Here is a 205865-nt window from a genome sequence, read left to right on the forward strand (position 1 = left end):
CTATGTCTAACTTGACATAGTTGCTGGCACTAAATGTTGTGCTTCATATATTTATTAGAATTCAGCTTGCTGCTTTTTAGCACAATCAGAGTTTCTGTCATACCTCATTAGATACTTATTTTATCTACTATTCACTGAGCTCTTTAAAGAAAGTGTCATAAGAAGGATGAACAGGTATTTAAGGGAGCAGATTCTGCCCTTTGTACAGATGATGCTGATGTTTGAGGATCACCAGCTTATCTAGGCTCAGCCGTGTAGTACATTGTATTTCTACAACACATCCACCTACACGTGCATCTATTTTGGAACGAAATATATACTTCAAATTCAGCTGTCAGTTACTATTATCAAACCTGTGCAATGTAGGTTTGTGATTGTTATGCATAAAGATTAAGATGCTATTAACTGTAGTAGGTTTACTTGTCAAATTCCATAGAGCCCTGAAAAATGAAAATCTCTGCATGCTGAGTATGACACAGAAAATTCTGGCTTAAAGGTTGTCCTCATTTCACTGTGCACTTTTATAGCTGATCTGTCACATTGCAGGATTTTCTCCACTTTTTTATTAAATTGCCATAATTTTTCTTGGTGAGGAATACTGAAGAGGACCTGAGTCTGCAAGCAAGTTTCAGTAAAAAATGTGTATCCTTTTTTCTTAACAAGTGGATAGGTTCCATGGACTCAAAAGAGTCTTGGTGTCATTACAGATACATACATTTAGATATACATATATATATATGTATGCACAGTGTGGGGAAACATGCAAGGTTTGGGGTTCAGTGTATGACTTCATGAGCTGACCATTCTATAGCTCCCAAATAGAAACTAGAAATTTGAGTGTAAAAATAACTTGGTTTTCAGACTTTGATGAATTTCTAATACCTTATTGACAAACCTTCAAGAAATCCTGAAAAATGACAATAACATGCTTCTCTGCCTGTGCTTTGTTAGGCAGTTTTTTTGACATAGTAGTACCAGAGATGGTGTAAAATATGATACTGCTGATGCTGTCGAGTACAAAGGAAGCTTTCTCCCTTTTATTTATTTTTTTTAAACTTTATTGACTTTTCTGTGTATGCATTAGAAATGATGGGATAAACTGTGATTTCTGCTGCTGACAAACCCAGAAACATCATTCTGAAGTTACTTTGGAGAAACCTCTCATTTTAATCTAGAATAATTGATGAATTCAGGAAGAAGCAAATTCCATTGGAAAGAGATACATGAGCAAAGTGTTCCATATGAGGCTTGCTCTGCACACTTACACTGCTGTAGGTGATGTTTATAGATAACAGATCTACTGCTGGGTACAAAGTTTGTTCTTATCCAGAGTTACTCAGATTGGCCAAGGGAAATAAGAATTTAAAGATGCCTTCTCTTTGACTTGAATTTTTCTGCTGAATATTTCTGCTGTTGTGCCAGTCCAGATTGTGGTCCAAGCCATGAAGATACTCAAGCACTCTAGGGGCCTTAGAGCAGATTTCAATGGAGGAAAGGGAAAAAAAATGTGTGAGGGAAGTAGTGATGATGGAGGTTGGAACAATGTTTTGAATATGAGTTCAACCTTCAGTACGACTGGCCTTTGGTGCCATGGAGCCTTAAACTTCTCCTTCCACCCCTTTGTTACATCATCCCAGATTCTGCTTCCACATGAGGTACCTCAGTCTGGAGCACCCTCTGCTTCCTTAGGTGTGAGCTTTTCCAAATGGCATAGATTCTTTTGCCAATGTCCTCTTCTTTTGGTGTCTCAGTTACAGGCTGGTAGTTAGGTGAGCCACATGCTGGCTGCTGAGACCAGCTGCTGCCAGATGTGAAATGTGGTCATTCAGCTTTCTGAGGAAAGCATCTTTTAGCTTTAGTCCATAAAAATGAAATCAAAAGCTGCATTTGTGCTTAAAAAAGTAAGAAAATGGCTCACTGAGTTTCCTGCAGATGCAACACTGGTACGTAGTAGGGTAAAAGAAGTGAAGCGTTGCTATAAGAAAAAGCAGGTGCTGAATGTGATTTGAGGTATTTATGTGTCATTGTAAAAGACTAGAATGTCCTGTCACCTGGTTAGAATTGAATAATGGGATCAGAGAAGTTCCATTAAAGTGTCTCACACAGATATGATGGCATAAAGCAGCAGTTCAGAGACACTGTGACTGAGTCCTCTCTCTCCTCTCTCCCCTCCTCTCTTCTTTCAGGAAAACAGGTTGCAAGGGATGCCAGGGGCCAGCCTCCTGCCCAAAGCAGGGCTTAGCACCAGCCCAGGAGCAGAGCAGTGGTTTTTGCTTTTTGGAAGCCACTTCCTTTGCAGTTCCCACTGGTCCATTGCCAGTGTGAGGGTCACGAGTGTAGACAAGGCTTCCCTGTGTCAGCTGACACTTCAAGCACTGTCACAATTAATTTTTTTACTTTTTTGAAGAAAACATGACATTTGAGACAAAAAAAAAATCCTCACAACCCCAAATAAAGTTCTAGTCTCAGCTGGCAGTCCTTCAGTAGTGTGAACTTCTTTCAGCACAACCCCCTGGTTTTGTTGCTTCAGACTGTGGCCAAGCCTCCTGTCTGTCCATGTGAAGCAGCTCACACTCCTTTGAGTCTGCTTTCTCTGGGACTACAGGCTCTCTACTTTTCACATGTAGTGAATAGACTACTTCTTTTCTACAGTTGATTTAAGACAAAAATAAAGAATTTTATTTCCTGAATGCACAGTAATTTTTGCATAGGTTCAGGTTTAATCTGGCTTTTGAACGTACACCTGACCAAGGAGATCAATATACCTTCCTATTGCAAGGAGCAGTAAGTGACACAGTGAGGGAGGAAAGCAATAAATATCCCCGTGACAATACCTTTGAAGCAATGCAGTTGCTTGCCTTTCATTGGAAGTTTAATTTCTTCACGTTTTTAGTTAAAAGCTTTTAATAATTTTAACTGCAGCAAATACACTCCTGTACTCTGCTATTCAAATAAATCCTTTTCCAGCTCCAAGTCCTTGGAGTTTGAATCCTGTCCAGCCATATTCTGCTATCTGCCAATTCCTTGCTAAGTGCAAACCTGACACACTTGCCAATAAATCCACCTCTGTGCCATTTAAAGTCATCTGCTCTCTTTTCTTTGGAGCTAATCAAAGTTTGCAAGAAGACATTTTTTAAGGAGAACCAGCTCTAGGATTCAACAGATTTAAATTGCAAGGTAATTAAAAGAAATTGCAGTGAGCTATAAAATAGAGAAATGGTATAGACTGTTTGAAAGCTCACTTATTTTTATTCTCCTTAATGAAGATTTGGAGACAAAAGTTTTCCAGGGTAGAATCTAGGGGGTTTATGCTGTTTTACAAGCTACTCTCCTAATCCACTTTTTAGACTCCCAGGCCCAGTACAGCAGAGCCCAGCCCTGCTTCTTAAGTTGATTGCAGCCTGTTAAACTGAAAGCACCATTTTATTTTTACCTTGTGAGACAGCTGGGCTGATAAATGGATGGGATACCAGTGCTCCAGGAGACAACTGCAGTGTCTGCACAGGTTAATAGTTTTGTGCCTTTCAAGAGCAGTGTTTCCAGTGTCTTCTTATAGGCATGCACATACAGTCACACACAAGGATTAAGTCTCTGGAGCATTTATAACTTGTGTGTTAATGCCACACTAGACAGTATGGTCAAATTACTTTTATAAAAATGCAGTAACAATGTTGTTATATTGCTAATATATGTATGACTGATCTGAACCCTGAAATATACAGAGGTCACACGAGCATCGTTGGAATCTCTTTTTAAAAAAACTTGCCACTCTTGCTGGTTAAGCCCACTTGTAAGGTTGAAATTATGTTTCTGAGAGTGATTTACTGGTCCAGCAAAAAAGTCTGGTGATAAACCTTTCCACTGGGATTTGCTTATATTAGGAAGCAATGCAGGTGGCAGTGTATTTCAACACAGAATGGATTTTTTCCCCTTTCTTTCTGATAAATGAAGTGCTTATGTAAGGTGAGAGATTGAAAGAAATAAGAAAAACCTGCAGGCCTTAGAGGACCCATCTGAGAGCTCCACATGCAGGCAGAGGATGCAGGGAAACTGCTGCAGTTTCTGTACCTGCTCCCCCCATGTGTGATGGGAGCCCTGGGTGAGGCTTGGCCACTCTGGAAATGCTGCTCAACAAAAGTTCCTCATTGCAGCCCAGGGTTTGAGTTTGGAAATATGAGCATCATGTGCAGCACAAGAGGGTTTGCTGACACCAAACTCATTTCATCCATCACTTGGTAATAAATTGTTCCCACACCTTCATGGTAGGAACCCTTTATCTTTTGAGCCTTTGTCTTGTGTTCATGTTGTGCATAATAAATAGAATCTGGGTTTGAGTTTCTGCTCAGAAAACTCTCTTTTCTGAAACTTCATTTTATGCCAGACTGCTCCCTTTGGTTCCTGCTGATACGGACCATCGTCCAAATGATTCATTTGGTGTCAGTGACAAACATTTGATGGTTTTTACTGTCAAATATCATATGCAGATCTCCTAACAGCATCATAGTCTTAAATTATTGTAGCATTTGATCAAATTAGCCCTTTTAAAAGGGATCTGGGTACACTAATAGTGGTTGCTCTAGTACACATCTCTAGAGAAAACTTGAGATCTGACTTCAATAGTCAGAACCAATTAGGCTCATCCTTTTTTCTGCCTTCCCTCTGCAGTGTTCAGATGAATTGCATTTTTCAGCTGCTTTTCAGACAGTTCAAGAAGACTGTCAGGTCTCTGGGGCTCTCTGACTCCTGGGCTCTGCATTCCCACTGTCAGCTGTGAAAAATAATTCCACTTTTGCAGTTGTGTCCAAGGAAAGTAAGATGATAAATCAACTGGTTAGATTTAAGAGGGGAAGTACATTATTGTTTACTCAGCACTGAATAAGATTTTGTTCTAGGAGATATGGTTGATATGCGGAATAGGGAAGTGTTCTGTTTTAAAGCTTTCCAGCTCATGAAGTTTTTTAGGATTCATTCTCACTCGAAAGAAGATTTAGGGGTTTGTTACTCAATATCTTTTAGAGTCACTGAAATGTGGCAGTGATTTTGAAAAACACCAGGCTGAAAAAAATAAAACAGGAAAAGTAAACTGTAAGCAGAGAGAAACAGCTTTGAGAAAAACTCAACAAAAATCCCCAGTGCACGCAGGATTTCTGAGTGCAGATAACTGCTTTCTGATAAAATTCATAGTAGAGTGGTCCTGCTGTTCAGCTGCTCTCATGAAACTGCAATATAATTGAGAACAACTTTTGAACTGAAAGAAAACATTAGATCTCTTTGTTTTGAGGGGAACTGAGGCGTTCTCCCTGAGGCAAGGAAGAGGTGCAGGTATGAAGTTGGAACCATCGTTCAGTTCTCTGTGCAGCATCTCCTTGCAACATTCCTTTCTTTGCCATAATGCCATAGTAGTACTTCTCCATGGAGAATAGATTGTAGAACTTTAATCACTGCTAAGTCTGCAAATCGATTGAACCTTCAAGCTGAGTGTTTGGCAACAGGAGCCTTCAGTAAAAGAAAAGGCATTATAATGAAGCCCCAAGTCTCTCATCATTCACCTTTTTGCCTGTTATATCACTGTTAGATTTGATACATGAGTATCAGCTCAGCACAGTCACCCAGCATCCTGCTTTGAACAGGCAAATCCTATTCTAATAAACCTCTAAATGTATCCCAGTGCTTCTGAAGACTCAGACAACGCAGCAGATAGTGCCTTGCTTGTGTCAAGTGGAAGTGATTAGTTTATTTCTAAACACCAAGTTTCTGAGAAATTAAGCAGTGTGGAAAATGCAACCCCCTTCCTTCTTTAACTTGGCTTTAGTAACCTGCTCCACTAATGGCCAGAATTGAAATGGGTGGGAGAATTTTGAGTTGCTCCTTTTCACAGCCACAAAGGCAGATGTGTCCCAAGAGCGAGATTCATTCAGGCAGGGCCAAGGTCACCGTGCCTCGGCCTGCCAGCCCCCAGGTGAGCCAGGCACAGCCCGTGCTGTTCCCCACAGTGCCCAGTGCCAGCCTTGGCACAGCTGCTGTGGCTGCCCAGGGCTGCGGCCACTGCGCTCTTCAGCTGGCAGAGACTGGTGCTGCCTCCAGCCAGAGCTGCCTGCCGAGGGCAGCCCTGCAGTGGGGGCCTGGGAGGCCATTTCAGAAGGTCCTGCAAACACTTAAAATGAGATATTTTGGGAATTTCTGTGGCAGCTAATAGTATTCTAACTGCAAGCCTCTGCAGGATGGACGCTGGTGATGTGACGTGTGGCAACCAGCCCCTTCTGGCTCGTGTTGTTGCCTGCTGGCCAACAGCCACAGCACTGGGCAAGTTTATGGGAGGATATGATGAGAAGGGAGAATTAAGTGAATTATGGAGCAACGTATCTTATCTCTTCTAATTAATTTATGAGAAAATTATGTGTGTACCAATAAAAGTCCTGCTCCTTGTGCTGATTACAGCAATCAAAACAAGAAGACAAGAAATCTCAGTGCAAGAATCTTAGCTGGATTTCAGTGAATGTCCTCCCTGGTAGGTCATAAGTAATTATGGGATGAAAAGTGAGTCTGACAGGAAGTCTAGAATGAGACAGAGGAAATCCAAGGAATAGTTTTATTTACTTGGTTATGGACAAAGATGTTAATTGCTGTACACAATTGCTATATAAATTGGAATAGACTGGTCTGAACTCACCCACCAAATTGCATTTTGCAGAAGGTACCAAACCAGGGCAATAAAAGCATTAGAAGACCTGAAGAAATTTAAAAAATATTTCCAGAGCTGTATATTTATATATATGGATATTTATTAACAGTGAAGGCAAGATAACTAAAAAATTTAGGGGGTTGTTACTCAATATCTTTTCAGAGTCCCTGAAATGTGGCAGTGATTTTGAAAAACAACAGGCTGAAAAATTTTTTAAAATATATTTTTAAAATCACTGCAAGAGATTAAAAGGAAAAGAGTATTTTAAAAGGAAATTAAAAGGAACATGTTATCAGGTTAAAGTCAGCAAGGAGCTTTTCCTTCCTTCCTGTGTTCTCTTTCAGACATGGCACCATCCCCATCCCAAGACCCTGTGCAGGTTCACTGTGCTCCCTGGGCTCCTGTCGACTGCAGTGGGGGTTGGCTGCTCAGGCAGAAAGCAGAAAAATTTCCTTACTGTCATTTGTGTAAAAAATCTCAGTCTGAAAAGAGCAGCAGCATGTAATATCAAATAGAAATTGATAAGTGAAAACTGACTAGCCAAGGGTTGCCACAGTGATTTCTTTGAAACTCAATTCCACATGGTTTGCTTTAGTTTTTTCCTCCCTCACGCAGAGTTTCTCATCTGTAGCATTGATTATTGATTGATGTTTTATAGACAGCGTAAGAAAATTCATTAAGACAAGCAGGTCTGGAGGTGCTTTCAGGGATTTAGAGTAAGATTGTAATGTACTTTCAGAAATAGCCATGAAAATGGAATAGCAGTTTGGTATTCTCAGGTGTGCTCTGGTAAATGGTATTTTTTGTTGTCCTTCTGTCTGTACCTTCCTCTTCTTTGCATATTGAAGTCCTTTCCAGCAAAATGCCTTTTAGTCATTCATTGTGTAAGAAACTTTCAAAAAGTATTAGAAATTAACAAAAACCTATATATTTTTTTACTAGGTGGTGAGCATCACAGGTGACTGAAGTGCACCCCTGGACATACAGTGGAATCCCTTTTCCTTAGGGGGATGTGTGTCCAGGGAAGGGGAGAGGTAGAAGCACACCGAGCCTCTCGCTCCCATTTCAGCACTTCCCATCACAGGCTCCCATCAGTGCCCAAATAAGAAAAACATGACTCACTGCTGGAAACAGAATATTTTTGTCCCACACGAAATGCTTTGCTAGTGAAATCTGGTACAGGCTTCATGTTAAAATAATCAAAGTGAAGTTCAGCTTGGTGCATTATGATACCTCAAGCTTCAGGCACTATGGTTAAGGAGGAGGAGTGAGGAGCACACAGATCTCTCCTTCTCCACTGAGCCCTGGGCCACCTGCAGCAGAGGAGGAAGGATTCTGGAGATGCTGGCATGCTAGGAAGAGCAGAGCATCTCTTTCACTGCCCAGCAAGGATGGCTTACAGTCTTGGCCAAGTTTTGGAGACAGTACAAGGGTTCACATGATTCTTTTGTCTCTTGTTCATCACGTTAGGTGTGAGCGCCCTGAACTGGTGCTCAAGTAGAGACTGGCTGCCCCTGCAAACAACCCTGGGAGGGCTATGGCAGCTCTCACAGGAGCTGCAGGCAGCAGGGAACTATGAGGCTCTTCCAGCCCCTTGTAGAAGAAAGCATGAGTGGCTGTGCATGAAGCTCAGAGCAGTAGGAATGAACTTCTCAGGTTCTAGAGTTTGATCTCCTTCCATGCTGCCTCACTGTGCTGGTAGCTCGTTATCCTCTTGTGAGCTACAGATCTCCACTTTTAATGTCAAACCAGGTAAGTCCCCATGTGAAGCTACAGTTCCACTTAGGGGTCTCCAGATGTGTGATGAACAGTTGGTGTGGTCTAGTTTAATCTGTTTCTAATATTCAAACCCACAAAGTTATCTAGGTCTCATGTATGTCTCATGTATTCCAATCAGCCTTATTAAACCAATAAACTTCTGTCAGATCCACAGATTTCATTAGGATTCTCCCACCTCATTAATAAAAGGTATTAAATAAAGTAATTTGAAATCTTGATCCTTCAAAACTGGTGGTACCTTGTCTTTCCTGATGGCTCTTCTCTCAGCACAGCCCAAGGTTGTCTTCCTCTTGGCCTGTTTCTGCCCACAACAGAAGTGCTTGGTTAAGTACCAGGTTCTGTATGGCATCTCTTCACTGAGGTGAAGGTTATTCACACCCAGTGCACCCCACTCGCAAAAGATCTTGTCTTACTGAGGAATGGTGGGAGATGAAGTTGTGGGGTGACAGCTTTGGGGTGTATACATCAACCTTCCTGTCTTTTCCTTTTGACTTCATAAATGCTTCCAAATCATAGTTCAATACTGAGAATGGACTAAACCTAAAGCTGTAATTGTTGAGATTGCTTGGGTTTCCCTCTGTATGATGTAGTTCTGGCTCACATATCGATGTTCTTCGTTTGATAGATGTTTGGCAGCAGAAACAAGCGGGTCATTCCCTGTTTCTGTGCATCAAAAACATTTTCAGATGGTTTTTCAGGCACTTTCAGTTTTGCATTGCCATTCCCGTTTCTCAGTTTTCATTCCCCAGCTTTTGTGTTTGTTCACATTCCTACACTTTTTTTCCTGTATGAGTGAACTTTGCATTTTCGATCAGTTTGTTTTTCAGTAACTCATTCAGTGTTTATTCCTGCTGAGGTGACAGGACGAAGCATTTTCCTTACAAGTTTCTTCTCCTTGTTTGGGTTGCTGGTTTTTAAACACTATTTTTATGGTTATGGCAAGAAATATTATGCTTGTCCCACACAAGTTCTTCAGTTCAGCTGATGCCATTAAACTGTTCCACCGCTATCTTAAAACCTGGCATTAGAAACTGAAAATCTGATTTAAATACTTACCTCAATTGCTTTTTTTCCCCTGTCTGATTTAAAATAAATCATATTGTAAGGAAGTGGCTTCAATGTCTTATCTAGCCAGGCATCAGCTCAGACAATTTAGCTCCATTCCACAGCAGTTTTTGGCATATGGAGCAAAGCTCTTCCAGGCTCAGTATCAGGTGGGTGCAGAGATCCCACTGTGGGCAGTGAAACCACAGAGCAGAAGGAAAACATTAAATGTTTTGAAACAGTTGTGAGAGAGCCTGCAGAATTTATGGCCTTTGGGGGCCTGTGAGAGGTTTATGAGGCTGGGAGGTTTCTGGGGAGCACTTTTGTGTGGGCTTTTGCAGGTGGCTCCCCGAGATCACACAGCCCTGTTGGCAGAATTAACGCGCTGCTGGAACCGGTGCTGCTTTGGGTCTCTGAATGGCAACTCACGTCTTTCTGGGGAATTGGGCAGCTCTGCTGCAGAGCAGCAATCATGTTCTGTGATCCTCTGCATCACCAGAGCACGGGCAGGCCCCTGGCATGCAGTATCAGTATCACTGAAGATCAATACACTGTTTTGGAAAACAACTGTTTGTAAAATGTCTGTGCAAGGCCAGAAGGAAAAAACCCCTTTTATTCTGGTCAGCCTTAACTGAACAAATTTATTCCTCCAGGTGGTTTCATTTTTCAGTGGGGCTACTTGCAGCAGTACAGAAGGCAGTGAGTGATGTGCTGCAAAAATAGTTCCATGTGCGATCTCTTTGACTCTTCATGAGAGGCCTATTGGATGTTTTCTGATGAGCAATTGTTACAAATGTTTAAATACCAACAACATAATTTTCAGTGGTTTATTCAGCACAAGGCACTAAGATTGTAATGAGCCAGAAAGCTCTGCAGGAATGGTGGCCATGTCAGAGCCTCCTTTCCTGAGATGATCATTCCAGTCCTTAGGAGCTTGCTAGAGCTATTGAGCACAGCTGGAAACAAGTGTCCTTGCCAATATTTTGTGTGCTTTTCATCCATTGCCCACAAAGGCTGCATTTGCCCATCTGCCCTGGCTCTCCCTGTGATTCCAGTGGGAAACCAGTGCATGAGCCTGCAGCTCCACATTTTCTGTCACCAGGGGACTGCAGAGCTTCCCCCAGTGTGTGACCTGTGCCACAGGAGAAAATGCAGCCGCACAGGTACCTGGCTGCTGTAAAAAATTTATGACAAATCAATTCTTCTCACAGGCTGCTGGGTCTCCCACTCACAGGATTGGAGGCAGCACTTCCCGGAAGAGCAAAGCTCCTGGCGTCTCCCCCGGCCTGTCTTGGCAGCGCCAGGTCCCAGTGCTTTGTCCCAGCCCATGCTGGAGAAGTTGGGAAATTCCCACTCTGGTTCTGGAGGATGGAGGTTGCTCTGATATCCCCAGGCTTGCCTCACTGGCCACCCCTGCCTCTCGGACATGTTGGTCTTCTGTCTTTCTTGTCTATATTTAATATGTATTAGCTTAAAACACATTTTTTATAGCTTTGGCTGCAAAGGAAAATGATGGAGAGGGAAGCCTCAGCTGATATGCTACAGGCCATGGAGGGTTCCCTAATGCTTCTCAGACGAGAGCATCTCCTAGTGCATGTCCCACCTGCAAGGTGCATGATGGTGAGGTGAGGCCAAACATTTTCTCTGCTTCCAAAAAATCCCTGCTGAGGCTGAGTCATAAGGATCTATAGTATTCCACTGAATCCTTTATTTACACAATTGGTGCAAGTATAAGGGAAAGATTGTTGTAGAGGGGTGGATGAGGATTTTCGGAAGTGGATTTCAGAAAGAATATAGGAATTGATAATTCAGCTTTCTGAATCAAAGAAAAACCTGGCACCTAAAACTTAAACAAGGAGCTATTTGGTCACTTGTAGCATAACCTGCTCTCCCTTTAAAGGAGGGTTAATATCCCTAAATATCCATCCTAGGAGAGGTTGTGCTACCTGTGTTTAAAAGGATATAACAGAATGTGGTTATTTATTGGGTTTTGTTCCTCATGTAGTGTTAGCAGCTGGAGAGCATGATTTATGATCATATTTTGGTCTTATTTTTAATTCATTTCCCCCACCTTAAAGTATTTATCAGCTGCTGTAACCTGTTGTTTCAGACAGCTGCTAGATCCTAGCCGATGGAGTTCATTGATTTCTGACTCTGATCTTACAAATCTTATTTCAAATTCCTCACCTGACAGAGCCGTGCTGGAAGCCTGAGCTGAGGAGCAGCACGTTTTGGATCAGGGAGTTCCCCATGGGCTTTCCAGAGCCACCTGCTGTAAGGGCCCTCTGTGTGCCCCGCTCTGGAGCAGCCCTCCCTAATGCTCGGAGAGCATCCCAGGGCAGTCTGAGAGCAAACCCTGGTCCTGGCTGTGCCTGACACCTCGGGGTGCCTCACTGCCCCAGGGAAGAGGAGCCATGAGGGGCTGTGCACAGCAGATGTCAGGCAGTGTGTTGGTGGCCCAGCTTGATAGGTGGCAAGTCCCCCTGGTCCCAGCCCACCTCCAGCCCTGCTCTCCTCACACACAAATTATGATCCCGTCCTCTCCACTGCAAGGGAGAGCCTGAAAACCCGAACCAGATGCACGGCTTCACCTGAGTTTACAGACAGCTGGAAGCAATAACTCTGGGAGGTATAAACTGCGCCTTTCATCCTAATAAGATGTTAATGGGGGGAAAGCCCTGCTGCACCAGGCAGTCCTCTATTAACGCTGCCGCAGCAGCTGGGAAAAAGGGATCTTCTGTGTTGGTTTCAGCAATGCCCACACCTGTGCACCCTCATGCCCATTGCTCGGGGCCTTTCAGATGTCTCCACGAAGTGGTCCCCATCCCAGAGGCAGAGGGTGTCTGCTCTTGTCCTCCCATCCAGCTCAGGGTCCCCCAGGGCCCAAGGTATTTGGTGAGGGCTGCGGGCAGCAGCACGCAGGGCTCCTCAGAGGGCTCAGCTAAACATCTGTTTGCCATTGCTTTGAGTTGTTTATAGAATTTTGATGCTCTCTTCTGCAACATTCTATTTTAAAGGGCCTTGTGATACTCCCATGCAGAGTGCATTGGAAGTGCAGCTTGCTCCTGGTTTATGCATTTCAGTTTAGGCCATTTATAACTGGGGATGTTCCCTCTGATGCAAAACCATGTTCAAGAGCATCACTCACAGCTCATAAACTGGGATCCTCTGCTCTTCCCCTTGTTTTCCATGGGAAGGAATGTTGGGGCCAAACCAAACTTCCCCATCTTTGATTTAAAGTAACAAATGACTTTGGAAGTCAGGCTGCAACATGCAGCATGGGATTAAAAGAACAAATCCAGGCAGTGGCACCCTCTGCAGTGCTCTGTACCTGGTTTTCCATCATGGGAAGTCCACACACACAGGACACAGGGCCCAGGTAGTTTCGAGGGGAGGAGGAGCAGAGGGGTGATGTGTTTTCTCATCTACTCTGACTCTGCTGGATTTTCAGCTGAGGGGAGCTGTGAAGGATAATTACCATCATGGGTTACCTGAGATTACAGGGTTGCTTTCCAGCTAATGACACTAGGAGAACCAAGCAGTTGTTAATATTTAATCAGACTCCTGGCTTAACAATTGGATAAATGAGCTGTGTAATTACACAATTATAGAAGACATTTCAGGTAGGAACTGTGCTGTTATTAATAGTGAAGGTGAAAGCTGGTGAACATACACCGTTCAGTCCCATCAAGCATGTCATTAGAAAAGATCTTTAGCATGAGACTGTAACAACATGTCCTATGAGATGGTAAACAAAGGTTTCAGCGGCTTTTGAGATAAAAATTCCAATTGGCCAGCAGGTTTCAATGTAAGAAAAATACCAGACCAGGTGTTTTGTTGATGTGGCAAGCTGTAATCAGGGGTAACTAGGGAACATTTAAATATGTACACAGAGTATATAATGCGTTTATGACTTTGCTTTATGTATCATTTCTCAGCAGTCAGGCAGTTATTTTCCCTAGGTTATTAATTTTAAATCTTATAAGAAGCCAAGAGGTACCTTTTAATTCAATGTACTGCTTACCTGCCCAGTGGAACTTCTCTTTAAAATTAAATGTTGTCATATATAAGTAATATAGGTGTTGTGTTTGACTGCAAAGTGCTGATCAGAATGAAAATGCAGATACTGTCTATAATAATTTTATTACTCTGTCCCTTTAATCCTGTGCTTTATCTCAGCTCCTTAAAACCCTTTTTTTTCAAGTGAGCAAGATTTGAGAAGATTGAAACCATTGTGGTTATTCAGTGTTCCACTGCACAGCCCAGTAACTGTAATTCTCTCTATTGAGTCAATTAGTGGGACACTGGAAAGTTAACATCAGAATCAAATAACTCATTGAACAGCATGATTGCAGTAGTGATATGAATCACAATAATGCAGGAAATTGAATCTTAGAAATGCTTTCCACAATGAGATATCGTGAGGTGTTAATGTGTTTTCCTGAATGTGAGGTGGTAAAAATAAGAAGCAGGTTTGTTGGCAGATGCTGTGGGCAACAGTCTTTTGATTCCCTCCTCTTCCCATCTGACATTCCTGAAAAGATTGAAGTGATTCAGATCTGGATGGGCAGACATTGCTGAATTTCTCAGTGTCCACTTCTGTGACTAGATACCACTACCTCTAGAGAGTGTTTTGAGACCAGGGGAAGAAATGTCCTGTTAAAGGCACATTAATGTTTTTCTTCCAGAGATATTGTCATTAAGAAGTCATGTAATTAGAAGTGGCGTGTGTGCTCCCTGCTCTCTGAGAGCTGGTTCTGTGCCAGTGGCTGAGCTGCACCACGCGCTGTCAGGTCCTCCTGGCATGTGCTCACACATCGGTTCCTCTGTAAGAGCAATTTGTTCTCAGTGAGCTCATGCTGAGAAAAGAGCAGAACCCTTCAATTATAGTGATGCAGAGCCAACAGGGATAATTGGGAAAATAAGATTTACCTATATCATATGCTAGCATAGAATTATAGAGGAGGCATAAAGAAATGCACAAGCAGAATAAATTCTTGTAGAATGTTACCTTGTGAACCAGTTTAGTATAACCTGTTTCTCCATCTTCTTTCTTCTCTTCTTCACCTTGAGTCTGCCAATCCTCTTACCAAAACTGGCCCCACTGAAGTAATTTTCCTCTATTCTGACTGTCATGCACCTTCCTACAACTGCACCTCTGCAGCTCCCAGTCTCACTTTTGAGTTTTGTTTTTGTTTGGGTGCAAGGGATTACAGTGAATGGGGTGACATCAGACCAGTGACTGGTCACTAGTGGGGTTCCAAGGGCTCCACCCTTGTGCTCTTCAACATCTTCATAAATGACTTGGACACGGAAAGTTAGCAGTTGACAGAAAATTGGGAGGAGCTGTTGACTCCCTTTAAGGCAGAGAGGCTCTGCAGAGAGACCTCCACAAATCAGAGGTCTGGGCACTCACCAGCCACATGAAATTCAACGAGGCAAAGTGCTGGATTCTGCACCTGAGATAGAGCAACCCTGGAGGTAGAGACTGGGGAATGAGAGGATGGCAAACAGCTCCTTGGAAAGGGACCTGGGGTTTCTGGTTGAGCCAGCAGTGCCCTGGCAGCCAGGAGGGCCAGCCCTGTCCTGGGGGAATCCGGCACAGCCGGGCAAGGGAGGGGATTGTCCTGCTCTGCTCTGAGCTGGGACAGCCTCTCCTCGAGTGCTGGGGCACTTCTGGGTGGCACAGTGTAAGAAAGATACAAAACTGTTCAAAAGCATGAAAAGGAGAGGCACAAAGATGGTGAAGGGCCTTGAGGGGAAGCCGTGTGAGGAGCGGCTGAGATCACTTGGTCTGTTCAGCCTGGAAAAGAGGAGTTGAAGAGCAGACCTCATTGCAGTTACAACTTCCTCATGAGGGAAGAGGAGGAACATTACTCAGAAAACACTGTTTTCTTCTGTCCTCTCTGGTGACCAGTGACAGGATCCAAGGAAATGGCCTGAAGTAGTCACAAGAGGTTTAGGTTGGATATTAAAAATAGTCCTTTATCTAGAGGATAATTGGGCATTGGAACAGCTCCCCAGGGAAGTCATCACAGCACCAGCCTGACAGAGCTCAAGAAGCTTTTGGACAATACTCTCAGGCACAGGGTACTGTTCTGTGCAAGGCCAGGAGCTGGACTTTGATGATCCTTCTGTGTCTCTTCCAACTCAGCATATTCTCTGATTTTGATTCCTTCTAGTCTTTCATTATGTTGTCACCAAGAATATCTTTGATAAATAGATATCTGACTCTCTCGTTCCTTTTCAAGAGATGATTCCTGTGCTTTGCTGTCTCCATAGGATACCTCAGAATTACAGATGAAACATAATTTAGAAACAGAGGAACTGGGAGCTGTTCCATTACAACATTGCACAGACAAGATAAACTATGTTGAACTGGTTTGTTTGAGAACCCACCTTCACAGCAGCTTCATCTCATGAATTTTCCAGGCTGTAAATTCCCCAAGGAAAGACCACCTATGGCACTTGGCTGTGAAGCACTTCAAGCCTTTATATACCCACTGAAGCAGATTCAGGGTATGTAAATAAGCAGCATGTAAGGCTTTCCACCCTGCAGGCCCGTGCTAGGGGCCCACTGAGGGGCAGGTGCCCAGGTGGTGACATCCCTTTGGGATTTTTCAGGGAGCAGCATGGAAGCTGCTTGGGTTTGTGCTGAGGCAGGCAGAGAGCCTCCTGCAAGGTCCTGCCTGCTGAGGCATGGGCTGGGTAATGCACAACTTCCTGTAACAGTGTCCAGTCTCCTCTCAATGTACTACTTTAGAAAGATGGTTTAATTATCTATAAAGCTTTTTATTGCATCATATCCCGTTAGTCAAGACATGATCTGTGCCCAGTGCTGCTGCAGCAGTTATGATAAAGGCCTTTTCTGTTGGCTTTGGGGGAAAGTCCAAGACTGACAGGAGACATTTCTAGCTAAGGCAAGCAAAATTCATTTGTTACTTAATTTGTGACACCTTGAAAACAGAAGATGCTGCATATGTACCTAAGTATTCTTCTAATGCCAAAGTGGCTTATATTGAAACTTTTTCAAGCCATAATTACTTTGTCAATTCCTGGTCAATTCTATCTATAAAATTAAAAATAAACCAGAAAGATATTGAATCCTGTCATCTGAGAAAGACTCTTCTTCTCCTGTATGTGGGGTGTTCCTTCTTCTACCTCTTTGAGGTCTGAAGTCTGAAACACTGCAGAGTCAGTGATCATAAAGTACTTACAGCTTGAATACATAAAACATCTACTTAATTAAAATGTTAAAATATGAGCAGTGTTTCAAGGATGCTGCTTTGAAGGTTTCTGCAGGTTTGTCTCATCAGTAATTGTAATTTATGCACTGTCTGGCTTTGTATGCTGCACTGGGCTACCTCCCCTTGTCCTCAGCTGAAATATGGACCATGGCAGCCTTTCCACCCTGTGCCTACCCTGGCAAGACAGGACGCTCTGCAAAGGGAACACACAGTGACAAGTGCTGCACACAGAGATACACATGGACAAGCAATTCTCAAAGGAAGATGAGTTGCTGTTATAGTGGAGCTTGGGAGTAAATTTAGCTTTCTGCCAAACTGGTACCTCTGTTTCTCCAGTCATCATCTGCAAAGGCAGCTTTCACAGAATTTGTAAAATCAGTTTCTGTCTTTTCCTTTGAAGAAAGTCAGTGTCACCCAGACCTCACAGAGCTCACAGCTGGATGCACATGTTGGCTGCCCTGTTGGATCCCCACTGAGCTAAATCTGTTTGTTTGCATTTAACCTACTTTGAAGGCAGAGTCTTGCAATGTACAGTCTCGGTGCAGAGCCAGGGGAACCCTTCCATCCCACAGCCCCCAGAAGTGATATTCAGGGCACTTAATAAAAAAGTGGAGACACCAGCTATTCATCTGTGTAACAACTCACAAATGAAAGAAATAAAAAGAGGCTGCACAGAATATGGATAAAATTCAGGGCACATCCTAGATTTTAATGAAACTCTAAATATCAAAAGTAAATCTGCTAATGTGGGTGACGTAGTCAGTGGAGAGTAACCGAAAGGCTTACTGAACTGGCTTTGATGGTTTGAATAAAGAAGGATTTCTTCCCATGCTTCTGGTCAATGGGCATATTAAGTCAAATGCAGTCACTGGAGTGCAGAGAAGCAGGATGGCTGGGGAAGCCCAGGCAGAGGGAAGATGAGCAACAAGCTTGTACTTTGGCAGGGAGGTGACTGCAAGCCTGAACTCATTTCAGCGTAAAGAGACAAGTGAAATAAGGCAGTGTTGGGTTCTGCATGATCCACTTATCTTTTATCTGTAGATTTTAATTTCTATTTGAAAAAGAATAGATGGATATTTGTGGTTATGCAACATTTTTCTAATGCTCCAACTGTGGAAAACAAACCACATCTGGCACATAAAATAACAATGAAGTTATCCGAAAGCTGTACTGTTCTTAAAAACAGCTACAAGTATGTGTTCAAATAACTTGCTGCAAAAGAACAGATCCAATTTGTCAGATGATAATTCATAAGCTTAGAAGGAGGGAAAAATTAAGCCAAGAGAAATATTGCACTTCAGAGAGTTCAAATAAAGAAGTTCCTTTCCACCAGACTTCTGTGGGCTTGCAAGGCATAAATTACACAAACAGCATTTAAAAACAGGAATGCAGAAATCAAAGAGCAAAATTAAAAGCTCTGTTCATGTTCCAGCCATGTAACAAGTGTGCAGCAGATGTCGGAGGCCTATGGTTAAGAAATCCTCTGGTCTGGATGCACAATTTCCAGTATGTCCTGCTGGCACGCATCTGAAGGTAGGCTGTAACAAATGCACTGTCAGCTGTGTAAAATACACAGTCTGAGAGAGGGAAACAGTGCAAATCTGGCAATAATACTTTCCTTTGTATTTCTCTAACAAAGTTGTTATTTGATAGAATGAGGAGGCATCAAGTGGCCTGAGGGCAGTCACAATCCATCTCGGTGAAGAACCACCTCCTTTCCCAGTTCCTCTCTCGCACTAGTGCCGAGGTTTCCAGTGAAGCACAAGGTAACTCACTGCACCTTAGAATGAAGCAGTTCACTTTAACTGCTGCTGACATTTGGGTTCTGAGGATGTATCCTGCTTTCATGGTCCATTATACCCTCTCTGGTTGAAAAGACTTGTGCTGCCAAAGGCAGAAAGAAATAATAAAAGCAAAAATAGCGTATTGGAATAGTTTAGCTGAGGGAAATTGTCAAAAGACTATGGATTTACTTCTTTGGGTTTTTACGTTTAATATGATTTCTAAAGCTGCAGTTTGATCATGTTCTTAAACATGTTAAGTGGTAGAAAACTACCCTGCCTCCTACACTCCCAGCAGCAGGAGAAGCATGTTGTGATGACTATATAAAGCCCTTCCTGCAATTGAGTTGTTCTTAAGTTAAATATTTTTATCTACCAAACAATAATAAAACATCAGTCAATACCACACACAGATCCCAGATGAATGCAAGACTGAATGCACATTAAAGGCTTTGCTGACAGCCCAGATCAGGGTTTTTTCATGCAGGTTTGCAGGCTTAACATTGTTTAAACAAACTCTCCTTTAAAATCACCTCTGCAGCTGCAATGGACCTCACTGTGGGAGTAAATTAGGCACCCGCTTAATCTGAGAGGGTTTAGATTAAATGTGAAGTGTCATCCCGGGGGTGGAGGGGATGGGCTGGCTGGGGAGGGGGAGGTGGCACGGGTAGATGCTGCATACGAGCCCGACATGGAATCAAATTAACTAGTTCTGCTCTGTGTACATTTTATTCCTCAGAACAGCTGTGACCCTGAACTGATTCCTGTGATGGGAAATGCTGTTTGCCAGCATCTTCCTCTTCCTACAACTGGAAAGATTAGGAAAAAGTATATTCACATTCAAGTTTCCAATATGTTTATTAAAAGAAAAGTGTACAGGTTTTGGAGTTGTGCACTGCAAGAGCAAAACATAGGAAGACAGGTGTAAAATGTACTGTTTCATGCTGGCAGCTGCAGTTTAATTTTTGTGGCAGAGTGATAAATGACAGAGATTCACAACGTTCTCCTGACTCCCTTGGAAGATGTATTCTATAGAATGAAAATAGAAAAACTGAATTATTAAGAATCATCCCATTTACATATGAAAATTGTATGGTGTCATGTTAAATACACCATATTAAGAGGTCAATTAGAGACCTATTTTGAGTTAATGGAATTAGTTCTTTTTTTTAAATTTACATTTTAAATGCAATATTTCAAGGTGTAGTGGAGGTTGAAGGTGTAGTGGGACAGAAAGTAGAGTAATCCAGTAAAAGGCTGTTAATGCTTGGGGAATGGCTGAGAGCAATGCCAGCAGGTGAAGTGGTGCAATGGGGCAAGGGCTGAGCAGGCAGTGCCCTTTTCTTCCTACCTACGCTGGCTCCCCTGTGCATGGGAGTGAGAAATTCTATTTTTACAGTGTGTTCTCTATATCTGAATAGACCATAAAAGAAGGGAAAACACTTGAGCCCTGGCTCCTGAACACAAAGCTCATTTCACTAAATCTTATAGCACTTCTTTAAATCCTATTTGGTTCAGTGGAAATAGAATATAAAAAAATTCTGAGTGCAATATTGCAACTGGTCAAGGTACAATTCTTGCATTAGTCACTGAACAGTTGCTCAGATGCAGATTTGTGTTGGAATCAGCTCCAAGGGGAGATAACTAGAAAGAGTTTCTCACCCTTCAAAGGATTTGCTGCTCCTGTGATGCCCCTGAAACGTTAATGCATATGGAAATTGGTCTCCTCTATGTTAGAAGAGAGAAGATGGCTGCATAAGGGGAAGCTTCTGGACTGAACAACAAGTCAAAAAATGAGGTACTAGGAGCATTTTGACATCCAAGGGCAGTTCTTGCCCACAACACCCCAAGACCCTTGCTAACCCTCTCCTTCCATGGTGCCCAAGCATACATCTATTGAGAGTTGCACTGGTGACTTGGATTCAGCTGGAGTGGAAATTGGAAAAAAACCCAATAGGATAGCTTTCCTACAACTGGCATATTCTCGCCCATGTGGCATAAATGGCTTCCAAAATATACTGTACTCTTCTTTTTGCCTGTTCTCTAGATAAGGTACAGACTTAAGTATTCAGAATGCTGTTTATGGTACATGCATGCAGGATGGCAGCTTTGTCCCCAGAGTTGCTACTTAGCTAGAGAAATGACACATCCAGTGCACAGAAGAGGACACATCATTCTGTCCAGAAGAGCCTGGTGATAGTTTAGATCACACACATCCTTGTGCACAGACACTGCCGCTGCAGTGTCTGCTCGGAAGAGACCAGACCCCTCTCCCAGCAGCACTGCTGCACCAGTGAGGTGTCCTGGTACTGTAATTCCTCTTCATTCATCTTGTCTGGTCACAGTTCCAAAACGTTTCCAAAAGTTCCCAAATTAGTTTGGTTCAAGAGTTTCTTTTATTTTGTTGTTTTTCACCTTGCAGAGCTGATTATTGGTACTAAACAAAGAAAACCACAATATCCTAAGGTTTGTATATCCAGTGATTTTATAATGATAATTTGAGAACTGTGTTTGGCATAAGATTAAGAAGGTTGTATTTCCAGTTGGTTGAACCATGTAACTGGGTAGAACTCTTCTCTCTGAACCTATCAGACTAAAGGGTGGATGTCAATTTTAACATTAGGGGGAAACTTTTCATCCAATGCTTTGCCACAGAGCCCACATCGCTACCTCCTTCTACTGCAGCAGCCAGATCTTGCACTAGAAAGATGTCAGCAACCAAGCCAGCTACCCCAGCTTGGGAATATGAGCCACTCAGCTTCCTGTAAGCTGGGCCACAAGACCACTCATTTCCTGGCACTTTCTGATTCTTGATCTTGTTCCGCAGATTTTTCCTTTACAAACAAGTGGGGGAAAGCTGTGCAAAACAGAAAGGAGAAAAAGGTCACACTAGAAATTCTGAAACCTCAGCAAATCTCTTGTTTAAAGTGATTAATTCAGTGACCTCTGACCACAAGGCAGACCTTCAATTTGCCAGCAGGGGATAAAAGAGTCAAGATCTGAATAAGTAAAGAGGGAATGAAGGGTGCGTTAATCCAGTAACTGTAAAGGATCACTGGAAATAAAAATACTCAACATATATGCTTCTTCACTTTAGTTCTTCTATTGCATGCAGTTTATTTCTGGATATGATGGAATATCAAGTACATTTATATTCTTTTTGATCTCAACTGTTTGATCCAGATCCAGCCAGTGGAGCAGACTGATGCTCTTAATGCTATTAAGTAGTACGGTGTGCATTTATTTATTTTTTGGAAGAGAAAATAGGAAAGTGCTTGCAAAACAGAACAGGGTTAAAAGAAAATTAGGTACTCCAGTAGATGTTAAAATTTCCATCTTAGCTGAGGTTTCGTGTCCTAATTTTTTTTTTGTAATGGAAAGAGACAAACTGGTTAGTGACATTGGACACTTTTGCCTGAGTTCCCTGCAAAACTCCCACACAGAATATAATCTTTCATCTATAGTTATAAGCCTGTAAGCTGCTTATACTATTTTTAGTCTAAATTCACCTTTCATTTGGTTAGTCTCCAGAAATTCAGACCAAATTTGCACTTGGAAATTTCCTAGTAATTTACAGTTAACACCATTAAAAAGTGAGAAAGGAGTCTTGAAGTAAATTGTCTCAGCAATGCACATATTTTTGCAGCTGGATAGTAAGCAGACACCTCAGCATCTCCTTTGTATGATAGCTTTAATTGTTCTGTTTTCTCCCAAGTAGAAAGGAAGGCTTGTGGGAAACTAATTTTGAAAATGTCCAGCAATGCCAATGGCATGAAGACTTCCCCATAATTGTTTATGCCAGTAGCACTTTAAAATGAGAGAAGGAGTTATTGGAGTAAGATAAAATGCCCAAGCAGCACCTCTTGTAATCCATTACTTAGCTAGGGTTCAGTCACTAGAGGTTCACATATTGCTCAAATGATTTTCCATTTTTGTGTGTGTTTTTGGTGTCCATTTGACACCAAAATATCAGCCAATTACTGATTATTTGATTTTATTGTAAGAATAAATGAAGAAATGAAGATGAAATGTACAATAAAACCCTGTCTTCCCACCATCATAAATGTTTTAAGATTCAACCAATAAAGTATTAGACTTCAGCATTTTCCTCAAATAGAAAAACACTTCTTAAAGTGTGTATTAACTCTTATTTCTTAAGTGTCGGGATTTTATGGTTCTCAAAAAGGAGTCCTGAGAGAACCATTAACTCTGTTTATGTCCACACAGCAAAACTGCCATTTGAGTTGTCTTTGATTAAATCATTATCTTTTTTTTTTTTATGCTTTGTTCTTTCTGGAGACATGAAAAGCCATTAGTAGCAGAGATAAAGCTGTTGAGAGTCCAAGTGACAAAAATGGGAGATTATTTATGTTCAGCTGTCCAGTAAAAGATTAGAAATATGAATCATTATTTTATAGTATTATAATAAAGAATGAGGTAAAATTTTGGCTTTTGACAGGTATGGTGTGATAAAACCAGAATTGTCTATAATTAAGATTTATTATTAATTACTGACCATGCTAAAGTGCATACTGATTTACAGGAAAAATACACATATAGAACCCTCCAGACAGGAAATTTATGCAACAAAATTAATTGTGACAAAGCTGATGATGACAAGGAGAGACCACATTTCCCTCCTTTCCCAAGCAACAGCCTCGCAACTTCATGTAGGGCAAAATTTTCTCACCTTGTGCTAATTAGGCCCACTGGTGATTTAGTGTTTTCTCTCCTAGATATGGATCATCAGCTACATTTTAATGCTACTGCATTATAGCTGCAAAATATAATCTGCTTAAACTTAGAAAAATATGCCAATATTTGGTATAATATAAAACATTCTCCAGATGCAGTAGCAGGAATTTCAGTGGTTGAATAGCTGCAAATTTGAGTAACAGAAAAACATTGACACTATCAATCACAACAGAGCCTCAGTGGCAGTTAAAATTTATAATGTCAACCTTCTAATACAGACCTGTTAATGAAAATCAAAGATTGAAACAATACTGATTTATTGGGGAAGGTTCATGAAGGCTTTAATGAGAGCATCTTTCTCATTGAATGGCTACTTGGACCAATACTGTTCCAGTATTGCAGGCTCTTCAGTAGTTACAGCCCTTGCACATTGACACTGCTAGAACTTTAAATGGAGTTCTGAAAAGTTTAGGTTTTCCTCCAAAAAAGGATATGAGACTGCTGATCTTCTAATATTAGCTTTGTGGTCTTAAAATTAATAGTAAAAATTACAGATAGGAGCTATAAAAAGTCCATTGATGTCTAAAATGTGGGGTGTTTAGGTCCAAATTTAGCATGGAAAAATTGGGGAAAAAATAATCTAACAATGCAGAAGCCTTTACTTTTTTTGCCTGCAGTAGTATTTTTAATGTCTGTCATTGCATGGGGCTCTATCCCCCTCCATACCCTTAACGAAAGAACAAAAGTCACTGGAGGCCAAAGTATGCAAATGTCCTTTTTCTTCCTTAAAAACTGTCCACCTCCAAGAAGCTCATGAGCACTGCCTAGCACACAGGTCATTTTTCCCCAACCATCTCCCAGACTGGCTGAGGAAATCCATGGGTGGCTTCTGGCCAGCTCACACTTTGGCACCTCAGGTACTCTCAGCCACTGCCACAGACCAAGGAACAGCCTACAGGAAGGGCGGGTAACACCCTGCCAAGCCCTGTGCTTGAAAGATTGTTTTTAAAGGAAACCCTATCTGAATCAAGGACTGAAATCTTCCACCATTCCTCCTGTTCATTATGGGCACAGTTATCATGTGCCAGGAGACTGGACCCTGTTATACTTGGCACATAAAAAGATATTTTGCCCCAGCCCCTGGTCCCCATCTTGGATTTGAAGTATTTCTTCATGATTCCTCTCCTACCTTTAAAAGGGTTGTGGCCAATCCCATAGCATTTTCTGGATGTTGGCTGTAACTCTTACATGAAATGTGATGCTTCCATTGTAAGTAGGTGCAGTACAGTTAATGACTCCTGGCAAAACTGGTACAACATGCAAGTTGCTCTGTGTTGGTGCTATTATCTGCATTTAACAGCTACAGGGGTCAAAGCTGCAAGGGAAGCTGGAAGGACATGGAGAAATGTGTAGCTGGGATTAAACTTCAGGAGTTCCTTCTTTACCAGTCTATTATTAATTGTTGGATCAAGCATTACTCTCCAACATGGCTTTCACATTCTTTATAAATACACAAATTTTCCAACTGATCAGCCAATAATTTGTCCTCTAAGATTTGTGCCCAAGTTAAGGCAGTGTGACTTGGGGATTGAGGTGGATTGATTCCTCCTTGTCAGCAGTATTTACAAAACTGACTTTGGTTTCAAGGCACACACCTAGTAACAGCAAAGTCAAAGGGTGGTCACAGCTAGGAAAAAAGTGTTTCACATTTCAGTGCCATAAGTTCTTCTATTTTAGTTATATTATACCTTAGTTTGTTTTTTCAAATTCCCTTTATGTTAATATAAAAAGGAATTCAAGCTGAAATAGTTACCATCTGTCTAAAAGAGGACAGGAAAACATGGTTACTAAAGAATGTTTAAAGTGTGGAGCAAAATACAGCCCTGCTAATGGTAAAATTTCTGTCATTAACATTAAAGATTAAAGGCTATAATTTACAGGAAAATATATTGCATGGCTTATCACATTTTTAATGAAGGGTTCAGTGTTATAGCAGGCAAGTGCTGAGAAGAAAAATGTACCTCTTGGATTTTATTTGCTCTCTTGGGACACTATCCTATCGTGATTGTAGCCTGTAGGATCAGCCAAATGAACACTAGGCAGTTAGTCAGCAGCCCCCAGAAGGTTACCAGAGCTTCTTCCTAATGTTACAGCAATGATTTGAAAAATTATTAACACATTAACATTTCACCTTTTGGTGGATGGTTCAAATCTAGTCTGGGTTGGTAGTGATTGAAAACGGTTCCTATAAGTTTAATGTTTTTTTGGTGGTTTATGCAATGCGAGTGGGTGGTCTCATGCTGTGCCCCAGGGGATGTGTGTCTGCACGAAGAAAACCCCCCAATAATTTGCCTCAATTGGTGCTAATTGGAAACCTCCCTGGCAATTCCAGTAGGGACTGCACTCCCTGTGGGCATGGGCACTGAACGAGCTGCTACAGACCATGGCTGCAGCAGAGGCTGCTCTTAGACATTCTGGCTTCATCAGCAAGACTTTGAATATCTGAATTTTTAATTAAAGAAGCTTAGCCCTTCTTTCGTGCTGAGTCTTCCCAGGACCTGCTCTAGCTTTAGCCCCTTCACCCTTTTCCTTTCCCACATTCCCCAGGTGTTCCCAAGCATGCTTCCTAACTCCTCATTCCCTCGCCATAGGACAGACTAGACTTACACGTGTGTGTCTTACTGGACAAAGTCTGGGGACAAGGCCTGGCCCTGTAAAATCAGGGTCTGCTCTCTTCAGCTAATGTAATTTAGGGTGTAGGTGACTTTTACCCTATAGTCATTGGTCATGAACCCATTCACTCACTGCCTTTGTGTACTTGATCCATTTCCAGACCATGCCCCTTGCCCACTCCCCCAAACCAAGATCCACAGCATGTGTACATGAGGTGAGAGACTGTAAACAAGTGTTTGCTATAAGATAATAGGCACAGTGTTATGGTTTAGGAAGGTATTCCCCAATTTAGTCCTCTCACTAAAAAGAGCACAAGCCAGTCCCCTTGCCCCCTCTGACGGGAAGCCTAAAAGGCAGAGATCACAGGTTGAGATAAGAACAATTTACTGGAAACATCAATGGAAACAATAGTGGACAATGCATCCATGTTTTTATGACCAGAAGCTACTCCCTTCTTTTTGGAAGCCATAGCTCCTTTCCCCTGGCCCTGGCAAGGATGTGAGGTGGTATTGAACAACATTAAGGCTGTGGTCCAAACCGGGACACACCAAATAGTCCAAGGGCATGGAGGTCTGGCCAAGTGATGTGGGCTCAGAAACACAAGGTCCAGTGCACTCCCTAAGGTTCACCACAATGACAGAGACAACACTAGCACAGCCCTAGGATGTCCTGGTTCCCTGTGTGCCTTCAAATCTTGTACCAATGGTAAGCATTTCTCACATGCACAAACAGCTCTCTGCAAATCCTGTTTGTTTTATGTGAAAAATCCTTTACCTGGTCTAACAAACTACTCCCCTTCCCACTCTGTGGTATTTTGCAGCTATAAAAAATTATCAGGCTCTGGCTGTGTGTATTTCTTGGGTGAGAGAGAAAGCAATCAGCACTCATGATTTTTTTCTTTCTTGGGTAAATAGTTCTTGTTAAACCAACCTAAGTAAGGTGATTTGCAGTATGGATTTTTCCCATCTAAGTTATTAGAATAAGTTCAGTCAGCATTCAACCCTAGTCTCTAGTGGTCCATAAATTTAATGCAACACTCAACTCTCCTTCAGTGTTTTCAGTGTATACTTGAGTTTTTCTTGGCACAGAAAGAAGTGGCAGGTGGAGTGATCAGAGACTTTTCCCGTCAAAGTGAGATTAGGGGTTTTTTTAGGTTCCTTTGTTCTGTAAAAGCCCTGGTCTAATTCACTACAAGCTATCTACAACTGAAAATGCCATTTCTTTACTAATTTATATGTTTGGTTTAAAGCTGTGCACCAATCTCAGTGGAGTTTCTCTATTTATAATATCCTGCTAAGAATTTTTTACCATAGGGTTTTATGCACAAGAAGAGAAGGTTTTACTGGGATTTCTTTATTTTTGCATTACACTATCAAAGGCAAATGGTTTCTTCTTTTCTTGCCCTAATAACTTATCTCGGCAAGAGAAAGTGGGACACCCAGGCTAGCTTAAGGCAATGGAAACGCACCAGCATCTGCTCAGGACAGCACTGATTGACTTGAGCCAGTGCTAAGCTGGGTATGTAAAAGTTAAAATCCCCAGAGTGCGTGAGCAAGTGTGTTTGGGAAGGAGAAGCAGGAGAAAGAGGATTTGCAATGAGCTGTCTTCTCCAGGAATATACTCAATAGAACTCACCTGGCAAAGAAAATCAGAAAATGCATGCAGCTTTTCTGGCAGGTGCAGAGGCGGCCTGTGACATGATTTAATGGTATTTTAAAAGCCAAGCACTAGAAGCAAATGGCAGTGCACTGGGATGAATTAGATGGATTAAGGTTCAATGCGATAACCTAATGACCTCAGGAATAACTAATGACCTACCCTAACAGAAATGTCTGCTGGGTAGGGAACAAGGCAAACCTGTTCACTTTAATGATTTTGCTGGCACTGAAACCCCTCATTTGGGACATTCAGCAGGAACAGCTTATAGAAAGTATTGGCTGAAGTCCTCAATTTGTGCAAATTGTCTTGGTGCCTTCGGCATTGGATATGTGACCCTCTGCCCTGCTGAAGCACCTGCCTCATTCTGGTAACAAGACAGAAATCAATGCAAGCCTAAATGTGAATGATATATTGATGGCTGCTGAGATACTCTGGTTTATAGAAATACTTTCATAGTACCAGGAACGGGACAGCTATAATTTACAACCAGAGGTGCTAGGGACTACCCCAAATGTTTTATGTGTGATGAAGTGACAGCAATGGTTAAAACATCTAAAAGGGTTACTGTGGCATACAGGTATTGATCTGTAACCCAGCAAAACACCCTTCCCCAGTGAAAGTGAAGCTTTGCTCTTGTGACATTTGAAATAAGAAATGAATGATAGTGTACCAAAAACCCTCCTTAAAATCAGTACTTTGCCTCAACTTCTTTTCAGCCTGATAATTATTTTCACTGCATCAGTTCAGTAGGAAAATTATCATTATCTTGGCTGAACAAACCAAAAAATCTCCGGGTGAATCAATTAAGATATTGTGTAGAACATTGCAATTAATTTGTTTAATTGAAATCCCTATTTCTTAGCAGTGGCAGGCTGATTTAGTACCTTGAAGGACACAGACACTCTTCAGAAATGAAGAGAATGTGCTGGTCACTGGAATGGAAATCCCCTTTCTGCAGTCATTTATGAGATGAGAACACTGAGACAAGTGTCCATAAATCTCAGCTGGGCCACTTGACTTGTCAGCAAGTGAGAGCTACAGAGAGCCACCTGAAGGCAGCAGTCTGTTAACTCTGCAGTGTGTTCATGGCAGCTCTGAGGGGCTGTGATGCCCTGTCTGGGGAAGACATGCACATCTGCACATTCACACTGCATGGTGCATCTCACAATGGATGACACTGCCTAACTTTCAGCTTTCCATGGGATTAGAGCACCTCTGAGAAGGCTGTGAGAAGCAGTAGACAGCACCATCCCAAAGGACCGTGCACATATTCCAAATTCAGGTGGGATGGGGTGAGATCTGTTCCTCTCTTTTCTTATGTTCCTGCCATGTGGATGCTCTGTACCAGCACTGGCTCATATTCCCTTGCACAAATCGTTCTTTCTCATTGCAAAAAGTGCTACTGAGCAACAAAGATCTGCACAGCCCTGATGCCCTTGATGGTGAAACAGCACCTACATGTGTGGGTGCGGGTGTGTGGCCAGCTGACTGCGAAGTGTTACTGTGTGTGGCACACACAGTTTAACACAGTTGGGAGCTCAGAGCCTGACCTTCACAATGGCTACATAAAAATGCTTCCCTTGATCAAACTCAGCTCATGATTTCATCTGTGGCACCTCTGGGGCACTGCCCTGGGTGTGGAAGATGTCTCTGTCCCACCACAAGGCCCTGGGGGACGTTGCGCTCCAACAGCTGCTATCAGCTTCTTTAATTACTAACAGGTATGTTAGAAAGCATCCAAATTGTAATCAGACTGAAATAGCGTTACAGCGATATCTGATCTGGGAATTTAGTCCAAAGCTTTCCTTTTCCATGATGGTTTTCATTTCCTGTAATTTAGAGCTGGAAGCATTTATGGAATATCACATGGTTTTAGTTTACACAGGAAATCAGCTGCAGTTGTGGGAAGATACTGACTTAGGGGTTTTAGGGTTTGTTTTGTTGGTTTTTTTTGAGAAATGAAGATTGCTTCAGAAGAAAACATTGCAGACTTCTACCTCTGCTGTTTGAAGCTGTGTTCAAAGCGATCTGTGATTATATAGGAACAAGCAGTTTATTTCTGTTACATGATGATCACTTAATGTGAATGAAGCAATAAATGCCTTTCCTTTTTAGAGTGAAGAGATAAACCAAATGCAGGACAAGATGTGGAGGAGGGTGAGGGAAAGGGATGCTAGGCAGCTGCAGCAAGAAAAACCTCTGAAGCAGGAAGTATCAAACAGAATGTGATTGAAAAGCCTAAGATGACCAAAACAGATTAAAATGGGAAAAGGTGCTTATGTTTTGTGAGTCACAGCCTGCCTGTTTAATCACTGCCTGTGTGACTCCTGAGGAGGGGATGTGGAATAACACTGCATGATGCTGCACCACCCAGACCATGCCACAAAAGCCTTTGCCACTCCTAGGTGTGAAAAACTGTTTCTCCCAATAGTGGTAGACATGCCTCTCTTTGGGACTGAGGTGCAAGTGCTGAATTTTCAGTGTAGGAAGGGAAAAATCCCTCTTGAACTGCATTTCCACTGGCAACACTTCCTCTCAACAAACTACTCCTCTGAAAGTGCCAGCAGAGCAGTTTGGTGTTCTCTGGCTAGAAGGCCAGGACAGGGTGGGCTGACATCCCTCAGGAGCAGGCTGTGAAATGCCAGCTGGGAGATATCAAAGAGTAAGAAAGGCGTCAGGAAGGGGGGTGGAACCCAGCAAACTGTAATAAAAAATTCATCTCTTCCCAGAGGCAGTCCTGTCTGCTCTATGGGTCCCTTTGGTGCCAGAGCAGAGGGAGATGGCAGACTGTGAGAAGAAAGAGATGGACCGTGTAAGTCAATAGTGACTAATGATCCATGCTGGAAACACCGTCACAAGCAAAGGGCTGGATTTGCAGGACAGTGAGAGCAGAGCAGTGCTGGCTGCTTGCTTTTAACACACAGAGGTACATTATGATTTTAAATGAATCCAGAACAGCTGAGGCATTTGTGGACTAAAAGCCAACGTAACCATGACCATCTTAATCATCCCCTTGTAAAATGAGCAGCCATATGCATGAAATCAGCCCATACATTTTATGGAATATCTGTTGTATGCTGGAAGAGTACTTGGACTGAGGTTTATTTTCTCAGGACTTCAACTCCTGAAATATACACTACGTAACCTTTCTCTTCATAAAACCAGAATTTAGAGAAGGGAGGGAGAATTCCCCTAAGCTGTGCACTGCTTGGCATTGCCTCTCACACGTTGCTGCACTTAACAAAGTCTAGTGCTATCGTGGATGCTATAAACAAGGATTCCTTTACCATCTTGCATGAACAGCCCTTGTCATGACAAAGAAAGGCATTTAAACAAAGGTGACATGGCTTACAATATTTGTTAGTGAAATATCAAAATATTTATGTGGACAGTATTTCTTTGCTACACTTCTCAAAAAGCTGAGGTTGATCAAAAGGCACCTATTCCTTGTCTTAAGCAAAATCTTATCCCAAGATGTCTGCTCCTTAATCCCCAGAAAGGAGTATTCTTTACTGGTTGCTTCTCAGCCAATTCACCATCAGAGGCATTAACGCGTTAAGATGCGTTAGGACTGCTCAGGGCAGGAAAGCTCCTCCCTGACCATACCTCTCCTGGGCTCTGGCTTTACAGGGTTTTGTGCATGTGTTCAGCCATCTGCACCAGAGGAATTCCTCAGGCCTCAGCAGGACCATCCATGTGCATAGTTTTGCATATGCATTGGTCTTTGCAGGACTGTGGTCTGATTGTATTTTATGTTGTGCCATATCCTGAAATGTATTACATTGTCACTGGATTATATGTCACACCTTTCTTTGGCTCCTGGAGCAGGATGGTTCATGATGGCCAGAGAACATTACTTGTGTTCATGGTCTTGTTTTGGACTTTTTCACTCATTCCTCTTTAATCTTGTTCTATTCTGATTATTCAGTATTTCTGAAGGCTTCAGGCTCATTTTCCTCTTTTCTCCTCTCCAAGATCTATATAAAAGCACCAGGGAGAATTCCATAACCTGTCGTACATTGTTCCAGTTGTTGTGTTTATAGCTGCCATCATCAAGACATCCCTAGAGCTCTGCACAAGATGGAGGCCAGGGCGGTGTGAGGGAAGTCATAGTGAGGTGGGGTCAGTCTCTTTTCCCAGGTAAGAAGTGACAGGATGAGAAGAAATGGCCTCATGTTGTCCCTGAGAAGGTTTACACTAGATATTAGGAATTTCTTTTTTCACAGAAAGTGTTGTAACACATTGGAACAGACTTCTTAGGGAAGTGGTGGAACACATCCGAGCCAGTGTTCAAACACCATGTGGATGTGGCACCTAAGGATGTGGTTCAATGGTGAGCCTGGTGATGGTGCCAGTTGATGGTTGGATGTGATGATCTTATAGGTCTTTTCCAACCTTAATGATACCATGATTCAGCGCTTCAGATGTGGGCAGAAGAGAGAAAGAAAGAATATTTAGTCAGGAAAATCAGTCTGTCTTCTTTATGGTTTTTGGCTGAAAATCCAGAGGACTCCCCAGTGCTCCAGTTTTTGTAGTTGTCTTCTGGAGCACATAAAAATCTCTTGCTTCCAGCTGTATGGAACCACAGGCTACTTTCCCATGATTGCAAAGAATGAAGTGAAGTAGTTTGGAGTTTTCTGACCACTTTCCGGACCTGCCTGTGAAGTGGCACAGAAACATGCATGGCCCAGAGCTGGGACAAGCAGGCTTCTCTCACTGAGTGAAGGAAGGTCAGCCCAGCAAGGATTGTTCTGAAAGAGGAATGAGGCGAAGTGGAGTCTACACCATCCCTTGAATTGTACTGGAAGAGAAATGTAGCCAGAGGGGAGCTCACACTCCCCTCTGTGTGGGAGAAGATGGGATTCAGCATAAGTTATTTGGAGAAAAGGTTGTTTTTGTCACAGAAACTAGGAACAGCTGTCTACATGGGAACAGGACTTGGGGAGCAGGCTGATTTAGGAGGACAGGTGCTGACTTTGCTAATCATGAGAGGAATGATTTTGAACTTGTGGATGGTGAAGGCAGGCAGCCAGGAGGACAAGGAAGCCACTGGCAGAGAAGACACCTGCCCCTTCCAGGGAAGAGATCTTCCCTCTTAGGGAGGTCAGCAAGAAAAATCCTGCTGAAATAAAGATTTGCTTTTGGGCAACAAGCAGAAAATTATTTCATCAAGAGATAGAAGAGCTGACCCAGAAAATATCATGTAACTTAACTGTTGGGGGATTTTTGAGATGTTGGGGCCTCCAGAGCATCCCTCACCAAACTTTTGTGCTGGATATGTGCTTGCACCAGCAGCTGCCTATAGCACTGGGTATTCCTTCCTTGCCACAGCCCAGAGAAGAGCCTGGGGGCAGAGGTTCCTGCACAGTGTATGCTGGGGAGCAGGACGTGGACCTAGGATGAAGATCAATATTATTTTGTGTCTGACCTCAGTTTCAGTTTTTCTTCATCTAAGGGAGATTTCCTGGATGCTGCAAATAAAGATAGACTTGTGGGAAGTTTAATTGCTACTTTAAAACATGAATTAGCTCCCACTTTGGGCCTCTCTTCCCCTCCTCTTGGGATCAACCTGAAAGCTGGAGCCAGGTGTACAGGCAGGACCTCTGTGCTCTTGCCTCTTCAGGTCCTGTCGGAGCACCTTATCTTAAAATAGTCTGCATGAAAACAGTGTCTGTTGGAACATGATGAATTTGTGCAGATGTATTTACCATCCTGAACTAGATTTTAAACAAATTGACATTTTAATATGCATTTATTCCTGTCGCATTAGAAGAACCTGCTGGTATTATGCCAGAATGTGATATATAATGATGCTGTTTAGCGGCAACACTGTCATTTTCTGTTGTTGACAGTAAAATAAATTAACATAATAAACATAATTTGTTCAAAAACAGCTAAGTAAAAACAGATGGTTAAAATATTTTGGCAGGACCCGTTAGCCCAGGTTTGCATGTGTGTTTAGACATTAGTTCTGTTTGCAACATATGTTACATATTTTTTTGATCCCATTTAATATGCAAATACACACCCTCTTCCACAGTTGTGTAAACAGGTCCTTTACAGCACGAGTGATGTGGAGGGTGGGGGTAATGAGAGTTTTTTCTTTTTTTCCTGTGTCAGGACCAATTCTCAGCTACGTCAGTGGGAGAGGAAAGTAGCCATAGTACTGTAAGAAACAAACAGGACAGAAGGTGGAGCACAACAACATATTTGTGTACTGACACAATGGATCTATTACTGGCTCCTGAGACCTCCTTGTGTAAGATGCTGGTTTGTTTCTCGTGCTCCTGACCCCGCCAGAACGTGCTGTCCCCACTGGGCTCCACAGCCTCCTGCTTGCCTAATTCTCACTGCACTGGCCTGAACCCCAGCAGGATTAATGGTCACATCTAGTCCCATCCTTTCCTCCCTCCCTTTTGTGAGGGCAAATGTGGGGGGAAAAAAAAAAAAAAGAGGGAGAAAGCAAGCTGCCCTTTTAAAGAGAACCTGGCTTTGGAATGGAACCAGCTGCGATGAAGTTCAGCTTTTTAACTATTTCTAAGCTGTAGCTGGGCTGACGTAGGAATGTGAATACTAAAAGATTATTGTTAAGAATTGCTGTTGTTAGTGTTCATGTTTAACATTTATATGAATGTTAATGTTTACTCCTAAAGGTAACATGCTGTGAGTCATTTTCAAGGTATAGGGACATGGACTTGGCACCACTGTTGAATTAACAGCTGGACACAGTGACCGCAGAGGGTTTTTTCAACCTAAATGATTCTACGATTCTTTAGAAATTAAAGTAATTTTGTGTTGAAAGAGAAACTAAGGGCATCATACCTGTAACGAGCTGTATATTTTGTATAAATTGTATTTACATATGCACGTGTACTTACTATGCCTGTAAGATGCACCTTTTAAACCACAGCTCCAGAAAAGAAGCAGCATGGACACACAGGAAGAACATGGACCATCAGTGCCTCTCAATTCACAGCTGCTTCTGGAGAGCCTCAAGCCAGAGGGCAAAGGTGACCTTCAGTGCCCTCCTGAGAGAGCCCAGCATGTGCTCATACCAGATTGCCACATGGGGTGAGTTTTGTTAATATGTGGACTAGAGAAAGAGATGGCAGGGCAGGAAGTGCCTGTGGTGTGAGCTCTCTCCTTGAAGACTGTAAAAAACTGTGAACACTTTGGGGTTTAGTGCATGTGCCCACCTAAATACTAAGTGGCCTCAAGCTGTCCATCTCCCCAGTTTAGTAACCCTCTTTCTCACTCATCTGACATTTCCAGAGGGAGCATGGCTGTTCATGTACCCTTCTCCACTCATCATCCCCAAAACCTTCTGTACCTCTCTGGAGATCTTCCTCTATCATCCCCTCCAAACTCCAGCAAATGTCAGTGTCTCTCCCTACACTGGCAGCTATCCCCTCCTGCCCCACATCCCTGACTGCTTCAGCACTACCCAGCACCCTGGAGAGCAATGCTGGGGAGGGTCTGGAACAGCTTCTGCCCCTAGAGCAGAAGGCCACGAGGGAGAGTGGGAATAATGCCATTACCTCACATACTGTTCATGCTGCACCTTAAAACAGTGAATTACAGCCTCCACATTGTAAGTGCCCAGGGCCTCATCATGCAGGGATGTCCAGGAAGCATGGGATGCTCTCAAGGGAGGTATGCAGTCCATCATTGCAGAAATATGTGGCACAAGGGAGCATTTCCAGAAGGTCCTCAAAATGTCACTGTCCCTTCCTTGCCTGGCTCTACAACATATCTAATATAAAATATTATTTGTGAAACTTCCTTTTAATTGCTGTTTAATGGCTCCTAATATATTTTGAATAGGCATCTGCAAGTTCATTTTGACATTTATTAGAAGGCATTAGATAGCAATTTAATGGTGATTTTATGACAAAGATCTGACATAGTTAAAAATGTGATGGTTGATAAATTATAATGTGATGTGCTTTTGCGCATCAGGGAATTAGACTCTTTCCAAATGTGACTGTTTTTGATGTCGTAAATTCATTTTTATTTCTAATTTAATTATGTTTGTGGGCTCTGAAAGTGAAGAGAATCAGAAGTTGAAGGGGTAGTGGGGAAGCAGATTCTGATAACAGAAAACACGGTCAGTCAAACCAGTGCAAGTCCTGACCCCTTGATTTGGGTGAAGGAAGATGATATTTGGAATAACTTGTTTTTTAGAGATATTATTTGATCTTCCTTACCAGTGTTCTAGCAAAGACTTTCCCCTGAATTAGTCTGATTATTTGTTTATCACTTTTATTATTGTCTCATAGAGCATCACTCATTCTGGACGATCATCCCCTTGTGCCATAGAAAGAACAAGTGTTTGTCTTGCCCAGGCAGTTTACAGCACAGGCAGGCTTGGGTCTGAGGGAGCTTATAGAAAGTTAGCATTATAAACAGCAAACACTAGTTTTTAGAAGGCTTTTCCTCGGCACCATGGCAGAAGAGATTTTTAGACACAACTGACATATGTTTATGGGAGGATGAGATGGTAAGTGGTAGAGGAAAGGTGTGTGGAAACTAACAATGAGTGATAGAGGCTGCCAGAGATCACTGAGTTACAGGGTTAAGGCAGTTCATGGATGTGGTTACCAAAGGATATCTCTGTCTCAAGTTGCATGGAATTCCCACGTTCACATTAATATGTGCACAAAGCAGTGGAGCAGAACCATAGGTATATCTCAGATTTCAAAGTGAGTACAGAACATGTAGGTGTGGGAAGAAATGCTTTCTCACAGACAACTTCTGGCTTTAAGGAGAAAAAAAAAATTGCTAAGATGACTGTGCATGCCCTGATGGAAAGCAGGACTTCCTGGAGATGAAGATACAAGTCAAAGGATACTGTGTCAGGCAAGGTCACCTGGGTCTCCAGAGGCAATAAAGAATCTGGATATGGTGGAGGAGAGGGTGCCTATGGAATTTGTGGTGTTTGGGATCAAAAAGATGAAGCAGCCCTTGGCTCTGATGCAACTCTGGGGTCTCCTGGCCTCCTAAAGTACAGTCAAATGTTGACAATCCTGAGCTACTCTGCTGCTGGAGGGCTGAACCACCTCTGTCTGATGGTCTTGTGCTTAAGGCGCTCATCCTGTGTATCTAGCGGTTGTGCCCATTGCCAAGTTCATTACATCCTCATGCGGTGGCACAGGTACAATGAAGAGCTGCCTCAAAAAAGTACCTGGGAAATGATGGATTACATTTCACAACCTGTGTTTGGGAGGAATGAAGAATGCCCTGAAAAGACACTCATTTGGGGTCCAAACTCCTTGGAGAGCTTAATTTTTGTCTGGCAGAGCCTGGTAGGACTGCCAGGCACATCTAAGTGAGCAAAAATGCTGATGGTGTGACAGCATCTGATTTGCCACCTGTGTCTGCAGCCACCTGGGGATGCTCTGTATGGTCCTGAGGAGCCTTGCCTTGTTGAAATCCAAGGCACATCTTCAGTGGTGCCTGTTTCTGTGTCTGCCAGATGAAGGCAGCTTTTCACAATGCCACCATGAGACCATGTCTATCTGACAGCTCTGCACACAGCACACCATGGCTTCCATTGGGATGTCAGGCACGGCTTCATTTAATTCCTCATGTGTGGCTGAAGGCGGTGGTCGCAACACTTTGCAATGCAGGCAGGAAGAAGAACAAAGTGTGATATCCACTGCTCATCAGTCAGGTATGCTGCCTGCTCCTGCACAGGCTCAGTGCTCCTAGAAGATGCAGCCCTGCAGACACTTGGGGTGAGGGGGCCCATCAGGTCCTTCCCTGCACCGTAGAGACATTCATTTTCCAAGCCTGGGATGTGAGCTCTGCTCAGCTACCTTACAGCACAGTGCACAGTGTACTTGCATTTTAGTTCTTCTTACAGAGGCCAGGAGTGAAAATCCAGTGTTCTCAGTGAAACTGTGCATCTTCCCAGCTCTAATATTTGGCCTGGCCATTGGTTGCAAGCATGAACTAGAAGAGCTCTGTGAAGTAATTATACAGGGTCAAAAGCTCTCCTCAGTTTTTTCAAATCATCCCAGGTGGTTTTCCCCTAACACACTGAGTGGGGTCTATTTTTCAAGTCTTTGAAGTTTTTTAATTCTTTCTATGAGTAAATGTAATTTTGCCATTGCCATAAGGGCCAGGGTACTAAATACAGGTCATTCTAGAATTACAAAGCCTTGAAAAAAGAATACTATGCATTTCTACCACCATGGTGCATGTGAAGGTCTTCAGGTTTGGTAAAGCTGAGCTTTGCTCTTCTTGCCTAAAGGCTTATATCTCCCAGGAACATTGTATGCAGTGCTAAGGTGGGACTTCACAGCATATTCATCATGACACATATGGATAAAAAGCTGGACATGAGACAAGAGTGTGCACTTGCAGTCCAGAAAGCCAAACCTGAGTTGCATTAAAAGAAGTGTGGCCAGCAGGTCAAGGGAGGTGATTCTCCCTCTCTGCTCTGCCCTTGTATACCTGGATAAACTGGAGCACATGGAGTATTGCACCCAGGTTTGGGGGTGGATCCAGATCCTCAATACAAGAAAGATGAGGACCTATTGGAGCAGGTCCAGAGGAAGGGCATAAAGAAGGTCAGAGAGTTGGAGCACTCTTCACTTTCCTAGTTACAGGTAGGGTACAATTAATTTCTCCTCAGTGGCTGTTACAGTGCTGTGTTTTGGATTCAAAATGAGAATGGTGTTAATCACACACTGATGTTTTGTTTTTTGCTCAGTCTTGTTTATCCTAGGTCAAGGACTTTTTTTCCTCCTTGTCTCATGCTGTGCCAGTGAGGAGGCATGCAAAAGAAACTGTGGAGGAGCATAGCTGGGACAGGTGACCTGAACTGACCTAAGGGGTATTCCACACCACAGAACGTCATGGCCAGTATATAAACTGCTGCAAGTTACCTGGAAGTGAGGTTGATTTGGGCTCAGGAAAGGGGTCTGGCATTGGTCAGTGAGCAGTGAGCAGTTGCACTGTGCATCACTTGTTTGTTTCTTTTTTATTATGATTTTTTAATCATATTATAAATAGTATTAAATAATACTATTATGGTATTTTATTTAGTTTTCAGTTCTTGAACTGTTCTTATCTCAACATAACAGTTTTACTTCAGTCTTCCTTGTTCCACTGAGGGAGGATGCAGAGAGAAGGGAGGGGGTGACTGAGTGGCTCAGTGGTGCTTAATTTCCATCTGGGCTTAAACCATGACAAAGCATCTCTCCTACAAAGAGAAGGCTGAGAAAGTTGGAACTTTTCAGCCTGAAGAGGGGAGAGCTTCAGGGAGACTTTATACCAACTTCTAGTACCTAAAGAGGGTTTCTAAAAAGGAGGGAGAGGGACATTTATTTGGGCAGATAGTGCCAGGACAAGGGACAAACAAAATCCAGTTTTAAACTGAAAGAGGGGATGTTTAGATTAAATGTAAGGAAGAAATTCTTTACTCAGAGGGTGGTGAAGCACTGGAACAGGCTCCCAAAGAGGTCGTCGATGTCCCATCTCTCCATCCCTGGAAGTGTTCCAGGCCAGGTCAGACGATGTTCTGAGCAACCTCATCCAGTGATGATGGCGGGGGTTTGGAACTGGATGGTGTTTAAGATCCCTTACAAGGCAAACAGTTTTATGGTCCTATATACTCATGATACTGTCACAAGCTACCTGTAAGCAAGAGGTCTAAGAGCACCTTTGGAACAGCCACTCACAAGTGCTCTGCCTTGCATTTGGACTGGCCTGGGGAGTTAGCTCAAGGCACATGTTGAACTTACATTTTAAAACACCCTGCCAAAGTTCTCCCTTGCCTGGTAGACAATCCTTATTGCAGAACAGAGAGAACATGGAAGCAGACCAAGCTGACCCGAAATTCCATCACCAAGCCCTCCTATCCTGTGGCTGGTTGAAGCCCAGCCCTGTGGTGCCAGCACACTGATCTGCCCGCTGCTCCACCAGGCACAGAGCACCTCACAGTCCTCTGCAGGCTCCTGTGCCTCTTCCTTGCCTTGTATGGAGATCCTCTGCACAAGGGAACTTGTCTTGGTTGTACTTCTCTGGTCTTTTTCTCCTCTCTATCTGACTTCTCAGAGAGAGAGGTGCTGGCCAAAGTTGAACACACCATTCCAGGAGAGGAAATACCATTATACTGGCATCATGAGAGAGAGGGATCCTAGTGCTGTATTAAAATGAAGCATGAGACTGGGAACATCTGCGTTCTGTTCTCAGTCATGCTCCAGGTTTTCTCTGAAGTTTGGCCTACTTACTCAGAGGCTCTATGCCACAGCCTCTCTCACTGTGAAAATGGGTATAATATTTTCCCTGCATCTAAAAACTATTGGGGTTATGAAAGACTTGTATACATAAGTGCAGACATAATTAAAAATGCAAGACAGGGTGGATTAATTATACCCTAAGCTTCTAGTAAGAGAAGTCAAATATCTTGTTCTATGTTTTTATGAGGAAGAAATATGCATTTGAACCATGCTGTGTATCGGGCTCTGCTCCCCAGTTCTGATGCATGGGAGCTGAAGCAGGGCTAGAGCTGGGGAAGCCATGGTGGGGTCAGCAGGGACGGAAGCTTCCCCCAGAGCTGTGCTGGGGTTACTGGGGCTGCTGCTGTGATTTAGTTACACATGAGGGTCTCTGATTTGACAAGTTGCTGAATGCTGGAGCTGCAGAGAGAGCAGGGTGCTGATTCCAGCCTGGTTTTATAACCAGCTCAGCATCAAACATGCTGCTCTGGTGTATGGGGCAGGTTTGGTTTTTTTGTTACATAGCCATGCACAGCAATCATGCAGTCTCCATGCATGGATGAGTCTGCATAACTGCAACGTGCATGCCTTTCTTGGCCTTGGGGGAAGGATGAACACAGCTGCAGATTTGACGTGTTGGGGTTAACCTCTGACTCACTAGCAGCCGATGTAGCTCCAGCCCTCTTTCTTGTTTTGAGTAAAGAGAGCAAAAAAACCCAACCCTGTTTGTTTCTGTAATAGCAGCTGATCTGGATTGGATTTTATCCAAGTCTTCATGTTATTATACAGCCCAATCTCCACAAAGCTAGTAGAACAAAACAGATGAGACCCTTTAAAATATTCTAAAAACACTGTATAAAGGCCTACTTAAAATATAAGAAATACTGAACTTCTGCCAGGAATTTTGGTATTTGAGCAAAAATTCAAATCCTGTTACAGGATTTGTTACATTATTGGGCAATTAAAAGTAGCCTTAGTTAAATAACCAAAAATCCCCCAGTTTTAGTGTTTTGATAGTGAGTTCTCAAACAAAAATAAAACAAAATATGCCAGTATATGAACAGTGGAGCAATGCTTCTGCAAGAGGGAAAAGCCCACAAGCAGACTGATGGTGGTGTATCTCTCTTCCATAGAAACATTACAATGTAGAGAAAAGAGAGGATAGGGAAGCTCACTTGGGGTGTGTGTAAGAATTGGCTAAGCAGCAAAGCCCTTATTTTCTCTGGATAATTTTTTCCAAAGTGAGCAAATGCCTGGTATAGAAATGTCAAATATTTTCCAAGCAAGGTTCCAGGTAGAGAGTTCACTTGGATATCTGAGAAATCACTTAAACTTCAAACTTCACAAACAGATGCCAGTGTTTTGAAGCTGCTTGACATTATTAGAGATGCAGGTGGCCCTTTGGCACTACTGACTTAACTTTGGTCAATGATGGGCATTGCCTGGAGGTGCAGTATCTCATCATTCTTCCCAAAACTCTGGTCACGCTCAATGAGAAAAACCAGGCTAAGATGAACTATAAATCTCAAAATACTTATTTTTAGTAAAAATTATGTGTGAAGTCTGATTAAAAAAATTATAATAATATTGATGTTACTGGTGTGTATGTCATTTTTCATGTGTAACAGGAAACACAGCAGATCTTTCATGTCAACTTAGGCCAAACCCAGCAGACTGTGAAACTCTAGAGAAGAAAGGGATTTAAAAATTGCAGTTTTGTCTCCAACCTCCTGTTTTCTTGCTGCTCTCAGATTTCCCCAGGTGTCTTCTCATTTTCATCAGCTTCCAGCCACCAGGACCTTGACATCTAATATGTTTTTAGAGTGCAGTGTGTCCAAATGGCCAGCACTCAATGACCAAAATATTCCTGGTCAAGACTGCCTTTCAAGGTCTTGTCTGTATGCTTGGCCCAATCCTGCAGTGTGTCCAGCACCCTCAGCTCCCCTCTCACTGGCACTCTGCTGCAGTAGCTCTAAGGATCACAGCACACTTTGGGTTGGAAGGACCTTTGGAGATCAGCTAGTCAAATCCTCCAGCCATGGGCAGGGACATCTTTCACTAGATCATCCAACCTGACCTTGACTCCCAGGGACAGGGCATCTACAACTTCTCTGGACAATCTGTTCCACCCTCATCATAAAAACTTTCATCCTGATGTCCAGCCTAAATCCTCCCTCTTACTGTTCAAAACTGTTGTTGCTTGTGCAGTCACTACAGGTCCCTCTTCTCCAGTGGCAGCAGCTTTGTTTTTGGCTGCCACTCTACAATACTAGGAAAGGGAGCATAGCAGAACATAATGTCCAAAGGAGCACTAATTCCCTTCCCCTGGGCTTCTGGAGCACCTACCCACAAGGCTGCACTCCTGCTCCCCCAGTCAGTGATGCTCTGACAGAGATCTGAGGCAGAAGGTCTTTACAATTCCTACACATATGATGACACTGAAAAATAACTCCTGGTTGTCTCTAAAACCAGGCTTGGTGGAGTGATGTGTTTGGATTTCTTTGGTTTCATTCGGGGTTTTTTTAAAAGTGTAAGTCCTTTATGTCCCAGGCACAAATGTTTGCAGGGCAAACAGAAGCTGCAGTGGCACCATGCCTGTGTCTAGCCACTGTCAGGTGAAGCAGATACCTGCTTGCCCTCTGCTGCCTGCACGGGACACTGCGTGAAGGTGGCCCAAAAGAGAGAAACGAGTGGGTGTGTGCTGGGCCGGCTTCACATCAAGAGACAGCTAAAGGGTTGGAACTTTTCTGACTAGGGAGGCACTTCCCTTAGAATTTATTTTGTCAGGCTTTGGGGCCAATGGAACTGGAAGGGATTGTTACAGGAATAAAGCCAGGAGAAGCTCTGGAAAACACAGTCAGGTCCCATAGGTTGAATGTGAACCTTCTCAAACTGTGTGAATTTGGCAAGCTGAGTTTCCAAGTTTATCTGGGTGAAATGCTGATGAATCAAAGAGAGAAATCTCCATTTCACTTGGGCCCAGGTAGAGCAAGGCAACTTGTTCTGGCAGCCTTTCAGTGTCCCAGAAATCTGCAATGATGTATGCTGAAGTGTGTGCCCCTACCCTACGGGCAGATCTCAGCATCTGCAATAAACTTGTATAGCCTAAACCATGCCCAGAACAAGACAGTGCTTTTCAAAAGAAACTGGCAAGTTCTTACCATAGCCTTCAGCAGTTGCTGTTCAGCCAGCAGATTTATTAAAGGACTTCAGTGTATATTCTGCTTCCAAAAAAACAGATTTCCCTTTACTGTCCAAAAAATAACAGTCAACTTAGGGGGAAAAAGAGTTTGCAAATATGATTGTTTCCTTCAAACTGTGTTAGGCTGTTTTCCTGCTCAGTTGGCACTGCTTTGAAACACATATGTGAGTATTTAACATGCTAATTAAATGTCTTGTGTCACACATGCACTGCCCCTTTTAGCACTTATTTGAGAGCTCTCTAAGGACCCTGTGTCCATGCTTGCACTGGACCAGCCCATGCCAACCTCAAATATGTCGGGTGCAGCAAAAAATTTGATATGACATAGAAACATTACCACTTTTCTTCTGGAAAAACACAGCTCCTGAAAAATTAGTTCATGTTTGGGATACACAGAAATGCTGAGAAGCTCTTTCACACATAACAAAATATTATAATGATTTATTACATGAGAAAACTTTTGATTGTATTTCATGACCTTCTATTATATTGGTTTATTAGAAGAGAGATGGTCCTCATTAAAATAATTTCCAGAATTAAACTAGAAACATTATTAGACATATTTGGGGCTATAAAAGTCTCATCTGTGGGCAAGGCATGTATTGTTCCAGATGTGAAAGCACAAAAATCTTTTTAAGTGTGAGGAAGGTGACAGACCACAATAGTACAGTTTTCCAAACTGTAATTTAGCTCTTATCAAATCTTATTTTCAGGCTATGCACTATTTCTGTGAGCAGTCTTACACAGAAGAAATACCTTAGATAGAAGCAACTAGGTAAAAGACAACTGAGTTGGTAGTAGCTGGTTACTCAATTCTGCAATCTGAAAATAAGGTAAGGAAGAGTTTTGTCCCAGAGAAGCTGAGTGGCAGCTTTGTTGTGCTTGGCTTTCAGATCACCTCAGCCTTCTCTCAGAACGATTTATTTTCCACTTTACTGTGTATTTATTAAATTGTTTGTGTGATGCATTAAAAAACCTGGAAACACAGCAGCAAAATCCATTTTCCTCATGTTTTACTGATCACAGCAACACAAAAGCTTTGGTAGAGCTCATCAGCAGAGCACAGGTGAGTGTCAGACATGTTTTCTTCCCAAGTCACACAGGAAAACTTACCAAAATGTTGTGTGCTTGTGTTAGGCTGGACAGCCTGATAACTCTGCTTAATGACACTAGAGGAGTTTAACATAATTTAAAGCTACTTTGATCACTAATCTTGTCATAAAGAAAGTTATGGGCTTTTTCTCCTTCCCCAGCTCCCACCGATTTCATTGTCCATTGATGTCAATAGGAATGAGCAGCCTGGGTGTGCAGTGGCAAGTCTGACATTTTAATGAGCCAAAATACAGGGTCTGAACAGCAGTGAATACCCTGGCATCTATAGATTACACAGATTTAGAGGAATAGGAAAGGAAGAGAGAGACAGAGGGGGAAAAAAAAGGCCCTTTTCTGCCTAGCTTTCCACTGACTTGAGTGGAGAGAGCAATTGGAAGGTGATAGGATTGCATCCAAGTCCTGATTTTTTTCCTTTAAAATGCCTGTAAAAGAGAGAGCCTCTAAAGGCTCTGAATAAACATGAGGTGAAAAATTGTACCTCACTTCTACTGTGAAGAAAAGTTAGTTGTAGAACAGGAGTGCCCCTTCACTGGTTTGATTTTCATTGCAATCCCAGAAATTAATTACAGCTTGGTCACTAGGTACCTGGACAACAAACACTCCCAGTAAGTTGTATGTTAATTTCCATGAGGAATGCAGTGTGGGATGTAGTCACCTCAGCACTGCCAGTGTACTGCTAGTGACATAGGTGATAGCTGACTGCAGTTAACTATCCTTTTTTATGTCCTCTGGGCCATCCTCCACAAAACCCACGCAAAGCAGGATGTCACACCTCCTTCGTTGTACAAGCAAGGAAAGTTCCAGACTATGATGAGCAATGTTCTTCACCACTGCAGAAAAAGAGTCGTTACCTATTTTTGTACTCAGCTTGGTTCTGGTAGGGATTTTAAGCAATGTGATGAATATAAGTTTTTCTTTTCTACAGAATAACAAGCCTCACAGCAAAAGACCTGAAGGTAAAGGCTACCTTATACTTTTCTCCTTTGCTGAACTGTCCCAACAGCACATGGCCTTGTTTTTCTATCTGGAGCAGTTTTGTGTACACCAATCAGACTTCTACTCCTCCTTGGGGAAACTGCCTTCTATTAATTTGTACCTTTGTCCTTGCAGAAAACACGTTTTCCCTGCCCATACATTTATCCCATTACATCTAATCTTATCCCACATGAGCCACACTTGGTGTTTTTAGCCTTCAAATACTTGCAGAAGGTTATCATATCCTCCTCCTTTAGTCACTATTTGAAAAAGTTGTTTATGCTGAATTCTTTCAGGCTTTCCTTATCCAGCTGTTCCCTCCCACCTTTCATCTGATGTGGTGCACTCTGAAAGCCTTCAGCCTGTCTGCATCAACCTGCTGGGGTTTACAGTAACAATGGCAGCATACCTGATGCAGCCCCAGCACACCACACTCTGCACTAAGATACCTCAGTGGGCAGCCCCAAATCACATGGACCTGTCTTGGCCCATAATTCAGCAGTGTCTGCTAATTGATGTTCTTGCTTTCCAGATTTCTCTGTCCTATTGAGCAGTAGTGTTTCAAACTATTTTCCCAAATATACAATATTAATATTAATATACAAATGGGAATATACAATATATTCCCAAATATAACTTTGGTTTTCCCAGGCACATTCTAATTCGATTATTTCCTGCACATATTTCCAACTTCTCCAGCTTCCCCCATATTATTGCTACATCCTCCCTCATTTGCTTTTGACTGCTTGCGCCAAATTACAGCAAAAGCAGATATGAGCCAGGATGTGTATCAAGGCTCTCTGCCAGCTATTTTGCAAAGAAATCACCCAGGCCACAAGATCCCATCTCTCAGAAGTCATAGTGACAAACTGTGAGTTAGCAAATAGCTTTGCTTTTTCCAGCTCACCTGGTTACATGAGGAATATCAGCAGCCGGCTGACCCATGCAGTCACAGGGGCTTGAAGGTTTCCATCTCTTACGGTGACTTGCAAGGTGCCCTTAGGTCCTCAGGGAGATCATCAGGTATTATTTCCAAGCAACTATTTGAGGTTAGACACAAAAATGGATGTGTCCTGATTTTCAGATGCCAAGTGCTTATAGGTTCAATCAGGGGTTTTGGCCACTGTGCTACCTAAGGAGTTGTGCTACCTATGAAGTTCTGGGCATGATCTGACCAGGAACGGAAATGTTCGTCACCTTTGAACTTCACATTTGAAATTGCTTTCGTGTAGGTGTATGAATATTAGCAATCTGGGAGTTGTTTGCATGTGTGTGTGCATGTGTGTGTGTGTATTTTAGCTTTGGAAGCAGAGACCAGGCATAGGAGCATCAGTATTCCCTGAGAGCACAGGGCCTGAAGGAGCGATGACAAGTCACTGAAAGTCTGTGGCGTTACTTCGGAGTGGGGTGGCCTGTTCTTCAGCCAGGAAGCTGTTGCATATTTTCCCTCTTCAGAAATAGCCTGAATCATCTCACACCTACATAAGCTGCTTTCCAGGAGGTGACCTGCTTTCCCAAATCCAACCATTTAATCAAACTGGGCTTTATTTCTGTTTTAGTTCTTTATGTAAAGTTACACCTAGTTCATGAATACTTTCAGCAGCTGTTCATGGCCTTTTATCATTGTCCTGTTTAAATTCCTTGGGGCTTTTTCCCACTTAATGGCTGAGGAATTTGCCCTCTGCTAGGGCAAAGTGAGTGTTCCTAACTTCACCACCTCAGCTTTTAGAAAAGGGGCTCTTTAGCAGGAAACTACTTATCTTTCACTAGATCACACAGAACTCTGCAAACCAATATTTACTAAGTCAGACTCAATCCATGCAGCATTCCCGGTGCCCAGCTGCCTGACACTGGGCAGGCAGGGTCAGCTCCATGGAGTGGCTGATGGGATGCGGCTCACAGACCCTTAATACCCAGCAGGGAAGTGCCTGGTAAGTGACACGGGAGTCACCTGCCCAACTTCCCCTGCATGAGCCTGCTTCCCTCCACTCTCCCCCTGCACCAGCAGACTGATCACAGATGTCAAGATGACCTAGAAGGTAACAACTCTGTAGCTTGTCAGTTCAGACATCACCCTCAAATCTCTCCTTAGCTGCAATAACAGTGTTAAGGGGCAAAGGGAAGGTAGTGCTGCCTTCACCAGCCTGATCACAGCCAGGTCTGATGTTACTTGTGCAGAGGACATTAGTGGAGACTCTTGTGCCTTGAGGTCCCTCAGGGAGGAAAGGAGGACATCCTGCCCAGCTCTAGGCAGGAATCTGAGGAGTCCTGCTGCAATGGCAAGTGCTTAGGGCAGACATACAGAGCAGAGCCCTGGGTTACTGGGAAAACTTAAACACCTGTGAATTCCAGTGGTGGGATTCCTCTCTCTCCTCACTCTCTAGTGAAGCCATGGGCTCCTTTACAGTTAGTGGTGTAAGGGAAAACCTTTTGCATACAATTCACCTGACAATATGCCTGCTGCCTTTTGGATGAGGTGACTCCAATCCTGGAATCCAGCAACTGAAACAAACAGTTAGTTCTGCTGACTAGATCGAAGCAAAGGTAATTGATTTCCCAGACTTTCCCTTAGCTGCTTTGTGGACCCATGCAATGGATTCAGGTGCAAGATTCTCTGCAAGTCTGACAGCTGAAAATGGATAAAAGGAGGAGTGTTGAGGGCACTGCAGTGGGCACAGTGACAAAGCCATTTCTAGCCACTCCCATTCCCTCCCTTTACTTGCCCCTTCCTTTCCATCCCCTCTTGAGATGGAGGCAGAAGCAAAAGTTGAGGAACTACTGGGGCTTCAGTATGGTAAGTATTACAAAAAGTAAGGAAGGGGGACTTTGAATGACGTAACTTTCTTGGCCCTCAAATTGTCTGTGCGTACCCAGCACCAGAATCAGGAAAAACAGCCTAGAGGCATCCCACCAACCAGTGTAGGTCCCCTTGATGTCAGTGCAGTGCTGTGCCCAAGCTAACAAACCCAATGTTTAGCTCAGGTGCAATGCCAGGCAAATGTGTCAGTACTGCTGTAAGACCCACTGCTAAGCTTGTGTGACCAGGCTGCACCTTGTGTTGTTACCAACTCCCTGCACATGGGCAGCCCTGGGCTGCTCCTGGCTTGGGGTGTGCAGGACTCATAACCACTACCTGCTTCAGGCCAAATGTGCCGGACTCACCTCCCTCCCAGTAAAAAGTCATAGAAGTGAGAGGGAGGAAAGTCCAAGCTTGTTTTGGTCACACATTTGGATCTATGCTTTGGAAGTGAGCAAGGACCACAACCATCTGTCACAAGTATGTCACCCTCATTCCACCATGGTCCCATGCCTTGGAAAAATGTCCTTTCCTTCTTACTTGATGTTAGAGACTGCCTGACTCCTCCTAGGTATCCAAATGTGTCTTACAGGTTGAAATTTTGTGGTCCCAAAATGCTTTCAAGAGACATGATGTATGTAGGTAACTAACACAGGCCTTCACTGTGCAGTGGGGCAAGAAGTCTGCTGTTGGTTAGCCCATTTAGCCCATTCTAACAGTGTTCCCATTGTAAGGTAAAAACCACTTGAGCATTCATCACATAAAGTGCTTAAAAATAATAGGGTTTATTTGGGACTGTGGTGCTATGAGGATGGGAGAGGTGGTCTCTCTGCAAACTGCTGCACTGTGATCTGGCTGAATATTTCAGCAGCTGAATAAAAGCCCCCCTCCAACTCTTCTGCATCCAAGCAACCAAATAAGCGTATATGTATTCAGCACAAGCACAGCTCTAAACCCAAGCCCCAAACATGAGCAGGTGCTTCTCCCTCTCTTTTCATCATCTGAGCATAGCTGATATCTCCTGCCAATTTCAAAGGCAACTGAAGACAATGGTGATGGGGGTAAAGCAGCTGGGGGGTGGCAGAAGGGGGCATGGAGGGGGCTCTGCTTGGCAAGGTGAGCGGTGCATGCGGGGGTGGTGGGCAGCCCTGCCAGCTCTCTTTGTGCCGCTCTGTGAGAAAAGGGAAGGAAGAGGCGACAAGTGAGCAAGTTCAAAGTGAAGCCACTGAGGCCAGCGAGTCACCGCTGATCTGCGACAGCTGCAAGCTGCTGCTTCTCTAGTCAGTGTGCCAACTATTTTGCTGGAGTGGGGAAAGAACCACTAGAAGTGTGTGGGCTTGTGGTTGGTGGAGCTGGAGGAGGAGAGATGTGCACCTTCCTTACTGACACACAGCCATCATAAATTCCCTAGCATCTGGCATTTGGGATGTGCCTCTGTGCACAGCCACAGCCTCGCTGGCCCAAACAATTGGGTCCTAAGGGAGAAGGAAAGAGCAGCTATGCTCTCCACAATTACTCCAGAGCAAGGAATGCCACAAAACTCTGGGTATGCCAGGAAGTCAGTCCCGGAGCTGCCACATGAAACAGGAGCTCAGCACCAGCTTGCTTATACCAGCTACCAGATAATCAACTGCCAGGGAAATTGCTCGCCCCCAAAACTGTCCCCGCTGAAGCGCTGGCGACAGCTTGGATTCAGTCCTCTTCCCTCTCCTTTGTGCTATGTGCCCTGGTCCCCAAAGGGCCACTATAGTTCTCACGGCCGAAATATTGTTTTGTCTTTTTCATGTGCTTCGGGATGGAGGAATGTGGTTCATGCCAACCACAGCTCTCCTCCCCCGCCAGGGACACGCCTGCGTGGGGAGAAGTTTGGGTCAGGGTAGGTCTGACACCCCGGTAGGATTTCAGAGGGGCAAATGCGGCTGCTAAAGGTTTTGGGGAGGGGCTCCTGCAGCCCTTTCGTAGCGCAGTGCCAGGGTCACACGGCGGCCAAGGTTGGGCTGTGGCACTGCTCTGCCACCACTGGGGCCGAGCCAGGCACGGAGCCCATCGCACGCAGCCGTGACCTGCTACGGGAGAAGGGTCCCTTGGGAAGGCAGTGGCAGCCAGCGGCCCCTGTTTGTGCCGCTGCCGCGAGTCCCTGCGCAGGGCAGAGCTGTGACCGGGGCCGGTCCCAGCAAGCTCGCCCGGGGCCGTGTGGCGATGGCCGGGGCTGCCGGGGCCGGTCCCAGCAAGCTCGCCCGGGCCCGTGTGGCGATGGCCGGGGCTGCCGGGGCCGGTCCCAGCAAGCTCGCCCGGGGCCGTGTGGCGATGGCCGGGCTCCGCGCCCGCCGGGCCCCGCCGTGCACAGTGAGGGCAGCCCGGGCCCGCGGGCGGCGGCGTGGCGCCCCCTGCCGGCCGCGGGGCCGCATGGCGGCGGCGTCCGGGCGGGAAGGAGGAAAGAGGGAGAAGGGGGAAGCCGAGGCCGGGCTGAGGCGGCCCGCGGGGCTTAACGCCGGGGCAGAAGTTCCTTGCAGGGCCTGTGGGGAGTCATGAGGGTAAAGGGCGGCCGGCAGTGCACAGCCCGAGCGATCGGCTGCTCAGCCCTGCAACACGGACCCCGCTCTGCGGCGAGAGGTGCTCGTCCCCGCATTCCTGTGATGCTCCCGTCCCAGCCCTGCACCGGCGCCTGCAAGCGCTTGGCCAGATGGGGGGCACGGTGAAGTGCCCCGCGGCAACACAGCAACCTGAGTCCAGCTCGGGTTCGGCCAGAGGAGGGGGTGAGCCTCGACGGGGATGATGCTGTCACGGCAATCAAGGTCCAGGCAGCCTGGAGTGAGCAGAGGTGGGGAGGGGGCAGCAGCCCTGCCCGCCTGCGTTACCTGTGCAGCAGCGTTACCTGGGTGGTGCCGCAGCCGCTCATCCGCCCAGCCGGGCACCTGCACTCGCAGGATCCGACGGCCGTGACTCATGTGATGCAGCACGAACACGGGACAAGGACAAGCTCCCATTAAATTCAAACAAGGCCGGCAGCCTTCAGCCACTTCGTAATACAAAATGAAAGAACTTCTAACTACTCTGTTCTGGCGCTTTTCCAATGGTTTTTCCTCGTCTCTTCACACCTAAGAAGGCTCAATCATTATCCCATCTACCAGGACATATACCAGTATCCTCATTAGCATACATCCTCTTGCAGCTTTTCCTGGGCTCTGGCTGCTTTCCCACACACGGCTCAGTCCCTTCTTTGTAAAGTGGTGCTTTAAAGGTTTTCTAACTCTTCTGGAAGAGTTTGGCTAAAACAGGGGAAGTCTTCAGAAAGAACCAACCTGTAACAGATCCCTCCTATGACTGAGTGTCATAGAGTGGGGAGGTCACAAGTGCACATGCTCCCAGAAGCTCCATTTCCACACTTGGTTGTGTTTGATAAGGACCATCTCATTCTTGAGATAGAACATGGAAATAAATCTGCTGCTGCCAAGCTCTCACAGACCACTGCCTCTTCTGTGTCATCAGAAATGAGGCAGATGTGGTACGAAAGATCCTCAAAATACAAAAACACATATTCTTCTAGCATTTGATCTTATGGTGTATGAACATCAACAAGTGAGATGTGTTGGGACAGGTGGTATCTTGTTAGTCCAACCAATAGGGGTTCTTCATAAGCCTCACCTTATGAAGTGTTTGCACATATTTTAACCTGTAGGTATTCTACAGTGGCATCTGTCTGAACTGGGACCAAGACCAGTGGTGGTTCCAGAGTATCTCATCTTCATAGGTCATTCCTGAAGGGCTCCAGCTTGTCCCTGTCCAGACTCGGGATTTTCAAAGTTCATTCCTGTTGCTGTCCAGTGTAATTTTGGTTGGACCTTCTATGCTTCATGTCACTTCCAGTCTTCAGTCCTGCATCCGTTACTGCAGAGATTGTGTTGGAAATCTTTGCTCTCATGTTTGGCAGAATGCTTAGCTCTATCAAAAACAAAAAAAACATTGCAAAAATTAAGTCAGTTTTGCTGGAAATTTTAGTACTAAAGAAAACCAGAAGCTTCTGGATGAAGTCAAAACCTCAAACTCTTTCTGGTAGTTTTCCTTTTGTGAAATGTTCAACCTTCCTTTGTATTTATTGTGCTGGTGCGGTGCAGTATGGTTCTGCTTCTGGTTTGCAGCCAAATTTTCAAAATCTTTTCTGAAATAGAGAATCATATTTCCCAAATCATTAATAAACCACTTGGAAAGAACTGGGGTGGTGGTGGTGGGGTGGGTGTAGGGGGAAATACACCCCCTAAAACTGTACAGCAAGGTACCAGCAATTATATTCCTCAAATATGAAAGTTAGAATTGCTTAAAAAAACCCCACATATTTAAACTGTAAAACTTCAGTGAAATGAGGGTAGCAGTCAGAGTTGGAAAAAGAAAAAGCATTAGAACTAGCAGAGATTTTACTTGGAAATGACTTACATAAATGACTTGAGTTCAAAAACAGCTTTCGAAGTGAAATGATAAAATATTGCCTGGGCCTCTGTAGATAAACCAAGCCAAATCAATTACTTTTCTTCTATAAGTCATGACCACTTTATAAAGTATAGAGTGAGCAAACAGAGGCCCTAATAATAAAATGTTACCACTTCAACAACATTATTATATACAACATCCAATTTCGGGAGTAGGAAGCAGATGCCTTCAACAACAGGCAGTTGCCATAACTGAGGGTAGTGATTGTATTGAGGTTATATGTTTACTGGTTGCTTAAAGACAATTAATAGCCACATGTCCAAACAGTTAACAATTTAAACAGCACATATCTAAATTAAAGGAATTAAACATCAGTGTCCTGCTACAAAGCACAGGTGGCTCAGCAATTGCCACTGTAAAATGAACATGCTGGTTAGCACAGCCTCGAACATAGGCTGCAGAGGGAGATAGGGAAGTGTAAAAATGAAGCTGAGCAGGTATCAGTTTGTAAAATAGCAAATGGGGTCACTAAAGATTGCTTTCTCCTGATTTTTGTTGCTCCTTCAGCAGTGCATGCACTCTAAGACTTTTCTCTCGTTCAGTAACTTGGCAATTCCATGGGCAGGTCCCTGCAGAGGAGAGAGTGGAACTTTAGGGTGGTTTAGGCAACATTTGCAGCTGTGGTGCAGGCAGCCCCTCAAGGCCTCTTCCAGCTTGGCTGGCTTGGTGAGCCAAGTGCAGAAATGCATGATTGCAAGGGTTTGCCAGCACAGGGCCTGGACTGTGTGTGCAGCACATGTAGCAGAGCCAAGGACCTCAGGTGCACAATCAGTACCTTTTACCATGGATCTTTACAACTGACTCTGTCTTCTGCTTGAACATATAAAGGAGAGTTTTCTTCACATACCCCAGTTCCTTACTGCAATAAGAGAGCAGAAAAAGAATGTTTCTTATACATAAATATGCTATCTTTTATCAACAGATTGTAAGAAATTTGCCTAGTCTGGTCCTTGCTATGAAAATACATTCTGTGCTAGTCCAAAGGCTACACTGAGCAGGAGTGATTTACAAAGCTTTCTAAAAGTGGCACTCTGTTGCCAAGAGGGCAACTGTCAGTGGATCAGGACTGCATATGAACGTGTCATGGGGCTGCCCTTATGACTGTGGCTGTAAAAACAGGATGGGGACATCTTTGCCCCTTGGGTTGTACATCCTTGTGAAGAGTACAAAATCTGACATGAAAATGTGAAGATGCAGTCCCTGCTGCTGATCTCATGTGCCTGCTGCCTGGGCACTTGGGCATACTGCACCAATTCTCCAAGGAATAAAGCACAGGGAGCACCCAAAGGCAAAGTACCAGCTGCACAAACATGATAGTGTGCAGAGTGTGTGGTACTCCCTCTTTTTCACCTTTCCTCTGAAATATGCTGTACTTTAGGAGGAACACAGAGACAATGATTTACTTAGCTCCATCTCTAGAGCATGCAGCATTATGGGTTGGTTGCGTTTGCTTCTTCAGTGGCTTTCCAGCTCTTGGAATAGTCCCTGCATGACTGGCTCCCAGCCCACAGTGCTCTTGGTGACCTCAGAGCGCAGAGACACATGGAAGAGGACTGTCCTACCCGTGAGAAAGGGCTGCTGGTGAAATTCTGCCAAATAGCTCTGCATTTCTCACTCTACCTCTGAGTCTCACAAACTGGAAAATCCCACATGAAACATTCTTAATACAGAGAAGATCTTGGAGCTGTTCAACAGAGAACCTGTGAGTCACAAAACAAGTGGCTGCATCCCTCTTCTGCTGGAATTGGTTGTACTTATTTGGGCTGTGCCTTTGTCCATGGACAGGTTTTGTACTTGTTCACCTCAGAAGTCAGTGCCCATAAAAATATTGCTAGCAAGAAGCCAGTACAACACACACAGAGCTTATTGTGAAGGAAAGAATATTAAAATATTTTATTATTATTATAGCACCAGGATTGTTGAATTAAGATAGAGGAAAACCAACACTGTGACAGCACCATCCCACAGTGACAGGTTTCAACAAAAAACTTATCCACAGAGCCAGTATGAATGAGGAAACTGCACTGACCCTCTAGGCTGTTCTTTGGGCAGTTTTAGCCACTAACTCACCTGGACAGCAGCAGGAGTTTCAATCAGCTGTTATTCTCAGATCAGCTGTTCTTCCAGGTGCTCCTCTTACTCCACCAATCAAATTGCACGAAAACAACACAAATCGGCATTAATCTTACAGGGTATATACATGTGAGAGCAGAGGAGAGAAAACAAACCTGGCATTTCAAGCACTGCACCCCAAATCCCTCCATCCCCATCAATTCACCAACACAATCTGAGGAGGAAAGTTAAAAGCATTCATCTACCTGAGGCAGCATCTCAGGCTTGTATGGTCAACCCATGCTGCTGCCCTGTGAGAAGGAAAGTGTTCTCAGAGCCAGTACTGACTGGCTGAGCTCAGTGCTCAGCCTGTGCCCAAAAGGGAATTCCCTGCAGCATCAGCCGTTAGCAACCAGCATCATACTGGGAGTGTGCATCAGGTGAACTGGAGCCTCAGTGGAAAGGAGGCACTTGAGCTATTTCTCATCTACTACTTGATCTGAAAGGGAAACATTGACTGGAAATTAGAAGCAGAGATTGGTGAAACTGTTCTTCCCCAGTGCAGCCAAGCAGGGTTGATGCTGTGGGGAACCTGTCCCACCAGCTGAAACCTCTGTCCCAGCAGGGCTGTGCAAACACTGGGACTCACCACAGCAACCTGCCACTGCCCCTTTCCACAAAAGCACCACAGGCTTTCAGAGAAGCTCAGAATCAGCTTTCACCAGTTCTGCACATTGGTCAACAATTCCTCCTCAGCTAAGTACCTGTTTGGGAGACTGGTGGGACAGTGGTAGACAGAAGAAAGTTCTCCCAAATGATTAAAGATTAGTTTTGGGTTTTTTCTCCTTTTTTCTATCTCCCATTTTCTCTCCTCTTCTGGCTGCTGCATACAGGTAGCAGATTTTTCAGACATAATGTTTTATTTGCTCTTTTGGCATACTAATGTATTCACGTTTCCAGTCCATTTCATTTGCTAACAAATGTGGGGAGGAATAATTGTGTAATCAAAGAACAGTACTTTTAAGAGTCAGGATGGGCAGTTTTAAACCATAAGAAATATAATCATGACTCAATGCCTCAAAGCTATGAAATTGACAGAAAACACAGAATTCCATGTTCAATGTACTACCTTTCTTCATGTGCAGACTCCCTACACCAGAAACTTTGCCTATACATGGAGTTCTTGTGTGTCTCTTTGAAAAAAGCAGAGAACACCAGGTAACCCAGGCAAGCAATCAAACCAACCCTGTCCCCCTATCCAGACAAGACATGTTTCAGCTCTATTCCCCATGCAGGGCTCTAAAACTAGTTCATAAATATTTTAATGACCCTTTGTAATTTGCCATAAATGGCATGTCTGTAGAGGAGAGGTAAGGTAGCAGAAGGTTAAAGCATAATCTACAGGTCTGCCTAAGGCCTTGCACTGATTTGCTTTCTGTTGTCAGCTTCACATTTCAGGAAAGCATTTTGATAAGTAACAAGTATATAACGGATAATAAAGTATTTTCTGCAAAACCTTAAAGCTTTCCTAGGCAATGTGATAAGTACCAAGTGACATTGATAAGTAACAAGTATATAATAGATAATAAAGTATTTTCTGCAAAATCTTAAAGCTTTCCTGGGCAATGTTATGAGCAAAGTACCCAATTAGAAAGTTGGGTTCTGTGTCCTGGTTCATGGAACTGGGCCATTAGATATGAAATAGGAATTCTGAGACCTGGCAACAGTTTCAGTGCCTATGGCCTCCTTGCTGGCCCTTCTTGTCTTTCAGCTGAGATTCTGAAGGCTTTAGAGGTGGGTGAATGTTGCCCTTCAGCAGCACTTGAAGGACTGATAATGCTTTCAAGGAACAAAAGGAAATGATACTACCCTGTCAGAGGGAAAAACAAGGTCAATCATGCTATGCAAATCAGCTCTCTGTTGGAGAGAAAAATCAAAACAGGAATCTGCTACCCTCATGGTACAGACTGAGCATGAATAATCAAAACCTAATTCCTGCTTGATTTTATCACCAGAGAGGGTGAAAGAGGAAAATATATGGGTGCAAAAATACTTGCATGAATATGTAGTGACTCTGGAAACATCTCAGTGCTTGAAAAATAAACTTGTCACTATAAAGCCCTGCATTTTCAAACTAACAGCTCAGGACCTCTGAGGAACTGGCATCTAAACGGTTTTTTGCTGGCATCTATGTAAGAAGCATTCTGGCTCTGAATACTATTCCTAACATTTTCATTTCAGTTCTTGACAGAAACCAGTACATGAAAGGAAATACTCCAGTGCTGAAAATTCACCTGTAATATCTCATGTCAGGTGAATAGTATTTGTGTATTTCTAAGTTTTTTATTCATTTACTATAAGACTTGATTACAGCTTACCAAGCCATCTGTCAAAACAAGATTCACTTTAACTATGGAGCAATACTTACTGCAGATCTTGCAGAAATCTGTACCTCACACATTCAAAAATCCTGCTTCAAGGCCCTTGGCCTAGGAGAGTGACAAGGACAGCAACAGGCACCACCCCCAAGCCAGAAGGAGCTCTAAATGGTTGCAGGGCAGAAGGAAAGCCAGGAATGAAAATGTAAAACCCACTAGGATACCAGAGGAGAACCAAACAGCTTATTATAGAAATGCCAAATGCCTGAAAAACATTTCAAACCATTAGCAAATATTTACTCGAAGATTCTATTCAATGACCCAACAGACTGAGTAAAAACAATTTTGTCTTCAGTGCTTATTGAAAGAATGGACACAATGCTCATTTTCAATTCAAATTTTACTCCCAATTGCACAAAAGTTGAAAAGATTTTTTTCAAATTTTGAAAACCAGCATAATAATTTTGGTTTCATATAAAACAGGGAAATCCAAAGAATACAGAGTTGTGTGACTTACATGTTCCAACATTTAGCTTTAAAGTTTTCCCCAACTTTATCTCATACATTGATTATTTTCTATATTATCTGCTTCTCAAATTATAACTCTGTACAATACCCACAGACATCTAAGGTTAAAATATTTTGAGAAAATACTGTTATGGAAGGTTCCAATGCTAGTACAGATTACAGTACAAATTAACGACAAGTCAGAGCATCGCTAAGAGTTTATTCAGAAGCTTTTTACTTTTGGTTCTTATATCACAAAAGACATGTTTAATGTTTACAACAAGTATTAGAAACTGAGATGTTTTTATTTCTACTATTATAAAAGTAACATAGGAGACTGTTCTAAGCCATCTTCAAAATGCAGACCAATCTTTTTTGTTTTGTATATAAACTGTACACAAAAAACAAGGCACTATACATTTTTGGATAATAAAGTATAAAGGTTGATTTGCATCGTTTCTCAAGAAATCCATGCTATAAATACAAACGCTTTGTTCGGTTTAGCACCTGAAGCAGCACTGAGAACAATTATTAACTATTGCAAAGAGAAACTTTTCAGAATGCAAAGGAGATACATATGGGTGGTACAGCTAATTCAGTAAAAGCAACTGCCATCCAGCTACTTTTCTGTAGTTTTGACATGGACGTCTTGAAAGTGAATATATATTGCATTGTTAAATACATACTTGTTCTATGTGTTTATATAAATATAAATTCTTTGTAATCCACAAACTAACAAAATAACACTTTACAAAGAGAACTTCTTTAGAAACAAAAATGGCAAGTATTGGATATAGCCAAAGGACACCTGCAGCAGTAGCTCAAGAAGCTACTGTTTAAGTGCATAGGAGAACGGAGCTTAAACACATTACCTTTAAGAGTCCAAATTTAATTCCATTTTCAAAGAGTTCTCTTGGCCTTTTATTATAATATTACACACCTCCAGATAGGTAGTCACTAACAACTTCAGATTATTTTTATTTGTTCTGTAAATGTAGGGTACAATTCTTCTAAAGGACATAGAAAGTGATAGTGGACATCCCTTTAGTGCTCACGTCCATAAACACAGCTTAGAAAAGTCCTTTTGCCTTCTTCAGGTTAACCTGCTTCCAAGATGGCAGTGCATTGTACTCCTCTCTTGTCATCTCTAATGCAACCTGCATTTAAAATGAGAGGATGTACTATTAGCAAAAACAACTGATGAGTAGCACAAACAGCAAATTACTTTCTTGCATGGTTAGGCATAGATGCACAGAGTTAACAGTGCACCTATTCTCTCCTTACCTCGAAGTCCTCATCTGAAAGGTAAATTTCAAGCTTCAGTGGATCAACTCCCTCAGGCAGAGGCCTAGCTAAGAGATCTGCTAATGGATACACTGTTTTACACAGCTTGGCCAGCACATCCTCTACAAGTATTATCTGATTAGAAACATCAGCATCCTGGAAGGAGAAAACAAGAGAATAGGATCACAACGCTGAAACCATCAACTGTACCAATGGCCATCTGCAAATGGCATGGGATAACCTGCTCTGCCTGAGCACAAAGCTGTATGTCCAAATGTGCACACAGGCCAACAGACCTGCCCTACAACAATTTCATGGCTAAAAACTGGTCTGCATTTAGCAGAAGGATATCCTGTACTCCCAGAATCTCAGTTTAAGGCTGAAATCTGTTTACTCATGAAGCCAACATTTCCTACTATGGATGGCTACAGAAGACGTACAAAACAGAAAATGTCATTGTGTTGAGATGCCCCTTCATTGAAAGCTTTTAAAGCAGCCTCATGTAATTTGGCTGTGACTCTGAATCCCAGGTGAGGAAGTCAGTAACAGAGCCCTTGGAGCCAGCTGATCCTTTGAGAGATGTTTTGCTCCCCTGCACTTTGAACGTGGGGAACAGACCAGAACTGCTGCATCATTGCTGCATGACTAAAACAGCTATTCTGTTAAGCTCAACCTCTAGCACATCTCTTTCTAAGAGATGATTCAGGTAACACTTCCCTTATGTTTTTAACAAAAAATGAGAAGTTACATGAAAAATAAAACATCAGTGCCTCTGATATACATATTCCCAGTCAGAATTTAGCTGTTGATTTTTTTCCTGTGCAGACTCCCAATTTGTGCTGTCCAAGTTTATCCTCTGGATCTTGGGGCTTGACAGTGGAAACAACCAATGTTACTGACAACAAAGACACAGTTACTAGCAATAGGAAACAGATTATGCAATGAAAAGATTTACCATTTCTGTGATCTCTGCGATGTCTTCCCTGTGCTCCCAACTTGGGAACATATTAGTGAACGTCAGAGGCTCTAGGCCAGCATGAATTAGATAGGATTTTGGGGGCTTCTTTACATTTTTTCCTAAAATAAGTCAAAATACAAAAAAAGAGGAAGAAATTACAAAAAGTACAATATTTTGAAATCTCACTCACTATCCAAAGTTACCTCCTAAGGCTATCTATTTTTTTTCCTGAAAAGCTGAAGCAGTTTAAGGCAGAAAGAATAAATTTTCCAGCATTTATTTTTAATATGGGACCTTCTAACATGTTTTGCAGTATTCTTACACCTGCCTTTTACTGTGTCTGACTGCAAAGATTAAAACATATATGCTGAAAATCCCCAATGGCTACTTCTAACCCAATGTGTTTCTTATCTTAAAGAGACTTTCTTATCTAAAAACAGACTTAGACTAGAGTAAGCAGGCTCTGATGGTCTGAAATTAGCCAAATTCAGGTAAATGAAACCTTCTGTATGCTTATCAGAAGTGTTCTGCCAACAACCAAGCTTAAGTTTGGAGGCTTAAGTGAGAATGTTTAAACTGTTAATTTGTGATTCTGAGGTGTAACACATTAAATAAAGGCTTTCCACTGAGAGTGGAGTCAGCAGAGAATCTTGGCAATTTGGGAACAATGCTGTTACTAGACAAATGTTTTGCTAAGAAAGAGTGGAGAATGTATCATTAAATAAACTGATGTTTATTGATAGCATTGGGGGAGCACCTTTCAGCTCAGGATAGAAGGCATGGACAGGTGTGACACACTCAGAGCAGTCAGGCACAGCAGTCTGTTACCTTTGCAGTACCGGAGCACTGTCTCCATGGCGCATTTCCTGTCTGTAGCCCACCTGATTCGAGCTGATCCAGTGATTTTGTTCTCCACAGGCCACCAGCCTTGCCATAGGTACACTTCATGGTGATTGTCAACAAGGAAGAGTGCTACACAGTCAGAAAATAACAAATCCATCATTAGCCACTTATTTGTTTTGTAATCCCCTAAACAACCCCAGTCTTATATGCTTGTCTGCATCACAACAGGATCATTTCACATCTTACCAGTCTCTTTTGTTAATCACCTGGCTAAACTTCAGCTGGACTTTGATTCTCTGATATAAACAATGTATTTTTACAGCAAGCTTCTGGGATACATACACTTGATTATTTCTCAGCATCTTCATAATGGAAAAATTACTGTTACTGCTTAGTACCGCATAAGCATCACATGCACATATTTTCCTGTGATATATCAAGTTAAAAGTGCTTACAGTTACTGAGACACTGCCTGATGCAGGATACAGTCATCTGTTTTCTTGTTACTTAAGTATTTTTATAAAGCACATACCTGGCTGTGGGGCAGTGTAAAGATCCTCTTGCAAGAATGGCATGGAATTGATGACAGCAGGGTCTCTTGAAGGGTAAACATACTCAGTGGCTGAGAATTCTCCTGATGAACTACTGAGGCTGAACAGGCGGGGTGTGAAATTAAACTTTCCAGGATCTTTAAAGAACAAAAATTAGGAAGAGTCACAACAAAAAATGTTAGACTTAATTATAAAAACTAACAATACACTTAAAAAGTGACTGTAAGTTTTCTGGGTTTTGAAAAATCAGGAAAGACAACCAGATGTCTTGAGGGACTAGCAACAGCTGTAAAGAAGTAGAGCTGAGTGGCTGGCTGCCATCAGTCTGAATCCGATCCTGGTTAGTTACTATCAGCCATTTCATAACTGGCTGTTTAGCAGCTTAAGTGAAGCAAACCCATCTCAGAGTTAGCTGACAAATTTTCCACTTGGTAAATCAATTCCCCTGCTACCTCTGTTGGCAGTTTCAAAGCAAAGGCTGGATGGGAATGTGTGCAGAACTGCTGCTTAAATCCCTTCAGAAGAGAAGCAAAATATACTGGTAACAGTGTTAACTATTCCTCTGTGCTTCCTGAATACAAAGGGCCAGCACAAGCGGGGGAGAACAAAATGAAACACTTGGTTTTCCAGTACTTTCCTTCTAGAACAGTATTAATTCAGTAAAATATTTGGAAGCATTTCTCTGATGAACTCAACTACCAAAGAAGTTCTTCAAAAACTTTACATTAAATCTGACAGCTCTATAGACCAGTGAAGTAAATGCAAGTGCCAAAGCCAGGAAGGCAGGTCTACCTTGCAACATGCAATCATAGGCCTTCCGATCTCTCCTCCCCAATGCGTCCCAGAATCCCAAGGGCTCTGACCCTTCATCACATTCATGAATTGTCACCTTGCTGCTGCTGTGCAGCCCTGCCTCCAGAGGACACCTATAAAACACAAAGGAAGAGTAAACTCAGTGTTCCTGCCCCAAACACAGCTAACACAAACCTGTTGTCCACTCGCATTAGCGGACCCCAGAAGTACCCTAAAGGTTTGTTGTTGACTTCATGCCAACACAGGCACTTTGAAAAATTATCAAAAAAAAAAGACAGGGAATTTCAACAGCTATACTTGTAGCATTTGGATCACATTTCTAGAGTGAAGGAGATGCTCACATGAGTTCTCAGTAGGGATTCTCACTGCCTGTTTTTGTAATGGCTGCTGTCCTCCTTGCATGCTTTCCCAAGTTGATTTCCTCTTCCTTATTCACAAGGCTGGATTTTAATCCTCCTACCTACCTCCTACCTAATTTGCTATTCAGATGTTTCGCATCTCACTCCAAATGGAAAATGACTTTGTTTTAACTGTAATTAGTATAGTAGGAAGAATGTGGATGCCCCATCCCTGGAAGTGTTCAAGGCCAGACTGGATGGGGTTTTAAGCAAGGTGGTCTAGTGGAAGGTATCTCTGTCCATGGCAGGGGGACTGGGGGACTGGAATGACATGATCTTTAAGGTCTTCCCCTCTTCAATTCAAAACGTTCTATGAGTCTATTAATAAATGCACTTGACCTTCAGTGAAAGTAATTACAGGATATGAGTTTTCTCCACTCTCCCAAACCAACCAACCTTCACTCCTCCTCCTGACTAAGCATGCACATGCTGCATTTGTACTTAGAGGACAGCTTCATTCATTTCAAATTTTGAGTAAGACAGCTTCAAGTAAATTGGTAGTCTATATAATCATTTTCAAAATTCAGGTCAGAGACTCACTGTTCTTTTATTTTATTGGCTGCTGTTCTTCCTACATCTTTGGTGTGAGACTGTGCTTTGCAGCCATGCCACAGGTAGATGAGAGCTTTGTTGATATTAAGGACAATCATGGATGTCCTGGAACGCAGGCTGCTGCAGTGACACGCTACTTCAAGTAAGTTTCCTTCATTGGGAACTTCTCCTCGCACGCAATAAAGCCTCCAATCACCTGAAGCAGACAGGAACAGAGCAGCACTATTAGAAAATCACATGGGACTGAAAATTCAAAACCTCTGCTCTGGAACAGCTGTTCTCATACTGCATGCCTACTTGTCACAGAATGAACTAGCTAAGCACCAGGTTTGGCTAACATTACTTCAAAAAACCTGTGCAGAAAAGATGACTTCTAAAACCTTGCTACAAGGGTGCAAGTACTGAGAGCTGAAGAGCTTAACAGAGCAGAAGAGTCAAATTCTGCTGCTTTATGTGGTGAAGAAGGAAACAAATACAGAATTCCTCCTATTCAGCTCCTCTTCCCCTCTGCACCTTAGGAACATAAGGTCACAGTCAAGTGAAAACTGGAACATCTCCAAGCTACACTTCCATTGAAATTCTCCTACCTCCATGACCGCATTCAAGGAATAGGTTACAAAAAGCAATGATTGGGTAATAAAAGCTTAGAGCTTTCTTTGGAGCAGAACTGATCATAAAAACACTTTTCTTTCCCAGACTGTGTAGAAAAGAACCTACTTTAAAGCAAATGGGCACTTGGCTTAAGTAAAACCAAACTAAAATAACCTGTATGTGCATCAATACAATCAAGTCAGCATGCTCTAGGGTGACAAAACCCATTCTCTGCTCAAAAAAGAAAAAGGGTACCTTGAAACAAAGTATTGCAAAGCTGCCTCAAGGTTTCATGGCATTAATTTTTCTTTTCTACAGAGTATGGTAATTGGATATAAAGCCCTCCACAACAGCTAAAAAAGGATTTTGGGGCAGAAACTCTTAACTAACAATAATTTACTTTGTGCATTTTCTTCTTCCTCTTCCCTTCTTCCAGCATGCACAATCATCCCTCCTTGGAAACACTGCAAGAAGCACGGTGGTTCCTTCCCTTGAAGCACTTGTACCTGGAAATTGAAAACACCACTCTTCAGTAAAAAAATAAAGCAAGTATACAGACTCATGAAAACTGGCCTCTATGGATTATTAAAAATTATATAGTTATGGCCACCCATGAAGATGGCTTTCCTTCTACTTTACAACTGCTGACTATTGTTTAAATTACCATATATCAGTGTGCAATGGGTTCCATATGTGGCCTATTAAAAGAAACCTCTAGCTGGAATCCAGCAATTGAGTTTAAGAGGATAATGGAATACCAAATGAACTTTAATTTAAATTGGTTTAAACTAACCATTTTTTGAATTTTATGAATTTTTACATAACCTGTCCACCTTGATCAATGTTCACTGAAACCATTATGGAGATAACATAGGAACTAAAGATATGAAATGAAATTAAGATTTCTGTGATAATATGCATGTTCTTTGCTCACTAAACATTGCATTTGGACATAGTCAAATTCCTAAACCAGCTATGTTGCAGAGACTCTCACACTTATATTTCTCCTGTATGAACTCTTGTCTTGCTGGTTATTTCTATGCTGCTGTTAAAAAACTAACTAAAGCAGGATCAAGGTACAGAAACTAACTTTAAACCACCCATCTTGTAAGCTGGTAACAGTGAAGGCACAGCAAAGCCCAAGTCTGCCTAAAGACAAAGCAAACCAGCTGGTTCTCTCAGCTTCAAACTGCATTTGCTAGAATCTCTGCAAACAATGCAATTAGTATGTAATTACAGAGTAAGCAAATTGAAAATTTCCAACATATTTTTTTTGTCTTGGCCTGTGGAAAGTACTTCTCCTTAACACTAGGAAGACAGTCCTGCTATCTGAACATGTACTTGAGAGGACAGCATGAATCTGTGTAACTGTGCTTCACCTATTCCTGCAGGGAAGGGAGAAAAGACCTTCTTCTTCAGCCTTTTTCAGAAATATCCTTAGAAGCAGCATTTGGGAATGACAATCCATAAAGGAGCTTATGTGTCTCTGGCAGTTGGAATAATGTCAAAAGTAATTTTGAGGTCTGACTATTTGTAATGGCAAGAACATGTTTACAGAAAGGGAGGAAGTAAAAAAGATCATTCCTGTTTACTGTTCATGGCTACCCAGACAGGCAAATCTTACCAGGTCTGCCACCTAGAAAGCTCACCTGTGCTCCTCTCTCTTCATCAAGTTCCACTGTCATGAGCGCTGATGTTCCTTTCTCACTCACTGTGGAGTGCCTTCCTTGCCAAAAGAAATACACGCATTTCTCTTTTCCAACAGCCCGTACTTGTTGCTCTCCTTTTTGTCTGCTTCCAACTGTGAAACAGAGAGCACATGCTGAAGAAAGTACTCTGGCTATAGGTTTAAAAAGCACATGGTTTAATCTCATCTGCCAGCTCAGCACTATCCCATCCAGAACAGGAAAGAAAAAATGTGCAATTGAAGGAACATTAGGTCTTCAAGCCAGAATGTCTCTGTGCAGAGCTGGCATTGTCTCCTCAAGTGGATGTAAGCCCACAGGCAGAGATGCCTCTGTTGATTGCAGAAAAAGTAGAAAGACCTGGTACTATCTGGAGAAAAATAACTGACAACATTTGAGCCAATTTGCATGTGAAATGGTATGTCCAGTAATGTTAGCAGAAGAGTGCATTATGGCTCATTTTCCACATAACAAACTGTTCTTTGGCAGCAAGAGAGAGCAGCTGCTTTTTTTTTTTTTTCCTTAAGAATTGGTATTTAATTGTTATGATAAGCAAATCATGTTTACAGCAAGTGAAATTCACAACACAGCCACTTACAGAATATTACACTCTTTCCAGTGAATAGGGAATAAACACGTAGAATTAAACCAAAGACTTAAAAAACCCAAGAGTTTTAAAACAGATTTTAAAAAAATGTTAACATGTCTGCCTTGATTCCAGCAGTGCTGAGCAGCGTCCAACTGAAACACTCAGGAGAAAGCATCCTGTTTTTTTCAAGTTGAGAATTCTCAAACCACTGCTCACTTCTAAAATTTATGGGTTTCATTCTTATCTGTACATTCAGCCCATAAAAGCACTGCCTCCTACATAAAAATTTATTCTGTTTTGGAGTGATAGAATATGTTTTCATCCATTTGGATTAGAAGACTGTTTACAGTTCAGTACTAGTGTTACCCACTTCTCCCAAGACTTTTGTATTTTTCTTGGATTTGCCACAATCTGGTCTCAACGATCCTGACTAAGACCTACCTACATTTTTTTGGCTAAAAGCCTGAAGCTGTATAACTGTTGTGGTGCTTTCAACTGACTTTAATATACTGCTATTTGGAACAATCAGTTTTAGACTATTTGTCTTTAACTTACCACAAAACCCACCTATTCTTAGTTTAGTGCCAAAGGGGAGAGTTCCAATGGGCTTATGGAGCTCCTGGTCCTCAGGCTTTAGCTGTTGCTCTCAAGCTCTTTGTCAGAGCACTGCTGAGCCTCAAATCCAGATCAAAGGGTTTCCAGCAACAGCAGAAAGCATAGCAAGGACAACGAGCTGGCAAGGGCTTTTCCTGTCATTGTTACTGATCTCCACAACCAGCCAAGGTTTTTCTTGTTGCTAAGCCTACCTTGCCTCTTGCAAGACATTCAGACCACTGCCATTAGTCCAACTGCCTAGTTATTTTGGTATTAAGATGTGGGCATAATTCTGGCTTAATGAACTATCCTGTGATAGTTCATTACTTACCAATGGTGGGTAAAAGCAGAGATGGACAGCATTACGTTTGGTGTATTAAAAATAAGTACAACTTCTTTATTTCCTACTGCTTTCTTTTAAACAAAATACACAACTTCACTTTTTAATGACATAGGAAGGCTAAATTAGCATCCCTAACTTTTCAAGCTGTCTCATATCCATGGAAATCTAGGTCTGGATCTCACCGCTAACAGCAGGAGTTTCAGCTGCACTTCTGCATGGATAAAATGGAATAAAATGGAATTGTTCACTAACCTGTAGTGCTCACCATGTACTTCCACTTCACCACATATGTGTCTCCCTCATGGAACTGCCCTATGCTTTGCTTAGGCAGTCTACTATAATCAAATTCCAGGATGTGCCAGACATCCACAGAGGCAGTGATAATTTCAAACTGCCTCCCATCTTCTCCTTCTACCAGTCCATAGCCCCGGCCAATATTCATTCCATCCAAGACTGTGCCCACAGTTGTTTGAGGCACAGCTACCATTAGCATAACATCATATGGTTTAGAGTCAGATCTGGATTCTTCCTGTCAGAAAACACAGAGAAGAGGTTTCTTTGAGCACAGCATTTTCTTCTTCTTGCCCCACAATTCCAGTCAAACATTTTGACTCCTGCATATCTCAGTACTTTAGTATCTCATTGTCATTGTTTGGTACCCTGTCAAAGCCACCTCAGACGTACTCATTGAGCTGCCTGGCTCATATATAAATAACAATAATAAATAATGTATAATATATTATTATATTTATACATAATGTATATAAAAACAATACATAAAATATAATTATATTGTAATCTATAAATAATAGTAATATAAAACAACTCTTTGGGTTCACTGTAGGAGGTGATGTTCTGACCCCTACGTCAAAGCCACAAGATAAAAAAATGTCCTCTTGATCCTTGAGTACAAGGTTCCCTGATTGCCATCCCAACTAGGTCATCTAGTTTGAAATACCTAGCATGCTTATTATATGCACCTTCTGGTGAAGGGATTCACTAGAATTCTTCTCATTGAGTTTCTTCAGTTCTGTCCAATCAAGAAATTTTTCTTTGAACAGTATCGTCTCATTATGTTCTGTGAGTCTGCCAAATACAGCCCAGTCTGGGCGTCCCTGTCCCTTTCTGTGCAAGGGAACAAAAGACACAGAATCAAATTAAACACTGTGAAAAGAGGGCAAGAAAACTAAAAACCTGCAATGAGACTAAATTAGAGTTACAATACCTGGGTATGAGGGGATTGCATTCTCCTGGGTCCAGAGGATTTATATCACAATTGGAGTAGTCAAAGGTGCCATTCCATAAGTGCTTTGCCAGCTGGAATGCCACTTTTCTTTGTGCTAAAGTAACTTCCTTTCCATGCCATACATATACTTCACTGCCAAAATCAAACACCAGCACCTAAAATCAAAACCACACAACAACAAAAAAATCAACCTACCATTAGGTTAGGTGATACCCTGATCCTCCAGTGCCCTTGTGCTGAACAGAAACTCCTCCAAATATGAGTTTCTCCAGTGACAATAACAAGTAGCACTGCAATGCAAGAAAGGACAGGCCAGTGGTCTGCATTGTGATGTCCAGTCTTTGAGGATGACTGGAAGCAAGTAGGGGGAATGCTGTGAGGTGTATCTTTAGATGGCTAACGTCACTAGCAGGTTAGAGTATTCTTACTGCTAAAAACCTGGTTCTGTTTGCATGACTGACAGCTGTCCAGTTTCAGCAGCTTTCTGTGACATTTAGAGAATGCCTTGTCCTACAGCCAGGGAGGGCTGACAGAACACATAATATAGACAAAAGGCAACGACTTCAATACTTTCAAGAAAACACATCATGTCTTCATTTTAGAAACCTGCTCTAATTCTGACTTAGATGGGTGAAATGGTTGTTGGAAGAGGAAAAGTTGGCTAAGGGATAGAAATAAAAGCAGGTTTTATTTTGTTTTGTTTTTCCAAAGTGCTACTTGTTTTGCACTTCATGATTCTGGGGTAAGCCACTGTTGGCAAAAAATATTTACACTTCCTATAATAGTATTTTACTTTGAAGATAATGTGAACTAATTTCTCAAGACCTGAAGGACACCCCTAGGCAGAAAAATCTGCTGAAGCCTTTCAGAAATACAGAGGACCCAGTCATCAGCAATCTTCTTCACGAGCATTTGCAGTTACTACAAGTGATTATCAGCTGCATGTTCCTGCACTTACCACAGGAGCAGTAAGTGGCACGATACCTCTTTTGGTTGCAGCAGGGTACATTTTGGCACCTTTCCCCAGTAGTCATCCTCAGGAATGAGTTTATCCTCTACAAGGCGGTAGATGCAATTTGTTTCTATTATTGCAGCTTCATACATTTCGTCTTCTTCAGGACTTCCAGCAGCTTAAGGAAAAGAATATCAAAAATAACAAAAAAAAATTAACTTCCAACTATCTTCACTAAAGAGAACTGACTCTACTATTTTATTGTGGTAGAGCATCAGATCTGTAACTATAACAATGCTTACACTGGTAATTTGTCTGTCCACCAAGGAGTTTCCAGAAGTCTTTGGCTGCGTGGGTATGGGTATTTATTCCTTCTTCTATAGTCTGTATATAAGAAGCTCTACAGCCAAGTTCCCTCTTTGTCTGAATTAAAGTTGCAAGTTCTGAAGCCTAAGAGATTAACAGTTATCTGAACAGGATTGCTTAAGTCTTTGGAAAACTTGTGCAATATTCTTGCTCAGTAAGAAGGCAAATGAGATGTAATACAGCAAATAGAAGAAGAAATGGTTATTATTTATTGCACTAAATAAACAGACACTAAAAAAAAATGTTACAGAAATGCATTCATTCTTTCATTTGCCTTAAAGCAACTGATCTCAGTGGACATGGGAATAAAAAGGACATCCTGCAATTCAGACTATTTTTTTTTTGAGTTCAGTCTGTATCCTGAGGATATCCTTTTTTTTCTCTTGCAGCTTCATAAACTACACACTCCTTCACAAACGTCAGCTTTCATTCAGTGCATGATCTAAAACATATTTTCAGGAAACCTGCACATCTCCCTTTCACGGACTATCAGTTACATTCCACTTTTTGAGAGAATTTGCACTAAGGCTCAATTTCATCAGAGACATATACTGCAATTGTTCTAAAAATAAGTAATAAATAAAACCTCACAACAGTACTGACCTTCGCTTTTTCTATGACATTTGCAAACTCTCCTACCCACAAGAAACATAAATGTGGAGTTAACAACAGGAAACAGTCTCCGCTGTTCAATGATGAGGCTCTTGGTTCAACTAATCTTGTTTGAACATGTCTTCTTCCTAAAGAGAAAACAAAGCTAATTATATTCCTTCAACTACTACTATCAAATGCCACGATCTGATTTGTTTTGAACGAAATACAAACAACCCCAGCACATGAAGCAAAATATGTGGAAACAGACTGTTTAAGAATAATTAAAAGACTACTACTGTGGAAAAAGAGTTTACTCACAGCAAACAAAACAAATGTTGTCTCCTATCAACTAATATTTCTATTATTTCCTGTTCTTGCTTTAACAACTGTGTCCTTCTGGAAATAAATGAATTAAGTAAACGACAGACAGCAGCAAAATTCCAGAACTTACATTTGCTTAAGTGAAATCATAGCACAATTTCTGTAGGCAGTAAAAAGTTTTAAGAATTTAGGAATTTTAAGAATTTTGGTTTCCAAAACCTAGCTATTTGCAGAATCAGAGATGTTACTATGCACAGTAAGGGGAAGTGGAGCAAGAATACTGTCACATCATTTCCAAGTTATATGGAGCACTGTAAGAATGGGACAGTCAAAGAATTTCCACAGGGAATAGCCAGAATTTCTGAAATATTCTGTTTTCCCCTTGGGAAACACACCAGTGGATCAATAAAAACCTATTTATAAGGTTTAACTTTTTTACAGAATTATCACTTATTTTTTCAGGTTTTGGATATAAATCTTGACCTGAAGATCTAGAACAAGTTAGCATCTAAATGTGGTAGCAACTCCCATATGTTATATTCAGCCTATTATTTATAGAAAGTAAAAGCAGTTCCAACATACCTTTAATTTGCAGGAGCATTAGCTTCTTGTATGGCACAGCACTGTTGTTAGAGTTTTGCTCTGTTAGATTAACACTCCGCAGGCTAATGTTGCTGAAGTTCTCTTTGCTTGCCAGGCCAGCAAGTGCTACTTCTGAGAAATTTGAATTTGTAGACACTTACATATAAAAAGAAATTGGAGGAAAGACAGACATAAAAATAACAAAATTATAATAAAAAATTGGTTGTTGCATTAAGAAAGTAATTTCTGCCCATTATTTCCAGTTTTTCTTCTTCTCCATAGCAACAGCAAAGGCAGGTTGAACTCAGATTAACCACTAGCCCAAAAGATTTGTGGGTTTAGGATTATCTAAATTTCTAGATATCATCCAAGAGTACACTGTCAGTGTCAGAATTACGCTATTTGGCAGAAATACAAACTTCGCTAGGAACCATCCTACCCAATGTTTTGTGAAGATCTTCAATGCCTTATAAGTAATTAATAATAAAAGACAGCACAGAGACATTAACTGTAATTCCCTTAAAATTTGGCTGAGACAGTGTGATGCAACACTCATTTACATTTCAAAGTCTTAGTAGTGTTTTATTGTAAACTTACAGCCCAGATTCTTGGCTACTTTTGATTATTGCTCAGCCAAAGACAAGATACTTTATGAATTTATAACTCAGGGAAATCCTTCTCATAAGATGGCAACAAAGTATAACATATATAATTAGTGTTTTCATCTGTACAATCAACAGTTAAAGATGATCTTTTGTTACTGAAGTGTAATAGGGAAAACGTACCCCAAAATATAAGACTGGCTTGACAAATCTTTGAGTAAATTTTACAGTGATGTCTTTGGCATCCATCTGGTTGTCAGGAGAAAGCAACTTCACAAGAAAAACACTTTGCATGAACCCTGCCACTAAGCACTGATCCTTTATGGAAATTAATCATAATGAGTCAAGAAGGCTAATTCCATCTTCTGAGAGAAAATTAGGCCAAAATTGAGGCCAGTGTACCTGAACAAAAATTCATCTATTCTTGCCAGCTCTCACCCCAGCATGACCAAGTTGGATCTGCTTTCCTTGATCTCCTGTCCTCACCCTGCACACCCTGCAGGCATTGCGGCTCTCTCTCTCTCTCTCTCTGCACAAGGTGACTGTGCTAAAAAGAAATAATTAAATCTGTGTACAGGAGGTGGCTATAGGTAGCTTTCCCTGAGGAAGTCACACATGCCCTTCTCTCCAGGCCTCCTAGACAATCTACATTTCATCTTATACCTCAATCAATTTATTGCCACTCAGAGAATATGTTCCATTCCTTCAGTTCTGTTTATTGCAGTGGGATATTTTTTTTAAATTAGGAAGTCAAGATGGTGTCTTGTAAAATCATCCTGCTAGCTTACTTTTTTCTACTTTCATTCTCTTTGACTCCATGAAGGCAACATTCAGTCTTTGTTCAGTATATTCATGAAGAATATCTTGTCTTGCTGCAAGCATTTTTAGGGGGTTTCTTGAGGACTGGACTCTCCGTGTAGGCCTAACTGCACGTTTGTGCTCTGCTACAGAAGATGTCAACCTGAAAAACAAGTAGTGTTTATAATCATAATCTAATTTTTCCAATCAGAATCATCTAACAAAAAGAAATCAGGATCAGTTTGTCAATTCAGGCAGGAGCCTGATCTCAGAAGAAGTGGATGTGCCCATACTAAAATACCTACAAGATGACTTAGAACTGAACATTTTGAACACTGCCCTTGTGTCTGCACTCAAAACAATGAGGAAAAAGTAATTCTTACTTTGGTGCATAAGGATCAAAGATGGCATCGAAGTCCTCATCAAGGTCCAAAGGCACTGAGGAGGAAGGGAAATCCACATGGCGATAAAATTTGGAAAATGTTTCATCATCATCCAGCTTCATCACCTCTTTCACAGATCTTCCTGTAACTGTCAGCACTGTCTCCTGCATCCCAGCAACTGCAGGAAAGAAACACCTCACCCAGTAAATAATCATACTAGAGTTTCTCAGTGTAGAAAAGGTAAACATGGCTTGTTTGGTAATTGTCTGAGTAATTTGTTTTTCAGTGTGGTGGTGGTGTTTTGTTTTTGTGTTAGCATTTTTTAATTGATGGTAGAAAAGTGTGTTCATAAAGAATATTGAAACAGTGTAACTGCTACTCATATGCAATAATCATCGCACAAAATGGTAGGGAAATATGGCTAAATGAAAACTTAAACACTGTAAAGGAATTGCTATAGTATGATGATGTAATCATTTTAGGATCATGTATATTCCATCTTGCCTCCAACTGTGTAATTCCTGCCTTTGAAAAGATCTAGAATCACAAGTGGAAAAGTCACTACCTCAGACTAGTGAGTGTGGCACAGTAATTATCCTGCACTAGTGCCTCCTGTACTGAAATGTGAACACATTTGTTACACTACAAATTACATAAAGATTTTTGTCTTACAAATGGAGGACAGAAATATGAGATGGAAACACCATACAACTCTAGAGAGCTTCATAAATAGCCAACAGGCTGTACAAGGAAGCTGATGAGCTGCTACAGAGTCAATTTTCAAAAGAGCAGGAAAATTAATGAATTGTGCTTGGGAGCAGCTTAGTATCCTATTTTGATTTTAATAGGACATTTAAAGATATTTCACTGTATATGACAATATGGTTTAGACTGGCTGCGTGCTCTTAGGAAATTCTGCCCTACAGAAAGATTTGTACATTGTTTAGAGAATTGTGTAGAGAATTAAGAAAGTTATTTAGGCATCTGTGACTTATTCTAATGTACATTTGTAATACAATTGCAAAAGGCTTTTCTTCTTAAAATTCAGCAAAGGCTGAATCACAAAAATAAAATTATCGTTAACTGCAGTCTGAGCAAAGAAATACTCAGTTTCTGGCACAAGATATTTTAACTAAGGGGCACTTTAATCAATTTACTGAAGTCAGAAGGTGGCTACACTGCCAGCCTTTGTAACATTACCAACCTTTGTTATTCAGCCTTCCCAAGAATGACTCCAACTTGTCAAGCTTCATATCTGATTCCAATTGCATATCAGGCCTGGCTTCAATTTCTAAGCAAACCAGAAAGTAAAACGTGTTAATTGACGGGAAGTAAATAAGCCTGACCATATTTCAGCCATTTTTATTTCTTACCTTCCAAGGGCTTTGTAACTGGAGTGGTAGACTTTTGCCGGAAAGGGGATGCTACTGATGTTAGTGCACTTGGAGAAGCCAGGCCTGCACAGGGACACAGAACACAGGGAATGCAGCCATGAGTCAGCCTGTGTTTCCAACAGTGACGACAGAGAAGCTATTTGGGGAAAGCAGATGAGACTGGCTACTTCCTACAGGCCAGCACACTGCCCCAGCCTCCCCAGCTGCCATTAGAGATGGCAGAGGGCATTGCCTGCTCCTTTAAACAGTAGCATCAGAAACCCCATTCACAAGAACAACCCTTCATTTCCAAGTGTCTCTTACCAAGCTAACACAAGATATAGGCTTTCTCTGGAATGTAGAAATTTTTCTCCTTTAAAAGGTAGCAGCAGTTCATTTGGTCTACATTTTGGGCTCCAGCTGTACCAAAAGATACATTTTAAAAACATGGAAGTGTTTTGAACAAAAAGATACGTTTGGCAGGGAAGTCACCATGATCTTTCTAGGCACCCTCTTGCCCCGTTTTTTAAATTTAAGTACATCTCTATTAATACATATAACAGGATGCATCTGACTTGTGAATGCTGTCCCTGGATTTCACAGTAATTCTTGGGCCCTGTTGGGTTTTTAAGAACATGTGGAAATTGAAGTAGAGATGGAAGTTAGAGCCTCCACCATATCAAGCATTACCCTCTCCTTTTGCTGTACTCTCCTCCATCCTTTTCAGTAACTATCATAAAGCAATTAATTCTGGACTCAGTGGATAAAATAAGGATGGATTTTACAGTTTTAGTTTTCATGTGAATCTACACTTCTCTGGTAGGAGAACTGCACTCTATAGGAGTCTTGGGTTTTATTAGGTAGAAAAGCATACAGAGACAAAGAATTGTACCTATTAACTTTGGTTGCCTAGACTTTCAGCAAATGGAAAACAGCCATTTACACTTTATTATCTACTTTACACTTAGCCATAGTTTACTAATTACTGAGCCATGAAAGTTTGAGCCTTTAGTTATTTTGATCAGATTGAACCAATATTGTGCTAGAATAATATATATTAAACATGTTTCACTATCTTTACTGCAAGTCCTAGCAATATAATTGTCATACTTGTTAAACACCAAGTTAAATTTGGAATATGACTAGGTAGCTTTTCCACAAGCAATTTTTTCCCGTTACCTAAGAGATTCTAAATTCCAGCAGGTTTTAAGTCAATGGGTAAAGCCTTCCTCAAGACACACTCAAGAGGACACAGCTCTTAAGCAGCTCTAGTAGCACATAATTCACAAGACCACACATTTAGAACTGCTTAGGAAAAGATCACCTTCCAATTAGGACTGAATAACTTTCAGCCATAAGAAGCAATTAAAATACAGCATCTGTGCACATGCATATAACAAATATATTATTTTGCATTGCTTTCTCATAATATCTTAAATTAAAAACTCATAATGATAATTTATTCTTTCAGGATATAAACCAGTACACATCTAACTAAAATCTCACTTGGGCTACTTTTATTGATTTCATTGTCATTGCATTACTCTGCTTCTTCAAAAGAACGACTATAGCACCTACAGAGATCCTTTCAAGATAATTTCTTTTTCTCATTAAGAAGAGCAAATGCTACCAACTTCTTTTCCTTTCCAAAGACCAATCTATTTGCAGAAAAAGAAAAAAATCTCAAAGAGCAGGTCTGTGGACAACTTAACAGTTTTTCTTGGTGACCCTCCAAAAAGGGTTACTCTTTAAATAGTGACAAACTGTCATTTCTAGCAGCAAAACCATGTAAAATATAAGTAGCAGCTAAAGTACATTTCTAACAGAGGTAATTTCTAATACTCTTTATATGTTTGTCTGCCAACAGATTGTGGCTTAGACTGCAAGCAGTTACCCCTGTTGCAGTATTGCCCTTGCCCTACAATGATTTTTTTTGTTAATGGTTGTAATTTAATTCAAGGTTCAGTGTTGTTGTGTTTAATAACCAAGTCCTTGTAACAACCCAAAACCTTGTATTCATTAAGCACAAGAGATCAGTTTAGGTGCCTTCTTCCCAAAGCTACAATCTCCCCAGGCACGCTGCATGAACAGCTGCATTCCTACCATGTACAGCCTTCAGAGACTCTTGTCCTCTTTAGAAGAATGATTAGATATGGAAACAGTGACTGAATTTATGAGATCCCCAAAAAGTCAACATTGCTCCCTTGTCATTTCTGCTCTGTGGTTTTATGCAGAACCAGGGAATCTTCAGCCAAACATAACACTTCAAGTTGTTGTCCAAGACAGCATCCATAAAAACAATACTTGTTTGCTAAATATTCCCAGTGATCTAGGAGGGGGAGAAATGCCAGCAACAGAAACAACTTGATTTCACAACTATTCTCTAGACAGTGCAGCTGGGTTTTCAAAGGAAGAATAAGAAAGAAAGAATAATCCAATACCCTGTGATTTGTATCAGAAGGAAAACCAAAACATATATCCCTGTTCAAGCGATAGATTTCCACCAGCCAGCCAGAGTCCAGTAATAAGTGGATGACAATGCAACAGTGCAGAAGAAAATGGATCAATACCACGCCCACAAGAAACTCAAGTGAACAGCCTCATGCCATGGTATTCAGCTGAAGATCAACAGTCTTCACCTTGCTAAATAAAGATGCTGTTTCTGAATAGCTTTAGTTTGACTTTATTTTGACTAGACAGATAAGAAGTGTCTTATTTATATTGGGATCATTTCATCACTGACCTTTTTTTACCATTCGTCCAGCTACAGTGAACTGTGTGGAGTCATTGGCTGCTCCTTTACCCTTGGACTTCCAGGCTTCTTCTCGAGCTGTAATCAGGTGTTTCCTCTCCTCAATGGTCATTTGGCTCTCCTGGTTATCTGCCATTCTTTGCTTTTTAGGGGAAAGAAAGAGAGATGTTTAAAAAACCTGCTAAAGACATAGCTGAAGACTGGCTGAACATTTCAGCAGCCAGATGCAGAGGGAAGGAAGCAAGGAACAAGCTGCTGCAGTGAAGGCACACACAGAGCTTAGTGACCCTGCAATGCTTCACTGTCTTGCTGCTCCTTTACGCTGTGAGTACAAGGTTTTGGCCTGTGCTCTTTGACCTTTTCTTGACACTACCAGCCAGGGCAGATGGCACTCTTCTACACAAAGCAAACTATTCACTCTGTGTTCCAGGCCTTGTTCTTTTGAACCATGACTTGCTAAACAAGTGAGATCACTACTGACTATGAGCAGATGTTTTCAAGCATGCAAATCTGCAGGTGGCACAGGGTAAAACAAAAAAGTGGTGTAACCTCAGTAGGTGATTCCTAATTAGTCTCTTACAATAACTCAGTTCTCCAGGCAGGATTAGCAGTCTCTCCAGAGGCTTCCACTCTAGTTCTTAAGTCAGCTAGCTCTACTAAATATTTTTCCAAGGACTGTGATTGTCTCTACCACTCCCTCTTTTTTTTCCCCCTAGGTCACCCTTAGCTTTCCTTTCTTGCTTTAGAGGTTGGCAGCCAACAGCTGAGTGATTAGAAGCAGAAGGTGCACTCAGTGCCCTTCTCACACAGGATTGATGATGGTACTTTAAGTAGGAAAGAAACTGAATTTACATACTCTGCTGTAGCTAGTTTCAGGCCAAAGGACTATTACTGTAATATACTTATCTTTTAAAACTATCTACATTTCAGAGATTACCCTGAATAGAAGTCAAACACAGAAGCATTTTTAATGCATGGGACTGTCAGCTCTAGAATTACTTCCAAGTTGATACTATTCATCATTTTGCTTCACAACCTAGCTGCTGGAATTGAAAAAAACAAATGAAAATCTCAAGCTTTAATACTGCTCTGGCTCACAGAACCACAGAAGGGAAACACAAACATATGCACAAACTTGTGAACACAAACATTCTTCTCCTTTCAAGATACAAAGAAGATATTCTTATTTTTGATTTTCTTAAAAACCAATCAGACTAAATAAATAAGTCATTTTATATAAAAACTATTGTGACTGCAGGGCACACTCTAATATAGAGACGTTGTAGCTTTCAGCATTTACCAGGACTAGTAGACATCAGCCAGAAGAATGAAGACAAGGCAAGAGATGGTTTGTACAAGGATTAGGACCATGAGAGCCCTCCACTACTTCCCTCTGGCTCCATGTATTTCTGCAGCCTTCTGCAGTAACACTTTGTATCAATTTATCAGGAAAGAGAGCTGGACAGCCAGACAGTGTGACTGCAAACCATGATAATCAAGATTAAAAACTCTGATTTTTCCCTAGAACTCTGAAATGTTCAAACAGCATATAAGTCTATCCAGTGTAATTTCCTCATCTGTCAAAGCCTCTGAATGTTTTAAAAAAAAACACTGAAGAAGTCTCTTTCCTTCCTTCCAGTCTCTACCCATTCCAGTGTCAGCACAGCCACCTCTGGGATGAAAAGCTGGTAGAAAAAACCAGCAACAATATATTAATGGAGACCTGGGCAGCAAATTAATAAATACCTAATGAAGGCACAGGTAAAATTTAATACACAAAACAAATATTTTTAACTTAGTAAGGATGCTGACTTCCATTACAATATAAGGGAAGTGAGGGAGAAGCAGAAAGAAGTAAAATCATATGGATTTAGTTTTGGATTTTTAATCTTACAGGAGTCTTAATTTTGGATTTTGTCTCCAGGAAATACCTGAAACTTCAGAATCTACAGAGCTACTGAAAATTCTGAAGATGCAGACCTAGAAAGTATGTGTGTTAATCACTATACACATAAATTGCCAGAAAGATTGTCAGTAATTCTGGAGCTGTGTCAAAGGATAAAAGAAAACAGCTGTTGGATAGGAGAAATAAAGATTTCAAGCTGTTACATTGGGCAAAACATCTTTGGAGTTCCTAACCAAAAAAAAAAAAAAATCAGACTGGGTGCATATGTTACACAATTTGGAGTAATTCCATACTAGATCTCTTCCTAATGCATGAAGACTCCTATCTTAATCTACTAATGAATAAATGAACTAAAATATTATAAACTAAATAGACACCAAGCAATTCCCAATCAACTTAATTTCCTTTAACAGTTCTGCTTAAAAAAAGAAGTATATGCCACGATTAAATAAATAATAATTTTCTATAGCTAGAAAGCTAATAAGAGCCAATGCAACTGTCAAAAAAATTTCCACTGTCAAGAAAAAATCCACCTGCTAGTTGGGAACAGTTTAGAAAGCTTTCAGAATTGTCACATGGAGCATTTCTAGAGGAATTAACTGGTCACAGCACATTCTAGTTGGGAGAAAACATGTTAAGAAAGCTAAAACTCAAGAAGCTTTTAAGTCCAAATTTTATTTCTAAGTTAGAAAACCCAAATTATAATATGAAAGAAGAACCTCAAATTTGCAACTGTAAAAAAGTCAAACCAAAAATTAGTATATAAAAAAATAAAAATAATATGTAAAAACTTATGAATAAAACAGCTCTAATGCAATTTTTTTCGTTAAAAAGGTGGTTGATTTCAATGAAATATTATAATTTATTGTGTACAATAGATGGATGTGTTCATTGACATCTTAGACAAAACAGCTGGAAAAGGAGATGCCCCAAAACACAAGAATGAATTTTAACAAAGCCTTTGAAAATGGGAAAATAAATAGTAGAAAAGCTCAGATGTGGACATCATTTGGAAGTAAAACTAAAGCATGTAGGAACAGGTCACACAAGCTGTGGGTTGTTCCAGACACCCATGGAAAGACTGCTGCAAAGACAATCAATGAAGAATCAAATCACCGGCACATAATTAATGCCATTCCACATTATGGAAAACAGGTTTAATCAAAATGGTAAGTTTGATGAGCTCAAGTATGATTAAATATATTAACACAGTTATCTCTGATTTCTTTAATATATTTGAGTTAATCACAGATGACATTCTGAGGCAGATTTTTTTGAGCAATATAAAAATATCAGAACAGTTTACAGAGGCTGTAAGCTGGTTAACTGACTGAAAAATTATTTCAAAACAGGAAAGAGCCATGCAGTGATCTGATTCATCCCAAATTTGATCAAAATGTTTTCATGAACATGGAAAGCAAAGGATGTAGTCTCATCCCCTGAGAAGACCCTCATGATGACACCAACATACAGAAGAAGTTGAAGATAAAGAAGAGATAATCACATAGATGGTTGGAAAAGGATATTAGAGAAGTCTGGTAAACCAGGCTTTTAAGGGAAATGTTATTTGAAAAGGGAAAAAACCCCAACCCAGCCAACTAGAAAGACAGAAAAAGAAGAGAGACAAAAACTCCCATGGAAAGTTTTCGGAACAGATAATCTGTACTGGAATAACTCATCCATTTCCAGGCTCCATGCTTTTACCCAGGATGCTGACAATCTTGAAAGGTTTCAGGAAATGGTCGAAATATTTTTAAAAAAATCAACCTCAGATTATATCAGATAAGTATGTATTTTCACTGAAGAAAGGGTTAAGAGCTACATTTTACACAGCAAGAATAATAACATATGAAAAATTACTTAAAATTGCTGAGAATTTTCCGTGTGCTGACAGTTTAGAATTAAAGCTGCGTGTTTTTTCTAAAAGATCCTGTTTTTAGTCTGGGAAGGATTTATAGACTCAACACAAGAACAGTCAGAAACAGGGATTACTTTCTCCCACTGCTTGGCTAGGTTGGATGGTGATATTGATCTTTTTTAGCACTGCAACACATTTCTTGAGGGTATGGCAGGCACTCCCCTGTTCTTGTTAAGGAAGGGGCCACATCTAGGCAATGCTCCATCTTACACCTTAGAATTTTGCAGTCCAAGCAATGTTCCCTTTAGGTCACAAGAAACTGAGAAAGGGTGGTCTGCTAGCATGCTGGTGTGTTGTTTTGTTTTGTTGGTTTTGGTTTCTTTTAATACAAGAAGTAAGATAACTCATGCTTTTCTATGTGGAAGAGCAAGGCTGCTCCTACATGAGGGAGTCCAAACCAAGAATGAACACAAAATAATTTGTTTTTCTGAAGAGGGCTATATTTAAAACCAATGCTATAAATTATATAAAAGAAGGATTCAAAAACTATCTATTTGTTTTTTAATACAAGTCACTTCTCTAGTTTAAGCTCCTAAGACAAAAAAAGCCTAAGGAGAATCCAGCAGTTTTTCAAGTATGGTAAAAAGTCTTTGTGTTATTTTCCTCTGCAACTTTATATGGACCTTGTTATAAGAGAACATGGAGAGAAAACTCCAGTGCAAACGTATGCCTTTCTGTTCAGAAGTGGTTTGAGGAAAACAGAACACTCTCACCTCATGTTTGGTTCAAATAACAAAGTGATTAACTGTGCCAGAGAAAAACAAACCCTAAAGAAGTTTGCATGTACCTTGACACTGCACTAGAAGGAAGCAGCCTACTAATAGAAAGAGCAGGATGTAGCTTACCATAGTCAATGGAAAGATGAACACCTTTTTTACTGTCTTCCTTTTAAGACAGATGGAATGAACAGCTCATTAAAGGACTTACTGTCATTACTGGAGGGTTATTATTAAATTAAACTATATTGTTATCTTCTAGATACATAAAGCTGGTGAGCTCTATCACAACAAAATTAACAGGTGATCTGAAGTAAATAAGCTGTATTAAATCCAGAACTTACAAGACAGAGGTAACACTAACACATTTCAGTTACTAAAAAAACATTCAGTCCAAAATTTAATGTTTAATTAAAAACTCTTATAGTAAAAGCTCATATTCAAAACCAGCTATGGAAGTGAATATGGAAATGATAAATATCAGTCATCTAAATGTTTATAATATATCCAGTAGCCTCTTCCTTAATCACCATCCTCAACCCAGCAATGAATGTCTGCTCCTTCAATTCACTGCCATTACCCATGCTGGTCAGAAAGCTCCCAGAATGCAGCACAGACTGTGGGAATGAAGAACCCAATGGATTCCTTGTAGCACAGGAACCACAAGAGTGAGCTGGGAGGCAAGGGACAAGGAGATGTAATACAGGAGAATTTGATTTGCATGGATTTATTGAGACCTTCCAGTCAGCTCTCCTTTTTTTCTTGTGGTTTTCTGCAGCTTGTTTCTTTGCCCACATCTGCCTTTGCATTTTTTACCTATCAAGGTCTACTATCCCACTGCTCAAAGACAACTTTGTTATGCTGTTCTGGCTGTAGAAAGTTTGTATTTCTCATGATTTATTAATTCTTCAAATTGTCTGTGATGGAATTGCAGAGGTACAGACATGATGTTGAGGAACACTTCACATGAAGCTTCTCTAACTTTTACTGGAGCAGCAGCAAACAAAACACATTATTCCCAAGCAAATACAAAGTTAACTCTAAAGCCACAAGTTGCTTGAGGAACGTGCATCATCGGTCTGAGTGTAATTTTCTGTCTCATTCCTCCCTCCAAAGATTAAATAGAAAGTTTATATAGCATTTCACCTTCCATCTCCAAGGATGACGGTCATCAGAAATCAGAGAGCTTGATTCTTTCAAACTAGTACTATAGACCTTAAAGGAAGAAAGAGAGAGAAGCAGGAAGACGGGATAGTCAGAGAATAGAAGCAGAATGTGCCAAGGCTAAAATCCTTTACACAGGGACTATGGAAAAGCACCATGGGAAAGTCACCTCTGAACAAAAGCAGTTTTTTTACAGTCAGTAAATTAGATGATGTTATGTCTTACATTGTACATGCACATTACTTACAGGGAGGTCAGGGTACACAGCATTTTATCCTAAAATAAATACTCAGTAGTTACATACTACTCCTTTTATACACCCTCTTTAGCAATTTACAAGTTTTCAGTATTATAATGAATGCAATAAAGTTTACTTCCTTTACTTTCTCACCTATACAGTCTAAAGCAGATACAGAATTTTTAGAAAAGAATCATAAGAGAAATAGTAGTAAAGAATGTATATTGAAGAAGAGTACACAGCATAGTGGCACAACATTATGTTTCTTTAAAGCTACATTTACTGAGTAGGTTAATCAGTTAAGAGGATTATTAATTTTTTACATTAAAAAACACAGTTAAAATGTGCTTACTTGAAATTGTTGAGCACTTAAATCGTGCAGACTTTTGCTCACCTGATTAATAGGTAGAAAAGGATGAAATTTATGGAGAGCAGGTATAACAGGAGAGTAAGTAGAAGCATATACAGGTTCCTATGACAAGGACAGAAGCAGAGCAAAGGAATTAGAAAATAACTGGACTACCAGAAATGGAAATGGGGGAGAAATAACTCCTCTTTCCCTAATTTCTTACTAAACCTTTTGATCCTCTAGAAATGTTTTCCTTGCTGGAAATCAGAGATCAAAAATGTTGTCATAATACAACAGTATGTTTACCAAAGCCATTCCATGCAGGAATTATCCAAGTTGTAACAATATCATTACAACCCAACACAGAACAAAACAGCACAGCTGGAAGATACACTTTTTGTATGCTGGTAATTTTTATATGTCTCTGTTTTCATGCACCATTAAATTGATGAACCATGTTCAACCACAGTGTGAGTAATTCTGCTGCAAGTTTAATCAGACCCTGCTAAACAGCAAGTCATCTATTTTCTGGATGAAATGAAAGAATGCTTGCTGAAACTGGGAGACTCAAAAGCCATCTGGAAGGATTTGCTAAGCCCAGAGTACTCAGTGAAGGTGAGTTCACCATTCTAAACACAGCCTACAAATAAACCCTGCCCCAGAGCTGGGTTTACCCAAAGCTGATTAGACATGGCTTTATCAGCTTTAATTCTTCTCCCTTACTGTAGGTTAAAGCAAATGTGGAACATGACACAGAGGATGGATAAATGCAGCTTATTAGAGTGGCTCAAAATAAAGCCTAATAATTAGTTTCAGCTTTAATGAGAATGTGATATAAGCACTTGGGATGCCATATATGAAATGGATAAAACTGTTACCACAACAAAAGACTAATATTTTGCCTAAAAGTCACTTTTCAAGGGCTTACCCTCTCTAAGATTTTTATATACGTCATCTATGAGTAATTTTGAAATGACTGTTCAGCCCTAGCCTCTAACACCAGTGCTGAGCGGCAATTTAAACGTAATGTAAGAATTAAATGTTTCAAATGTCAGTCACTGCTTTAATGCAACTGCAATGCAGCTGGTAATCACATTAATCAGGGATTCTGTTAAAAATGGTTCACTATAAAATAGAAATTTTTATTCCAGTAAGTTTTCCTATTTTGATATTATGGAAAGATTTTGAAGCTAATTAATTTTTCTACTCATGAAGAAATCCAACAAACTGCAAGTGTCCATCCAGCCCAAGATGATGAAAGCAAAGATACTAAATCTAAAATACTTTTCCCAAATAAAAGAGATTTTTTTTTTTCTGGTAAGACATTCATCAGTGTATAGTTCTTCCCCTGATGTTAGAGCTATTCTTTGAATTGTCCAGATATGCTTTACCATATATATAAATAACTTAAAAAGTCTCACAGCTTCCAAAAAATTTTTCTCCTGTGTGCAGCAATCATCAAAACAGATGCTGGACCTCCAAGTAAATCTCAATTTCCCCCCTCATTTGTATCTGCTTCAGTTAATTCTTTAGTCTACTTTTTTCCCTTTTTTTTTTTTTCCTGTTTGAGGTTGCTCTGTCAGCTTTTCCATGAATTTTATGATGTTTTCCTACAGTTTAGTCTACATACAAATGAGTATAACATATTTGGATAAATAACTCACCATGTAGACACCATGCAGAAACATTTTGACTAGAAGTGATCAGACAGCACTATTTAATGTAGCTATTTTGTTAAGATTATGAATATTTCCAATTTTGTTTATATGAAATCTAAATGTACTCAAATAACTTCTAATTTCCACAACTATGCTCCAATAATCAAATCTCCAGAATAATTTAGGTAACCTTTTAAGACAAAGAGACACACAGACACACAAAAAAACCCTAAAAAGGTGTCTGACTACATTAATAGGAGCACCATATTACAACTGAAAATATCAGGCATTGTTTTGAACCAGCAGGGCATGACAAAAGTTTACATACCCTTGCTGTTGTGCATGACTGTCATGTGTGGAAATTGTCTAACTATCTCAAAATACATTAATCAATAAAATTCCTGCATTTTTACTGTAATACAGCAGCAGAAAACACTTTAGATTCTCAAGTACACCAGAGTTTCAAAGTTCTACAAACAGACTTCAACAGCACAGTGCTTTATGGTCCTCAAAGGATAACAGCCACCACACTGATTATTTACCAAAACCAGTATTTCTAGATTTAAGGGCAGCTGACATGGGGTTCTGTCAGTAGTGTGGTCACCTTAGGAAAGGTTTACATATTTCTCATGTATCACATAATGAATGAGCATCCCAACTATCAATACAGTTCACGGAATTGTGTATGTTAGACATCCATGGTTTCATCCATGGGCAGACATGAAAATCCTTTGATTTAGGCTCTAAATAGCCAAGAGCTAATATGAACTATCAGAATGGGAGACCTAGTGTCATGGAAACTTCCCCTGCTAGCACTGTCACTTCAAAGCTTGTATCCCTCAAGCACTTCATGCTCCCTTACTTGCTTTAAAAGCTCGACTTGTGCTTGCTGAATGAAGTTGCTGCACATGGCAAGGCAGCAGGGAGGATATGGGTGCTAAGGGGTGAGAAATGAGAACAAAGGGTTTGTCTCTGCTTAAATCTTGGCAGCTGTTTAAAGCTTTTTCTCAACCCCATTGTCTTTAGCTGGAGTATATTTGTTATCTGATCTCAACAGTTGTCATTTTGGAGACTAGCCTGTTAAAAATGTGACCGCAATTTTGCTTTCCCCCCTGGAACTATTTTTGCTTTAGGACATCTTTCAAACTAGCAGCTGGATTTTTGAACAAGTCTACAGGGCAAAACCAAAACAAACCCCATAACCAAACTATAAAAATCAGCTTTATTCTCTTCTGTCCAGTTACCACAATTGATGACTCACATGTTCAGGCACACATTTATCCTCAATAATGACAAACTGTGTCCTTACTCATAATGCACTGATGGAACAGGAGACTTTTTGTTACTGTTTGCCTATACTATTTAGTATAAGCAGCATTTTCACAACTAAATAACTGGATCCAAAGATTACCACCCCCATTAGTAAATTTTGTAACACAAATTTTATTTTCACCTGTCCTCTGTGAAGTACTCCTTCAGAAATTAAAGGCTTTTGAAACTGCCTATTTCATCTGACTGAGAAGAGAAACAAGTCTACATTGGTCCTGTACTTTGAGCCAGGAGACAGTCCATTTTGAAGCAAATCTCCTTGTCATCCTAACGTCCTGCACTTTGGTTCACACTGCAGAATGCATAGACTTTTGCATGAAACCAAGCCCTGAAGTGCACTCCAAGATGTCCATGTAACAGCACTGCTGCTAAAGGCAGTCAGCAAGCTAAATTTAGTCTGAAACAAAATTTCACTGAACCAAAACAAGCAAGTATGGCACAGTTAGCAGGTTCTCAGTGGCAATTATTCAGATTTACAGATCCACTCTTGATGTGTAACTTAACTTACTCATGTATAGACATAATCAGAGTGTGCTAACAATGTGGATCTCCCTTTCCTCTAAACCCTTCTACAAATCTCCCTCTCTATTCACTACCTATTGTAAGACAGATAAAATCTTGGTCCTGCCAGTTCTGGCTGTTCACAAACAGCAAAGATCATGTGAGATAACCAAAAGCCAAATGGCTCATGAATGCTCTAATACCTGCATTGCCTCAGTGGCTCTAGGATTCAAAATTACTGGTCAAAAACACAGTGTATGCACAGAGATAACACAGTGTTAGGATTGTGACATTTTTACAAACTCACCCATACATAAGAAAACATCTGAACTACGTATTAAGGCAATTTCAGTGTGGGGGCATGGAAGGGGGAGAGAGAAGAGGAGCAGGATTAAATCATTATACCTGGACATGCTGCAGAGGCCTTACAGACCCACTTATTAGTACATAATCTCCTGATGTGAAGACACTATAACCAGTATTACATACCCCAGGACACTGAAGACATTCTCATTAAACAATCTCTCACGTTGGGAGAATTGTTTTTTAAACAAGCCTGACAATAAGAAGAGTAGCAAGAGCAAGCAGCTAATATTAGGTATGCATGTCTAGTTGGATGCAGCTTCAAAAAACAAAAGCATTTCAAGCAAGATATTTTTTCCAAACAGGGAGAGAGTTACCTTCTTCAACAGCTGCTCAACTTCTTGCATCTGTGCACTACGGTCAGCGACAGGCACTTTTGCAAACTCCTGCTTTTTGCTGAGCCTGCTCTTCCAGTCTTCTTCACCACTCTTCTTCAGCAATGCCAACCTACAAGGAAAAGCATGCCAACAGGCAGCTTTAAACACTGTACTCCCATTGTCCTCAAAATCTGCATTCAAGATAATTTGAAATTAGGTTTTCTAGCATTAACTAAGTTATTTACATTTCATACACATATACAAAGCTCAAAAACAAACACCAAGCTTTATACTGTACATGTTGAATGGCAATAATCTGTCAAAACAGAGGCATCTAGACCTGAGACAGACACTCCCGTAAATTTGTACCATCAGTGAAAATTGCCAATATAGTCAAGGGAGACCAAGGGACAACACAGATTGTCCTAAAGTAGATGTACAAAGAGGTCAGATTAATTACTGCTCTTCCCCCCTCCATTCTGTCACTAAGGCCCAGCAAGTGAGTAGCTTGGCTATGGATACTTATCCTGTAGATTCCAAAGTTAAGAGTATGTATCCTACCTTTGGTCTTCATTGTACTCATTAAAATATACTTTAAAATTATTTCTTTAAAGCCCAAGAAGAAAGGGGTCTGTTCAGCAGGCACACACCAATTAGGTCTCATCAGGCACATCAAAGAACAACTCTGCAGTTACTGCTTTCATTGAAACTCCAGGGGCTGAGGTTACTTATCAGACTCCCAGGGATCACTCTGCATGTCCTTGCTTAGCCCAGGCATTGCTGTGACACAAATCAGCAGCACCAATGCACTAATAACTTGGTGCTAACTACCCTACAGCTGTGAAATCTATCAACAAGATTCAACTTGTTTAAAGGAGGTCTTATATTTAAAATGTTTACTACGATTGAGCTCAGTAAGTGCCATCTTTTCAAAGCATTGTTTCCTAATCTTGAGCAAAATTTTGAATATAGTACAAAGGGCTGACTGGCTGCAGTGGGGACAACATGTAGATTAGTTTTGCTAGAACTATATTTGTTCATACAAACCCCAAGGTGACGACTTTTGAGGACAGGGGAAGTCAGGAATATGAGGTCTATATAGGCATCATGATCTTCAGTTTACTTTCCTCAGAAATTAACATTTATATGAATTTTCTACCTTTCAGAAATCATTCTAAGTAATCCATTGAATGTGTATCTGCAGCACTTCTGCAAACAGTTGCACTGATCTAAGTATAATTAAGTCTTACAACATACCTTTCTCAAGTCTACACCATTTCAGTAAGAATTATACAAAACCCTTAACCCTATTAATATTTTAACAGGTTTAGTAGTTAAACCTATTCTGACCACAAGATATGGAAATTCTTTTTCAGAGATGTGACTACTGTTACCCTCATAGCAAATCTCATCTGGAAACGCTGAGGAGAAGGAAAGGGTAGAACCAAAGAGGTATAGCCAGAAGCCAAGTTTCAGGCAGCTGCCTCCTGCAAAAATCCAGAGGGTGCAACCATGCTACTGACCTATTTGGGGATCATCAACTGGGCCCAAGAAAAAACTAAGGAAACTCAAGGAAAACTTGAGAAAAACTAAGAACGCAGAAAACAGTAAATCTACAGAATACAATGGCAGTAAGAATGTTAGTACTCAAGAAAGCAGTTATTTCCTCTCTTCCTGCCCAGGCAGGCAGTGCTGGCAGGCTTCACATTGCCTGGTTGCTTCATACCTCACAGCACGGGATGAGTAGGGGTGAGAAGGACTCACAATAAGGAGTTGATGTCATGGTCATTGTTTGCAGAAAGGACACAAGATTTCACTGCCCAGAACTAATCTTCTAGAGTGCATCCATGCATGTGTGAAACTGTGGAGGAGATCAAGATGGGACTGAATTGCCACCATTCAATTCATTACCTTCAATAGCTATGTTCTCTCAAGTCAGTTTTGCTTAAAAATGATCTGTGATAATTGAAGCTGGAAGGCATATTGGTCAGCTTTGGTCTAAGTTGGATTTGTTTTTAGAAATGTTTACAGCTACTTAGCATAGCAGGCAGGGGAAAAAATATGGGTGGATTTTCTGGGGTTTTTTGGGTTTCTTTTTACACTAACATTACTGAGGGGTCATGTGGTACCACCGTAGACCTTTTACCCAAACAGCCTGCTTGATCAGGGAGAGAAAAATCTTTAATTCTAAGAATACTTCTGTGTCTTTGAAGATTTTGTTTTCTTCTCTGCCATAAGGATGGTGTCATACCAGCCCTCCATTTTTCACTGGTATGTGTAATGAAACAATTGACTCCTACAAGCGAGAACACACATTTGTCTGTTTTGAGCAATGAAATCACCAATTACAAGAAACATGTACGCTCTGTATGCCAATAAAAACTTCATTGCTGTGTAAAACCTAAAGCCATGCATTTCTTTCAAACAATGGAAGTGGCAATAAAGTCAGACTGCCCTGACTCAGCAACAATTGAATACAGGACAGCCTTTTGCATGAATAAAGATGCAAGAACTATTGAATTGGTTCCTAAAAGCATTCTGTCCAGCTCAGCACTACAGAGCAGTTGATTCTTTGGAAAGTCTTAGAAAATAAGGCAAATATTAGGTCTGACCCTTAGATTTGTTTAAGGCCTGCTGCTTACTAGTTTCATTGCATACCTCTAATTTTCTGCTTTTTATAAATAATGAATAATCATTCCTTAGTCAATTTCACAGTTTAGACACACTGCTTTTGGCTCCAAAAGTTCCTTTTCCAATATGAAGAAAATAAGTTCTACTCTTTTCTTGAAAGAAAAAAGCTTTTAGTGTGCCTGCCCATCTTTGACAGCTTGCTATGCATCCTTCTTTCACCTGCTATTGAGATAGAATCCGTGATATCAAGACAGAATGATCCTCATACCAGAGGTGTCAGGGTGGCCTCAAAGCAAAAGCTTTCAGAGCTGAAGGCAAAATGCTGGGTAGTGAATACTGAAGGGGAGCAGAAACGAGATCTGAACAATGGTGTTGCCTAAACAAAGAGAGTTGCATGAAAGGCCTTGGCAGAAATCCTGGCAAAAAATGTCCAAAATGATATATCTTTCTTCTGTGGCAATATTTTAGTATCTTAGTTGCTAGATGTCTCCTTGAGCTAGAATAAACTGGACATAGGCTTGGTTTTCACATGTTCTCCCCTGGCTGCACTTTACCGGTTCTTTTTGGATAAATCAAAAATCCTGAAGGGCAATATGAGATACATAACTACAGAAAGGAAGTTGACTGTTACAAGAGTGCATAAATTCAATATAGTGGGGATCAGACTGCATAAGAAAGTACTGCTCAGGCATCCATACATCAAAAAGGGTTTGAGAAGGTGAGAATGATGGCAAGCGGTTCACCAGAAATTAATCAGATGTAGCTTTTTTAAATGATGATCATGGCATGCTGACTTCTACAGTGGAGCTGACAGGGTGGCCTTTGGTCTCCATAAATGCATAAAGACAGGAGAAGAAAGCAGAGGTGTCTTTCCTACTTTAAAAAATAATGATTTTCATTATTCTCCATAATATAGGTAATTCTGAAAATGCTAACCATACACTCACTATACAAGGGTAATATTAGTTCAGTGAAGCAAGTCTTTGTGGAAAATCACTTTCATCCAGACCAGCATTCATGCATCCTGGCCAAATACAATTGCATGTATGGAAAAGTTGTTCTTCCATAAGGTGAAAGAATGTCTGACATAGCCAGAAAAATCCACTGGATGGGAAGATGAAGCTAGTGAATGTAAAAGGAAAAAAAAAATAAGTTGTAGTGTAATAGCTAATCTTTAGCAGAAATGCTCTTTGATGTTTATGAATACTTGGCATCAACTACAGCCAAGCAAAAGAAACTTACTGGTTGTAGTCTTTTAATTCTGGGACAAGAAGTAGACTTCTGAGGTATTTTGGAAGGCTAAAACTTTTTGATACCAGCTCAGTCATTTACAGATGTTTGTGGAATAAGGATTTACAAATTCCTGACAAGACAATAAAGTATTTTTTTTTTTTGTTAGCTCTGGGACTGAGTAGAAAATCTCACAGTCCTAACAAAAGTGGTTCCTGATTGTGTGACTGACAGGCTTCAGTTCCTCAAGAGATCAACTTTAAAGTTGAAAGGCATTAAAGTTAGGACTGAAACAGCTGCTAAAATTTGGATCTTCCCTTCCCTCCAACCTCTTTCCCCCCACCAGGATCAGGGATGGTAGAACATTTACCACCTAGGACCCAAAAGTTTCTGGCCTTACACCTCATCTGCCAAGTCAATTGGCATAATTATAGGAGGGGGATGGAGAGGAGGATGAAAGTTGCTTTAAACAAAACAGCAGTAAACTGAAAAAGGTTAAGTACAACCTTCAGAAGGGACACTTAAGACTGCACAGCTGCTGTTCCTGCCCCGGCACCCCCTTATGTAAAGGGGTCGACAGAGAGTGGGGATGCTCTGTAAATAAGAATGACTCACATACCTCCTAGAAACACATGAATTTAAGAAGCAAACTTTGGAATCACGTTTAAAAAAAAAAAAAAACGGTTCAGAATGCCCAGTATCACACTCCTCTCAGTAACTGAGGGAATACTTTTACAGGGTGAAAGTTTAAACAGGCAGCTATTTTCATTTATTGGTTCTGCTTTCACTGCAGAAAAACTCAAGTAAAGATAGGCAAAATTCTACTCACTGGACTGCTACCAGTTTGGGACTGAGTTTATATGCTAAAAGTTTTAACTAAGTTAGAAAAACTTTTACAAATACTACAGCAGTTATTGGCACTTCAATCCTGAACTCCCACTCTCTGCACAAGTGCAGGATTTCACATTTTGTTTCAGATCAGAATGATCTTCGGTTGGAAAAAGTATTTCTAGTACTCCTATAAACCTGTCCAACTTAATATCTGTGTAAAATCCCTACATTAAGTTCTGAGAAGTCAAAATGGCAGCAATATACTTCTGAAGTAGTGGGGAAATATCAGACTGTCAATCCATAACTCTCTCTACTCAGCTTATTCAAGGGACTCCTGTAGAACAACAAGAAATGGTTATTCAAATAAACCAGAATCACATTATACCTGTTGTAACTGAAAGCACAACCTGGAGAAGCATATTGAGTAGATGAGTATAAATGTACTTAGAACATGTATATTTTACAACTTTAATTTTCTGAAATATCCATTGATTATTCAGGTGGCTCTTTCAAAATCAGGTTATTATGTTGTCTTTAATGGTGATTCTCATTCACCATCATCTGCTTTATAGGTATGTCAGGCAGATTAGCTCCATGTTTCTGCTGTTAGTAGTGATAAAACCTAATAATTACTACTTAGCTTTTTTAGGAACAGTTTTAAAGCTTCTTTTTATACCATCATCAATATAATAACCATATTTATAGGGATAATTAAAAAAAAGAAAGAGAAATTTAAGTACCTTTCCTTAATTGACATAGTTTTGCTGGAATTATCAAGGACATCCTCAGCTGTTTGTGCTTTGCTCTCTCCCAAGGAAAACATCTCAGAGGAATTCTTATAAAATTTGCCTTCCAATTGTTCAGAGAGCTCCTGAAGTCTACAGGATGCTGCAGCTGCTGTTTGTGAAACTGTCCTCATGGCTGATGTGCTGGTGAGTTCAGAAGAAGGCTCAGCATGGTCTGCCCATTCAAAAGAGAAGTGCTGAATTAGTTCTATTCTCAAAGACGCTTGTCATTACTAACACTGAAGAAGCAAATCTGTATTTTAAACATTCACATCACATACTATTCTAACAGAGAGAAACTTCTGACTGAGCTAGAGCACAGAGATTAATTGTGCAGCATTACTTGCTGCAGGGACTAGCCATTTGTGACTGATGTTCACATGAAGCCACAGAATATCATGTTCAATACACAATTCAGAACTTCATATGGACAAGGCACAAACTGCTGCTCCCATCATCACACCAACAGGAAAACAAATGAATGTGACAGGGAACAAAGAGTAGGGGAAAAGAAGCAGACAAAATTTAAACAAGAAAATTAACTATTTGGTAAAGCAGTTTAATGCTTGACTAGCATACTAGGACATTTAATAGCTTAATAGAGATATTACTTTCTAGGGGGGTGTTGGGGGCTCTTTTGGGTTTGTTTTTTCAAGCAGCAATTAAATCACAGGAAAAAATTCTCTTGATGAAAGATTAATGCACCATTACAGTTATCCTTAAAGAAATATAAGTGATCTTCATTTTACTTTTTGAAACATTGTAAGCACAACACCCCTCTGATATATGACTGCTCCTATTATATCCCAGTCTCCATCTCCTCTGCAGTCATCAAAGGCTAATTGGATAGAATGGATACTGCTTTAGAAGAATACAGGCAGAACTGTACCTTCCTCTCTATGCCTGTGTGAAGACAATTAAATTCAAAATAGATTAACTTCACAGGATGAACATAAAAATGCTTTTAGTGCTACAGGGTACTGTGATCCTGTCACCCATCACAATAAAACAGAAAAGTAATACAACATCCTTCTAAATTCAACAGAATAGAAGGACTTGTGCAATGACCAAATTCACTGTTTATTTCCAAAGTACTTTATTTAAAGATGGTAAGTTTGTTTTTTAATTTTAAATTGTGCTGTGCATAGAAAACATAATTGCTCTGAGAATTTTGTGGTTTGCATTTCATCACCACATTAAACAGAAAATAATATTAGTTTTGCAAAATTAATTGCCTGAAAATTATCCACTCCTAGTTATGTATGCACATATGTAGGTAATTCATAACTACATATGCACAATAAGGCAAAAATTAAGGGCAGATAATTGACCCATAGCAGCAAGTTTAGTTTATTCAGAATTCTGGAGGGCAGGGGCAAGGGCAAAAAAACAAATAATAAATCTTAGCTTCAGCATATAATACCATTTCTTTCAAAGTAAATAAATCTGAATAAAAATGAGCCGTCTTTAAAGACTGAAAATTTGAAAGAATAAAAAATAAAAAAACATTATTTGTAAAACTTAATACTTCACAGATATTTCTCTACTCCTAAGCAGTGTTAGAAAAAGGAAACATAACCAGACTTGATAAGACTTGAAATGCCATTTGCTGAATGAGACCACACCAACAGCAAGTAATTACCACACCTCTTTGCCAAGTCTTGCTTTTCATAACACTTTCCAAATCCATCTTTTCTTCAAAGGACTGTCCTTTTTTGTCTTCCCATTTACCTTGCATGCCAGTATCAATTTCCTTCTGTTCCTGAGGCTGAAAAAGTGCTTGTGAACTAAACAGCTCCAAGCTGCCCTTCCTCAGGAAGCTGTATGTTGTCTCTTTATGATGGTCTCCTGCTTTTTCAGGAACAGGATGTGCGGTTTGTTCCTCAAAGGAGCTGTACTTCTTAATTTCATTGGCTTCATGTGCTAGAAACCTCTTTCTTTCTTCTTCATGTTTCTTTGATGCTCTTCTGCTTTCTAGTGCTTCCATTGAGGGCTGCCACTGTTCTGACTTGTGTGTGCGTTTTCCTGATGAGTCGGAGTTTTCTGCTGCAGGGTGGAACCTCGAGGCAGCACTCACACTTCCCTCAGTCCCTGGCTTCCCGGGCAGGTCCCCGTACAGCGGAGCAAGGGCAGAGGCCATCGCTGAAATCGATGTTGCAACTGCAGATGACAGGGGAGCGATCTTTCCACTTTCATTTTGTACCTATGAAAGGAAAAAACAACAACAAAAAAAACAAACCCAAAAAACCCAAATAGGACTTACAAGCTCTGAAATGATCAATTCCAAAAACCAGCCTAATCACATCAGTACATCAAAGGTAGTTCCATGTAAATATCGTACTCTATCAGTACAGACTAGAACAGGTAAGGAAAGCAACAATGGCCCTGGAATTTGTCTGCAGGTGGGTTACTCCACCCAAGATAAAAACAACTGCATGTGAACAGCAACATCTCTAGTAACAAGGAGTGTGTGCGGAACATGCAACACAACATCGCGTCAGGGCTCAGGACCTGCAGCAGTGGGGGAAGGAATTAGTTCAGGTTCCAGAGGCCAGATGACATGCCATGTGCCCAGGCTAATCAACTCTGCATCTCAGCAGGACTCATTAGCTTTGGCACAGCTCTGCTCTTACACAGCTCTGCAGCTCCCAGCTCTGGTGACTGCTCAGCGCCAGGGAGAGACTGTTCCGTGCTGTCCTAACCCAGGGCAGACATTCCTGATGCTCCTGCCACATAAATCACCTACATGCAGGACTTTTTCAAATATAAACATTGGCTGTCATGAGCAAAATATTTGAGGCTAAGAAGCATATTAAAAATACTTCCAAATTTATTCTGCCAGCCCCCATGGTGGAACAATTATCTTTTCTACTCTTTTAACATAATTTTGTAAAATTTTCCTAGATGCAGTTAAGATGCATTTTTGTCTGAAATGTAGAGCTTTCCTTTATCTTCTTCCAGAGGAGACAAAAGCTATGAAAGAGAGTGACAAACATGCCTCATACACATCTGGAGAGGGCTTTTTTTGTTGTTGTTTTCTTAAACTGCAGAGCTAGTGAACAGTAGTGCAAAAGGACAGACAAGATCACAGCAGTAGGAGGAAATCAGCTCAGAACCTAAAATGTACATGCAGATTCCATAAAACACAGACAACAGTCATTCATTAAGCAAACTGGAAAGCAGAGCAAAGACTATGTTAGCTCAAGGATTCCAAAGCACGATTAAGAAAATAGTTACCAGTTTATTTTTTTTCCATTGCATCTATCAGAATTAGAAATTTAGAGGCGATCAGAAAAGTGAATTCAGTTTTAGTGACAAGATATTTACATTTTCAAATATACATTTTGGGAATATAACCTCTAGTTACCTATTTTGATAGCTCTCTTTTGCTTCTTCCTAGAGAAACCATACCTGCATCTCAAAAGCCCCCAACACTCCAGAACAGTTCACTACAGAAAGTCTTTTTGAAAATACACTCCCACTGAGCTTGCTTCAGAGTCAACTCTGACTTCATTTGCTAGGTTCAGAAAGATGACACAACATGCTTCCTCTGATTTTCCTTGCTTGAAAAGTGTGTTTGCTCTGTAAGTCTGGCAAAGTAACATGACTGCCACTTCTTCCCCATCTGCTTCATCCCTTTTCTGTTCACCACCTTACTGGCCCCCAAACAAGTCAGTGACACAATCATTAAAGAGGCCATGCTGTGACAGTGATTGGCACATGGAAAGTGAATGGAGAAAGGACTATCTAAGGTCTGGAAATCTTGCTTAAATAAATCTGTCAAGCACTTATTATTACTTCATGTGGAAGTGAAGTAGGCATAAAGTACAATTATAATCTGTACAGCTTTCCACTAATATGTTTAGAGAAATCTTGCTTTCTCACTATACCTTTACTATAAAATATGGAAAATGTATAATCATAAACGAAGCATATAGAAAGAAAAGGGTAGGAACTTTCTAACACTCAGATTTATCCAAATAACTAGATATGTGACATGCACAGGAGTTGTTCTTCACTTTAAAGTGATTTCTTTTTAAGCTGTAATGCAAAGGGACTGCTGTTTCTGCTATTGTGAAGCAATCTAAAAGACCACTTCTGGGCCACCTTATGCTGAGGCTTTACTAAAAAGGCATTCCTTTGCAGTTCCAATAAGATGAAGTATTCCAGAACAGAAAGCCAAATTTCACTGCACACATCAAATAATTTCTTTTTGACTTCCTGAATATCAAAAGTATTCTGCTTTTAGGGAAAAAAATACAGATAAAAATCAATGCCTCCTCCCAGAGGAAAATGACGGACTATGTCCTTACTAATAATGGAAATATATTGTGCTTTCAGGAAAGCACTTGACAATTGCACATGACAAAGCTCCAAAATGCTCTGAAAATACACCTTAAGCAAAATGATGTGTGTCTCAGTTTTTACTGCTTTAAACACAAATTTACTTTTAGACAATATATAACACTCTAGTGGAAGTGACACACACTGTGAAAGGTACAGCTTGCACTAGGCAGGAAGTCGATATACTCTTTTACTTAAAAAAAGAGTAAAACCATACCAAAATATTTGAACAATTTAGGGAATTGTTCCTCACTGTCAGAAGGCTGCTTCCTGACAAACTTTTTCCTCTGTGTGTAGCTCAGAGCAAAGGAAAGGCCAGCCTTTATGGTATCTTACATTGAAGCTGTTTTCTCCAAGAAAAAGAAATGAAGAAGAGCTATGATGGCACTTACCTGCTCAACTTCTCCAAGAGTGACTGGCTGAGTCTGGTAACGAGCATTCATTCTCCTGTGCCTCATATCTCCCCGATTCCTCGTGGAGATGGCCCTGGATACTGGCTGAGACAGTTTGTTAAACAAAGCCATCTTTTCTGCCAAACTTAAGGTAGAAGAATCTGGCTCCTCAGACTGATCTTGCCCCATCGCCTCTTTGGCTGCTCTTATCTCCTCTTTAGCTAATATTTTTTGGTGTGCTGATGCCTGCAAGCTGAAGAAGAACTGGAAATTAGTTTTGAAGAAGCCATTGCGTAGTTTTAAAATCTCAACCTGATAGAAACAGGGGATCTGCACGTGAAGCACAATAGCCAATGTAATAGCGCAGCATAAGTGGGTATGCAGTGGTTCAACATTGGCATGATGAATTCTAATTCAACAGGTGAAGATTTCATAAAAAGTTACACTTTCATTCATGAATTCATCTGATTAGGACACAATATTTTTTTAAGAAGGAACTCAAGACTGAAGAGAGATTTTACAGATAAATCTCTTTATACAGAGTACAGAGCTATGGAGAGACATTTAAGATGACTTTAAGGTCCAACAGTGCAATTTATATAAAGTTCAATTTTACTGAAAGCAATTTGTGGAACACATATGATAAGAACATTTGAAAGACAGATTTAAACTCCAAGTTAGTGCTGCTTTTAAATTAGAATAAATTGCAATGACTCTTCTAATCTGAAGTGGAATAGAATTCAGACTATCTTTTGTTTTGAATTATCTGGGATAAATCAACAACAAAAATTACTTTTGAAATAAAGTCCATTGATTTTGAAGATTGACCAATGCTGAAGGCAGACATATTCATTCATAAAAGCTGTAACTGCATTTGTCTCTACAATAATGTGTTTTATCCACCTTTACTATAAAAGATTTAATGTTCAACGTCTTCCACATTTACGGAATTAGTAGTATTCTCTAATTTTTTTTTTTCTGTCATGGTCTCTGCTAAAATTCTCTCATTCAGAACAGGCAAACGGTATTCTGCAACTTTACCTATAGGTGGTGCAATTTCTTATATTTCCTATAATTTTGCAAGCCATAAAAATATATGTAGAGACAGACAAAGGACATGTACTCCTCGTGAAATCAAGCACTCAGCTGTGCTATTTTCATCTCAGGATGACATTACCATACCAAAAAAATTACAAGAACAAAGACGGTTCTGCTGTGTTTGCTCACATGCAAATTAATTTCTTTCAAAAGAAGAATATGCTTCTATAAAAGGTTAAGTGTGATTAGAAGGATCCTGAAAACAGATGCTTGACAAAAAAAAAAAAAGCTGCATTGCTTTATCATGCAAACATAAATGAAGTTGACAAATGTTTTAAATATTCTTGAGACAAGTATTGACTTGACACATTGAAAGGGCATTCAAGACTTTAAAGATGCATCTGCTATTGAGGAATCTTGTGCTCCATGTAACATGCATGTATACCCCCCCAGTACCTGGTAGGTTGTACAGTGCTCTTAACTAGAGTGGGACTAGGTACTCTTGTCACTACTGTGTGGGTATTCACAGAACGTGAAGCAGGGGTAGTTTCACTTTAAAGAATTGCCAAGGAGGGAAAATTCACAGGGAGAGAGAAGAAAAAAGCATTAAGAAAAGCAATACATTAAGTGTTAACTACAGAAAAGACCAAAACAAAACAGAAAAAAACCAAACAGCAATAATTTTTATTTAATTGAGTGATCTGCTGTGACATTTGCAAAATAATTCCAAATACTTTGAATGAACTAAAAACCTAGAGGAGCCAACAGGCTGTCTCTTGAAGTTATTCTTAGCCCATAAAGTAAGCAACCTTTCAGCTGACCATTAAGTGAACATCCATTCAATTCACTGTTGTTTAATTTCCCCCCCAAAATGATTTTTCCTTTTTCAGGAAAACACCATGATGTATGACCAGAGTGCAAGAAAAGCATTTCCAAAAAGTACCTTTGAGATTTCAAAGTGTAAAAAGTTTTCCCCAATACATATACATTCCATAAGAAATTGTGCAGATTTCCCTCAGCACAAACGATCTTTTTCATTTGGGTTATGAAACAATGCTATGATTAATCTCGTTTACCTAATCCACAGGTTCCTAAACTTTCTCCCAAATTACAGTTCATACAAGCTATGCTTTACTAGTCCCTCTACATTTAAAAAGGAATTTCAATATAGCTTCCCCTGTGGCTCTCAAGGCCCTTAGCAATAAATGTTTTCCTCGCTACAAACTTATAAGCACCACAGGTATGGAGCTTATTCCCAGATTTGAGAGAGTTAGAGTTAGGAGTTAGAGCCAAGACATGCACAAGACTTACGTGGCTGCAATGACCACCTCCTCACTGGTAATGGGCTGTGTGTGAGACCTGTCCTGCAAACGCCGCAGCCTTCTCTCTACCGCTGAACTTCTTGTAGGTGGTTTGGGAATATTTTTCATTTCAAATGATTTTTCCATTTCCTAACAGGACATATGTCATAATTAAAACCATGGAAGAAAAGTTCTGAAACCATACTTTCTTCTTAGCTTTCTTGCATGCACAGCAGTGAAGTTCCCAAATGCCCATCTCTGAATTAGAAGCAAGATGCAATTGCACAGTGTGTACCATGGAATTAAAACTACATGCTTCTCTCTAAATGACACTCTTAAAGCAAGCTTTAGAGCAACAGGTCTACTGTGTAGGTAGGGAATGAAATAAAAAAAATTATGTAGCTTCAACTTGGTTAACTGCATTACACTTCATTCTAATGGGCTTTGGTTTCCTTCAGCATCTTGTATTTGAAATGTTTAATTCAACCTCCTATTTAAGAAATACAATACTCACTCTAAAAAGGAGTCTCTTTGCAGCTACGCTTAGTTTGGCTCGGTCATCCAATTTTTCTTCATCTACACAAAGGAAAAAAAAAAAGAAGGCTGAACATAATGAATCAATCTCATATTAAAAGTAATGTTTTTTAATATGAATTATTACAAACCAGCAAACAAGCTGGCTGTCTCTCACATTAACAAAAAACTTATTGTGAACCTAGCTGTGCAAACTTTACCTGTTTCTACATGTATTGCATCAAATGAGAATTCTTGACATGATTTGCAAACAAAAGATTTGTTTCAGGACAGTTCAAGTCCCTTCAAGCTATCTAAACAACATTTGATGAATAATCAAACTTACTGCATCAGTCTATGAAAACACACAGACTATGAAAATAAAGACTGCTTTAAGGATCAATGAAGAGTACTGAACATCTATATCTTCTACTAGCTGATCATTCTGATTACCACCTTGTGTCCCCATTTCTCAGAGGCTAAATTGGTATCCACAGGAGCTGAAATCAGCATCCTCCAGATCCAAGAGCCAGCATCTCAGAGCTGCAAGGAATATCAGCTTTCAAATAGCATAAGGCATTAAATCTAAATATAGCTACTCATGAGATTACCTACTTAATTTGTGCCAGACTTGCCAAGGGTGACAAGAGGGAAAGAGAAGCAAGATGGCAGACTGAATTCTTTAACTTAATAACTTGCATTTTGCAACTTCCTTAGCCAAAAAACAAGTTAGCAATAATAGTTTCACTTAATACCAAAGGCTTCCTTTAAATTTTAAGTTGTAGACCAGTGATTAAAACTGACAAATGATTAATTATTTTCCCAACAACTAGCTTATTTATTGCCTAAATCAGGATAAAACCCAACCCCAACTATATTGAAAAGTTTCAAGCCATTCTCTGCTTTACTCCCATTTGGAGTTTGGTATCCACACACAGACTTTTGGACTGAAATGAGTTTGAAATCAAGTCTGTAGTAGACATGGCCCAAGGAAAAGGGATATTTGAACTATATATCATAGGTAAAGTTATTTTCAAGTGGATTTGGTTTGCATTATTAAACAGTTCTTCAGCTAAAACAAAATAAAACATGTCAGATCCCATTTCTTCCGTGGAAAACAGTACAGCAACATACCGTCAGCAGTTGGTATTTCTGCATACAAAATTGACCTAGTGAAAAATTATCAAACAGAAAAAAGTTAGCTGGAAACAAGACATCAAAAATGAAATTCAAATTTAATCTGAAGTAGCAGGACCTAAAAGTCTTAGGAGTGGGAGAATTTAGGAGAATTTATCTATTTTTCCAAGTTTCAGCAGTGTCCACTTGGGAACATCCTTTAATAAAGCATAAAGGCAAGCAATTGCAGCCGAACTTAAATACAGTAAAGGAAAATTATTTCTAGTTCACCTTGCAGAAAATAAAAGTCTAAGATTTGCTGCCAACTTTTTAATATAAAATAAGTAGCTTTGGTGGTTTACCAAGACAGTAAATAACAAAGAAGAGTAGATGGAAAGGAAACCCGTTATATAAAACCAAAAGCATTTAACATTAGAACCAGACAGCTACAGTACTTTATGATGATTCACTGTTCATTGTTTCAAATGGGAGAAATTTGCAACAAATTGTTTTTGTTTGGGGGGGGGTGTTTGGGTTTCATTTTATAAGAGGCTATAATAAATACTTGATAGTTCTTAAAGACAAACAATAACCTTGCAAAATGTTTATTCTAATATATGAACAAATCTTTCCACAACCTTGTTAATATCCACCTGCGCCAGAGCTACGTACGTGCCTACCTATCTGTCTCCTTTCGTTCTGCTGATGTTATAGGTTGAGTTTTAAATCTCTCAGAAGTCTTTCTATTTTCACCAGGAGTAAAATAGCGCCTCGCCTTTCGTGGCCCTCTTTCACGGTCCCCATTGGCAGACACAGTACTACCTGCTGCTGACATCTCAAACCGAGATTCACTTTCAAATTGCATGACAGAGAGCGCATAGGAAAGAAAATAGGAGAGAGAAGTAAAACACAGATGTAAGCATCTCAACAACTCCCCAGAGATCACTCTGCATGCTCCTCCGGTACCATGCGCAGACGAACACATTCCAGCTACCCCGCATCAGAACTCGCAGTAGCAAGCAGAAGCACAAAAGCAGGATTCAAACCATGTCAGCCTCCAGTACACACTGGTGAGAGCTAAGCTGTGTGCCTTAAGTGCCGAACAACAACTGCTGTTGAGTGGGTGTAATTTTGCTAAGGACGTGCAAGTCTCACACGAAAATACGAGTGAAATGTCACCTACAGTTCCGTTTTCTTGTTGGCATTAGCAGACTCCAGAAAGACATTACGGAGCTGGGCAACAGAGACTTTTGTGTCAACCATGCCAATCTCACCATTTGGTGGATTTGCTTCCACGCTCTCCTTACTTTTAAAAGGTTCTAGCTTAGTAGTCACAGTATAGTCAGACATGGAGCGAGTCAGGACCTTATGCTTTGTTGTTGACACTTTCCAAACAGGAGCCTTTGCCTTGTCAGGCTGCAATACAGATCCACTCTGTATGTACATAACAGCTTCACTCCTTTCTATGTTCTCAGGGGTCTTAAACTGCTGCTCAGGGGCCTGCCTCTTATTGCATTCCAACTCTCTCTGAACTTCCGAGTTGATTTTTGGCTTGCTTGCAAAGGAAGAACTCCCCACAGGGGTCTCCAATTCTCCTCCAAAGAGGCCTTCATGGTTCTTCCCTTGCTTGCGAATCTCAGATGGCAGAATTGGCCTTCTGCCTTTGGAAGTCTGTTCACACTCCAAGGAACCTTCCTCATCAGGTTTTGCTCCGTAACCAGGTGCTTCTTTCTTCTCACCCTCTGACGCAGTGGCTGCTGAGGACTTTGTTCCGAGGCTAATGCTGTCTGGAGGGAGGAGGCTGCCAGCAGGGCTGTTTGCTGGTTCTTCTGCTGCCATCAGCTGAGCTGTGTGAGCAATGCCAGCAGGCTGAATATAGCCATGGATTGGCTGGCGGACGGAACTGACGGGCTGATTTACAACCCTATCAAAGGCAGACGTTTCTGTCTGAAGAGGCATGTAGTGGGCTGGCACTGGATGGGATTTTCTCTGAGATACTGTGTCTGTGACAAGTTCAGGGCTTCCACGAGCAATTTCCTCTTTCACCAATTTCTCTCTAACTTTTACTCTTTAAGAAAGAAAAAGGATTAAAGCTGTGAACAGCAATACCCAATCTGGAAAGGAACACAGACACCTACTGTGGGTACAGACAGCAACATTGTAGTAAAATAAAAACCAATATATCAAAATAAAGCCATCTTTTGATGCAACCTCTTCCTCCCCCCAAGTCATAGCATTAACACCGCTCAATAACAGTTAAGTGATTCACCGGCCCTTGGACATGCATGACTCTTGAGAAGGTAACTGTGCAAGCTCTGGGAACATACAGCATGTTCTCATGAGATCACAAGGGCATTTGCCAAACAGCACATACCTATAGTCTCAGACAAACAAGATGATCAAAACTGTTTTTTATATTATCAGAGTGTTTGGTTCAGCCTGAAATTGAAAATTCTACTGGCAGTTGTGTATGCAGTCGGACATTTGAAAATGTCTAAACACTGGGAAGTTTACGTCATACCAGGATGTTGTTGCATTGGGGAAAGGGATGAAAAAACATGTTATCTCCACCTAACCCGTCGGATATTTTGCCAGACTGGTTTACTTGTGTTTTTGTGTGTCATTTAAGACATCTGAAATGTCACATGTAGTGTAACCAGTTTCAGAAAGTGAGAAAAAACATTGAAAGGGCAAGTCCTAAATCCAAAAGTGAAACTATGGCATAGCTGTTGCTCTTCAGAGAGCTTGCAGGAAAAAACGCATTTAAAAACTGAAACAGGCATTCTGTTTTAAAATGTTTCATTACATTCTAACATGCAAAACTTGCAAAAAACACTTGTTCCCAAAAGTTACCTTACTTCAATGTGTTTTCTAGAAACACCTCTGGACTTGTGCAACATCCATGCAGAACAGAATTTTATTTAACCTTTCTAAACTGAATACAGCAGCACAGTGAGAGGCAAGCACGTGCAGCCGGGGCCAGCCTTTGCTCAGGGGCTGTCACTGCAGGTAAAGCTCTCCAGCCCTTTTACAGCCTCGCCGAGGCTCAGACAGCTTACTGGGCGAGTGTCTGTAGATAACGCACACAGTATTAAAAATGAAAGCCCTGTACTTCCTGCCCTCCCAAATGGGTATGAAAAAATCATTTTAGTTCTGAGGAAAGAGACTCAAGCTAGGAAACTAGCTGAAAGTAAGTAATCCAGCTCAAAGTATGTGCAATTCCAGGCTTGCTACCAACAGACTTTTTGGAGTTTACATCATTAAGAAAAAAGAAAAAAAGTATGATTTAGGAAAAAAAGAAAATTATCTAAAAGAATAATTCAGGATATCCATAGTTATTTGAAACACCAATCTTTCTAACATTTTGGTGCTTCTTACTTCTGAAGATTGATGCACTTGTCAGGGAAAGTTGCTTAAGCACATAAAGTGTGTTAAGTCTGAAGAAGTATTCTTTGAACTACATGTACCAAGCATTCTCCAGAACATCCACACTGATGTTAGTACTGGGTTATAAGTATTACTTTAATCAAGAACATGGAAAAGAGTCTTTTCATGGTGTGCTCACTGTATGTGAGTAAAACCAGGAGAAAGCAGCTGCCTGTAGCTTTGATCAAGAGTTTGTTTTACTTTTCCATGTAATTATTTTTTTATTTCCTTTGTACCATCTCCTTTGGAATTCAAGGAGTTATTTGTAGGGGATGCTAAGACAGAATGGTGTACAGTATAAAAATATGCTGGTTTGCAGAGAACAAAATGAGATAAAATAAGAAGTTATAAAATCTAGTGGAAGCCAGAATGATAGTCGCTGTGGAAGAAGCTTGGGAAATTTGTACTTCTTCATCAAAATACCAATTGATTCTAAGAATAAAAGCAGATACTTCAGAAAAGTTTCAACAGCTTTTTATTCACAAAAACCCCCACTTTCTTACTTGCTGCTGTTAAAGGGAAATTAAGGGCAAGTGTTAAATACAGATAGTAAAAGGAAAGAACGGGGAGGTTTGCAGTCTGATTGTTAGCCACACAGCCATGTTTTATGATACCTGGAGGGCCAGCTGATAAGTGAAGGTGTGTCCCCTTCCGAATCTTTCTGAAGAAACCATTCAGGTTTTGCTTTCCCTGCACTACTACAGAAAACAGAACTTCAGGTAATTTCTGAGATATCAACACATGCTCCCATAATTTCTCCCAATCTCCCCTCCCCACTGCTTTTTATTTTTGATTACTCAGTTGCAGAGTACTGTTGTAGAAAACAAAAGCAATGCATACTAATTTAATTCAAAGGTGACAAACTGTGGAAGAAACTATTATATAATCCCACAAACATATATGAAGTATTTGAAATGGTAAAGATTCTGCAGAGGTAACTTTACCAAGTGCACATTCTCCAAAAATTGAGAAGTGAAAGTAATTACACAACCTTATTTTTGCATTTGCCATTGCAGGTCAGTCTGTATAAGGACATCTGAAAAAGTTGTTAAAGCCATTCCTTTAATTTGTGATTTAAAGTGGTAAAGACCGCTGCAATCAAAACAAAGTAGTAATATGAATTCAATGAAGTGAAAAATTCACATGGCTACATCATATTTCCTGAGATATTCTCAGGAGCATCTGGAACCCCTCTGTCCTCTTGTAACTCTGTATCACAAAGCTTCAGAAATGCCCACCTGGTTAGCACAAGTCAAACCTGCTGTGTCACTGGGTGACTTGGCAAAGGAAAAGCTTAAGAAACAAAGTGACCCCAAATTTAATCTTGCCTTGACTTTACGCTGTTTACACTTTGGAGTTGAAAGCATGTAAAGAAAGAAGAGCTTTTAAAAGTCCCACAGCAGTGCAAGAAAGGGTGTTTGCAGACTTCCTACATACAGTTTCTCAAATATTTTCCTAATGTTCACCTTCACCTACAATCCCCCATGAACAGTAGAACACATCAAGGACTTTTAACTTTGCAAGCACAGCCTGTCCTGCCACATCAATGTTTACAAACTCACTCCCCAGAAGTGACAAGCATCCAGGATGTTTTGCATTACTTATAGCTACATTTGAAAGAACTTTTCCATTGGAGAAGAGACATTTGGGATAAAAACCCCAAATTAAGCTCCAGGTCACATACTTCAATTTTTCTTAGCTACTCTTTTATGAAAAATAGTTGAAAAATGTCAAATCAACAACTGTTCTGAAGATAACAGTGTATTTGATGGAAATAAGTTTAAATTTCAGAACTCACCTACTGTTGCCATTGAATCCAAATCTATGTTTGAATAACAAACACCAACTGTTAGAACACCTTCTGTTTTTCCAAACGTTTCTGAATGCCTAACGGAACTGACCAAATAGGAGGTAAAGCCCTTTTGCAGAAGCTGACTAGAAGCAGCTATCTGGAACTGCTTTGAAGCACAGGAACTTCCTTCTCTCTTAATGTGTACTTTGGCACATATTTATAGTGGGCATGGCCCAAGCAGCAATTATTTGTACTTGATCATTCATCCTTTGAAGAGTGGAATCAGAAGAACACAAGCCGCATTTTGAATTTAATCAGCCATTTCGGGTGCCAAATGCAGGCAATGTCAAATGATACCTTCTCAATGATGGGTAACTGGATTAATTATTAAATCTTCCTAGTACTGAAGGCACAAAAGCTTTCATATATATTCCAAAGCAAGCTGCACTTATTTTCCAATTTAAACTCAGGAAATTTAAATTTAACAATACCAATTTTATACCCTGTATATAATGTGGAACTGACTTCAGAACAGCAGACCCCTGAAAAACTAGAGTTAGCCTTTTTTTCTCTTGTGAAAATAGCCTTATAGGAGACCACAACAGGGTAACTTTAAATGGACTGCATGGACACAATGACTTTTTTACCACTCAAAATTAGGGACAAGAACTTCAGAGAGGTTTTTCTTACATCTCTGAATATCATACCAGGGAGCACACACTGGCACTGAAAGTGTCAGGGGTATTAAAGAATGGGCTCTTGGCAACATGGCCTTTAAAGTACCACCTACTACCTATGTATCCAAACAAGAGACCAAATCCTACATTTAAGCTCTTGGCTGCTTTGAGTACTACACCACATCTTGGTGGGTGCAGATGGTTTCCTTCAAAAGATAGACAGACAGCAGTTAGGGGAAATTTGTTTTGAGATAATGCAATCAGCATTATCAGTCAGCAATTTGTATAGTATTATTGCTTATTCACAGAATAGTTTGAGTTGGATGGGATCATTAAAGGTCACTTAGTCCAATCCCTCTGCAATGAGCAGGAACATCTTCAGCTAGAACAGGTTGCAGAGAATCCCATCCAACATCACCCTGAATGCTTCCAGGGATGGGACATCTACCTTCTCTTCAACCTGTGCCAGTGTTTTATCACCCTTCTTGTAAAAAATTTCTTCCTTATATCTAGTATCAATCTACCCCTTTTTTAGTGCAAAACCATTCCTCCTTGTCTTATCGGAAGGGAGGAATGTCCCTGTTAAAAAGTGTCACAATCTTATAATCACCTCCTGCAGCACTGAAAAGCTGAAATCAGATGTCCCTGGAACCTTCACTTTTCCAGGCTGAACAACCACAATTCTCTCAGCCTTTTCTTATAGGAAAGGTGCTCCATCTCTCTAATTGTTTTTGTGGCTCTCCTCTGGACTTGCTCCAACACTCTATGTCTTTCCTGTGCTGAGAATTACAGAGCTATAGATACAGTATTCCAGGTGGGATCTCAGGAGAGCGGAGTAGAGGGGCAGAATTGCATCTCTCAACCTGCTGACCATGATCCTTTTGATGTGATTGCCAGCTCATGTTCAGCCCCTCACCCATCAGTTCTGCAAAGTTCTTGGCAGAACTGCTCTCAGTCCCTTAAACCTCCAGCCTGTTCTGGTACTACTGGGGCTTGCCCCAGCCCAGGTGCAGGACTTTGCACTTAGCCTTACCAAACCCCTCAGGAGACTGGTGAGCCTAATTCCCAAGCTTTTCCATGTCCCCCTGGATGATATCCCATCCTTCAGGAGTGTCAACCACACCACTCAGCTTGGTGTCATCTGCAAAACTGCTGAGGGTGCACTCAACCCCCTTGTGTCATTGAGGAAGACAATAAATAACCCTTGTCCCATACAGACCCTTAAGGGGAACCACTTGTCACTGATGTTTAGGACTCTGAGCTGTTGACCACTACAGCCTGGATGCAACCGTCCAGCCAGTTCCTCATCTACCAAACAATCTATCCATAGCTCTTCAATTTAGAGAGAAGGATGTCGTGGGGGACAGTGTTGAAGGCCTTGCTGGAGCACAGACAGAGACATCCATAGCCTTTCCCTTGTCCACTGATGTAGTCACTCAACCATAGAAGGTCACTAGATGGGTCAGGCAGGACTTGCTGTGATGAAGCTCTGCTGGCTGTCTCGAACCACCTCCCTGTGCTCTATGTACCTTAACATAGCTTCTGAGAGGATCCGTTCCATGATCTTCCCAGGCACAGAGGTGAGGCTAACAGGGCAGTAATTTCCAGTATCCTCCTTTCTACCCTTTTTAAAGATGGGTGCAATGTTTCCCTTTTTCCAGTCACTTGGGACTTCACCTGACTGCTCAAATATCATGGAGATATAGCCAACTGCCTCAAGACTCTGGGATATATCTAATTGGGTCCTAGAGCCTTATTTTTGTTCAGTTTCCTCAGGTAGTCAGGAACATGATTTTTTTCTCATAGTGGGAGGGGCTTTGCTTCCCCAGTCACCATCCTGCTGTCCACCCAATCATGAGGTGTGGAAAGAGAGGTTGCCATTGAAGACTGAGGCAAAAAAGTAGTTGAGTCTTCTCCTTGCCCACTGTTACCAGTTTTGTTTTGACCTTCAATTTCCAGCTAACACACGTGTAGAAGTTCTTGCTATGCTTTGCATCCCTTGCCAAGTTCAGTTCCAGCTTCACCTTGCCCTTCCTAACGTCATCTCCACACAACAGGGCAGTGTCCCTATACTCTTCCCAAAACACCTGTGTCTGCTCACTCACTGTGCATTTACTTCTTTAATAATCCATGCTGGTGTCTTTCCTTTTTTTTCCTGATTTCTCACAACTGGGAACTGAGAGTTCTTGCGCTCTATGGAAAGCATAAATGTTTGAGTTTATACCAGTTGCCTCAGTTTCTTAAAAACAGTCAACACTGCTCAGCATTGTGCACATATGTTTGAAATTAACTTTTCATTTACATCATTTTTAGTTGCAACATTTTAACTTAAGTTTTTAGTTAATATTTTCTATCCACCTACCAAAATATTACAGACTCTCACTTAGAGAAAATCATACTTTAAAAAAAATCCTAGTAATGCATTGTTTTCAGTCAGCATAAGAATTTCATGTTATTTCTATACCACATTGAGAAACTGTAATGTAAAATCAGTGAAAACTAATTTTTTTACTCTTTTTGGAAGAATCTGGTTACCCTATTACCATAGCAAATTTGTCAATTCCGAACCAATTCAGCATGAATTTTAACTCTCCCTTCTGCCCCTCATGCATGTATATGCCTGATATTATCTGAAAGATTGACTATCACAGTTCTAAAGGGATTTTACACTTTCACATTAGGAAAACAAATCAACTATTATTTCAACTGACCCAAGACACTCTTCAGCTTTTAACTGTGCAAACTGTTTTATTTTGGCAGAAGCCATCCTAAAGATATTCAAATCTTCACTAAGAAACAGCTTGTCTCTACTTGGAAGCTCCCAACCAATAATTACAAGATATAGAAGAAAGAAAGTTAAAGAATTGCTCTAACAGGTTATTGAAAAACCAAAAACAAAACCCAAGGGGATTCAGAACCATAACTCCTTCAATTTCTAGTTTGTGTCCTCCCCATAAAAGGCCTAATTTTAGCGAAAATTCTATAAATATAAAGTGAAACCAAGGACACAGCTAATTAGAGAAATATAAAGTCACTTCCTTGTATCAGACACACACTGTGATACAGTAAACCCAACGAATGCAGCTTGAGATGCCCAAAACAACTAAATACATTCTTCAAGGGTAATAAATACATTGTCATTAATACTGATACAACTGATATACTGTATCAGTGATGACAGTGATACAGAAGCCAGTTAAGATAAAGGAATCAACAGCGAAACAAAAAATAAAAATCATGCTTACCTTTGTCTGCTGTTACTGTGCAAGGGCTGGTCATTCTGCAAGTGGGTCGGTGAGGCTGCCTGCTTTGGTGGAGAGAGGGACTCTTGGGGGGTTTGCTTTGGTGATATTGGCACTTCATTATAGCAGGAAGAGTCTCGTCCAGAAAGTGAAAGGGAGACAGAACTATCCAAAGTTGCTGAAGGGTCAGAAGCCTGTCTAATGGCACTGTCATCTGCTTTTCTAACACTCTTTTCATTTGAGAGGTCATCTTTATCTTCATGGCTGGAGTACTCTTTGGAATCAGAAATCACACTCTTTGATGCCTTCATCTCAGTCCTGGACAAATAGAGGCTGCCATAGTCCTTGTTTTCATCACCTTGCCTTTCACTTTTCACTCCCTTTCTTTCCACGCTGTCAGGATCTTTCCTTGCCCGTGTATATCTGGATGAGTAGTCAGAATCCAAATCAGAATCAAGAGATAATCCATACTTTTCTGCCAGCTGGCGTCGCCTCTCTGCCTTGTACCTAGCTATTCTCTCTGCTTTTGACTCTAGCTCCTGAACATCCATGTTTGCTGTACTGTACAAGGGCTCTGTATTACCTCCTGTGGTTTCTGATCTGTATCTGGATGATCTGGGTTGTTTTTCTACAGAAGAATCTGAAGTTTCCTCCTCTTCATTTGATCTTCCTGTCAAAGTATCACATATATAAGCAAGTCCTTCCCAAAACTCCAGGTACCCCACCCACCACTCAAACTGAGTGAACTAAAAGCTTTCCATTTTCTTACAAATCAAAATGACTGCACAGATACAATACATGTATCTATATGTATGTATGCACACATACAATACATTTTTGCACTCTTGTCTCCAAAAGCACATACAAACAATTAAGAAATATGTATTAGGAATAATTCTTTAATAAGTAATAGTTCTCAATACAAATAGTTATTTTAAAGCCATAAAAACCATCAACATTTTTCAAATAAGACAACTGGAGACTTAAAAGGCAAATTAAAAAAACCCAAACAACCTAACAGAGCTCTTCTGTAGAACCCTTCTCTAGGTACTGCATAACTGATAGTGCAGGAAATATGAATTAGAGCAGTGCAAGACTGACAGACATGTGCTGCTTACCTAAGTGGGGGCTGTATGGGTCAGTTGCACGCATGTATCTTGGTGTATCTTCCTCTAGTAAACGGTGCGTGACTGATCCTGGGCAGTTTTGTAGAAGCATTGGTTGTGTATCATTTTCAATTCCCTCTAAGCGCCTAGCTATTCTTTCTTTTCTGAAAAATATGTGAAAAATGTGAAAACAGGCATCTTGAAGATTCGAGGGCAGAGTTTCTACAAGGAGGTAACAAAACAAGCTGTGTGTTTTGTTTTACAGGCCAAAGACATTTTTTCCTTTACCTTTTCATTTCCAAAAAATCTCGGTTGTTTGGTTCAAAGAGTTTTCTTAATTCTGAAACTGAGACAACAAAAGATTATACAGCTTATAAAACAGTAAGTTTCAGAAACTTGCTAAAATGCTTTAGAATAATAAGAATCAGTCAAATAAAGTTCAGAGGTTTGAAATAGCTTTTGTCAGGAAATGAGCATTTTCCTCTTGTTTTCCTGGTTTATTAAGGTTGTGCTGCCAAAAGTGCATTAGGCACATAAGTGTGACTATCAAATACTCCTCCCCTCCACATACTTCCAGGCTAATCCCGAATCTGCTATGCCATCCTAGCAGTTTTCAAGATCTACTATATACTGGACAAGTTGTATTTTGATCAGCTGAAGTCAAGCTTATGTGCTCTAGTAACCCATTTGAAAACCAGGTAGTATGGAAAGTCTGCTTACCCTGTCTACTCAAAGGTAAGGGACTGACTATGTTTAAAGAGAAGCAGTAAGGAAGAGATCCCCTCTTTCTTACTTTCCTCCACACCCTTATATTGATCAAATCCCAAGAATTCCAGTGACTCATTGCTGATGTGAAAATTACCATGCACTGTCACAGTACTCTTGCATGGTTAATCACTTGTTACTTAGCTAACTTTCCCTTGCAGTTTTAATTGGACATACTTTCCTTCTCTTCTCCTGAACCTTTTGCTGGTGTTAAGTGCCAGCAGACAGCTGCCATAGTCCACAAAATAGTCACGAACCAAGGGGAGGCACGATAGATGAAGTAATCCGTATATATATACACATATGTGCACGTGCAAACCACACTGGGGCAGTGAGCGCTACACAAATAAGGGCAGTGTGGCTTCTTACCACAAGGAAGAGAAACTGTCCAGGCTGTCCAGGGAAGCAGGGGGCTGGTGTGGGGGTGTGCCTAACACATAGACATGCATATCCACACACCCCTGTATTGTTTGCCTCAGCAAACATGTGGTGCTGAAAGCCGTGTGCATCTATTCATGAGCTAATGCACCTCTGGGGTTCGAACCCAGGGATCAAAAGTTAAAGCAAGCTAAAGTCTGCACCTGCTAAATTGGCAGAGATTGCCATCAGAAACACCTGATGAGTCAGGAGTGTCTAGCTGACATTGTTCCATTGCAGAGGTTAACCTATCAGCTTATTTGTCATGCTACCAGACATCATTGCTCTAGATACGTAGAAGATAAATATTATTGAAACACCACCCTTTTAAAGGTCAGATGCACACTTTCTGCCTTCCCTCTACTGCAAGAACTCAACATGCACAGCTTGGTCAGGGTTCCAGCTCAGCTGACTCATCCAGGAAGTCTGCTGTACTCAGTACCAGTGCTCACACCTCATAGATACTGTTGACATTGATTGCCATATCAACCTTACATGCTGAAAAGTCTTCAAGTAGGACTACAGATAAAATGTGTGGGATCAGCAAGAATGAATACATTCTGATCCTCAAGCAACACTAAAGCAAAACTAAAGCAAAGATGAGCACTTATGTTGTGTTTTCCCAGACCTTTCTCCCAGTGCATGGGCAGTTTCCACTGTTGCCCTGTCTATTCTAGATGTGCTAGCAGTGGAACTGTGCTAAACAGAGAACTTAGCCATTTGAAACCAGCCTTCCTTTCAGATCCACACCAAAGGAAATGATTTCTCATAAAGACTTTGTTCTTGCTTCCCCAAATCTACTTTTGTTTAATTATGACCCACTAGCTATTAAAGAGTTTTTCTGTTCCATCTGTTGGCTATGTATACACAACATATGTCAAAACAAAACCTGTAATTGTCTGTCTTCAGACATGTCAAAGGCCTTCAGAGCTCAGAGGTAGTAAAATCATATTCCATCCAAATCCTGTTCTTTTTCTTTCCCCTAGTCACCAGTTTATACAGGCACCAAAACCATCATCAAAGAACCGGTCTTTTCCACAGCTTCAGTAAAGCTCTAAAGCATAGCTACATTTATCAGTGAAAGCCTTCTCTCCCCCCACCCCCAGAAAAGGAAATTTGACAATAAGTTGTCCACATACAAGAAATGTGGAACATCCAAAGAACTCCCAAAGCACTCTCTTGCTACATGCTAGCTGAAGTTCCAGAGATTCTACTACCACTTCACAGTCCTAAAAAGAGCACTGGTCTCATGAAAAATGTCTCCCAACACCTCCCCAAACAACAAGGGACAAAAATAGCATGGGACTACTCTATGCTGCCTTATAGTTTTTCCAACCTTGAGAAGTAATTCCAGCTAGAATTGCCAATATCTGCAGAATTTTTTTTTTTTTTTGTGAAAGCAGTTCCAGCAATATTCTTCTCTCGGTAAAGTGGGAAAAAGAAGCACACAAACAGAAAAACCAAAAGCAGATAAAATGCAGTAAAAGTCTTCTAGTCTAGTGGTTTCTTTTTGATCAATAAAATATTTTACTTCAAAACATAAAAACCAGTTGGAAATATTTCACTCCCAAGGACATTGGTTGGCCCTTGCAAATTTGGTTACCAGGTTTCTCCTTTTTAGTTTACAATTTGAGTATGTTGGTGCCAGTTCCCATCTGTCCATGGGATATTTTCCCATGTGACCATCACAAACAAAACCATGGAAGCGCTGAAGAACAGCAACACTTCTACCTAAAAGGTAGCACAAAAATCTGATTCAGCACACAAGAAAAGACTAAGAAGCTTAAAATAATTAATTTCACAGTAAAAGCTCCTTATCTGGATTATTTCATGGCAACATACTTTGTAAGTACTGTTGGTCAGTTAAGGTCAAGAGGAAGAACAGCCGCAGCTCAGAAGCAGCTCTGAACTTGAGGCTTTATTTTAGGATGTTGAGCAGGATGCTGTGGTAGGATACCCTCTAAGGTAAACTGTCGAGAAGCATCTTAACTTTGCTAACTGTAGTCCTTCAAAACAAAATTTACTTTGGAATACCATTATTTAAGAAAACAGCATTGTTCCCTATGTTGTCCCAGAATGAAAAATAATAAGTACATTTGGGATGCATCTTATATTTTAAAAACTCCTAAAATTAAGGTGAAATATTTCTTACAGAAATATACATTCACAGAAATATTTCAGAAACCTGCAACAGAATATAATCATGTTTATGCTGAAAGTCCTCTTTGACAGCTGCAAAGGAGACATGAATAAAGTTGCAGCCATGTGACAGCAGTTTTCTTTTTACAGTACAGATGATGTAAATACTCAATTAAGCTTTCTAAAAGTTCATGATAGAGGGGGAGCACGTACATTTGTGAAGCCTGGATAGACATGGATAAAAAGGTTACCTGCCAGAGGATTTATTATTCAGAGATGGTAAATAACCATTGCAACACAGGTACCTCACATTTTCATTTTGAGGAAAATTTAATACAATAGCAAAGCCTACCAGCCTCATTCCTACTTCTTCCTCTCTACAACTGGAAAGGTGAGGGTCTTAAAACTAGGCTGGAGAAGCAATTATCTTCTGTTTATGCCAGCAAAGGTGTATTGACATGTTCAGTGCCCAACTGCAGGTCTCAGTTCAGTATCAGTTGAAAATGAAAAACATTCCTTTGATTCCTCAACATGTGCAAATCTGCATCAAAATTAGGCTCTAGAGAGGACAGATAAACTGTATTTTCAAAAACCCCTGGACTTCAAGTAGTTACCTCAGAATGCAACCAGAAGCTCCCACTGCTTAAGTCTTAAGTCTGGTACACACCAAATATGATGCCTTTATTATGAGATTTTTTAAAAAAAATTAACTTGCTGGCCACATGATTGTAAGGCTAAGTGCAAGGAATAATGAGAACTAGGGATTATTACTGTCTCGTGCTCTCGGAAGTCTGTATTGTATAAACACATTGCACTCTATTCCATAATTTTGCCAACATTTCTTTTTGAACATCTGTAATGATGTTCAAAATGATATCTAAAAGCAAGCATATCACTTAAAGAACACTTAGATGCTATTCTGGAAGAAATGCTCCTTTCCAGAGGAACTCTGCAACAAACGACATAAAAAGAGCAAGCCAGTTCCTTTACATTGTGATTAGTGCATTTAGCCTTGTAGTTTGTCTGAAAGAAGAAAGTATCACCAGAACACACACACATACAATTTTAATCAAAGTTCTGAGGTCCACAACATCCTTGAATGAAGAGAACATCTTTGTGCCAGTTGCACATAGTTCTTCAGTCAAATGTCACCCTCTATGGGTCAAGCACATTGTGATTTTCTCTAAATAATTCAAGAGAGTTATTTATCTGCATCAATTGTGTCAAACGATAAAGATGGAACTGCTGTTTTCTTCAGAAATTATTCATATTAAGATAGAAGTTTGGAACAAAAGAAACTAAAAAAAACCCCGAAACTAAACTCCATATGTACTGCAGGCCCTTTAGCACACAAGAGAAAAATTAAAGTGCAGTCAGCTGGTCATGCAAGCACAGTCACTCCACCAACCACCAAAGGGGCCTGGAAAGAGCTATGACTCTTAACAACTCAAGTTAATACTTCTGAACCCAGAACTAATCTAACTGTACAAAGAAGCTCTCTGAAGTTTTGAATTTCAACTACTAACCTATTGAAACTAGGTAAACAAAGGAACTTTATGAAGACAGGGATGTAGGAAGGTCTCATAAAAGAGCATTGTGGTTCATCCCCTGTTTCATCCTTTATACATATTTCACAGGGAAAACTCATTTACAAAACATCTGGGCCTAAGTGATTTTAACTGTGCCTTGCACTTGCACAGAAGCAACTTCACATGCTGTTAAATTACCACTTGTGTTCATAATATGTCTCCTTCACCTACCTTTTGGAAGTACTGCTAAGAGATTAGCATCAATATCCTTGGTGCTGTTCGCAAGTTCTTCTTTATCTTCAAATGAGAACTCCTTCTGAAAACTGAAAGCAACATCTGGTTTACAGAACTGTGGATGTCTCTGCTGCAAATCAAATAAACTCAAGACATAACCAATTTACTTCAAGATAGTCTAACAGAGATACCAAAGAAAATATTTTCCCTAAGAATGAGCTAAGAAATTACCCAAAGAAACTCAGAAAGCCAAACCTAACATAATTTGAAACTTGTTTGGAACTGACTGTGACACATTTTTGCATTAAATTACTGACCGGAGACTGATTTCAAAATGCTTTACTAAGCAATTACGTTTAAAATAATCTATATTGAACGGTTCTTCATAAATATTAAAACATGTCATCAAATGTAGTACTGCATGTACATTCCACATAGAAGCCTTCTGCACTACTACCCTGTTATTGTTACTGCACTGTTCTCTGGAACAGTGAAGTTACACAGCTTATAACATACTAATGGGAGTATCAGATAATTTAATTTTATATCATGTCTTTTCAAAACAGGAAAACTGCCCGTTTAGATAAAACAAAATATTTATTTAAATATATTCATTAAATATACGAATTTTAACTGTAAAATGTAGGTGTCATAATGGTCTAAAGTATATCCCAACTGTCTACAGAGACTGTTTTGGAGGAACTGTTCCTCCTTGTAAGCAAGATTTTTTTTTTTCTTCAATCAATAAAAATAGAGAACAAATTATTGTATTCTGCTATTGTGACTATTCCAGCTGGGCATAAGAAAACTTAAAATGGTCTTAAAACCTTTAATAAACTGTGTAGACAGGTGTAACAGACATAAATCCTCACAGTGATCCCAGGTTCCTCATTTTGTCACAGTAGTGGTGTGCCATATGATTTAATGTCATTCTGATAAGAAAATTCACACAGTCTTACTGTTGGAAAATCTTTCCTTAGGACAGATTTTAAATGGCTGCTTTTTTTTCAAGGGTATGAATTCTGTTCTCACTGTTTCCAAAGAAGAATTCTCAATGAAGAGTTTTAATATATATTGACTAAGATTTTTCCTTGTTTATCGTTTATGAATAACATTCCTTTTTAAGATATTGAGGGGAGAATAAAACCCTTGAAATGACAATGAAGAAAAACTGGGCTGTGTCACAACCAGGCACCATGCCACCTGCTGCAAAATCTCTCCAACAACTGCACTTAGAGAAATTATTCCAGTACTGCCAAGAAAAGCAGTGTTAGCCACTACAGAAAATAACAAATAGAAGATGGAGAGCTGCAATAAGCTGCCCATTAGAGAGAACTGTGTATCCTTACAGGGCAAACGCATGGTAATTGAACTAAAAAATCAAAACACAATGAAAATATAGCACACAGCAGTCACAAACAAATGGATCCACACGTCATCTGAGAATGGGCAGAGACTCAGTTAACTGGATGTTTCTCTATGCCTGACCCCACACTGCCAACAGTTGTAATTCTTACTAGTCTCACAATGTATTATTTTCTTACAGACACACTTCTGGAGAACCCTGGATGGAGAGATACCAGTTCCCAATTGAAAGCAGTTTCTACTCCTTTTAGATGAGGATGAGTTTGAAAAATGCATATATTAGCTTAAGGCTATAAACCAACCCCAAATTTTTTCTGCTAAACCAACTTAATTACTTAAGACAAAAGTGCTGAAAGATCTAACTCATGACTTTTGAATACCTGGGCTTTATCTAGCAGTATCTCCACTTGCTTTCATAATGCTTGTGACAGAGCAACACCTTAAGTTTCCATGAACAAGGGGCTCTGTACAGAAAAACATTCACTCAACAGCAAAATCTTTGTTTAAATTAACTGTGTGTGAGCACCCACCACTATGCCTAATTCCTACATGAATTTCCAAGGGTAAAATCATGGAATCAGGACTGGCACTAGCCTGATGGTTCTATAAACAACCACATTATTGGATTGCTTCTAAACTAGTTACATTCACTCCTGCTCCTCCCTTCACTCCTGCTCCTCCCTCCAGGGAGTTCTAGAGACTTTGAAGGCAGAGATCCTTTAAATCCTGTTTGAATGTCTGCCACTGCGTTTCCATCCATTTGTTCTCATGCCAGTGTTGTCAGTTACCTTACTTATTTTTCTTAATAGAGGTTATCTACATGTACCCAGATTTCTCAGGACAGGCTCTCAGTCTCATTGATCATCTGTTCTCTACTTATTCCAGTCTTAAGTAATCTTTTTTTTAGTATATGGTGACCAGAATTGGGTGGTCTTGATTCCAGACTTGGGTCTTAGCAGTATCTTATGAAAATACAATTTTTAATAGGGAAAGAATTATTCTATGACTATCTAGCTCAATACTGGGATCTTGCCTTTTTACATATATACTGTATTGGTTATTCAATCCTGCATGAGAAACTAATATGCAAAGGCTTTGCTTTCATCAGTTGCAAGTGACAGAAAAATTTATCAGCCCCCAATGCACAACTGTGCACTTAGTATTATTACATTACATCCTTTTTCTATTACTCCTCAAGGTCATCCAGTTCTTCCTGCACCGCCGCTCCCTCCTCCTTTATACAGAGGGTGGCTTGCAACCTTTGCTCACTGGCAGATTTCATTAAAATTCCTTAAATAACCACAAACTTCCTAAGCTTAACCCTAACTGCACTACACAGCATCACACGCTATCTGCTTTGTGAAAGTTCCTTCACAGCTTCCCTTATTCCCTCATTTTCCATTTCCCTCTGGACAGACTGTCAACTGTTACTGTTTATTTTTTAAAGATTAACAATTTTCATATACTGTTTTATCCACAATTTGGGAGTTTTATCTCTTCAGACACCTTTTTTTTCTCTCTCTTGTTAAGCCGCAGGTGGAATTGCTTGTTTTAAATGTTCTCACATGAGAAAACCCAAATGTTTTAATCCAATGCATAATTACATTGCTTTCCCATGCACAGAGGATTCAGAGACAGCACTGCTCTGAAGATGACAGAGTCAAGCCAAACAATTGAGTATTTATAGACACATACATCAAATTAGTTCTAAAAATGAAAGTAGGCATATTTAGGACATGTCACAGTGTTCAGTAAGGACATTCATTAGGAAACTAAATTGAGTTGGAATGATGTTAAGGCAATTCCAAATAGGAAAAAAAAAATATTTACAGGAGGCTACTCATCACTGTTTATAAGTGTTTTAAACAACAAACTCATAAGTAATTCCTTAACAAGACTTCCCTTTTTCCTCAAAGGGATCTTTCCAGACCTGCTTTATTAGTTTCTCTGCTGGAGGAGCACTCACAGCATCAATTCAGTTGCTTAAGAAGAGTCAGACGGTCAGACTTGGATTGCCAAATATATCGTACCTTCAAACTCATCCAAAACCCTCTTCTAGAAATACTACAACTACATCTAGTCATGGTTTAAATTTCGGTGCAGATTCTGAGCAGTAGTGCAGCAGCACTAGGAATTTTTGCACTTAATTGCTAGTTATGCACATTTATTATTAAAGTAATTACAGAATACATGGGTCTGTCTAAATAAAAAAAATAATAATAAAAAAACCCTAGAAATTTGAAATAATTCTTTCTTGAAGTCCCTGATAAATCTGGGTACTGAAAGAGAAACTTATTCCTTTCCTTGCTTGAAATATAGCTTTTGATCATGGTTCATGAAACGTAACCAACAGCATGAGGTTCCACCAGTTTGTTTCACACAGGGTTTGTGTGTGGCTTGGCCTCAGGTTCCCAACAAACTCATTGTACTCTCCAATGTTCAGGAATTCAGATGATTCTTGTTAAAACACAGGCAACAATGTTTCACAGTCTCAATCGTTTTTCTTTAAAAACAATGTATAATGTAGGATCAGTGGAGTAGTTGACAGCCTCAGCAGTTGTACTGTTCTGGCAACTTCCAAAGTGTGAGCTGCATGCTGCACATCGGGGATTCTAGGCTGAAAACTGCATCTGCTTCTGCAGCAGCAGCATATGGTTTCTAAATAGCTGTCCCACTAACCTAGTTACATGCCCAAAAGCAACCAGAAGTTTGATCCAAATGCCACTGGTAACACTGACCTGCCATCCCAATTAAAGCTACAGCATATACTGAGATTTTATGACTGAACTACAGAACCCACTTGTACACCTGCCAGCTAGGTGCTCTCTGTTCACCATTCTCTGTCCCTACCTCCAGGAGAACTTCCTTCCCATCACTCTTATGTAAGAGGTCCATTTAACAGCCATGTCCTTATCTACTACTCTCATTGCTACTTTCCCCTACTTGCTTTCATAGCACAATGTGTCTTGTACACCCATTCACTCCATCTCTTTGCAGGACCTCAGAAACAACATGGCAGGGAACCAGATGTGCTCTAAGTGTGTGCACTGACTGAAAAGAAGCTTGAAAACATAAGCCTGTGCACCTAGGGCAGGTGGACTCCTGTGCAGCTGAGCCAGTGAAACAGCTGGTTCCTGGGGCAAGGGTTGGTTCCCAGCTCCTGACATCCCCTCTGTGCCACTGTAAATGAGTCCAGCAAGCACAAACGTGGACACTCAAAGCAAGTGGAGCGAGGATGGGAAGAGAGGGAATGTGACCTGTCTTTTTGCTTAACTGTTTAATAGTATCCCCCTACTCAGTAGAACTGCCCTGAGAACACAGACCACTAGCAGCCACAGCCCTGCATGGAAGCAGCACCACCAGCCCATTCATCTCTGCAGTGACCCCTTCTTCTCTCTCCTCCAGACTGTCCCTGGCAAGGATGTATAATTAATTCACCCACTTCAGCCACCTGCTTTTGCAGACAGTGTTCCAGGCTGGTTCACACTGGATGTCTGTAATCTGCCCATGCCATGCAAGGAAAAATGGGCATTGCAATGGCAGGAAGCTCAGTGCATAGTGGGTCTTTCCCTTTAGCAATGTCAGCTATAAAATTTAACATTATTTTAGAGGCAGTTGGTGTTTTCAGTGCTTGATCAGAGCATCTGCTCTAAGCAAAAGCTTGGTCCTGAGAGGACCAATAATCACTTTTCCTGATAAAAGAATAAATGTAGATTCAAGCAATGATGGAAAGTTACTGCAACCAGCCATCCTCACTGGGCAAGAAAAACTCAACCTTACCTTAGCGCTCTCTTCCTAAGGAGCAATCGTGAAGGCTTAAATCTGATTGAGTTTCCTTTGGCAAAATCTGTGAAATAGGAAAAAAAACCACACTGTTGTGAAGATGCTGTAATAAATGGGGAACTTTTGGTAAACTAGATTATAGGTACCAAGCATAGCCTTTTTCCCCTGCAAAAGACTGGGCAGAGGCCTTCTCTCTAAGCAAAGGGGCACGAGCTGGCACGTCCAAGATGGTGATAAACCAAAGCTTTGAAAAAATGAGTACAGACAATAGACACATCAAAAGCATCAACGCTTTACAGAACTGCCATGTTCTATTCCTAACATTTGTAGTGTAGCACTACAGCCTGGTGTGATTACTTAAACTCACTGTTTTCTAGCCTAAAATGGGCAATGGACATGTTTATGAAGTACTCTCCAAATGAGAAATGCTGCAATCAGCAAGAGCCTTTTTGGCTGCAGCCTAGCAATACTATAAAAAACTGCATATTCACTGCAGAAGCCAAGAGATGTCCAGCTGAGGATCTGTTGCAACAGTATTACACCATCCATGACAGCAATATTTCTGAAGACTGTCTACTGTTTAGAAGCTCCCTTTTTTTTCTGAGTAGCCTTACAACATGCATTTCACAGAGGAATACGTTTACACATTGCTGAGAGCAAAATAGCAGCCTTATGTTCAAAAACCATGTACTACAAAGCCTCTGGGTTCCCCAAAACTGTGTGAACCATAACAAGCAATGGACAATGTTCCCACCCTCTCCTAGATCAAATATTTTCATTTCTGCTGTCATGTGCATCACCAGAGGGTCTAAATGATGACCAGTGGCAAGGGGGACCAGTGTTGCAAATACCCTCTCCCTGCATTCACCGAGGATGTAACCAAGAGACCTCAGAGCACTGCCAGCCAGGGAGCAGGTCCTGCTCTGGCACTGCTGTGCAAAAACACATGGAGCTACTGACAACTTACTCCCAGTGAAAAATTGCCTTCTGTCCCCATCTGTATTAAATCTACTACCTAAGACCCTAAATTAATAAACAGTTGGTCACTGACACAGCAATCATTTTATTTTTCAAAGACAGACCCAGACTTTAGAATACAACCCAGACTTTAGAACAATTCAATTGCAGCTACACTCCTACTAATCTACCTCAGAGCCGAGATTTAACTATTTCAAGGAAGACTTAACTGCAAAAAAATTTTTTTTGCTTATGCACAGTATTTTAAGTCTGGATAGAATGTCTCTTATTTTTGCAGAAAGGGTTTAATGAAACTTACTATAGCTGACAATATGGGTCTTAATTTAGAGAATGTACATTTTGTCTGTGCATTGCAAAACTTCTTATCCTCTTCCATTTCCTTCTGCCACCTCTACAGGTATAAAGATTGACATACAACTTTAAAAAGGTAACAGAAAAAAAAGATTACTTTAACGACTTGATAAAGAAGCTTAAAATGTGCAAAAAGGCACTTTTTAGGCATCTGCTAAAAGTCAGCGCAGATTTCAAGCAGCTTTGCTAATAGCATTCTTCAGCTTTAATAGGCAACTTTTTCCTGTTTTTGTTAACATTCATTTTCTCTTTCCATTAAATGGAGAATAAAGCACATAGATTACACAGAAACATCTTGTTATACCAAAACAGAATATTGTAAGAAAAACAGTGAATGGTATATAAATCATTATATTTTACACTACAGCATTAAAAAGAATACGCTGAACCATATGGATCCTCTAAAAAGGCCAGATTTACATTACTTTGAGAGGACTATGCACTAACTTCCAAAGCCCAGCTCAGTATCAGCTTAGCTAATCAGAACCAGGCACATCTTAAATTTATAGCTGTTCTAACAGGATGCAACCCATCCTAGAATTTTTGGCACTGGAACAGCTGTCCACCATGAAAACCACAAGTAGACCACAGAGAAATTCTGCCTATCCCAGCCAAAACTGGGGAGGGAATATGAGAACGGAAGAAAGGAGCCTGCATTGCTTCCCTGGGAGCAGGGAGGGAGAAGGGCTGCTAGGAGAGGCTCATCAGCCCATTTGGCTCTTGTACCCCTTAAACACATTCAGCTACATTCATAAATGCCACATCTATAATGCCTCTAAACCATCTTAAAACTTTGCTGCGTTTCACAGGGGTGAGAGCTGATCTTCCCCCACATCCCAAACACAGAAAAACTTAGCAGACAATTAAATTCCATTACACGGTTTTGATATTTTATGTATTTCCTCCTGTTCAAATTAAACACCATGTGGGGGGGATTAAAGTCCAATAAAACTTACTTACCACAATATGGAAGTCTTAAATACAAACACAGGAGGAAAAGCAAAACAACTCTGCATCAAAAGACAATAAATATGCCCACAAAAGAAACATCAGTTTAGCAGAGTCTTATTCAATGGTTAATTTAAAGATGAAAAAACACCCTCACTATACTCAATAGACAGAAGGAAAATATTTACAACAGCATTTTGTTCTGTTTTTACTGAAGAATTCTAAACATGTTCATAATCATATTATAGCAATTTAAATATTTTTATTCAAAATTAAGAGTTTCTTTATTGAAGTGTAAATCAGCCCTGCTCACAAGTTTAACCATTTCTTCAGTCAAGTTCCACTCTCTCTCAGGTACAAACTACCCGATAAAACCACTATCCATAATTTAATATGTAGGAAATTTAAAATACAGAATGTAAAAAGAAAAAGTAGATGCAACCTTCCAGCGTTACTTAGTATATTTAAAGGCCCTAAGTCGGAGGCATGCTGAGCTAATTAAAAGATCCATCTAATCGGATCTTTCAAAAGTGTCCTTTAGGAAATAACAAAATAGCCTAGGTGACTAACTGCATACTAATTGCTAAAGTACCTAATGCAGCTGCAGGAGAGCCAGTCAAACAATATTTACACATGCAGACATATATACGAGAGATTATACACACAGAAACTGCATTTTCTTTTATCTACTTGGAACTCTTACCTTGCTCCTCAGAGTATTTAACATTTCCCAAATAGCTGGAGATCCAAGGATTTCTGAACATGGTTGCACAAACAAAGGATTCAGCAAAGAGAAACTACAATAGCAGCTAATTCTCAAGCAGCCACAGCCCTTAGGCCTGTCTTAGCAATATCGTGTAGAGATTTTTCATAGCACAGGACTGGAGCTGTCAGGCTATCGCGTCCCAGGGAGTACAGTAAATGCATAGCAATAGGCTGCAAGCCGGAGCAGCTCAAGCCAGTAATCAGATTACGAACAGAAATTAGGCACATGAATGCTAAAACAGATTGGGCATTGGTGATTGGGAGATTTATAATATTACAACTTCAAAGATCCAGCCAAATCACACATTATATTCCTGCAAAACGAATGCAGAACCTCTAAATCCTCATATTAAGAAACCAAACAAAAAAAAAAAAAACAAAAACCAAACCAACAACAGAAAAAATGCTGAAAGAGGACTAATTCCTTCATATCTCTAATCAGGATAAACTGTAGTGCTTATTTAATAAAAACAGCACCCAGGCTGCCAAAAAATGGACTCTGATAATCATAGCATTATGCTTAAATGTTTTGCCTAACTGTTAGTTGGAACATTTAAAGCAGACAAGATTTATGGATAACATATGAGCAAAATTACTGGTGGGGGTAGGGACTTAAGAACAGACACCATAGCTCCAAATATTTTAATTCGAGACAGAGGGTGAAAAATTGCACTAAAATATAGTTAGCTACCTTTTTATTATTATTATTATTATTATTAAATAGATTTGATGGATTTTGGATTGAAAAGTTGGAACCTTTTTAGTTAATTTTGAAAGTCTGGAAATAGTTGTTTGCAATGGTGCAATAACCCTGGTTCAGTTGCCCACACCGAACTACCTGATGGTCTAACACAGACACAAAGAAGCATTAAATGTGTGGCTGAAACAGGTCTATGCACTCAACCCCACCCAAACGAGTAGAGAAGTCTCCCTCCAACAGACTTCTTTCCTTCCAAAAGATTTCAGCTATTATCAGTATTACAAGGCTGAGAGAGCTGGGGTGGTTCAGCCTGGAAAAGGTTCCAGGGAGACCCTAGAGGGCCTTCCAGTACCTAAAGGTGGCTACAAGAGAGCAGGAAAAGGACTTTACAAGGACCTGTAGATAGGACATAGGGTAATGGCTTTAAGCTGAAGAGGGGTAGGTTTGGATATTAGGAAGAAATTCTTTCTTGTAAGGGTGGTGAGACCCTGGAACCCTAAGGTTGTCAGAGAAGCTGTTAATTTCCCCATCCCTGGAAGTGTTGAAGGCCAGGCTGGATGGGGCTTCAAGCAACTGGTCTGGTGAAAAGTGTCCCTGGCAGAGGGGCTGGAATGAGGTGATCTTTAAGGTCCCTTCCTTTCCAAATCATTCTATGAGTCAAAAACTCTCCACAGGACTGGGGCTGTCAGGGCCATGAAAAGGTAAACCAGAAACACAAGGCTGCAGTTCTTAACTATTCTTACATGTTGTTGTGATATCTGGTACAACAGAACCCTGATCTATGCTGGGAAGCCCAATGTACTTACAAGATAGAAGCAATGATGCTATGAAATAGACTGCAAAACCACAAGTGAAAAACATATTAATGGCTGTTGGCTCATCATGAAGTTGTATTTAGCCTATCAAGGTCATCAAAACACTGTTCTTCATGCTAACAAGTTATTGCAATGGATAGAAGAACGTGCATTTTCTAATGCACCTGACATTTGTTTTAATCTATTTATTTTTAAAAACATAAATAATGTTGGAGTCAACCTAATCAAAGCACCTTTTCTTAGCTGATCTTTCAACAGTTCAGACCTCCCCAGAACAAGAGTCACCCAACACAAGGAATATGACTTTGAAGCCTCTGACTCATCAAGCACCATTCTTTGTTCAGAAATATTTGATGGTACATACCATGCTTCTTTTTTTTGCCTGTAACCTCACTACCTCTCGTGTTTAATTCTAACCACTCCCAGCACTACCAAGAGAACACAAACCAACACTGCTGTGCACTCCTGACTAGATGTGAAGGTCTCCATGTACTTGAGCCCAACATATATAAAAATTGTAATCTGTTGACACATCTCCAAATCTGCAATTAACCTCAAAATCTGGTGCATTATGGCCTAGGCATAAATGCAGGTGTGCTTAAAACAAAAAAATAAGATGGGGCAGAACTAAGGAGCCGCTGCTGACAGTTGATGGGGAAATTCTGGACCAGGATGTGTTGGTATAGCAACAAGAGACACCCTGTTCTGAAAAAAACCTTTCTGAACTCTGCTTGTCTGAAGACTGTTTACCTGATCTTGTGAATAGAGGTATTAGTACTTGGAGCATTTTTAAGTACCTCATCTAGTACACAGTAAAGAAAGTTTCTGATAAAGCTCAGGTAAGCACCACTCATTTGATAAATTTTGTGTCTGCAATCTTTAGCAAGGCTGAAGGAGAAGTTACACTTGACAGCTGAGCTGATGCAATAGCTCAAGGCTGCCAAGAAAGACAGCCCTAGCCATCATTCCTCCTGCTGCAGGAGCTCTGCTAGGTCCTGCTCCCCTAATGACCCAGCCTGACGACCAAACTGGTAGTAAACATTCTCTTTTATTTTTGCTGGGTGTACTTTTCAGGAGGTGCCAGAACAAAGAAAAAGGCACAGGATCTTATGATCAGCAAAGGTATAAATACCCTTCTAGCTAACAAAGGAGGTGAGCTCAGCCCAAATGTCTGCTGCCCCCCCCTCCCCCTCCCAAGTCTGGCAATGTCCCCTACAACAGAGAGGAGGGGCATGGTTGTTTTTCTGGAGGGAGGGGTCAGGCTCCCCCATTCTTCTGCTGTACATCGTCCTCAACATCTTGTCCTCAGCATCCTCCTGGTGAATGAAGTGCAGAAGGGAAAGAACAGCAAGCTGCAGAAAGACAAGAAAACTCTGGAGTGCCTTTCACAACTGTGTAATTTTAAAATGGGTTCTTGCTTCTGCTGTTCAGATTCTGCCTACAGTACAGAGTAAGAAGCCAGTCTCTCCAACTGGTCTGGCTACCACCCAGCAAGAAGTATCTGTGATAGGCTTTGGTGCAAATAGGACTCCTTTTCCTACTATATACAGGTGGCAGGTCAAGAATCCAGAGGGTACCTCATGGGATCAAAGAGAGTTATTAGAGGGGAAAGTAAAATATTAAATAAATAAAAAAAATCTCTATCGAGCTCTTCACAAAATTACCTAGAGTTTGGCTTCAAGACATCTTCACATTTGGTTGGAAGGTGATCGCCAGCCATTGCTCTGTGCACAGTAACTATGATTTAACATTAATTTCACTGCTGTTGATACTGAAGCTGTGCTGCTGTGCAGAATCCGCGATCCCAGAGCTCATTCAGTACCGATTCAAGATGAGGGGTATGTGCCAATAGTGCTTCCAATATCAAAACTCTGAGATGTTGGAGCCTTGGAGAATGACTGTTGCCGCCCATATTGCTTGGTTTTATTAAGTTCAGAGGTGGTTTACCCCAGTTGCTCCCCGGTCATAAAGAATGGTTTGTCCCCAGGTGCCCATCATGGTAAACCCTTCCCATTTTTCCAGATTGTTCCCCATCCATCACCCTAATCCTGCCCCTAAGCCCTGTCAATCTATGTGAACCCCCACCTTTTGTTCCAGTTCTTTCCTTGCCTATCATCCCTTCCTCGACGCCCTATTGATTGTACAGTTGCTTTCCCCCCCCCCGGGTCCCTACCATTGGTCCTGCATATTGTAATCCCCACCCTTAACCCCTCCGTTGCTGTTGTCCCATTGGTCACCATACGAGCCGCCCACGGTCCTTAAAACCTGGCGCATGGGGGTGCCCAGGGTCTCGGCTCAGACCTCTCCCCTGTGATCCCAGCCCTGCACCTGTTGGAATAAACTTGTTCCTGGGAAATCGGGAGAGCCTGAGTACTCTTTCTCCCTTCGTCACAACCTGTGTCGCCCTGCGAGCCACGACGCCAGAGCGCAGAGGAGCTCTGGAGGTTCCAGGTTGAGCCTCGCAGTGCTTGCCTGGTTCCCCACTCCTGCCGCTGACATCGGCCACAGCTAGCCGAGGCAAAAAGGGGCCGAGCGGGCAGCGACAAATGACAGCAATGCTGTGCACTTCACACAGATCATTGGGAACACTGAACTGTAGGTAACTGACCACTTCCATCCTTCCTTTCCATCAAAAACGGAATACCTACCACAAGGTAGGTTTTATCACAAGAGAAATCTCTGTGCTGGCCCTTAACCAGCTTTGGAAGTGGAGAAATACAGTAAAGGTGCAAAAACAGTAAGTCAGCAGAGTAAACCAAGGGTATCAAGAAAAGAAGTATTGGATTTAGCATTTTACCACTTGTTTGAAAACAGCAGGTTTAAGAGCAAATCTTTCCCAGAGGAAAAGGAAATAATCTCCAAATACTTGATGAAGAAAGGAGGAAGAGCAGTTTGTCCTTCAAAAATGGTCCAGTCTCCAGAACCTACAAGTGTGCTCAGCCAAACTGTGTTATCAAGGCTGTGTTACAAATCGGTAGTAATGTTCTTGTCCCCCTCTGCCATCATTAATTCTTGAGCATTAGCAGCTTCCAACATAAGCAAACAAGGAGGGAAGAACAGTTCAGCCGTCAGAAAGGGGGGCAGCCCAGCGGGAAGCTAAGTTTGCAGTCATCTGGGCTTAGAGCTTGAGGTTAAGCATGTATAGATTTCAAATCTGAGACCGCTCATGAAAGACCAGCTGGCAGTTAAATGTTGTTCTGAAGCTTCCCACAGGAAAAGAAGGAAAATATCTTCCTTTTGTCTGGCAAAACTAATAGCTCTAATCAAAGCTGGAGTTTAAACGACTTGCAAAACATTTCCCAGCTTAGAGGCCTGCCAGCCCCAAAGCACTGAGGAGTTATAAACCAGGTCCCACCAAGATCAGGCCTTTTTCCTCTTGAATTTTGATCACTTATGAATTTATATTTAGAAGGGTTTAGAAGTGATAAAGAGAAGAGATACTTTGTTGTGACTTGCAGTTATCATAAAAGCAAAAATCAAAGAAGCCCATGACAGCTGTTTGAAGAAAGCCTAAAAATAAAATAAAATAAAATTTTAAAGAAATCAACAATGCTGAGGAAAGAAAACCCACAGTGACTGCAGAAAACTTTCTCCAGATATGCTAGTTCGGTAAACAGGAATCTGAGCAGCAGAGAAAACTGAGATGATCTGTATAAATGTAATGATGAAATCATATATTCATCCACTCTTCATGGGTAGAGATCTAAAGGAGCTCATGAATTTTATTTAACTGCTCTTCCGGCCAAGGTGAGCACCCTTGGAACAGCCAGCCAAAATGAGCTATGCCAAGATCTGAGATGCTGTGGATGATTGCAGGAATGAAGGTCAGAAGACTGAGCTAAAGCAGACCACTCTCTTCCATCAGTCCATCTGGCCTCCCCTTCCAGGCTCCAGGCATCTCACCTACCCCACGCCACCCTGCCAGTTTTTGGTATGCAGGCAAATCTTTCCAAAGAAAAGTGGCAAGGCACTCCCTTTTCTTATTTCCCTTTCCTCCCAGTCTCCACCAATCTCTGCCAAGTTGTTCAAGAAGTCAGTCCAAAGCTGAAGGACAGGTCAAAATCTCGCAGAAGATTGCTTCAGTAGTACAATCACTTAAAAGCTCAAGTCACATCCCAGCAGCCCACCTTGCAGTCACAGTATGTATCCTGAGTTGGCAATGTCAGTCAGGTTTGTCTTCTCCATCCAAACCCTGTGTATGTGGGAAGTGATATTTTCTCATTTCTTAAATTGAGGCCATTTGTATGAACTATAAAAACAGGATAAAATTTCCTGACGCGGTGTCATCACTCCAGTGGAAAGCAAATATAATCCTTTCCAAATAATCATCCTGGCAAAATGATTTATGTTTGGCCAGTGATTGTGTTTTGGACAAGTCTTCAGTGTAACTTCAGCACTGCATTGTTTGTGTACTGTACTTTCAAACAGGTCATATGCAAAGAGATGAAAAAAGCTGATTAGTAAGATTTATAAAGGGGACTAAGGTTTGTAGTACAAAATGTGTTGAAAGAATATGGATGGTCTTTTCATATTGGCTGTTTAGTAATGCGCTCTGGGAAAAGGGAGAACAACAGGTATTTTTGTACCCGCACTAGAAATCCCCTTCCAATCTCCAGATTATTATTTCAGATTTCACTCCATTCATTAATTTCAGAAATTAATTACTCCTAAAAGGAGATATTAGTACCTGTCAAGTTTGGAACACATTTCAGAATAAGGAACATGAATCTAATGTCCCCTAGCATCCCTACCCTTCATATCACCATTTGCAAAACTGAATGATGAGACCGGGCATAATTAAGAGGTCCAAGGTTTTTCTCTTTAGGAGTAGGATCAGACTAAAGAGCTCCTTCAAGGAAGTTCAAAGGCCACATTCCCATTTCTCATGTGGTGATCAAATGTATCAGTATTCAGATCAAATTATCTGAATTCAGTCACACCCACTTGTCTCTGAGCCCAAGGCGGTAACAGAAGATGTCAGGTGTGAGCACAGCCATTTGTGCACTGAGCAAATGCCTGGAAAGGAGGATAAGGCAGGAACTCATCTCCCAGCAATACAGACAATCTCAGCCATTAAACAGCTCACAGACTTTGAGGAGACATGATGGCATTTTACCCAGTAAAACAGCACCGCAGCTCCCTGTGGAGCAGATGCAGCTTGGACTGTGAAGGTGCAGGGTTAGTGACAGCTCTGTGGACATCCTTCACTGGAGTCATCAAGCCTCAGCTTCCTCTTTGCTATTGCAGTGAATGAGAGCTTTGCTGCTGAGATGGCCCCAGGTTTAACTGCTGCTGGGAGATGTTAAACTTGTGTCCCTCAAAAACAAGCACCCAAGGTTTCTAGGATGAGTTTCCCCATCTTCTGACACTTCTGGTGTCTGCAACCAGTATGAAGCTGTTTCCTTGACTGGAGCAAGCAAGTGGCCTCATGCAGCTAGGTGCCACAAAAAGCCTTGCCACACAACTGAGTTTCCTCCTGGCTGCTCTTGAACACCTCTGCATGCGTGTAAAAGCCCAATAAGGGAGCAGAGAGAGGCATGCATACCCCAAGGAAGAATTTATAGCAAAGTTCTTTGGCTCTTCGTGATAGTCATCTAAGGAAAACATCAATTTTGTTTACCACTGCAATGTGACATTTCACAGGCCACATCCTATCCCTGCATACTTACCCCCAAATATAATTTATCAAGCCTCAGGCAGACAGCAACCTTGCAAACAAGAAATCCATGACCCCAGCTCCCATCCTGTTTATAGCATGCTGCAATGCTTTTTCAGAAAATTAAATATTTATTAAAAGAAATAAAGAAAAAAGGTATGCTTTATTCAAAAGCTGATGGTCAAGGCAGGACAGCTTTACTACAAGTACTGTCACTGCACTGTGAAAAAGGCACATGTACCAGGCTCATTTTGCAACCAGCATGGCTAAGCAAAAATTAATGAGGAAGGAAAATCTAACCCAGTGATGCTGCAGTTCTGGAGTCTGTTCTCTAGAGAGCAGGTTTAAATTCATGGCAGCTGTAGCATTTTTCTCTTTATTGCCTCATTCAGGCCCAAGGCCCCTGCAAAAGCCACCAATATTCTTGGTGCTCAGAGGGGTACCAGGAAGTTAATCACAAGTCAGATCTGAAGAGCCTTCCCAGAGCTGCCTGGGAAAGTTTGCACATCTGCTTGTTTAAATCTAAGCTTACACTAAAGGAAAAACATAAATACTTTTTTAAAGGCTTCTTCCATGTGAAAGATTTTATGAGGTGGGTATGAAGCAACCTAGCTTAGTCCCTGTCTGTACACAGATGGTGGGTGCCAATATCCCCCTTCTTCTGAGAGTGAGATAATTGCTTGAGCCAGTAAAAATCAGTTTGCCAATAAAGCGCATAAAACTGCATAATAACAGAGGAGAAACAAGTCCCAAAGTCGTAAAAAACATACAAATTAGTTCCTCTTAGTCCAGGTATTCCTCTGAAAGCAGGCAGCGCAAGGAATGAAGACACGCTTCCCAGCAAAGGCCCCCACGAAGTGATTCAGTATATGGACTGACAGCGTGAACTGGCGTCCTAAGGTTATAACCAAGCACATAAAAAACACGTCAGGAAGAGAACTACAGCTACTAAGATTTACACAAAAGGATTTCACTTTTTAAAGCCACCTCTAGCATAATTCTTGATATTTGTCAATTTGTCAGAGCGCAGTGACAGCTGGGCTCAGGCAGCAGCAGCTCGCCGTCACGGCCACAGAACTGGGCCGTATCTCCCGGGGCCTGCGCTGGATCCGTTCTGGGCTGCGCGTCTCCCCCAGCATGTTCCGTCCCCAGACACGGCTCCACAGCTTGCCGTATAAGGCCACGCGCGAGTTGACTGGCTGCCTTATAGGTCACCCAGTGTTTACCTTGCGAGCCGGCGGCAGCTGGAGCCTCCGGGCCCGCTCCGGGCCGCCGCCGCGCCATGGCCGCGCCTGCAGAGCCGCGGCAGCCGAGGCTCGGTACACCGCGCTGCTCGGCAGGCGAAGCCCGGCCACCGCTCACACCTGAGGGGGACACGCTTTGGTTTCACCGCAGGCGGCATGAAACTGCAGGGAGCGCAGGTACAGTTTTCACCACAGCGCACTGTAGGACCACTTGGCTGAAAAAATAATCAGGTTTCTCACTGCATGAATTGCTCAGAAGTAGGGCAGCGGCGTAGGTACGAACAGCCACCCTCACAGCTCCAAGGCAGCAGACAGGTACTTGTCAAACAGAACCAAGGGAACTAGATGAAAGCAAGGCAGAGATACTCATTTGAGCACTACTGTTTAATTATTTATTACTTTTGATCAGTTATGGTGAGATTCACTGCAATTCAGACAGATGGCTTCAAAAGCAATGATTTACCCTCCACGAAAATAGCTAACCAGCCAAATAAAAAAACCCGTCTTCTGCTGCTTCCCTTGTGATTCAGTCTGTTTTCTCCTTTACACCACTCCTAAGCGGTGTAACTAACTTCAAGATGCTAGATTTGGATACTGCCGTACCCTCTTTCCAGCACAGTGTGAGGAAAGCCCGAGTGCTCTGCGGTTAGAGCTGGCAGGCAGAGGAGAGCAGCCACCACAGGTCACCTACCACGGCACTGCCACCAGACCCCTGCGAGGGACCACAGTGGCCTTTCCCTTCAGGTCAGTACAGACAGTGCATTTCCATCCTTCATCAAAAACTCTGTGTAAGGTTTAAATACCTATCTAATACTACCAGAGATAATGGTGTATTTATCATATGATTCAGCTAGAAAACTGTCTTGAGCACAGTGACTAAAACTAAATTATGATTATCACCCCACTGAAGTAACCAAACTACCACAATTATGTCCTGTTCCTGCTAGGAACCTGGGGTTCATGCTATTATAATTAAAAGAGCCAAAATATATGGCCCATTCACTCTTGAAACAGTACATGTTAAAAAAGACAAATGATAGTTTGTAAGCATAGCCATTATGATTTTGGGCTGAAGCTGTGCCCAGGTGCACACACAGATCTTGGCTCAGAATTGCTGATTTTCCGCTCAAAGTCTATTTTCACCCAAAATACACTTCACTTATACAGAGAAATTGGGCACACATATTCTAAAAAGGGCCAGTCAGACATGATTACACAAAGGCAAGTCCTCAAACAAGCCAACTCACTTTGTGTCCCATTTGCTTAAATCAGCAGCACAATATGCTCTTATGAATATCAATAATGAATGCTGGAGGAAACAACACACAAGGAATGAGAAGAACTGCTGTGTGGGCATTAGGCTTGTTAAGAGTTTTAGGAAGAAGTCAAGATAGCCCTGAACTATGAAAATCAGTCACATTTCACAGACATTTCACAGACTTTCAGGATGAGAGAAAAGCTATCAGATTTGCACTGCTTGCTAGAGGAAATGAGTTCACCCATTCATTTCAAGTCTCTCTGAATACACACTGACAAATCCAAAGTAGCAGGGGAACACTACTTCTCTTGGTTCAAAAGGAGAATCTCAATAAATTCAGGCACATCCAGAAGGGAACACTCTGATACTCTCACAGGTGACTACTTATTTGACACCAGTTAATTTAGGATCGTTTGTGTAACTGCACACAAGCAAAGGCTTTTGAATGCTTTTATGCTTTCACAGTTTTAATTTTAAATGGGAGGTAATGTGACAGCTGACTTTTCTCCATTTTAACACTCCCATTTTTCATCTTTGCTTACAGACATTATGAATTCCAAGACATGCTTCAGGAAGGAATTTCAGAAATACAGCAGTATCTCCCCTCCCCTGTGCTAAAAATGGGGGAAAAAGCAGAATCAACATTTTTTCAAAAATCTGTGTTCTGAATATTTTAAGTGCAAAAGGATACCTAAGTGGTAAGGAAGTCACCCTCATGAAGAAACCCAGATTTTTCACTGCTCAGGACAAAGCACAGTTACTGTACTCAGTTAAACCCGACTGGTACAGAGCTAGGGAATAAAGTTCTCATTGAATTTTTCAAGAACAGGGCAGAAAAGCAATTTCAGCAAAATCTTTATATGCATATCAAAGGTGATGCTGAAAGAACAGAATAATGGCTCACATGAGACCTCTGCTTAAATCAAGGCTGGAGAATATTTTCCACACTCAGTCCCCCAAAAAGGCCACCTCCTCCAGTGACCTTACAAGAATCAGCTGCCACCCCAGCTCTCGGTCACACGAGAGGAAACACATCCACCATGTAATCACCAGTTATGTGCTGCAGGCACACATTCACTGAGAAGACAGATGGGGTTTCAGTGAGGTAACGGGGAGGGGTTCTTCCCCTGGTCCACAGATGGTCAGTTCAAGCTCAAAAGTAAAACATCATGACTTTGTTGAAATGAAATGAGCAGAGAAAACAGCCTGGAAATGAAAGAACAAGGGCAGTTGCTTGGGGAGCCAAGAGGTTTGTTATAGCCCAGGTTCCCAGAGCCACCTCTCGAGCATATAGAGAAAAACCCCCAGGGATGGTGCAATATTGATGCCATGTGATGGCTGGAGAGAAGCTCTCAGTCACACCCCGGCTTTTACTGACACATGGAGGAGCTCAGCTGCATTTGCCCCAAAGTTTCTCCTACCAACACTAAAACACCATTCCCAGCTCTAGTCCTTTTAGTCTCCCAGCTCTCATCCTTGTCAATCCCTTACTTCTGATTTTATTTCTCCTGGCTTCTGTATAGTTCTGCCTTCCTCCTGTACCTCATACTACGGGTAATCCCCAAAACTGCATTTCTATTCTTCTGTGTTCCCAAATGTACTTTAAATTTTCCCCCTGGCTCTTCTGCTGCCACTGCAGATTCTCCCATTAGCGATCCAGTTTCCTCCCTGGCTCTCTTAACCCACTTCATTTCAGCTCCTCCACAAACCTGGCCATCTTTTTGAGAAGGATTTTATTTTCCTTCTCCAGGAGATTTCGGTAAAGGTCTGTCCAGCCTAGCACACTTTATTAGGAGAGAACTGATCACAGGAAACTAAGGAGGTGTATTAGTGAGAGCTGAACCAACTGCAGTGCACAAAGCTTTACTTCAGCAGCACACTATGAAGCAGGCCAACAACTAGAAGGTCACAGTGTAAGCATGCTGATACTCTTGGACATTTTCTTTCTTGCAGGTAAATCCCCTTCATCAGTCAATTTGTTTGTCCCATGAATAGCTTCACAGGAATGCTGCACTGTTTGAAGAGAGGCACTAAGCATGTGTAATGGAAAGAGACATCCCTTAAAAAAGAGAAAAGACAGGCAGCTTGAACAAACTAAGAGCTGGAAAGAATGGACTCCCTTGATGTCTTAATGGCCATTGGTTATTACAGTAATACACCAACAACCAGTTACGGAAAGGGTGCTGGACTAGATCCTTGCAAGGCAATGAAAAAATACCTTGCCTTGCAAGGTATTTGTCTAAAAGGGAGGCAAAGCCCCTGCTGAGGAACAGTGTATAATCATCAAAATCACAGGCACACATCGTGCAATGTCTCCTAGCCCAGTGGGACACAGCTCTGCCAGGTGATGCGACAGAATGCTCAGTCCCTAGGGCCCTGTCATGTGTGAAGACAGCCTAATGCTCAGCTAATGTTCACATGCCACAGCAGCACAGACCTCAGAAGGGGCTGCAAACCCCAGCCAGGAAGAGGGGTATGTTCTGCAGTAAGACCTCTCTGCCACCACACCACACTTTCTCCAAACGCAGAACCTTGCAGTTCTCAGAAGAAATGAGACATTGCAAGTCTTGAGGAATTTTGGTGTACAGGGACTCTAAGAAGCTTTCTCATTACATGCTCCATCATCCTCACATGCACCATAAAGGCTGGGCCCATGGTTTGTGACTTGAGGAATGAAAGGCAGCTGTTCATGAGCTTCAGGACTTTGACAGAGCATCTACTGCACAGACACAAATAAAATTCATGCACCGAGTTTATTGTGAGCACAGTTTCCTCCTCACAGTCTACAGAAAAGAATTCTTATGGCACGAAGACAGTCCTCCTTCCTATACCAGGGAGCCTCTGGGAGCCGTTTGGGAACTTCATTTTAGCCCACCAGCACTACTATTTGTAGTAGTATTGTATGTATTAGGCATATTTACTATTGTATGTATTAGGCATATTTACTATTAAATTCTATATCTACATTTCACATAAAGGATGCTGAAGTGCACGCAAGATGCTTGTTTTCCTCACCGCCTTTCTATACTTGGCCTGACTTTTAAGTGCTAATGGAAAAACTGAATAAAATACAGCAGTAGAAGGGTTAAGTAAAATTCAGCAGCTTCTCTAAATGATTTAACAATTTGTAGTGCCATTGAGCACACACAGATTTCTCTGACTTAAAAAAATCAAGTTCATAAATAGTCAAGTAAACAAAAATAAAAGGCTCAGTGAGGGCTACATTTTAGGACTCCCAGACTATCTTGTAAATACACTGTTTGCCAGTGGCTGTAAGTTAAACTGCAGCAGTATTTCAGAGTGCCATGGAAAGTATGCCTGCATTAAAACCCAGCACAAGAAACTTTAAATTCCTGACAGCATGTGGCCATGCATGAGATCACTGTGAAAAGCTGCAACATTTTCTTGAGCTCTTTATTTTTGTTTCCTGAGAAGTTTGAAACCATAATCAGCAGCTTATATCCAAAGTCTAGATGTAAAGTCAGCACAGGCTGGACTAGGTCCAGGAGTTGCATTAGTTCACAATATGCAGAAAAAGAACAAAATTCTATCCGAGGAGATCCGGAACACTAGAATGCTATTTAATGAAGGCTGAAGAAAACTAGAGGACTGCTCCAGTGAGGACACTATATAGGGATTTCACTTGGATAGCATTTTTATAGTCAAATTCTCACTTTCTGCCCTCAAGGGAATGTGTGCATATGTGTGAAAGTATCCTATTAAACAATTTGGCATATGTAAGTTCTTAACTGGTTCTGGTTCCTTTTTTGAGAGCTTTTTTTGGCTAAGTATCATTGTGACTTCTTGCAAGTCATTATGAGGAACAGTGTGAGAGCATCCAGTTTGTAGTACTTTTGTGTCTGTGGGTGCATAAAACACACCTGGCAAAGAAAGTGGGTTTTACGGGAAGAAATGTTTCATTGGCTAGGATGGGTTTTTTTAAGATTTTTTTTTTCATCTATTGACTATTAGAAAATTTTATGTCAGAATAAACACACAACTCACCTATCCTGTCTTTTTTGTCTTGCAACCAGAATGCAAAGAACAGCAGAAGTCCGGCAACTTGATAAGTAATCTAAAAAATTACTTCCAAAAACAGAAAGGCAGGGAGGAGAAAAAGGAGTAAACTGAGGGATGCCAAGGTGAATCAGCTCTAGGAATGCTAGAAATCTACATCGAGTGTGGACTGCTCTAATGTTTTGTTTCCAAAGTTGTTTCTCTGTGCAAGTCATAGTTAGTTGTGTTTCTTATTCCAATCCTTGAAGCAAATCACTGGGGGTGTTCCACTATCACTACTTTGTGGAAATACCTTAATGGGAACATCCAATAGCAAACATAATTAAATATTGTAACGAATTTATCCCTCACTACACAAAAATAAAACTAACATTTAATTTCTCTTTTCTTATCTACAGGGCTTAACTGCTTCTGCTCATTGACTCTTTTTTCCACTTTAATATCCTTTCCTGTGAGAAAAATAAACAAGTGTGGATTCCATACAGAATTTTTAAGTTTTTTAATTTGGAGACTGCAGCAGACCTTTTGCTTCCTTTCAGTTATCCTAATCAAGAGATAGGGGTTAGAAAAGAAGATCTCAGAACAGATTTGGGGTCTAATTATGTTGGAAGAATATCCAGTTAACCCATTTCCATCTACAGGAATTTCTTCAATTAACTTTTTTCGTCTTCCCATTTTTAATCCCATCAAGAGTTATGCCAGCTAATTCTCTCTCTTTCCAAGCACAAGTATTATTAATTTATCAGGATAGAGTCCTATAAATGCTCATATTTCAACTTTATAAAGCATGCTGGCTACCTCTGCCATAAATAAAACTGCTTGCACAATGTGGAATCAATGTACAAAGCCCCTATCTGCTAGAACCGAGCCATCATACTCCACTAAGTTCCAGTTAGATTACAGCTTCTCTGTACCTTGTTCCACACCACATGTCAATCTAATACTGCTACTCCTTTTTGGTCAAATATTAATATATTAGTTTTAGCTTCTAATATTACCTTCCCTATGAACTTGCTACAGAGAGGCCACACTCAATACCGCCGATCCCTCGAGACCAGTCTGAGGGGGATCTGGTGTCCAGTGTAGCTGTTCAGCATATTTCCTGAGACTCATAAGACAGGTTACTAAAGCAGTGGTAAAACTGCTAAAGTGGTAGTGGTGGAGGGCATTCACAACTAATTACAGGTAAATTCTTGACAAATTTGAGAGCAAACCACAAAAATCTTAACTCCAATGCTAGCCATGTGACCAAAGAGCTCTGTGAGTCAAGTACGCCATGGAAGGGATATTCTAACATACTTTAATCTTCAGAAGTTTCCATAAAACTACCTTCCAGTCAGCCAAGGCACAGCTATGCCATATCCTGCAACATCAAGGATCATGAAGATGCTGCAGTCCCTCCGTCAATATATCCCACTTTCTGCGTAACTGCTCCCAATACCTGACAACATCTTTCCAATTGTTGGTTCAGCAGGTTAGAGGAAGCTGTCTTCTGGCAGAGAAAGACAAATGGTAATACAGCTATACCCTTTCCTGGCAAATAATTTATCTGAATTAGATTAAGCTTTTCTGACCTCCTCCACCTACCCAGGGCTTGGGTTAAATTCCAGGGTTACCTACCCAGCCCCTGCTGTACAAACGGGACACAGCTGAGTAAACAGCTCTGCCCTCCTAGCATACAGCTGTGGGACTCAGAAAAATGAACAGGCTGATTCCTGGGACTCCTGACACCACTACAACAGTGACCATCATAACTGATACTCAAAGTCAGTCTTGCATGAGAAAGGCAGATACTATAACTTTAAAATACATACAGAGGTTAATTTAGAGGGCATTTGTACAGACAGCTCATCAAACATAACTAGGAAGTCAGATGAGCAAGTGAGAAAATTGTGACTTCTGCTTCAACATACTTAATCTGACATTGCTTTAACTATAATATTTATCAATTTAGGATACAGCACTACAGAAAAATATTGAAAACTTTTTCTAAAGAGTGCCCAGAGTTCTCCTCTGCTCTCTGCTGTACAGTGTACAGTGCAATGCATATTGACACTGAGTGGATCATCAGATCTGTATTGAAACCACATTGATAACACAACTTAATTCAAATCTTAGAAATAGCACATTGCCAACCCTGATAGCAGCACAAGTAAAGCACTGTTATTCTACAAAGCCTTGAAACCTATTTTTTTAAAACATTTCAACTCTGAATTTGGCTTCTGCTTGAGTAGTAGATTTTTAAAAAGCCCACTAGTATTCAGGGCTTTTTGTTAGAATAGATTTGATCAGATTTTACAAGTAAATACCAATAAACAGTAGAGGTTTAGTTGTTTGGGTTTTTTTTCCTTTCAGCCATTATCTTTACAAATATGAACTCGGTGTTAAGCAACTTCTTAAGTCAGCACTGTAGGCTGAGGATGGCAACCAACTGCCAAAGAATGCCTGAAACTATATTTGTCTGATAAAGTTCCTTTAGATAAAACCAACTATTTATCTACAAATGACTGATGTGGCAATCACGATTCTCAAAAACCCTACAAAACTAAAACCTTACAAAGAGAGGACAAAGAACTAAAATTTCCTATCCTCAAGATACAAAGAACAGTCATGAGCTCATCAGGTACTGGTTTTATAGCCTCCCCCTGTTTAACAGGCAGTGAAGTCCTTATCTCTTTCTACAGGACAACAATCATCTTCTCACCCTCCCCCCTCCACTGAAGGAATATCATACCAGCAAGCTCCTCTTTGGCAGTTCTATGCATGTCTGATTAAACAGAGCAGTTTTTCATAACTTCTGTTTAACCTTGAAATCTGCTGCTTCTATTTCAGACCTGATGAAGTGCTGGTGTGCCTGCAAGCTTGGCTCATTTTTTCCCCCCATACCAGCTGGTCTAATAAATTACCTCTTCCTAACAACCTCATGGTATGTTCTTAGATCATACACAGTTAAACACTGTTATGTGACTTCAAACTTTTATTAAACCATGATAAAGAGTACTGCTGGCTTAAGAAATAATAAAAAAAAACAAAGTCACTCAAATACTACCTTGCATTACAGGTAGTCATTCACCTTCCCCATTCCTCACATAGATGAGGAAAGGATCGCTTTTAAATGGTTGCCAGGAACATGAGCATTTTCTGTTTAAGCTGCTCCTAATGTATAATAAAATATATAGACTGGACATTTTAATAAGACTTCAGGCCTGATGGTTAGGTTCCCTAACTGTCTGCCAGGGAGAATGAGCTTAAAGCATGCAGTTTGCGTGATTTAAATTTTAAAGCAACTTTTCTCATCTAATTTGAGAAAGGGAAGGGGGTGGGGAATTTTGTTGCAGAAAAATCACCTCTTTTCAATCTGTGGGTAAAAAGTCCTTTCTTTAAGGTCCAGCAGTTGAAGGCTTAACTCCCGTTTCAGACATGCCTTTATTTGGAAACAATGCTGGAGCAAGCAAGGCAGGGCTTTTTCAGAGATGCTGTCTGGCCACAGGCAAGCTAACAACAACTTGGCAAAATGAGCAGCAGCTCTGCACAGTCAATACAGCCATATGCTCCTTGAACAAAAAAACAAGCATGGGGTTTATGGTTTGAAAAAGCAAACAAACAAAAACCCCCTTTGTAATTGTTCATTAATCATTAAAGGAAGAAGGCGCAGACCAGAGCTCCGTACAAATCCCACAAAGCTTGCGGCTCACGCAGCTGCACTCCTTGGAACACGTATTGCCTGTAGCACAGTGCTACCTTCAGGAATGCAGTGTACCTGCTCTGGAGCACAAGCACCAGCTCCACATCAGAGGGCACAGTCGTGCAAGGCACAGGCAGCACTAACCATGGATGGGAGGGGGACAGGAGCTGGCTGAAGTGCTGACAAATGACTCCATGTCAAATTCTAACTGCATACCATCAGTGTACCAAAATGCAGGAATTCGGGGCAGCCCCCACATTGGTTGGCACTCTGCTGTTCCCAGCAGTACCTGGAGCAAGATGGCTCCTTAAGATCACATCCCTCTTCTTCCCACAGACAGGGAGAAGAGACTATTTTTACATAGACGCTGACCACTTTGACAAAAATAAATGGAAGTAAAACTTGAGGCCAGTCATTTTCCTGATACTCCTCTCTCCCAGGGACCTCGGGAACATTAGAGGCAGAGGAGGCCAAGTGAGAAGAGCAGACCCCAAGAATTTGAAGTTATAACCTGACCTCAAGATCAGAATCTGCTTGCATTTTCTTTCTCCAGCCCGTTTCTCTCACACCGAGAAAAACTCAGCTAGAAAAGCTGACATATCTTCAGAAATTTTTCTTTTTTGTTTTGGAAAAAGAGACTCCATTAAGTTCCATTCAGGTTTTCTTCCCTACCTTCTTCTTCTCTAGTATTGCCAAGGTCAGATGCAGGAACCATACAAAAAGGCATGAAAGCAAAACAGAAAGAGGAGGTACCTATTTAAAGGTACTTTCATCCTCTTCAGAAAAAAACCTTTTTGTTCCAGGAGTTAAAGTTCACACTGCACAATCTTTAGCTTGCAGTTTTCCCTATACTCCTGAAGCATTGGCTCAGTGTTGTTGAACTGAGGAAAAAATATCTACTTCACTGCTGACCCCAGCACTGGTGCTGGGTGGAACACCACCACCAAGCCAGTCTCTCACTTCCAACCTTTCTAGACCACAGTGTTCACAGAAACATCTGGCTTATATGATAGGAACCACTCATATCCATCCTCTGATGGATGGTCAATATGGAAAAGAAGAGGAAATACTTATTAAAATATTATTTTGCTAAGGAAAAGCCTAGCTTTCCAACTAACACAGTTTTTCTTTCCAGGGGACAGATTTGTGATGAAGGTTTGGCATCTGTTCAGTTCTTCCTCTGTGACAAGTAATTTTGTTTTCTCCTGCATGGGTGCAATCAGCACAGCTTTGGCTGCCAGCATGGGACATTCAAAAGCCTTTCATCCACAACAGTCTTGAACTTTGTTTTCCATCATGAAATACGTCTTGCAGATGTATATTTTTATTTTCCCACCTGATCTCATGTAGAGGCCACATTGTTAAAAGCATCTTTAGTAAACAGGAAGAAGGTAGGCAGGACAGTTTCTGTGGCAGAAGTCACTCTTGTAGGAAAAGGACTCAAGACTGAGCAGTGTGGAAGACCTCATGCTTCCTTAATCACGCAAACTGCAGGATTAGGCAAATAACAAATGTGCTTTCCTCTCGGAGCACTCTGAAGGCCTCTGTCAAAAAGGCAGCCTGTGTTTTACACCCAAAAGCAGACACTGCCTCTTTAGTCACCCTACAATAAGGGCGGCTGAAAGCTGAGGTTATTTTCCTTCTCTCAAAATTGCATCACATCTCACTAGACATTACCAATTTCCTGTTGCACTCCCAGAACTGATGAGAGGTCTTGGAAGTATTATTTCTGATAAAATGGGTTTCAAAATCTAAGACTTTTTGCATATTCACGGTCACAAAGCATCTCTATTAGACTTACTGACTGCTGAAGAGTTGCCTCTTAAGAAGAAAGATTTCAATTTCAAAGCAAGTTGGAATGATTTTCTAAATAATCCTAAACCTTCAGAATCTATTTAACCTGTCTCAAGAATCACAGTTGCTTTCATGCCTTTTGCTTGGATTTAAGAACTGCTTAATCTATGTTTACAGTGTTTTTTTCAGCTGTTTCTTGACCAAACCAAATTAATGGGTTTAGATTTTAATTTTATACAACATCTAAAAAAAAAATCTAGAAATTATTTTCTTCCTCTTCCTTCTATGAATTGTGCAATTAAAAAGGTTTTGTGGTACAAGTTTAGAGTTGAGAAACACAGTAACGTGTTCTTCCTTTTCACCCTTTCTATTTAAGAAAGGAAATTAACATTAATTTCAGTAAGATCCCACAATTTAGAACTTGATTTAGAACCTTGATTCCAGGGTTGCTACAATCATGGTCAGTAGTTTTGCCCATTGCACTATTACAACGCCATAGAAAGAATCACAGAATATTCTGAGTTGCAAAGGACACACAAGGATCATTGAGTCCAACTAAACTCTGAATGGCCCATACAGGCTGTGAACTCACAACCATGGTTATTAGCACCATGCTCTAGCCAAGAGAGCTAATAAATATGAGGGATTGGCATCTCTCCCACAGTTTTAATCAATGCTGTCGAAAAATGCAATAGCAACTGATTGCTGCCTTGAGTAAGTAAAGTTAGTGAAGTACTGGTATTCCCTGTAATAAGGCTCATGAACACTACAAATTGCACACAACAATTGGCTATTTTCAAGAGAGCCACCACAGCAGGGCAGTCCAGCCCTGCAGGGCAATTTATGACAAATGAATGAGCCAAAAACTGTAATCAATTCAGTGACAAAAATAAGCTCAAAAGACAAACAGCAACTCAACCTCCAGAAGCTGATTTATTTCCACAGTAGCTAAATGTAAATACTTCCTCTTCCCTGAATTGCTAGACTTTCAGTTCAAGGAATATATTAAGAGATTGAGAACCTACATCCAACACTGTGGCTCTCTCTGATTGTTGTGTTGTGTTAAAACTATTGTGAGAGTATGTTCAGCCTAGTTAGCCAAGAACTTTACCACCTCTATAATTAACTCTGGAATCTGACATCATCATCCCCTCAAGGTTCTCTTAAAATTTTAATAGCCTGGTTTATGAATATTAATTTGCCAGCATTACACTTCCAGGGATTTATGAAAACTCAATGGCATGTCAGTGCTCAAAGAGGTTCTATTACTTCTGCTTCTTCCTTAGCATATTTATTACAAGTCAGAAAGTGCATCAAGCCTGCAGTTGATCCAACCATCTGGGTCAATTCACAAAGATTAAGTGGCACAGCAGGCACCGAGTGCTGCTGCTCAGGGTGCCTATTTATCCCTCCAGTGGACATGATGCTTCTTCACAGGACTCATTGGTTCTAGGCTATAAAAGCTGTTTCTCCCTCATCTCCTCCTGTTTCTCTCCTCCTACATGCCACTGCAATTACAAGCCAAGCACACGACAGCCAGTCCTTCAAAAGCTGCTCCTATGTAGAAGAGTTTCCCAAACCACAGAGTTTATCAGATCTGTACAGGCAATTATTCTCTACAGTCAGCTTGTTTCAGCAAGTGCTACAAGGCAGATTGAAACTGGCACACTCCAACAGCTAAATAAAGTTTGTGACTCTTTGGTCTATTACCAAGAGGCATAAACATTTCTTTTATATCAAAAGGTATAATTTGTTTCACATTTTTTTGTGTTTTCCAAATTGTGACAGTGCTGAAGTTTTAGGCCACTGGCTTGGACATAACTGTATGCCACAGACATGTCATCCAACCATCCCCAGATGTGAAGCATCTCCAGTTTTAAAAGAAGAGCTCAATAAAACTTCATAGCGCAGGTAGATCAAAAGCTCCTATGAATCTGAATAGGGCAACAAATATTTAGAGCACAGTTTGTAAGGAATGTGAAATGCTACTGTATATTAAGCCAGAAGCTTCCTCCTAATAGTCATGCAAAACAAGAAAGCCAAATAGTGTCATTCCTCCTACATATTCCTTAGCTACATTTCTCCTTTGTCAGCAAGGAGGCAGCTCAGCAAAGCTCAGAACTACTTTTGTCACTTCCTGGCAAAACAAATTTAGTTAGAACTTTCTGAAGTTATTGTTAAGCCTTACCTTACAACAATTTATGCAATTATGTGATTTTCCCCTCAGCACCACTGGTTCAGAACAAAGAAGGTAAGAGGTTTGATCTGTCATAAATGAGCATTCCAAGCTTCTGGTTTCTGTTTCTGCTCCAAATATTTACAGAACAATGAAAAGCTCTCAATTTGGAAGAGTAACTTCCAACAGCACAATTTGGCAAATGTAGTATTTGAAGACAACACCAAAGAGAACCTGTGGATTACTCAGCAGGAAAAAAAAGAGAAATGCAAATAAAAAATAACAAGTAATAAAAAGGATATAATCCCTGAAGGGAAAGGGAGGAGAAATTAGAGATCGGCAACTGAAACAGTGAAGAAAAAAGGTCAGAAGTCCTGAAGGATGTAATCATGATTCTATTTTAAAAAGGGAAAGGCTAAAATTGTGACTGATACAATGGCCTATGGGCCAATCCAGAAAGTCTGAAGTACCATAAATAAAATGGCTTTGTAGAACATCACCACTTGTTGCTTCCTTTAGCTCCCAGGTCACAGTTTTGGCCAGAGACTGGTGTTTGGGAAGACTGTTGTGAATTCTTACCAGAGCCTGGGGGAAAGCTCTGCACTACAGGCAGTCCTGGACACTGGTCAGGGTACAGCAAGCACACTTCATTGTGGTTTAATTACACTATTTCTGCTTGGCTTCTGTAGAGAAAACAGCTTATTTGGACTTGTTTTTTAGCTACCTAGCCTTCCTTGGGGAGAGAATAATTTATGCTATGTCTTCAGAACACAAAGACCTATTGTCAAAGTCACAAGCTGCCTGTTTGCCCTAACCAGGAGAGACCCTTTGTGGTACAGGGGGCAGGGGAACCTTTCACTTGTATGGAATCTCCCTTAGAAGCAGAATGGGTTTTTTTTTATCTAATATGATTATTTTAGAAGGCAACAGAAGTTAAAATAATGTACTTCAAGAATCTGACCAAAAAGCTTAATTGTTGCTTTGCTAAGAGCTCCAAAAGTAGGTGAAAAAAATCCAAATTGAGTCTGGCCTGCAAAACTCTTCCAGCACCATCAATCCCCTTTATTTATTTATTTTTAGTGGCTTGCCAGTTAAATCTCTAGCCTGCAACAAAATCAGGTTTGGGTAGCTGTCAGCCCTTAAAGCTAAACAGCTACAACACTTGGCAGGTAGTTTTAAGAAAGACTTTTAGCTACAAAGGAAAACATGATGGGCTGGATAAAGCTGAATGCCCAATTTATTTTGGCACTCTTGTAGGATAGACAGCCATGTTGGCCAGCTTTGAGATCCTGAATTGTGTAAGTATTTCCAAACACTTTGAGCCTGTCTGCCTTGCTGGACCACCCACAGGGAGTACAGCTTGAGGGCCATGGGAACAGTACCACCAACTGCATTGTTTTTTACTGAACCCTACTGAATACACTTAATCTCCAGAAAACTGACAAAATTACTCCTCTGTGGAGGAAGATCCACACGTCTGCCCAGCAGGAGATGCAGAAAGGCAGTCTTTTGCAGGCAGAAGGGCACAACTCCGCTCCATCGGCTTTCATTGGTCAGGTTTTGCCCACCAGTTTAGCAACATGCAAGGGACACAGTTGTGCTTTTCTTCCCAGGTAACAGTGGAAGTGATTAGCACAAAAATGTGTTCCTGGAAGCAACACAGACACCAGAAAACTTCATGATAATTCAACTAATTGGTACATGTCACAAGAGAGAAGCAATTCAGAAGAGTTAATCAACCTGAAGCTCATTTCAACTTCAACCATTCATGAGACTCTGAAGCTGAGCAGCAGGTTGTGTTTCACAGACTGAGTCAAAGATACGAATAAAGTAAAACACCCCCAGGTACTGGACAAGGCATTGTCAGTGTACAGGTCATGTAAGTGAAGTCATGTTGAGAATGAGTCATTTATGCCTCCTAGGGTGTAATCCCATGAAGAAATACTTAGATTAAATCTTAGACCATTATCCTAGCATATCAACCCTGTCTGCTCCCAGCAGAGGTGTCTGAAGATCCTGTTTAAACTAGCTCATTTATCCAATCAAGTCAGGAGAAACAAAAACATGAGAGACCTACTCTGTGACTCTTGGGGATGGTGCACAGCCAGGACTTGGACTCAATGATTCCTGTAGATCCCTTCCAACTCAGCACATTCTATGATTCTTTAAGTGCTTCTCTTGAAGATACCTCTACCTTTCCACCTCAATGCCCAGTCCCTAATCCTCAATCTCTCTGCTTCTCTCCTCTCTGTCTCTCCTAAGTCTTGCACAGGGAGCAAATGGCCTGCTGTGGAAGGCCACTCATGACATCAGGAAGTAAAAGAAAGTGAGCCAAACAGTTCTTGATTTATCTGAAGCATTTACTAAGAGGATTTTGCATGGAGCCACTTCTTTCCTGACAATTAACTTCCATGGAGTTGTGCTGTCGTGACATTTCACTGTCTGCATTCAATCTCTCACAGGCACTGGAAGTCACTCATAAAATTCTACTCAATTACTCAGCCCTAGGTTTCAATCAAAAATATTTGTCTGCCAATGTGCAACTTCTGTGCTGGCTTCAACCAAGGTGTAATAGTGATAGCTATAACCAAGCTGTATTTGTGATATCAAATATAATTATTTCGTAGCTGCATTTTCAAATATAATTACTTTCATAGCTGCAATTCAAAATTATGTCTCAATTTTACTTACACCTATTTTTACCTAAGTCCAAACAAGCCAGCACAGGCAGTATATGAGCTTTGGTCATTCAAGAGAAGAGCTTATATATATCTCAAATCAAAAGTGCAGAACTAAATAATTACAAGTAGAATACTGTTCAAACTTAAGTCCTCATGACACTCTTTCAGAAGCATACATAGAGGCAAGTAGATCGTGGGCAGTTTTAATACTGGGCTAGAAGACACAGCAGTAGACTTGGTCCAAGAATCAACACAGTATCTTAAAATAAAAGAGAAATTCCCTTTTGCATAAGTATATCAGCCCAACACTTGCACAACACATTTTCCTACATGTCTTACCATCATTTGCTTAAGTCTGTAAATCAAGCAAACGGAGCCTGTCACGAGCATGGTACGATAGACCTTGCATCAGTTTAAATGTCGACATCCCACCCGATGAGGTGAAACAAAGCAGTGAGGAGCCTCACAGAGCTCATAGGCCCTCCAGTTTGTAGCTCTTCTCTTGCCATCTAACCCAAGACACCAGTGTTCCATACTCACCTGTGCTACACACTCACTCCCACACTGAGCAACTCTTTTCAATCCCTGACTCTTCCTCTGCTGTTAATTCAGCACCCACGCTGACACAGCCATGGTGAGCAGGTCTGAGCAAACCACTGCACTTGAGAGGAAATGGAAAGAATTCCTGACAGAACAGTTCCCTGATCTCTGTGGCCATGTATCCAACTGATACTATTGGAGAGAGTGGTTCTGGAGCAAACTGGGAATGGAAATGCAATTGGGAAGGATTCCTAAATAGGTATTTTAAAGCAAGATTGCCACTTCCACTATTTCTATCTGCCAATCCAAAGCATCAGCTGCCTAAAGTTCTTCAGAACAAAAAAATTGGTAACCCTGGCCTTAAACCAAAAAATGAGGAGATCTCATTTTGAAACTTACCCACCAGAAGCCTGAATCCACTTCAAGACAGCCCTAAGCACCAGTCTACAAACAGATTAATAGCAAGGCCACTCTTGGCCTCTCTTGTTTAAAGCAGGACAGCTATGAAGAACACAAAGTCTCATGTTTTATTTTATCCTTTTTTTCTGCAATTAATTGTTATGAATCCCAGCTAATATGTCTGGAACACATTAGTTACTCAGAGAACAAGATGTGTTGATACTATGTTTTCTCCTTTGACTTAACACTTACAAATCCTTATAGCCAGCAAATATACCAAGTCCAAATAGCCAAGAAACACAATTAACACCAGAAAATCTAAGCCTCTATGATTCACTCTGAGTAACTGCCAGGATAGATCATTTTTCTTTGTCCACCTAAACATAGCTCTTACATATAAAGGGTTGTGACTTCATCTAATGATGGAACAGCAAAGGGTTCCAGCCTCTGATCAGAAGACAAATGCCAAACATTTGCATATATAGGAGATTTTTTTTAACTTCACAGGTCTTTCAGTTCCTTTCAGAGTTCCTCTGATCTGAACACATCTCTTATCTGGCACACTATGCTGTAAATGAGCATGCAATCATCAAATCTGTCCTTTTGAGCTCTGACATACTTCAAGACAACCATTTCTTGGCTACTTTTTAAAAGAACTTAACCCAGTCAGGTTTCCTACAGCTTAAACACGCCAGTCCCACCTCTGCAAGATCTCCATTTGGACAGGTCACTCTTCAGATGCACAGAGCAATCAGGAGCCCTGATGAAGGCTTGGTATGGATTCCTACACTCCAACCCTGCTGGCGCCAGCACTGAACCTGCCTGGCTCTTCACCGCACGACTTGCAGCTGCTCAAGGCAGCAACACATTTGTGTCTGTTTGCCCTTTACAAACATGTGTACTCACACATATCTACCTGCCTGATCCCTACTCCTGAAAATCCTTGGCAGATGTCAAGGGTAGATTTACATGTTACTCCATAAAATATACCTCTGTCTGCAGATGTGGTCCGTTCAGTTCGTCCTTATTGCTCCGAATAAGCCGGAAGACCTTAATCCTTTCTAGAAATGCCAACAAGAGGGGAAAAAAACCAAAAAACAAAGTTGTCCACACATGAAATACAAACAATTTTTGAAAACAGATGTTTTTTCTGTGTATTGACTGACTAATGGTTTGGGTACAAAACCACTCTAGTCAGTTGAAACACAATTCTAGATGATTCCTATGTAAGCAGAACTGACCACAAGAAAACTTCTAATGGTTTTGTTCATTTTTAGTACAGTTGGTTGAAAATGCAATGTTGATTTTTTGCAGAGCTGGTTTCCAATAATTCCACATATAAACTGACAATGCATTTGACAATGCTGAAACTGCGTCTGTCACAATTACATTTGCAGCATACTTTTATGTGTCTGGGTACTGATAAACAGAGTATTTTAATATGTAGAGCTCTATAACCAAAACATGTGCTATTTTTTAAAGCTTAGTTTAAGGAATGGAAGTTAAAAAAAAGATGGGAAACTTCAACTTGAGAATTTGGTATTTAAATCTGTAACGCAGCCTTTAAAGACCCGAGTTCATTTTACAGGTATGAAATTAAGTTACCCATTCTAAAACTCAACCTTCATCTAAAACTACGAGGTTTCCTTACTTGCCAAGCCAGCCCTTCCTATGTAATCAGAATGAAAGGGTGGGAGCTGAGTTGTGTTTTCAAAGTGTACAACTGTGTACAATTCACACAGCTTTTGCTGAGCACAGCTCAGAGAGTTAGCATATAGTTTTTGTTTGAAACAGGTTAGCAAAAACTAACTCTAGGGCATGAAGTAAGCTTTATTTACCTCAGCTTCAAGATGCTTAGAATTACCATTACTAAAGCCTTGAGTCAGCTTTTCGAATTAATTATATGCTCTGAATGTTTGACTACAATAAGAAATATATCATTCAAGGTTAGCTTCACTCACTGCAAAAAATAGCTACTTCTCTTCACAAAGAAGAGGTAAAAAAGTGAAATCCAGTGCTGCTGGAGCAATAACTGTGTTGGTTGTTCAGCTCCAGTTGTCGGTGTTAAAACATTTGGCAGTTTTAGTTTTTTGATTGGAACTGAACGCAGATAGGTGTTAAAATGACTGACACCAAAGCCAAGTTAAAACAGGACTCAACTCACAGGCCTAACTTGTGTCTACAGGGTTACCCAACCCTAAGCACCACTGGAATGCCAACAGCTGCCTGAAATGCTGCTTTCAGTAGGATGTCACCTTGCTTTCAGGGCCAGTTGCCACTTAATGGAAAATGACATTGAAATACTGTCCATTTTTCACTCTAATAGAAACAGTTGGGGCAATTATTTTCTAAGAGTTAAAGAGTTACTCTAGCTGTCTGTGAGGCTTAACTGGGCTTCTTGTGAGAAAGGGCAAGATTGAAAGTCACATGTGAAGCACATATGACTTGCATATTCTCTAGATCATTTGGTACAACTGTTTTGAAAGAGTAATCCTTCATCCTTCCAGGGAGAGCTGATGGGAGACAGTGCTACCTTTGTTTTATTTTCGGGAACAGACAGTAATTTTGTCTAAATCTAAGGCTAATATAGTAGAGCAAGAATGAAATCCTGCACATCTTTGCTGACTGCCAAGAGTTTTACAGGTATAAGCCACAAGGAGCACATTTGGCAGCCATTAACTCCACAGAAATACTATTTACTTCTCACAGTACTTTGGCACACAATCTCTGGACTAACACCTGAATGCAGTCCCCTTGTAACAGACACTGGTAACAGCATGGCATTTTTTGGTGTCAAACGGCTCAGTTCTCTCAGGAAATTGCACGCTTCCTTCACAATGGTCTGACAGAGGCTCAAGTTGCTTTAGAAATGTATCTGGCCTTAAATGTTAAGACACATGATGCTTGATGTCCAAGTGCCTTGTGACGATTTTTTTGTGTACATGAAGAGAGACATGCCTGGAAAGCCAAATAATTTTGATCTAGGTCTCTGAAAACTGACTTTACAGATTTTTTTTTTAAACTATGAAAACTGGCATCATTAGAGCAAAGAGAGACCACTTTGTCAACTAAATCCAAATGAATCATCAAAGAGTTAATGCATAATTGCTGTACCCTCTCTACTGAAAGACTCCCTTCAACATACCACCACGTGAATCAGTGACATCAGAAGCATTTTTATCACCAGTTACCCAATGCATTCTTATCTGCTTAAGGCAGACTCCAAGTAGGACATGTTTTGCCCATTAAAAATCACGACCTTCCAATGTGTCTATTAACTCTGAAGTGTCTAGTTGGGAATATAGCAAAGGTAGGGAATTAATAAGGTGAGACCACTGTGCACACTAATTCCTTTCCAAGCTCACCACAACCAAATGGAGGCTTCTCCATGCACAAAGAGAAGACTTTTGCACTCAGCAAGAAAAACACACTGCAGACCCCAAGGCCTATGCAAAGTGGATAATCTCAGCCACCCTGTTACTGCACACTATTCCACAGCTTTTGCCTCCTGAAAATTACAGTGAAATTTCCATCCACAACAGCCAGCACATTGGGGAGCAAACATGAACTCAAACAATGGCAGTTTAAATAAGCTTGTGCAATTTTCTCCTCTGTTCATGATATTATAGGTTTCACAGACACTTGATCTTGTGTTCTTCTTATGTTCTAAGAAAGTAAAATGACAATATCGCATTTAAAATCCCTGAAAAACCACAAACCACAAATTCCACACATTCTTAATCACCTTTTGCATAAACAAATGTACTAAACTATATACATCTTTCAAACCACTTCATCAACATAGAGACAAGAGAAACTTTGGCTCATACTGTGTTACGATGTGTAAGACAGACACTTTCCAAACAGAAAACTGGCAAGAGATTCCAATGCCCTGTCTAAATGTCTTGGTCACAAATAGCTCACCTCCACCATCTCTGGGTCTACCTGGACTCACTGTGAAGGAGCAATGTGCACTACCATTTTCATTTTCCTCTACTAGATAGTTCTGGGGAGTTCCATGTACAGTTATAGTGTAATCTTTCTTCTCTGCATAAAAAGTAAACATGGCATAGTTAAAGACAGATTAGAACTTCTTTATGTCCCCCCCTACCTTTATTCCATATAAAGTATAAAATACAAAGAATTTAGCAAAGAAATGTCAAGTGCACAGCTATAGTCCTGCTGAATAAAGCTCAGAGAAATCTGAAATCCTCCTTCCTACTGGAAATTTTTGCCAAAAATGTCATTTAGCAATGCAAGAAAGAACAACATGGGAGAGGCAGAATTAACTTTTAAATTAAGATAGGGAAGAAAATTTACCTGTTCTAACAAGTTGAAACCTCTGCTGCACAAAGATAAGCTGATATTGCTGCTTTTCATCAACCAAAATGTTTCCTGCATTCCACCCTTAGTACACTTAAGTCTGAAATTCAAGTTAAGAGCTTCTGCACACTCTGTGGTATCTAACTTCCATATCTGACAACTCTGTGGTCTGTTTTAAGACTTCAAGGCATTGACACCTTCTAGCAGGTTTACAGGAACACTCCAGGCATATTAAAATGGAGGAGCAATTTATAGCAACTTGCTTTTTAAAATACAATTAGCAAAGGAAAAGAAAATCAGATCATGTAAAAAAGGACTCATTTTATTGGAAGCAATGTAAAAACATTTAAAAGTCAGTATCAGACTGAAGCACACATCTGTTATACAATACAAAAATTAAGAAGATGTCTGAAGGAGTATATTTATCCGGTAGTTTCTTCCTAACCCTCACTACTTCTGCAGGTAGAAGAATTCAATCTCCTATAAACTATGCAGATACAGTTGATTATTTAAATATATATCTAACAAAGTCGGTGGGAGAAAGATTCACTATATGGGGGAGTTTATTCCAACACAACATTCCTATCACTAAATTCAAAAAGTGGTCTTAAAATAGTAAGGTTCCAGACATGTTCTATCTGGAGGCTAAAATAAAGGTTTATGTAATGCAGAATAAAAATTCTAGATCCATTTGACAGAGAAATACAGATTTATAATCCAAATAAAATGGAAAGTGGCCTTAAATTGCTGGTTCCTGAAAGGGAAATTGAGAAGCAGAATTTTTTTTTTGGCAAGGACACTATTCTTGTGCTTCTGGTGATTAAAATACAGCACCTGGAATATCCTTGAAACAAGGAAACTCGCCTTCCAATCTCCCTGTCCCTTATGCTCCCCCCTTTAAGCAGGCTGAAATAAACCCACTCGCATTTCAACCTGACAATGCTGCAAGATTTCTCAAACAAATGGCTGAAGGAACTGCAAGCAAAGATATTGCTGCAGGAGAAGAAGGTAAAACAATGCCAGTAACTTCTACCTCTTCTACCTGCAGTGTCTTAGTGTTTAAAACTAAGAGAATGGAAAGTTGGAAGAAGTTTTCCTCAGAATGCTCCAAGTCTCAAAATAGAGCACAGTTATCTAGTGCAACAGTACTCACATGTATTTATAGAACTTTTTAAATACAAGAGAAAATTACTGCTGAAAAGTTTTGTTATTATAGAAGTGTTCTTATAGCAGTCTGTAGTACTGTGACTAAGGTTAACATAATAAAACTGAAAAAGGAAAGAGAAACACATCACACAAATCAACCAGCAACAGGACTTTCCATTCATAGCAGAATGAACTCTTCTTCTAAGCAAAACCACGAGAATAAAAACACAAAATGCCTTAAGGAAAGCTGAAGGACTGGCATGCACAGGCTGGAATAAACCCACTTGCATTTCAACCTGACAATGCTGCGAATATTCCTAAACAACTGGCTCGAGCAACTGCGTGCAAGCTCCCCGAGTGAGGTGCTACTTACTTCAGAATCCTGTAAAAAATCCACTTGTCTGCCTTTACACAAAGAGGACAGAAAGAAGGTACAGATGCAGCAAAAGGGGTCAAAGTCTTCTCAAAATAGTTACTGATAACGCCTGTAGCTCTCTTTGGCCAAGTACTTCATAATTCTTGTTTGAAAGAAGTTGCTCACATCAGCTAAGATTCTTTTCCCTAGGACCTAACACTCACCCACTTAGAAAACAGAAAAGTGACTTCACAAAAGTTACCAAATATCAACATGCATGGCTGGCAAGTACATGTGCAGTCAAGATGATTCAGATAAGTCAGATAAATTTAGAACAGCGCTTTCCTAAAAGCATGCGTTCACCAAATGCAGTAAATATGCAGGAGCTATATCCAAGTGCTGATTCCAAACATCAGAGCAAAAAATTTATTAGTGAAAATCTCCTTTTAAGAGTTCGCTGCCATCTGAAGTCCTCAACAGTGTTATTCCTTGATCTGCCTTTAGTATTTCCATCCATCACTGGATTTATCCACATAAAAAGCTATAGGCTCTCCAACCTCTGAGGACTAAGCCAAATGCAGTGTGGCAACTTCACATAGGACCAGCCTTTTATGGTTGGAACAGTAGAGCTTTGATACAGCTAATCTACCATAAATAGCTCTTGAAACTCAGAAGGATCAAATCAGCTGTTGCAACAGTCCCAGCCTGTAGCTGCTTCAAATCCAATTATACTGTCAACTCTGTCTTGCAGCTCTCCCTTTTATTCCCCCCTGTCCAAAACACTTTCAGTCCTCCTCCTGGCAGAAATTAGAAGCTGCTAAGGCAAACAGAAGAATCAAACCCATTAAATAAATTTTGAAAAAGATGCACAAGTATTCTTAAATTATCTTAAGGAAGAAAGTTTTATTCTCTTAAAAAACAGTTTAAGTGTTTGATGCCCATAAAAAATAAGTTATCAGCCCTGACTTATAAAGCAAACACATAATTTGAAATAAGCAAACAGTTCCAAGAGCAGCAAGTGCAGCTTTAAAAGGTGGGCAAAACCAAGCAGATAAACTTAATGGAACACTATCCATGTCCCATGTTCCAGATTAAGGCACAAGGCACTGAATTGTTTGCATATTTTTTCTATAACCTAAATAATAACCTGAGAAGTACTAGAATACCCTGTTATAAATCCTTGAATTACAATGTTTCCTTTCAGGTAGTTAGAACCATTTTCCCACAAAGAAGTTGACAACTGTAATTTAAGAATACTCACAGAATTAATAGCTTCCAAAATATATGTTTACTAACTGTAGAAGTTGATATAACTGAAAATTATCACTAGGACTACAAGAGCATAGTAATTACTGACAAACCAGTGCAGTGACACTGTTCTGAGAAAAAAAGCAGGTTTGGATCCAACAAAGCACAGGCTAGAAGTATTATCTTCATGGGTCACCTCATAGTGCAAAGAAACAGTGCACAATCCAAGCAGGTAAGTATATGCAAATAAAAGGCATTTTTTTTCAAACATATATTATTAACATCCCATCAGTCTTTCCAAAACATCCCATCAATTACTCCAGTGCAGTACATGAACTCTGTTACTTCAAAGGGGAAGAAGTGTCTTGTGGGCAAAGTCTGTATCTCTATCTCCCACAAGCACGTAAATTCTGAACATTGCCAGGGCATCCTCCTAAAATACTGGGCAGAACATCTACATCTAGGCATCCACCCTTCTTATTCAAGCAAGGGTAGAAAAGGATTGCCAATTCCTGGTATGCAAATTGTTTTAAGGGCCTCTAGAAGCTATTCTAAAGGAAGGGCCAAAATATAAAAATCATCAGCTTCCACTTAATGGAAAATTGTCAGCCATACACCATCTTATTCGTCTTCGTGCTTGTGTTAAATTTTATTGTCTCAGTTAAAGAGCCTGGGTTTTAAATGATTTGCAAAGCATGTAACATACCTGGAACACAGAAAAAGTCACTAGTTGCCTACAAAGACAGTAACAAAACAACTTCAATTAAGTGTGGGTGGGTGAAATCCACTGGTTTGCTATCTAAATTGTGCACAAAGAACCCAGCTGGATCACCTTCTAGGAGTCTCAGTAAAGTCACAGAGCTGTACAAAGGCACAAACAGCTTTCTCTTTAGGACCTAGCAAATGCCCAACTGAATGAATTCAGATACATGAGGGACAGTGAGCTTTTCATTAGCATGGAGTAAACTCAGCATGTGACAAGCAGATAAAACAGACCATCAAGATCTGCCTGAGTAGAGTTTATCACTTTGAATAGAGCTTGTAGAACATGTCACATTATGCTTCTGCATTGTGGTGAAAAAAAAGTAGCTGAACCAACTGCTCTGACAAAAGTTCAACAGAGCTCTTAAAAATGCAGAAGGCATGCTTGCAGCTGGTATAGTGAAAGAGCAGCCGAGAGCATTCTGCCACAGAACAACCACTGGTGCTTTATGCCCTATCCATAACCATTAAAATCCAAGGTCTTTTATTACTGTGGAATTTGAAAGATGCAAGTTATGACATGGAAACACACCCCCTCTCTAGAAGCAAGACAGGGATTGCTTGTTTCTTTAATAGAAACCACTCTACATTCATTCTCCATATCACACAAGAAACTATGTTGAAGATTTCATGTTTTACTTAATTAAAAAAAAAAAAAATTAAAATGCTGCATGTGCTTTTTCATAGAACATAAGCTTCCTTGACTACAAGCACATAAAACAGAGCTGACTACCACAGAAATACAGCAGTTTCTTCCTCTTCCTCCCCAGTACAAAATTTCTGAAAACATAGAGTGGAGGAAGCCACTGACAATACACTAGTTAACCACTATCCCTTTATAACAAGTCTAACATCTAGAATGTATCTTCCAGACACTATCAGCTCTACCATCAAAGAGAATGAGACATCATGCACTTCTCAGGCCACAGGTTCTGTCCCAATGAAGACAGAAATACAAATTAACAGACCTGCTTTTGATTCTGAGGTCTTGCTTTGCAGGACAGTATATGTGCTTCAATGAGTAACAGTGAAAGAATAACACCAGGGTAACACACAGTGAAGTGTGCAAAGCATGCAAAGTCTGGATTAACCATACTCTTATTTAACAATTCAGCTTCCCAGTTTACAGATAGCTTCTTTTCAGCTGGGGGGTGGGAGGGGGGAGAGACTTCCCAGAAAAAAAAACCCAGACAAATTTAATAAAAAGCGACTTACCAGCATCCATTGTTAGAATCATGACCCCACTTCTGTGTCCCAGGAAGCAGGAAGCCTTACCCATCCAGTGTATGCGAATGACTCAGAAGGACAGCATGGCTTTGTTTCAGCTTATATCTTCTGGCTCATTCACCCCTCCTCCCTTTCGTGGGATAAAAGTGTTGCCTGTGCCTGGCCATCCCCATTGGCTCAGCTAGGGGAACCTACTCATTTAGCACATTCATGTTTCTGTGAGAGCCTAAAATGACTCACAGAGGATTTTTTATTTATCTTAAAAAAACTGCCAAACACCAACAGTTAAAAAAAAGCCCAAACCCAACACAAACACTTTCTGCCTTTCTGGGAGAAGAAATCATTCATTCTTTCACTATCAGACACAAACTACAGTGATGTTATTGCCACGGGGTTGAACAATTCCCTGCGCTCTGAATCAGGGAGAAGGTTGCAAGTCAGGGAGGACAGTCCCAGTCTTCAGCAATCCCCGGTTCAGCTGCATTGTCTGTCCATGGGAATAAAGCCACATGTTTTGTGTCAAAGCCTACCCCCCAACCCATCTTATCTTCAATGCAAACTGTATATAATCCCAAAATTAAGCATCTCCTGGTTTGCCAGGGAGGATTTGCTCTTCCATTTTATTTTTAAGTAGGCAGAGCAGTAAAAGATTATTGTCTTACTGGAAACACACACCCAGACTCTACAGATTTAACTCTGCAGTGAGGAAAATTAAGTAGTATTTTCTTAATCTCCAGGATTCTCTAGGTGTAATAATGGTACAATCCAGCCTCTGCCTGAAGAAAGCTGAAGAAAAGCTGTTACAAGATATTTGTGAGCCTCCTCTCTAGTGAGATAATAGTGTTAAAAAAAATAAAAATCTATCTGGTCAAGAGATACCACAACCCATTGTTAACTTTGATCAAACCACAGGACAGCCTAAAAAGCGCATTGGGGTGAGCAGCTGGAGGGGGAAGGGAATTTGTTTCTTTCTATTTTGCAAAATCCTTAAGAACTTGCAGTCAGACCCTGAGAAGGAGGTGCTGTGTGTTGGCACCATGAGCTGTCAGCAGACTTGGTATCTGTCCTTAGGGATTCAGAGAGCACAGAGAATGAAACACCGGTGTTCCTTGCCTCTGATAAGAACTACCTTTTCTAAATAAAGCGTGGACATATTAGGCTACTGTCTCACCACATTACTCACCACCAGATAACCTAAGATTCATAACTCTGCGATACAACCACAAGTGTATTTTGGAAGTGTTGCTTGTGGTTGTTGAAATAAACAGAGTACTCTCTCTCCTGCCTCCCTTCTGTTTTTAGAAAAGGTATCAGTTGCAAGTCACAAACACCAAGATTTGCAGACGCTACTAATGAAATCAGAATGCACAATTCAAAGAAATTAGGAAAAGCAGTATAATTAAATCATTGCTTCTCAGATTTCTTGACCTTCTCTTGCTTTGCAGCGTGGCTTTATAGCAAAACATTTGAGTCACAACAGTTTGGGGGGAAGCACATTCCTAAGGTTGAAAATTTCTGATGTTTTCTGTAGGGCACTATAATAAAAGCTTTGGGAAGAGGCACGAGTAATCCAGACTCCAGAAACAAAAGTAAAATCTTTCAGTGAATGGAAATTAGGGACAAATAACCCAGGTGGACAAGCTGCTCCTCAAAAGCCATATTACAGAAAGAAGTGCAGTGTCAGAACTGAATGGATTGGTGGCTTCATCCAAAGTTTATAGTTCTCAAAAAGTCGGGACAGTGTTTTGACCATAATGAATAGCTAAAGACATTTCGCCACAGCCCAGGCCATGTGCAGAGATACATGTTAACTTTTGGGACTGACAACAGGCATAGATAGTTTCTTTCCTACCAATAATTATTAGTCTGAAGAAAAATGCAGCAGTAAGGAAGATGCTTTTGCACTCTTTCTATTCCACCCTTCTTCACCTGGCATCTTCATTAAAAATTTCCAATGGTCTAAATAAAATTCATGACAACAAAAATCAAGTTTTGAGGATGCCTTCAAGTAATGCAATCCCAATGCCTGAGAGGAACTGTATGAGAAAATGACATAACCCTTGTCCTTACCAACAAGATAGAAGGGAAAGAGCTGGTAGACCTTTAAGTGAACTGAAGACCTCAACTATCTGCACAAGACACCAGGCTAAAACCAACATTAACTCTCCCATCCTCAGATAAACTGAGCGTGTGTAACACTGCCAGAGAATATCAGGCACAAATCCTATACCAAAAAAAGCACATTTTAAGAAAAACATTATCATATGCTTTGTAAGAGCAAACCTCTTTTGACATAACATTTCCTGTAAGCCTGGCTTTTGCAAAAACTCCAGTGCCATTGTCCTGGAACAGTAAAATGCAGAAGTTGAAGCAAACTGTTCTCAAAACAGCAAAACAAAAAAATAACCCAAACTGCTGGGTCAGCAGTGGATTGTGAGGCACTGCATGCAGTATTTTTTAAAACAGTGCAAGCATTAATAATTCAGCTTACAAAGTATTTGGAAAAGCAGCCGAATTGAAACCACAGTAAAGAGGAACAATACTGGTATCCTAGAAAATAAACAGGAAATACATCCCATCCTCAGAGGGGTGAAGATGAAGTTTTCAGTTAGGCTAGCAAGAACATTAACCTGAAGGGGACTGCTGCAGAGACATAGGATTTACAAAAGCTGGGCATCCCCAATGTTCCACTTCTATTCTAGATGGCAGAAATGAACCCATTCACTGTTTTTCAAGCTACATTAGCCAGTAAGAGTTGGCTGAAATTTATGTAATAAAAAATACACCAGTATTAGAAGGATCACTGTATGTTTCTTCACACATAAGCAAGACTGCTAAAATGTCCAGCAAGACAGCACATGAACTTGCACATGAAGCCTTGGCTTTGTTGACTTTGTGGAAGCTATGCAATCCAGACAGCACATGATAAATGGTATGCTGCTAGTAAAGTTAGCATACTATAAATTTAAACAAAATAAAAAAAATATCCATGAACTGTTTCAACTGTCATGTTATAAAAAGAGGGTATAAGTGACTCATCTGATTGTGTACATTTCCCAGACTCTAGATGCAACTCCAACAATGAAGCAGAAAGCTGGTCATGACCTCCAGAAATCAACATTTTTTTCCCATCATTTTTCAGCCTGATCATCTGAAGTCCATGTAATTGCTTAATGAATATATATTTTAAGGCAGCAACAGGTACACTAAATTCTGCACAGTATTCCAAGATGCTATGGAAAAACATGAACACATTAATCTGAAGACTGTATCCAAATAGCCCATGGCTTATTTATCTGACAAGCTCCAGCTATGTCACATCAAGTGTGTAAATTGCACACTGTTAATAAACACTAGTACTGTAAATTCTCTGCTACAAAAAACCTCTTTTTTTATGGCTGATTTTTTAAAAATAGCTGAATACTCTTTCACATGGTCTCATCTTCTGAAGCTTACAACCATTTTATGGTGGTATATACTAAGAAAAATGTTCAGCAAGAAATTCTCTGAAGGTTTGACTTGAGTCTTTGTTGAAAGATGTCCATCTTACCCTTAAAAAACTAAATTCCCATGCTATTCTCATAATTTTCAGTACTTGCATTAGTCTTGCAAGAACACTCAACTTCTGCTCACCTTCATTAAGTTATTCACTGCATAGGAAGTATGCAGCTAGTAACTGATGTGATGTGCTTGCTCTAACATTTTTGGAGGAGACTTTATTCATATGCTTTAATCCTGAATTGCCAAGATTCAGTTCATGCTTTCCATGATTTTTCCCAAACTAGTTGGGGGAGAGGCCACTTGAATTTGTTTTCTGGAGGGACCCCACTTGGAGGTTTTCTCCCAAATTTGCCCTAGACCAGGACATGATCCAAGCTCAAATCTTCAGGAAACAAGGTTAGGTTTTGCTTTTCTACTGCAAGGCCTTACAACTTTCCAGGCTTTCTAGCACATGTAAGAGTAAGCACTGTTCCCAGTCTCTCACTTTCCTTCTTTTTAAGAAAGATGTTAAAGCCAGAAATAGATGATTTCATTCAAACTTCTACTCTTTACACAGTGTTCTCCCAGACTTCAGAAGCTATGACAAATTGCAAGGAAAACAGCTCTCACATAATCCTGGAGCAAAAACTGAAATGGTGTCTTTCATACCTCTGGGAGAAAACTTAGGCTACATGTGGCAAGAGAACTAATGGGATGGCAGCTCTTGACTGGCAGTATGACCAGAATTAGACATCAATTCTGTTTTAGGAAGGTTAAAAGATAGATCATCTATATATTAATTTTGCTGATTCAAAACCACTGAGACATTCCTGATCACATCCAAGAAATCACATCTCTCCAGTGACAAAAATTATACAATTCACCAAGAGAAAGATTTTACAGAAAACGCTTTACAGAAATTTTGCAAGCTCTGCCTTTGTGGGACCAACAGAACCTGCTGTGCACTTGCAAACACAAAAAAGTCCCTTTTGTTCTTGGTTTGTGTTCATATAGGGAAATGTGAACACAAACCAAGCTTTTCCATAGCTAAGAATTGAAAAAAACCCTGAATCAAATCTAAACTGCAAACATTTAATCAAAAGTCTGCAACATGAAGACTGGTTACATGAAAAAAAGTACAGATCTGTAATTAATTATAATGTTACATTTGAAGGAATTGTACATGATCTAGAATGGTTGCAGCTACTCTGTTTTACAATATTTGAAAGAAGGAATAATAGAAAGACTGGAACAGGAGGTCCATCTTAGCTGCCTGCTGCCTCACAGTTCTGAGAAGTTTCAGGAACTCTTATTCCTACTCCCTTATTGAATAACATTTCTTGTCAAGACAGCATTAGCATCTCCTAGGTATTTAAATGCCAGTCAGCTTTTCTGAAGGTCCTATGGGCTACTCTGGAATCTTAACTACTACATCACTGCATTTTATTAAAGTACATATGCACTAGAAGGCACACACAGATTCTTCTTTAAATGTTTGATACAAACACCCCCAGAAAAAAAAAAAAAAAAAAAAAAAGAAAAAGAAAAAAGATTAACAACAATCCATAGTTCTTGGTTCAGATCTGCATCTATTTTTCAGCAAAGGTTTACCTTAAATCCCAGCCATCCAGTCCTGACCCTCTAGGTACAACTGCATCACCTTGCCCAGGTGGCTCACAGTCCAAAGGCAGTTCTCCTTCTACAAGAAACAGCACAAAAAAGCATGGGTAAGAATCACAGTGCATCCCAGGCTATGGCAACCATTTCAAAACTAGCAGGCAGCTGCACAAAGGGGATGAACTGATTAACTGCAAGGGCAGACACAGCTTAGAGCATATTGCTACCTTGCCCATTTATATAGACAAGAACTGAACTTTCCCTTAGCCACCCCACAGGAAGTATTTATTATTATATATTATATCATAATATATATCAATATTATAATATTGATATATCAGTACATATATTGATCATATATATCGATATATATTGATATACAATATCTATCTATCTAATTTTTATTTTATATATATATATCAGTCTGTCAATAAGGTCAGGCAGCACTGGAGATAATAACAAAACCCAAAGCATCTATCAAAATACTAATACTCTCAAAATCCTTAATTTTAAACATCACTGGATGCAACTGAAAAAGCCAATTCTCATTCTAGAACCACAGCAATCAGGAGACAGACACAAGACTTCTCCTAATATAGAGCACTTGGCCTATTCAAGCAGCTCTGCAAACAACACTGCCACATGGCCTGATTTCTGATCCCCACACCTTGAAACACAACTGGTTTTATTTTGTTCTTTGGCAAATACAAAATACCTCTGGCTGTGCCTGTAACATTATTTGCAGGGTGATTCAGCCCATGTGGATACTCATGTTGATTAAGTGTTCAAGTTAGATTGTTTCAAACAAGCTGAATTACCCCAGCACCACATTGTCCTTTCAGACACCAATCCCCGAACCTATAAAAACTTAAAATAACCAACTCCTCTGGGATTCTTACTCCATTCTGTACCACATGCACTTGCTTCTTTCCACAGAGAGTGAAGAGTTCTCCAAAGCAGACCAGAAGCAGTCTGTGCTATTGCATGGATTATTGTCTCTCTCCTCTTAGATCTGGTAAGTGAAATAACATTTTTAGTCTTGCTCAGCTCAGGCTCAGCTCACCTGTGTATGTTTACGTGCCAAACATACTGTTTGCACTTTCACAACTGCTTTATTCAATTTATTTTTTTTAATCTATTAGGAGGTACAAAATGAAGTCATGATTTCCTATGTGACTAGAGCAACAACTTTCAAGAGCAGTCAGGTCACTGCTCTGCTTCCTGCAGCTGCTGAACATGTCAGACTCTAATAACAGCATGTAGAGAAGAGGTCAAAACAAAAATAATTCACTGAAAAGACAGGTAAGACAGAAATTTTGCCTGAGTTGGGAAAAATTCTGATTTTGGAAGACAAGCAGATGCTCAGAGTACCTTAGAATGCATTGTCCCTAATGCTATATAATTGTTCACAACAATCAAACCAAGAGAGTTTTTAAGATCTACCCATATCTATCTCTGTATTTCAGGGAGGAAACTAGCTTAGAATTCCAAGAACATGGTAAATCACATGCTATTGTTTTCACATTTCCAACTTCCATTCCCCTCAAATGAGCACTCCTGCACTTCAGAAGAGTAAATGAGTGGGCACTTCAGTGTGGTAGGAAAGGTGAAGAAAAATGATGGTCAACAATCAATAGTTGGAAGAAAGACAAATTACTTTTTCCACCATCACATAATTCTTGGTTCCAAATTCCTTCTTGCTACTTAACCATAGGGCTGCCTGATTACTTCTGCTGATCCTACTTTCTTCCTCTTTAAGTATCAGTATTTTTAGAAAAACAGAAAAGAAAGGATTTGAAATCCAGCTATCATTTTGGTCAACTACTTCAGAGACTTCCTGGAAGCAACTTGAAGTGGGAAGAGGGGACATTTATAATGCAGAGAACACATTAAACCAGGTGCACATTACCACTGTCCCACTAATACATTTTTTTAATTCTCCCCTTTTTTGGCAAATGCTACATTTGTGTATTGGAACAAGAGAGAGAAGACTAGGGTGCTGCAGTTTTGAAGGCCTGCAGCTTTGAAGCCTGCCAAAGTCTACCCTTTTAAAGGAACTTTCAATAACTGGTGTGAGTTGAAATATCTTGACAGAGATATTTGGGATTTTTATTTATTTATTTATTTATTTATTTTCCTATGTCATTATATTCTACAGATCTGTGATAGTGCCAGGAGTCTTACGAGAAGTTTTGGCAGGAACACATGACAAGACAAATGTAAGACCTAACAAATACAGGGCATCTACCAGGAAACATTTGAAATTGAAATCAAAATGTGAGGGTTGGAAATTGAATTCTAATCTTTCCAAGACTGACCTTGGCTGCAAGAACTCTCTCTGCAGTTCATCTCAGAAATGCCTGGCAAGCCACTTGAACTGTATGGCTGATAACTCCTGCATTTTGAGAATTTAGAACAAGAGCAGGAAAAGAAACTGCAAATACTAATTTTGCCTTTTTGATGGACTCTTTATTACACAACAGACAGATACCAGAATTAGTCGGTACATCATGAAGGAAAGACAGACATGAAAATATCATTTGGATACTTCATATTGTAAACTAGAAAGAGGGACTAGAGGGTAATCATCTCTGTTCAGCCATGAAGATCCATCATTTTTGATCCTAGAGAATAATAATATTTGTTCTTCCAGAGAAATATTCTTGTAGGAGCACAAAGCATCAACACTTGTACTGATTTAACACTCAACAGCTGAACCAAGACTGTCACTATGTGCAGGAGACATAAAGCTGCCCTGCAAGAATCTGCAGTGATCCATCAGGTTGCTCACTAGGCTGCCTACACCTATACCACCCTTCTTTTCTTCAAGATAAGCCTCCTAGTTCCTGAGCTCTTACATGCAGATTTTGATGAGTTCCACTGAAATAAATTAAGGTTACATGCCTCCAAACCAGAAAAGGATAGGAAAAGGAAAGCAATTTTTAAGATGTTTTATTTGTTACTTGATGTCTTATATCACATCAGTTTTGCAAAGCCATCACCTTTTCAGGCTCTTGCCCAACCAAATGAAGCCAAACACCACAGAGATGTTTTGATAGAGCCCCATTCTGCAAAGCCTTGGTACATTTTCATTTCTTACAGGGGAAAAAAAAAATGCAGCTTGAAAAAACTTGGGAAAGAGGTAGAAGAGTGCAATATCTTTCCTGTGAAGCCAGGAATCCTCACAGGGAGTTCAATTAAATCAGAGTCTAGCAGCTCCTTCACACTATCTCAGCTGAGGTGTTATCCTTCTTAATGCTCCAGAGGCATTAACACAGCATACTGGGCAGCAGCCAGGTGCAAAGGAGATTTCCAGACTGCTGATTTTCCTTTTACTATGTCACCTCCTACTTCTACCTCACCAAAAAGAAAGGCCACAAAGCTGTTTATCAGTCCAAGTCTCTTGAACACTCAGAATATCACTTAAGAACAGCAACATTCTGCTTTATGCCCACATTTACCCTCTACATCGGTGCAAGCCTGTAAACTCTAAACATCCCATGTTCTTTTATTTTTCTGAGGCATTTCAGAAGAACTCTACACAAGATTAACAGGATACAGGCACTTTTTTTTGTAGTCAGTTCTCAAAGAAAACATTCAAGAGCTCAAACACACCCTCCTGGGGTATTTCCACCATCTTACTTAAATTGTGATGTATCCTGCCCCAGTCAGCAGGGCTCTGCTTCAGTGCATTTCCTCCCATCTCACAACACCGCTGCACCTCACCCATCAGCTCCAGTGCCCCTGCCCAGTGATGTCTGCAGGAACAAACTGCTTTTGCAGTTCCTGCTGAGGAAAGAATCTCTGCAAGTGTCGTGGCAGAATCGTACTTTACTGTGCTTCCCTCAACACCCAAAAGGGAAGCCGCCCACCTGGAAGTTACCAGCTCAGTTCTCAGGAAGCTGACTCCTACTCTAAAAATAATAGATGCATCTGCAATTCTCCCACCATGCCCTTAAGAGGTACAGTGCACACGCTAAGGATGACTCTGGGAAATACCCTGGCATATAGAAACATGAACCAAAAAGTCATGGCATTGCAATGAAAGATGAATGTTTGATGTGCACGCTGGAGCAAGTGACTGGGCACATTCATGCTTACCACATCAAAGTACTCATACTGGTATTTGCCTTATATTTGTTAGGCAAGGTGAATTAAAAGAAGGAAGCTCAGAAAAGTCCTTTAGCCAAGCAAGTCACAAGACACTTAAATGTTAAGTTTTTTCCATAGTAACAGGCTATGGTTTCTCTTAGAATCTGGTTTCAAAGTTGATGAAATAGGATTCTGCAAGAAACTCTATACCACAGCACAGAAGCTCCCATCATACACTGACCTCTAGTGTAATAAAGACTCAAAACATCAGAAGTCTCTTCAAAGACTTAGAAAAATTATCAGTTTTTTCCCCAGAACTCTGGAGAATATTTTCATGCAATAAAACAGACTCAAGTCAGAAGGGCCTCCCAGGATTACTCTCAATTGTTTAAGAAAACTGGAGCATGGGTGAAAGAACTTAAATTGTTCTACGGATGTGAAGCTCCTGCTGTGTTTACATAAAGTAATTTACATCAAAGCTGCATTTAATTTCTTTGAACCCAGCTGAATTTAACACCTATGCATTCTGAATGTACAGATTTGTTTCTTAACTACAGTTTTACAAAGCTAAATTAAAAAAAAGAAAACAAGCATTTCAAGTAGAAACAGTCAGGTTGGGCAAGTCCTGTATCAGACAAATCACAATTAAATCACCCCAGATTCTGCACCAGACTCTCAAAGTGCCTGTGGACACAGCAGCTGACTCAGATGTACTTCCTGCAGCCAGCACCGAAGACACGAAGTTTGCTGGAAATGCAATATAGAAATCTGCATGAGTCCTCACTCCCTTTAGACACAGGGCTCCCAGGCAGACTGGGGTGAGAGAGGGGCTGCTTGGTTTGGATTAGCAGCTTTTGAAGAGGGTAAAAACACAACCAACCAACACTAAACAAAAAAAAAACACAAAAAAAAAATTAAGTTCAGAAACTGTTCCAAACAAAAATAGTTTCCCCACAACTTTTAAGATTAAAGAATCTGCATTTTTTTATGGGCTAACTAGAGTTTTATGACAAGAATTACTTAATTAGAGCATAGCCAATTCTAAGAGAACAGAACAATTGAAATGGATGCCTGAATTATTTAAGCATGTATGCCACTTGTATGCCACTTCTGTCCACTCCCTACATACTGCCCCTGGACAACAAATCCCAGAGATGTTTCCTTTACTTCAGACCATTTATCACTCCTCCTTTAGAAGCAAGGAATCATTCAGAAGCTGTTTCCAAGTGAAGTGATATTTTCAATGTGAGCAAGCTTTCCCATGTCTGGTATATGTGGCTATATTGGAACAAGAGCTTTGACATGCACTCTAGAGTAGCAGCTCTAATAAATTATCTTTTGAACAAGACTTTAAAAGTCAGAAATATTAAATTCAGAGAGTTAAGCACAGCATGAAAGCAGCCATCATAATGGATGCAGGAAGTATTTAGAAGTCATCTCAGAAGTAAATGTTTGAAACTAAGTTCAGATGAACTAGAGGAGGTCCTTTACAGTCATTTACATTTGCAGTCCCAGAATTGACTGAGAAGATAAACTTGGCAGTGAGGACCAAATTTATAATATTGGTTTCTAGCTGTGAGTATCAGAATTCAATAAACCCTTATCTGTAATGACAGTATCTAAAATATAGCTTTAAATGACTTAAAGCCCCACTTCTCAAACCTACACAATTTCAGATCACTTCTGAAATACATGCAAGTCAGTAGGAACACAACTATTAATATCTGCCACTTGCCTTCTGCACAGCAGTGGGGTTTTCACCAGACCAACACTCAAGTTCCACCACAGCATGAGTTGTGACCTGGATCCTGACTCGGATTTTTGAATATACTGTATGTATCCTGCAATCTCAAACTGGCAGCCTCTCTGTCAGACCAAGGTGATAGCACCAAGTATGCAGGCTTTAATGAAGTACAGCACCCTTCATGCAATTTGGTAATCGCTCTAGAAGAACAAGGACTTCCAGCTTCTGGCCCAGAATGTTCCAGGTCAAATCTTACACCTAAGAATTGCTTTTGTTTTCTTTTCTCTATCACACTTATTTTATATGCAAGAACTCTCACTGCAGCTATAGCATGGAGACAAACAGTAGCACTTATGATTTACAAGGATATTGGTGACCATGTTAGATCACTTCAGGCAGAGTTGAGTAAGATTCATGTTTTAATAGGAGAGCTCCTGCTTTCAGCCACTCGGCCACACTTTGTTCACAATACAAGGAAGCCAACTCAGGCACCTACTTACCTCACATGCAACCCAAACATCACTCAAACAAGAAATTACATTGAGAAATCTCTTTGCTTTATTAGAAACCCCTTTAGCCTTATAGTCAACTCTAATTTCTACCCAGAAAACAGTTTACCACCAAGTAGGAAAGCACAATATGATTCCCGCAGCTCCAAGGGAGGAAGAACTGAGGCACAGAGCACACCAGACCCCTGAATTAGTGACAGGAGAACTGTGTGAGTGAGCTCCAGCAGCTTGCACAACAGATTCTTCCCATTGTGTTTGACAGAATGTGTCCTTCCAACTATTTTCTCTTTAAATTCTTGTATTTAATTCAATACATGTGGTGAGGGGAATGACTTTTAGAACAGTGATGTGCACCAGTACACAGATGTTCCACATTTGTCATGTCACATGAACCTTGTGGCTAACACCCAACCTTTAAAAGTCTAAAAGGCCTCCTACATAAAGCTCCACATGATATATTTGTTCCTAGAAGAACACCAGACAATATATTAGATTGCTGGAGACAGGTTTCTCCAATATCATTCTTATTAAAACACAAAACAAAATAAAAAAAAGACAAAACAAAAAAACCCCACCTGCAACTTCTTGATTTCAAGAAGTTAAAAAAAAACCTCAGACAAACAAAACAAAAAAAAACATAACTAGGCACAGAAATTTAGTCAAGTGGTAGGTTAGACAAGATTTGTCAGAGCTAGGAGAAAGCCCTTCAGATTGAATTAACTGTAATGTATTGTTTAAAGAAAATGCACATATGCTACATGCAATCACATCCAGAATATTTTTGGCTAACCCTTTTACTAAAAAAACTTCAAAAATACAGAAGCGACACAGTTTATAACCAGCACAGAGCTCCAAAATCTTCACTCAAAAGAAGTTTCTTAGTTTCTTTCCTCCCAAATGAATTCAAACAGAAAAATAGACCATAGAAATTGATGCCAGAATACATGACCTAGGCCCTCATACTCTTACTTTCAGCACAGCTTTCATAATGTTTATAATTTAAAAGGCTGTCCATCGAGAAATTTGTGTGCATCCAGCAATTTGTGTGCCCAGGATTGGTGAAATGCTCCATTCTAAGTTCTGTATTAGGCCCCTGATATACTAGCAGCTACAGATTGTGTGAGACATCACACAACTGTGACCAACTGAATATTTTACCAAATTGCAATATAACACCATGCAATGATTTGTTTCAGGCACTAACTCCTGAGCTATCTTTATGAAAGGGCAGTAGTCTTTATACAGAAATGTGCTGTAGTTGACAGATCACTACCTATGCAAAAATCACATTTCTAAGGAAAGTTAGCTCAAGTTAAGCATGAATTCCTCATGGAATGGACCCAGCTTACACCTGAAGATCTACAGTTGTGACCAGTTCAGTATGTTTGGATTTCGGTATACACTAGAAAGCATCTATTAATAGAAAGCACATACTAGAAAGTAACTATTAATTCATAGATCAGTATTTGCAAACAAACAATAAATTCAAGTAGAATAAATCTAAAGCCACTTCCTATCAGTTACTGCATTTGACAGACCTGTGGTCAGCACCCTGCATAACACAAGAGAGGTTTCAATTTCTTGCTGGCAGAAGCCTGTGTGACCTTGGCGAAGTCACCGGGGTTGGTCTGTGGCTCCATGGCAATCTCAGCCAGCTGCTGGCTGCCAGATTCCCACTCCTCTCCCTTCCCTGCTCCACAACATGTTTGACCCTGCACTGACTCATTTCAGACCAGCAACCATAAAAATAATTCAATTGCTCTCGTACATATTGAGCGCAGATGACTCAGTGTGGGGTCAGGAGAGCAGAGCGGGGCAAAGGGGAAAGCTGGTACGTGTGGGTGAGAACATAGTAGCCAGCCCCCAAAACCCAGCTCCCAGTCTATCATTCCAGATAAAGGGAACTCTTCAATTTCACAGGAGTCTGGGGAGCATAAATAACAAAAGGTTAAAAAAGCACCGAGATTCATTTTAACTCACCAAAGCAATTTTTTTTTAGATTATTTGTCTAAGGAAGGGATTTTTTTTTCTATAGAACACCCATTTTGGTGTAAGTCTTTGGCTTCCATCACTCAAATTTCCAAGCTCTACAGGGATTTGAGTAAGAGATTTTGTGAAGTAAAATAAAGCTTACAAAGGGATCCATGCTGATGCAGAGACTCCAGGACAGGTCTGTTTTGCAGGAAGCTCCAGTACAAGGGATGCAAAAGGGAAAAGGCACAGAATGGGACTTCACACACAAGATCACCATTTGCTGCTGTTTCTTTCTGTGATTCCTTCTGTGTCTGGGTGTGGAGCATTACACAGATTTATCTGGACAAGTACAAATTCCTGTATCAGAAGTATGCATTGCACTTTAGCTCAACTAGAAAAAGACCTAGCACAAAAAAAAAAAGGTAAGACAGTCCTGAGGATGTTCACTTGAAAAGGTGTCCCCAAAAGAGGGAGCTTGTTTCTTCTTTTTCAAAAAGAAGGAGACACAATCCATTCTTAAAACACCCCAAAAGGAAACTACAGTTTCCTATGATCTCCAGAGTGCTGGCTGTATCTCTATGGCCCTTTGGGGCTGGCTGTCTCAAAGACCAGGCAAGACAAGCCATTAGGATGAAGTCCATAAACTCCATGGCTGAACACCTCAGCTACCTCTCCCCTCCAATACCCATGTTCTGGGGAGCCTTTTGTTCTACTGCAACTGTTGTATTCTTCCTAGTGCTTCTGTTGGTACTGCTCCCTTAGGAGGAGAAGTAGATGGGATAAATGGGATTAGAACAAAGATGTGTTAATAGTACCAAAGCAGAACAAAAAAGGTCACTTCTTATAAATACTCACTTTTAAAAAAGTGAGCATTGCATTGTAAAAGCAATGCTCACTTTATTACCACAATTAGAATACAGCAGAAAGTATTTAGCAATATATATTATCTAGTAGAACTACTAGTAAAAAGCTCACTGAACATTTAAAGGCTATTTTGAATGGATTACCAAAGTGACCTGCTGTAAACATGGCTATATAAGTAAAGAAATTCAGTCCATATCCAGCTATAAGTTTATTTCTTAAGGCATACTTTGTACAACTTTACCATGTATCACCTCACACATACTTTAAGTAATTAAGTATTAACATTTACTCCTCTGCAAAACCTTAAGTAGCCTCTGGAGTCTTTAGTCTCCTTGCTTATTTTATGAAATCACAAAAAATCCAGTCTTATTCATGAGCAAAGCTCTGGAATTTTTCTCACTTAATAGACTACATAATTATGGTAGAGATTATCTTGGCCTGGGGGGTTTGCATAGCTCCTTGCTAACTCTCTCTGCCATTAAAAAGTTTACATTGCTTAACAGTTTATTTATGGACTTAGGTTCTTTTGGTTTAAGATAACTGTCTCAAATTATAACCTAAGCCTTAGATCTGAGCAATTTTGTGGTGCACTTCATTGTGGCTGACAGCAGTCTTGTTAGTCAGTAATACAGCTGTGAATACTGTATGTAGAATAAAATGGTCTGAATTCACTGGAAGCAATCACATTTCCATTCAATTTGCTAGTTTTTTATAAACCTGTTCAGGAGATACCTGTGCTGTTGGCAGGGTAGTGAATAAACAGCGGGAAAAAAAGCAAACGTGATATGCAGATCTTGTAAAGGAAAGTTATGTATGTTTATTACAACACAAGAAGCACTTATGGTAAGATTTTACATTTTCAGAGTCAAATAGTCTGTGCTGACAAATTCAGTTTTGAAAACAGAAGCAAGTACCATAAGTCAGAACACCAGGAAGGCTGGAAGAGCCACAGTTGGATTTGCATATTTAGTTGTTAGCAGCAAGAAGCTTCCAGCAGAACAAGTGACAGAAGAACATTTTTGCCTCCTGTAACTGCTGGGAAAGCTGATTCTCACAGCACGGTTCCAGTGATCCCCACCTGGAGCCTTATCACTGCTGGCAAGCTCAGCCAGCACTCCTCTCCTCCACTGCACAGCTGGGAAGGGATCCTGACAAGCACAGCCCTCCCTGCTCCACACGCTTGAGAAACCGCAGAGCAGGGACATCAGCACATCCTGCCCTGCACTGGGGCTGTCCCCTCGCTTTTCCCCAGCCCCATGGAAATTCCTAACCTGTCTGTCCAGGGCAGATGTTCTGCCAGTTAGCCAGCAGCAGGCAATTGCTTCCTCTGAAACATACACAACAGACACATTTTATTTCTGTTTTCTTAATTGGGTTTTAGGCAACCATGTTTCACTTTAAATGAAGATTGAGGTGTTTTTTAATGCTAGTAAGGAGCCACTGAAAAGCTTAACACAGTGTAGAAAGGCAATGCCCTCTCAGCCAGGTAGGCTGCTATGCTAATGCAAAAAGTAATTATTTGCATCACTGTTGAAATTCATCCAAGTTCAAATGAATTTCCCTACTTACAAGTGAAAAAAGAGCAGGGAAAGAAAATCCCAAACCAACCCTCACAGCAGAATATAAACAAACAGATTAAAACTTCAGGGTTTACAGCAGGAATCCTAGGATCCTAGGAATGAACTCTTGTCTTCAGAATCTTCCTTGCAGTTTAGAGGGTATGTGCTGTAAAACACCCACTTCATGTATCAGCCAACTGGCAGAGCCAAGTGTGCTGGGTTTATGTTATCTCAGTGACTTCTAACCTGCACTTGCACGGCTCTGCTCAGCCAGGCCTTGGTTAGAAACTGGGGCTGTGATATTTGCACAGGCTGAGAAAGTTACCTCTGACAGGGGCCAGTGTGCACTGGGAACCTCTGCTGAGTGCCCCAGGACAGAAACAGTGACCAGAAACACTGACTAGAGTTGGAGATTCAGTCAGGAGTTCAGAGGGCAAATCCCACTGCTTGAGCCCTCACAGGCACACTCACTCCTTAATCTGCAGCTTGAATTCCTTCTACATATCAATTAGATATACCAGAATAAAAGCCAAGCACTAGCTGCATCAACTAGCTCATCCCACAAACCAAATTTTTAAAAAGTGCTGCAACTGCTGCATGTTCTAGACAGTACAAGAGTGGGTATCCCAGTGATAAACAGTCCAAGTTTTACCCAGATCCCTGTATATTCAAACAACTTCAGCAAAGTTGACTAAGATACACCTGGCAAAGAGAAGATTCCTTTTACACCTGTAAATCAGCTACCATTAATTCAAGTCACAGTCATCCATCCTAACTCAGGCAAACACTGATGTCTAATGAGACTTGCAGTCAACTGCCTGCTTAACTGTTTATCTGAGCAGGAGCAATTACAACTTTCAAGATTTTCCCATAAACCCCCTAGAAGAAGAGCACAACTATAATTAAATAAATGGCAAATTTAGCCAAAATAAAATATGGTCTTAGATTTAAAGGTTTCATTATTTAATAGCTCCTTAACAACTAAAATGTGCCATCAGAGATGGTTCCATTGCAATGTCTCTCTTAGCTCCTTTGACAGGGGCATCAATTATGTAGGACATCTTCTGAAAGGGCTGCAAAACCAAATTATAACGTTTGTCTTGTTGAGTAGCAACACTCATGAAGGTGATATTTTATTAGCATGTAAACCAACATCTCCTGCCAGCCTAACAGTACAATGGAGCAGATTTCCACACACGCTTATTAGATTGTCTTCCAAGTCCTCAAAATGAATTTTTGAAACGTTTCTTCAGACTCAGAGATATTTGCATGTTCTGACTTCATAACAATAGCAGTTTTTTTTCCTTCAGAACACACATTACATTATGCAGATTATAGTTCTTAACCACCTCTTAAAAAAACCCCCATATATTCAATAATTCATTATTGCAAGGTAAATTTTATTTTCTTAGATTACCTCACTTCTCTGACTCATTTTTCTGCCATGTTATCTCCTTATTGCAATTTAAGTCTGTGGTGTTCCCAGTACAGAAGTTTCAGTGTTAATACCAAGCTCTAAGGTCTAGAGGAAATCCTTCAAACCATTCTGTTCTCTTTCTCCAAAACAAATCAATTTCACATCAATTTTGATACTTTTGTATCTCCCTGAAATATATGAGGAATACTGAAAGTCAGATGCATCAGTTAATCTCAAGAATGTTTATAAACACAATCTGGAGCATATTTTAAGTAAGGAACTGCTCAGTTTTCACTTCTATTAGTTACTCCAAAGCCATTAGCAGCCATAAGAATTCAATGCTTTAAAGATGCTGAACTTCTTACATGCCAAGAAGTGGAGTGATCACAACTGTTTACTTCGGGACCACAGAGGAGCAGAGTTGCTGCATTCAAGGACAGAGACAAGAGTTGACAACAGTGTCATCTCTGAAATTCCAGTTCATCACAAAAACCACTTACAGTTCTGAATTTACCAGCACTTATCCAAACAGAGACAGGTGTCCATTTCTGCAGTTCAAGAATTAAGGGGGAAAAAAACCCCATCTTTAAAAAGACAGTTCTACATATAATAACTGTATGGTTTTGAACATCAAGTACTTCAGATTAGTCTGCACTCAAAAATACATTAGTCTGCTTTCAAAACTCTCAGAGCTTTGCTGGAGATGTTTTTTTTTTAACCTCATTGGGTCTTTACCTACACAGACAAAATTTGTTGAGACAATATCATTCACATAAGTCATGCCCTCCTTCCAAACTCACACTACTTCCCCACTCTGGCAAAATGATTGAGTGGTGCAAAAAATGGCATATTAAAATATGTCTAAAGGAGGAGATTTGGTGGAGGTCAGGCAAATGTTGAAGTGCTAAATGAGAATTTAAGCTGTGCAAACTCATAATAAAAAAAGTAGTCCCTTAAAATATACCTGTCTTCCAGCAGCCCTTTCCCTAAGGCTAATAAGAGGTCACCTAATTAGGAATCATGTTTTCCTCTTCTTTTTTTCCACAGGCAGCTCTCCTGGTCAGGTTATTATGCATCATTCTAAAATGCACAAGCACATCATCCAACTCCAACAGAAAACAAGTTATTTCAGCTGCTGGGAGTACTGGGATCAACTGGATGTGGCTGGTGTTTAGCAATGAAGTTTTTGGAGCAGGTTAAGGAGGAACACACACCAAAGAAACTTCCCAAATACCCAAGAATTGATTAATGATTGAAAGATGACCATAAAATCCAAAATAGAAACAGTTGAATTTCCTACCAAAGGAAACAGCCACTGTTAACTACAGTCCCTAGAAAGATTGAGAAATGGCAGGAACAGTAAACATTTGGTTTCCTCAGACAAGTCAGAAAGACATGACTAATCATGCATGATCCTTAAGCTGTAGGTCGTGCACTGGTCTGTTCAGATCATCTCTTTACGATGTATTCAAGACATCCCACATGTTTAGATGTATCTCCTGGACTTAAGCATCTTGTGACAGCAAGACTGAAAACAACTCCCTTATTTATGGAACTAATTTCATTAAAAATTAAGTCAATGAGAATTCCTAATGTTTAAAAAAATATATTTTTCAAACAAAATAACATAACGAGGGACATTTTGGATTCATGTAGCCCACTGCACTTCTGTTCACCTATGTGAATTTTCAAAAATGCTCTGTTATTGACCACACTGGAGAACAGGGTAACTCTTACAGAACTATGATGGTCTTCTGATCTGCAACACCTCAAAGCATCTCAAGCTTCCTCAACAACAACTGAGATTTCTTCACTGAGCAATTACAGACAGGAACAAGACAGAAGACTTGCCTACATATGAGAGAGAGAGAGCTGTACTTCCAAGGTCTTGCAAATGGGTAGAAACACAAGAAAAAATCAGAAATGAAGCAAAGGCAGTAGAAAAGATGAAGCAAGACTCTGAAGACACCTGAAATGTAACAATGAATCTTGTGAATCAAGTGCACACACAAATAAATCCTTGTTCTAAACAACAGCACCGAATACAGAAGGTATTAGGAGGATTAAAAAAAAAAACCAAAATCTAAATCAAAACCAAACATAAAACACAATACTCAGGTTGCCATGAACAACCAAATCTGCACAATCAGATCTTATGCTCAAAGATCAAAGTAAGTATATTATTCAAATAAAATGAATCAAATCGATGATGCAATTAACCCTGGAGAAAATATAAAGTAGTATTTTCAAGCATAATCTGAACAGTCCCAACTAAGTTTCAGAAGCACATTTCAGGATAAGGCCTGTCCATGTCACATCAATCAAGTTACACATGTTGGTGCTGTTAGACATCAAAAACAACACTTAAACAACAGAGTGCTGCTACCAAACCCTGCAGCTCAGCTGAGCAGTGAGAGCACCTCTGTTAACAATTAACATGGCCAAATCTCTAAACAACATGGACTTTGCCATGGAGATATATTAACTTTGAATCTAAATCTCAGATCCAAATTATGCAGTATTTTGCATATTAAGATCACCAGACAACAATGTATAAACAAAAATTAAAAAATCTAATGAGAATCTTTTCAGGACACTCCTCAAAAGAAAACCTGTGAAGAGGTTCATTTATATAAGTTCAAAGCAGTCAAGCAGTTTCACTCTGCTCATTGCCAGATGGCTCTGAAATTTATTTCATCTACCTGTAATGCAGAACACCCTCTCACATCTGGAGCTTAACACAGTCATGAGTCTTCCCTTCACACACTGGATGTGCATCTACTGCCAGAATGAAGTGAGAAATCAAATTGCTTTGGTTTGGTGTTTGTTGCTTGGGCTTGGTTTTTTTCCTTTACCTCAAATACATCAACTTAATACTCTATAATGAGGAAAAGGTTTCTCATGATGTAAAAGAAGATAGGGGCTTCTTTTGTTTTGGTAAAAAATGTATATATGAATTAGCCTGGAGAATACATTGTTAGCACAGCACAGCTTCCTCTAAAACACGGAGCAATTCAACACCTGCAGCAAGCAACAGAGCCAGCTCAGGTGTCCTTTCTAAATGAAGCCCAGCAATAATCTGGAGATCTTGATCTGGGAGATGCTGTCTTCAGTCACAAGACTCTTGTGAGGAAGGTGTGCAGGGCCAGTGGCTGGCAGTCAGTTTTCCAAGCTAGGATGCCATGAAGTCAGCAGGCTGAAGCAATAGTTCTGATAAACCCAGCTGGCACTTCCTAGGAAGCCAGGACACCTGGAACTTACTGTCCACCAAGCTGTTCCCTTAAACCTGCTTACTTTGTTTCAAGCCAGTGTTTATAAACGACTGGGTTGTACCCTATATTAAAGTGCTTTTGAGGCATGAAAAAATCCTGGAGTTTATGCAAGTTGTCATTATTATTTTGTGGCCAAATATACATTGGTGGCAGTAGTGAGCAGTTACAGAAAAGGCTAGGAATCAGATCATTGCTGGGAATGTTTCCAACCAGACACTTGTATTCTGCTAACTCAAATAAGAAACTTACCTTTCTTGTGCCAAAGTAAATTCCCACTTGCAAAACTAGGTGGAAAAGCAGGCCTTCACTGGTGATCACAAGCCAAAGCCATCAGGTTCAATAGCATGTATTACTCTCCAGTAAATCTTTAAGTACTCAGCCCAAAAGCTTCCCAAAACTTCCTGTGTTGTTTGCATTGACCCATGTATAGTTATTTCAAATCTCCTTACTCCTTAGCATTTATTCCCCAGTCTCTTTCATTTTCTCCACCAGTACAAAGAGACATGCTGTCACTATGACCATTCTAACTCCAAAATGCTGTAACTCAGCCCAATTTTAAAAGATGCTGGATGGTCTCATAGCATTTTTACAATCTGATGAACAGTAAAGCATCGGCAATTTTAGGTCAGTAAGAGTCACAGACAGTTACAATCCAACTAGATCCAAGCAACTGCAATCATTTCCCAGCTGCAATCTTCCCTGGAAAGTATAAAGCTTCCTTTAAACAAACAACATGTAAAAACATAGTGTGGTATAGGAGCTACAAACACAAAGGGAAAAAATCCAATTCCAGCATTTTAAGCTTCAAATAAACACTGCTTCAGGGTTCCATTTGAAAGCTTTTAATTTGTCAAATCAGAACTGAGAGACACCATCAGAAAACTCATGTTCATCTACAGACCCATGTTAGGCACTGTGCAGAGAACATATTTTTTGTCCAGTCTGACACTGTCCCCACTGCACCACCTCCCACATGCCTTGGAGGTCTGAGACCTTCCTTGGTTCACTAACAGCAGACACGAATCTGTTGATCCAGCAACCAAAACCTGAGATAAAGCAGCTTACAAAGTTGAAGGAACCACTAGAACCACTCCAGAATAATCAGCACAAGCATTCAGCTGGGAGCAGGAAGGAAAGAGGGAAATGGGAGGAGAGCTGTTAGAGCAATAAAATTTCATCCCCAAAAATGGCATTACTGCAAGGCCACAGACATAAAGGGGTTGCTCTGAAAACTGTGATACAGGTTTCAAAGCTCATTAAAACTGTCTCTAGCACAAAGTTTTCAGAGTAGGGTTTCAGTGGGAGAAGGGGAATAATTTCTCTAGATTAAAAGAGTCTGCCCATCCTACAAAAAGAGTTCTGAGGCTCCACAGCATAGCCTCATTATCCTGTGCACAGGATACTTGATAATACTGTAATAATATTGTACAAAGTGTTTACAATAAAAGTCTGCAAACTGAGCAGCTGTTGGGACATAAACCAGAGTTGAGAGAGCAGCTAACGCTGAGGCTACTGCAAGGGAAAAGTCCCAAATCCCAAGCAAGTCAATGTGCAAGCCATGGCTCCCAGAAGCAAGGGAGGAAAGCAAGGGTAGGACACCAGGAGGATGCTGCTAGGGCTGGGTCCCAGAAGTCTCAGTGTGTGCAGCATGAGGAGTGTTAACACTGGCTTTTCAGAAGCATGCATTTATTTTGTGCATTCTTCCAGTACAGAAAGTTACACCTGACCAGAAAGAAAAGTTAATTTGGCCTAGTTTAGCAAATTCTTAAAACTCTGCCAAAGCATTGTCCAGATGACACAAGACATAGCTACTGGCAAGTTGCTGCTCTCCAAAATTACGGACCTTGAATGAGTTGTTTAACTTCTGTGTTATTTTTAGGTTGTAGAAAGCGCGAGGGCTACATAGGTAGAGCATAAAGGCAAGAATTGTTCAGGCTTGGGGAAATCAGACTCTAGACACATCATGACAGATGTCCTGCCTTAAATAGCATCAGTAACGTTCCAGTACTTGAGAACCCAGCTAACACTCCAAAATAGTAGAAACTGTAAAACACTGAGGAAGACATGGTAAATCTGTTTCAAACAAGTAGCCTGCACTGATAAAAAACCCAAAAACAACAAACCCTTTTATCACTGCTAGCTTATGTGATTTGATACAACTCCACTCACTGTCCTTCCTTCTGTCATTAAAAAAAATAAAAAGAATGTGCTGTGTAATTTGAGTTCTACTCCTGATTGTGTATTTGAAAGGAACAAAAACTAAGGAAAACTTAGTTAAGAAAGGGTTTTACTTTACGTGAAGTTTGATCATAGCTTGCATACCAAATCTAGAATAGGGATTTTGGGGAAAAAAAAAAAAAAAAAAAAAAAAAAAAAGAAGAGGATAAGAGACAAGACTGAAAAAGACTAGCATAAAGAAAAAGAGGGATGCTCAGTGAAGTTGCAGAAGTAATTTTTCCGTCACCTGAAACTTAAGCTCCCAGCCTATAGTACACATGACATACTAGAGGTGCACAAGTCATGCTGATATTGCACACAAGTGTTCCCAGGAGTGCACACAAGCACAGGGAGTGTCTCTGTGTGTGCACTGAGTGATGCTGCTCCGGGAGCTGCCCCACCACCAAAGGCCATTTCAAGTGCACCAGTTTCAGAAACCCTAACAAAGCAACTCATCAAACACATTGCTGCATTTAATACACGGATCATGTTCAGTTCCTGCAACTGTCAGACTTGAGGGGGTAAAAATAATTGAGTAATAAAGATGGTCTCAGGCTTATAGGCATTTGAGAAGTATCCAAGCCCCAGCAGCATGCACAGGACTACAAGTGACTGGAAACATTTGAGCAAGTGATCTTCTGTTTATCGAAAGAGAAGCATTTCTTAGAGCAACTCTCCAGAGGCCACACACCAAAAAAAACCCAAAAAACAAAAACCAAAAAAAAACCCCAACCAAAAACCCCAAAAAAACCCCTAGAACATTCTGAACATTTAATACACAAAACTAATGACTGTTTTACAAGAGTTAGAAGTTTTCCACAATAAGAATTTGTGGTTTCCTGTGCAAGGAAGAATGCCAATTCATACCAACGTGTTCATGGAAAAAGCTTTTTCAGGGCTTCCTTAAGAAACAAACCTCTGTAACACCAAGATTACTTGCTTTGTTTCAGAGGTAACTGGCATGATTATAAGTTCTCATATTGGTCGTTGCATAAGAATCATTTAATGAAGTAACACGTGTTTTAATGGAAGGACACTGTCTTCATTTGTATATTACTCTAGGAATCTCACAAGACATAATTATTGAAGGCAATAATGAAAGTGCTCCATTTCTCTGTTGTATTTGGAAAGATCTTCCACCTGCAGTTCAGCACAAAATCACTTTCATTCCCAGCTTCCTTACTTCACACACATATATGGGCATTTTGGGATTTTGCTTTTGATGTCAGCAGCTCTTTGCTGGCAAGCACCTCCTGGGAGTCCAGAAAAAGCATGTTCAACCAAATAGTGCTTTAAAGATTTCTTTCAAAAGGCTACTAGGTCCTCTAAGAGTAGGTCAGACGAAACAAAATCACTGGTAACTTCTTTTTCACAGCTATCTCTTACTGTAAGGCAGGTTAGATTCCCAAACCAGGCCGTGGAAATTTATATCTCACCTGGAATGTTTCATCTGCCTTCTCCCTGCCCACACAAATCCCTTCAAGTTATCTGTGGCTGTACTATCCCAGCAGGGTACACCACACAGTGCACTTCACACATGAAGTTTATTACAGAAGTATAAGCTGAGCATTCCCCTCTTAAACCACAAATTTTAAGAACCTGAAATGCATCCTGAGCAGTAGTTAGCTATGCTATAGTTTGCTTTTATTAATGTAAGCCCTAGAAAATTGTTTAGCTGGGTTCAGTGCCACTTAAATTCAAAGTTAATTTTACTCAACACAATTTAATTTCAAGCTAAAAGAATTAAACTTGCATTCCATACCAGGAATCCATGTAAACAACTCGGTTCCATACACCAGGCTTTTGCTTGCAGTAGGAAGCCACAATTATTTTGTTGCCAACCCACAAAAACAGTACAAAAATAGGCATTTGCATGCAAGTTGTCGAGTCAGGCATGCAACAAATATTATGGAGACAAGACAAACAAGTGTATTTCAGGAAAAACAAATCCTTTGCCTGTCAACTATTGGCACTCTGCAATACAACAGGAAGGAAGAGGACAGGCACAGGGGGAGTATTCAGAAGAGGTTTTGTACAATCCCATGGTCAGGGTGTTTATAAAGCTCTGGAGAGTCTTTACTCACTGAGCTTTGCAAGGGTCAAGTTTTGTACAAACTCCTTTGAAGTAATATTTGTCACAGCATATACTTTAAACCACAAATGACAGAAGACTGACTAAAGTAGTTTAAGCCTAAAGCCAACAGCATGATCTAAACAGGAATACCTCAGCCAAGCAGTTCTGTGGAGTAAGGTGGGAGAAGAAGCAGCAGTGCTGGTACTTTTCAGCAGTTTACACCTAAACGCTGATTACAGATGAGAGCACAGCCTCACACACAGCACACAAACAAGGCAAAGCATCCAGAACTCAAGTAGCTGTAACAGGCAACCCTAACAACAGAGCCTAACTAAGCCAGGTCCTTACTGACACATATTACCTAAGTAAATATATTGTTTATGTAATTTTGTTCATTATTGCAACTTTTGCTTAAGCAACCTTCTTTCAAAGCCTTGAATCTTTCCAGTGATGGAAACAATTCTGTGTTGTCTCCTGGGAGCTGTGCACATGGCTGATAAGCTACACACAGGGCAGAGACTTGAGCCACACAACCTGTGAGATAACAGGCACCCAAACTCATCAGTGTGCAGGACAACCCACACTAAGAGCTGCAATGACCACTCTGGAGAGAAATAACTTGAAGTGCCAAAGTTAAAGATCATAACTCTCATAAACTTGCAGCTTAGTGAAGATGCTTTATCTGCCACTGCTCTATTTCTGTCTTTAAATTGATACATACTATGATTTTTAGTCCCAGAGAGCAGTGGAAGAATCTGTGGAGTGAGGCAGGCACAACAGCACTTACCACTAGCTGAGCAAAAGAAATCATTAACAACAGAAAAAGGAAACAAAGGTGGAAGGGATTAATTCCAGCTACATTTTCAGAACAGCAATTTTTCTACTGCTGGAAATGCTGCTCTCCTGTGCAATCAACAAGGTCTCCTCCTTCATTAAGCCTTAATGTTTTCAGCTTTCGTGAAGTTGGAAGGTATTACATAGACATGTCTTTAAATTGGCTGGGAAGCCAATTTAAGTTTAGAGGAAACTTTAAAATAAATATTTTCCCCTGTAGAGGATGGAGCAAATTTAAGCCAAGTTAAAAACACTGGCAGAACCTTTCATTTCAAGGAAAGAAAGAAAAACACCTAACAAAAAGCTTTCTCAAATGCTTTACTTTTATGCCTTCCCAAAACTTCCAGTAACTTCATTAAAAAGAGTCTGTGGAGGTGGGTGAGAGGGTAATCCCTTCTTTCTCTCCCTCTATTAGTTTAAACATGTTTAAACAATTTAAGGCCATTTAAAGTCTTTTCACTTCCCACCATGTTCTGAAAGAAATAATTATTTCTCCTAAAGCCTTCAATAATTGAACATTACTTATTAATCAGATATTGTCTTCCTCTTCTATTCAATTGCTGACAAACCAACACTCCCTTATTCTCAAAATCTACTTCTCCCAATCTCCTCTATGTCCATTCCCTAAACTCATTTCAAAGGGGTCTATGATTTAATCAGCAGCACTTCAAAACAATAAAATGTTGAGATGCTCTCCCTAACTTTCTCTGTGCCAGAAGGTCCTTCTCCATTCCCTACCCCTCTCTCCACACCCTCAGTATCACACTCAGTTGCCTTCCTCTATTTTTAAAGTGTGGTCAATCTGCTGTTCTGAAAGAGAACCCGTTACCTGTTTTCTAAAGAACTGTTCATATGTGTAATTATTAAATCCAGAACACACATTCAATTCTACATTTTCTGCGTTAACTCGACATTTTAATATAATATTTATAACTCTGCTCAGCTAACATAACTATGTATAATTATGATCACTTCAAACTTTAAGCCTGTATTTCTGCTAAAATAATGACAAATAATGATTTAGTGCTCCAACACTGACTTTGAAAAATTAACTTTCCAGAAGATAAGTGTTCCAACTTCTCTTAAGACACTAGCATTAGAATGGAAAAGTTCAAACTCTCAGCTATTTGGAGATATGAAAAACAGACCCTGAAACATGCTACCTTAAATCAAGAGGCTTTTTCTATGGTTTTGCTTTTGTTTTTACATGTCAAGGCTCTATTATGAAGCCAGAGTCATCCTAGCATAATTTAGGTAGTGCTGATGTTTAACATGAACATGAAAGCTACAACCAGCAAAGACAGACCAGGCCTAGTGAAAGGGTGGGAAAAAAAGGAGAAGGAAAAAAATAAATGTATTTACAGTCATCTGGAAATTTCCCCTCTGAATAACAGGGTATTCAGGCCAGTTACAGTGGGTAACTTGGACCCTGGGGCAGAGGCAGTCTTTTCTGCTATCAGGAACAAGAATACACACAAGTCATTCCCTTCCAGTCTCCTTCACCATGAAACTAATAGCAAAACCGTAAAAAACAAAATTCACATTTTTCAAATACAAATTGCATTAAATATGATTTTAAGTGAATACCTGATTTAGCCCCTTGCATGGGAGTAAGGAATACTAATTAATGGCACCAGCTCAAGCCTCTGAAAACTTTGCTTTATCACTATCTTTAGCAGTCTCTTGCAGCAACCAAGGATACACTCCTCCTCAACCCAAGTTTCAAAATGACATTATAGAACAGGTTAAGTGGTTAGAATAGTAACTTTAGTCATGAACAGAATTATCTCCTTTTTCCAAAGGAGCTTGAATTTACTCTGACTTTTAACTTCTGTATCTCTAGGCAGACAGGTATGGATTCGAAGCTGCAGTAAAGAGGAGTTCAGTCACACAAAACATTTTCCAGACATTTCCTGTCACTTTCATGGCAGGGAGAGCAGGCTGGAAAAGTCAGGTCTCTGCCTGTGGCTGCTCACCTGGACTGAGCATTCACTGCAGGTACCAGACACTGCAGAGCCCCTGCTCCTTCCCTGACACCCTGTGTGAGCCGTGCTGCCACTGAAACAAAAGATCCCAGATTCAGTAAACAAAAGGGTTGGCAGACAAGAGAGCACAGGATGCCTTGTCAAACTGAACATTGTTCAGAGAAGTGGCTAAACAAATGAGCTGTTGACATGGCTTTGAGGCACACCTTTTTGTAACCCAGTTCTTTCGGATTAGTTACTGCTACAATCTGTGGCTGTATATATATGTAAACACAATTGTATTTCATATTTGTTTCAAATCTACAAAATAAAGATTTTTATGCAATCTGTTCAACTAGTGACAAAGAAAACTTCTAACAACTTTGATGTGGTAAGAACAGTCTACTTATGTTTTATGTCCATTCGAAGCAGGAGAGGGGCTTGCAGCACCTAACATTTAACAAGTCAATTTTATCTCCACTAATACTTAACACCAGAGAAACAAATGCAGCTACAGTTGCCTGTATTAAGCAGCTGGCAAGCTCAGAGATGGAAAAGTTGCAGAACAGCTGGGGAATGCGAGACCCTTTTGAACAGGCTGCTATATGATCCAAAATAATGGTACATGTTTACACACAACACAATGGCAGCAACAGCCAAATGCAGGTCTGGCGAACGGACTACAGCTGCTCCTTCCCTCAGACAAGGCTCAGCAAGCAGATAAAAAGGAGTTCATATTCACAAAATAAGGCTTTCATCTCAAAAGACAGCAGTCTGAGCTCCAAAATAGACAGCTGACCCTCTGACTGGACAAAACTGCAAGATTCTGTATTAGAAAGTTGCCCTCTAAAACAAGTCTGGACTAGGGTCACAGCTTTCCAAGCTGCTGCTGCTTTAACACCAACAGTTTCCACCAATGTGTTACTCAGACTAACAGGTCACCATCTAACTTACAAAAAGCTTCTCTCATGACAGTATCTTCCAGCTAGAGTTAGGAAGACAGCCATTTACAAACTCTTAATATAGACTCTGACTAACAGAAGATAGCTCTTCACTTCACAGGAAGACGCTGAGTATGCCAGAAAGGAGGGTTTGAATAAACACAGGCTATTTTACATATTTTTTTAGTCTGGTGTTGCACATTGGTGTATAAGTGCACATCCCACTGCTCACCTAGAGAGGGGTGGCCCTTACTTTGTGCTTGCTTAAGCAATAACTGATAGCATGTTGCAAGGAGCACTCACGCGTTTCACAATTGCCATCTGAAGATGACACAGTGTTGTACCAGACCTCCTACAAAAATTGCATCACCTCATTTCAAGTGATCTTCCCAGTTTTCAAGTCTCAGAAGCACAGTATCAGTGGTACCATCTGTCTTGCTCAAGACAAACCATGATTAAATAGTGCTAAGGAACTGGCTACTAATTTATATCGTAACCATATCAGTCCTAATTACTCCAGGGACCAAAACAAGGTCAGAAATGGAATGTTTCGACTCATTGCATCTTGATTAAAACTGGTGTAACTCAAAAAGAAATATTTTTTTGACTGAGATTAGGAGACAGCATTGAAAGACCTCCACTTCTACTTCCTCTGCACATAGCCATTGATATTACAACCCCAGTTAGGAGCTACTCAGAATAGGATGGTTAAAACTGGACAAAGACAGCTGTCATAGCAACAATAACAGATGCAGACACGATTTTTAACTTCCTTTGCTTGTGCAAAGAAAAATGCCACTAACAGCCATCATGGACAGCAGGATTTTGAAATATGGTTTGTAAGACTACCTCATAACTAATGGGACTCTGCTAATGGTAAGTGTATCTCTCAGCACACTTCAGCAACAAAATGCCACATCTGTACACTTCGAATTCAGACTTCAGACAAAGGAGTCTTTCTAGGGAAATTAATTTGTGAATTAAGTAAGGAAATTCCCCATATTAATAAAAAAGGAAAATAAGTTGAGCCTTGAATCATACTCACAGAAAAGATGCTTCTTGTACCAAAACAGCACTTCCTGCAGTCAAAGAAGTGACAGACACACTACCTTCCAATCCTACCATCTGTAAAGGTGAGAGCAGGGATTTGCTTTTCCTGCTGCACTGACAGTGCATGGATGCAAGTGGTGCCGTGCTGTGGCACAGGAAGTGATGGTTTGCATCCCCAAGGGACCTCAGTGAGCTCCATTTACACCACCATTTACTTTTTCTCCAGGAATTGGAACCACTTCTGCTACCCAGACTCACCCAGTTTTGAGCACATCCCACCACTCTAGTATCTCTAGAATCTTGCTCTCAAAATAAAAAATTAAGAATAGAAACTCAAAATGTTTCAGGATGTTGGGAAAAATTATATCAGTAAAGCTGATCACAGTTCAGCAAACAGATGATGCTTAACAATTACAAGTAATACACTGACAGCCCACCTGAGTAAGTGATATGGGACTGATCTAGATCATCCATAAAATGCACTGAACCTCTCCCAAATTACTCTCTGTACTTATTGTAATGGATCGCTCTTTCAACCAAGCTCACAATAATAACCAATAAAAAATAAACTCAAATTTTAAAACCCATAAAAGAACCAAAGAACTCTAGTTTATTATCAACTAGTCTTCACTGAATGAATTACTGCTTTAAAGTAGAAGATATTTATCTTAAAATTCCAATATTGTAGCAGGAATAGACAAAATAAGTGTACTTAGAACTCATTCTTTGGTTCCACTCTCCTCCTTTGTAGCCTAATCATATACTGTAACTTTTTTTCAATTAAAAGAATGAGAATTTTTGTGTACATGAATGGGAGTGAGTTTCCATATTTCTGAGAAGTTTTTTTAACATGCATTTTACCAGTGGATAAACTTGAGTATTTCACAAGACAATTACCACTGGTATTTGCTAGAGAGGAACTAAGAAAACAAATATCAGCTTATTCTTGATTTTACTATAACTGCCCACAGAGGTTGTTTTAGAAATTGTTGGGAGGTACATCTACACCAAAGTGTACTTGCCATAACAAAGATTTCCCTCCATGTAGATCTCCTGACAGCCATGTCCCAACAGGCTCCAGATCACTCATACGCATACCACGTATTGTTCAAAGCAGACTTGCTTTAAGCAAGATTAAATACCTGTTCAGTTTGAACTGTCCCAGTGCCAGGATAAACTCCACTAAACTAGTTCAGATGATTATCCCGCTGGGCACCAATGGCCTTTGAAACTCCCAGAACCCCAGAATCTGCTGCTTCTGGGAATTATGCCAGGAGCTGTGGGATAGCTCTCCACAGAGGACATTACAAATTAAATATTTTAGAAGTGTGCTTGTGTTTACATGGAGCAAGGCTGCAGTTCAGCATATGAGTCAGCATGGTTTGCATCCACTCAGAACAGAGCAGTGCAGTTGGGAACTATAAATTTTCTAGGGAAACAAAGGGCGTGAAATGATTCCCCCAGGGGAATACAGTCAGGCCGCACCTAGCAGGAGCTAACACTCACCTGAAGACAGGAATTTTGTTCAGAGCTTTATTGTGAAATAGCTCATGACTTTCCTCTGGTGACCGCAAAAGTTTCTACACAGGACAGACACTTTGGTCCTATCTGTATTAGAGAGGTTAGTAATGGTACCATGGCCAGATAAACTTACAGGCATACACATCCATGCTAGGATACAACTCTTTAAGCATTACAATTAACACTCAACTACTTTAAAGTGAAAGCTGAAGTATATTTCATATCAGGATAGCAAATCAAAACTTTAACTGCATCTCAACAGAGTAACATCTGACAAAGCCTTCAGACAGATAAATAAAGCAGAGCTGAAACTGAGTGAACTACTCTTGTGCATCTCACCATGCTGTTACCTACAGCCAGATGCATTTAAGGACCAGGCCAAAACCCTTTTATTGTGGCCTCAGGGGGCAGAGGAAAACAGGGTGACATCTCAAGCCTCTCACGTCCCACCAGGGAGCAACATCTCTTGGCAAGAACAGCTGTCAAGCCTGTGTTTGAGCAGCAGGGCACATTACCACTCTTCCTTCCCAGTCTCCAGAACAAGCACTTGTATCTCATGAAGGCTCCAAAAGGACCTTAAAGAAACCAGGACTGTTTCTCCAAAAACTCAGGCTGGACTTCTGCCACTGCTGGTTACACAGAGCCAGCAGGCAGCACATCCTCACTGTTGAGGAACCACACTTCCAGGTCTGAGGTAACAACACCTCAGTGTAGTAACACCACACACAGCTCTGTTGACACAAACCTCATTAGCCATGTGAATCAGTCAAGAGTGGTTTCAGTTTTCTTGTGGCTGTTGTTTTCATTTTAAACATATGAGATTAAGATATGAGGCTGAGAACATTCTTCAACATGATACAGTTTGGTTTACTCTTCCAGAAACACATTTGCCCATTATAAAAATAACCAGACTTGCTCAGAACACATTCCATATCAGAGGGACTGCTTGCACAGCTAGAAGAAGTAGGTACCAACCAGGACAAGAGTAATGTTTTTCAGCACATGAGATGCTATCTGAACTAGGATCAGTCTATGATGACACTTACAACCGTCAAAGACACAATATCAAAACTAAATGAGTAATGTTCACTTCCTATTTTCATTCCCAGGCTTCATGCTGCTGCCCCCTGCCAAGTAACAAACTTGAGTACACTCAGTCTTCGAAAGACAGCTTCAGTCTCTCTTAAAAGAGTCAGAATCCATGATCATGATCCATCAGATTTCAAGAAGTGTTATGAGTAGAATGGATGCAAAGGTGTAATTAAGTACTCAGCTCTGCAGCACTGGGTATCCATGCTCTATGTAAAACCCTACAAGCACTGCACTGATAACTATCAGCATACCCTACTCATTTTTCTCCTATTAATCACAACGCCACATTGTTTCCCCCCCTTTCTAAACGTCACATTGTTATCTGAAGTTTGGACAAGTAGGGGCAAGCTGGAACCCCACTGCAGACCCGTTTAAGCCAAGGCGAGTGCTCCAAACCAGCCCGGGGGCTCTGGGCCGAAGCGGTTCCGTGCACCACTCAACAAGCACCCTGTTGATTCTGTCCGCCTTTCCCGGTATCCTGCTGAGCTGCAACCAGCCAGCATCATAAAGTCCCTCTTTCTTTACATCACACGTGCGCGCTGCCGCCGCCTCCGATGCCTTTCCTTTTCCAGCTGAAAGAAGAGACAAAACTCCTTCAAACATTTCTCAGCCCCGCTGCGATGTGGCCCCAGCGCCACGGGCGGCCCCGGGAGCGGCCCCTGCGCCGCGTCCCCGCTCGCCGCTGCCGCCGAGCCGTCCCCGCCGAGCCCCGCGCCGCCGGCGGCCCCGGCCGCAGCCCGCAGCGGAGCAGGTGCTCGGCGGCGTGCGGACAGCGCGGGGCGAGCCCCGCATCCTCCGCGGCTGCCGCGCCGGGAGAGCTCCGAGCCGAGCGGCAGCGCGGCCCCGGCGGGAGCAGCGGGCAAGTTTCGCTCGGCACCTCCGCGACCGAAGGCGCTGCCCGGGAGCGCGGGGAGCCCGCGGCGCCTCCGCCACGGCGGCAGCGGCCGAGCCCGGGGGCAGCACTGGTGCGGGCTCCCCTCCCGCGGGCGGCGGGGCAGAGCGCGGCCGCCGCCACTCACCTCGCACCCGGCGGCTCGGGGGCAGCCGCTGCCTCCGGCGGCCTCGTCAGTCAGTCCGTCAGTCCGTGCGTCCGTCCGTCCGTCCGTGCCTCCGGCCGGTCGGCGGGGCGGAGCGGGGCGGGGGGAGCGGCGCGGCCGCGGGGGGCGGGGGCGGCACCTCCTGCCGGTGGGGCGGGACCGGGCGGGGCGGCCCCGGGGCTCCGCGCCCCCCGGAGCGGCCCCGGAGCTGCGGGGCCCTGCGGAGCTCCCGGCCCCGCGCGGCACGGACCGGACCGAACCGAACCGAACCGAACCGGACCGGACCGAACCGAACCGAGCCGAACCGAGCCGGACCGGACCGGACCGAACGCGCTCCCGCTCGCCTCCCGCGGTCGCCGCTCCGCGCCTTAAAGGAGCCGCGCCCGGCGCGGCGGGGAGCGGCATTTTTGGGTCCCTTTCAGCGAGCCTGGCCAGTCGAATCTTTAATCGCTGAAAGGAGAGCAGGCCCAACGAGAGAGCTCCAGTGCCGCAAAGGGCTGGGAGGGCTCGGCGGCGTCACTCACCCGTACGTTTATGGGTAACTCCTGCATTAGCAGCGTTCCTGGACACTGTTGCTCTGTACTATACATTCAGAGACTCATGACTATTCTCTTTATTAACTTGCACGACCTTTCCAGGCTGTCTCAACCTGATGGAAGAGTTTGCTCCTGGAAGACCTGGGGGAGAAGGCTGTCTAAAGGGACAATTCGATAAGTGTCCCACCCTCTCCTTGCTGCTGGGGCCACGTGAGGTAGAAGTTGGAAAGTCATCACCACATTTTATTTAAAGAGTGAAACTTTTTCCCCTCGGATGTACTTATTTAAAATCAAGGCATCATTCAGAAGGTGAAGGAAATGCAACTAAAAGACTTCACTTCTGATTCAGCAAAGGTGTTTGTCCACACAGTGAAAGGGAAACACGGCTTTGAAACTGACTAATATTAAACATCCCAGAGGGTAGAATCTTTTTCTCTTCCTTTCACTTCAATCTTTTACTTTAAGCACAGATTTTGTAACTGAATTACATAGATAGTTCAAGACCTGCTCTATCAACTCTTACAAAGCAATTTGCAACGTGAGCAACAACACAGAATTATCAAAAATCTAAAAATCATTTAAAGAATGTGTTAAACCTGACCACTTAGGTAGAGGACACACAGAACCAAACACAATACATGCTTCTGTTCTGTGCAGTTGCAAGGAGGAGCTATCTTCTCTATATCTGCATGAAGTCTGTGCAGAGAAGCAGGAGGCAATCTTAAGGTGTGGAAATGTGCTGAGATGAGGCAAACCTAAAAAACCTAAAAGTTGACACTCAACAGATATTTTACGAGGCACACTACAAAATCTGCAGCACTACAGCAGTGTTGTGTCCTAGATGAATTCAGAATGAATATTGAGGGCTTAACTCAAAACATCACTGGGCTTTATAGCTTTGTGGCAGGGAGAATTTTCTTAATTGCAGGATAATGATGCGGTCTGGGCACATGCCTTTTGCCAAGTGGTTATGAATTACTTTGTGCAGATACATGAAACCCACATCAAATAGAAAGCACAGACGTGTGCTTCCACTCTGAAGGAGAGAAGGAAGAAAACTACTGTGGAAAGGAGGTCAAACATAAATCATAGCAAGGTTAAAAGCCATGGATTAAAAAACTGACCTTGAAAATATGGTTTATCCTACTGCCTTTCAAGACAATTTGTCCTGTTGTTCAACACCCCTATTTGAAACTACCAAAGGCTTGTCTTTCCTTATTAAAAAAAAAAAAAAAAACCAAACCAAAAAGGCAGCACCATCTCACTAGAATTGTCAGCGTTTAGAGATGGAATTCTGATTTGGAAAAAAAATGCCCTTTAACACAGGCCTGAGAGAATTGTCTGAGGGGAGAAAAAATGAATTGGAATGGTAAATTTGCTTTTCTTGTAAATGACATGAGGCTGTTCTTTCTTGTTTTAAAATATCAGAATAGCTTCTTGATGGAACTTTTGCAACTGAAAACCTGCAATCCATTTAACCAGAACTCTGTTTTCACCCTAGCTCAGAGCTGATTTGTGTGTCTGGATTTAGCTTTAGGCACGGTCCCTGCCATCTTCTGCCAGAGACTTTTCTCCTGCAAACTTAATCCATGATCCAGATACATGATTATTTCAAATTTACATTTCAAAAGGAGTAAAAGATTGATTTTCATTCCAAGGGAGAAGAGGGAGGCACAATGATGTTGTTGAATCTTTTGTTCCCAGAAGAATCAGCAAAAATTAATGGAATTGAGGAACTGTAATTTGGGTCAGACCAACCATCTTAATCCATGTCTGCTATTTTCTACTCTTTTTTTAATATGTTAGACATAAGCATGTTTGATTTATGACTAGAGTCAAAAACATCTGTACTTTGGGGCACAAGCAAATACTTATTTGAACAATGGGCTCCCTGGGGAGGGATATAGAAAATAAATGACATTTTTTTTTGCAAATAATTCAGTGTTTTCCACTCCATAGAGTATTTTGCTTTGTTTTGAAAAGTGCTCTGCAGAAGACCCAATGATTCAGTAATCCATTATAAAGGAGTCCAGCAACTTTCACCTTTATGTGACTGGTGTGTCTGTGAGCCAGGGTAGCAGTGGGGAAATGCTGATACCATTTTCTGGTCTTGGAGTGACCCACGTGAAAAGAATTGGTCATCTCGGTCTCATTGGCAGCATACAAGTATTCACATCTTAAAAACATTTGGAACTAGTTGGCAGTCTGAGGCCTTGTCTGCACTGAGGATTAGTTCTGATTTCAGGAATTATTTTAGCTTCTGGTAAAAACCTACTGTAGATCAAGTTGTGCAAATTGTGATCTGTGCTGCCCTCTGCATCAATGAATGGCTGATGTGGGGACTAGTTCTAATTGCAGATGAGGTTGAAGGAGAGGAACCATGTTCTGAATAGCTACATATTCTGGATCAACTCTCATGATGTGCTTCAGTAGTTTATTTGAAGTTTTTCAGGAAAAAAATGTCAAAAGTATCAGAAGATAAATATCTGTAACATTCTCAGTTCAAGCCTGCACTGGCTGGAGATCCCGTTCTGTAACCAGATGCTGTTCTGTGTGTGCATTGACATGATTAGAAACAGGCTTGAAAGCGATGTTTAAAATCACTAGTAAACTTCTCATATCTCAGTAAGCCAGCTCTGGGAATGAATGGTGTGCCCACACCTTTTAAACCCATGATCTTGACTCCAGACATCTTTGCACCTGAGGGACTGAGCCTCGGAGCTGACCTCTGTGGCTGAGCACCATCCCTACACTGTGACAGAGATGTGCCTCACTGTAGAGCCCAGTGTAAACTATTAATGTCAACAAAGAGGCCAGAGCAGAGAGACAGAAAAAATGTCTGTTCCTGTAAGGTTCCCACATATAGAAAAAGCAGGAAAAAAAGATTTAAAGAGTAACAATCCACATTTCAGCTGCTTTTCTAAATGAACATATTCAACAATGTGACAGTCTAGTAGCTTTCTGTGCCTGTGGTAAAACTATGCCAAACTAGAGTGAGAAAGCCTAGGGTCTTTTAAAATAAGGTGTGAAAAACTCTGTGGCAAGTGTAGAATTTTAGAAAAGAGCCAAAGCCTCTGTCCACCCTCAGAAGAGCAGAATGACAGAGCTCTGGCAACCGTAGCAGCCACCACCGATTTATTTACGAGTTCCTGGAGTTGGTCCAGTGTAATTATGGGCCTGAACTCCAGATCAGATTCACTTGACATTTGAGAAAGTCTGTGGAAAAGCAGTAATAATAAACTGATAATAACCATCCATCTCATAAGCAACAAAAAATAAAGAGAAGAGAAAGGGCAGGTGGGGAGAGGGGGTGGCAACATAATCCCCAAAAGATCTCCTGTTTGTCAGGAGATACTTTCAGTACAAACTCTCATGTATTTTCTAAAAGGAGCTGTGTAGAATGTTGGAGTAAATCTTGCCTTATGTCAGTGTTATTGCGATTATTACACTGGAAAAAAATGAAAATAGGGGGTGCAAAGGAAGTTGGGATAAGTTAGGACAGCAGTTTCTACAGGTGGAGTACATCTTTTGTGGCCTACATGGCATTTGTACAAGCATGCTCATCACCTAAATCATCTTACTAAGAAGCTGTTAAGTTTGGAAAAAGATGTTTAAAGAAACTATGCTGTAGCATATGATCAGTTTTCAATTTCATGCACAGTATAGAAATACATTTTTTATGCTTTACTGTTGGTCTGATTCTGCTTGTTCATTTCACTGTATAACATGGATGAGTACCAGGGTTAAAAAAAATCTTTGTATGTAAAAACATCTGAAGTCTTATATTAGGATTTATATTCCACTTTTCAGTCCTTTCTATTTGAATCACTTAATATTATTTTCAGTTGAGGTTCTGTAAGCCTGCTTTAAAAAAACAACCTTCTGGGTATTTTCAAAAAAAAAAAAAACCAGAAAAAGTATTTTTAAGGTAAGTTAGTTAATTCTGCTGAATAAAAAAGGCTGAGAAGAAAGAGGGCTGACATTTAGTTTACAGTTGTCTCAAGTATTCTGTTACAGGTGATGGAATTGAATTGCAAGTTCTGGGTGAATGTTTAGCAAAGCAAGAGCAGTTAGTTACATTTATGCCACATGTAAACAGCTTTTCTTTATGTCAGCTTCAGAATGTATCACCTACATAAGCGCAGGTACATAGGACTCCACGTATGTAGAAGGTTTTCCTCAGAGGAAGCACTCCAATTAGCTGCTTTCATCAAACAACAGCAACCAAATGTCAAAGTTCCCTGGCAATCAATACCAAGTGCAGTAACACTAGACAGTGTCTGACGGAAAAGGGATCCTGGGCGAATGAATGGGGTTACTGGCCCAGAACATGTTGCCTTCAAGTGACCTGCTTTGCTGTGCTCACCTCACTTCTCAGGAGCTGCTGCTCACAACTGGAGTTCTGAAGGAGAAAGAATATTGAAAAAGGGTCACAGCTGTATTTACAGCAAATGCAGACCTCAGATACCTCATGCCTGTACTCTTCCTCAGGTTAACATGAGAATCACACACTCTGAAGTGGTTTATCCTGTTCTCCCTGGTCTGACAATGGTGCCACGTAGTTCTGCTTAGGAACTATATATAGAACTGGGTTTGGTTGGTTGTTTTTTAATTTGGCTTTTTATTTTAATTTCTTTTATTTGGCATCTATTTAACACAGGTTATTGAGTTATTTCTCAAGGTGTCTTGAGGAGGTGACTTAGGCTGAGGCACTGGAATAAGGTCAATAATAAAATTTTGATATATACAGTAGGATTTCTTTTTTTCTTACCTACCTTATATCTGGCTTTTAGCAGACACGTCCTTTTACATTCCTGGCAATTTTGGGGGGGAAAAATTTGAGAATGCTGAGAATTGTCTGGAACAGTCTCACCAGGATAGCAACTCTGCCTGAGCTGCTGGATATCTGGAAATCCTAGACACATTTGTGTGCATTTCACTTCAGCTCTACAAAGTCTGCAGTACTTCCATGGTGTTAAACCTTCTGAGCATATGTTGCCCAGATGAACGACACAACCCATACTAAACCCACTTACTGTGCAAACTCAGATTAACTGTACAATTTATGCACTGTACCTCTGATATTTGGACATGCCAGGCTTATGGTGATTTTCTGTTCTTCACATGCTCACAGAATTCTAGAGAGTATTTCTTTGATACTAATAAATTGACTTTTTATTTACTTGTTTGCATGTCTCCCCACAATGAGACACTGTAACCTGGAAAAAAACTGATTTTTGCTTGGAATCAGTCATAAAATTCAGCAAGGCTGTTATAGTTTGAGGTTGCACCCAAACCACTGAACTCAGTACAGTGTTGGAGCACAGGCTCATGCTGAATGAAGCTTTCAGCTACTGGCAGCATCTGAGAAACATCAAGAAAAAGTTGAAAGCCTCTGTACATGTTCTTCAGAAAGTGGCTGGCACTGACATATGGATTTCAGCAAAGGCAGTGAGCTTGTCTATCACAGCTAATTCTTCACATTATTTGGTGGAACAGTCTCCATGTGGAGATCACATTATTAAAATACAAAATTTTAGTGCTTCTAGAATAATATGTGGGATTTTGACTATCATTCCTCAGCTTGGATTTCCAGTACCATCCAGCAGTCTTATAGCAGATACTAAAATGTTAAACAATTAACATGCAAGAGGAACAAAAATAGTAATCCCATAATGACAGGGAACATCAACATTAGCAATCTCATTTTGCTGTTCACAAGAATTTAGAGAGTTACTGGCATCAAATATTCATGTTCCATTGTGCTTAAAAGGAACTGGACAGCACTCAGGGGGACCCCAGTGACTGCACAAAGCTGTGTCCTCTGTACAGACACGGTGCAGTCCTTTGGCTGACATGTGCCTGTGGCACAATGGAGATGGTAATCTCTAATGGTAATGGCTTTGAAATATGCAAGGGACCTAAGAGCATTTCCTCAGCCTTCCAGCCTCGGGGAGCTATGTAATTGTGGTATGAGTTTGGAGTCTGCTGTGGCTTTCTGTAATGGCACAGGCAACAAAGAGATGGAGCAAAATCCATGAGGGTCCATTCACATGCAGGACTTCTCCACGTGGGAAAGAAACCCTGCAGGTTCCTTGTTTGAAGTCCTTGCACTTGTGTAACTGAGTTTACCAGTTCATTGTTTTGTCCATCGCCCTTCCAACTTCTGTTTCCATGGAGCTGGTGCTCTGCAAGGGTTGCATTTGTGTTTCCAACTCTTCAAGGGAATTTTCAATCTATAAGAAGTGATATAAGAAACACCTACAACTAGAGCTTTAGCTGCTTCAGTGTGCACAAACTTTGATTGCTTGTGCGAGAGAGTGTGAGAGCAGAGTTCCCACTGGGAGTCCTTTTGCTGCAGAACTGCTTGGGTTTAGAGAAAGAATTGTTTTGCACTACTTTGGAGTAACATGGATTTTATTTTACATAGTCAAGTCATTAAACAAGTTGTATTCAAGGGGACAACAGTGTTTGGGAATGTCAGTTTAATTTTCTTAATTGTTTCAACTGGAAAAATAGAAGAAGAATCAGAAACACTAAATGTTTAATGGTGATATTTTTAAGTGAAATGTTTTGACTTTTGATTTTAAAGTGTCAGGTCAATTTAATAGTTGGTTTAATTTTTAAAAGAGCTGCAAAACAGTTAAATAAATTTAAGCATGAAACAAAACACCTTGGAAAAATCACAACTTTGAAAGTTTTTATATTTTCCCTTTTTTCAAAAATATTGTGGCTCAATGAATTAGAAGTCCATGACCCATTTTCTTCATGGGACAGCTCTGGCCACTGCTCAGACATCCAGTAATCTCTACATGAAGCTGTCTCTTCGTCTCACTAGCTGGAGTAAGAGTCATTGTGCGCTGGAGGAGATGGAAATATATGGTCCTGAATGATCCACTAGTAATAATAAGTTTTCTGGAGCACTCTTGTGCTTAAACACAGACTTCCCATGAAGTTCCACAACTGCAAATTGTCAGAAATGCATGAAAAGCACAATCTTTTTAACCTAATCCCGAGTCTTATAGCTGCCAGTGCCATATAAACATGAAGTATGATTAATGTTTACACTCCCAAGGAAATCCTGAGTTTATTGCAATATTTCACTAGGATCCTGCAGTTTAATAGTGTATTCATTATTTATTTTCCATATTAAAGTCAGCAACAGATATGAAAGCCACAAAAAAAACCCCAAAACAATGGAGACACTTCTTATGGGCATTCCACATCAAAGGGTAAAAACTGTAGGAGGGGAAACTGGAGCTTAGAGTGACTTGTGTCTATGAGAATGAAAATGTTTGCAATCTCACTTGCAGTGTTTGTCTCAGAAAAGCTACATGGGACCCATCCTCCTCCAGGCCACATCTCATCTGTGAAATAAAGATCTCATTTTTGGCTTGCCTGAAGCAACTTTCCAGAGAAATAGAATAAGGTTATTTGAATAGGAAAGCCCTAATTTAAACAAGTAACACTCTGTACAACTCAGAGCTTTTTCAGCAAACTGAATTCATGAAGGAACAAAAAGCTAAACAGAGATGTTTTGTCTCATAATGAAATGCCCCAACCTCTTCTAGGCCAAAATAAAACTTTCAAGGCAGGAATTCTATAGAAAAACAGATTACATGAAGCAAATTCATATTTACTACCAAGTGATATAGAGTACTTTTATGACCTAGCAGTTTGTTGTTGCATGATTGTATTGTGATATTTAAAAAACATCATGAGTGTCACCGTGCTGTGGGATGTCAATATTGTCTTCAGTATGAACTAATTTAACTAATGCTTTTCTCTATTAACTGGTTGTCTACAACATGACTCGAGTAGCAAGATTAAATGGAAAACAGTGTGGGCCACCAGCTACAACTCCCAACCTCAGAAATGCAGGTTAGTGTGTCTTTCAGCTGAAAACTCAGTTTCTGCTTGTACAGTTTGTGTGAGAACCACTGCACACATCTCCAAAGCAATCCAGAATATTGTCACTATATTGTGGGCAGTAAGGCAGAGGGTACAAAAAGTGTTTTAAAAGACTTGCTTGTGAATTCATTTGCAGTGCAGATAATTTCACACACTTTTCCTCCAGCCCTGGAGGTACTGTTGCCAAAGATTTGTGTCTGGTAATAAGAAAAGCAAAACGTAAAAACTTAATAATCCCATCAGTAACACTGTGTCAAGGATTATATTCCATAATGATCATAGTTTTGTAAAGATGAGAAATTATTTAGCTATAAAATATGTGCTACAAGCCAAGAGTTAAAATACCTTAAATGAAGGACAAATTCTTTTCTGCCTTCTATTTTATTTATTTATTCATTTATTTCTGTGCCAGTTGAACACATTTGTCCAGTATTTGAGAACTCTCAAGGAACACAGTAGTAATACTCAGAATAAAATAGTTGTAGTGGAAGATTTTAAGTTAAGCTGAGGTGATTTTTCAGTTTTATGCTGAGCTCACAAGCTGTATTGCTAGAGGTTTGTAGTAAAAGACATTGGTCGTCAAACTCTGGGATTGCTTCTCATTTTCTTCAAGCATTTGGAGTTCCACCAAGTGCTGTAATAGCTGGGGGGTGGGTAAAAATAAAAAATATTAAAAGGCTGGAATACAACGTGATCTGTCAACAAATCTCTCTTCTGATATACTCCAAAGTCTGGGTACTGAAGTTGGAGATGAGCAAGGCAGTGCCTTGGAAAAAGCTTGGGAAAATCCATGGAAGCCAGTTGCATTAACTCTGAACCCCATCATGTTGCTGTGACAGTGTGGAAGAGCCAGAACAGAATCAGCCACACAGGAGGTTTTTAAAAGCTCAGTGGGCTTAATGTCATGGGAAGGTCATAAGCACTGAGCTAGCAAACTGCACTCTGAGACCTTTCTCCTGCTGTGAACTAATGGCTACATAAGGTACACGGCAGTGGAAAATCAGGTTCTAAAGCTACCCCTCATTAACTGCAAAATGTTTGCATTTTAGCCAATTAAAATGTCTCAGTGTGTTCAAATAATCTGTAAATCCATGATCTTGAAGCCTGTCCAAGACTAATAAAGAAAGCCAGTACCTGCCACAGAGACGTCACAAGTCAAGGAACTTTAAATGTGGTCTATATAATGGACACATTTGGGTGGGATTGCTTGTAGACTCACAGATTCAGCCTGGCTTGAGCAGACTTAGCTCACTGTATTGGAAACTCCTATACTAGGGTGGGATCTTCTTCCTGTGCTTCTCTGGGTTTCTGTGTAAGGTCCAATTCCTTATATTCTTCTTAATTATTCTCACCAAAGCAGATAACCTTTCCCAGTATGATGTGAGAATAGTTTTATTTCATTACTACGCAAGTGAGCCATGAAAAAGCCATAAAATGTTTTATTTTATGCAAGAAGAAGAAAGAAAAACAATAATACTACTTCTTCTTGACAGTGCTTACACCTATAAATCGATGGGGTTTATGGTGTTTCATGTGTGCAGATCACATACAAATCAAATCAAATCAAATCAAATCAAATCAAATCAAATCAAATCAAATCAAATCAAATCAAATCAAATCAAATCCAGAAGCATAAGGAGAGAAAATTCAGATAACTTAGGAGAGACTGAATTACCATAATGAGAATACCTCTGCAAGGCTACCAAGTTATTTTTCCCAGGAATTCATGCCAATAAGTATGGAAAGGTGGGAGAAAAGTGTGTAGATAAATATCTCATTGATGGGGACAATGAGTCAGTAAGTTTGTTCTTCAGATGTCCACTGCTGTCCTGTCTTCTGCTCCTTTGTGACCATTGGGACCTGAGTGAAAATGAGCAGTTGTGAGAGCTGGTGGAGAACTGAAATTCTGTTTTCCGCTCTTGTAAGGCCTTTTAATGCTGAACAAAAAAAGCAACAAGTGGCAAAGGAGCAGCCTGCTGCCAACAGCATCTGAGATGTTCTGGTTGGTGCCAAGAAGGTGATTCCAGGGCAAACTTCTTTCCAGTCCCATTGAGACAATCATCAGGTGAGTGTGCTGCTGCCTCACATGTAAAGTATGCCAAGCACAAGATGTGGAGAACACTTACATAACATTTATGGTGCCTTTTAGTAAAAGTTTTTGAAAACAGAACAAAAGAATACTTTGAAGCAGTTTCCCAATCTATTCCTAGTTCTGGGAAAACATTTTCTAAATGTTCTCCATTTTGAAGATGCTGAATCATCAGTGGAAATATGTCAAAGTGGAAATTTCATATTCCAAGTATTCATGCTCAGTAAAAGGAAATTTGGTTAAGACATACTGCAAAGGTCTTAGAAAAATATTTTTCTTATTTATTCCTCTTTCAGAAAAACTTTTGTTCTTTAAAAAAGCAAGCAAACAAACAAAAATCTAAATTGATATTTTACTGAATTTTAACAAAGTTATGTATTTCCATTGACATGACTCTTTTTGAACATAATCTTTTATAGAAATTTATGAATTCTCTGATCTTTTTCCCACTCCAAACATGGATATGTTTCAAAATGTCAGAATTTCCTGTGAAACAGAAGTTCCAGTTCTGCCGTGGTCTTGTCTGTGGAGCCTTTAGACTGGGAAATAGTGGTTAATTACCTCAACCCAAATAAATCCAAACTTGCAGGAGAGAAATAAAAGGGAAAAAAAATGTTAGAAGAAGTAGCTTACACAGATTTTTATGACAAGCATGTCCTCAGTAACTCAAGCATACAGGCAATAGCCCCTGTTACAGAAATAATTCTTGTAAGTAAGAACTTTCCACCGATAAACCTGTGTCTGCCCTCAGACACTGCTGTGTCAAGGAGACATCACTGATATGGTACAAGCCATTCTTCTGGTCACTTTTTTCCTCAGGCTGGAATGAGAAGATGGATTTAGTTGAAATCTGTGGCAAAAATAATCACTCATAAAATCATGGGGTCTGAATGTAACCATTTGGGACCTCTTAAAGCTGCCTTGCTTTGCTTAGCTGTGCTATTTCAACCGCTCATTATTGGCATTCTTAAATATTCATCTACAAGCTTGAAATCCATTCTCTCTCTGAACAATTTATTCTCATAAAGCCTGTGACTTCTATTTTTCAAGTAAATTTAACTAGTGATTTCTCTCTCTCTCTCTCTTAAACCTCTTTTCAGAAGACTAAAGGACAGAATATCTAAGGAGGATCATAAGGCATTCACCTTGCTGATCATGCCTAGGAAGAGTGTTGATAATTAAAGCCATCTGACCAAATCACTTCTCATTTCTAAAAGTGCCTTGATCAGGTTTTCTGCTGAGATGGACAATGGGGAAGAGATTGAAGGCAATAGTAAATTCAGCAAGGTGACTTCTGTTACACCAAAAATCAGAGAGAAATTGCAAAGATTAGGAGGAAGCTTCTGTGCTACTGTAACTTTTTTTGTTGTTTTAAAGTCAAAAAGGAACCAAAATAAAGTTCTTGACTTTGTTTCTTCCAAAAATATGTAAATCTGGATGCATGAAGAAGTAACATACTATCTACATAAAGCATTTCCATTTCCTGGCTCCACCCATCTGAATTTACTGGATTTTGGCCAAACAGTTGTAACTGCCAAATTTTTCTCTAACAGAAAATCCATCTGAGCAGAATTTAATATTGGCAGAGGATGTTTGGAGACATGTGTGAAAAATTACGGACCCTTTAAGAGAAGAAGTCACCCAATTAAAAATGTGCAGAAAATAATCTATCATACATTCCCATCAAATCCCTTTTGATTTCTAGTACCAAAATAATGACTGGATCAGATCCCAGTTGAGTCTAAAGCTGGCTGAACTGTTTGTTATGGATTTACCATCATTTTTGGAATGGGAAAAAATGTGAATTGAGCTTTTTAATGTTTTAGTGTTGCTTTTTACCTACTTTCTTTGTGGAATACCTCGCACAAATAATTTTCAGTCCTTTGGCTCTTTGAAACAGCTTCCTTTGAGTATTTCCACGCATTTATCTGGGTTGTGTGTTTGTACTCTCAAGTATTGTTTTTCCTTGATTAGATGACTCTTAAATTTAAAATAGAATCATAAATCAGGGGATAAAAATACCAAGCTAACGTATTCTGCTTCTAGAGGATAATTGCTTTTCTAAAATACATGAAAAGTTAGTAACCACAAGCATTTGGAGGAAATGCTAAATAAGGCAACAGATTAATAATACTACAAATTAACAGACTACATTCTTCAGCTTATTACCAACTCTATTTGCTACTACTTAGGAAGTTTTTTGTCTTTCTCTGTAAATACTGACTCAACCCCACACACAATAGGTGTGATATTGGACTTGTAGAGCAAAAGTCAGTGTAGCAGATGTTTTATGTTTTGCAGATAAATAGAAAAGCTGGAAAATAATTCTTTGAAGTTATTTCTCCCTGTTTCATTTTGTAATTATCATCAAAACACAGCACCTTTTTTTTTAAAGAGAAAAAAAAGAGTCAAAATAATTTCCTTATTTCCAAACTCAGTATTTAATTTTCAGCATTCTTGAACAGAAACCTTTGTGTGGCATCTATTTGACCTGCTGTAAGCATCACCATCCTAAACACATACATATCTCTGAATAAAGAGATTTGACATTTGTACATGTCTCTTTCTCCAAATTTTCTATAAGAATGGAGTTAGACAAAATGCTTAATTTAGATTTGGCTACAGGCAATTATTTTCCCCCCAAAGAACCCTCACCCAATCCTCCCAAGCCTGTTTTTTGGAGTAAGTTTGAAATTACTTCACATATTGAACTCTTAAATTTTATGATTACTTGACAGTTCAACCTGAATTATTCTGCATATTTGGTCCAACCCCACTTCTGAAGCATGCCCTAGAGAGAGAAATGATCATATAGCAGTCAATTCTCCATGTCTGTAAAGATTTGTGTTCTATTATTTCATCCCAAATTATGTCTGCTTTATCATAGCCTCAGGGTGTGTTACAGTTACCCTTTGCTCTGCTAACCAAGAAGAATGTGTCTATTATTCCCCACATTTCTTTTGTGAAGCCAGTCCCTGTTTCTGGGTGGATGCAGGAGAAGTGTTCACCTCACCAGATGTATCACTGGCAGTCTGAACAGAAACAGCCCAACGAAGTTTCCAGCCTTGTAGCTTCTGTGATTGATTAAATACAGATCTGTGCATTCCAGAATGGAAAACAAACAAAAACAAGTCCTTTAAGAGCATCTTCTCTAACTTGTGTGATACAGAGCTGACAAATGATTCTTATATATGGTAATGAGAAGTTTGCAAAGATCTTGGCTTCATTAGGAAGCTGCTGGACCTTACAAGCCTCAGGCACAGGCTGTGACATATGGCAATCCAGCTACAACCAGCAAAGATAAAAGAACTTTATAATAAGTGTATTTTCTGTAGTTTATATTCCTGTATATACAGAACAAACAATAACTTGAAATGATTAAAAAATATTTTTGACTTGCACAATTTGTGGTATACCTGTTC

The 205865-nt window shown here is 40.6% G+C and overlaps 1 protein-coding gene across 19 annotated transcripts; it reads right to left on the reverse strand.

Moving 5' to 3' along the window:
- Nucleotides 1–57496: 57496 nt before the first annotated feature.
- SVIL (supervillin) lies at nucleotides 57497–191990 on the reverse strand. 19 transcript variants are annotated; one of them, XM_058830679.1, is made up of 42 exons: nucleotides 191890–191990; nucleotides 163741–163828; nucleotides 121579–121645; nucleotides 116431–116522; nucleotides 111638–111695; nucleotides 111362–111513; nucleotides 110247–110913; nucleotides 105147–105230; nucleotides 102290–103174; nucleotides 101787–101957; nucleotides 101125–101159; nucleotides 99992–100053; nucleotides 99488–99627; nucleotides 98633–98728; nucleotides 97139–97391; nucleotides 95640–95663; nucleotides 94050–94605; nucleotides 92358–92577; nucleotides 86926–87055; nucleotides 82803–82880; nucleotides 82153–82221; nucleotides 76458–76608; nucleotides 73715–73798; nucleotides 73546–73632; nucleotides 72342–72519; nucleotides 71949–72121; nucleotides 70559–70714; nucleotides 69665–69801; nucleotides 68998–69145; nucleotides 68728–68873; nucleotides 67723–67898; nucleotides 67478–67622; nucleotides 66750–67026; nucleotides 64936–65087; nucleotides 63687–63792; nucleotides 62684–62891; nucleotides 61725–61858; nucleotides 60914–61069; nucleotides 60367–60510; nucleotides 59536–59657; nucleotides 58581–58736; nucleotides 57497–58453 (listed from the first exon to the last, which is right to left on the reverse strand). In XM_058830679.1, exons 5-42 carry the CDS (start codon nucleotides 111643–111645, stop codon nucleotides 58367–58369), a joined length of 6753 nt encoding a protein of 2250 aa, XP_058686662.1. In that variant the 5' UTR covers nucleotides 111646–111695; nucleotides 116431–116522; nucleotides 121579–121645; nucleotides 163741–163828; nucleotides 191890–191990; the 3' UTR covers nucleotides 57497–58366. The 19 variants fall into 19 exon arrangements, with proteins under 19 accessions (XP_058686662.1, XP_058686663.1, XP_058686653.1 ...); XM_058830680.1 differs by lacking the exon at nucleotides 163741–163828 and having other exon boundaries at nucleotides 191890–191943; XM_058830670.1 differs by lacking the exons at nucleotides 163741–163828; nucleotides 191890–191990 and adding an exon at nucleotides 158638–158715 and having other exon boundaries at nucleotides 105147–105227.
- Nucleotides 191991–205865: the final 13875 nt, after the last annotated feature.

Source organism: Poecile atricapillus, chromosome 2 (genome assembly GCF_030490865.1).
Source record: "Poecile atricapillus isolate bPoeAtr1 chromosome 2, bPoeAtr1.hap1, whole genome shotgun sequence".
Lineage (NCBI taxonomy): Eukaryota > Metazoa > Chordata > Aves > Passeriformes > Paridae > Poecile > Poecile atricapillus.

Coding starts and splice junctions, on each gene's coding strand:
- SVIL (XM_058830669.1), bottom strand. CDS start 158,701: ATGGGTAAGGCTTCCTGCTTCCTGGGACACAGAAGTGGGGTCATGATT. Junction 121,646..158,637: donor GATTCTAACAATGGATGCTG/GTAAGTCGCTTT, acceptor CCTATTTCACAG/ATTTTGCCAAAGGAAACTCA. Junction 100,054..101,124: donor AGAAATACCAACTGCTGACG/GTATGTTGCTGT, acceptor TCCTTTGTGTAG/ATGAAGAAAAATTGGATGAC.